This window comes from Zootoca vivipara, chromosome 10, assembly GCF_963506605.1.
Source record: "Zootoca vivipara chromosome 10, rZooViv1.1, whole genome shotgun sequence".
Classification (NCBI taxonomy): Eukaryota; Metazoa; Chordata; class Lepidosauria; order Squamata; family Lacertidae; genus Zootoca; species Zootoca vivipara.
The window spans coordinates 25,677,590-25,910,161 of NC_083285.1; the positions used below are offsets into that span (position 1 = coordinate 25,677,590).

The 232,572-nt window shown below is 42.5% G+C and overlaps 1 protein-coding gene across 1 annotated transcript; it reads right to left on the reverse strand.

Moving 5' to 3' along the window:
• Positions 1–80,507: 80,507 nt before the first annotated feature.
• TAFA2 (TAFA chemokine like family member 2) lies at positions 80,508–213,861 on the reverse strand. The gene is made up of 6 exons (XM_035128541.2): positions 213,164–213,861; positions 123,158–123,264; positions 103,638–103,790; positions 102,777–102,901; positions 93,646–93,880; positions 80,508–82,223 (listed from the first exon to the last, which is right to left on the reverse strand). Exons 2-5 carry the CDS (start codon positions 123,261–123,263, stop codon positions 93,869–93,871), a joined length of 396 nt encoding a protein of 131 aa, XP_034984432.1. The 5' UTR covers position 123,264; positions 213,164–213,861; the 3' UTR covers positions 80,508–82,223; positions 93,646–93,868.
• Positions 213,862–232,572: the final 18,711 nt, after the last annotated feature.

Consider the following 232,572-nt stretch of genomic DNA (forward strand, 5'->3'; position numbering starts at 1 on the left):
ACACTTGATAAACTGTCTAAAGCTGCTCTTGTTAAAATACAGCCATTAGCTCCCATTAATTATTGAAAGCTTATGTCAGGAGTGGAGGACAGTTGTTCCATTACACTACCCTTCTGATACATCATTAAGGTCTAGTGAGCAATTCCTTTAAAAATCTGAGAATATCCATATTGCAATTTAGTTCAGGAAATGAGGAGGATGTCAGGCAAAGTGTTCTTCTTTCTCCCTTGCAATGCAGACATTTCACAGCAAGAAAAAAATCCCACCCAGCTGGAGCCATTTGTGCATATTTCCATATATTCAGAATAGCTTTCACAATATTTTGATTATTCTTCGCCTTCCACATCTGATGTTTCTCATTTAACTTGTTAAATTGGGAATAAAACTAATTGTTCAGTGTGGAAGAGAGGGAAACCGATGGAGCAATCTGAAATAATTTCATTTCCGTTTTCAAAATATCTTCCCAAAGATCTCCTGTTTCTTAATTGGGCCACTGGAGAGGTTAATTAAGACTTTGTAGATTAATTAAAGAAATTTTATCCATTTTACAGCAATTTACTAATTCTTATTTAGTTCCATTTTATCACTTCAGCTAATGTTCTGTATCTATAACGGCTGTGGCCATTTTTTTAAAGAGCCCAAGAATTAAGAACAATGTGACAAATACAGAATATTAAAGTGGGGAAGCCAGGAACAGGAAAGTGCACTCTTTTAATCGTATTAGGATCTCTCTTGTAATTCCTTTCATGTTGTCCTTCTAAAATACCAGCCTGTCAGCGTCTCCAAATTCTTTTACACATCACTTGGGAAGACAGGTGAACTAATGTCAGTGTACTGGAAGAAGCAAAAATAATCAGTGCCGAAGCAATGATTCTTCAACATCAACTTTGTTGAACTGGTCATGTTGTGCCTGATCATTGTCTTCCAAAGCCACCACTCTATTCCGAACTTGAAAACGGAAAGAGGTTTAAAGTCTCAAGGCAAATCTTTAAAAAAATATGTAGTATAAACACGGACAATTGGGAAACACTGGCCTGTGAGTGCTCCAAATGGAGAACAGCCTGTGCCAAAGGTGTCATGGACTTTGAAGATGCTCGAACTCAGGATGAAAGGGGGAAACATGCTAAGAGGAAGGCATGCTTGGCAAACCCTCACCGTGATCAACTCCTGCCCGAAAACCAATGTCCCCACTGTGGAAGTACTTGTGGATCCAGAATTAGCCTCCACAGTCACTTATGGACTCAATGTTAAGACCATGTTTATGGAAGGCAATCTTACTTGGTACAAGTGATCACCAAAGAAGAAGAAGAGGCTCCGAGGGGTGGGTGGAAGAGGCAGCTGATCGAGGGAAAGTGAGTAGCACTTTTTGTGGTTTTGTGCCCCTCACAAGGCAGGAGCCAGAACTGGAGGAGAAGTAGGGGTCTGAGCAGTCGGAGGTGGTGGAGTAAGGACAGGATACACCAGGATTGCAGCAAGAATGCAGCTCCAAAAAAGTGCTTTGGGGGGTGCAAGATCTTGGCACAAAATCACGCAAGATTATAGCACCCAAAATTACCACCATGCTCTCACGTGAAAAAATAGGATGTCCCTTTTTTCTTTTTTTGTTTGGACACTTGTGGGGTACGCAGCCCTACTTGTCCTACCTAGAGATGTCGGGGACTGGACCTGCAAACATCTACATGCAAATTATTGTGCTCTGCCATTGATCTATGGTTCTGTACATATTCACCCAGTGTGTCCTGAAAGAGCAGCTATAAAAGGAGCCTCCTAAGTGGGCCCTGGAGAACGAGGCAAGAGCAGAACGCAAGAAAATTGGAGTATTATAGAACGAAATGCTAGAGAATCCCTAGGACACATGATCACCCTAAAAGAGATCCTGAATGGGAAGTGGAGGTGAGCAAGCCAATAGGGAGGACTAGTTAATTGTGGTGGGTTGTTTCATATATCTTCATGCATTCTAAATATAAAACTGTCCTGGGGATGCTAGACAAATCGATGAAAGGGTGGTATACAAATAAGAAATGCCTGATTAAGAGCCGGTGTAGAATGCGGAGGAGTCAGGGCCCAACTTTAATGGGGTTTTGGATTTCCAAACAAGCTCATATTTCAAAACCTCAGTTCTGAAATTCCAATTCTGGGATATAAAACAACCAAGTACTCTTGTCATGGAAGACAGTGTGAGTCATCTCCTAGCTCTTTCAGTATAATTAGATTTGGGAGAAAAATTAGAAGACTTTGCACAATCACACAAAGAATATTAAATATACGGGGGAGGCAGAGTAGAAGCTCAGACCTACAGATTTTGTGGTTCTTCTGCACAGACAATAATAATAATAGCCCCAATGAACTAGATCAGTGACCTTCAAATGATCCAAGACCCACCTCTGACTCCCATAACAAGGGATAATAGGGGGTAGTTAACTTTTGCATTTTAAAAAAAAAAGTTTAGGATTATAGGATGCCTTGAATTTCTTTGAAAATTAGGTTGGGGTAGAAATAAATAAGTACAATGCACAACATATTAAAGCACTGTGTATCTGGCAGCCTGAAAGTACAGGGGGTCATTTATTTATTTATTACCAGTTAGTATTGCTTTCCCTCTTACTGAAGAAACATCCCATTTATTATTGGATGAGAAAGACCACACATACTGTTAACAGTGTACAACCCAGAACACACCAAGAACAATGTGTTAAAAGGGTGTGCTGGTGTGAGCTACCCTCTAGTTTTATAAACTGCTTCTGACGCTGACCATTGTCACAGGCAAAATAGTAGGTTTAGCAGACCACTGGTCTGACATTGGGGGCTGTTTTATGTTCCTAATTTATTATCCGCTTCTTTTCTTTTGTGCCAGTTGGCACATTGCATAAAAGTTTCATTACGAAAATCATTCTCACGTTCAGCTGTACATTAGTTCAGCTCACATTTATACTTTTGAAGAAAATGAGTGATTCATCATCAAGACATGTCCCCGGTATGACTCATTTATCTCAGCAAGCAGCCCTAATCATGCAAAGGCATCAGCTCTCCTAATAGGAGCCTCAATAAAGAATGACTCGTATTTGTCCATGCATGGACAGTTTGAACTTGCAAATGTAAAGATTTTTCTTCTTTTCCTTTTCCTTCTGCATAGATTTAGAATATTAAAAAGTTGGTACATATCTTATCGCCGCTGTGCATTGTTTTATGGCCCTTCTCCAGAAACCCAAGGTGATGATGACAGACAGAAATGCAGAGAGAGTAAAACATTTGCTCCGGCAAACTCATAATTACATCTACAAGAGGGTCGAGAAAGATTTTATGCTTTCCACGTTCTGTATCTGCTCTGTAAGAATCATAGCTGCTATTCTGGGTTCCTTCTTATGTTGAAGAAGCATGAGGGCTGATTCACACATGCCAGCTTTTCTAGTGCAGCGTTTCTCAACCACTGTTCTGTGGCACACTAGTGTGCCGCGAGACGCTGGCTGGTGTGCCGCGACGTGCGGCGGCGTGCAGGGCGATTTGCATTGTCACGTGCCTGGCGGCCACCAATAAGCAGCGCTGACCCGCTGGAAAGCAATATTTCTCCTCCTCTTTCCTAAAGCTCAGTGCAAACGAGCCTGGCGGCCGCCAATACTCAACGCTAACCCACCGGAAAGCAATAGTTCTCCTCCTCTTTCCCAAAGCTCAGTGCAAACGAGCCTGGCGGCCGCCAATACACAACACTGACCCACCGGAAAGCAATATTTGGCAAGTGTTTCTTACAGTCATAATTATAATATAGGGCGCCACAGAGTTAAATTTTTAAACTTTTTAAATGGTGGTGTGCCTCGTGATTTTTTTCACGGAACAGGTGTGCCCTGGCCCAAAAAAGGTTGAGAAACACTGTTCTAGTGAATGTGTGAAAGAGATCAAAACAGCTGGGGGGGGTGTCATGTTATGTCAGTTTAAAAAAATGCTTTCCGGTGCAATATTTTTCCACACATTCAGCTGTGAGTCATCAGATAATGAAACAGAGTAATGATCATGCATTGGGGAATAAACCCTAAGAGTACTTTCCCTCTAGTCAGGGCAAACAGTGAGTTGCCACACACAGCACTAAAAACACATTATACGGACAAGTCTTACTCTGGAGTGTTCAATGTTCAATTCAACCTTACTCCTGGTTGAATGTACACAGGATTATAGTCTTAGCCTAGAGTTTGTTATTCGTGAAAGGACAAACAGTAAAAGCTGGCCCTGATGTATTTTCTAGCCTATGTTGATATTACACTCAAATTAAAGTTGCAGAAAATGCAAAACTGAATGAAGCATCACTTGTGAAAATGACCTAATTCATTATCTCTGTAAGTCCTTGTTATACCTTCTTCTCCCGTGTTCACTCTACATATGGAGAATGGCATGGGACTAAACTGCTGCCCACTCCATGTCATCAAATCCCCAGCACCCCATTTCCTGGCCTTTGTTTGTCAGGTCAGGGACATTTGTACATGTACAGCAAAGGAGGCGTGATTAGTCCTCACAGGTGAGGGCAGGAATAGACCCATTCTTCCTCCACACACAGAAAGATTACATGAAGAAAGACAACCAAGTCAGATGAGTGACATATAAATAAGTTGTTGTTGTTGTTGTTGTTGTTGTTGTTGTTGTTTGTTGTTGTAAGGGTCTATAGACAGAAGCCCAATTCAAACATGACATTTGTGGTGCAATAGGTGTCCATACACTGAACTTCTTGACTCCATGACCTAATTTATTTTCATCAAGAGCACTACGTGCAGAAAGCTGCCTGTACTGTATTTTGACAGGTACCATAGTAATCAGTCAATGAGCAGAATTCAACGTAAGTGAGGTTTATGTGCATGGAACAAGGACTTTTCTCCCCTGCCCTGTAAAACTGTTCTAGGGTTTCTCCCACGCTTCCAGAGCAGGGATGGAGGGTGGGGTGCACAGAATGTCCTGTCACTCAAGCAGACTTTGTTCTACCGTATGTGTGAAGCAACTTGGTTGATTCCCGCCCAACATGCTGGGAACAGGATGAAATATAGGGCTTAATTTTAGCCAGGTGCCCAGGACCATTTTCCAGTAGTGACTATCACCAGCATAGCTGAAGTCATGACAATAAAAAGAGAGAGAGAGATACAGAGTTAGTTTTTCTCATCACTGGTTTATCATACCATGTCCCTACACTTAGTATTTCAGAAGGCAGGGCTCCCTGGCCAGTCAGTGTGACCTATTTCAAGTCAAAAGCAGTTGGGGGGAGGGCATATTCCAGGGCATCTTGAGCACCTCTCACTGTAGAAATAAACTGATGGAAATGGCAACCTAACACGACATAATGTTCCAGGAGGATGATCACTGACCTTTTTTACATACATACATACATACATACATACATGAATCCCAAACCGGAATTAAGATTGCCGGAAGAAATATCAACAACCTCAGATATGCAGATGACACAACCTTGATGGCAGAAAGCGAGGAGGAATTAAAGAACCTTTTAATGAGGGTGAAAGAGCAGAGCGCAAAATATGGTCTGAAGCTCAACATCAAAAAAACCAAGATCATGGCCACTGGTCCCATCACCTCCTGGCAAATAGAAGGGGAAGAAATGGAGGCAGTGAGAGATTTTACTCTCTTGGGCTCCTTGATCACTGCAGATGGTGACAGCAGTCACGAAATTAAAAGACGCCTGCTTCTTGGGAGAAAAGCAATGACAAACCTAGACAGCATCTTAAAAAGCAGAGACATCACCTTGCCAACAAAGGTCCGTATAGTTAAAGCTATGGTTTTCCCAGTAGTGATGTATGGAAGTGAGAGCTGGACCATAAAGAAGGCTGATCACCGAAGAATTGATGCTTTTGAATTATGGTGCTGGAGGAGACTGTTGAGAGTCCCATGGACTGCAAGAAGATCAAACCTATCCATTCTGAAGGAAATCAGCCCTAAGTGCTCCCTGGAAGGACAGATCGTGAAGCTGAGGCTCCAATACTTTGGCCACCTCATGAGAAGAGAAGAATCCTTGGGAAAGACCCTGATGTTGGGAAAGATTGAGGGCACTAGGAGAAGGGGACGACAGAGGACGAGATGGTTGGACAGTGTTCTCGAAGCTACGAACATGAGTTTGACCAAACTGCGGGAGGCAGTGCTAGACAGGAGTGCCTGGCGTGCTATGGTCCATGGGGTCACGAAGAGTCGGACACGACTAAATGACTAAACAACAACAATACATACATACATACATACATACATACATACATACATACATACATACATAATTTGCCCCAGTTTATTAATTCATTTTCTTCAAACTAAGCAATGCACAATCCTCTACTATATAAAAATAATTTACTTTCCAAATAGTAGACAATATTCAATATTCCATGTCTCACGTCTGGCATAAGCACCCTGGTTTGCCTATATTTCAGACCTGCTTCTGAAAAATCTAAATGACAAGATGGAAAGTTTGCTGATTTGCAAATCTGTCAGTCACACTGAGAGATGACAGGGATTTTTTCCCCCCAAGCCATAGACAAGTGGCAAGGTTTTAATCTTGTTTCTAGCAGGGAGGGGACAGATTTCTCTTGAAGGCTAAGAAAGAGTAGATGCAATTATTCCTGACAGTTATATAGTGTGATAACAGGTACCTAGTTGGAACACTACACGGGAGGGGCAGGGAGAACAAGAATACCAAGTAATGTGTATACACTGCAACATTTAAGTAGTACATGGTATCATAAATGATGAAGCTGAATGGACACTATATAATATAATATTAATAATAATAATTTATTATTTATACCCCGCCCATCTGGCTGGGTTTCCCCAGCCACTCTGGGCGGCTTCCAACAGAAACATTAAAATACACTAATTTCTTAAACATTAAAAGCCTCCCTAAACAGGGCTGCCTTCAGATGTCTTCTAAAAATCTGGTAGCTGTTTTCCTTTTTGACATCTGATGAGAGGGCGTTCCACAGGGCAGGCACCACCACAGAGAAGGCCCTCTGCCTGGTGAAAACTTGACAATATAAGCAGGTATATTTACTCAGATTAACAGTGGAATCTTATGCCTGCCTGCTCAGAACAGGTGTGAGGAGCCTTTGTTGGACTCCAACTCCCATCAGCCCCATCAAGTATGGTCAATGGCAACATCTGGAAGACCAAAAGTTCCCTACATCTACCTTGGAAGTAAGTCCCATAGAGTTCAATGCAGCTTGCTCCCAGGGAAATGTGTGTATCGGATTACATCATCAATCATTGTAACTAATAACAGGCAGATGAGAAAACGTTGTTCCCTCAAAAAAATATTTGTGAAACCCAACACATAAACATAGTAAAAGGTTTAATATTGTATGTCCTGGACAGTTTGATACGTTTATTATTGCATGCGATACCATGTAATTAAGCAGGTGTTCCCTATAAGCAGTAATTGACTACATAATAATTCATCAATGGGGTTAAGAATATGGATGACTGCAAGATTTCCTGCACAGAAATTTCTCCCAGGGCTGCAGGCTACCTGGTTTTGTTTCTGAAGTGGCAGTTATGGGTTCAACTTATCCTAAAAATTATACAGTACTTTCAGTTTGCACTAAGTTGGTTTTTTTGCCATTACATCAGAATCAGAATAAGGTCCACTATTTGATTGCTGATTCAGGACTCTAAATTGTGTTTTATATAATCGACTTTTTTATTTTGTTCTGTGTATACTGCAATGTTCTTTTGTTGCTACGGCCATTGGCTGACACAAATAAAGTTTCATTCATTCATACATACAAAGGCCTAGTCACAGCTCTGAATGGTATTGGGCATGGCAAGGCAACCCATTTTGAAAATTCCCAGTCCTCGGACCAGTCTTCCAGCATAAAAGTCCAATGAGAAGAAAAGAGATTCGCACCAGTGCAGCATTTTAGAAAGTGGAGGCTTTTGTGGATTTGAAATATTTAGTGCTACATTTCTTCTCTGAAATGTTAACATAACAGCCCATAAACCTAACCAAAATGAGACAATCACCATAATTCTTTTAAAAGCAAACAAAGTAGCTTTATAAACCTGTCACTGCTGAAGTTTCAATTGCTTATGCCACATTAGGGAGCCACATTACTCAAGGTTGTACAAATGTCTACAGTGCTGTCAATTCTATAAGACAAACAGCTGTAGAAAGCGACTTGCCCGAGTTTCTATTACAATGCTGCTCCCCACCCTTCCTTGCCAGATGTAAATTTTTAACACTCTGTTGTCATTTGCAATATGCAAGTCATAAATTCTTGATGCTTGGTAACTTTTGGACATGTTGCACAAAGATGGTGAACATATTCAAAGCAAATATGACATGCTATATATAGTACAGCTGGTTCAATCCAGCCACAGTTGTTCCTAACTGTTTTGTATTCTAAGGACATTGATCACTGGAGATAATTCAATGAAGGACAATGACAGATAATAAATGAGTTTGGATCCTAACTTCACTGTTATGAACATAACAAAGTTCTGTCATGGAACAGGACTTTCCCACCTCATCCTTCTGCAGTCCCCTACACCCACACCCAATCAAAGGGAAGGGCCATAACTCAATGACAGACCACCTGCTTTGCATGCAGAAGGTCCCTGGTTCAATGCCTGGCGTCTCCAAGTTGAGGTGGAAAAGAATCCTGCCCCAAACCTTTGAGAATCACTTCCAGTCAGTATAGACAATATTGAGCTGGATGGATGGATGGTCTGACTCAGCGTAAGGGAGCTCCCTATGTTCCTGAAGATTGGGAAACCTTTGGGACTGTGTGGAATAGGCAAGGCTTCTGGATGTAGAGGGCAGCTGGCAGAAATCACCACCCCTTTGTGCTAAAAGAAGAGCAACATAAGACCAAATGGATTTATTCAAGCTTCTTTAACATTTTATCTACCCTACCTTATGCCAAAAAACTACAGGGAGCCTTCAGTTAGCACAGGGGGTGTGTTCAAGATCATCATAGGAGCCAACTCCTAGGGGCCATGGGGGCTTCAGCCCCCACAATAAAATATTTGAGGGTTCTGGGGCCCCACAAAGTTTGTGGGCATTCCCATTTGAATGGAGTGTGCACACTGCATCATGTGATCAATTATGCGGGGCGGGGCTTACCTGGGTCCCCACAGTATTTTATTCAAGTTGGCACCCTTGCAGGTCATCGTGTGTGTCAGTGAAGCGTGCATAAGCCCACCCCGTTACTCCCCTGACACGCCCTCTTCCAGGTCCGAAAATACCCTGCACGTTCTTTGAATGCACAAAAATTGGGTTGCCTGTATTTCATTTCACAAATTTCTTCAGAGCCCAATCCTGTGATGTGACCATAGCATAGCTGCCAAGTCTCCTGTATTCCCCGGGAAACCCCCGCTTTTCCAGCCGTTCCCAGCTGGAAAAACGGTTTGTTTTTGTTTTTCCCCGGTTTACTTACCAGCCGGGGGAGGCTCCTTCTGCGCATGTCTGGAGTCTCTGGACATGCGCAGAAGCGATTTCTGGCGCGGCGGCCATTTTGGAACTTGGTGGAGCATGCTCAGAAGTGACTTCCGATGCTGCTCTACCCAGTTCCAAAATGGCCGCAGCGCGACTTCCAGTGTGACGGCCATTTTGGAACTGGGCAGACCATGCTCAGAAGCAACTTCTGGTGCTGCTCTACCCAGTTCCAAAATGGTGGCAGCTCTACTTCCGGTCTGCCAGTCCCTTATTTTTCCAGCAGGAACTTGGCAGGTATGGACCATAGAAAGGCAGCAGGATGCAGGGACCCTTTACTAGGGCAACAGAACTGATGTACTATGTGAAAGTAGCAGGAAGCACCAGTAGTTCTGCCCTGTTGCCAATTTCTCATATAGTGTGCATAAGTCAAAGCCCCGGGCAAGCAAGGCTACTGATTCTCTTCTCTAAAGGCCAATATTGGGTGGACGAATGTTTCCTTGTCATCCTGGGAAAAAGTGACACTGCACAGGGTTCTGTCCTGGGCCTGTTGTTGTTCAACATCTTTATAAATGACTTGGATGAAAGAATTGAGGGATTGAGGGGACGGTCATCAAATTTGTAGAGGGCATCAAACTGGGAGGGAAAGCTAATGCCACAGAAGACAGAATCAGGATTCAAAATTATCTTAACAGATTGGAGAACTGACCCCAATATGAATTTCAAAAGAGAGAAATGTAAGGTTCTAGAATTAGGCAGCACAAACCAGCTGTACAAAAATAAGATGGGGGACCTTGCCAGTAGTACATGTGAAGAGGATCTAGAGGTCTTAGTGACCACAGGTTTAACATGAGTCAACTGTGTGATGTAGCAGAAGAAAAAAGCTAATGCTATTCTAGGCTGCATCAACAGAAGTCTTGTGTCCTGATCAAGGGAAGTCCATAGTACCTCTCTATTCTGCCTTGCTCAGACCACACCTGGAATACTGTGTCCGGTTCTTGACCACAGTTGAAGAAGGATATTGACAAACTGAAACATATGTAGAGCAGCGTGACCAAGATGATCAAGGGTCTGGAAACCAAGCCTTGTGAGTGAGTTGGGGATGTTTAGCTTTGATAAGAGGAGACTGAGAGGAGATATGATAGCCATTTTCAAATACCTAAAGGGCTGTCACGTGGAAGATGGAGCAAACTTGTTTTCTCCTGTTCCGGAAGGTAGGGCATGAACCAGTGGATTCAAGAAAGGAGATTCTGACTAAAGAACAACTTTCTGATGCTAAGCTGTTTCACATAGGAATGGACTCCCACAGAAGGTGGTGGATTCCCCTTCCCTGGAGGTTTTTAAGCAGAGGTTGGGTGGCCATTGCCATGAATGCTTTAGCTGAGATTCCTACATTGCAGGGGGTCAGACTAGATGACCCTGGGTATCCCTTCCAACTCTATTAATGGGACCCCTCATTTCATCAAACAGTACAGGGAAGGCTACTTGCATATGGAGCTATATTCATATTTCAGAGGTGCTAGGCTTCAATAGAACTGTAAGAGTTCAGAAATGCTAAACCCTTGGGGGGAACCCCTCAATTGTCAATTTCTGGTAGTAAACCATTAAAACATAACAGTGTAGGTAGTTTGCATATATTGATTACCCAGGAAAGGTTGACTTTGTTATCTGATCATTTTTATTCATTGCATGATCTCTTTTTTTATCTGACTGTTTTTATTCAATAATTTCTCCATGTTTTGCTGTATTTATTCTTATTGTTACAGGATTAAAAAAAAAAGTCTCGGCTGGATGTTTCTCTACCTGAGGAACCGATGTGTGAGATGGACCCTTGAACTGCTGCAGTTCTTGATTTCTGTTTCATTTCTGTGTACATCAGTAGCTCCGTACAGAGAAATATTTTTAATAAACATTCCATTTCCAGCAGCAACAACAAAAAGGCAAGAAAACATAGCAGGCCAAAAACAATAAAATTATATCACTGAATATGCTGAAAATGTGTTCAGGCTCCAAGATCTTGGTTTCCAAAAATTGTTATCGGGTAATTATTTGTCAGGTCACAAATGCATTAGGAAAGAGGGTTATATTTAATGCAAATATATGCAGTGTAAAAAGAAGACTCTGTGGTGGTTTATTCTTTGTGGTGTGTGTGTGAGCTCGCGCACAATTTTTCTGTTTATTTGAACATCATTTTCTTGCAAATATGAAGGTATGAGTGCTTTAAGTATAAAAGGCTTATTTTAAAATCTACACTTTTTAATTGGGAGAAACTTTTCCAAAGTTTTGGCATTGGGAAGACTATGTTGAAGAGAAGATGGGGAGGTTGATAAATTAAATCAATACCATGATTGATCAATTGTTTAAAATTAATTTCTTGGTCTGTAAGTCTGTACAATAAGTTGTTGAGAGCGCTAATTATATGAAAGAGATGGCTAATTAGAACAAAAGCTTGTGCTTGCCTTCCTAATGGACCAAGGGCAGCAGTCTAGTAATGATCTCTAAAAAATATTGTGTACAAGGCAACTGGGTTAATAGAAATATTAAGGACTCCAGCTTTCCACAAATATTTTCAGTGTTTTGATCACTAGAACTTCCTCACCAAAACTTTTAACTTATCTCCTTCCATGGAGGTTTTTAAGCAGAAGTTGGATGGTCATTTGTCATGGATGCTTTAGTTGAGAATCCTGCATTTCAGGGGGTTGGACTAGATGAGCCTTGGGGTACCTTCCAACTCTACAGTTCTATTATTCTATTATTCCATCTCATATGAAGCTGAGAGAGATCACTGGAAGAAGGCTTCTTCACGTGGTGCTGATCTAGTATTTCAGCCGGCAATTAAGAAGGGAGAAATCCTTTCAATAAAGTTCTTAAGCAATTCTCAAGTGGGTGCCTATCCATTCTTTCCTCTAGCCTCCCATTGACATTAGGAGGTGGCTAATGTGTGCTTCCTTTTAGATTTTCCTTTTTGTAGTTTCCCCGTCTTCCCAGACTTTCGGGAATGAAGGAAAATACCTCCCTATAAACAATGTAAAACAATCTAGAATCACAACTAGAGTTGCTGCTAAAGATATATATCAAAAGTGTCAAATTCCAGGGTAAAAAGGTGCATCTTCAGCATACAAGGGAAGCTGTACAGACACATCTCTTTGTGTGGAAGGTATCCCACAACTTAGGGAAATGCCCATTAAGTATTCTTGTTTAATTGGCATTGAAATGGAAAATAACTATGTTTCTGAATGTGTATTGCTGAAGGTTCAACATGGAATATTCCATTGGGCTATACTAAAGCAAAGTAGAGCTTTCTGAGCACCTAAATGGGTTGATAATTAACAGGATGTTCTCTGCTAGCTCTCACATGGTGTTTAATTTTAAATCACATGTGAGAATTACAGTGGTACCTTGGTTCTCAAACTTAATCCATTTCAGAAGTCCATTCCAAAACCAAAGCGTTCCAAAACTAAGGCGCACTTTCCCATAGAAATTAATGCAAAACGGATTAATCCGTTCCAGACTTTTAAAAACAACCCCTAAAACAGCAATTTAACATGGATTTTACTATCTAACAAGACCATTGATCCATAAAATGAAAGCAATAATCAATGCACTGTACTATAAAATAAATAAGACAGTATTGTAGATGATAAAAATGAAAATTAAATTATTTTCTTCCCTGCAGTCATTGTTTGGATGGGGGGCTTTTATCAATTTCCACAGGCACACAATCAATCAATCAGTAGCTGAACTGGGTTCCACATAGTCACAAAAACAAATTAACCAAAAAAGCCTCAAAAACAAAAACGCAAAATAAATAGCAAAAACTAAAGCGCCAAACTTAATCCATTTCGGAAGTCCGTTTGACTTCCGAAATGTTCAAAAACCAAGGCGCAGCTTCTGATTGGTGCAGGCGACCCGGAAACAATAGCCAACAACTGCATTGGACGTTTGGCTTCCAAAAATCGTTCAAAAACTGGAATACTAACTTCCGGGTTTTCAGAGTTTGAGAACCAAGGCGTTTGAGAACCAAGGTACCACTGTATTCAATTGCAAATCACCATCTTGGGGATTTGGTCTTTGAGTCAATGGAGTAGTGGGGGGGCTGGGGGGCACCCCCCCCCAGGCACATGTTTTGGAGGGGGCACGACCAGGCGCCCCCATGTCGGACTCCCTCTTTGGAGTTTGGTTCCGGTGCGAGGAGGAGCTGCCAAGGCAGCTTTCTTGAGTCCGGCCACAGCAGCTCCACTCCCGGGTCAAGCCTGACCTGGGAGTGGAGTGCAGAAGAGACAGACTGTGGCAGTGCTGCCATCCTCTGCTGGACTTCATGCGTGAAGGAGCTGCTGAGGCAATTTCCTTGTGCCTGGCCACACCTGGGAGCAGAGGAGAGTCAGAGGCAGCTTTGGAAAATATGGCTAGTCCCAAGAACTTTGATTCAGCAAGATCTAGGTGTCTCAGACCAGCTAAGATCCTGCCAGGGTGACACCCCTTGCAGCTGCTCTGGAAGAAAGGTCCGTGGATGTTGCTGCCAAGGGCAGATGTGCCAGCTAATTTGGGGATTAGATTAGATACACTCTGCAATTGTAACTCTTCCTTTGTTCAAAATATAGGACTTGGTTTTTAAATGGACATTAATGAAAAGCTGGAAAGGTTTTGCTTATTGAGAACCATCGAGCTGCTTAGGGAAGAACCATTGCAACCTAAAATTTAGCATGTGGTACTGTATTGTGGTTAAGCTGTTGACGCCACCTGACACAAACATATAGAGGTCAGATGCGAGTCGTCCCAAAATGTATCTAGGAGATGATGAAGCTCTGAAGTCAGCAAGCTAATGTCAAAGCATTGTGACCTTTCAAATTGCTAGTTATCTTGATCTTTCAGACACAGCTGTGGGTTATTTCCAAAACTGAGACAGACTTGAATTATTTTGGCAGTGATTGTTGTTTTAGCACGCTGAATTATCAATCCAAATGGATACATGTCACATTCAGTGCCTTTTAGACTTGGACAAGGGAGGGCGACCTGAGAGTTTAAAAAATGAAGCTGTTATCCAGTGATTAATTAATAGCTTTGCCCAATTTCACAAGAATATTCATTTTATTATAACACTCGTTGAAAATCTCATTCATATTTGATAGTTCGGTCTCCTAATTGCTATTTGGTAACTATTTGCCAACTGCTGACATAACCACTGAAGCATTATTTTGTCATCAATTAGCTTTTGGTTATTAAGTTTACTTTCTCATTTTTTAATTTCATAACCCCTCTTGATTCATTGAAGACGCTTTCATTTGGAAGAGTTTTATTTGCCATATCAATCCATTTCTTTGGCTTTGCAACCGCTCATCTTGCAAGGATTTGTCCTATAATTTATTCTCGTTGGATTGTCTGATCCTTTGGAATACTTGGCTCTGCTTTTAAAGTTATATATTTTATAAGTAACTTGGATAGCTCAGTTGGTTAGAGCGTGGTGCTGAGGTTGCCAAGGTTGCAGATTTGATCCCTGTATGGGACAGCTACATATTCCTACATTGCAGGGGGTTGGACTTGATTATCCCTTCCAATTCCACAATTCTATGATTCTATAACTGAGGTTGATGGATGGGGTGGGGTGGGGTTCAGGTCTTGTACAGCTAGTGCAAAGCCATCTTGGGATGCAAGGCTAGAGGTGAGGTGCTTCTGTCTACAGTGCAACGGTATTAAGTGAGAGGTAAAATGAAGACGGCACAGAAGCCAAAGAGGCACTGAAACTTTGAAGAAAGCTTCCTTAGGTTTTTTAGTTAATATCTAACAGAATTTGGACCTTGTGTTGCTTCTTGGCCATTCTTGAATTAATATCATCTTGAATATTATTACCGAAGAGAAGAACACACCCAAACATAGGCAAACATAGGTTCTAGATCAGGCATAGGCAAACTCCGGCCCTCCAGATGTTTGGGGCTACAATTCCCATCATCCCTGACCACTGGTCCTGTTAGCTAGGGATGATGGGAATTGTAGTCCCAAACATCTGGAGGGCCGAAGTTTGCCTATGCCTGATCTAAATTCTCTGAGCAGAAATGTGCAGCCTGGTTATATTCAGAGTGCACATGTCAGAAATACGGTAATCAGAAAACAGTTACAGATAAAAGAATAGAGACAGGGAACCTCTGGTCCTCCACCTGCTAGTGTGCTGCAACTCCCATCAGCCCTAACCAGCACAGTTAAGGATGATGGGAATTTAAGAACAGAGAGGTTTTAACAAAAAGCAGCAACTGCTGCAAGCCTATTCACACTTAAAAGAGAGTAAGCCCATTGAGCACACTGGGATTTATTTCTGAGTAAACAGACATGGGATTGTTGTTGTTTAGTCGTTTAGTCGTGTCCGACTCTTCGTGACCCCATGGACCAGAGCACGCCAGGCACTCCTGTCCTCCACCGCCTCCCGCAGTTTGGTCAAACTCATGTTCGTAGCTTCGAGAACACTGTCCAACCATCTCGTCCTCTGACGTCCCCTTCTCCTAGTGCCCTCAATCTTTTCCAACATCAGGGTCTTTTCCAAGGATTCTTCTCTTCTCATGAGGTGGCCAAAGTATTGGAGCCTCAGCTTCACGATCTGTCCTTCCAGGGAGCACTCAGGGCTGATTTCCTTAAGAATGGATAGGTTTGATCTTCTTGCAGTCCATGGGACTCTCAAGAGTCTCCTCCAGCACCATAATTCAAAAGCATCAATTCTTCGGCGATGAGCCTTCTTGATGGTCCAGCTCTCACTTCCATACATCACTACTGGGAAAACCATAGCTTTAACTATACGGACCTTTGTCGGCAAGGTGATGTCTCTGCTTTTTAAGATGCTGTCTAGGTTTGTCATTGCTTTTCTCCCAAGAAGCAGGCGTCTTTTAATTTTGTGACTGCTGTCACCATCTGCAGTGATCAAGGAGCCCAAGAAAGTAAAATCACTCACTGCCTCCATTTCTTCCCCTTCTATTTGCAAGGAGGTGATGGGACCAGTGGCCATGATCTTGGTTTTTTGATGTTGAGCTTCAGACCATATTTTGCGCTCTCCTCTTTCACCCTCATTAAAAGGTTCATTAATTCCTCCTCGCTTTCTGCCATCAAGGTTGTGTCATCTGCATATCTGAGGTTGTTGATATTTCTTCCGGCAATCTTAATTCCGTCTTGGGATTCATCTAGTCCAGCCTTTCGCATGATGAATTCTGCATATAAGTTAAATAAGCAGGGAGACAATATACAACCTTGTCGTACTCCTTTCCCAATTTTGAACCAATCAGTTGTTCCATATCCAGTTCTAACTGTAGCTTCTTGTCCCACATAGAGATTTCTCAGGAGACAGATGAGGTGATCAGGCACTCCCATTTCTTTAAGAACTTGCCAAAGTTTGCTGTGGTCGACACAGTCAAAGGCTTTTGCATAGTCAATGAAGCAGAAGTAGACGTTTTTCTGGAACTCTCTAGCTTTCTCCATAATCCAGCGCATGTTTGCTATTTGGTCTCTGGTTCCTCTGCCCCTTCGAAATCCAGCTTGCACTTCTGGGAGTTTTCGTTCCACATACTGCCTAAGCCTGCCTTGTAGAATTTTAAGCATAACCTTGCTAGCGTGTGAAATGAGCGCATTTGTGCGGTAGTTGGAGCATTCTTTGGCACTGCCCTTCTTTGGAATTGGGATGTAGACTGATCTTCTCCAATCCTCTGGCCATTGCTGAGTTTTCCAAACTTGCTGGCATATTGGGTGTAGCACCTTAACAGCATCATCTTTTAAAATTTTAAATAGTTCAGCTGGAATATCATCACTTCCACTGGCCTTGTTATTAGCAGTGCTTTCTAAGGCCCATTTGACTTCACTCTCCAAGATGTCTGGCTCAAGGTCAGCAACCACACTACCTGGGGTGTACGAGACCTCCATATCTTTCTGGTATAATTCCTCTGTGTATTCTTGCCACCTCTTCTTGATGTCTTCAACATGGGATTATCTTCACAATTAACCCTTCACAATATAGCATTTGACTTCCTGATCAAAGCAATGCCAGTTTAAGAATATATTATACTCAAAACGCAGTTAACTCCCTGCAATGTGTGTGTTTATTTTTAAATCTGTGCAGTGTTTAACAGTGAACCATATCATTGCTCTGTTTAGTATCCCTGCTTAAATGATGGATCAGTAAGAGAGGGTACTTAAATTTTGCCCTCACATATACTAATAGTTCAGTTCTTAACTTCATCTAAATATGCTATTTTCCTGTATAATAGAGAGGGATGCAATTTGAATTTGGTCTTTATCATACTATTGCATTCAAGACAAAAGGCAATTCGCTGTTCCCTTTGCTCATGTCTTATTGTGAAACGGAACTTATAAACCAGCATGGGCTATATAAACAGTCAATAGCATCTCTCCGTTTACTAAGTTATCGGCAAAGTTTAAAGCAAGCAGTTCCTCATTTATTGTAAGAGGCTTAACCACTCGTGGAGCTTAAACTTCCCTCCCGCTCAGTATCAAAAGCTACTGCACTAATCTCTAGCACCAGCGCCACAGAGAATTCACTAATCCTGACCCTCCAACTGAGCTAATGTGCTGCAGCACTTTTCCGTCTCTTGTTATTGAGAATTCTTTAACATGCTCCTTGATTAAAGTGTGTGTTCTGTTTTCTGCAATCTTAGAGGAAGGCTCTACCTGCTTCCTGGTGTGCCAAGGACCACAGAGAAGGTGGGGCAATGCTGGACATTTCAACCAATCAGTGCTAAGAATCACTTTACTGATACCTCTTGTGCCAAACACTCCACGAGTATAATCAAGAGTGACCTGGCCTCACTGTGGTCCCTGTGACTTTTATGAGACTTCTCATAGACACCGACTAGTCTATATTATGTGCTAATAGCAAATCCAGTTCTATGTACAGTATAGATACCACTTTAGAATATTGATGATTAGTGATGCTACAGCTTCTTCCCCTTCTTCCTTCCGGGCTGCTTTTCTGTTTCAATGTCCTCCTGTGGACTTTTTAGGAAGCCAGGCCAGTTGGGAATGCAGCAGAGCACCATATAATTAAAAAAAAATGTTAACAAGGAAGAACAGTCACCTTGACTGCCCTGCGGTGTTGTTAAGTAAGGTGCTTCATAACAAGCTAGTTTAAATTCAGAAATCCCCACACATACAGCTCCCTCAATATTTTAGGGTGGTTTTTAATCACCTCTTCCTCCCACAGATGGCCAAAGAAAACCTGTCTGAAACTGACACATCCTTAATATTTTTTGCTCTGGTTGTACTAGTAGGGATAGTTTAGTTGGTAAAGCCTGATACTTAATTTCCGGGTCATGGGTTCAAGCCCCACATTGGGCAAAAAGATTCCTGCATTGCAGTGGGGTTGGACTAGTTGACCCTCGTAGTCCCTTTCAATTCTACAATTCTATGATCTACTATGATCTCTTCCCCTAAATAAATAACTAAAATCTTATTTCTTGGCCATTTCGAGCTGTGACACATTTCTTCTTTTTAATTTGCCCAATTCTACAAGGGAATTCTTGAGAACAGCAACAGCTCATCACCAGTCAGGATTTCTAGAATTCAGCCCCTCTCCCCAGGATCACAGTTCTGGTAATGAACACTGATTATTGGGGGCTTCTGACAGAAGCCTTCACGTCAATTAAACAGTAACACAAGCAGAGAGATTCCTCCTTCACAGTAGCTGCTCCCAACATGTCTCCCTACCTCACGGGAAAGTAATGAAGATTAATGGATGTTTGTGAAAGTTGCTGTCTTTGTTTAAAGCATTATTATCCCCGTGTTGAAAAAGTTTTGGAGGAAAAAGAGGACACAAACAAATACAACCATGGGGAAAAGTAAAGCAAGTAAGCCAGTTGTAAAATTATCCCATGCTCCCTTCGAGAAATTTGTAAGGGAAGGGCAAAAGGATGGGAAAAAAGCACATTGAGTTCATTACATCTTAGGGAGCAATGGGAATAACAGAATAGAATTCTCACTGCTCTAGGTATGAGAAGAAGGGCTATAGTGTTTGGTATTCAGAAGGTCCCAGGCAATACCAAGTAGGGCTTGGGGGGGGGGGAATCCTGGCAGTTTGTGAAGGTAAAAGGTAAAGGACCTCCGAACAGTTAAGTCCAGTCAAAGACGACTATGGGATTGTGGTGCTCATCTTGCTTTCAGGCCGAGGGAGCTGGTGTTTGTCCACAGACAGCTTTCCGGGTCATGTGGCCAGCATGACTGCTTCTGGCGCATAGGAACATCGTGATGGAAACCAGAGCACACAGAAAAACACCATTTACCTTCCCGCCACAGCGGTACCTATTTATCTACTTGTACTGGTGGATGCTTTCGAACTGCTAGATTGGCAGGAGCTGGGACCGAGCAATGTGAGCTTACCCTGTCATGGGGATTCAAACTGCCAACCTTCCGATCAGCAAGCCCAAGAGGCTCAGTGGTTTAGACCACAGTGCCACTCGTGCTATACTAGACTAGATGGATCAACAGTCTGACTTGGTTTCCTACTTTCCTTTCTATAAGAGGCATTAATAAAACCCAAAAGGTTTTCCAAATTAGTGTTCTAATTTATCCCTGGTGGGTAGATCAAAGTAATCAAAAATGCCTTGTGAGTATCCAGCATTTGAAAAGTATATGTTCTATCTAGTCAAACAGTAACATCCTCCCAGCTCTTTTTACATCCACTTTCCCCTGCTATGACAACTTTCCTCTTCTCCCCTTACTTTCTATTCTCAGTTTGTTTGGTGGTGATGGTGAGAAAATAAATGCTAAGTTTTCATCTCACTTTCTAATTTCTTCAGTCCCTCCTCTGACCCTTCCACTCAGAGAAGGGAAAACCTCCTTCTATGCCCACCCAACCCCTGACCTTCTCTAACTGCTTGGCCACTTTTTATTAGTATGCAGGAAGCTGTTTGTGTCAGCATTAGTCCAACCAACTGGCTATGGCAGGGGTCAGCAAACTTTTTCAGCCGTGGGCCGGTCCACCATCCCTCGGACCATGTGGTGGGCTGGACTATATTGGGGGGGGGGGAATGAACGAATTCCTATGTCCCACAAATAACCCAGAGGTGCATTTTAAATAAAAGCACACATTCTACTAATGTAAAAACACACTGATTCCCGGATCGTCCGGGGGCTGGATTGAGATGGCGATTGGGCCACATCCGGCCCCCAGGCCTTAGGTTACCTACCCCTGGGCTATGGCATGGCTAGGGGGCAATGGACAGGCAAGTCAGGAGGCCCTGGGGTATGTGTAGTAGTGATGCTGAGCTGGAAATACTGTTTTAGGTCTTTCACGACATTTTGGGAATGAAAAAAGAACATGAAAGGAAAAGCAACTTGTTTGCGCATTGGGTGTAGGAAGGCTCAGTGTAATAATTAAGCAGCTTCTAATGTATTGTTCTAATAAATTAAATTCTTAAGCAGAGAGCTGGAACCTCCTGACCTGACTGCTAGTTAACGGGCCGGCAGGCAGAATATTACTCCTGCTCTCTGGACACTGATCTCAGTTCCACCTCCCCTGGGTACTTCTGCCTTATAAAGGCATAATTTGCTCCTCTGGGAGTGTGACATTGATGTTCATTTTCAGTCTCTCTCAATCACGATTGTTAAGTTTTGTTTTACAAAGGTTTCGTGGAATGCTACTGGCTGGTTAATTAACCCTCTAGGGACTGCCGATGTATATTGTCTTCCTAAGCACACCGTAAAATGCTAGCATCCCAATTAATAGTTTGTAAATGATGTTTTAAAGTTTAGGCAAGGTGACGGGGTCTCCATGCAACAACCTAGTATTATAGGGCCAGGAGCTGATCTCCCCATGGCTTTCATTATGCTAACCAGCTGTTTCTATATGCATATTTTCTCCAACAGAAATCAAAATATTGTTTCCAAGACTCACCAGGAAGAATGATAGTGACAATTTTGACATTGCATTGCATTTCACTGAGAAGAAATCAATGAATGACCCCACATTCAAAGCTCAGAGATTGGTTTTTACATCAGGACATTTCTCTCCACACCAAAACCTGAGCTTGTTTTGGATGAGGTTTGCCTGGAGGAAAATTCACAGTGAAATTAATAAAAGGGGAGTTTTGCACTAAAAGAAAAGCATTTCTGGACCTTATCAAAGTTGCGCACAGTTTTGCGCAAAGCTAGTTGGACCTGGTGCTTATTAATTCTATAAACTTCAGCCAATTCAGCTTCTCATTTGGTTGGACACAAAATAGTATTCCTTGAGGCTGTTACAGTAACAGGGATGCCCAACATAAACATTTTTAAAAAAGTGAAAGGGAGCCATTTTAAAACCTTCCAACTAAGCTGAACAGAAATTCATGTCTCTTTCAACTTTTTAAGCTAGCAACAACATATTGGGTTGAATCCAACTAAATTGTTGAATGGCCCAACATCCCTACCCCACCCCCCAAAAATTGCCTTAGGTTTCCCCCAACACTTCAGAGCAGGTTTGGGAAGGGGTGCCAGGGGCACATGCAAGCAATTACTTAGTTGGATACAACCCACATTTAATGTTCTCATTTGAAATTCTGGTGCAGTAACCAAATATAGCATGATGTTTGAAGACTGGCCTGTTGAAGAAACAGAGTAATCATACAGAAATTCAGTGGTTGCACTTCATGCTCAGCCTGACAACAGATTTAGGCTCTCTTACATTGTCTGATTAAATGAGCTATACACAGGCTTAGTATTGTTATCACTGTTCAGGAATGAAGAATGACCGCTTCCCCAACATAAAGGGGAGGCGCATTTTGCGCAGTCGCGTGCAGCCCCCTTGGGAACCCTAGGGCAGACCTATGAGTTTGGAGGCTGGCACTGCCTACCTGAGGCTGGAGGCTGGAGGCACCGCCCACTCCATCAGCCGACCAATCCGGCCGAAGGGGGAGTGCCAGGGGGATTGGCCAGGTAGGATCAGGTAGGCTTACCTGCACACAAAGAAGAGGAGCCATTCTTGGGAAGCAGCCGACGGATTCAGAGCTTTAGAGCTTTGAGCTGTTCAGAGCTTTGAGCCTTTGGGAGCTTCGCTGGATTCCACAGGTTGAGGTAGGCCCGAGGCCTTTGCTTAGGCCCATTTAAAATAATATTTTATTCCCTCCCCCCCCCACTTGTATGTATGGCCCATCGGCCCTGAGGGAGGAGGCTGGAGAGTTTTTAGGGCCCCCTCGCTGTCTCCTGGGCACCCACCCCGCATGCTATCTTGGGCCTATCGGCCCCGGGGGGTGGAAGGCGCCCCAGGAAGCTCCTGCCACTTCCCAGGCCTTATGGCCTTCTCTGAGGCCTTGTACGGCCTTCCTCCGCCTCCGCGCGGCCTCCCCCTCTCCCGTGATACCTGGGACCGTCAGGGGCACCCCGGTCGCGCTGGCGGCCCCCGGCGGTGTGGGGGGAGGGGCGCCGCCGTGCTGGAGGGCCTTGCCACCCCCCCACGAGTTCCCTGCAACTCCGGCTCCTGCTGGGTCGCGTGGGGGGGCGCAGCCATCGCGTCCGCCCTGCCACCCCCCCCCAGGAGTTGTTCACGGCGGTGGAGGGCCTCGGAAGCCTCCCGCCGCTTCCTGGCGACCCCGGCTGCTGCCGGGGCGCGTGGGGGGGTGCCGCCGCTTCGGGCGGCTTTACCGCCCCCCCTCCCGAGCCTTTTGTCGTTTCGCCGATGAGGCCCAGAGGCCTCCCGCCAGCCTCATGGCGGCCCCGGCCCTGCTGGGCCGCATGGGGGGGCGCCGCCATTGCGGGCGGCCTTGCCACCCCCCATTGAAGCTTTCCGCAGCGGCAGGGGCCTGGGTAGCCTCCCGCCGCCTCCTAGCGTCTCCTGGGTCACGTGGGGGGGCGCTGCCGCTCCAGGCGGCTTTACCGTCCTCCCCCCAGAGCCTTTTGTTTCGGCGGTGAGGCCCTGAAGCCTCCCGCCAGTCCATGGCGGCCCCGGCCTTGCCGGGCCGCATGGGGGGGCGCCGCCATTGCAGGCGGCCTTGCCACCCCCCCTGGAGCTGTTTCTCAGCAGTGGGGGCCTTGGGAGCCTCCTGCCGCCTCCAGGCGACTCCGGCTGCTGCTGGGTCGCGTGGGGGGGCTGCCACCGCACTGGGCGGTTTTTACCACCCCCCAATAGCCTTTCTGCTTCGGCTGCAAGGCCTCAGAGGTCTCCTGCCAGTTCATGGCGGCCCCTGCCTTAGCCGGGCCGCTTGGGGGGGAAGGGAGAGCCGGGATCGAGCATGGCGCTAACCGTGACAAGGTTGCAGGTCTGCTTCCCATACGGGGCAGCTGCATATTCATCCCTGCATTGCGGGGGGGGTTGGACTAGATGATCCTGGGCCCCTTCCAACTCTACCATTTTCACTAGGCACCTTGGCGGTGGCCATCTTGGGGGTGGCCGCATGGCGGTGGCCATCTTGGGGGTGGCCACATGGCGGCGGCCATCTTGGGGGTGGCCGCATGGCGGCGGCCATCTTGGGGGTGGCCGCATGGCGGCAGCCATCTTGGGGGCGCCCGCACGGCAGCAGCTGGTCGAATGGCGTCATCCCGGTGTTGGACACTAGTTCACGCATGCCCACATGCACACAGTGGCTTACACGTATGATTAACCCTTGCATTATTTGTCTTTTGCAGCTTTGGTAGCGTTGCTTGTTGCGACTCAGTTCTTGCTTTCTTACCCTGTCTAATCTAGTTTGCTTTGATCAATTTCACTACCCTACTCCACCTGCTAGCTGATTGTGATACCACTCGGTGCTTATAGCCTACATCATGCCCCCCAAGCGGCAAGTCTCCCCACCCGTCACCAGAAGGGGCACCGTGAGGCATGACCCCCGCAAGCCGGTAAAGGCTCAGGCTGCCGCCAAAAGCAAAGGGCGCAAGGCGGGGAAAGTACGTAACAAGCCTCCCAGTGCCCCTAAGGGCAAGAAAGCCGCTGGGGGCAAAAAGGCGGCCGCCAAAACAACCCACAGGGAGAGCCCCTCCCCCTCACGTTCCTCACGTGGGGGCAGTAATTCCAGATCAGAGCGTGAGGACAGCCAGGAGCGGACCATCGCCCGGCTCAGAAGGCGCCTCCGTAGATACGAGTCGCGGGGGAGTTCGGTGTCACCCTACCGTAGCAAGGGAAGCTACAGCAGTGGTTCACCTGACCGCCGAGCCCGTAAGGACCGATCGGTTTCGCCGGCCTCATCCTCCAGACGTAGAGGTAGGTCCCCCTGCCCTAGTTCTTTCGATAGGTGGGGGAGTGACAAGAGCCCCGAGTCGCGCAGTTCATGCCACCACGAATCGCACAGAACATGTCGCCACGGATCACACGGGACATGCCACCACGAGAGTCGCCGGCATGGATGCAGGAGAAGGGGACGCAAGTGCAAGAGGGATTCCTCTGGATCTTCCACATCCTCAGGTAGGTCCAGTTCTTGTGACAGTGGGCATGGGCGGCGCATCAAAGGTTATTGGGTCACAGGCCCACATTCCCCGGGGCTACCACAATGGGTTTGGCGCCGCCGCAATCGGAGGCACAGGCGTGAACATGGTGCCATTGCCCCATGCGGGGAGGAGGGCATTGACTCCGCTGGTAATATCAGAGAGTCCAACTTTGAGCGTACGGATGACCCCCCTGGCATACGCCTCAATTCGAAGCTCAGGGAGAAGATTCTCAATGGGGAGTTTGTAGACCTCTTCTCCTTGCTGTCCCCGGCCTCTAGTGCCAGCCAGAAGTTTAAATCATCCGATGTCACAGTGGCCGGAGTGGACTACTTCAGAGTAACGACGCTACGCAGCTCTGCATTTTATTCTTTTATTGGTGCTGCGTATTTACAGTGCTAAAGTCATTGCTATTTACACGGAGTGATGTGATCAGTCGGTTTCAGAACCTCCTAATGGCTTTTGGCGCGTCTTTCTCCAACACAAAAGCTTTGGCAGACCCATCCTCTTTCCCCTCCTCTTTCTGCGTAATTCCGGAGTTGGGGGGATGGGTCTCCCCCCCTTATTCGCCCCTTCCTGTCCCACCTGGGACCCTGGCTCCTCTACCTTGCCTGAGCCTCGGCCCCGACTTCCTGCTTCCCCACTGGCATCGGAACTCTCTCTGCTTTCCCCTGTGCTCGGGGATGGGCTTGAACTCAGGAGGGGAGGGACTTCGCGATATCCCCTGTCCCTCACATCCACCCCCCTCCCAAGCTCTCCCTCACCCCTCCCCAGGTCCCCCCCAGGTGTCGGTGACGACTGGAAGCCTAAGAACTCAGTACCTTCCGAGCCCGTTGGTGTGAACACCTCCCCCCAGTCCTGCAAGCCCCCCCCTTCCGCCTGGGAGGATGGGAATCCCAAAAAGTCCGTGGCGTCAGAGCTGGTGGGGGTAAAAATGTTCTGCCAATCTGCTCCTTCCTCTGACTGGGTGGATCTCGGTGACACCCATACCTCATCCTCTGGTTCCTCAAACTCCGCTTCCCAGCGCCATGGTGAACTGCTCTCCCGTGCTTCCTCCCCCTCCCCCTCCCTTTCCATGTGCCAGGGTTTGGGTCTATGGGGAAAGAGGGCGTGAAATTCTTCTACCAGGAATTCCTCCTGTATCTGAGTGGCTGGGACCCATTCATTCTGGGACGGTGGAGCATCCTCCCATGCCATGAGGTACTCCAGTCCCCCCACCCCCCACCTTGAATCCAGGATGGCTGTGGCCTCATTGAGTTGCTCCCTGCCTTCCCTCTCCCCCCCTCCCTCAGGGGTTTGTTCGCTGCCTCGGAGCCTGCTGCTTTCCCTGTACGGCGACAGCAGCGATCTATGAAACACAGGGTGCACCCTCATGTCCTCTGGCAGTGCCAGCCTGTATGCCACCGGGTTGACCTGTTGCGTGACCGTGAAGGGGCCCAACCTTCTGGGCGCCAGCTTTTTGCATCGCCCTCTGATGGGAAGGCCCTCCGAGGACAACCAAACTTTGTCCCCCACCCTAATGACCTCCCCCGGTCGCCTGTGGCGATCTGCCCCCTTCTTGTACGCTTCCTTGGCTCTCTCCAAGTGTTCTCTGAGCTGCTGGTGCACCGTCTCCAGTTCCTCTGCCCAATCCTCAGCCTGTGGGCCCTCCTCCTCCTCCTCCCCCTCCCTCTCTGGGAAAGATCTGAGGTCACGCCCGTAATTGGCTTTAAAGGGCGACACCCCTGTGGAGACGTGCACCGCATTGTTGTAGGCAAATTCTGCCAGTGGCAGGCGATCCACCCAGTCCGTTTGCCGCTGGCTGACGTAGCATCTCAGGTACTGCTGCAGAATGGCGTTGACCCTCTCCGCCTGTCCATTGGTCTGCGGGTGTCTAGCCGTCGACAAGCTGACCTCCACCTGCAGGAGGTTCATGAGCCGCCGCCAGAACCTGGAAACAAATTGGCGGCCACGATCCGAAATAACCCTTAAAGGTAATCCATGCAGTCTGAATACGTGATCCACAAACAGTTTGGCTGTCTCTTCTGCAGAGACCGCCCTGGCACACGGTATAAAGTGGCACATTTTGGACATGAGGTCCACCACCACCAACACTGCGGTCTTGCCCCTGGACGACGGCAGGTCTGTGATGAAGTCCATGGACACTACTTCCCACGGCCTGTGCGGTGTGGCTAAGGGCTCCAGCAAACCTGCTGGTGGCGCTCTGACCACCTTTGCCCGCTGGCAGGTGTCACAGCCCCTTACATAATCCCTCACATCCTCCCGCACCCCTGGCCACCAGAAGTGTCTCATGACTAGGTGAGCGGTTTTGTCCCTCCCAAAATGACCCGCCGTTGGGTTGTCGTGCATCTGCTTGAGGACCGTACGTCTAAGCTGGGTGGTGGGCAGGTACAGTGCACCCTTGTAGAAAAGCAGCCCCCTGCGTTCTGCAAAGTCTTTTGCCTGCTCCCCCCCCCTTCTCAGTTCTCTGAAGATGCGGTTGGCAAATTCATCCGCTGCCGTCAGTGCTGTGAGTTCCGCCTCGCTCACCACTGCTGCTCCGCAGGACCATGCTGACGGGGGGAAAATGTGCCTGGGTGCCGGTGGCGCCTCCTCCTCCATGTACTCTGGCTTGCGGGAGAGGGCATCCGCCCTGACATTCTGCTCTCCCGGGATGTAGTGTATGGAGAAGTTGAAGTTCGAGAAGAACTCTGCCCACCGTATCTGCCGCTGGTTGAGCACCCTGGCAGTTCTCCAGAACTCCAGGTTCTTGTGGTCTGTGCACACCTGGATGGGGTGCTTGGCGCCCACCAGGAAGTGTCTCCAGTGCTGGAACGCAGCGTGGATCGCAAGAAGTTCCCGATCAAACACCGTGTAGTTTCGCTCTGGCTGGGTCAACTTCCTGGAGAAGAAGGCACAGGGTCTCCACTCTCTGTTGGCGTCCAGTTGCAACAAAATGGCGCCCACAGCTTTATCAGAAGCATCTGTCTCCACGCGTAGGGGCGCGTCCTGAACCACGTGGAACAGGTTCTGGTCTGAGGCGAACACCCTCTTGAGGCTTTCAAACGCTGCTTGCGCCTCTGGTGTCCACCTGAACTTCTGGTTGCCTCTCAGGCAGTCAGTGATGGGAGCCGTAACGCGAGAGAAGTTCTTGATGAACTTCCTGTAGAAGTTGGCGAAGCCTAGTAGGCGTTGGGCATCTTTGCGCGTCCTGGGGCTGTGCCAGTCCAGGATGGCCTGCACCTTGTCCTTGTCCATCGCCAGCCCCTTATCTGACAGCTTGTAGCCCAGGAAGTCCACCTCCTTGGTGTGAAACTTGCACTTCTCCAGCTTCACATACAGGTGGTTCTCCTTCAGGCGCTGCAACACCTCCCTGACATCTTTCACATGCTGCACTGGGTCATCGGAATAGATAAGGATGTCATCCAGGAAGACCAAGCATTTCCTGAAGAGGAGGGACCCCAGGACGTGGTGCATGAAGGCCTGGAAGCATGCTGAGCCCCCTTGCAACCCGAAGGGCATCACCAGATATTCAAAAGAGCCCAGAGGCGTGAACATCGTGGTTTTCCATTCATCGCCTTCCCGGATCCTGATCAAGTTGTACGCCCCCCTCAGGTCTAGCTTGGTGAAAATCTTGCCCCTGCGTGCCGCTGTCAGGAGATCATCCACTCTGGGCATGGGGAAAGCCACTGGCTCTGTTACTGAATTCAGCCGTCTAAAATCCACCACAAGACGGCGCTGTTGCGTGTCTTTCTTGTCCACCCAGAAGACTGGGCTGCCCCCTGCTGCCTTGCTTTCTCTGATGAACCCCCGCTTGAGGTTCTTGTCGATGAAAGCGCGCAGATCCTCCAGTTCCTGGTCTGACATGGCGTACAGCTTGGCTGGGGGTATAGTTGCCCCTGGCACCAGGTTGATCTGGCAGTCAAAAGGCCTGTGTGGGGGTAGGTGGTCGGACTCCGCTTCGCTGAAGACCTCCTGCAGGTCCCAGTACGGCTTGGGTATCGCCTCACCCCCTTTGATGTGCATGGTGGCCACCGTGGCTATCGGAGGCCCCTCCCCTGGTTGGTGCTGCATGCAATGTTCCAGGCAAAAGTCCGATCCAAAAGTGATGCATCTCTGGTGCCAACTGATGGAGGGGTCGTGGCGCGCCAGCCAGCTCATGCCCAAGACGATGGGGGGGTCTGAGATGGTTGTGACGTTGAATGCCAGTGTCTCTGAGTGCCTTCCCACCGTCATTCTCATGGGGGGGGGGTTTGATGAGTGATGGCCCCTCCCAGCAGCTCTCTGCCGTCAATGGTTGCCACGTGCAGGGGAAAATCCAGCTGCAGAAGCTGGATCTGGTGCTCTTCTGCAAAGTTTCTCGAGAAGAAGTTGGCTGAGGCACCACTGTCAATTAGGGCGAGGACCGTCAGGGGATAGCCATTTGGGAGCGTGAGCGTCACTTCTAGAACCACTCCTGCTCTGGGAGGGGTGGGCTGGCTCTGCTCCTCTCTGTGCGGGTGGGTGGGCTGGGGCTGTTGTCTGCTGACTGTGCCTGGCTGCTGCCCCTTGTCTCCTGCAGCCAGGCTTTCCCGTTTCCCTGCTGTGGTGCTGCGTCAGTGGGGGAGGGCACAACCGTTCCCGCCTTTCCTTGCCACTCCCTGCGATGTGGGCAGTCTCTGACGAGATGCTGGGGGGAGTTGCAGAGAAAGCAATTCCCACCCCTTCCCTCCTTGCGTCTTGGCGCCGCTGGGGTTTGAAAAGCCCGCGCGCGCGCGCTATCAATCTGCATGGGTTCCTGGTCCTGACTGGCCCCAGGCGTGGCTTGAAAGGGTTGTTGGGGGAGTGGCTTCTCCTGCGACCGTGGGAACCAAGCCCGCTTTGCGCGCGTTGCTTGCTTGTCGCTCCACCGGGATTCCTGTCTCACCCCCACCGCCAGAGCCGCTTTGCTCAGCTGATCCATATTACTGGGCTTTGGACCTCTCGAGAGCTCATCCTTCACCTCCTCATGCAACCCCAAGTAGAACGCCGCTTGCATTGGGGGTGACTCGAGTTCCCACCCCAATCTGTGCACCAGCATGGTGAATTTCGCCCAATACGCGCGAACTGTCATATTTCCTTGGCGTAAATTATGAAGTTCCTCCTTAGTCTGGTCCATATGACTATCGGACGAATACATCGTTTTCAAACCTTCTAGAAATAGTTTGACATTCTTCATGCAAGGGTTCTTTGTTGCGATTAACGGTCTTAGCCACTCCCTGGCTGCCCCGGTAAGGTGCTCCACAATAAACGCTACCCTGTGCTCATCATCAGGGAACTCAGCGTGGTGCAGCTCAAGAGCATACACAATCTCAGTCTCAAAGCCCTGATATTCCCTCGGGTCTCCATTGAACTTGCTTACTAGCGTCCCGGCTCTCCTTCCTGGCAGCACTTGGACTTGGGGTGCCCCTCCCGCCTTGTTTTTCTCTGCATCCAGCTTGCTTTGGAGGTCTACCGCCACCGCCCTTAATTCCTGCTCTCTTTCCTGTAGCGCTCTCACCTGTTCCGCAAGTTGTAGCCGGTCGTCCTGGACCTTCTTAGTCTCTTCTTTAGCTGCCTTCAATTCCCCCTGCGCCTGCAGCGACAGCTGCTGCAGTTCTTGCTGGGCTTGCTCCGCGATCTGCCGCCATCTCTCCGCCTCTGACACGCTCATCCCGGCAACTCCAAAGTAGCCCAAAAAGGATTAGGAGGTTGCTGTCACAGTGGCCGGAGTGGACTACTTCAGAGTAACGACGCTACGCAGCTCTGCATTTTATTCTTTTATTGGTGCTGCGTATTTACAGTGCTAAAGTCATTGCTATTTACACGGAGTGATGTGATCAGTCGGTTTCAGAACCTCCTAATGGCTTTTGGCGCGTCTTTCTCCAACACAAAAGCTTTGGCAGACCCATCCTCTTTCCCCTCCTCTTTCTGCGTAATTCCGGAGTTGGGGGGATGGGTCTCCCCCCCTTATTCGCCCCTTCCTGTCCCACCTGGGACCCTGGCTCCTCTACCTTGCCTGAGCCTCGGCCCCGACTTCCTGCTTCCCCACTGGCATCGGAACTCTCTCTGCTTTCCCCTGTGCTCGGGGATGGGCTTGAACTCAGGAGGGGAGGGACTTCGCGATATCCCCTGTCCCTCACATCCGAGCAGCGGAAAAGGGATAAAAAGGTGTCCATTGAGCGTACCTTCCGCAACTGGCTCACAGGATTTGCCACATATGCGGGGATAGTTTCAGCTGCTTACCCAGATAGGGCCTGGCACCTCTACAATTACCTGCTCATCATACTAACTGCGGAAGCCAAAGCAGGTGAGAAGGCGGCGCTCGCCTATGATCATTCCTTCAGGGAGCGCGCAGCCCAGGACCCCACCTTCAGATGGGACGTCCAGGAAAGCAAGGCGTGGTCGGAGCTTGTCGCCCCATATTTTGAGAGACAGCCGGGGTTCGATAGGCAGCAGAAGCAGGCCCCTAAGACATCAAAAAGAACCTGCTGGGAATATAATAATGCTACAGAGGGAAGCGGCCTTTTCGTGGCCCACGGGGCTCGGGTTCCGGCGCGTCCCAGGCGGGAGATGGGGCCGGAGCACCCTCTGGTGCCTCTGGATCACAGCCAGCAAAGGGCTCTTCCCGAAAATAACCACCTCCTTTCCCTAGCCCCCTCCCCCATTTCTCTCCCAGCCATGTTGCCATTCCTGCGTGTTTATCCCAACAGAGAGGCAGCAGTATACATCGAGGAGGGCTTTAGAGATGGCTTCAGGATACCTGTGCAGGGCACACCCTCCTGCTCAGTTGCACCCAACCAGAAATCAGTACGCGAGATGCCACATATCGCAGAAAGAAAAATCAGCAAGGAACGCCTGCTGGGCCGTGTGGCGGGACCATTCACCGAGCCTCCGTTGCCTGACCTCATAGTATCACCTCTGGGCATCGTCCCCAAGAAGGTGCCGGGCGAGTTCCGCTTGATACATAACCTATCCTACCCAAAGGGAGGCTCGGTGAATGATGCCATTCCACGTGAGCAATGTTCGGTGCATTACGCGTCCCTCGACCATGCTATCAAGCTGGTGAGGGAATGCGGCCCAGGCGCCCTCATGGCAAAATGCGACATTGAGTCGGCTTTCCGACTGCTCCCAGTGCACCCACATGATTTCAGGTTCTTAGGTTTCAAATTCCAGGACAATTGGTACTTTGACAAAGCCATGCCCATGGGCTGCTCCATAGCATGTGCAGCTTTTGAAACATTTAGCACCTTCGTGGAATGGGCCATGAAACAGAGGTCAGGTTCCCATTACATCTCGCATTATTTGGATGATTACTTCCTCGTCCGCCCTGCAGGGTCGGACGCATGCGCCAGAGCGCTGGCCTGCTTCGAACAGCTGGCAGCCGAGTTCGGCATCCCTCTAGCAGCCGACAAGACGGAGGGCCCAACCACGGTCATATCATATCTAGGCATCGAATTAGACTCCATCAGCCAAACTTCCCGATTGCCGCAGGCCAAGCTGCAGATATTAAGGGAAATGATTAGTGGTATGCTTCTCAAAGAAAAGACAACAGTCAGGGAGGTACAGGTACTCCTAGGGCACCTCAATTTCGCATGCAGGGTCATCGCACCTGGTCGTGCCTTCTGTGCGCGACTAAATCGTCTTCTGGCAGGTGGCAGGGCCCGCCACCACCACATCAGGCTCACCAAAGTTATAAAGGAGAATCTAAACACATGGTTGGCCTTCCTCAAATCTTATAACGGGGTGTCCTTCTGGCAATCCTGGCTGCAGCCAAAGGAGGAGTTCCAGATACATTCGGACGCATCAGGTCGCTGTGGTTTTGGTGTCTACTTCAGAGGCCACTGGTGTGCACAACCATGGCCAGCATCGTGGCATGCAGCGGGGGTCACGCGTGACCTAACATTTCTTGAGTTCTTTCCAATTCTAGTAGCTCTGCGCATATGGGGGTCCCACCTCAAGGACACCAGGGTCTGCTTCTGGTCAGACAACCAGGCTGTGGTTCGGATCATCGCAAAGCAGTCCGCGAAATCAGACAGGGTGATTCGTATACTGCATCTCTTCGTGCTGGAATGCCTCAGAGGTAACATCTCATTTTCAGCCAGGTTTATTCCAGGCCTTAATAATGAAATTGCGGATGCCTTGTCTCGTTTTCAGATGGAGCGCTTCCGAGAACTAGCGCCCGAGGCCGATCAGCTCCCAGAGACATTTCCGGAGGAGCTGTGGAAGGTTGGAGAGCCGAAGTGATGTCAGGGATACTGAGTGCCCTTGCTCCATCAACGCTGCGGTCCTATACCAGAGCCTGGTCACAGTTTGAGCAGTTCAGAGCTAAGTGTGATCCGCGACTCAGTCACGCGCCCAGGGAGTCGGAGGTTTTAAAATACTTAGTGCACCTTAAAAGGGGAGGCATGGCCATCAAAACAATTCGGATCCACAAGGCTGCGATCTCCTATTTCTGTAACTGCTCGCAGCACCCAGATCCATCCGACACTTTCCGAGTTAAAAAGCTGATTGCAGGATGGCACCGCACACACCCTCCCAGTCCGGATAAGAGAAGGCCAATCACTTTAGAGACCCTCAGTCAGATCTGGGACGTGCTCCCTCGTATATGCTGGTCCAAGCACGAGGTTAGGCTTTTCAGGGCAGCCTTCTCCCTGGCATATTTTGGTGCCCTCAGGCTGGGGGAATGCATCTGCGACACAAAATCAACCCAACTCAGGGGGCTGACCATGAAGGACATCAGCTTAGATGACCACAGGGTGCTCGTTAGAATAAGGGCCTCTAAGACCGACCAGCTGGGAAAAGGTGCCACCCTTACCCTGACACGCTCCACAGAAGGTGGGCCCTGTCCGGTATCGGACATAAAGAGATTTATCAAAGTGCGCCCGCACGGGCCAGGCCCCCTGTTAATACACTCCACAGGCCGCCCCCTGACACGCACGCAGTTCACAGCAGTCCTGCGGAAGGCCATCCAGGCCTGCGGGGGCGACCCTGCCCACTACTCCGGTCATTCCTTCCGCATAGGGGCAGCCACTACAGCGGCGGCAAGTGGGCTTCCCCCAGAGCGCATAAAGGCATTGGGCCGCTGGCGCTCAGCAGCATTTAAGGGGTATATCCGGTAAAAGCAATGGGTTCTGACAGCTTCTGTGTGATGATTTATTTCAGGTACACACCCCAAGCGCATCTGGATCTTTGGGCAAAGCATTGTATACTGGGCAGCGGTCCATGCCTCCTCGGTTCTAGCCGATGAACACCTGGGCCTTCAACCGAAGATCAGCCTCACTTGGTTTGGTCACCGCGGAATGTGCTGGGATGCGCTCATGCCCTGGCTGCGTCACGAACTCTCACACCGCCAACCACCAGACGCGCTGGTCATCCACCTTGGCGAGAATGACCTGGTTGCGCGCAAGAGCATCGTCTTGATAAAAGCAGCAATTTCAGACCTGGAATGCCTGCAGGCAGCGTACCCTAGCGTTACCATATTCTGGTCAGAACTCCTCCCACGCCTACAATGGCGCAACAACACCACCCATGTCAGACTTAACTACACTGTTGAAAAAATCAATAGGGCACTGCGTGCAGCACTCACGCGCATTGGAGGTCAAGTGGTGAAGCATCCCAGCATCAAAATTTACAGGAAGGAACTGTTCAGGCATGACGGCGTTCACCTCACAGCCACAGGTTGCGACCTCTGGCTGAGCGACATCAGACGCAGCCTCCTGGAATGGCTGGCGGTTTCTGGGGCGGTTCAGGTGTAGGTAGTCTTGGCGGCGAGACCCCAATTTGTGGTCTCGGGTGGCGGATGCAGGCCTTGGGCGGAATCCTTTAGTCATTTACATAAAGGGGAGGGGCGTGGGGGCGGTGACCCCCCGCCCTATGGCGGCGGCGATAACAGGGTTCCCGTAATCGGGCATCAAGGGGGGGCATTTGGCGATGCCACTTGGCTGGTTATTGCCCCCCCCCTTCCAGCGGCGGCGATCGGGGGGGCGGGCTATCTGCTTGAACATATGTTCTCCAGAGTTAGCCCAACCCCCACTCATGCTGGACAACCCTGAAGATCACCCCACCCCCTGCTGGGGGCTGGGAGGGATATACGCCCAATGCCTGCGCCAAGGTCTTCCTACATCTGAATTTTAATAAAGTTGTGGCCAATTTTTAATCCCATAAATACGTGGTCCTGTGTCATTATTCCACTCGGGGCTGCCCTGGGGGGCTGGGGGGACTCCGCCTGACTGCACAATGACCGCTTCCCCAACATAAAGGGGAGGCGCATTTTGCGCAGTCGCGTGCAGCCCCCTTGGGAACCCTAGGGCAGACCTATGAGTTTGGAGGCTGGCACTGCCTACCTGAGGCTGGAGGCTGGAGGCACCGCCCACTCCATCAGCCGACCAATCCGGCCGAAGGGGGAGTGCCAGGGGGATTGGCCAGGTAGGATCAGGTAGGCTTACCTGCACACAAAGAAGAGGAGCCATTCTTGGGAAGCAGCCGACGGATTCAGAGCTTTCCCACCCTCCACTCCCTAACCTTTTGCTTGCTTTTCAGGTCCATAGAAAAGAAAATAAATAAAAAACATAAAAAACATAAAAATAAATAAAAATAAAGTAAAAAATAAAAATAAAAATTAAATAAATAAATAAATAAAAATATTTCCTTCCACAGGCTTCTTGCTTTTCAGGTTTTCTTCCACAGGCCTCTTGCGTTTCAGGTTTTTCTTCCACAGGCGTACACGCACGCAGGCGCTGCTACGACCGGTCGCTGTTAAAGGGCTGGAAAGGACTTTCCCTGCATTGGCAGGTTTCGCCATTCCCGTAGCAATTCGTCACAACTTTGGCGGATGCAGGCCTTGGGCGGAATCCTTTAGTCATTTACATAAAGGGGAGGGGCGTGGGGGCGGTGACCCCCCGCCCTATGGCGGCGGCGATAACAGGGTTCCCGTAATCGGGCATCAAGGGGGGGGCATTTGGCGATGCCACTTGGCTGGTTATTGCCCCCCCCCTTCCAGCGGCGGCGATCGGGGGGCGGGCTATCTGCTTGAACATATGTTCTCCAGAGTTAGCCCAACCCCCACTCATGCTGGACAACCCTGAAGATCACCCCACCCCCTGCTGGGGGCTGGGAGGGATATACGCCCAATGCCTGCGCCAAGGTCTTCCTACATCTGAATTTTAATAAAGTTGTGGCCAATTTTTAATCCCATAAATACGTGGTCCTGTGTCATTATTCCACTCGGGGCTGCCCTGGGGGGCTGGGGGGACTCCGCCTGACTGCGCAAAATGAAATGTATTCTTCTGGACTGGCATATATTCCAAACTTATTACAAAAAAAGTTAATACTTTCATTTTGCAAAAGGCTTCACAATTTATTTTGATATTAAAAATGCAAGGCCACAAGTCAAAATTCAGAAAGTACATTATTTTAATAGAGCCAAAATGAGAAACCTAAAAAATAAAGGCCACAGAAAAACTATCCGTTGACATCCATGACAGTTCATTTTAAAAGGTAAAGGTAAAGGACCCCTGACAGTTAAGTCCAGTTGTGAACGACTCTAGGGTTGCGGCGCTCACCTTGCTTTACTGGCCGAGGGAGCCGACGTTTGTCCGCAAACAGTTTTTCCAGGTCATGTGGCCAGCATGACTAAGCTGCTTCTGGAGAAACCAGAGCAATGCACGGAAACGCTGTTTACCTTCCCACTGGAGCAGTACCTATTTATCTACTTGCACTTTGACGTGCTTTTGAACTGCTAGGTTGGCAGGAACTGCGACTGAGCAATTTACTTTACGGCAAACCCCCATTTCATTTTAGAAGTCAGGTTGGCCCACAGCATTTGAGCCAGCATATCTGAGTAGCAGACTCCAATCTTAATGAAGCAGAAATGGCATTTGGGGTTTAAGGTTCATCTTATTCCTATCTGAAACCCACCTTCTTCTTTCATGATAGTATACCTGAAGCATAGCTGTCAAGTTCTCCCTTTTTTACTGGAAATTCCCTTATGCTGAATAGGCTTCCTCGCGAGAAAAGGGAAAACTTGACAGCTATGACCTGAAGGAGCATCTCCACCCCCATCGTTCAGCCCGGACACTGAGGTCCAGCTCCGAGGGCCTTCTGGCGGTTCCCTCCCTGCGAGAAGTGAACAGGGAACTAGGCAGAGGGCCTTCTCAGTAGCGGCACCCGCCCTGTAGAACGCCCTCCCACCAGATGTCAAAGAAATAAAGAACTATCTGACTTTAGAATGCAAAACATCAAAGTTGGAGGCTATTTCTTCTGGTGCAATTGATAGTGCAGCCTCACTATTGGGGGGGGGCAAAATTGGTAGTAGCAGTTATTTTAAACACATTTATCTCACCTTTCCTGGATACTCAATATGGCATTATAGCCGCAAAAGGGTTTTTCCTCTGACTTAGTAGGAGTTCTGAAAGAAATCCAAGGAAACAATTTGACGACTATTCCCCTGAATACTGAAGAAAAAACTCAATACTTTTCTGCAGCTTCAGTCACAGGATCTTACTAACTTAAAGGGACAACCCAGTGATGTGTGCAGAACAATGTATTCTGAGGGCATCACACATTTTAATAACCCACCAGAGCCAATATATCCGGAGACATTTATGACCTCCACCAGGATGCTATCCACCACACACTGTTAACTTAAAGCCAAATGCAGAATGAACGTCACACAGCATTTCCTCACAGAAAGGAAACAGCAGTAGTAACTAGGTTTCATTTTTTAGCTTCAAGAAATAAAAAAAGCATTTGCTCTCGCGGAGTCAAAGGTGGCACTGGGTAAACGGTTCCTCGCAATCACTTTTATTCCACAAATATAGCTATTTTTCTCTGATTTTTCTAGATCCCAACTATTATACTGCATTCTTTAAAAAAATGTGCAGGGGCAAGGCACTAGCATTATATAGCATGAGAAACAAAATATAAAAATGGCAGATAAACTCAGCACCCACTGAAGATTTTTGTTTTTGTTTTTATTAGCAGGGGGACAATATAAAAGCAGGAAGGAGTCAAATAGGCGTGGGATGTTAGGGGCTCTACAGCAATGGGTGATTAGATGTTTCCCCTCATGCAAACTCTGAATCTCCTACAATTAGACAGGAGAATAGGGCATGCACATTAATATGCAGTTATGGCTTAAGATGGCATGCATCTGTTTTGTCAACTGCATACTTGTTATAATAATATAATATAATATAATATAATATAATATAATATAATATAATATAATATAATATAATATAATATTTATACCCCACCCATCTGGCTGGGTTTCCCCAGCCACTCTGGGTGGCTTCCAACAGAAATATTAAAATACACTAATTTCTTAAAGATTAAAAGCTTCCCTAAACAGGACTGCTTTCAGATGTCCTCTAAAAGTCTGGTAGTTATTTTTCTTTTTGACATCTGGTGGGAGGGCGTTCCACAGGGCGGGTGCCACTACCGAGAAGGCCCTCTGCCTGGTTCCCTGTAACTTGGCTTCTCGCAGCGAGGGAACCACCAGAAGGCCCTCGGTGCTGGACCTCAGTGTCCAGGCAGAGCGATGGGGGTGGAGGCGCTCATTCAGGTATACTGGACTGAGGCCCTTTAGGGCTATAAAGGTCAACACCAACACTTTGAATTGTGCTCGGAAACATACTGGGAGCCAATGGATATATTTCAAGACCTGTGTTATGTGGTCCCGGCGGCTGCTCCCAGTCACCAGTCTAGCTGCCGCATTCTGGATTAGTTGTAGTTTCCGGGTCACCTTCAAAGGTAGCCCCACGTAGAGCGCATTGCAGTAGTCCAAGCGAGAGATAACTAGAGCATGCACCACTCTGGCGAGACAGTCCACGGGCAGGTGGGGTCTCAACCTGCGTACCAGATGGAGCTGATAAACAGCTGCCCTGGATACAGAATTAACCTGCGCCTCCATGGACAGCTGTGAATCCAAAATGACTCCCAGGCTGCGCACCTGGTCCTTCAGGGGCACAGTTACCCCATTCAGGACCAGGGAGTCCCCTACACCTGCCCGCCTCCTGTCCCCCACAAACAGTACTTCTGTCTTGTCAGGATTCAACCTCAATCTAATATAATATAATACTTACTCACACCCTGCCCATCTGGCCGGGCCTCCACAGACGCTCTGGGCAGCTTCCAACAGAATATTAAAAACACAATAAAACAACAAACATTAAAAACTTCTCTAAACAGGGCCGCCTTTAGATATAGCTAGTACCGGTAGACCCTATTCAGACCCTTCCCACATGCTGCACACTTTTAGGGATGAGAGAGGAATCTAGTTTGGTTTGCATTTTAGTACATTTTTTTAAAATAAAATTTTGTATTGTTTGCTGCCATAAACACCTTTGGGCGGAATAAAATTTTGGCATTGATACTAACAATTATAAGGCAAATTCCCATTTCCTGGAATAATATGTAAAACACACTATACTTCAAAATTTACACTTCTCTAAGCTTTGTGATGTAGTTCTCCAACCCAAGAATGTGTACAAAAATGCATATATTATGCACGTTTTAGTGAAAATGATGTACAAAAATGCTTTAATTCCAGTATAGTTTAATTACTTTTTATATGTTTATGGCATTTTTTGTTTTATGCATTTTGGTTTCAATTTTTGTAAGCCATCTTGAGTCCAGGTTCTGTGGGAAAGACAGGGTATAAATAAACAAACTACCGTATTATTATACTGTATTGTGAATTTTTCTTACGTAGTATAAGTAGGAGAAATGCACACTAAAACGCTGGTGAATTTTCATGAGAAATGGTGCGGAAATGTTGAGAACTGAACTTCAGGTTGAAAAACAAAAAAAAGACAAACTGAGGAAAATGGAAACTGACATTTTTGTTTCACCCAAGTCAGAATATAGAGCTAAAAAAAGTTAAGGCAATAAAATTCAGGACACACATGGGATTTCTCTCTTTCTCTCTATTTGCTGGTGAGATGGCCCTTCTTTTGCAGCATATATATATATATATATATATATATATATATATTCCCAAAAAAAGTAACTAAGGACGAGTGAAACTATTTGGCTCCATCCCCGAAATTTTTGGCAGAGAATGGAATCAAGCACAGCACTTGCCATGCCAGAAGCTTCTGGGTATTTGCAGAGCAGGCCAAAGTCTACCACCTACTGGAAGGGTGGAGACACAACGAAGAAAAATGAGACCTGTGCCCAAAGTTGTTTGAGAACACGGTGCTTTTCACTTTTATGCCTCTCTGTTGACGTGTTCAGCATTTCCTCCCTCTCAGATTACCAGTTCACAGCTGAAAAGTTTCATTTCTGCCCTTTCTCAAATAAGGGTGGGGTGCTTTATAGAGTACATCTTGATCTTCTGAGCTCTTAGAGTGCTAATGGAACCAAGAATATAAATAGCTACATTCAGATTGACCAAGGGATTCCTAACGGCCATTATCATTCTACACCATATGCAATAAAGAAAAGGGAGAGAGAGTATAAAATGGCATGCAAACATTATAGGGAATGAATACCTGAAATGCAAATGAGATATGACGTAGGGAGTACAAGAGAAGTGTCACACAAGTGAAACCTATACCAGCACATTTCCTTTCTATAACCACCTTGCTTTACGTTAGTTTTAAAGCCCTAAGTGACTTAGGCCCCAAATATCTATCATCATCACCACCACCATCATTTTATTTGTACACTGCCTATCTAACTGGGTTGCCCCAGCCACACTGGGTGGCTTCCAACATCCATAAAAACATAATAAAGCATTTTTAAAAAACTTCCCTATCCAGTGAAACCTTGGTTCTCGAACAGCTTAGTTGATGAACAAATCAGCTCCCGAACACCGAAAACCCGGAAATGTTCCGGTTTTCGAATGTTTTTCAGAAGCTGCTATGCACCAATCGGAAGCCACACCTTGGTTTTCAAAAGTTTCGGGAGTCGAACGGACTTCCAGAACGGATGAAGTTTGAGAACCAAGGTTCCACTGTACAGGGCTGCCTTCAGGTGTCTTGTAAAGGTTGCATAGTTACTTATCTCCTTGACATCTGATGGAAGGGCATTCCAAAGGGTGAGTGCCACTACCAAGAAGGCCCTCTTGCCCTACAGTCCATCCCAGGTGTGATGATCATAAAAGGGCACCCTATTGGTAATCACACCTTCCTCAGAGGTTCTGGGCAGCTGCTCGGAGAGAGTATTTAGCTTCAGCAAACTAAGCTGGTGTTTCCCTCAAATTCTTCACATAAATGTAAACTTAGATTCAATTTATACTATCTGAAGTAAAAGGGATACCTGCAATTATGTAATTATTCTTTTTTAAAAAAAATGACTTCAGAGACATAGCTATGAATTTTCTGTTGAAATCTATTTGCATACATGTATCATCCTGAAGTATAAAGGGTAATTAAATTTCTATTGTTGTCATATTAGCTATTTTAGCTGAAATGTTCATTTTGTAGCATACATTTAACGTTGTCATTTCTATACAGGTCTCTGTAATCAAGCCTGAAGACAACCTTATACTGACAGTGTGAATCAGAGTTTACTATTCTTTTGATTACATGATTTCAACCCTCATGCCATTCCCCTGGTAGAAACACAGCTCATTTCAAGAGAAGCTTGTGTTGTTAAAGCTCTTTCAGGATTAGATCACGAAGCTTCAGGTCACCTGAACTAGGCCTAAATCTTTCAAACTATGTGTTCCATACAGAAAATGTATTTACATTCCACAAGTTGCTGCAGTTTTACTGATGAGAAAGAACAAAGTTAATATTTTTCAGGATTGGACAATTCTGATTGAAGGTAAAAGGTTTGTTTAGTGGTGGTTTCCTGTAACATAGCATTTCACTAGACAGTCAGTTCCTAAATTCCTAGCAATTTTCTTTCATAGAAAGTGATTGCAGGCATATTCAGCTGGCTTGTTCCACTATCCTCCACTCTATATCTGTGATTTACAGTTCAAATTGCAGTCGATATTCATAGTTCTATTAGCTTTGCGGTTACTAGATTTTGAGTACAAAAATGGAGCAAGGTTCTTGTTTCAAATACCTTTCAAAGTTAAATTCCAGTAAATATATTTTAAAACTCACATTGCAAATTGGAGAATTTGTGCAGCTTGGTACAATTTATTAAGCCAAGGGCTACTTAAATGATGAATTGAATATTTTGCCATCACAAATCAAGCCTCAATCTTCTAACAGCTCTACCCCTGCCTAGATTTAAAAAGTTTGTGGGCATGCAACCAACATGCTTTGCACTATTCCACAAATATTTAATAAGAGTAATTTTGAAAGACTGCTGTGAGGATGGCTGTGGTTGTTTGTCATAGTTGCCATTCAATATTCACACTCTGAATGCTTTGCACTAATGATGGACAACCTCTACTTGGTTTCATTCATAAATGGGTCATGGAAACCAAACCATTTCCCCTGCACTTCACAGTTATTTATTAATTAAATTTGCATGCTGCTTTTCCAATAAATATGCCCAATGAGGAATGCAAAATTATCTACAGCACCCCAACACCACCTCTGAAGCCAGCTCCCCAAATACCCCCTGCGGGCCACCTTCCCTTCCTTCAGATTTACCTGGCAATGACCAAGGCATGAGAAGCCTCCTTTCCTCTCTCTTCTCTTTCTTGAGAGCTGGAATGAGGTCGTGGCAACCTCCCAGATGCCAGGAATCCTGAGAAATATTTATATATTATATCTCAGGACTGCCTGCACTGTGGCACTATGGTAGCCTCTGGGAAGGCAGCCAAAGAAAACATTTCCTTTTGTTTAAAAGAACCAAACGTTCTTTGTTCATTTCAGGGAATATATGAAAGGAATAAAACAGCTGCTTGAGGGTTCGGCCACTGAGAACTCATGTAAAATTTAGGCTTCTTCCCCTCCCCTCATAAGTATTGGTGAGCCACTGAAGAGAAAGTTCAGAAGTTCTTGACTTTTATGTACAGTGGTACCTCGGTTTACGAACTTAATTCGTTCTGGAGGTCTGTTCTTAACCCGAAACCATTCTTAACCTGAGGTACCACTTTAGCTAATGGGGCCTCCCACTGCCACTGGTGCACGATTTCCATTCTCATCCTGGGGCAAAGTTCTCAACCCGAGGTACTACTTCTGGGTTAGTGGAGTTTGTAACCTGAACTGTTTGTAACCCAAATCATTTGTAACCTGAGGTACCACTGTATAAACAAAAAGCAATTTCTTATTAGTAATAGTTCATCTATTGTTCTCCTCCTCACCATCAGCTTTCAAAGCAATTCACATAGTCTTGGTTCTTTCATTCTGCTTCATCTCAAATCCCTTCTTAGAACAACATTAGCAGAATCAACTAATTCACCTCCCAAGTACAAAGGTAGCCAATGTGGTATCTTCCAGATGTTGGACTCCAGTTCTCATCATTCCTGACCATTGGGCCAGGCTAGTTGGAGCTGATGGGAGTTTTAGTCCACAGCATCTGGACAGCTCCACATTGGCTATCATTGCCCTGGAAAGAAGAGGTTTTATCTATCAACTAAATAAGAGGAGGATATGGGCTGAAATGCCATGTACAGACCTTAAACTTGAAAATACTTCACATCGATTATGTATATGCTAGATCTTGGCAAATGCTTTAACACAGCATCTTCAGATGATCTGAAGGGGACTGGGTCAATGTGGGTCATAACGATTTCAGGCAGAGGAAAAAACTCTGCAGCAAAAAGGCATGAGAAAATCGGCACCTAGAAATTAAAATGGCTCCTTGTTTTATGCTAAAGAGCACCAGAATGAGTGGGAAAATGAATATTCCATGAGGCAGAGGAACAGGCTGAAGCAAAGGTGCCTTTTTAAGTATATCGGAGAAGGAAGAATAGAGAGCACCTAATCAGCACTTTTTCAGCTTAACTGTGAAGTGCCATACTCTGAGGGAATTCACTTTCCTCCCCTTTCCTTTCAAGGTTTGGAAGTTGATCTAACTGAAAGAGAATAGGGACAGAGCAGATGAGAGAGTTTTTAACATAGAGGTGGGCAAAGTTCAGTCACTGAGAGGTTCCTCTTTCTTAATAATCCATGGGCGGGGTGGAATCTGTTGTGTTCTGCTTCACTCTGATTAAAATGGAGGCAGTGTGTATTACTGAGTAGAAAATAACAATCTGCTCTAATCTAAACCTGTTTGAGTTTATCCAAGCTCTGCAGTCTTTAACTGGTTGAAACCCACTTATATTTGATAACTGTCACTCAGGAATCTTCAACCTCAACTTGTTTATGGTACAAACAAGATTATTTAAAAGACAACTTATAGGATTTTCCTTAGAACTCTGGAACAAGAATGGAAGGGGGGAATGCAAACTGCTGTTGGGCATATTATAATTCCTTTCTAAGTCATGCGCTCCACCCTGGTATAAAACATCATTCTCTGTTCCTCAAGTGCTTCAAACAGCATAGCTCTCCCATTCCTATCATGTATAATATACCACTTAATGCCAAAATAGTCTTCTGAGCAGTTTCCAAAGTATAAAAACCAGGTATATATTAATAATGAAAATGTGCAATAACACAATCACATTAAAGTATAAACATCTATCATCGATATACACAATAAAGCAATCCCATTAAAGCAAAACAGAAATTAAAATAGGAGAGCCAAGGTTGAGAGATCAAGGGAAGATTGCCCATGTAAACAGGTGGATCTTCAACAGCCAGGCAAATACCACTACAGAGGGGGCCTCGTATTTCAGCAGAGAGTATATTCCATACTCTCCATGTTAGCACAAGTCAATAAGAATCAGGCCAAGACTTCCTGGGTAATATCTGGAGAACAACTCCTGGTCTAACAAGACCCATGATGGTTCCAAGAAGCAGAAGGGCTAGTCACATGGGAGCAGGTTGGGTTTTCAATGGCTGGAGTCACTGGGTCATAGAGTGGTTGTGAACATCAGTTGAATGGCATCCCCAACTATGCCTCTTCTTCCTATACAATTTAAAGGTTGCCGTTCAGAGAAAATATAATGCACTGAACTTGTAGGATACTGTTATTTTTATGACACAACCTCTGAGTAACTGACAAAAAGCATTAAATGTAAACAGCAAATGGACCGAAGGTCTCAATTCTAGAACCTAGCTTGGGTGTACCACTGCTCCATCCTAATATTGTCACAAACCATAGCATTTATACTTCCTTAGCTAATTTCAGAAGTAGCGTGCTATTTAGAAACAGGGCATCAACTGATCTTCAGATTATAATTAGGGCCATAGGTTGCTTGGATTACTGCCAATTGCTGATTATTTTGAGCTAGCAACTTTTGTAATCCTGATCCAACTGCACTAACAAAAGAGTGTATGAAATAGGACAGAGCGCAACTTCTGTGCAAATAGCATATTATGCTGGGGGCGATGCCTATAGTATAGTAAAGGTATTCATCAGTAACAATACTTAGTCAGGATAATGAGAGTAACCCTGCGAGTTCTCATTTCTAATTACTGTATAGTAGGAATATTATCCTTGGTTTTTTGGATTTTAAGCAGTCAATATCCAGAAGAAAATCCAAGATCAAATGTCTATTGGTACTGTCAGAGGTTATTGTGACTACTCCTGAGTAACGACCTTCCACATGCTTGTCTTTCAGAAGTCTTTATTAGTGCACATTATTTACAGTGTAGCAAGCGGTTGGTTTCATGTCTCCTCATTCCGAATCAGAATCCGGCACTGCCCCCTTCCGCGATTTGGACCAACATAAAAGCCTCGGGACAGTGAATCTCCTCCCCTTTCTCCTCCTCCTCAATTCCGGAGTCGGGGGGAAGGGTCTGCGGTCTGCCTGATTCCTCTCCTCTCTTTCCCCCTCCTTCTCTTCCTGCCTGTGGAGCAGGGGCTCTTGGGTGTTGCCAGAGGTCTGGCACTCCCTTTCTGTCTCCTGACTTTCCTCATCCGTCCCTTCACTTTCATGACTGCTTGGAGATGGGCTGCTTCTGCTGAGGGGGGGGGGACTGTTCTCTATAAGCCCTTCCCCTTACAGGTACCATTGTCTTACTGCAATTCCATATTGCAAGCCAAATTAAAGGCAATGGAGAAAAACAAAGACTAATCATGGGATGGAATTAATCATTTTTCAGTGGCATGGGAATGCATTGCAGACATGCATTGGGACAGAAAATTAGATCAGATGAACTTCAATTGCTGGCCTCCTTGCCCTACAATTTGCTGGGTGCCTTTTGAAACGGGTACATTCCAAGATGAGAATAAATGTTTCACATTTCCCAAATACTGCCAAAATATTTTGGACCACAAGTTAATTGTCACACGATTCTCAAGCTCAAGTTATTAATTTAACAGAGATTAGGGGTAGTTCTGTATGTCTGCAATAGTTGTCGTGCCCACAAAATAAGGCACAAAGCACAGGCAGCTAGAGAAAAAATAATGTGAGAAAAAAATAATGACGTTCCAAATAAGGCAAAGGTAAAAAGTAAGATTAAAAGGTGTTCCAAATAACCAAAGTTTGAGATCCTGATTTTGCAAAGTAGTTTTCTGAACTCTATGCACCCATAGTTTTCTGAAACACTATCATGTTTGTGGTTTATACCAACAACTGCACATAACAAGTTTCCATGTCTCCACCTTCTCATGTGGGCATTTGCAGACTTCTTTCCCAGTGTGACAACAAAATGCTACAAACAAACATAATTAGCATCAAACAATAGGCCTATGATTAAATGGTGGCTAAATGGTGATGAGGCCTTCGTAGACCAAGTCTCCAAGAAATTTGCAGTTCTATTCCTCTGTTGATTTTCACTGAGTAGACCTGTTGCCCTGTGTACAGGTAAGCTATGAGCTAACCTTGGAAAAGCAAATTCACTACAAACTCCTCTCAGGAAACTCACAAACCTCTGCAGTCTTATTAAACCAAGGATTGGATTTTTGTGTCATGTGAATCAGGTCCATAGCTGCCAAGTTATCCCTTTTTTTAAGGGATTTTCCCTTATGCTGAATAGGCTTCCTCACGAGAAAAGGGAAAACTTGGCAGCTATGATCAGGTCTCTGTGCCCATAGTTGGCAGCAGTAGATTAGCAGGTGTGGTTTGGGATTAAAATGGTAAACACTATTTGAAAAATGATGTCCTATTGGCTCCTGGGACTATCGCAGAAACCAGACAGAAGAGGGTTTCTACTCTGCTCAGCAAGCCATTTTTCCCCCTGTCTGGAAATCCTAAAAGGCATTAGGTTTTCTTCCTCCTACAAGGTCTATGGTGGCAAAGCAGTTTAAAATCTCATTTCCGTAAAGGCGAGCTTTGTGCTTAAAGTAAATTATCTTTGTGTGAAAGTTAAATGCTTAAGGGAGATTAATTGCCTATTATATAGTGAAATGGAGAGTCAAGCAATCCCCGTATGAAAAACGGGCCCCTTTAAATGTGTCCCCAATTGATAGGGTATGGCGGGTGAGTCTTTCTCTCTCCTTGTGAGCAGTCATGTGAAAATAATGAAAGCTGCAAATGATGCTAACCAAAAAAAAAAAATCATTTTAAACGGGAAATAGCACTAGGCTTAATCTTAATACAGTTTCCATTTTTAGTGTCTATTCGCAGGGGAGACATGTTTTAGCGTTTAGCACACACAGCCTACACTAGTAGGGATTGACATATATAGGATACGAGCTGACTGACGGACTGAGCTGCCACAACATCATTTCACCGGAATGAAACCAGCATCTGGGACCCACATATCTGATGAGCTTTACTTGTGGCAACACTAAGGCTTTTCTGTTCATTAATGTTGCAATAGACAGCCTATTAAGCTATTGAAAAGGTATCAACCCACCATGAGCTTATTTATTCTGGTGTTTCAGGACAGACTGCTCAATGTTCACAATGTGATTAACAAGCTTTCAGCTATGCCCACCCAAAAGAGCTTCTGCCTTTTAGTTTTCCCCATAGCCATTTTCTTATTGACTCCTTCATATATATATATATATATATATAATTGTATGCTGTGTCTTCACTACCCACCAATTCCCTCAAGTCGTTCTCTTGGCAACAGCCTTCTGTCCTTAGTGGTGCCATCAAGACAGGACTTTGGGGCAGTAATCAAGGGCTCAACCCTGTTGAATGAGCAGGACACCTCCCAAATGCAATGGGGGCCTGACTTGCCACATTTCAAAGTAGGTGAAATGATATATACATTACCATATTCTAAGGGATACACACACATCACACACCAACACACACCACCCAGTAAGATAATTAAGTCAAGAGTCTAAAATGACCTAACTGCACCTTGGGGAGCCACTGCCAAAAATGCAGGCACTACTGACATAGATGGACTAATAGTCTGATTCAGTATAAGGCTGTTTCCTGTGTTCACACATTCCTATTCAAACAACTTCTTCTTTTCATTGTTTTTTTCTCCTCAGGAATCTCAGGAATCCTTCACGTTCCATCTTCTCAGATGACTTCATACTTTACTCATCCTTCGACTTCCCTTCATCACCCACTTTAACTTTTAGGGAGGGCAGGGGGTGAAATCCTAGGTTTTCCCCATGTTCCCTATGGTGTTTTTTCCGCACCCAAACAGACCATTTACATTCCACACAGAAGTACTCTTTGTAAGCATTCTGATGTTGAGGTTTCATTCCCTCAGCAACGTAGATTTATACCATGGCATTAGTGCAGCCTTAACATTCGCCACCATCATCACATTTTGGTTTAGGACATTAAAATACAGCTAGGCTAGAGAGCAATATCCCTGTTTTTCATTGATTTTGTCATGACTACGAGATATACGTGAAGTGGCGCAGCTCAGAAGCTCTTCATCATGTTTGATATTATTTCAGCAACTGAGTTTATTAAATGCATTATCATTTGGGTGTGAAATCAAAGCACTAATCAAAAGGACAAGAAAAGCACCTTGGAAGCAAGTGTCTCAAGGTATGGGGTTCTCTTACATCAAAGGTTCCTGGTTTCCCAAACCCAAAACGATGTTCATTAGTATCTTCCCTCCACATGGTCCAAGGTAGCAGTTAACATTTTCACTGTGCAAAAGGGAATTTTGATACATGAAATAATGAGAGAGGAAGGAAATAAGAAGGCCAAGACAACATCTGCTCTAACTGAACTGTTCCATCCCATCACTACTGGACCAACTAGCACCAACTGCCCTCTGGGGAATTGGGGAGGGGGGAGCAGGGAAAGAGCACCAAGCACCTAATCCTACTACAGCACAATTCTGATTACTTAATTACTTTATTTAATGCATGCTTTTTTAATGTATCCAGCATATTTCATAAACTTGGTTACCTGTGTTGAGGACTCCTACTGAGGATATAAAGCTACTAAATAAATAAATAACATTTCTGATTGCCCTTGAGCCTCATGTTCTGCCCAAATATAATTGCCAAGCAAGCAGAGACGAGGAGTCTCTGAGGAACACTTGCCTGAGAGCAGAATCTGCATACCAAGTCAAGTCCATTCCGAGGGTCAGTCAGGCAGCAATCAGTCTAGAGGTCAGGGAATCCAGATGATCACAGAGGAAAGGATCCAGATGGATAGCAGGCAGCAACAAGGTAGGACCAGGAAACACAGGCATTGTTTTCAGCCAGGGGTGCCAACTTGAACAATATTTGGGGGGGGGGTCATAATCAATCACAAGACACAGAGTGTACGTGCCGTTAACTTAGGGAGCAGGCCTCCTTAACTGATATTTTGGACACTCATTCAATATGCTATTAATAATATCAAACATGATGAAGAGCTTCTGAGCTGTGCCACTTCATGTATATCTCATAGTCATGACAAAATCATAGTCATGACTACTGGGGGGGGGCAGGGCAAAGAGACCTCAGCCGATAGGAGTTGGCTCCTATGTTTCCAGCATCTGACTGCTGCTGGAAGCTCTGTTTAAGATGGCTGAAGCCAGCCGGTTCTCATCAGCACTTTCTCCTCTGGGACCTTGAAGGCTGATCAGCTTCAGGTGGAGTCATTCCACCTTCTCCCCCTTCAGGCTGCTGTTCAGCAGGTGAAGCTGTCTCCTGGTCCATGACATCATGCAGACTCTGCAGAAGGGCTACACATTTATGAAGTAACCTCATTTAAACCTCTAAGGCTGTAAATCCCAAGCAAATTTACAGGGGAGTAAGCCCCATGGAACTCAGTGTCACTTACTTCCCAGTAAATATGCTTAGATCTCATTGTAAGTTGGGGGGGGACCAATAGTATAAAGACCATAATGAACTGAGGCACACATTTATCCCTGAATACTCCATCATGTGTTCCCTAACTGAGGTGGGCAGCTATTCGGAACAAGGCCTTTTAAAGAGCTGTACAAAACTGGCTTCCAAAGGAGGCTGATTCTGCTCTATTGGCATTTAAGTACCAAACAAATATATTTTTTATACCTGAAGGCTTTAAGGTAGGAGTGTTAAGTTTTTCTTTAAGATTGACATGGTCAATGGTGCTACTCAGAGATGTGTGTTTGTAGCCCTGATCTGAATGATAGCACACCTATGAGCTTTTGATAATTTGAATAATTGGAGGTGGAGTTTCCTTGCTGCACTGAATGTGGCAAGGTGATTGGGTAACTGATTATTTTTAAAATTGTATTTAAGTTACCCAAATGTTTCATGAGTTTGTGTAGTGTGAGGTATAGAGGAATGGTGCTAAGAGGGGTGTATTGTATGTATTGTATATATTCGAAAATAAAAAGCAAGCAAAGATATTGAGGACAGGTTTGTTGTTTCATCGACCCTGCTGCTGCTGCCACTCGGTTGGTGCGAATGCCCAACAAGGAGTAGGAAACCTCAGGCTTGAGGGCTGAATGAAAGCCCCCAGGCTGCTCTGTTAGGCCCCAGGGCTCCCTTCAGGCAACGTGTCTACTCACCAGCCCACATACTCCTCCACAGCCTACTCAGTGAAAAGCAACAGAACTGCACATTTCTTGAAGACCAGGTCTACTCAAGCCTCATCACAATTTAGCCACCAATCTGCCAGAAATCACAGACCTATTGTCTGGTGCTAGTTATGGGTTTTTTGTACATTTCTGAAATTCTTCTCCGTCTCTACTGAAAACTAGATTCAATAAACTATTTAGCAATATATTGAAGAGGCCAGGTTGGAATTCCTAATTGGCAATTTTCCCTCTCACTTTTTCTAGCATTCTTTTCAAAATCAGTTGACATAAGAAGACTCCTTTCCCCATTTGTGATTCCTAGCAACTGGAATTCAACAGCATACTGTCTCTTACAATGGAAGTAAACCATACCAATGGAGGCTTTTGACTGGGCCTTGGAGTGTCTAACTACAGGATTTGGTTTTGTGTTTTTCCTTTGAGGACTACTTGCTTGCAGAAGGATCCATCCCCCCCCCCCAAGAAATACCAAAATATTACAATTCATATTAGTAATTCACTTTAATGCTACGAAGGGCTGCAAATTAAAATGTTCTAAACCGTCGGAATCCCAGCAGTATAACAAGTTTAGTAGGAGGCAAATATTCAGCAGGAAAAGAAATGCTAAACCACTTCCTTCCATTGCTGCCACATTACATTTATCACTCAAAAAGCAACTAAGCAGTTCTACTTTACGAATCTTCTGGGAAAGCTTTGTTAGAAAAGCTTCCAACCATATAGAGCCAAACCACGGAAAAGGAGTTTGACTGAATAGTTGAAAGGTGGGGAATTTGAAATAGCTGACAAACACCTTTTCAACTCAACTAACAAGCCGAAATGAATGTTACTGTGTCAGGTGCACCTCTGGTCAGATGACTGAAAGAGAAAAATTAACTGAAGGGTCAGCGCTATGGTTTCCTCGGCACCTGATTGTTCTGAATGTGACCTGGTTTCTTTTGTTTGAGTATGAAATTGGCAGGAGTGTGATCCCAATTGTGCATTACTGGTCTAGTATGGTCTGCACTTTTCTGGTCAGAGGACAGATAATTGACATTTCCCTGTCGTAAGGACAATCCTTCCTCCGCTAGGTATTCCCAGATTCTGCAAAACGACAACAACCTGCTGCTATAACTTCTTATTTAAAGAAACAAAACAAAACAGAAACTCTTTCATTAAGACAAGTCAAATAGAAAACATACATTTTGAAAGTTGAAGCTCGGTCAATAATTTCACCAACATTATGAATAAAAGGGCATGCCTAAGAAATGAAAGGGCTCACTATAGAACGAAAATAATAGAAGTTTAAATTTACCCTCAGTATAGCCCTGTGATGATGTTAGTTAGTTAGGCAAGCAGGTGAGTTGTACCTTGCAAAAGTTAGTCAGGCAAGCAAGGTACAGAGTTGTACCTTGCAAAAGGAGGATGATAGAGATGGTATGTACTGAGTTTACACGTTTGGGTGAACGTACAAATGTTCCAATACAACAGACACAATTCCAATTTCCTCCTCACTTTTGTACATATTAGCAGATTAAAAGCTTTTTATCACCACCACCATACTATTATCATCACCAGTTTCATTTTTAATGTTTCTCTATTATTATTGATGTTATTATTAAAAACAATTTCTACACCACTTTTAAGGAAAATGTGTGCACAAATTAGCACGTATACTATGAAGTTAAATAGCATGCAAAAAGAAGGTAAAACACGATTTGAAACTTTAAACATTCAAAACTCTTAAACAGCCAGCACATAAAAGCAGCCCAGTACAATCACCAAACACATTTTGAAACTGTTTTTCATAGGATCATTTCAAGAGGTTTCTTGAATCCTTCTCTGGAAGTTTGTAGTAGTATCTGAGGTGCCGATATACCTGCCTTTACTCTGAAAAATCTAATGAGTCATCAAGCTGCTGGCAAGAGCTATTGATCTTTTTGAGTGACGCTGTATAATCCTTACAGTCCATATAAAAACCAGTCATCCATCAAAGAAAATGTATTAATACAAGTCAAGATGTCCATGAATTACAAAGAGATGTCCTCCATTGACTCCTTATAACATTTTACTAGCAGGTGACGCTCTACAAGGGCTCTGGGTGATACAATTCTTATTGTCCATGTCAAAGTGACATATGATTAAATTAGTCTGTCCAACCTTATTGTGAAAATACTTTGTTACTTTGTACTAAGTGCTTAATCTCATTGTTTCTGATACAATTACTCCGCAGATTCAGTCAGCATTTTAAATAGTGTCTTCTCGCCCTGTGTTTTTCTCGCTGTTTTCTTTGTAGATGGAGTCAGGCTTTGTGGCATAAAAAAACAAAAGCAACCCCCCTCAATGGATCTGGCACTGCCTTTGGCCGTCTAGCCTCAGTACTCCAGAAATGCTGAGGTGAGGAAGAATTCCAGATGAGGAGGGTTCATCCCTAGATGTGCTAAGCAGTGAAGGCTGTTCTATAACAACACAAACAAAACACTCCACTACCAACTTTAGTTTTCCCTCAGCCAGCCTCCACTTGCCTGCCTTCATCCTTAGAACCAGTCCAGAGGGAGGTGTGGCAGAATAGTGCCTGAAGATGATTCCAGTTCATCATGGGTTAACCTATCACTCCCATGATAGGCAGGTGTTCCCTGGGAGGCGGAGCTAGTCGGTGTTCTAAATGGAGGGGGAACAACCATTGAAAGGCAGTTGGGGAGTGGAGGGTTAGAGAGGGAGCAGGAGGTTAGGTTCGGGTGGATGGGAAGAAAGGTTATAACCGTTATTATCAAGATGCAGAAGGTGTATTAACAAGTCTGTATTATATGAAAAGAAGATATGCACTTTTAAGAACCAGAGAAATCCATGTTTTCAAGTTAAATAATAAAGTTAAATGTGCCTAAACGTTCGTGGACTTGGGCAGTGTCTCAGTTCCTTCAGAGGTGTGACTAAAAGGCGAGAACAAAGCTTTCCTGTGGAAGGGGAAACTGTTTGCTTTTTCTCCTGTCATACAAAGGGCTGGTTAGTGAAGCCAAGGGAGTCACATAGTTGCCTAAGGGAGAGGCAAATTGTGGCAGTAGGGATCCATGGGAGGGAGACCCCACTGGTGGCAATAGGTTTCGAACGCAGAGCCCTGGGGTACCCTGGAGACAAGTCCAATTTGGACACTGGAGGTTTACTCCCGTTTGTATAGAAGCACAGGGAGAGCCTCAATTGTTAAAGCAGTGAGGGGTGGGAAACGGGGAATCCCTCACAGAAGGCACTGCCTGTCAGCTTCCTCAGTCTCTGAGTTGCCCTTGTAGAGCACAGCAAGGAGGAGGAGAAAGATGGGGGTCAAAATGAGAATTAGCAGGCCTTGCCTTTCATTGGCTCTGCTGGCATCCCTGATTTCCACCCTACCAGTCCCAATGGGCACCATCTACCATTGGAATGAAGAATTCGATTATGAAATCCCATCCTTTTGTTCCTTTAAACAGCCGCAATTGCTCACATAGCAAAATATAAGGTGTGGGCAAAGGTGTAATCAACAGCATTTCCCTATCTTTCACAGCCCCATGATATGCTCATTCACAAATTACCTTTTCGTAAGAAAGCATGTACCCAGAGAAGGTCACAGCAACTGTTCGCTCGGCCAGAAGTACATTGTAAGATCTGGCATCAACTACAATATTAAATGGCAACAATATTTATTGGTGATAGAATCCAAGCTTCCTGGAACATGAATATATCTTGAAAGAAAGGCATGTAAAAAAAAAAGCAAGGAAAAAGAAGAAAAATGGGTTAAACTGAAAGAATTTTATCAGGTACAACAGAGATAGATTCTCTTTTAATATTTAAAATTATTGTAGTCTTCAGAAGTGGTTAGGACCTATCAGATCTATCTTCATTAATGATCAGGGAGATGAGGCTAACCAGCATGCTAATTAAATTACCAGGGGATAATAAATTAGGAAATGTAGCAAATGCCCTTTTTATAGCAAAGACGTTGCCTAACAGCCAGAATCCCAAGCTGTTAGGAATACCTGTTTCTTTTTTAATTAAAACAAACAAACAAATTTAGAATAATCAAGAATAATGCTGCCTAACTGGTAGGAATCTGTACTTTTGGTATAACATCTGGATGATATATATGCTTTAACCTCCCAACTTTTCTTTCTCTGTATCTATTCCGACTGGATGCCAATTATGTAAAATGTCACAAGAGACTAGAACGGAATTTGTGAACTTTAGCATGGTGGTAGAAGTCCTAGAAAGCTTGAACTCAAAATGGTTGCTGGAAGAACTGCTTTCCTCCATCTACCCATTTATGGAACACTTTGGCTCCTGCTGTCATTACTGTTGTTTGGTAGCATGCGCTGGTGTCCACTGATGTTCTGTGTGCAACAGAAATTATAGGTATTGATAATCACAGGTGAGAGACGCGATTGAAAATGGAGGTGACCAGTTAATAGCAATAATGAGAGGCTGGAGGGGACGCTTTTCTGATAAAAGACCAGAAGAGCTAAATGTCTAAAGCTGAACTAAGATGTACATGCTGAGCTTGCTAATGCCTAAAGGGCAAGGAATGAAGCAAATGGATAAAATTAAGAATAATTTATGCAAAAACATTGTTGGCAGAAAAGAGAACTACTGGACTGTAAAGCAATTTTTGGCTGGGAGCCTTTTAAAATCAACTTTGAACAAGCCCTAGAGAATAGAAAGCACTGGACAGGCTTGCCCTTGCTACCATAGTAGAATATCAAATCTCTTTGTGCCTCTGGGAGCTTTGACTAAAAAAGCAGACCTGAAGCTGAGAAAGGGGAGCAGACCTAGGGAAACAAACAGACTCAATAAGCAATACAATTTCTGCATTATCAGTTCATTATGAAAGTACAGACCAAACATCAAAACCTCTTCTCTGGTGGTGAGTTAGCATAAGGATGGTGAAGGGAGGTGGAAGAAGTCTCCTTCTCACTCTTTAACCCATTCTGCCAGCTACTGCTGTAAGGAATGAATAGGCTTGAGTCAACTCTAGCAAGACAGAAAGCTTCTGATGCTTCATTCAACAACACATGGATGCATGGAGGCTAACCACAAGCTGCAACATTGCAAAACATTGCTGCTGATCAAAGAGCAAGTCTATTAAAGCATTAGCTCCCAGTTTCCTGGCTTTGTGGAGCTTGAGTCAACATGAGATAGTCTTAACTCTAATCTTATACCATGAGATAGTCTTAACTCTAATCTTATACCAGCCTGTTTTTTGGCACTGGGATTTTTGAAAAGAAAATGTATTAAAAAATTAGGGCCCATTAAATAGGAAAGTATTTTGGAGTAACTATTAATTGTTGAATCCAGTGGGAAGTTATCAATCACCCATGCACTTCCAATCACATGTGCCATTGAAATTCTACTCAGTATTGAGCATAATGGTCACAAATCCAATACATTCAGGATTGGCACCGTCCATAAGAAATCCAGTTGCAGCAGACTTAAGTTAAACTTACAATACAGTAACTTACAATAAGTCTAAACCTTAACACTAAGCATAATATGTACAGCACACCACTGGTGGAGGAAGAGCAGGGGGCAGGGGGAGCGCACTGCCCCCGGCAGCGCGATCCCAGTGGGGTGTCATCGCGGCTGCCCCCACCCACCCATGCTGGGTGCCACAGCCCTGCAGGCGGCGTGCCACACCCCCAGGACACGTGCCACGCCCCTGGGATGCACGACAGCCACGCCACGTCTGCTCTCCTCCTCTCCCCGGTCCCGGAGCATGAAGCTCCGCCACTGCAGAACACCACACCATAAGGAAAAGAGATAGAAAGAGAAAGTGAAACCCAAGATCCTTCTGGCCTATTTTTTAGTCAGTATGACCTCGACAGAAGAGATAAGAGAACCAGCCTAAGCCGGCTGTACTCAGCTTCTCTGAAGGTATAACCCAAACATCAGGAATCTCCTGCTTGCTTCTTTCACGCAGAGAAGCTTCCAGAACCCTCATGAATTAAGTAGAATAGGAAAGATCTCTACACATCAGGTCAATACTTTCTGCACTAAGAAATGCAAACTTCAGCTAGCAGGCCTTTTTAATTGTTAACTTACATAGCACCATCAAGGTGCAGGAAACCGGAAAAGGCAGCTCCCTGCCTAAAAGTTCTTACAATCTAAATTTTGACAGTGGGACAAAACAATAAGGAGAGAGAACATGAGAGAGAAGAGAATAACAAAGCAATAATTAATTGAAGTACACACAACCATATTTATTTAGGCTTTGTTCCAGCTGGAGATTGACATTAATGAATTAAGCCATGGAGGTAAGGCCTACTGCCCTCTAGATACCGATGTGCTCCAGCTCCAAAACATTGGCCACGCCTGACTGCGTCTGGTGTGAGCTGGAGCCCAATAACATCCAGAGGACTCACCATTTCTGACCTAAGCCATGGGCTTCGTTCACACACAAAAAACCTGATCTTGAAGAGGGATCTGAATGAAGGGAGGAAAGAAAATATAAGTATTTCTGGTAAGAAATTCCAGGCATGATAACCAGTAAAGCGGAATGACCCAGAGTAACTAAAAGGGAGCACATGACCATAGCTGTCAAGTTTCCCCCTTTTTAAAGGGAAATTCCCTTATGCTGAATAGGCTTCCTCGCGAGAAAAGGGAAAACTTGACATGACTCTTGGGCAGGGTGGGAGAGTTTGGAGGGGCCATGCTGGGGACAAAGAAATAAGGGGAGAAAAAGAGTATGAAGCAAAACCATGCAATTCTAATGGAAAGCTGATCTACAGTTTGTGGAGATGTTTCAAATAGTCCAAGGAATGGGAGAGGTAGATGATTTCAGCGTAGGTTGGATACAGGCAAGAGGTAAAAGGACTGAGGTATGACAAGGGAAGACCAGAGAAAACGTTTTATTGAAAAACTGCTCAAACTCATCGTTGTTTGGAAACTGCAGAGACTAGAAGTTATATATTTATATTAACACAAACTCCCTTTTGATAAAAATGTAGCAAAACCCTTTAACAAAGCCATTAGTCTAATGTAAGCCTTGCTTATGTGCTTATACAACAAGCCAGTCTCTGGGAATGTTGTATACATTCAGCAGTCTGGAAAATGCTATTATCATTGTCTTAAGTAGTAATGTCTTTTTCTTTCAGAAGAGGATTTCTAATTTGTAATCCACTTCCCAAAATTAATTAGCCACACAGGTGCAGCCATAAACTAAATTGTATGTCAAATCTCTCTGTCACACACACACTTTTGACAGCTGTGAGAAAACCTAATTGCTTTGGCCATTGGTACAAGCCTGCAGAGTCATGGCTACTCTGAGTTCTGGGGGGCTCAGTCCAAATACCATTTTCACCTTCCCAGGGCTCAGCCTCCCCTTGTTTCTGACTTTCTTCAGGAGGATTAATTTTGGCATCATCTGTTTCTATGACAGGAGAGCAAGAAGCATTTCCTGTTATCCAGCCATACCCCAGTCCAGGGTCCCCAAACTAAGGCCCGGGGGCCGGATGCGGCCCAATCGCCTTCTAAATCCGACCCACGGACGGTCCGGGAATCAGCATGTTTTTATATGAGTAGAACATGTCCTTTTATTTAAAATGCATCTCTGGATTATTTGTGGGGTGTAGGAATTCATTCATATTTTTTCAAAATATAGTCCTGCCCTCCACAAGGTCTGAGGGACAGTGGACTGGCCCCCTGCTGAAAAAGTTTGCTGCCCCCGTCCCTTGGATCCATGAAGAAGCTGGCATTTATATAGTGGACAAGAGAGGATAAGTCTGGCTGCCATATTTCAAAAAGTAAAAACCAAGATACCCCAAAAGTTGTTGAGCTGCCTTTCGGAATGCCTGGATTGCATTAATTTGGATTTGACTTGTAGCCAGTTTGTGGAAATTTGTGGAAATTTGCCAAAGACTACATTTGTAAAGATAAGAATGCATAATATGGACCATTTTCTCTCACGGCTTTTTATTGCTTCACATTTGCGCTGTCCCTCAAGTAGGGCTTTCTTCCCCACTCCTCCCACATATATCCCGCAATGGTTGATATGGATTAAAGTAGCAAACTCCTTAGCACTTGATCTTGTAATTAAGTGGTGAAATAAAGTGTTGGCACACACAAAGGAATAACCTCAAACAAATGATAGACATTTATTGAATAGTTGTTACATTACACTCCCTCGGAGAACTACTTTAATGGGATATTAATATGTCAGGAACGGGGAGCTCTCAGACAGGTACAGAATGGCAGATTTGAGAGTTCAGGGCATGCTCTGTCATCCCTGCCTGGGAGTATGCAGTCGTTAGGGCTTTACTAAGCAGCTGTAACAAAAATCACTGAATGAGTAAGCAGTAAGCAGCCTGTACAAAATAATGAATGAATGACACATGCATACTAGTCCTTGATATCTTGGAGTCTTTTCTGTTATGTTCCACGTAGACAGAAATTCCGTTGAATCCCATTGGTCAGACAGACACCATTAGCATTTTCTTCTCTGTGTTGCAAAGGTAAATCTGCCATTATCTCTGTTTCTAGAACTTCAGCATGCTCAGCTTCAGAAAGTCTAACAGCATGATCTCATGCATGTTTACTCAGGCATAAGACTCATTGAGTTCAATGGACCTTACTTCCTAGTTAGTTGCATATATGATTGCAGCCTCAGGCTGCCATCATATGCACTCTTAGTTGGCAGTAAAACCTATTGAAACTAGTAGAACTTAAAGTTAAAGGTACCCTTGACCGTTAGGTCCAGTCTCAGATGGCTCTGGGGTTGCGGCGCTCATCTTGCTCTATAGGCCGAGGGAGCCGGCGTTTGTCCGCAGACAGCTTCCGGGTCATGTGACCAGCATGACTAAGCTGCTTCTGGCAAACCAGAGCAGGGCACGGAAACGCCGTTTACCTTCCCGCTGGAGCAGTACCTATTTATCTACTTGCACTTTGATGTCCTTTTGAACTGCTAGGTTGGCAGGAGCAGGGACTGAGCAATGGGAGCTCACCCCGTCACGGGGATTCGAACCGTCGACCTTCTGATCAGCAAGCCCTAGGCCAGGCATCCTCAAACCTCGGCCCTCCAGATGTTTTGGACTACAATCCCCATCATCCCTGACCACTGGTCCTGTTAGCTAGGGATCATGGGAGTTGTAGGCCAAAACATCTGGAGGGCCACTGTTTGGGGATGCCTGCCCTAGGCTCTGTGGTTTGGGAGTCATTTTGGACTCACAGCTGTCCATGGAGGTGCAGGTTAATCAGCTGTTTATCAGCTCCATCTGGTACGCAGGCCGAGACCCTACCTGCCCGCCAGAGTGGTGCATGCTCTAGTTATCTCTCGCTTGGACTACTCGCTTGGACACCTTTGAAGGTGACCCAGAAACTACAATTAATCCAGAATGCAGCAGCTAGACTGGTGACTGGGAGCAGCCGCCGAGACCACAAACCACCGGTCTTGAAAGACCTGCATTGGCTCCCAGTACGTTTCCGAGCACAATTCAAAGTGTTGGTGCTGACCTTTAAAGCCCTAAACGGCCTCGGTCCAGTATACCTGAGGTCCAGTGCTGAGGGCCTTCTGGCGGTTCCCTCATTGTGAGAAGCCAGGTTACAGGGAACCAGGCAGAGGGCCTTCTCGGTAGTGGCACCCGCCCTGTGGAACGCCCTCCCACCAGATGTCAAAGAGAAAAACAACTACCAGACTTTTAGAGGACATCTGAAGGCAGCCCTGTTTAGGGAAGCATTTAATCTTTAGGAAATTAGTGTATTTTAATATTTCTGTTGGAAGCCGCCCAGAGTGGCTGGGGAATAAATTATTATATTATTATTATCACCACAGCATCATGTAGAACTTACATGAACATTAATAGGATTGTACTGCAAATTCCATTCTAAAGAAATTTGAATCATGCCATATGTTTTTTGTTTAGTGGCTTGATTTTGAATTTTTGAAAGCTCTGGAATGTTTGACAAAACTTTGGAATGCTGAAAGTAAGCAAGGATTGGAGAGCGGGTGTTCCTTGAAGCCATAATATCATGGAGTCATGGAAAAGCTGAGGTAAGGGAATGCTACAGATGCCCCAGTTTTTGACCATTCAGAACCATATCAGGTCACACACTGGCGATGTTCTTGTATTGTCAACAGAATTGATAAAAAATAACTCATTGACTTTTTCAGAAAGAATGTGTGGTCTAATGGATAGTGTATGGTTGTTCAAATCTCACCTCAAACACAATGAAATAATCTTAGCTTGCATCATTCACAATGAAGACAACTGAGATGATGAGTTCTGAGGCAGAGTCAACAGAGATTTTTCATTCCAACGACAATTTCTAGTGTATTTAGGGATGTGTGAATTTGCTTTCTCATTCTCATCTTCAACTTTCACTTGTTTACATAACTCCGTTCCACACAACAATGACCATGGTATCAGATTATTGAATATTACTCCTTATGTCTCAGGACAACTATCTCTAGAACTGGTTGATTGTTGTATATGTGTGTCATCTCATCAGCCGTACTCCAATGTGTTCCATGAAGCTGTTTCAGATAGCTAACAATGCACGAAGACAACATTGTACATTCAGAGTATTAAGCCTAGAACTCAGTGAAATGTTTTGGATGTAACATTTCAAACTGCAAGTGTTGTTGTTGTTGTTGTTTAGTCGTTTAGTCGTGTCCGACTCTTCGTGACCCCATGGACCATAGCACGCCAGGCACTCCTGTCTTGCACTGCCTCCCGCAGTTTGGTCAAACTCATGTTCGTAGCTTTGAGAATACTGTCCAACCATCTCGTCCTCTGTCGTCCCCTTCTCCTGCAAGTGAGGGACCCTGCAAGTGAGGGACCCATAAAGACTCCTCCATAGAAAAACAAAGAAGAAGAGAATCCCTAATGGACAGTTGCACCTTAGCTGCAGCCTAGACCAGACCTAATCCATCACCTCAGTGAAAATTCAGTTGTTTTTCCTCTGATTAGACATACTGTATCAATTCATTAAACACTGAAGTCAGAACATAGGTTGTGACCTTTCTCATAGCAAACTAGCAGTGTGAAAATAAAAGCTAAGCCCTTCTTTTTAATTATCTCCACTATTTAAAGAAGGATGAAGCCAGAATGGCAATTCTTAATTGTTTAATCTTCCTATGTAAAATTGTCTAATGCCATGATATGGAAGACATTTGCAAGATTTAGTGCTACGGCACTAGGAATGTCTCACAATTTAATAACTATGTTTCTCACATATATCTCCCTTGATTTTAAAAAAGAGATCAACAGAAAGTTGCCCATACAACAGTATTATATCACTGAAAAATCCCTTTCCTGTCTCATAAAGCTCCAGTCCTTGCAATCACCCTATGATTTCAGGCAAAGGCTAGAGTCACATTTCTGCAATTTCCATTGATGGCCACTTTTTGACAACAGTTTTCAAGGCATATGTACTTGCCTGTGGGGATAGATTCCTCCCCCTGCCACCCCATTTGACATCAAAAAGAGCCCCAATTTATCAAGATAGCAAGTTTTATTTTCTCTTAGAAATAAAATATTTAGAAATGTGGGAAGCTGTCTTATACTTGGGTTATGTACATTTTGGTGGCTTAATTGTATTAAGATGGTGATTTAGACCGTGATTAATAAATCCAGGATAATGATGATGATGATGATGATGAGAGGCAATCCCACTTTGCTGTGTTTAAAGTTGCATTTTTACATTGCTATAGACACCCGAGAGGGGGTGAGGATCTCTTCACCCAATGCACATAACTTGATTTGTTTCCATACACCTGCAATATCACCTCCAAACTCCCATTAAGTGATTTTGTTGTCTGCACATAGGCTTTCATCTGTTCATGTGCAATGGCTGCCTCAAATGTTAGTACTTTAGCTTAACTGTGACTTACATTTTCCATATCAGAATACAGCTGGTTTGAAGTGTGTGTGTGTGTGTGTGTGTGTGTGTGTGTGTGTGTTGTGGCCAGGGCCAGATTTAGGTTTGATGAGGTCCTAATCTACTGAAGGTAATGGGGCCCTTTATATGTCCAGCTGTCCTTTGTCAACAACAAATTGTAGCTGTTTTTTGTGTCAAATATATGATATATGGTAATTTAAGGACCTAATAGGTATCTAAAGCCATTTGCACATAACAAAATATGTATTTGATCAAAGTAATTGTTGAACTGAAGTACAATTAAGAAGTATATTAATAGTGAAATACAACCAAGAACAAGTATATAAATAGTGAAATAATTATTAAGCTCTAATTTAAAATATTTTTTATTCATAACAAACTTAATAATGTAAACACATTGGCATTTGGCAATAACAAAAGTTCCTTTAGAAACACAATCTAATCTAGTCTCTAGAAACTTGCTATAACATGAAATAATAATAGGTGATATATGATGCAACCAGTCCATGCAGAATGTAGGCACCCTATATATAGGTAAAGGTAAAGGGACCCCTGACCATTAGGTCCATTCGCGGACAACTCTGGGGTTGCGGCGCTCATCTTGCTTTACTGGCCGAGGGAGCCGGCGTACAGCTTCCGGGTCATGTGGCCAGCATGACTAAGCTGCTTCTGGCGAACCACAGCAGTGCATGGAAATGCCGTTTACCTTCCTGCCAGAGTGGTACCTATTTATCTACTTGTACTTCATGCTTTCAAACTGCTAGGTTGGCAGGAGCAGGGACTGAGCAGCGGGAGCTCACCCTGTCACGGGGATTCGAACCGCCGACCTTCTCATCAACTAGCCCTAGGCTCTGTGGTTTAACCACAGCACCACACGCGTCCCTTACCCTATATATAGAAATGAGCAAACCAGTGATATTTTAGGGAGCAGGCTAGCAGGCTGGACCCATTATTTACATCATAGGAGCCTACACAACACAAAACACTGTTGCTGTGTGTAGGTTTTATTTTATTTGTTTTTTTAATCTTATATTTTGGAAATGTACATCCAGGGGTTTTTCTTCTTTACTTGTTTTTTTTTGGGGGGGGGCTAAGCTGTAGCTTGCTTAGCTTATTACAATACATAATTCCGGCACTAATTGTGGCTAACATCACATGTACTCAGCTTAAAAACCAAGAGTGGGAATGAACCAGAGCGACAGTAAACATTAATGTGTACACAAGCAGTAATATGTCCAGTAATGTGGACACAACAGTAACGTGTCCATCGAACTCAGTACAGTGGTACCTTGGTACTCTAATGGCTTGGCTCCCGAACAAATCAGCTCCCAAATGTCGCAAACATGGAAGTAAGTGTTCCAGTTTGTGGACATTTTTTGGAAGCTGTACTTCCAATGCGGCTTCCGCTTGAGTGCAGGAAACTCCTGCAACCAATTGGAAGCTGCGCCTTGGTTTTTGAACTGTTTCAGGAGTCAAAAGGACTCCCGGAACGGATTAAGTTCGAGAACCAAAGTACCACTGTATTATCTACTCTGACATAAGCTATCCACGATGTCAGGATACTGCTAGATCCTTTTAAACTGGAGATGCAAAGCATGTGCTCTACAGATCTACAGTAGCTCTCCTAATGGAAGGTTTCATCAATTTCAACCAATTTCAGTTAGCTGAGATGTGAAACACATGGGCCCAGTTTAGACATCATCTTCAATGGCTGGGATAATCTGGAATGTTCCTCTTACAGCTTCTGTGCACCTTGTTCACACACACCCCTCTTGCATGTTAGGTTCCTCCACCATTTCTGACTTGCTCTATCCATTTTGCCATGAGGTTTGCACCGAGCAGCTGCGATTAGCATTGACTTCAAGGTTGGTTTGCAAATTGTGGTTTGTAAGTTAAGGTTGGCATGGTTGCTTAATATGGAGAATGTGATTAGAGAAACCCAGAAACAGAGGAAGAAATCAGCATGCAAGACAGGAGGGCGGATTGCGGAAGCCGCACCACAATCTTAATCCTCAAAACCGAGGCTCGGAGGATCATCTGAGATAGACCATAGAATGGATGTTTAGGACTAAATGCCAAAGGAAGAGCCATGACTGGTGGGGGGAAAGGAAATGAGGATGACTTAAAGCATCCTGTCATAGAACAGACAGGGTACTTAAGCTAATTGAAATAGGACACGGGGAACACATCCTTTGCTAGACAGAGATAGAAGAGCTGGTTTGTGATCTGTGTGACAGTTGAGGACACAAGTAGATGTAGAAAGTATCATCTCTTCTAGAAAACAGGGCTTGGGTATGATCTGTACAATTAATGTATTCTGGGGTTGTTGTGCTCTTTTATACAGTGAGAGGAGATGATAGATTGTTCTGTGCTTTGTTAGATTATACTATCATTTTTCAGAGAAATGACTTGCATACCAAGAATGTACGATGGCACAGATACTGTCGCCTGCTTATTATCATCTCAGAGATAACTCGGGGAAATTTGTGTGCAAAATATGCAATATATGTTTGCAACTTGATTAAAAACAGGCAAGGGAAACAAGGCTGCAGTCCTGTGCTCACATACTTGGGACTAAGACCCATTAGACCGAGTGGGTCTTCACTTGTGAGCTGGCATGCGTAGAGCTAGGATCACAGAAAAGTGCCTTATGCTGAGCCAGACCAGCTCCGTCTACACAGTCTGCACGACTGACTGGCAGTGGCTGTGCAGGATCGAATCGGGATTTCTTCTCAGCCCTAGCTGGAGATGTCGAAATGGAATCTTCAAAATGGAAAGCTGTTGCTCTACCATCGAGCAATGTCCCTTCTGCCCCAACAGATTGTGCTTTTAGTTTCTTTTTCACACGTTTACATAGCAGGATCTTTTAAAGTGTCGTGCTGAAACTGAAAGAGGTGGAAAAGCAGACAAATGGAAAAGCAGACAACTGCAGCTCCTTAGAAGATGCTAAAAGATAAATTGTTTATCCTGATTCTATACATATTTACTTTGCATAATGCTTCACAGAGTCCAGTGGGGCATACTTCTATGTAAATACAATATCCTCATAGGACTACAATATCCATGGTTCTTACTAATGTTACTAACCACAAGTGTCTACTAATGGAAAGCCGGGGAGACTGAACTTCCCCAGATGGTTGTGACTGCAGAATTACAAATATATGACTCTCAAGAGACCACCAGCGTATGCTAAAAACTCTGGGAATAAGCATTTGACACTGCTCTTTTAATGCATCCAATTCACCCTCAAATGCTGTTATTTCAGTTGTACAAGATGCTACACAATAATTCACGAGAGAGAGAAAGTTTGTGTTCAAATTGGCTAATTTTAATTACTAATAGTAATGACCATGGTGAGTGAATTATAGCAATGTCATTGAAGGAAATAAATATGTTTTTGGAACCAGCTGCCTCACACCTTTATCCTATTTTTTTATAGGTTGAACATCCAAGATCAAAGGATGTGCTGTAATGGAGTGTGTGTGTGTGTGTGTGTGTGTGTGTGTGTGTGTGTGTGAGAGAGAGAGAGAGAGAGAGAGAGAGAGAGAGAGAGAGAGAGAGAGAGAGAGAGAGAGAGAGAATCAGTCATACAGACTGACTATATAAAGTTATCTGGAGTAGCGGAGCTGCAAATTGTGTGTCTTATAATTTTTCTGGCAGCTCATAAATGCTGTCTTAAAGAATCAAAATATACAGTCAAAACAATTTGAAATGGCTTAATTCCTCTTCTGCTGTAAAGTTTGCTAGCTTTTTTTCCTTTCTGGGGATAAAAATACATACACTAGCCAAGACTCAGACAGGCATGATGGTGTTTACTGATACATTTCCGCCATGGTAATGCTTCTACTTGTAATTGGTACCCATTAAATAATATATACTTATGCTCCTCACTAGGCTGCTATCCAAGCAGTCCTATATTATTTATGTTTAAAAATGAAAATCAGCAGCCACTAGAAGTACAGACTCATTTCAGCTGATTGTGTCATATCACATTTGATTCCAGCTGTATCACACACATTATTGTAATGCTGCTGCTACCGGTACTATTGGGGCTGCCAGGAGTTGCTGTTGTCTGGCAGCTGCCAAGGGCTATGCCATAGTAGGGTAACCTCTACTAATAGCTGCAGCCTCCTGACTCTAATTCCCCTCCTCTTTGCTGTTGCTGCTGCAGCCTGTTCACCTGCCCTCACCTATAAGCAAGTAGTGAGAGTAAAAAGTGACTGGGTTGTAATATAAGCTTCTAACTCAGGGTAGGGACGCGGGTGGCGCTGTTTGAACCCCCGCGACGGGGTGAGCTCCCGTTGCTCGGTCCCAGCTCCTGCCAACCTAGCAGTTCGAAAGCACGTCAAAGTGCAAGTAGATAAATAGGTACCGCTACAGCGGGAAGGTAAACGGCATTTCCGTACGCTGCTCTGGTTCGCCAGAAGCTGTCATGCTGGCCACATGACCTAGAAGCTGTACACCGGCTCCCTCAGCCAATAATGTGAGATGAGCGCCGCAACCCCAGAGCCGGTCACGACTGGGCCTAATGGTCAGGAGTCCCTTTACCTTTAACTCAGGGTTCACCAGCATGGTGCTTATGGGCATGAGTGTACCTGCCAGTACCTCCTATGACATCTGCAAAAGGTTTCCATATATATCTCCTCAAAAATCCACTACGCATGAGAAAATGTTTGATCTTCCTAATCATGTCCTGTTTCCACTGGCTTGGCCTCTCCTACACACCTCCATGGCAGCCATTTTTGTGCTATGCCACATCCCTATGGCAGCCATTTTGTGACTGGCAATCACAACACTTTCTCAAAGTCCCAGAGGTGTTCAGTGGCTCAAAAAAAAATTGTCAAACCCTGCTCTAATTTTTCCAACCCTTTAAATCTATAATGCTTCAGGACAGTGCTGTTTTTCTAGAAAAAGAGGTGCTCAAACTCACCATGAATGCCTCCCTCATTCTCTTAGAATGGCAATGGCGCCCACCTGAAAGGGGCCGGAACTGAGTTCCAGAGAGTTCCGGTTGAGGAAAAACCCTGCTTCAGGGTATGCCAAGTTTGGGCTGGGGATACTTGACGAATTACATTTTTGCAGATTCTGATACACACAGTGCCTGCTGACATGCAGGAGGGAACTTAGTTATCCACTTCCCAATAGTAATGAAGCAATTCTCAGCTTCTAAAATTATGTTGCTATTAATTGTTGTGATTATTATTATCATCCCATCCACCGCCCTAAGGTCCTAGGATGGGGTACAGCAATGCAAACACAATGTTAAAAATAACTTAAAGCAACTTACAGTACAATCACAGAAATAAGGTGGCTCCTAAAATATACAACTCGGGTGTAAAATGTCAGGGTAAAAAGATTGTATCTCTTTTTTTTGAACTACAGAGGGCAGTGGAACAACAAATACAGGGAGTCTGTAGCAAAGGAAGGGGTCTTTCAGGAAGCTGAGTATGCATTTCAAATGTGTGTACTCATACCAAGGAAAAGAAGTCAGAAATGTATATTTTTTTGAAGAAAGGGACAGAATGGGCATATGGAGGAGCACACACCAGCAGAGAGCAGACTAGTTCCCCCATCCATACCTTGGGCGTCTAAAAATCACCTGACAATAACAGCTCTAGATGTGTGTCAGAGTTTGCACCATGGGCTTACCAGATGTGCATGCCAGGTACCTCTGATTTTCCTCAACATTGGGAAGACTTCATAAAAGGGAGGTGTACAAAAAGAAACAGTAATAAAAGTGGACATTCCGAGCAACAGGAGAAGGAAGATCTGTCAAGTCAATTTCCTCAGGATTATTTCCTCTACTCTATGCATTCTTGTGAAAAGCTATAACAAGCTGGCTTAAACAAAACAACAAAAGTATATGTCGCATGAAAGCAATTAAAGAAATGCTTTAAAAAAATAAATTGCATGGAGGTTGCATACCAGACACTTATTGTGTACCTATGTAGTCTAGCAACAAACCTTTCTCTCAGCTCTATAACACAGCTATTACATCCAGATGCATATCAATATAGTGCTAAACCAAGTAATCTGGCAATCAAGAGATGGTGCTTGTTGTTTTCTCTCTGAGAAGCATTGGAAGAGTAGCCATCTGAAAAAAGGCCTCATTTGCATTAAAAAAAAAGCTACTGAAACTGCAGAGACCAGGAATGTCCTTTCCATTTAAATCATGACTCTGTTAATTAAGACGGATGAAAGGGTTGACCAAGCAATTATTAATGAAAAGTATATGAATCAAGGAAAGAGAAATGATGTACATATTTCTCTAAGGTGGTTCAGAAGAATATCCCTAAAAGCTGAATATCAGGGTGCCCAGTCACTGTTCCCCCCACTTTATGCTACTTAACTTTCCACAATTAAATAGGTGCAGCTCACTACCTCCATCATGCCAATATTCACTTACCTTTCACAGGGCAAAGAGTGGGAAAATTTATATTGGAACACCTAGTCCAGAAATGGTATCATTTTATACCCCGGTGCATAATGGGACATTCATTTGGCTTTTGCAGTTGAATGCATTCATGTTGTATATGAATCTTTTTGCCATCCTATTGTATTGACTGCAATTTGTTTTAACTGGTGAAGCAGGGATCCAAAATCTTAATAATGATGATGACGATGACTATGTTTTCAGAACAATTACCGACTCTGACTTTTGAAGTTTGAGAGCGGGGCTGCATTTAGGTTTGATGAGGCCCTAAGCTACTGAAGGTAATGGGGCCCTTTATATGTCCAGCTGTCCTTTGTCAACAACAAAATGTCACTTTTTTTAAACAATAGAATTTTATTGTTTTTTTTTACACTTTCCAACTTTATACAAAATATAATTAACGTCTATACAACAAGTGGCTTTGCCAAGCTCTGACTTCCCTCCACCCCCACCCCCCGCCCAAGCAGGTAAAATTTTCCTCATCCACTCCCGTATTTTCTAGATTTTTCACAACATCAAAGATGTAGGATTTATCTCACGTATTGTGCAGGTCAGTTTGGCCCTCTCCATATACTCTAGTAATTTCGTTTGCCACTCCATTATCGGAGGTATTTCATGCAATTTCCACTTTTGGGCTATCAAGATTCTTGCCGCCGCAGTGGCATACATGAACAGTCTATGATCTAAATTCCTTCAGTAGCACCTTAAAGACCAACTAAGTTTTTATTTTGGTATGAGCTTTCGTGTGCATGCACACATCTGAAGAAGTGTGCATGCACACGAAAGCTCATACCAAAATAAAAACTTAGTTGGTCTTTAAGGTGCTACTGAAGGAATTTTTTTATTTTACTTCGATCCAGACCAACACGGCTACCTACCTGTAACCAGTCTATGATCTGATTTTAAAATCTCTTTGCCCATCAGCCCCAACAAGAAGGCTTCTGGTTTTTTAGGGAAAGCATACCTGAATATCTTTTTTAGTTCATTATAGATTGATTCCCAGAATGTTTTTATCTTGTCACACGTCCACCACATGTGGTAGAATTCACCATCTGATGTTTTACATTTCCAGCATGCCTTGTTTTTCATTCTATACATTTTTGCTAACCTTACAGGTGTCAAATACCAACGATATATCATCTTCATTGCATTTTCTTTTAGAACTGTACATGCCGTGAATTTTAAATTGTCATTCCATAATTTTGTCCAATCATCAAATTTGATATTGTGCCCAAAATCAATTGCCCATTTAATCATTGCCACCTCATCCATAGTGTACCAATCTAATAACAAATTATACATTTTTGACAACACTTTACATCCACTTCCTAGCAATTCGATTTGAAATTTTGACTTCTTTTCTTCAAATCCCAAATTTCTTTTATCTTTATTAAACAAATCATTTACTTGATGGTATTGTAACCATCCCATAAATCACTCTTGAATTTGATCATATGGTTTTAATTTATAACCATCTTTTGTTTTTACAGTAATTTCTTCATAGGTGACCCCATTTCCTTCCATATTAAGTTTTTGTATTGACAGCATATTCACAGGTGAAATCCACCATGGCGTTTTCTTTTCTAGAAGGCCCTTATTTCGCTCCCACACTTAATAAATTGATCTTCTAAATATATGATTTAGGAAACCTTTATGTACTTTCACCTTTTCCTGCCACAAATATGAATGCCACCCAAATCTATTTTGATTTCCCACCAGATCAAGAATGTCCGTATTCTCCAATAAAATCCAATCTTTAAGCCAGGAAAGACATGCTGCCTCATAATATAATTTCAGATCGGGCATTGCAAATCCGCCTCTTTCTTTTTTATCCACTAAAATTTTAAATTTGATCCTCAGTTTCTTCCCTGACCATACAAAACTAAATAATATTCTTTGCCATTCTTTAAATTGTCCAACTCCTCTTACTACCAGGATATTCTGAAATAAAAATAACATTCTGGGAAGAATGTTCATTTTAACCACCGCAATCCTTCCCCAGAATGATAATTTTAGGCCTTTACAATTTTCTAAATGTTTTTTGACTTCTTTCCAGGTGGTTTCATAATTATCTTTAAATAAATTTATATTTTTTTATGTCAGCCAAATTCCTAAGTATTTTACTTTCTTGGTCACCACTATTCCGATTTCCTTTTCCAATTCCTCGCTCTCTTCTTTGGGCATGTTTTTCGTAAGTATTTTTGTCACTGTTTTTTGTGTTGAATATATGCTATATGGTAATTTAAGGACCTAATAGGTATCTAAAGCCATTTTATTTGTTTTTTATATTTTATTTTGGAAATGTACATCCAGGTTTTTTTCCTTTAAATTTTTTTGGGGCCCCAAGAGAATGGGGCCCTAAGCTATAGTTTGCTTAGCTTATACGTACCGTATATAAATCTGGCACGGTTTGAGAGCATTGCCACACTTATTTATGATCTCAGGACAACCTCTCTGAGGTTCTGCATTTGGACTTTCCTAGTTGTGAGCACACCATATTTTATTTTATTTTTAAGCCTTGCTTTGTATGATAGCCTTTTGGGAACCAGAAATATGGTTACACTTTCCTCCCCAGAAATATAACGCGGAACATAAGAGCTTAACCTTCTTCCCCCCTTTCTTCCCTGTCGGTTCTGATTCTAAATGTTCTCTTAACCTCTAGTCCTTCTTTGCAGCACAAACTCTTATTTTTCCCCCCAGTTTCAGCAAAAAAAGAAGCTCCAGAGATTCAGGCTTAACTCGCACTCCAGTATACATTTTCTCCTCCCTTAAAGGAAGTTGTGCACATGAACCCTTAAATGTGTAATCCTAAAATAATGATCCAGTCTTCCACTTTGCCCTACCACAGTATGTAATCACAAATACGTTTTATCTCCTTGTGGCCATCCAGTCAATAATTATTGTACCACATAAGGGATTGGTGATGTTTATGTATACCTACAATGTGTTCTAAAGGTACATATGTACAGCGACTATGTGTTTACCTCTTCATTTTATCATACAGTAGGGTTGCCATACGTCCAGATTTTCCCAGACATAGCCGGAATACTGCCGTCAGAAGCAGTGTCCAGGCAGAAATCGCTGAAATGTCTGGGAAAATCCAGATGTATGGCAACTGATGTCAGAAGTCTAGATTTTGGCGAATCTCCTTAAAAATAGCTCAAAAACTTCAGTTCTTTTGGAAAAACTAAAAAAAGAAAGAAAGAAAAGAAAAAGCTGAACAACTGTCTGGAATTTCACTTTTTGAAATACGGCAACCCTATCATAGAGCAACTCATACCTGGGAGCCAGATTTGGCCTAACCCCCTAAACACAAAATGGTAAATATATGTTTTCTGTCATGGATCTACAGCCAATTGCTGCTCCTTGACATGGCATTTCTCTTTTCTTGGTTCATATACTGTTGCATGCATTACTGTATAAACACATACGGTAGTTGTTGGCTCACATGCAACATTTTGCCTGTGTGGAAACGAAAAATAGAATGTAAAGCAACTGTTACGTCCCACTGTGAAATTATAAATATTTTGAGATGTGTTGTTGCTGTCACAGTAGCAGAACATTGGTATATCTAACCGGATATCTAACCATTCACTGAAATTTTATAATTTTGAATGGTTACTCAGCAATAATTTTTGCTCGTTATCAGACTTGGTGCACAGCTTTGAATATTCATGCTCCCTTTTCCTTTCCCTCCCCCCTTTATATAATTATTCATGAGTGAAATGCGTTCGGTTTACTTGCCTAGATTTACATATCTATTACCGCTGCATTTTTATTTGCCGAAATGAATGCCAGTGGGTTTATTTATTATATTCGAAAAGACACCAAAGTATAGCTAGCCAGAGATACGTGCTCAAAGAATTACAGTATATTTTGGCCTCTAACCGGAGTTTTCTCTTGTAGGTATTTGATCCGACGTGACAATCTTAGCTCCTTTGCATTTCAATTTGGTAGGAGCATGTTCATTTCTGAGTGGGTGTTTGCCTACCTGTTTCAGTAATGACTGATGGTCAAAAGAGAAGAGCCAAATGATGCTGAGGAATTTGGTAATGAAGCTTATAAAGCTTATTGAATAAAATATAGAAGCTCGTTTTAAATGTCATATAACGTTGTAATGTATTTCAGCTTAAACTGCATGAAAAGAAGCTTTATAAAGGTCCATAACTTTCTTATTTTGAAGGGCATATGAAATTTTCCTCCCACAAAGCCAGACAGAATGCAGTTTCCTTGTACTCTGGGCTAGATGCAAGCAAGAACAAAATTGTCAGTATTGATTATTAAAATCAATTAGAAATATTGTGATTTGCCTGCAGCTTTCGAGAAAGATTTTTAGATTCCAGCCTCAGAAGGCGGCTTCTGGCTAACCAGTTCATCATACTTATGGCTGCTTACCTTTAATTCCTTGATGCGAGTCTTTAGATCTATAATCTGCCCACTCATAGAGATCTCCCTGGCCTGAAATGTTGCCACTCAGATATCAAAGTGCACACATTCCATCATTCTAATAGTTAAATGATGGCAACACTCTGTAATTGAAACAGCAGGAAAGGTCACCTTGGCAGTCCTGTGGCTGGTTTTTAAAAAGTAGCTTAAGGCACCATGGCTTTTTATTGTGAATGAGTTGACAAGAGTTTATGTCTGTGCACAGACAAAGTACATTTAAATAATTTTAAAGTTGTGACACAAAGCCTCCACAGCCTGTCTGGAGTTTCTGCAGAGAATTAAAATGCCCTTAAAGAGATTTCAGACCAACCCAGACAGCCTGTGTGATATGGAGAGTAAAGATGGGGGGGGTGAAGACACGCTCAAATATTTTCGCTGGAGACACTTGGAAAGAAAATGCAAAGAGCTAAATCATGAAGAGAACCAATGCGGGACATGTACGTTTTTCCACAATATATATTTTCTTCTGCTTCTGTGAAAAGTTTGACTCAGTTCCCATTGTCCTCCAGTCTCTATCTGCTGCCTAGGAAAGTCCTTCAACCCCAGGCATCATCTTTTTAATTTGTTGTGGGGTCAAAAGCAGGGGGGAGTGCAGGTATTGCTAATAGTGCCTGTCCCAAATTCGGGCTAGTCCCAAATCTGACTCTTTTCTTTCTTTCTTTTTTTTAAATACATTTTATTCCAATTTTCCAAATTCAACAAATTAACAAAACCAATCTTTTATACAAAATCTTATATTCACATCTTTTACCTTGCTCCGCCGAGCTATGACTTCCCCCCCTCCCTTCATGCGGGTTTCTTGTTAATTCCCTTTTTTGCAGTTCCTTTTTTAACATATTGGTCAATTCGTAAGGTTTATTTTAATCCTGCGAGAGTTTTTAATGATCTACAGTTTTTCTCCATATAGTCCACATATTTACTCCAGTCCTTTTGAAACCTTGTCTCCCCCTGGTCACGAACCAAATCTGACTCTTTTCTATTGTCAAATCTGGTGGGTATTTAGTTTAGTTTTTTTTAAAAGTGGTAGGCGTGAAGAGTGATGCACAAAGGAAGCAGGATGCAAACAAGGTAGTTGCCTGGGGCTCTTTTACAGCACTGTAACTGAAAGCATATGGGTAGAACATGCAATAACTACATGGGACTCAGAGCACATCCTAGTTAGGCAATTAGACTACACGTCAGAGTGACAGCGTCTGCCTAGGGGCAGGGCGCTCTCATTGTGGGTCTGAACTTCTGAAGGAATACTTCTGAAGGAACTGCTAGATCCAATCATCTTTCTGGGATATGAAAGATTTGACAATCACTCAGTAAGTTATTGAATACCAGATTTATCTGCATGGCAGCTATCCCAATGACCTCAGCACCTTGCTCGAGGTCTGCAGGTCTGGGTCTCATTAGTGCCTGGAATGGAGACTGCCTGGAAACCACAGGCACACACCATTTTGGGTTCCACGTTGGAAGAAAGAGTTGAATGTGCTCAACGTCTTGCATGTAAAAGTAAACTACTGCACTGAAGATGCTACTATATACTTATGACAGTTTGGGGGGGGGCATAGCTGCCAAGTTTTCACTTTTCTCGCGAGGAAGCCTATTCAGCATAAGGGAAAATCCCTGTAAAAAAGGGATAACTTGGCAGCTATGTGGGGGGGGGCGAGAACAGAAGACAAACAATAAGACTCTAACGTATCAATTGGTAAATATATAATTATGACAATAGTGCAGGTACTAAAAAAAATATTGAAAATTAAACCATATCTAAATACCTGAATTAAATAAATAAATAATAAAAGAATCCCATTCTAAACCAGTGAAGAGCTTAAAGAAATAGCACCCTTATAATGTGCAATCATAGTTTGTAACATAGTTCACCTTGAACGCTCCATGAATAACAAGTGAAACACGTGAAGGAATATGCAGAACAGAGGTAATGCTTACCGGTACATTACACAAAAGACAAAACGATGCCTCGACTTCTGTGAAAATACTATTTTGGAAGTATGCCTTGTTTTATTCACACTTGGTATGAACGCAAAGGTATTTTGTAACGTAACAGCGAATATTCATTCTTCAACGTTTTCCATCATCTTGCATTTCCATATGCTCTCCCACTAGGAATCTAATGAGCTCTTCATGTGAAAGATATCAAGGGACTATGTCTGAGAAACAACAACAGTTAATTATGGTGCATAAAAATGTATGAATTCTCTTCCCCCCATAAAACAGCAGCAGAGCTTTGGAGGGAGGGGGGTGGGAATCCCCTGACTAGGTGGTCTATAGATGTTTTGAGCACAATATTAAATCTTCCAAGACAATGCAGTATAGTGTGGCATATCGTTTGTTAGTTACCGTAGTTAAACTGTGGAACTCACTCCCACAGGACGCAGTGACGACCACCAAACTAGATGGCTTTAAAAGAGGATTGGACAAATGCATTGGAGAAAGCTATGGAAGGTTACCAGCCATGGTGGTTGTGCTCTGCCCTCCACAGTTGGATGCAGCAACACTTCTGAATGCCAGGAGAGAGTGATCTTGTGTTCGAATGCTGCTTTGTGGGTTACCCACACAGGCCTCTGGTGGGCCACAGGGGGAAGATGATACTGGACTAGATGGGCGTGGCTGATCTGAGATCATAACACTAAAGATGGATTGATTGACTAGATGGGCCATTGGCCTGATCCAGCAGGCTCTTCTTATGTTTTATTCTTCTTCTTTCCTTATGTAGTAAACAGAGATGTCTCCGGAGCATCACTTCAGATGTCACTCGGATCCAGGATAACTAGGGCTGCGCACATCTTATTGGCTTAAATGCAGCTAGGTAGTTCTTTTTCTCAATTTGGTTGAAGCTGGCTTGGAGGCAAAAGCATCAAAACGCAGCATTTCATAAGAAATGACAGGATAGATGCATATTGCGGTTATGTTGTGTGTGTGGCCATTCCCAAACTAGCAGCAGCTGCACACTGGATGCAGAGTGAACAGGAGTGTGGACCAAGCCTGTATCCCCTCCTCTCAAGAAGTGAAATTGGAGCCCAAGAAAGAGGTTCCTCATTCTAGATAAATCAGGTGTGTGTGTGTGTGTGCGCGCGTGCTTGTGCGTTTGGGGGCAAAATTTGTCTTCTACTCCAATGTTGGCTGTGTGCCTGTCATAACAAATAGTTATTTGTATTCCTTCCTTCATCCAAAGGATAGCATGTCATCCAAAGAATATGCCCTTTTGAAATGTGTGGTTTTTGGGGGGGTTATTGGGTTGTTGTTGTTTTTATTTTATGTATTTTGTGGTTTTATATTTTGATTTTATTCTGTGAACCACCCTGAGATCTCTGGGTATAGGGCGATATATAAAAATCAATCAATAATAATGATTATAATACACAGTTCCTTCTCCTTCATATTTTCTCTGTAACATGTAAGGCAGAAACATAGTGACATGTCCCAAGGCCACTTAGTCTACTGCAGTGGTTCCCAACAGGTGGTCCGGGGACCCCCAGGGGTCCGCGAGCTATGCCAGAGGGGTCCGCAAGATGCTATTAGAATAAAAAATATATTAAATATATTTCGTATGATAACAGATTTTTTGTTTTGGCCGCTTCCTGCATGAGCAGAGTCTAGCGCAAAACTAGAATTAGATGAGGCAGTAGTTCTGCTGTATGCCGTTAGGTGGCGCTTTACAAACACTACTGTTTTGCAAAGAGGCAGCGTGTGCATTCTACTAACGCTCACCTCCCCAAGATGCTTTGCGCGCGTCGGCTTCATTTGCAGGTACCCTGTCTTCTCCATTCCCCTCCCTCCTCCCTGGCGCACGCTGCCTCTTTGCAAAACAGTAGTGTTTGTAAACAAACCTAATATTTCAGAAATAATGGACTCAAAGGACAGATTTAACTCATCTCATTAAGAACTGAAAATTAAAACTAACTGTATACTGATGGAGTACTCTGTTGTAACTGTAAAAAAACGTATAAATATAAAATATAAAAAGACTCTTAATTTGGCTCTCACTTTTTAATTTTAGGATTAGGAATTAATGGGGGTCCTTGTCACAATAGCGGCTCGATGAGGGGTCCTCGAGAAAATTTTGTTGGGAACCCATGGTCTACTGCTTCATAGCTGAGCAAAGACTTGAATCTGGTTTAAACTCTGCTATTGTAAGTATAACATTAACTCTCACCATCCCTTGCTTATTGTGGAAGCCAAACGTCTAAGAGAAACAGGGAGAAGAGACGAGTACTGGTATATTTTTATTGGCAGTTAGTAGGTTTCTTTCAAATTAGCAATGTCTTCATTAGAAGAGGCTAATGTGGCAGAAAGTCTAGTTTTTATATACAGCATAAGGTATTTATTTATGATGGTGGCACACACAGAGAGTCCACATTTGAAATTTTTACTAAGTCTTTACATTGACAGACTGTGCAGTGGGAGCAGGCAGGTTTGTAAGATCAAGTATTTAAATGTTTAAAATATATCATCTGGGAGCATTTTCCAGTGGCACAGAAGAGTAAACATGAAAGATCTCTAGGATGGGAATTAAACAGCAAAGGCTGACAAGCAGTGATTAGGTAATGCTCTTTGTGCCACTTAACAGCATAGAAATTATGAGAAACTATTTAATTCCATCAGATTGTTCAGCTGTGTCATCTTCTCAGTGCACAGCTCAGTCGATTTAACTATCAGCAAGAAAACAAACAGCAGCGACAAAAAGATTAGGATGACATTTGCGCTGAAAAATCAAAAGCATGTCCTATTTGCCACTATCTTGGCTTGCAGTGGATGTGCTGTGATTCTAGACATGAAAGATAGAAGAGTCAATCAACAGGGAGAGATAATGACAATAATATCAAATTATTTGGAAGTCAAGACGGGGCCAGCAGACCCTCTGATGTAAACAACTTGCCACAATGCAGATGTATTCCTTCCACCTATGGAATCCGGAACTAAGGTCTAATAATCAATGAGTAGGCACACTGGAAAAAAGGCTTTCTGCTGACCACATAGCTCCAGATGACTTTATGGACCCAAGCAAAATGTCGTTACCATGATACTCCTGGTGAAGCCTGCACTTTGGGTCACAACTGTGTTGGCATAACCAAAGAGCTGCCAGCACAGTAACTGCCTTTTTGACTTTTACGCTATGTCTTTGACTTGTAGACGCAGCAGGATCATTCAGGTGTAAATCATAAGGATGAGCAGAACAATAGATACTCATCTTAGGTCACAGCAGGAAACCGGAAGCAGAACTAATGTAAAGGTGGGCATCCTTTTCAAATAGCTGAAACCTTGGTACAGACACTGCCAGTTTAGTACAGACCAACTAGATCAGTGATGGCCAAACTTGTCCCTCCAGCTGTTTTGGGACTACAATTCCCATCATTCCTGACCACTGGTCCTGTTAGCTAGGGATGACGGGAGTTGTGCTCCCAAAACAGGTGGAGGGACAAGTTTGGCCATCACTGAACTAGATGAACTCAGTAGACAGCAGCTTCCTAAGCCCTTAAAATATTGCTAAATAATGGAACCTGGACCTACACTTACACACAAAACAAAGGTTTTATTTTCTTTCCTAAGGGCTAAGATAAATGTTCTCACCTGCATGACAGCAATTCCTTTTGGAGTTGCAGGCAAAGGAAAATACCAGGTGTCAGGTGTCAGAGGATCCAACCCCCCATGGTAGGTTGCCAGGAACAGATAAGACAAGGAAAGTTCTTACCAGTGTCTTTTATTAAATATTCACAGAGAGAGGCTTAGAAATGCAGCCTCTTGGAGTAGTGACGTTGCCCTGAGTGAATCTCTACCCCCTCCCTCTCTCCTCTTCATGCCTCATCACTACAGGTGCTGAGAAGTGCCCTTTGCCTCTGGGCTCTCTGCTCTCCTACTTTCAATGCCCACCGGATTCTGGAAGACAGGAGGTCTGGAATGCTTTCCAAAGACACTGTGTCCGTCAGCTGTCGCCCCTCTGGCACTTCTTCCTCCTCCTCTCCCATTATTTCCCAGCTTTTCCCCTCATCCTCCTCTGAGCTGTGACCTCCCTCAAACCCCTGCTGTAATTCTGAACTGTCTCCTTCTTCCCTGGAAGGGTCAGGCTGGGGAGGCAGTCTCCACCATTTCTCCTCTGCCCAGTCCCTGACACCAGGAGAGTACATGCTAATTCATCACCATTTTTTTTATTTAGAATATTACTTGTACACGTTGCCTTTTATTTCCGGTTCTAAAAATGCTAGATACATATTCTTAAAAATAAAGTTGGGAATCTGAGATTTATGGTTCATATCTTCCCCCTTGCTCCTCCCCCTACTGATGATGTCATTGCTTCACAGAGTGAACGAACCCGGAGCCAATCCTTGAAAGAATTCAACAGCTGCGGGGGCTCTATTTTTAGCTTGTTGAACAGGTATCAGGTAATTTTATTTGGACAGAACAAATCTCTCTTCACCCAATTCAACCCCAAAGACTATTCCCCCCCCCCCCCGCCTTTCTTGCCACTGAAACTGTGTTAACTGAAGGGGAGCCTCCGACGCCCCACTAATGTTAATAACATTATAGTTATCCTCCGCCACCAAAGTTACTATCTCTATTTGCTGAAATGATAACCAGGAAGAAAAACACGCTGACGTGTTCAGCAAGGCATAAAAGGAAAGACGGCAGAGAAGGGAACAGGAATTCCTAGACTGGAGTCTGTATCTTGAAATGTCCCTTATCTATTTTTAAAGAGGCTTTTAAATATATATAAAAGAGCTCCCAACTGCATATGCATTCTGAGATGTTCATTTTATAGCACAAATTTATTCACCAGTTATCAGTTATCACAACATTAACCTACTGCAGAAACTCAGTTCAGTATATTCGAAAATCCATTTATTTTTCACCTATTGATATGCATGTCTTACACTTGTATATAATACAATATTTTCAGTGTTGGTTTTAAGAAGAAACACAAAGGGGGAGGGAAATGTTGAGAAGCATGTTGTAGATTTTTTGGCTAAATTAAAGCCAAACTCATAACTGCTACAAAATTACACATTTATACTTTTTACTATCCCAAGCAAAGGAATTAATCATATTTTTTGAATTCTGTGTTTCTCTGTTACACATACCTTTAAAAAACAAATCCATACAATATTAATCCTGTTAAAATATCAAGACTGCTAACTGATGCTACAATCAATTTATCCTAATTAAAAATTTAATTAACAAGAATACCCATTCTGCAAAAAATTTGGATTACTCTGTAGCAGAATTATATACTATACATTTCAGATCGATTTTCAGCTATCATTCGTTTTCTTTCATCCAGTGCCGTAATACAACAGAGGTAATGAAATTGTTGTGGTACAATCTTGTATCATATGACAGGGAAAAGTACCTCAGGGTGTTCATTCATCATAGAACCCAATTTATTTCTAATTAGCCACACCAAATATTTGTTACAATGGGAAAGAGTTCCCTTTCCTCACAAATATTGGTAACCATTTGAAACAACTTGAGGTTCTGGGCATAATTCTTTCCGTTAGGATTGAGTTGGTGTAGTTTTCATATTACCTCCCAAAACAAATGGAGTAGAAATTTCTCTCTTTGCCTTCTCTAAGGCTAACTTTCAACATCAGTATGGAATGCAAAAGAAACCATTTGTTCTGTCTTCATATTCCCACATAGCATGGTAAATATAGTAAACCGAATATAAAATTATACATTCTGTAATAACTTAGAAAAAAAAGTATACAGCTGCTTAAGGCATTTAAACATTAAGATTTTTCATGAAACAGTAGATCACCAAGATTAAAAAATAGATACTGAAATAGGAGATAGAAAAAGAACTTCTGGTTTAACAAAATAACTACAGAATGAACCCAATGTATCTGGAGTGGCCAAGGAAATCATCAATGGATTCCAGATTTGAAGAAACCTATTTCGTCCTATCAAGAAACAGACATCTACTTAAGCATCCAGATAGTAATATTTTTTTCAAGCAACAAAAACCAAAAAGACGTATCTGAATGAATACCATTGAACCTCAGAATGGAAAAATTAACATGCACCCCTGTCTATTTTCATGAAGGGACTTGCTTGTGCCATTTATTCTTTACCATAATCTTTGTAGGACCTAATGATAATAAACCAAAGTGTATGCAAAAAATGCCCATCTTCTTGAAATTATATGGAACTGATTATTTTAATAGCATGTTATTGGAAGGGCTTGAACATTCTGTCTCGATCACCCTTTATTTATCCAAAAGGAATTGCAGTACGTTGGTTAGTCTTAGGGAAACATGTCTGACTAATGATACATTCGTTTATGGATGACGTATTCAGATAACTACTACTTGCCAACAATAATGATTAACAATGGATATATAGTATTTCCATTCCTATAAGAAAAGCAACTTGGACATGTTGAAGTATGTAGCCTTGGAGCTTCAGGATTAGAGTACAAATTAAAAGTGTCTAAAACTGTGCTGTGTCAGAGGACAATTTCTGGAACAGTGGTTTGATTACAGCAGTGCACAGTCCCACCAATAATTTGCATGGAGGACCAGGAAAGTTTCAGAGGAAATGGATCAGTACATTTCAAAGTATACTGCTTTCATCGAGGTGAAACATCACAAGTCTCAATGCAAGGATCCAAAGGATTGCTATTTCTTCGGCGTCCTTTAAGCATTACTTCTTCAGCCGTATATCCCTTCATGTTTTTGCTATTTTTACAAATGTACACAGTTCACTCCGTCGAAATCTTGTGTGTGTGACTTTCCAAACATTTTGATCTCAAGTGGCTGCTCATTTCAGCGAATGTTCTCTTTGAAATAATTAGTATGCCCCAGCAGTCTCAAGCCTGACCTCGAGGATTGTTAAGTTGGATATTAAAACTTCCTACTTGGCTGTATTTAATGTTATCAGCCTCGAGTTTGATCTGATTTGTCTTTTGCTATCGAGTTACCTGTAAAAACAAAAGAATATAAAGAGAAGAGAATATCAAATTGAGGTATGTTGAACATTAGGTTTATAATGGCACAAATCCATTTACTAAGCCCCTCTGTGGAGAAGGCATTTCTAAACATGCACATAGCAATAGAGCTGCAATTAGGTTTGTGTGTGACAAAATGAACTACTTGCCAGAATCCTATTGTAACCAAGCTTAAGCTGGAATGGAAATGAATGATAAAAACAGTTTACCTCAACTGTTAAAAGGGAAAAGTGGCATTGAGTTAGACCGAGACCTGACTGTTCCATACTAACAAGGGAAAGTCACAAGATCTCCATTTGAGTACACCCTCTTGTGGTGAGATCTGGTATTCCCCAGTCACATACAGTACAGTCGTACCTTGGAAGTCAAATGGAATCTGTTCCGGAAGTCTGTTTGACTTCCAAAATGTTTGGAAACCAAAGTGTGGCTTCTGATTGGCTGCAGGAAGCTCCTACAGCCAATCGGAAGCCACGGAAGCCCCATCGGACGTTTGGGTTCCAAAGAATGTTCACAAACCAGAACACTCACTTCCAGGTTTGCAGCGTTCAGGAGCCAAAACTTCTGAGTACCAAGGCGTTCAGGATCCAAGGAACGACTGTACTCCATCCTATGGGAGAATGGGTTACATAGTGAGGGGAAATGAACTGTTCACTTCTGACTGAAGTCAGGATGAGACACAATACACTATACAGTATGGTGCTTCAGTTCTCTGCCCAGAAGCGGCTATGCAGTTAGTTTCAAAAGAGGGTTTATGACAGTTAACAGCAGCATCTATATTTTATATTGGTCGGGAGAAATGAAAAGGATCAGTTGTGATAGTGGCTACTTATTCAAAACCATCGGCCCTTAGTTATAAGATTCAGATTTCCAAGGAAATGTTTGCTGGGAGAGTTCTGCCAGGGATAAAAATTAGGGCAGGTCCACTGTTTGGGGGGTCAGTCGGTCAGTCAGTTAAGGAACTGGGAAGAGGCAGAAGGTAAGCCTGGGAATCAGAGGAGGCGTAAGTCGAGAGAAGCCAGCCAAGAGAGGATTATGTCTGGGTAAAGTGGTAGCAGCAGGAAGTTGGCTGCAGGACGACTCCTTGGGGGGCCACTATGGCATCTTTGTGGAAGAGTCCCCGTCTTCAAATATCTGACTAGAAGGAAGACTTCAAAGAGCCGCTGAGGCAAATCTATCAGGAAGACAGAAGCAGTGCCTCTGAGTGAACTTTGGAGGGGAACAAAAGGGGGAAAATTGACTATTAGCTTTTCACAGGGCTGAAAACCAGGGCTCTCTCCTTTGAGTCAAAGTCTTATAGAGTAACTGTGACAGATTTAAGCAATTATTAAGCCAAATATTGTTAGATGACCAATGTATATGTGTACATGTACTACTCCATTTCATTCTGTCACATGTAGTAAATAATAAATGTAATAAACTTTAATAACACATTTGTTTGAAATAAGTCTCTATTCATCCCATGCCTGGATCTGGCTACTCTGTGTGATAAAAGATGGCTAAAAAACCAAGTTGGAATTAAATGGTAGTGGTGAAAAAGTAAAAGGGTTGGACTTTTTAAAAAAGTATTAAGCTGTAGGAAGGTAGATCCTACAGAAGTTTAAAAGCAATTGGTGAGATAGTAAATCCAAGTGGCTCTCCACAACATGGTAGTAGCTGGAACATTTCTCTCTAAAACTGAAGGACTCTGGCTGTAAAACAAATTACAGTAGAGGCTTTTTAAAATAATAATAATAAAAAGCTGAACACATAGAAAGCCTAAATATTAGTTTTCAGATAATGCTAAATAATGAAAAGTGCATAATACTCCTTAAAGAATATATTAGGACTGTCATCATGGACACCTAAATAACAGCCCCTCACCAGCATTTCTGCAAAGTTGCTCCCCTCCCCAAATAATGAACTCATGTTGCTACTTTTAAGGCCATTTCTGAGATTCTATCAAAACCAGAGAAGGATCTTGTTTTGGAAGAACTTGAGCATACTTTTAAAAAGAAAGTTCTCATGGGGATTTTCACCTCTTGACTGGAGTCATAACTTCAGAAAAAAGTTTAGTTTTCGGGAGGGCTTTAAAAAATAGCAGCAGCAGCAACCATAGGAAGAATGAATTAAACCAGTTCTGTTTTGGAAACAAACCTATTGTTGAGAATTCGAGCAATTTTCAAAATGTATTTCTAGATCTTTGGTGTCTTAAACTCAAGTCAAAAAGCAGAAATAATTTGGTGGGAGACAGAAGCAACAACACTGGAGGCGGGGGATGGGACATTTCTGTACACAAGATATATTCATCCTCCAATCCCTTGTACATAAAGGACATCTCAAAACTTCACTGGAGCACTTTCATCCGAGCCAACATAAAAATAAAAGGATCACATCGAAAGAATGCATAAGACAGAAAATTTCACAGTAATTGGATTTTTTTCCTCTGCCTGACTTGCATTTAAAACATGAAGAGGAAAGAAAACAAAATTGCTGTCATATCAAAGAGAACATCTTTAAGGACTCTTTCTGCTGTATCAGTGGATGCAATTAATAATCATGTTGCTTTTTTGTATTAAACTTCATTAAACAATGCACCCCTTTCTCTGGTGGGCTGACTCACTGGACTGGACCATGGTAACATTTCATCAAGGGATACATCTGATTTTGAAGGGCCTTGCTCCTTAATGATGAAACATTCCTTTGCCTTCAGCAAAACCATCTGCATAGGAGTCTTTTTTATCACCTCTGGAGAGTAGGAGCACAAAGAAAACGGAAATGTTTGCTCTAGGATTCTAGTACTAGCTTAAACATGTGTGTGTGTACATGTGTACACATACACAGCACAATTATGCTCTCTGATTATAACAGAATCATAGAATTGTAGAGACGGAAGGGACTCTAACAAATGACCATTCAACTTCTACTAAAAAACCTCCCATGCAGGAGTGTCCACAACCTGCCGTGGGAGTCTGTTCCACTGTTCTTACTATCAGAAAGTTCTTCCTGATGTTTAGCTGGAATCTCCTTTCTTGTAACTTGAAGCCGTTGGTTCGAGTCCTACCCTCCAGAGCAGGAGGAAACAAGCTTACATTTTATGCAAAGGAGGTAGGCAAAGAAAAGCAGTAGACACAACTAAGGGCCTTACACTGGGCCAGACTAACCTATTATTGTCTGCTGTGACTAGCAACACACCTTCAAGGTCGGAAGAAGGGATTTTTCTCAGAGCATCTACTCTTTTTACCTTGAGAAACCAGTTTGAAGCCAGAATCTCCTGCATGAAAGCCACGTTGTCTACCACCAAGATATATTAACTAGGATCCTGGCCAGATAATTGGTTTTCTACATGGCTTTTTGAGTTTTGCCGTTTTTGCCTTCTATTATCTGTATAATTGATAACAAGAATGCTTTTAGGAACATTTAAAAACCGGATTTGGATACCCTGCATGACTTGCAGCATCTGACACAGGGAGGCCAGGAGAAAAATGTGGACAGAGTCCTGCACTTTTAATAGTTGTGTAGAAGGCAGGATTTTAGCAGTTCCTTGAATTATTAAAGGTGTACGAGCCCTGTCCTCTTGCATCTCGTCACCATAATTTGACAGGACCTCACAAGTTGCCTGAGATTCCTAAAGCAATACCTCTTTATTGCCTTGACTAGTTATTTTTACTTCTGGCTGCTCTGACAAACTATAATAATAAAATAATTTTAACTTCTATACAGAAGAAGTACTTCACACTAGATATGAGCTAGGGTTTTCCCCCTCCCTAGATTCATCCTTGGGAGGCACGATTTGAAAACTACTATTGAGATGTGGGGTTTAGAATTATCAATGCATTCATTATTTTTTAACCCTGCCAGTGAAACTGGCTGAACTGACACAAATTAATCAACACCGTTGTTTTCTGTGTTGTTCTGATGCTTCATCATAGCTATGGCTGGGCAATTACCATTTGCGCTTCAGGTGGGTGTCTGAACTCTCTTCCAATTCCTGATACCCATCTTCCTTTCTTTCTATGCCGTCAAAAGAAATGTAACACGGCCCTTTGCAAGACTGGGTGAATATTTTCCCCTTCTTTACCTAACAGCTTGAGGTTAGCAAGGGTAGGCTTAACAAACTGAAATTTGAAATGTCAAATTTGGCATCATCCTTAGGCTTTTATCATCCTTCGGTGGCTCCGCAAAAGCCCATGAAACAGTCCAGTTCGAAGAGAGACTCCTCTGCTTTGCAGTTAAGGATGTGTCATACAACTCACAAAGCATGTTAGTACCCTAGCAGGCAGAATAATTCTCAATTCCATCTTCAGAATGTGCCCGCAAAATAATTCATGTGCAGCTGCACAACGTAGTCATGCGTGGTGCTTGATCATATATATCTATAGCACCATCCCTGTTTATTTAGAAGATGAATTCATGCTTCACTGGGTGCATTTTATTTCAGTTTGCTTATTGTTATTATCACCATTATCATTACTATTGTTGTTTCACTGGAGCCTCTAATGGGCTTTCGGTTGCCAGCACTCCTGCTTCTCCACCTGTCCTTTCTCCTTCTCCTTCTTAATTGTATGCATGTAGGTCACACGCCGTTACTCTGAGTAATACTTGGAATAGTCCAAATTTGCCACTCTCTGAGAATATAAATCCCAATACAAGGGAAGCACACACCAGCCATTAGTGTTAATGGCATCCATCCACTTACACATTACTGTTCAGATGTGGAAGTCAATTTCATAAAAATGCAGTTAAATTTTAGCTAATATCCATCCATGTTATTTACAGGAAGCTTCCCTTTTTGGAAAGAGTGTAAGGTTTGCAACGGAGCAGCTGGAAGGCAGAGTCCTGTGCCAGGTTTTTTTAATATATAAAAATAGAAAAAACAGAATTTGACAGCGGCACCAAGCCAATCTTAAACATCCTAGGAGAACAGTAACATTCCAAATGTGTTCCAATCAATTCCAATCAACTTTTCAATTAATTATTAATACATCTGAAAATTAACTTTTGCTGTTGCTCAGTACTACAGATGGAAAAGGATATAACACCCTAAATATTTATTTGAATTAATTTGTTCATTCTTGGCGAGTTATAGCTCCCTTTATGCTAATGTCTTTTTCCCCCCACATAGGTTGTTATGTTATAAATACAAAGAATTAGGCTCTCTTCATTTTCTCTGTGCTCAGTGTGCAATTACGGTATAATTACTCTGCTGTTTCAAGACTTTTTAATTTGAATTGGTGAATGGCTGCTGTGAGCCAAGCGTAATTGCATGTGAACTCGCCACTTTTATATTAAAACAACAATGGATAATTAAATCTAAAAGAATTTTACACCTCAGATGAAGTTCGATGAGGGCATGTTTGGCTTGCGTGGCGTCACTTACCACAGGAATAACTCAGAAGGTCCTCTGAAGGATAAAATCTGCCTATTAGCCACTGCATTACAAAAACTGTGGAGACTTCTGAAGTGGTCCAAACTGGCAGGCAGAGTGGAAATGACGGAAATAGACCTGTGCATCAGAATTGGGTTGTTTTTGAGCACGGGGAGGATGTGGGGAAGAGAGATTTTAAAGTATAGCATGTGTGCACAGAGCATGGGAGGAAGGTCCTAAACTCTTTGTTGTTGTTGTTTAGTCATTTAGTCGTGTCCGACTCTTTGTGACCCCATGGACCATAGCACGCCAAGCACTCCTGTCTTCCACTGCCTCGCGCAGTTTGGTCAAACTCATGTTCATAGCTTCGAGAACACTGTCCAACCATCTCGTCCTCTGTCGTCCCCTTCTCCTAGTGCCCTCAATCTTTCCCAAAATCAGGGTCTTTTCCAAGGATTCTTCTCTTCTCAAGAGGTGGCCAAAGTATTGGAGCCTCAGCTTCACGATCTAAACTCTTTACCATCTCCAATTCCCATCACAAAATTGCACTTCACCAATAATTTTCCTCCTGTGAGACTCTGCGACATGAAGCAATCACCCACAGAGGGACTAACTTTGGAGAGGTCAGTGTAGAGGGAAAGATTCAGCTTGGCTGTTTTTGCTCACCCATGCTGTACTTAGACACACACACACACACACACAGAGAGAGAGAGAGAGAGAGAGAGAGAGAGAGAGAGAGAGAGAGAGAGAGAGAGAGCCCTAATCTGCTTTCTATATATTTCTATATATTTGATAGGGACATGCTGTTATCATGGCTAGGTGCATTGAATAGCACATATCATTATTATTTTATTATTATTTATTGAATTTATATACAGCTCTATACCTGGAGGTCTCAGGGCGGTTCACAGAATAAAATCAAAATATAAAACCGCAAAATACACACTCAAAATAAAAACAAAAACTCAACTGCTGGGTTTTAGTTCTGTTTTCTAACATAAAGCTGTTGCACTGACTCAGGAAATGCCTTTCTGCTTACAGAAGGACAGCCCCGGATCAAACCCTTTGTATGTATTTTGGTAAAGGCCAAACTTGCAGCCACATGTATCTCAAGCATGTGTGTGCCTCTATGTCATATATAAAGGGGGACTGGTCATATACTTGTCACACAAATGGTGGGGGCAGTGGACCCCCCCCCATCTCACCAATACTGTTTTTAAGCAGCCTCCCCCAACTTTGCCACCACAATTGCCCTCTCATAGTGGAAATGGACATGGCAGGGAGAAAAATTCCTTAAAACCAGGGAGTTTAACAAGGAAAGGTAATGGAAGGACATTTCATTCTCCTCCTGCCCCACACCTTTTTGTGTAGTAAGCATACTCTTGTGGCCCCCCCTTTATACCATACCCCCATGTTTTAAGTTTTGTCAGTTTTTTCTTATTATTTCTTACTCTTTTTCTTCTTCTTTTTCATGTTCTCTTCTATTTTGAATAGTTTTACTTGCTTGATCATTGTAAGAGTTATATCTGGGTGTTTTTTTTTTTAAAAAAATAACTGTTTATTCATAGAGTTGTAGAGTTGGAAGGGACTACGAGGGTCATCTAGTCCAACCCCCTGCAATACAGGGATATTTTACCCAATGTGGGGTTCAAACCCACAACCCTGAGATTAAGAGTCTCATGCTCTTCCAACTGAGCTATTCCTGGGGTATTCTGGTGAAGGGCAGGAAATAAACCTAAGAAATAAATAAAATGCTGTATATTCCTGCGTATAATACTACTTTTTAACCCAGGAAAATCTTCTCAAAAGTTGGGGGGTCATCTTATAAGCCAGGTCGTATTTCTTATACGGTGAGCATATCCCAAACTCAATATTTTAACTGGAAACGTTGGGGGTCGTCTTATACGCCCAGTCGTCTTATACGCCTGAATAGGTAAATATTGTATGTGTATGTGTGTATAACCATAAATGCTTTTAAAACGATTATAAATGCCACATTAGAAGAGATATTCCCTCCTACATGGGAAGGAATGGGGAATGCCTCTCCTGAGTCTGTGACACATGTATGCATGGCATGGCCTAAAAACAAATATGGTAATATCATCAAGTCTCCTGTGTGACTATTGTATTAGATTACAGTAGACTTCTACAGCCAGGCAAGTGGAATGGAGGTAGTTTATGATTTCTGCACTTTGTGGAAAGCAGAGTTTGTCTGGAAACACATTTTTGAACAGATGGGAAGGCATTTGTTACAAGGATTTTGGAAACTGTGCTGTATGTTTTCGTCAAGTAATCAACAGTATGTGATTTGTGTAAGCAAAGGAGATTGTGGTAACATAGTTCACATTTGTGCATTTTGAGAAAAAACCAACTTATTGGTTTGGGCATCATTCATCATCTTGTTTTTTATTGTCATTGTATTATTTTCTATCAAGCTTTCCATGTCAAAAACTCATCCTGGTATAAATACTTCCATGGCTGTAGAAATAAGCTTGAAAACATGATGGAAACAAAGACTGATTGGCTGACTGGTGGCATAACATAAAGCTCTTAGTGTGGTTGGCAATAAATAACAAAACAATTAGAATATACAGAAGATATAAAACCAAATAAATCAAAAGCAACATAAATACATTCAAGAAACTCATACCACCCTTACAAGTTAGAGCACAGATTGAAAAATTGTGAGAATAACAGACTCCATCAGTTATTTAAAAAGCCTAGGTGAACATGAAGTTATTTACCCAGTGACAGACATTAGTAAAGTCAGTAAACAAGTCCCAAATTATTACATTTCTCCATGAATCTTATTTATAAGGTGGAAGAAGAAGAAGAAGAAGAAGAAGAAGAAGAAGAAGAAGAAGAAGAAGAAGAAGAAGAAGAAGAAGAAGAAGAAGAAGAAGAAGAAGAAGAAGAATGACTCGATTCATTTCCAACATATATTTGGAGTTAACAATCCCAGAATAGGAATATTATAAAATCAGCGCAAATGTACTGTGCCTTTTTCTTGTCATCTGTCACATTATTGTAAACAATTGACATTATATGAACTGCAAGTAAAACAAAGCAAATAAACTGCAGTCCTGGAACTCAGAATTTATTTCTGATTTCACCCTAATTGCTAAGTGTTTCATCCTCATGGGTAAAAACAATATTCTGTATTTCTGTAAAATCATGTTACGCAATTAGCTGAAGTAAATGTAGTTGTTGCTGCCTATCACTGAGTGCCCTGAACATTTTTACTTTCAGTAGCTTTCCAAGCGGCCTAGCAGCAATTTAATGTCTAAACCATTTATGTCTTGTGATGCTATCAGTTTATGCTTATTAGTTCTTAGACCAGGGTGGATTCAGATGAGCAGCTGACATCCAATTCACAAGGCTGAATGGGCAAATATACTGTCTTGCTGAAAAGAGACCTATAACAGAAGTTCCGGATAGCCAGGCTATCATGTGATAATTGCAATAATCTACTCAAAAACACCTATGATCACACAATTTGGAGTTGTCCATAACCTACTGTTTAAGTGCTTCTTGTTTTGTGTCTTCTCTACTTATTGCCACAAACAGTAACAGCCCTGGCCTGGTGTTTCCATCTTCACTGATTCCTTCTTCAATTTCTTCACGTGGGTCAACTCAAGCTTCTTTGTTATTAACTAGGAACAGAGCGGTTCAGTGCAACTGACCTAGCTGCCTGGCAGGTTAATCCCTTTAACTTAGAAGTCCGTTTAATGGATACATAAAACTTGATTTTGAAAAAAGGATTGTCTTTTTAATGTTGTGGTTAACTACTGAATTTTCCTCTCACCCATCCAAATGGAGTTTGCCTTTGTCACAGCAGTCAAGCATTGGGTTGATGTTTTCATCTACTGCAACGCTAAGATCCCTTTCTAGCCTGTCACAGATGCCATCTGCATGTATGTAGTGTTGGCCTATCTGCTTTCTAATTTGCATCACATTATACTTGCCGACACACAATTGCACTTAGTCAGCCTGGAGAGAACCTTTTGGAGCTCGTTGCTATCCCTATTTGCTTTAACAATCTTAAATTATTTGGTGTTATCAGCAAACATGGCACCTTGTTGCTCGCCTCAACTTTTGTTCATTTATGAACAAGTTAAAGGGTTGCAACCAAAGGGAAGATGTGAAAACATAAAAGGCAGAGGTGTTTTTTGGCTCAGTGTCTAGTACTGACTCGGACACACCAAGTTCCTTATGAGACATAAGTGCATTATAAACTAAAAACTGCAGGGACAGCTTCATAACAATGTACACTGCGATGTCAGTTGTTGGGTGCCCTGTTTGCTATTACATGCTTTTCTTATTTTGCTTTTATGTCTCCCTCTTCTTTCGGATTGACCAAAAGTTGGCTGTGCTCCTTGCAGTTTGTCCTAGATTTAGAACCACTTGAGATTAAAACCCAAAATGTCAAAAATATACAAGAAGTAAAAGTGGGAAGATATGTAAATCTATATATGAACATTCTATTGACCCGACTGTCACATATCCAATAAATTTGAAATTTGAAAATACCAGAACAAATAACAGATGAGCATGGATATAAATCTGATGAAAGACAAACAGAATTCTAAACTTGTAGGTAAAGTTGCAATTAAGGAAGACAATCTGATGAAAAACAAAAAGAATTCTGAACTTGTAGGTAAAGTTGCAATTAAGGAAGACAATCTGATGAAAGACAAACAGAATTCTAAACTTGTAGGTAAAGTTGCAATTAAGGAAGACATGGGCTGTTGTTATTTTTATCTGTAAGCCGCCTTGAGTCCTTGTCAGGGAAAATGGCCAGGTATTAAAAATTTAATAAATAACAACAACAGCTAGGGCAATCCTACTCAGACTGGCTGCCAATTTGATACCAAGCCAAATTTAAGGTGCCCATGCTTACATATTAAACTCTCTGCAACTCTGCAAGTCTGGATATCCAAAGGGACACCTGCTCCCAAATATAACTGTCTCTCTGCTAAGATAATTACAGGAGATTCTCTGGTGGGGCCACCATTAGCTGAGACATAGTATGTAGCAACCTGAGAGAAGTCCTTTACCGTAGAGCTCTATGGAACTCCTCTCTGAAACAAGCTGGCACAGATTATGATGAGCTTTCAATACCTGTTTGTGAAAGCCTTTGTTGACCGCTAAACACCGTTTTGGAATATGCTATATTGCTGGCTACAGTGGATAGAATTACGTTGGTCTAATGATTTAATATGTACAGTGGTACCTTGGTTCTCAAACGTAATCTGTTCCGGAAGCCCGTTTGGCTTCCGAAACGTTCGAAAACCAAGGAATGGCTTCCCATGGGTTGCAAGAGCTTCTTGCACTCAGCGGAAGCTGCACCGTACGTTCAGGTTCCAAAAAATGTTTGAAAATGGAAGTGTTTATTTCTGGGTTTTCAGCGTTCGAAACGTACAATGGAGGCATTCGGGAACCAAGGTACCACTGTTAAAGCCTAAACCTGAAAAATAATCAAGTTACAAAAGTTACATTTCTTATTTCAATCTATCACATATCACTGTAATTGCAGCATTTACCATAATACACTTTTTAAAAAACCATGTTTTTGCTTTGGCTTTTATCCTTATAGGCCAGGATAATCCAGGGAGATTAAGAACATCATGCTTTCAATATTATTGGGATTTAAATATTGGAATATGTTGTGCTATATTTTTATATGTTTTTTTCTACATTTAGGATGGTAATCCTGTGTTTAGGTGCCTGCAATACAGGTTTATTACAGAACACTGATGGAAACAAGGCTTCACTAGGGGATAACTTAAAGCTCTGCAAAAGCCACACTTGTTTGACCAGAGACATGAGGACACAAATACACAAAGGATGTGGCTACTGTAGTCAATAACGAGTCTACGATTCTATTTTTAAACCTATTGTCCATACAAACAGCCCCATAACAGTTTGCAAAAAAAAAAAGTTTAATTTTTCTAATGGTAATGTTGTGATTAAATGGTGCTCTGTGAGCTTGAGAAACAGTACAATACATTAAATACCGCTACAACTATGAAAACCTGTATTTGTACACACCTGCTGCTCTGTGAGTAACAAAGCAAAGCTGGAACATCTTTCAGGAGAGATTTGACTCTTTACTCCTCAACGAACCTTCTGGCCCTTCCTGAGAATCCGACCAATAGTAGGATTCATGACAATTATTGCCCCAAACGTGGAGCCATAATATTGTGTGTGTGTGTGTGGAATAAACAAAAAATGTCACCAGGCACAGCAGAAATCTCCTTGTTCTTGAAGGGTTTTACACGTTTGCCTAAGAAACAAACACATGTCAGGCACTAGAATGAGTTGTATGAGACAAAAACTGGGATTAGTGGCAGAGCATTTTGCTTTTAAGGAAAAGATAAAGTGTCTTTAAATGCTGTAGAAAAATATAGCTTCTTTCTTACAGAATAAAAGAGAAATGCTCCAAGTTAATGAAATATATTGTCAATATAATTATCCTATACCAGATCAACATTCTTTAAATTGAAGTAAATCAAGGAAGTAATTTATTAAATTGTAGTAATTCTGACCAATGAACAAATGTAAGTTTGTTTGAAGACAATGTTTATTTAATATAGGGGGGGAAGGCCACACGAATGTTACTTTTCTGCAAGGACAGAGGACTCAGGATTCAACCCAGCAAGCATTAGTCGTGGATAAGTCCCAGTGAAAGCAATGGAATGTATTTCTGAAAATTTAAATCCTGTCCTTCCACTGTGCACACAATTTCCAACGTGGCTTACAACTATATTAAAATGAAATGAAAAACCCCAATACAACAATAATAAGTACAGACAGAAGCAGTTGATCTAACAGTCCAAAAAAAAAATAAACTGGAAAGTTAAGTATCTGCCGAAATAAATGGATTTGAGCAGTAACCCTATACTTACCTGGGAGTATTACCCACTGAGCTCAGTGAGTGTTACCCAATTGTGGCTGCCCACCAGCTGCTAGCAGAACAGATTTTCACAGCTGTAATAGGACTTCTCTTTCCTCTCTTCTCCCCTTGCACCCCCAATATCTGTTCTGCAGATATGAGGAGTATACAGGGGCAGGAAGGAAAAGGAAACCCCACTCTGGATGAAAAGAAGTATACTTGCGCAATGTTGGATGCAACTGAATGAGAACTACTTAAGGGTCAACATGGGCACTGCCGTTACAATTAGCTGTTGGTGGGATGTAATAACTGCACGGATGACATTATCTGCAATCACTACATTGTTTGCAATTAAATTAATTAATAAATAAAAAAGCTTAATTAAATTTTAGTATCACACATACACACCCACTATTCACCTTCATACAGAAATCTATAAGGACTCAGATCAGGGTGGCCCCAAGATGCTTTGCTGCCTGGAGACAAACTGGCACCTCAGATGTTCAATGTGCCTAAGCTTCTGGTTGCAGGAGAGCATCTCCCTGCCCCTACCTGAGGACTGTAGGGTAGCATAAGAGGCATCTTCTGCCTCACTTTGCTTAAGGGTTGTCCCCATCCCTGATACACTCCCATATTTCATGCACATTTGGGCTGCTTTGTTTGGTTCCATTGAGGCATAGCTGCCAAGTACCGCGTTTTCCCCAGGAAACGCCCATATTTTCTTACCGTTTCCCGCAGGTGTCCCGAATGGCAAAATACCCCGTATTCCCCCGGATTACGGAGCTCCTGCCGGCGACCATGTTCTTCTGGTGCTGCGCCGGCACCGGAAGTCACTTCTACGCACTTCCGGACATACGTAGAAGCGACTTCCGATGCCACTGTTCCCATTTCCAAAATGTCCGTTCTACGCACTTCCGGACATGCGTAGAAGCGACTTCCGATGCCGCTGTGCCCATTTCCAAAATGTCCGCAGCACCAGAAGTCGCTTCTGCGCATGTCTGGAAGTGCATAGAAGCAACTTCCGGTGCTGTGGTGCTGCTGATCCCGGATTTTTCAATCCAGAACTTGGCACCTATGCATTGAGGAGCCCAATCTGCATAATTCTAGAGACACAATTTTAGGTGTCTTTTATGCTTTAGCATACCAAAAAGGAAAGTCTGCATTTACTTCTAGGTAGCTGAAACTAACCTGTAAATAATGGCTAGAAATATCAATGGAGTTAAGCAAAAATCTACCCCCTTATCTCTCGCACGCACAACAAAATGAAACTTCTGCCTCTGCGGTACACTTCTTGCTTTGTCTCTTAATGCAACACCTGCAATTCACTACCACGGGATAAATGCTTCAAAAACCAGAATGGCTGAAATCCAGTGTGCAAGTGTTACGACCACAGCTGCGATTTTCCAATTGTCCAAAATGGAAGGGAATCTGCTCACAATACCTGGCCTTCGTGAACTAATAAAGGGGCCCATCTGCGCATACAGCTTTCCAGATTGTGGTCGCTGTGTGCACAGATATCTTTCAGATGAACTCCAGATAGAGTAACAGTGCTTATAAGAAAAAGTTAGAAATCTCTGATGCCATTGTTTATTATGTAAATTGGGGTGTGACTAAAAAAATACTCAAAAGAACTAATGTCTCTCCACAATAAACCAGATTAGGCCCCAGATTCTCCATTTCTCCCCCCATTTTTGGAAAAAAAAATGTTTTGATACTATACCACACTGAAATATTTAAGTTATTTTGGTTGCCCTTAAACCTTCCTGCCACACTTGCTATCCTCTCTTCCCACATCAGTGTGGTACTCCACACCCTTTGAGAACCACTGAGATTTCTACACTCTTTAAAATGGGACCATTGCACTTTTAGGAAACAATGTGTGGGACATAATGGCAGACATCACTATAGGAAAACACTATCAGAGCAATCTCCTGAGATTCCCAATCCTTCCAGGCTAAAATGGTGAAATAGTTCAATTGCGAAGAAAATAAATAAAGATACGTGTAAGGAGATGTATGACTGACTATATTTCCATTTAATTATTTGCTAAAGAAATATTTGCCTTTGCCTTCTGGGAAAACATTATGATGTTTAGGTTCATTAGATGCTAATACCAGACTTCATAATGGAAGGTTGGATGAATTTGTGCTTAATGAAAATGCCCCTTCTGAAATGAACTGGGGTATAATTTTTACTGTGTGGGTTATTAGTTACCAAAAGTGTAACTGTGATGTAGGAAGACACTAATTTTCATAAAGGGTTCTATGTATTATACAGTGATCTGCCAAGGAACAGTGCTGAAGAGCCATCAATATGATATTTGAGGCTATTGCCAAGGTGCATTCAAAACTGGTACATATTCCAAAGCCTTGAATGAAGCATTCTTTGTTGCTGTTTCACTTACTTCTGTCAGCCTTTACCATTCTCTTATCACAGGCATCCCCAAACTTCGGCCCTCCAGATGTTTTGGACTACAATCCCCATCATCCCTCACCACTGGTCCTGTTAGCTAGGGATCATGGGAGTTGTAGGCCAAAACATCTGGAGGGCCGCAGTTTGGGGATGCCTGTCTTATCATCTTGCAAGTGCGTAGTTCTGGTAAAATAGCAGATGGAAACTAAATTGCTGAAGGGAAACCCGTACTTTTTAATCAGAATCGGCACATATCCTTAGCCTATCAGGAAGAAACATGTAATAGCCTTGCATTTTGAATTAGATTTGACTTGAAGTGTTATTTATTTATTTATTTATTTATTTATTTATTTATTTATAATGTTAAATAATCAGACATTAAAAACCTGCCCTGGTGTGCAGGAGTATAAACAAGTAGCTCTACAACTTTACAATCACAATCCCCACTTTGTTGCCCTCTGATCATTCCCAGGCCTGTGATTAATTCTTGTTTTATGTAAGCACTTTGGAGAAATAATTGGGCCTTATGTAGGTCTTGTAGAGCCATTCACATGCTTTAGTGCTAAATAAATAGCACTCAGTGGCCCTAACTCACAGATGTTAAGTAGGAAAGATCGTGACAGATCACAAGCATGCTGCTATATAGAGCAGATAAATTGTGAAAGGATAAGGGCCATGAAGTACTGCGGAGAGCCAAAACACCTGGAAGCTGTTTTGCTCGTTGGGTGGGTTGTGAGGATTCAAGTGCAAATCAGTTTTTCTCGAAGTGGGTTGGTATTAGAGTAGAAAGTTGTAGAAGAGTACGGGGCTCTAGCAGTTGCAGCTTGTCAAGCAGGCTACACCAGGTGAAATCCCCTCTTCTACACACCTATTAAAGGTGCAGGAAATGGAAGCACTGGATTAGAAAGAGCCAAGAAGGAGAAGGCAAACAAATCAAGGTGTTTTATGGAAGGACGGGTGCCTTTTTCGAACCATTCGAATAAATGTACGATGAACTTGCGAGCAGGATTTGAGCTATGAACAACAGAAGTAATTAGATGGTAATATTGTGATTATGATTTGATAAGATAGAAGAAAGGGTGTAGCAGAAGAGGAGAAACAACAACTCCATGAAAAAAGGGGTGGGAAGTTGAGAAAAATAAAGAGGAATTTGTATTTTGGTTGTATATGTTAAAAATGTTAAAACTTAATAAAATATAATTGGGGGGGAAACAAAAATGAATGAAGGGCCAATCGGACACTGAAAGGCGAAAACATTTGTAATGTGTCCTATTTATGAAATTCAAGGTACATGAAATAAAGGTACCTTTATTTATTTATTTTTATTAAAGATTATTATTTATTTTAAAAAATGAAGTAAAGGACAGCTATCAGTCAAGCTTTCCATGCATTCTTCCCTCTGAAATATGCTGACCTTAAAAAACCAAATACGTAAAAGCCCTGGTAAAAATCAATCATTCATACACATGTATATGTACAGTGATTAGTTATGTTTTAAATGAGTGCTTAAGGTAGTATTGGATAATGAAATGTTGCTTAATGTATTGGGGTTTTATGTAATTTGAAAATTAAATTCGTTTTTTAAAGCATGAGATTTGGATGAATCAAGTTTTAATATATTACTTTTTCCTAACCCATTCATGTTCTAGCAAGCTGCCTGTTCAAGTGGCATGGCAGACTTTCAGGAAGGCTGAGGCAGGCCAAGAAACTAGATCCCCTTGCGGATTAGGCAGGAATCCCACCTGCTCATCCATAGAACTACTCTGGCAGATTGAATAGTTATTCATTCCAAAAAAGCTCCTATAGCCTTATTATGGCTCCAGCTAGCAACTCTAAACTGGCTGTACTGCACTCCCACATTCAGCACAGTTTTTGTCCTGCCCCCAGACCCACCACTTGTGCAAAAGAATATTATCTACAAGTTACTGCTACAGATTCTGGCTGTGACTACCTCCACATCCCTGTTTGTTTTGCACATGCTTTGTCTCTGTTTGAATCTTTGGCTTTAATATAATTTTGTTTCCACCCCTAGTTGTGTCTGACTCTTGAGCATCTTTAGGAGCAAAAAATAAAATATAAAAAAAAGGAATGAAAAAAATCATTCTATCAGCTCAATCCTATCATGTCTGCTTGGAAGTAAGTCCCACAGAGGTCAATGCAATACACTAGCGGCCAAAATTGGGGAAACCTTTTGGGGAAAGTGTATTTCCAATGTTTGAGGGCTCATAACACCTGATTGGCTCTCTAGACCAGGCTTCCTCAAACTCAGCCCTCCAGATGTTTTTTTTGCCTACAACTCCCATGATCCCTAGCTAGCAGGACCAGTGGTCAGGGATGATGGGAATTGTAGTCTCAAAACATCTGGAGGGCCGAGTTTGAGGAAGCCCGCTCTAGACACTCATGCTCATTGGCTACATTCAAATGAAGGAAAGCTACTGCAGATCAACCTAAGCAAGTTCTGCTTCCTTTTTCTGGTTATTTGGCTATAGCAATTGATAGAATACAGATAATTGAACAATGTTTGTTGCATTACATTCTTCATTAAATTTCCTTTCCATTGATATATAATTTTATGGTATTACTCCAAAAAGAAGTGGTGCTATGAGCCATCAAATATTGGAAACACACCTTTTCCAAAAGGTTTCCACAATTTTGGCCACTAGTGTAAATAAATTTATTGAGGTCAACCCCCCAACAAATGCACATTAAACTGCAGTCTTAAACAACATTCTACAAATAAAACCTTTAGTAATCTTCAACTTACTTTTACTGGTGTGTTCTGCCTTGAAGTTAAGAACTACTATTCCAGATTAAGTGAGCTAAGAATGGCATCCTGAATATGAAAAATATTTCATTGCTCTTCTAATGTGTTCACCACAGTTGTGCTGCAGGATCTATCAGGAACACTGCAATACACACCCTGCATACTAGTGTTCCAGATAAATGATTCACTGTGACAAATCTTATCTTAATCAGAGCAAGAGAACCGTATTTCTGGCATTTTTACTGAGACAAACAGCTGCTATACTCTGTCCACCTCCCACCCTTCTTTGCAGCTGCCTAAAGTGCACATTCATCTGTTGTGATTCAGAGGAGGACAAGATCATCATCTGACATAGCTGTTTCACTGACACTAATATCAGCCTTGGTTTCAAGATAAATTCCACTCCTAAGTCCAGGGACTCATTTTCAACCCTTCTGTATTGTTCCTCCTTATCCATCCTTATTTTTTTCTGCTCGGTGGGCAGTCAACTAAGCAGAAGCAGTCCTAGCAGAACAAATCAGGATCATGAGGGCTATAGAAACAACTGTCAACACCTGACAACACCTGATAAATACATTAATCTTACCAATTATTATAATCTCTGTAATGGTCTTTTTAAAGATGTATCAGTTCAAAACCATTTTGACAAACAGCGTAGTTCCCTTTTGGACACAGGTGCACAGAGCTCTACTTTCATTGTCCAATCTCCTTCAGCTATTGGAGAAAGGCCAGGTATCACATCAAATCTCCTGACTCGTATCTGTTGGCTGCATATCAATAGCCAAAAGGTTTTAGGATATGTGAGACGGGGCAGAAGAATGGTAAGTAACATCCTTTAGCACATGAAAAGAGCTTGGCTATTTCCCTCCCTCGGCTACAGTGACTTTTGCAATAATTTGGTAGTATGGTAACTAAAGCTTCTTGTCTGGAAATGTATACAGTGGTACCTCTACTTACGAATTTAATGCATTCTGAACGCACATTCCTAAGTCGAAAAAAATTGTAAGTCGGATCCCATAGGAATGCATTGGGAGAAAAAAATCATAAGTCTATCTAAAAATTCGTAAGTAGAAAAAATCCTATCTAAACCGCATCCAAGATGGCGGGCGGAGCTCCATTCGTAAGTAGAAACATTCGTAAGTAGAGTTATTCGTAAGTAGAGGTACCACTGTAATGTATTATGAATTCCATGGTCTTCACAATATATAAGTAGGCATCTGACATGCTTTTCAAAGTGTGATATTGGTTTGTAAGTGTCGGTATGGTTTCAGTTCCATATAACAAAGGCAACCATTCAGAGTGCGTTGTTAAGTTTAACTGTACTTTGTTACCTGACCTGTGAGTTGTCACTTTCTTAATTGGTAGCACATCCCCATGTTCAAACAAGAAGCACTGGAATGATTAACGAGTAAATGCTCTTGTAAACTGCTGATTGCAGAAGGGCTCTAAAGCAGCTGCTTAGAAAGCACAGTAGCCAACTTTTTAGATAGGGGGCAGCCTTTAACTGCAATGTTCTACACAGGACTGAGATGTTCTTCATTTTTCTTAACTATCTATGTCTGTTTTCCTGCTTCTCTTGCTCGACCACTGTCTTCGCCCCTAGCTTTTCCTTATCTTTCTGACTTGTCCCTTCTTCTCCCTCTCGTTAAAAAATAGCTAAAAATAAGGACAAAAATAAAATGGGGGCTAGTAGCCATGGTGGAATGCATCCTATGTTAGCCAGCAACTTAATTTTGGGTGCTGCCCATCATATGAAAACCAGAGATGTAGTAAGATGTATTAGCTGTAGTACAATCTGAGCAATGCTTTCAAATGCCACAGCACAGGAATGTCTTTTGGGGCGGCTGGGGCACCTTTCATCTAGTCCTTTCTATTTCTTTTGATAAGTCATTCACAGAAGCAGATCTGCATTTAAATCAGTCTCAATGTCCATTGCCTTTGAATACTGCTATTTTGTTGCACAACACCAAAACATCTGTGAAACAAAAGAGACTCTAATCAAAAGGAAGCTGTAAGGCACTATTCTCGTACTACAGTATTGATTCTTTATGCAGATCCCTATTAAATTCTCTCAGATTTGAAGCATGAGATCAACAAGATCTTAAATATATTTATGAACTTTAGCTCTTTGGGGACTATGGAACCAAGGACAAACAGGTCTTTTGACTAGAGTTATTCTTATGTTATACATGAACATTATGGATTATCCTCTTTTTACAAGCCAAAACAGGTTATTCATATTTGATATATTGCTGACTCTTAGTGCAATTTCCAAACCACTTGTTCTGGGTTTGAATTAGGATTTCTGAAGATGGTGGGTGAAGTTATTTTAAAAATCTAGAGGATCTATATGTTTTTTATATGCTATTTATTGCAGAAGAAGTCTTGAATGGATTTGCAATTGATAAATTAATTGAATAGAGACAAAGGAATTTCTATCATAAGCTGTTCTAGCCATACATACATGAAATGCATGGTTTACTTTTGGGTTCCTTCTTCCACCCCCCACCCCACCCCACCCACAATTTAATTTGAACTGAAGTGGCGGGGGAGGGGAGCAGCTGGAATCTCTTGAAAAAAAAACTCTTTCTAAAAAAAGTTTGTGATGTGGATTAATCTGTGGAAACTGAGCTGATATTAAAACAGAAATGCCTTTTAGGATTTGCAGAGTTCTGGGTTTAATTTCAGAATTTCAGACAGGTAACTTAAGAACTCTAAAAAGCGAGAGCAGGGGTGTTGAAGTTGCCCATCAAAAGTTGACAACTGGATAGTTGACTGAGCAGGTACACAAGTCTCACCTGGTCTTCCCAAATATGGTAAAGGTAAAGGGACCCCTGACCGTTAGGTCCAGTCGAGGACGACTCTGTGGTTGCGGCGCTCATCTCGCTTTACTAGCCGAAGGAGCTGGCGTACATGCATATATATCAGGCGTAGCCAAAATGATAACTGCCATAAGCTACCGTATTAAAACTACAGCTCCCATCATTCCTGACCCCGAGACATACTGACTTGGATTGAGTTGAAGTCAGGTGACAGATGCAATTTTTTGTGCAGATCTCTGTCCTCTCTGCTGGTGATGCAACAGCTGCCAGACAGGTGTCAGGTACTTACCCTTGTTGTTTTCACTTTATTGCCGGAAGAACAACTCCATCCTTTTCGATCTGGAAGAACTTTGCATTCTTCCCCTTCAAGACATGGCTGCATATGGCACCACCATTTTTGTTCCACTATTGAAGCTAGAGGAGAAAAAGAAGAGAGGCATGCTGTTTTCTTAATATTGGTGCTATTTTTAACTTATTCCATGGAAATATTGTCAGGGCAATATTAGCAAAGTCATAAATGTCAACTATGATCTCCATTGTTTTAACAATAAATAAATATCTACATAACGAAATCAAAATGAAAATTGCATATGTGTGAATTTGAACCGCTATCAGAATGACATTAACCCATAACGGGGCAAAAAACTGACTCAGTATCATGAAATGTTTGGCTAATTTTCAACGTGTCTCTCTTTGGAACTGCTTAAAAGCCTCTCACGTCTCTTTAAATGTCTTTCAGAATTTGCATTTCTCCAGTTTCTTAAAAAAGAGAGAGAGCTAGCATCACTCTTTGCCTTGATTTTTCTTCTTTGTGGCGGAAATAATATAAAGGAAGTGTGAAAAACAGCAGCTCATGGAGCAAATACGCTGATGTAGCTTTAGCAGCAGATATTAAGATGAGCGAACTTGATACAACCGTATTGGTGCTTGGAGTTTTACATCAAGTTGTGCTTCCCTAGAGGTTTCATTTCACAGCCAGGCTTGGTAATTCACTTTCAAATCTCCAGCTATCGTTCACCTTGGGTATATATATATACCTCCAAAGAAATCTCAATATCCTCCTTATCACTATAAATATTGGCAGGATTAAATGAAAGGCAATCGTTTAAAGAACTCGAGAGGGAAGAACAAACCACAGAATGTGCCGCACCATCAACACAAGAAGGAGCTGCTCGAGTGGTACCTGCTACCTGCCCGGGGAAGCAGGAGCACTTGACTGTCTGTGATCTTTCTTCTATCTTGTTCTTATTACAACATCGGTGGAGAGCCACCACTTCACAAGTTCCAGTTTTAACATGATGAGCTGTGGAAACAAGAGGTTGACAGCAGTGGTGACATTTATTTATTTATTTATTTTGCACAATTTCTTTAAAAGCAGAAACGCATAAACTTAAGAGGCCGTCTGCACTGTAAGTGTCGTCAGAGAGGTATTCTGTGCTAAGAGGGGGGGGCTTATCTTGCTTCCTAGGCTGAGATACTTTATAATTCCTTATAGCTCAGAACACAGCAGCAAGTTTGGGAGAGGGCAGAAACATTGTATGTTTGGCCTCATGTGGCTGGCTGCAAGCAGAGAAGATACTATGATCAGAGAAGAATAGCGTTCAGAAAATAGTGTTACCTGCAAAAGAAAGTTGCAGTGTGGAATGCTCCTGCTTAGGGTTCTCGACAGCCAGCCATGCCCTTTTCCAAGCAACTCCATTCCACCCCCAGCCCCCCAAAAGTCACTCCACATTCTGTGCCCATTTGCCAGTCTTCATTAGATTGTGTGTGTGTGTGTGTGTGTGTGTGTGTGTGTGTGTGGTGGATAGGGTGTTCCCTTAAGGCAAAGCTTTCCAAACTGTGTGTTGCGACACGTTTGTGTGCCAGCTGCAGTGTGTAGGTGTGTCACATGAACACTCCTCGCGTTCCTCCTGGGGATGCAATGGGGTTAGTTTAACCTCTGGTTTGCTAGTAAAACTGAATTACTGTGCCGCGAAATGATGCATGTCCTAAAAGTGTGTCACCAACTTGAAAAGTTTGGAAAGCTCTGCCTTAGGGTTTCCCCCCACCATACAGATTTCTTGTACTTTGTAAACTTTGGGGTTCCCCCAGGCATGCTGATAGCATCTTATTATTGGTGGCCCAGTCTTAGCTGCAAATTTCAGCTCTAATGCAGATGAATTTACTGCAAACATATTTCCTGATAGTGTAAGAACTGGAGTCATTTCAAGAAGTACCACAGAAAGCATTTCATTCTGGAAAATGTCGGCATGTGTGTTTTTCAAAGGGAGGAGGGGATAAGTGTGTCAGCCTGTAAAGAAACATTTAATTTCTTAAAATATTATTTAAGATATAACCCATCTTTCCAAATGCATTTTGCTCAAGGTAACTAACAATACACACAAAAAGTATAACAAAAGCATTGTAAAATAACATATAACAGACTACAAAAAAGATGAGATTAAAAACAGCAGGCCGCAAAAACTAAAAGCTGTAAACCAAAACAGAGCAAAGGCAGTGAGAAGTCAACCAAGCAGCCCCAAAGCTTTCTGAAACAGGAAGTTTATCATCATCAGGCACAAGGAACAGTTTGAAAACCGAGGCGTGGCTTCCAATTGGCTGCAGGAGCTTCCTATGCTCATTCAGAAACCGCGGAAGCAGCGTCAGACGTTCGGCTTCCAAAGAATGTTCTTACTTCCGGGTTTGCGACGTTCAGGAAACGATTTGTTCGACAAGTAAGCCGTTTGACTACTGTAATAAGACAGGCCTAATCACACTACCCAAGAAGGCTCTCTGATGCAGTCCCACCAATCCTGTTACTTTTACATGTTGACCATCTTTCATGTGAAAATTTATCATCTGTGTGTCTGCCTTACTCAACTGACCACGTATTTTGGGAATTGAGGGGGAGGCAGTGCAAACTCTTCACATGCCAGCAAGCTTCTTGCTGGAGAGATGTAAAACCTCTGTTTGCTATCCATCGATTAAAAAAAAAGTTTTCTTCCAAGAATAGTTTTGAAATATTTTGTTGCAGATGATGCTTTGCTATGCCAAGTATCATTTTGTTCTGTGTTAGACTTATGGGATGAACATTCAATATGATGAACAATGCCGCGAGTGGGAAATATATTCAGACAGTATCAATATTGTCTCTAGTTCAAGGTGAATGTTAATGACACAGAATATCATGATAAACCAATTGAAAGGAATTGGTAGCTTACTGGAAAAAGCTTCTAGTTCAGGGATCCAGCATTTCTGTGAAACAAACAAGCAGACAGACAGACAGACAGACGCTAACTTTCTCTTTCAAACAATATAAAGAAGCAGTTTCTTGGGAAGTGTGATGGATGCAGAATATTCAGGATGAAATATCATTGTGGAAGGACCCGAAAACAACATTATTTCTTCAAACAGACTGGCAGAGTTTAGGACTTGGCCCCTGAGTGCTTAGAAAGACTTGAACTTGAATTTTAAGCCCAGTTAACAACATTTCTAAATTAGAATATACTAACATTTTGTTAGCACAACACAGACTTGACATATAATGTCTTGTCAGTTACATTTTGATTAACATGCTCATGATAAATTAACTTTATTGAGTAATCAAGACCTGAAAATAGAGACACAGTCCTTTTTGTGGAAGACATGAGTTGATGGTGGGATTTTATACATTAGACCAGTTAATAGGATCAGATGGAGAATTTTTGCCATTTGCAATTTTGCAGTTTAGGTACCACTTATCCACTACTGCTGAATGCTAGCATCTTCAACTAGAGCAGTTTTAGTCTATTTTTGGACTGTTAGCTTTGAGTGCCTCAGCATCTCCTGTGCTGCTGGAGGAAATAAATGGATATTTGCAGAAAACTAAACCCATAATAGCTGTTTATAAATGTTTGTTGTAATGCTGTAAATTGAATCAGGAACTTACAAGGTGAATGGAAACAGAGAGTTAGAGTGTTCCATTAATCTCCATCAATGGAAACTTCCTTTAGCATCCATATGCAGGGTTTCTTTAAATTTAAAAATGAGATTGACCCAACAAAAGTGGATGTTTAGAGTATACTATACTTCATGGCACCGCAACAAGAAGGTATTGTTTGATTCACATAGATGTTGGTAATGTAATGCTGAAAATGCCTGTTCCAGAACATATGAAGAGCCTGCTGGATCAGGCCAATGGCCCATCTAGTCCAGCATCCTGTTCTCTCACACACCCCAGCCAAAGTAGGCCATGTCTGATAGTTATTCTCTACTGTCAAAAGCACACACCTACTGTAACAGCAGCTTCTAAGGTGCCCCATACACACATACACACACACGCACACCCTAGCACGGATGTCCATGCACTCTTAAACTATATACCTGTGGTGGGGACAAACAGATTGACACCTTAAGTGGATCCTGAGAGCCCTTATGTGTCAAGATGCTATCAGAGGCTCCTGGCTGGTTGCCCAGGAAAGTATAAAGACAAGCGAAGGTATCTTACTGTCCTTTTTTTATTCAGTGTTTACAGAGACTATAGAACCCAGCCTCTGGGGTAATTGTGTTGTCCTGAGTGAATTCCTCCACCACCCCCTTCTCTCCCACTTCCTCATTCGTCATTCTCATCATCTCCTCTACGGGTGCTGCTACGTGCCCTCTGTCTTTGAGCTCTTTGCTCTCCTACTTTCAAGGCTCGCCAGGTTCTGGGAGGGGGGTCTGGAAAGCTTTCCAATGACACCGTGTCCACCAGCTGTCGCATTGCTTCTTCCTCCTCCCCCTCCTCTCCTATTATTTCCCCCTCATTTTTCTATGAGCTGTGACCTCCTGCAAACCACTGTTGTAAATCTATACTGTCTTCCTCTTCTTCCTCCCTGAAAGGGTCAGGTTGTGGAGGCAGTCTTCACCATTCCTCCTCTGCCCAGTCCCTGACATTATGGTGGCAAAAAGATTTATATTGCAAGGTGGTGAGGATAAAAATCCACCACCCATTACTCAGTGGTCAGATGATCTCAATGCCCTTTCTTCATTTGAACAGACTGGTTATAATTACCACCTTTGTCTAGACACCAATTTGGACTATTAATTTAAAACAGGATTGATGGAATATTCTTATTGATATTGTCAGCCTGCCATTGATTGTTGTTTAAATGATGATGATGATGGTGACAATGGCAAGTTTTTCTTCTCCCGCACCACTCTGCTCCATTACACTTGCCAATGAAAAACTGAAGGAAGGACAACCCCCATACACAACATGGGGTTTCAAATGAACTTTGGTGGTCATGAACTGAGCTGCGGATGGATGGAGTGCTTTGGAGCTTTCAATGGATTGGCATTTGCCTTAGAAAGGCAACCCTGTTGTATAAGCTGTTGTTAATAATTATCACAAAAACTGTGCTGCAGAAAACTTGGGCAAATTGCAACTCTTACCGTATTTCTTCTGGAAGGCAGAATTACAATAAGGTAGAATGAAACTTAACACTTGAGACTGGAAGGAATAGTCATGGACATATTTCAATTACTAACAAGCAGGTCTCCTTAATCTCAGCCTTGTTTTACACGTAGATCATGCAGCGCTTTCTATGGCTATGGCTGGTCAGTAATTTATCACTTTTAGAAAACTGTGTGATGACCACAAGTTGCTGGATTTTGGGGAGAGGCTGTGAATCAGAGAAAGATCAATAGACAGAACATGATCGGTAGAGCAAAGGTCCTATGTTCAGTTCCCCACATCTCCACTTAGAAGGATTATAGGCTGTGGGGCTGGAAACACCTCTATCTCAGCCGTGCAGAGCAACTGCCTGTCAAAGTACTGGAGTAGACAGACAGCAGTATAAGGGAGCTTCATGTATTCATAGGCACAAATAGAAACAAAAGCAGCCATCAAGTTGGATGCTCATTCATGTGTACTAACTCACAAATCTGGAAATTTATGTTGTCAACCAATAAATGTCAGCAAACAGGACAGTAAAGAATTAGCAGAAATGTAAATTTTGATCCCTTTCTACTCTCATAGTACAATTCCTTATTCAGACGCTTACTGAATAAGCATGTAAACCTTAGTGAGCTTTGACCCTACTTCCCCTTCTCTCTGAAGTTCTTATTTACATTCTGGGTTGTCTCACTGATTCTTAAGACTTTGTTTGCTTCCACACAATTCTATTTAATAGTTTTTACACAGCACAACTGGCTCCCTAGAGATGCCACATTCCACCTTCTAAGCAGAAATCAAGCACCACCTATATGCACCAACAGGCACCTGAAATGCAAGCTATTTAATATATTTAGTTTGTTGTAAAACACTTTGAAAACAAATTAGTGCTGAAACCAAAACATTAAAGTCTGCAGATTTCTCATTCTTTAGCCATTAGTGAGAATGAATGGGATGTCTTTAGGTTTTCATGCCAACGTAATCAAATTAAACAGAATGGTCAATTAAATTTATGAATGTATTTCAAAGGATGATGGTGCGGAAGTGCATTTCAATAGATTAGATTAGATCAGTGAATAATCTAAACAATAGGTTAAAGGTAAAGGGACCCCTGACCATTAGGTCCAGTCGTGACCGACTCTGGGGTTGTGGCGCTCATCTCACCTTATTGGCAGAGGGAGCCGGCATACAGCTTCCAGGTCATGTGGCCAGCATGAAAAGCCGCTTCTGGCAAACCAGAGCAGCACACGGAAACGCCGTTTACCTTCCCGCTTGGAGCAGTACCTATTTATCTACTTGCACTTTGACGTGCTTTTGAACTGCTAGGTTGGCAGGAGCTGGGACCGAGCAACGGGAGCTCACCTCGTTGCAGGGATTCGAACTGCCGACCTTCTGATCAGCAAGCCCTAGGCTCTGTGGTTTAATCCACAGTGCCACCTGCGTCCCAATAGGTTAGATCAGTGAATAACCAGATTTCCCAATAAAGTGCAAAATAGAAATGTAACTTTCATTAGATTTTTAATAAAGATAACAACTTCCTATATAAGAAATGCCTGCATTTCAATGCAATAAAATTCATGGAAGTTGAAAAGTTTGCTTAATTTGATACTACATTAAGTAGTATCCAAGGGGAAATTAGGGAAGAGTGGCAACACAACTCAACAAACAAACATATTCTGAAAAGATGCATCCTGAAGTGGACGTAACATGAGGTATGACTGTAGATATATTTCTCTCCACCCTGCACTCCAGATAATTCCCTATTATTAATTTAGCTCAAACCACAACCAAAGTTCTGCAACTCTCACTGTTTCCCCCCCCCCCAGAACAATCATTAGCTGACAATAATTAACTAATGCTTGTTATTAGTCATCCAAAGTATCTAAAATCCCACACAGAGAAGTAATGAAACCACTTAGAAGCCATTTTGGCATGGAAGGAGTATATAAAATAAGATGATGATGATGATAATGATAGTAATAATAATAATATAAATGGATTTCACAATTGTTAACAATGATATCCACAGAAGCTTAAGGTTACACTATGATGACAGTAATTTTGACATCAATTAATGATAAGGTAGGTGTTTGTCTCTATCTGCCTTAATATGGCTTCCCATCAGTTCACTATTACACACACTTTAAAATAAAAATGCCGACATCTTAGGCACTGCACAATAATAATAATAATAACTAGTGTGACTAAAATGTTTTTTCAACTCACAGCCCGAATCAGCATGTTATTATTTCATAACCAGATTGTGGCAGGTTGGTTTCCTCCCAAAACACAATGAATGTTTGCTTAGTTCATACTGATTGACACGGAAAGCAAATGTGTCTTTCCTCTACACTTCAGCAATCTCGATATGTCACTTCTGTCTCAATGTGTCACTCCAAAAAGCAAGACCATGCAGTTTTTTTATAGCCTTGCTGCGTAATCTTTAAATATTTGCGGTTGTTCTAGTCACCTACCATGGTTCTGGTGGACTACAAAATCCAGTGGACATAGATACACCAGATAAAAAAAAATCAAAATAAGCTTTCTTTGGTAAATGTAAATAAATAAATAAATCCAAATACAAGTATTTCTTTTACAATATATGCTGCTGCTTCTCTCTCTCTCTCTCTCTCTCTCTCTCTCTCTCTCTCTCTCTCTCTCTCTCTCTCTCTCTCTTCTGTAAGCGACTCTGGGAATTTCATTGATCATTGAAAATTGAGGCATACATTTTAGGAACAAATATATTCTGGGCTTATCCACACTTCATCTAAGCATGGGCCCAAGAGGTTTTTCTTTCATCCTGCCACTTTCCCTGGGAATGGGCTACAACCCATTCTCTTTAAAGCAAAGTACCAGCCAATTACCCTGGATTCTAGAACTAATGCATTGGCTTCTACATGTTATGGGCATGTTACAAGCAGGGGGTCAGCCAAAATTGGTGTTTGCCATTGACTTTGCACCTGGGAAGGAGCAGGGCCCTCCTCAGCTTTGGAGGCAATTGCAGGGACAAGATGCCATTCTCATCCTTTCACCCCTCTCACATCCAGATTTAAGATACAGAGTGAAGGGACACTCCCACCAAAAAAATGTGGGGTAATGGGAATATCAATGAGCAAATTCTGAAGTTCTGTCAAAATGACTGGGTGCACTTCATCATTTTGTTCTTCAAAGCTCACCACAAAATTGAAATTTCCTGTGGTTTGTTGTGCTCCTTCTTCTGAAGCTTTCTTACCATTTCTGGTGTGATTGTGTCTATTGTTGCATTGCCAGCTTCAAGACTTGGTTGTACTGGCAAAACTGCAGTTAATGTGTGCAGAGGTATGCTACCAATCTAAGAACAAAACTGAACATTTAAAAAGTGTGTTTGGAATATATTTTGGGCAGGTGGCAGGGGGAGAAATCAATGCTAGTTGAGGAATGGGAAAGAGGCCTTAGAGATTATGGACCTTGTACAGAAGCCACTTCAAATAGTCTAGCTTTTCCCAGGCTTTTGTGTCTACCCCATTATGCATGAAAAATAGATGTAAAATGTGAGCAGTCTACCATATGGATTTCTACGTCTGAGTGGAGAAAATCCACAACACAGCAAGCAGCTTCTAGGGGTCACTTCAAATGGTACAGTAAATCTTCATGTGATAACTCTGATTCATGCAGCAAGAATGCTTCCACGGAACAGCCACCTCAATAAGTGTATTTCACATATAAAGACAGCTTCCATTTCTCATAGATAGATGATGATAGATAGATAGATAGATAGATAGATAGATAGATAGATAGATAGATGATAGATAGATGATATAAATATATACAAGATTCAGCAGATTTTGAAAGATTTATCAATTGTGGTGAAATAGTTTTATTTTGTTAATTGCTTGGAAGAAAAGGCAATTTATAGATTAAAAGAAAAACTATTATCATAAATTGTTTCACATAGATGCTTTTCAAAGCTTCACCAACCTTTTTTTTTTGCATTCTGGTAGTATTGAGGGAAGGAAAGATAGTGGTCACCATCTTCTTTTCATCCCAATATCATTAAAATAATGCTGTTATGATGAATCAGAGGCATTCTGCAGGGATATGGCAATCCGCGAGGCTGCTGATTATAGCTCCATCACTGCTTCTGATATTAGAGCAACTAACTCTAAAAAGTGAAGCACGGAAAAGCCACAGCCGCCACTTGTGTTCACAAAAGCCCCACTCTCCCAACTATTACCCTCCTCAACCCTCACCTCAAAAGTCTGAAAATGCCACCCCACTTTTGCAGCTTGCAAACAGGGCTGCACAAATAGGAAGGCATTTTTGGCTAAGTGCTGCAACAATAAATAGGCAACAATAACACATAATGGGAACATGGGGGATTGCTTTTGTGCTATATGAATTTTCACAGCATTGCTCCAACGAGGGTTAGAAGTGTGGCAATGGAAAGATTTAGCAAATATGCATATTTCTAACTACAGGCAACCAACGCCTCTACAAATATCACCTGGTATATTCATGGAAAGCAGTTTTAGAAGCCCCAAAGTGGGTCTTGATATGTGTTAAACTCAAAGATGTTGAGGCTGGAAGAGCTGCCTCTGCAACACCAGGTGCCAACTTTGCTGCCACATACACCCAGACAACACTATTACTGGCCCCAACAATATCAAACATACCATCTCAGGACTATTTCATTGCTCATCTTCTAACATTGTGTATGCCATCAAATGCCAACAGTGCCCTTCAGCTCTCTATATTGGACAAACAGGCCAAACCCTACGCCAAAGGATAAATGGACATAAATCTGACATCAGGAATCACAAAACAGAGAAACCAGTAGAACACTTCAATCTCCCAGAACATTCTATACAAGATCTCAAAGTAGCTGTCTTATTACAAAAGAATTTCAGAAATAGACTGGAAAGAGAAGTTGCTGAATTGCAACTTATTACCAAACTTAAAACCATGGAGAGACCTGGTCTGAATAGAGACATTGGATTCTTATCTCATTATACATGATAATTTTTAACCATCTCAGTCCTTGCTTTTTCCTGTAATACCAATTGCAGTCGTTAACAGTCGTCAACAGGTTTACCACACCTATCAGCCAATCACCCATTCCCACCACCCTTCTGAGTAATACCCCTCCCCACTATATCTCACTATATCTAAGGGTCTGGTTACTTTTGTTTCAGTGTATCTGAAGAAGTGTGCATGCACTCGGAAGCTCATACCAATGACAAACTTAGTTGGTCTCTAAAGTGCTACTGGAAAGAATTTTTTTATTTTGTTTCTTCTGCAACACAATTAGCCCACTTACTCCAGGTGGCTAGAGAATGGCAAAGAGAGTTCGTATGACAACACACTGCCGAAAGAAAGTGCCTTTGCAACCTTTAGAAGAAGAAAAAACAACCAGCTAATGAATAGTTTGCCGTGGTGATGTTGCCAAACCTGCTGCACTGTGCCAGGAATAAATCTCATTCATCATCTTCGCTGCCAACCACCAGTTACTGCCATCTGCACACAAAGACTTTTGCCCCCTTGGCAAAAAATCAAGGATAACTGTATTGTAATTGCATTCTCAGGAAGAAAGCTCCCTAATGGGCAACAGAAAAGATTGAGATATCCGACGTGCACCAAAGATATGTAGAACTTGACTTTGTGGTCAGTTATCTCAGTTAAGTAGTAAGGAGGGAAATATGCTGGATTAATAGAAATAGCTGGCTCAGATTCATCTGGGCATCCAAACTTTAGAAAAAAAAATCAATCAACCAGACAGAGCACTTCATGTGGAATCTTTTGGACCAGCAGCATTTTCAGCCATCTGACTTTATCCATTTTGGCTTAGCAAAGATAATTTCATTCACGCACTCTTTCAGTATTGGTCAGTAAATGTTGCTGGCAGAATCCTGTCACTTCTCCTTTTAAGGGGTTACAGCTCCCTTTCATGGTGGAGGTTACAAATCATAATTTGCTGGGCAGTATAAATAATGTGAGCTCTGGGAATCCAAAAATAGCATCAACGTTTGCAGCAAATGTAGATGTCTCTTCCAAAACACATTTGTCAAAATACATAATTTTCAAATCTCCTTTTGTATGAATATCTTAATTTTTTTGCCTCACCTAGAAACCTTAAAATGGATTTGTTTCAATTATGAATTCTGACTAAGATTCTCAAAAGCAACATATAATTATAAAACAACCAACCTTACATACCTAAGAAAATCAGAACATTACATTTTTTAAAAAAAACAACCACAAATAAAACAAGGACAAGCAGCAGCAATAATCAGTAGTAAATAAATACTAAAACAAAAAAGTACTGTATTAGAAAAGAATAATTTGGTGAGTAATAAAGGTATCGCTGCAATGAAAATAATACAGGTACCTCACAAATCTGCCAAAGAAAGATGCTCCAAAGATGGGGCATCATTCTGCGAGAAGAAACATACACTCACACATTTAAAATCAACAGAATTCACGTGGAGCTGACTTCCCAAACCTAGTGCTTTTTAGGCCAAAACATTGAAAGGGCAGTGTCAGGGATTGAACAGAGGAGGAATAGTGGAGACTGCCTCCCTCTCCTGAACCTTCCAGAGAAGAGGAAGACGGTATAGATTTACAGCAGTGGTTTGGAGAAGGTCACGGCTCAGAGGTAGATGGGGGACAAAGTTGGGAAATGATGGTAAAGGAGGGAGAAGCAAAGCTGGAGCAGCTGGCTGACACGTTATCACTAGAAAGCATTCCAGACCCCCCTTCTCCCAGAACCCGGTGAGCATTGAAAGTAGGAGAGCAAAGGGCTCATAGCCACCGTAAGGTGGGTGCTGCTGCTGACAATTGAGGAGAGAAGGGGGGTGGAGATTACGCCATTACTCCAAGAGGCTGCATTTCTAAGCCTCTCTCTGTGAATATTGAATAAAAGACGTTGGTAAGAGCTTTCCTTGTCTATCTATTCCTGGCAGCCTACCATGATGGGGGGCAGGAATCAGATTCCCTGATGCCTGATAGGCAGTAGGTTGGTGAAGGCTGGTACAGGGTGTGGGGTAGGCGCCCATAATTCAGTGGTAGAACATCTCCGTTTTCCATGAAAAAGGTTCTAGGTTTAATTCCCGACATCTCCAGGTAGGGTTGGCAGAAACTGTGCAGAGCCAGGACCAGTCAGTTTGGACATTTGTGAGTTAGGCGGACCAATGGTCTGATTCTGTTTCAAATGAAATGCAAATGGCGAAAGTTGCAAATCTCACCCTGAGACATAAGAGTAATGCTTACCACATACGATGTTCATTATTTTCTCTCTCTTTTGATGGGCCACGAGTTTAAGTTCATATATAACATGCGTACAACTGCGTGATTTGTCTGGTCATCTCTTTCACTCCTGTAATCTTTAAAAGTATGGATGCCCTCTTCTGGCCCATACCATTTCAATTTAAAGTAGCTGCAACTGCATTTTTGGAAATGGTATAAATCAAGTGCGGTCAGGGCTCATCCATTCTTTACCGCTGAATTGGAACACATGCCAATCTGCAGAAAATCCAATTGACGTTTGTTCCCATTCAGTGGTAAACAGCACGTTTTCCTGGGGGAAACGGTAAGACAAAAGACTTCTCAGACTTCTCAGGGGAAAATAGAAGTGTTTATAAGCCCTCAATTAAACTAGAATAACCCTCCATATTTAAATACACCTCCCACAATGTATAAACAACCCCCTTTAAAAATACTGTGCTCATTTTTATATTTTACTTTTCAGCTGTTTCTGCATAATTTCAGACATTTCAGAAGACTTGCCTAACTCAACGGAGTTTTGAAAAAGCTTCGTAGGCTATCCTTCACCTCAGCTTGCTCACTGGGGGGAAAAGTCTTAATTTTTAAAGTTCAACTTCATTCAGCAGGCCTTGGGCATAGCTGTTTGATGAGCATAGTCAGGGGAATAGCTCTACTCAGACCTTCAGGGGGGGAAAGGGGGCTAACAAGACACACCACTAGTCTTGTGAAATCCTCTCTTTTAAAGTGATCTCCCTTGGTATCACCTTCCCTCCATATTATTGATCCCATATAAATGCTGAGTCTCTAAGCCATATGCCTGATGAATCAATAGCATACCTAAATAAAGTCGAAGAACTAAAGTGGCCTGAGCACGGAAACAGGTAATTGTTGAAAAGAAACATATATATATATCAGCTTGCAGAAGGCACCAAACAACCTCCTGCTATCATGGATTTTGTTTGTGGATAGGTTCTATCCTAACCCCAAGAGCTCTGTTTTAAAAGGTTCCTAAAACTCAACTGAAAATATGGAACTTCTTTCCAACATGAAATACAGTTGTATCCTGATGTGTAACAACTTGCCACCCTGTGACAGAACTAGTGCCTCTTACTATGATGGAAGCTGTGTTCCTTAAAGCAGTGTTTTTCAACCACTGTTCCATGGCACACTAGTGTGCCGCGAGATGTTGCCTGGTGTGCCGTGGGAAAAATTGAAAAATTACTTTATATATAGTCAATATAGGCACAGAGTTAATTTTTTTAACATTTTCTAATGGTGGTGTGCCTCATGATTTTTTTCATGAAACAAGTGTGCCTTTGCCCAAAAAAGGTTGAAAAACACTGCCTTAAAGCACTTATATCTTCCATACAATACAGGGTATAGACTTCTCCTCCTTAGCTGATGCCCTCAAAGTTTGACACTTTGCTGCTTTGGATAACAAAATTGCCCAGCTTGTAAATGCTCTGCTATATTATGAATGGCGCTTTCTCCAAAAGTTCTTCCCAGGCTCAGAATGTAAAATGAGATGATGTGAAATTCTGTCCATGTGCAGCCGGTGCTCAACAGTCCAGGCATGAACACTCAGTGCTTTGTATGCATATGTGCAAATGGTTTTAATGCAAGTGCTTTACTGAAACGCAAGGCTGCCGTGATGGCTGTGTTCACTGTTGCAAGAGGTATGGCTCTGAATACCAGTTGCTGGGAATTGCAGTGTTTATCTCGGGTCCTGCTTGCTAGCTTCCCATGGGCTGGTTGGTCACTGTGAGATCAGTATTCTGAACTAGATAGGTCTTTCCTCTGATCCAGCTCTTCATATTTTCCTACTTGCATGATAGGTAGAGGGAACAGAGAAGTGCATACAGGCAAGTAAGCAGGTTGGTGGAGCTATTATGCAGTACAGAAATGCTGGTTTGCTGGAGAAGGGGAAGGGATCTCCATCCTTTCTTTGTTATCTCCCAGCTAGCTAGCAAGTTATTTTGCATCTTAGGAAAGTTGGGGGGGGGCTTATAGTTTATATACAATTACTTATTTACTATGTTAAACCTCTTCCTCTTGCAGATGGCTATAAACTACATGATCAGTACATCCAGCCAAGGCAGCTTTTTGTTTGGTACCTTTTCGGTCAGCTCTCTTGATCATTATACTTTCCAATGATTTATTAGTTATTTACATGCTGCTTAATTGCCAAGGTAATAGAAAATACTCCAACAGCAGAGATAACATACACAGATGAATCTACCAAGGAACTAATAAGCATGGCTGTGAATAAGCACAGGTATGCACACCCCTTTTTGGGGCTGGTGCCCAATTTGAACTGTGAATTGATTGAACCATTTTTGATCAAACCAAGAGAGACAGTGTTGCTAAACCAAGAAAGGCAGTGTCAATAAACTCCAGCTCGGCAGCTTTCGCCTCTTGTTGTTAAAACATCCTTTGCTTAAGTATACAGCCCAGAAAACGGAAAACCCTGAAAGAATTAAATGCAATGTGGTCCAACAGTCTTTGTGCCATTCTGCCATTTTTATAATATTCAATTATTATCCAGTGCTGAAGCTGACCTCTTTCATGCCTCTCTTGGCCCAGAAAAAGCAAACAGAATACACAGCAAAAGGGCAAGAGTGTGGGAGGTAGAAAAGAAGAGAAAAAAACTTTGTACGGTTTCTTCTGCTTTAGATATTCAAAGGAAGCAGCAAGAAAGAAAACAGAAGACACCTGTACTTTCTTCTTCCATTTCTAGGTCTCATGCAAGGAAAGAGATGTACATACACACTGTGGGAGGTGCCTATTCCGTCAATGTGGGGGTAGGTAGAATATGCATTTATTCACACAGGGCAAGACCCAAAAGGTCATATGGGGTATAAGATTAGCTGTAATACTATAACACTAATGACACAAGCTTCAGCTTTGCTTCCTCTGCATCACAGCCTTGATGTACTTTAAAAGTAGGCCTGCTGTAACCTTCAACTGTGAAGCAGTGCTTTTTTTCTTTTTTAAAAAAAGTGTGTAGCCACTCATATAGCTGTGCTGAGACAATACTACAGCGCTCTGGGAATTGCTGCTGATAGTCAAGAGCAAATTTATGCTTATTTTTTTATCTCTCCCATTTGCCACCAGTCACGCTACCCTTAAGTGTGTATTTCCTTGAAAGTCATACATCGGACCAGAAAACATACTGGCCGACCTAAATGTCAATACTGTATACTTATTAGAATGAAGTTATAAGTCAGGAGGGAGCCAATGCTTGAATTCTGTGGTACAAATTTGTTGGCTTTAGTGACATTCATGATCTTTAGCAAGATTTATGTCCTGCAACTATTATGTTTGCCTTTAGAAACATCATTTGGCTCTGAGAATGCATAATCATCATTGTCGTGATCATCATAACAGTTGTTTGTTATTTGAGCTAATTATTATATTGCTACTCAGCAATCAAACAGGCCATTCACATCTCCTGAGTCTGTGGTCCTGGTTATTTCTCTGAAGTAAGCCCGACAGCCACTAACAGTGGTGTCTTGCCTGCAGTGCCTAAATGTAAATTGCATCATAAAAAACGTACATTGTAGCACACCTATAGGCATTGCTAACAGCATGTGGAAGACAAAAGAGAAACCTAACTTAGTGTGCTATGTAGCCACTTTGTGGTTTTGACTTCTCGGCTGAAAAGAAAAATGGACCTACCAGCAATTCAAATGCCTTTCCTGCCCACTTGCCTGCCTGTTTCCTTCCATAGCCACTTTCTCCTCCCTCTCCAACTAAGAAAAGTTAACAAAGCACCCCACCACCAAATGTGGCGCCCCACCTTTTCCATCCTACCCATCCCTCTGCTACATTTTATGGTTAGAGAGAGCAGACAATCTGTGTCGCGCAGCTGTAAATTAATCAACGCAGAGTCTCCTTCATAAACAGAATAAAACTTTTACTTGAGAAAATTAAGTTGTTCATAAACAGCATAGTTAAAGAGCATACACAGAGTGCTCATTGCAGCTATCTGACTCTTCACAGAGGCATGGTCTTAGTTACGGATTTATAGAGTCCTGGAGCCACTCTGTCTGCAACAAAACAACATACACACTGGCTGAGACACACAGACTGAGGCCCACAGAGAGGCTGGCTACTTTTATAGGGAGAATGAGTCATCACTCAAGATGAGTCATGAGTCACAGTGACTTAGCAGTTTGCTGTTAGCAGTTAGCAGGCTTGAATTATTATTAGGCCAGGGGTAGGCAACCTAAAGCCCATGGGCCACAAGTGGCCCACAAGGGGTTGTTTAACCGGACCACAAGCTGCCCCCGAACCGAGTAGCCCGCTTGGCGAGTCCCCATGCGCTGTGCTAAACTGGGACTTGCTTCCCAGGTGAGGTAAACCTTGCCAACCCCTGGTGTAGGCCTTACTGCTTCTGCTCTCAAAAACCTTTGTCTCATGACAATCTACTCCAGGCTTCCTCAAACTCAGCCCTCCAGATGTTTTTGGCCTACAACTCCCATGATCCCTAGCTAGCAGGACCAGTGGTCAGGGATGATGGGAATTGTAGTCTCAAAACATCTGGAGGGCCGAGTTTGAGGAAGCCTGATCTACTCACTCAGAGAGATGCACTATCTTCCTGCTTCAGGGGGAAGCACTCCCTCCTCCTGGATTTTTCTCACACCAAATGAGGAGATAGCAGTAGCACCAGTAAAGAAAATGCAGGAAGGTAGACTGAAAAGCAAGCAAGGTGGGCAATCTTGAAATGCGATGTGTTGATTGACGTGCATACATACAGGTCTGGTGTTCTTTTTTGCTGCATCTCCAGAAGGGATACCACTCTGAGACTTCAGCTTCAGCTGATGGATCTAAAAAGTCTTGGTAGGCCTGACAGATCCGTCCCACAAACTGCCTAATAGAATCATAGAATCATCAGAGTTGGAAGGAAGCCCCTGCAATGCAGGAATATGCAGCTGTCCCAAACAGAGATCTAACCTGTAACCTTGGTGTTATCAGCACCAAACTCTAACCGACTGAGCTATGAAGCAAGTCTTCAGTGAAACTGCCGACCTTGCCGGTTTTTTGAAAACTTCCCATTGCCAAGAAGTGAATTAGCAACAGAAAACGTCTCCTTCTGAGGCATTCTGAAAATGGGAACCATTAGCAGTAGAAGTTTCAGGAAAAAATAAAAAGTCGTAAGCCCAAGTATTAGGCATTGACAAGGCTGAAGGTTGCTTTTGCATTTCTAAGGAATGACTACTGAGGAAAATAAGGCATCTGGAAGAAGGAAACTTTTGGGTACTTAATTACATGGCTAGCCCCAGAACATCTGCCAGGTATGCGAAGAGCAAAGATAACAGAATCTGAGAGAATATAGAAGATGAAATCAGCAGGGCGCCATTGGAACACTGTGATGTAGACCAGATAGCAGATCACAAGTGCACATTTGAGATGACAGCTGTTTGAATAGCCTAGGTTTGGGCTTTGGATGAAATGACATTTTGGGTGAAATGAAACAGCAACCATGCAAGGGAACACAATGAAACTGTGCTGATTTTTCAGTATGAATATGATTAATTCAGCTCTGTGTCAGGTGCTGCTGAGTTCAGTACTGGACTGCACAGTTTACCCTAACCTTTTTCTTTTCTTTTTTTTGCTCAGTGTGCTGAGAGGCAGGGTCTGCAGCCAGAGACAGCAGCAGTACTATAAACCCCAATTCCAGCCCCTGTAGTGCATAAATGAGAAAAGGACACCTAGTAAGCATAAACGAGCATTTTCTTTAAATATCCTTGTTGATAAAAAACATTGTTAAGACAGCTGGATGCTGTGATGCTATATAGCAGCTATGTACATTAACTGCTATCAAGTCAACAATATGGCCAATCCCCCTGCCCAAAAAACCAGCTGTAACTCCAGTTTGTAAGTCCCTATACTGTATTACATGGTTAGAGCTGTAACAAAGAATATATATTTTATACTTTTAAGAAATTGTAAAGCTTAACACGGTTGTGAAGTTCTCAAGCATTATTAACGAAACAGTATAGTCCAACATGGTTTGTTCAGAAAAGCAGCATATGAAGCAATGCTATTATAATAGTATTTATCACAACATGAGGATGCCTTGTAAGTAAAATAACACTTTTTTTGTTTTGTTCTCCTTAACCACATAGCAAAAATTAACATAAGAAGTGGCCCACATGACTGACAACAGGGTGCCTGTTGCTGACCATTGCCATGGAAAGTTTTTGAAGCCTCTGGAAACCAGAGGTTATTTTACCCATAGTTTTGGCTGTGTTAAAAGTCTTAATGCAGAATTGTAGGGATAATTTCTCCATAGTCTTGTTTTTCTTGCAGCCTGTTTGGTTCTGTGGCACCTATGGATTGCTGACTTTCAGTCATGCTGCTATGTGCTGAGCCAGTCACATTATGGCATGCAGACATAATGCATACTGAGCTCTGCGTGGGTCGGCTTCTGACTTTCAATCACAACTGCAACTTTTCAAATAAATTGAAGATGTACCTATTCCTTTACGGGTCTTCCTACAATGGTGGCCAACCCTTTTGAAATGTGTGCAACAAGTCAAGTTCAGAGTATAAGAGTGCACCAGCCAAGGGCATGCATACAGTATGTATGCATGCAAGCAGGCAAATCCTTCTCTCACATTGGTTGATGTGGTTTCACCTCTAATCTGCTGAGCTGGGAAGCAGGCAGTGACACAATATGGGAGCCATATACCGTATTTTTCTGTGTATAAGACGCCCCCATGTATAAGACTCCCCCTCATTTTTTGGAATCCAAATTGAGAAAATGGGGGTAAATTGTATCCATGTATAAGACGACCCCAATTTTTAAGATTAATTTTTCAAGAAAATAACCTAGTTTTATGCACGGAAAAATATGGTATATCTTCTACAAAAGGTCTAACAGCAGCTCCAAGAGCTGCTAATTAGATAAGGAAAACTGATGTGGGGTGGGTGGAAGAAAACATAAAATGTTTCCCAACACTGCAACCTTTATCCACATTTATCCCCACACTTCAGCAGTTACTTTTAAAGGAGGGGGCGGGGGGAATGTGAGATCTGATTATGGGTTTTTCTTTCTTTCTTATTTTGGTCCTTACTGATGCTAAATCCTTACTAATTCCAAATCTTCCCTTCCCCTTTCATTCTCCATAACTTTAATTAAACCACTGTGATTTACACAGCCAAATTTTCAAAGCTTGAATACTGAGAATGTACACAGACGCCTCAAAAATGAGAAATAAACTTTAGGACTGTATTGTAGAGCAAAAACTATTACTAGCATCTCAAGGTGTTTTTGATTAGATATAACAAGAGAGCTGTTTCCTATTAATCCATAAATCAACGGATATTGTTCCCCGGAGAAGAGTTCCTAGTCATAAAAGTAAAAATAAAAAAGGGTATTACTTTCAAGCTGCTAAAAGCTGTCAGAACTGTAAGCATAATTCTATAGTGACAACTGAAAGAGTACACTGCAATAAGGGAGAAGCCCTATTTCTGTAGACACCAGAGAAGAACACTCTGAGGTCTCATTGAGAATAGAGACACGACTATTCAGCACGCACACAATGTCTCTTCAGAGTTCATTGGCATGGATAATTGGACTGCTACAGCAGCCCACGTGTTACTCAAAACTGTTTTTTACGAGGCTCATTTCATGAACTCATTTACAGTATTTCTATGTACTCTTTGATGAACCTTTTTTATGGGAGAAACAGCTTTATTATAAGCTTGCTCAATTTTTCAAGTTTACCATCTTCAGATGAGAAAAACAAAATTATGGTGATTAAAAAAAGAAAGTTATTTAAAAGGATTAACATAAAATTATTTCAGGACACAGCAGTAGGAAACTAAGGCAACACTACTTAAAGAAAACATTACTTAACCCTGATTTGTCAACACATTGACAAAAAAACAACCCACAGGGCCAATGAACAAAGAAAAATCACATGATTTAAATAATAATAATAATAATAATACCATTAAACTGTTATCACCTTGAAGCAAGGAGTTTGCAGATGGGTGCCACATCAGTACCAAACAGTGCAATTTCTTACCTTTGTGATGGTTTGCCCCAGATGCTATTCTGCCCCACAGTGTTACAACAAATATTATTATTAGCAGTTTTCCTTTTGTGGCTTTCTGTAAGTATCTTTTATTCATCCTAGGAGGAAAAAAATAAAATACACAAAATGAAAAATGTTCAGTAAGTATAATTCATGTTTCCCCCAATTTTATAGTAGTAGTTAAATACATTTTGTACAGCGTTGTCCCATTTACACCCACTGAGAAATAAACACCATTGAAATTCAGTCGGACTTCGTCCCAGTTAAATGAGCCTAAGATTTCAGTTTAAGACACCTGGCAGGCATTTCTATATCAATCACCCAGCATGGACGGCAGGAAGTTAGTCAGATCAAATACATGTCATTTGCTTAAGCTAGTCTTTTAGCACAATAGGTAAATACCACAATAATGGCTCTACATGTGTTAGGCTGCATACCCAGGTGGCGCTGTGGTTAAACCACTGAGCCTAGGGCTTGCTGATCAGAAGGTCGGCGGTTCGAATCCCTGTGACGGGGTGAGCTCCCGTTGCTTGGTCCCAGCTCCTGCCAACCTAGCAGTTCGAAAGCACGTCAAAATGCAAGTAGATAAATAGGAACTGCTACAGCGGGAAGGTAAACGGCGTTTCCATGTGCTGCTCTGGTTTGCCAGAAGCGGCTTTGTCATGCTGGCCACATGACCTGGAAGCTATACGCCGGCTCCCTCGGCCAATAATGCGAGATGAGCGCGCAACCCCAGAGTCGGTCACGACTGGACCTAATGGTCAGGGGTCCCTTTACCTTTATGTGTTAGGCTGCATACCATAGTAGTGATAATTTCTAAAGAGCAAGGGGAGAGTCTTTCACCTTGATGCTAATCAAGGTACAGCTCAAATAAGGCATTGAGAGCTTCACAACTATGCCAACACAATATCAATGGAAAGCCTCCCTAGGAGGGGGAAAGCTTATCACTGCCTCTTAATTCCTTATCACAGCATCTTCTCCTACACCCAAAGAAGGCAAAGAAGTGATGAAATAAAACATATTCATCACAGGCAACGAGAATCCTACGGTACCACCTTTTAAAAAAACACTCCACGCAACTTTATATACATAACATTATCTAAAATGTATCCTATTTATTATTTATTTATAAAAAGAAGTGCTTATATACTGCTACAGCATAAAAAATATTTCAAACCAGTTTACAGCGATAAAAACGTAAAAGAAATGCAAGCAAAGCATAAAAGTTTAAAAACAAGTATCATTAAACCATTGTGGAAGGACTGGCAGAAAAGAAAAGTTTTCAGCAGGCATTTAGAAGTCGGCACAAAAGGTGCCCACAAAATATATCACGGACCGTCAGTGATACAGTCTATGATATACCGGTACTTTGCGAGAAGAGAACCCCTCACGCTACTTGAAACAGCACACCTAGGTAGCTAGTTACACAGGGTCGATTCCGTTGCTATATAGAGCATAGAGAAACAGGCAGGGGATGTCTGCCCCTGCCAGTCCACATGACCATCGCCTCTCAGAGAAAAAGCATGGTGGGCTTTGAGCCACATGGATGTTCCTGTATTAATTATGCAAACAAACCCCACCTGTCTTCCCAGGATGCTTCCTAAAATCCATAGTTGTGTGCTACAGCAATAAGCAGAAAAACCCAAACGCTGCCATCCTACTTTTAGTCTATTCTGTAATCCTAAATACACATGCTACTTAATAAGCTCAGTGGCTCTGGATTCTGAATAGACATGCAGAGGGGCAGGGCTGCAAACTGAGAAAATGTTCTTACCATGTCGACCTGATGACTTTTCCAAGAACTGCCTAATTATTACTAATTATTACCAGTAATAGTATTTCTAACCATTATTACCGGTAATAGTATTTCTAACAAGCGTAAAGATGAGGTCTGGTACAAATGTTACAGAAAAACAATGAAGGTGTAAAAATGAATCACAGTATCCTTTCCTCCCTTGCTTTGTGCATTGGAAACTAACAGCTGAGAGGGTGGGGGTGGGGGGGAGAAGCCGCAATGATCAGTTGGGTGGGAATCTCTGTGAGAGAGATCCATAAGATCCACTCAACCGATTAGAGTAGCAGTCCTCTCACTGCTAGCCAAAATGAAGCCTAAGCAATCATGTGTTTAATTCACACAGTCAACTGAGAGTGCCGCTTTCAGGCAGCAAAGTTTACCACTTGATAGCTTCACCTGAGTACCGTATTTACTCGAATGAAATGCACACTCTTTTTTTGCCAAATTAGGGTAAGCATTAGATACGATGGCACATTTACATGCACCAGCAAATACTTTATCGGTTTCAAGGTTTTGAAAACTGAGGTGCACATTAGATTCGATGGCCCATTAGATTCGCGTAAATAAGGATTATGCAACGAAGGGACTCTGCCTGTTGTACCTGATGAACTTTGATTCCACCCTTCCTAGTCTAAGTTTTCATTCTACACAACCAGTCTTTCACACGAGTTGCTAATAACATCCAGCGCAAAAAGGATTGAAAGTATCAGTTGAAAGTCTGACTGCTATCAACATCTTACTCTGCTGTATATAGGCTGACAAATCTAGGGAATGTTAAATTATAGGTGCAAAGACAGAAAGCTTTCTGCCACTAAACAGCAGTGATAATATGCTACTGAATCACAGCTATAACGTCATCTCAAATTATCAGCAAAGGCAGTAGGCTCAAACGGGGGGGGGGTGTGTGTGTGTGGAAACAAAACCCCAGCAGCTCACATATTTTTGCTGCAAAACGAGGCACAATACCAGCCATTTCTCAATGTCCACCAAGAAGATGATGTTTTTATGGAGAACATAATGCAATCCAGTGCCCCGTCTAGTCCTGTTCTCACAGTGGCCAACCAGATGTCCCTTACGAGAAGCACAGGAACTGAGCACAACAGTATTGTCCTTCCTGCAGTTTGCAGCAACTGGTGTTCAGAAGCATTCTGCCTCCAATGGTGGAGCGCCCTCTCCTCCATGAATTTGTTCAATTAAGCCATCCAAGTTGGTGGCCATCACTGCTTCCTGTGGCAGTGAGTTCCATAGTTTCACTATGCACTGTGTGAAGAAGTACTTCCTTTTATCTGTCCTGATTCCTCCAGCATTCAGGTTTACTGAATGTCCACAAGTTCTAGACGTATGAGAGAGGGAGAGGGAGACAAAAATGGTCTTTATCTACTTTATTCATGTCATGCATAATTTTCGGCTCACCCAGACTTCCTTTTGTGCTGTGTTTCTACACACTGTGTCCAAGTGCTGCTTTTTTTTGGGAGGGGGGCAGCACATTTCCCGCAAAATCACTGCTCTTTACTGCTGAATTGGCAATCTGGTGAAAACCCAAATTGCCATTTGTTCCAATTCACTGTTAAAGAGGAGGTTTTCACAAGGGAAGCACCAGAGCAATAAAATAAAAATAAAATGCTTGGACACAGTGCTTTAAAGCACCGGGCTGTGCCTAGAAAGTGCAGGGCAAAAGGTAAATGTGGATGAGCCCTTTATAAACTTCCATAACTTTCACCTCTTGTTCACCTTTCCTCCAAACTAAAAAGTCCCCAAATCTGCAGCCTTTCCTCATTGCTGGATCTCCTTGATTATTTAGCCCTTTTCTGAATATTTTCTGGCTCTACAATATCCTAGAGTTAGCCTATATATCCTGGAAGGCCGCAAGTTCTCCATTTGTGGTCTAAATGTAGAAATCATAAGGACTCGCTGAGTACAGGAAACTGATTTAAACTATCCAGTCTCTGCAGAGAATGGGTTGCTCTAAAGGCTGCTCAGGAAAGCTCATGGTGTGCCTTTGGAAAGGTACAGCTGAAAAATGGTGGAAGAGATGAAGAGTAGGCTTCACTTTGCTTCTTTTTCAGCATTATATCCCACAGGTGAGCAGCAATAGGTCTTAAACCAAACCGTTTGCAGTGCAAAGTCACTTTTAGCCTGAACGCAAATTTTAAATGCTAAACTGGCTTTCGATTTCACACACACAACACAATTGTACCCACAGAAGATACTCAAGGGCTTTAAAAAATATTGTGTAAAATGCCCCTGGTTCTCGAGCATAAGCTGAACATATTTAAATAGATAATCTAAACGCACAGTGAGACCTTTGTGGGAAAGCTCAACCATAGAAGAATGGCAGAGAAGCACCACTTATTGTATAAATGCATCCTAGAATCATAGAATCATAGAGTTGGAAGAGACCACAAGGGCCATCCAGTCCAACCCCCTGCCAAGCAGGAAACACCATCAAAGCATTCTTGACATATGGTTGTCAAGCCTCTGCTTAAAGACCCCCAAAGAAGGAGACTCCACCACACTCCTTGGTAGCAAATTCCACTGCCGAACAGCTCTTACTGTCAGGAAGTTCTTCCTAATGTTTAGGTGGAATCTTCTTTCTTGAAGTTTGAATCCATTGCTCCATGTCCGCTTCTCTGGAGCAGCAGAAAACAATCTTTCTCCCTCCTCCATATGACATCCTTTCATATATTTGAACATGGCTATCATATCACCCCTTAACCTTCTCTTCTCCAGGCTAAACATACCCAGCTCCCTAAGCCGTTCCTCATAAGGCATCGTTTCCAGGCCTTTGACCATTTTGGTTGCCCTCTTCTGGACACGTTCCAGCTTGTCAATATCCTTCTTGAACTGTGGTGCCCAGAACTGGACACAGTACTCCAGGTGAGGTCTGACCAGAGCAGAATACAGTGGTACTATTACTTCCCTTGATCTAGATGCTATACTCCTATTGATGCAGCCCAGAATTGCATTGGCTTTTTTAGCTGCTGCATCACACTGCTGACTCATGTCAAGTTTGTGGTCTACCAAGACACCTAGATCCTAACTGTGTAAACTCATCACAGCTGTGAAAGGGTGGCCTTTGCTAAAACAGGCATACATAACAACACAAAAAGGACTTGTAAGATTAAAATATGTATATCACCTGTACATAAGCAAAATATGCAGAACTTGGGAAAATATTTTACATGTCAAAACACTTTAATTATTCTACAATATGTACTCAATGAAAATAGTACTGTATGCACATACTATTATGTATAATGGCTTGGATTTATTAAACCGTATTTTTGTACAAACCCATATGTTTTAAACTAAATGCCTTGGAAAATATTTCTTTCTTTTCTGACAAAGCAAGTTTTCTTGACACACCTTTTAGAAATACTGTGGTTCTAATGAATAGTGTCCTTTCTAAAGCAGTGCCATTATTCATCAACAATGCTCCCTGATTAACATCAGCTCCTTTGCAACACAATTGATTGCAATTTTCACCTTCGTTAATTTTCAGACAGGCTACTAACAAAGCAATAGAGAAAACAAAGTAAGGAAAAGAAACAAGAGATATCTTGTTCCCCATAAAAAAAACTGCAACAAGAAATAACTCATTGAATTAGTTACATTTAACTGTGGCTATAGTGGCCTGGTTTTCACACACCAAACCATGATTTGGAGCTACGTGCATGAGCTATTACACTCTTCTCTCCCCTCTGTGTCCGTACAACCGTGAGAACTTTTGTACAGAGTTTAGTTTAATGCTATCCTCACTTAAAACATACTCTGGTCAATTTCTAAAGAAGCCTACTAAAACCATGTGTTACAAAGCAGACAATTTAAATAAGCAGTGTTTGTTTCAAACCAAGATCTCTGATTCATACATAATGACTAGCTAGGTTTTGCGGGGAAAGGAACTAAATTCTGTAGATGTCTTCATGCTGGCCACGGTGGCTCCTTCCTGTTCATGCAAATAGCATCAAACCACGGTTTAGTGTTAAGTGTAAACATAACAAAATGTAGTGAAAGTAATAGGGCTTTGGGAAGTAACTGTGGAGTTTTGAGGCATATCCACTCCTGCTGTTGGAGAGGTGCCCTGCTCTTCAGTTCAACACAGCCTGGAGTTGTAGTCTAAAACATCTGGAGGGAAACAGGTTGGGAAAACTGCAACACGAACTAACTCACTGAATTTGCATGAGCTTCCCTCACGCTTGATCATAAATGCTTCATCAATATGGCACATAGAAGATATAGAATAGATAGATAACAAGGGGCTGGCCCTATAAAGTGTTTTCCTTTGTTTCTAGCAATAACAAAATGATGACAGGTTACTATGATTCTTATATCATTGCCTGGACAAATGAGATTGTGTTCTGGAAATGTGCAAATCTACTTGAGAAATAACCGAAGTACAACTCTCTTCATTCTATCCCAGGTGTGGGGAACAAATGGTCATCCAGATGTTGCTGAATTGCAACTCCCATCATCCCTGGTCATTGACCATGCTTGCCGAGACTAATGCAAGTTGTAGTTCGGCAACAACTGGAGCCCCCCACATGCCTTATTCAACACAGTTCTTTTTAACTTGTTATGCATATGCATGAATTCCAGTTAAACTGAAGCATATCAGAAGCAATTTTCTACAACAGTGAAGAAAGCTTATCTGGTGGAATTTCCCTCCTCCAAATCTGAAAGGTTCAGGAGTCCCCTGCCCCACTTGTGTCTGCATCTGGCAATCCGGTTGTTGATTTTAGAGGCATGGGGCTCTGCAAAATAAGAACCTGCGGTCTGAGGTTATGCCAGTTAAACTGCAGGAAGCTCCTGCAGCCAATCAGAAGCTGCGGAAGCCCCATTGGATGCTTGGCTTCCAAAAGAACGTTCGAAAACCAGAACACTCACTTCTGGTTTTCAATCGTTCGGGAACCGAAACGTTTGACTTTCAAGGCATTCGGGAGCCAAGGTACGACTGTACATGTATCCTTCCCCCCTACATATAAAACCATAATTATAATTGAAAACTCAGAGTGCTTGAAAACACTTCAACAACCATACAAAAGAAACATAAACTGCTACAACAAAACTGCACAATTTATAGGAATAGAGTAAAAACAGGATAATTGGCATATGGTTCAGGAACCCTAGGGCAAACATATTGCCCAAATTATGTTGTCTTGGAGCTCCTTGGATACACTGTAAATTGATAATAAGTTGTGCTTCTTTAAGACATCAGAATGTTTTTTTCTGGAGAGTTCCCCAATCTTTACAGTCTAATGTTTGAATTGAAAGAGCAACCGTTTGAAATAAGCTTTGTGTTTCTCTTTACACTCACGCTCTGTGCAACAAAAATATAATTTGCAAGTTACTTTAACTGAATTGTGTGAGTTTCATATAATTTAAGATTTCTGACACTAGGCACAAGGCTACTGGAGACTCTATAGCGCTAAGTTTCAAACAATGTGGACTGTGTCAAGTACCTGTTGTATGAGGATTAGGAAGAATTATTTTTCAGTTTTTCATTTAATACAATTAATTGGCAAAGTCTGGGCTCTACGCCAACTATTTTATTTTCTGTAAGAATTGTAATTTTAGCAGCGTGTGAGCTCAACTGAATGCTTTACAGCTGTCTTAAAAATACAGAGCAATATCCATTTTACATATATACAAGGCATCATAGCGTATTTCAATGAGAATTCTAATTAGTTAATATGCTTTGCAACAAAGCACCTTAAAGTTATAATTGCCAAGATATTTATGCAGATAAGCAATAGATGAGAATGAAACAACACACAGTTTCCAAATAGCAATACTAAGATTTCAATGTAACAAGCAGGGGGAAGCAGGAAAAACATAATATTATTAACTCCAGAGAGACAGCCATATCAGACTTAGGAGACTTGTGGCATAAACATTTGTAGGCTAGAGCCCAATCAAATTAACAGTACAGTATGTATTCACCGAGCTGTTCTCCAAACTGTATAACACTTTCACAGGATCACTGAATGTGTAGAAAATGAGAATTGAACACAGAACATTTCCAACTTTGTGTTGAACTGTGCAGTTTTTATCTGCAACTCACTGAGGAAGTCAGTAGGCTATGTCCTGTGAATATGTACTCAAGTGAATTAACTGGAATCATACATTCAGATCTGTTTGCTTGCTTATACGTATTATTTTCCTCTATTGCTATTGAATCTCTCTCTTATTTTTCTTACTCCCACCTTTCTCGCCATGCTAATTTATCACATAAAAAGGGACAAATCAGGTCCTCCCTTAAAGAGGGCACATGTTGCGGTGAGACCTGAAACCCAATCCCCTGTATTGTGGGTGGGTTCGAATGGTCAGCCACAACACCCGATTGGTAGGTCCCTTGTTGCTGGGTTCAATCTGGCCAATGGGACATAGTCCAAACAGATCGAGGGACCTATATATGCCCATGCATGTGACCCAGAGCTTCCTCTTTCGGCGCGTGCATTCAAAACACCTGCCCACCTCTCCCTAATTTTAGGGCTTTTGTGCTTGACCTTGTTATGCTGTCATGTGTTGTATGTCATTGGGACAGGGGCATGGCAGGAATTTTCCTCACTTGGCTGATTGGCTGTTGCCATTTGGGTTTCGCCTGCTGCTTAGCAAATCGTCACAACTTGTAAGGTTGTGGATAGGCTCTGGTTCATGTGATAGGGATAGGAGAATGGTCTCGCCATCCCTATGTGAAGGGTATTCCGTTAAAGGAATCCAGGGACTCTAATGGTTTTGTCAACCCCTGAGAGGGGGTTGTGCCCGTGCCTGAGTTCAGGGGGACATTTGGGTGGCGGACATAGTCCGTCCCCGACTTTCCGCCTTCCCAGGTGTTAACCCTTGGGTGACCTATGCTGCAGAGCAGGGAGCTAGTCGAACCAGAGCCTATGCAACCACTCACTTTCTGTAATCAATAAAGTTGTGCCCTAAATTCTGCCAAAAAACTGAAACCAAAATTTGAGTCAAGTGTGAATTTATTTAGGGGGGAGGTGTCTGGGTCTGAACACGCAACTATTCTCGCTAGTAGGAACCATACACCCACTGAGTCTGTATTCAAAAGAATTCGCTAATGAATTGTGAATTGCAGCTTCACACTGAAGTCTCCCTATAATGTCTTTTTATCGAAGCGCGACAACTTTGTAGCCAGTAGCGTCCTGGAGGACTGAAATGTTCTCCCACTGCTTCTGAATGCTGCCATTCTTAGGTCAGTTTTGTTCTATTCATTCTCTTGCAGAAACACAGGAGACTTTGTCCCTGTCTTATGTGAACACAGGAGGCCACTGTAGAATGTGATGGCGTATATCCCATTGCAGGATGTGTTGGTGAACAAGATAGTATAGCTGAAGTTATTTGGCAAAATCTTGCAATATTGGTTGCCAAGTGGGGGAAGAAGGATGTTATGTTTGCCAGATGATTGCATAGAAGAGATATAATACTTTTTAAAGTGGTCCATTTTCATGTCAAGTTACCAGTAGCTGTAAAAATCACACTGAAGCGGTAATAAATAAATCAATGGGCCACCAAAGAATCTCAGCTACATTGGTGCAAACATTTCTCCCATCTCACTGTACTGGACCTGTTTCATCTACATTATTTGCTTTCTAATTTTAGGAAATATATGCTTCAGAGACGTAATTCCATGCACCTTTCTTCAGAGATATGTGGGTGACTGTTAAGTAAGTAATCACACCGAGGGGAAAAGAACTTAAGTAGTAGTCGGGACCTCGCTCGTCCCAACTAAAGAAGAATGGCAACTTAAGCTGACAGAATATGCACAGCTTGCAGACTTAACATATAGAATAAGATAACAAGAAAGACACATGTTTAGAGATTGGAAAACGTTTATTGAATATATGGGGGAAAATGTTTACACTTGAAAACGTTGGCAGCATTAAGATAAATTCAACAGTGTAAATAAGTTTTGATGGATATAATAATGGGATACTGAATGGTTTAGTTTTTGTAAAATATGCAGGGGTTTATGATATGCAAAATGAACCATGGAAAGAGAAGAAGGGAAGTCATCGATATTTTAAGGATGTTCAAATGAGTATTCTAAATTGTGAAACAGAAAATTTAATAAAAATTATATATTTTAAAAAGGGAGAAAGAATACTAGTTCTTGGATTAAAATTTGTGCAGACCCGCCACTGATATTTTCACTTATCACAGCCTCGGTTTCAATGGCAATTCCATTTTTAGACTTACAGTAATGTTTTATATGAATGCACTGGAAGGGTAAGGTGGTTTTGCAAGCGATATAGCATTGTCTTGGAGTTTTTTGTTTGTAAGGAAAGGTGTTATTTAGAAAATCAAAGGATTGTGGAACTACTGTATACATTTCTTTAACAAACACACATGCTCAGTGGCCACAAAATGCTAACTGCCTGATGGGGCAAAACAGAAAATTGGAGGAAATGGAACATCCTGGAAAAGGACATGGTTGGCTGGATCACTGGAAGCCTGAACAGAAACACTTCATGTGCAAACATTTTGTCACTGATTCAACCTGTTTGCAATCAATCTGAAAAAACTAGATTAGATACCTGCATGTCCACAAATTAACTCAGTGATAGCCAGTTAGGTCATACTCAGGAGTAGACCCATGGAAATCAATTTAATTTATATCAATTCATTAAATTGGTATACTCTTAAGCATGACTTCACAGGATATCATGGTTATTCTCACTCCTCTTTGTACATGAGCTTAGCCACAGTTTGTTCTCAGCTCTGGGAGTCAGCATATTCCCAGTAATCCATAATTCAATTAACTGTGTCACATAAAGCATGCCTGTGTATGTACAGGGAACTTGGGTCTCTTTTGTGGGCCATTACATAGGTGGGGCATTTCATATTGATTTTGAAATAGGTCTTGGCGAGGGGGGGGGAATGATCCACTCTTAAATCCAGTGGTTGGACTAGGTAATTCCAGAGTTCAGCGCCAACTCTAAGGTCCATTGTAACTATACTACAAATGATTCAAATGCCATATTGTTTCAGGTAATATGTGCTATTTCACGCCCAATGCTACATTAACAGAAGGTAAAAAATAAATGTGATTTTTTTTCATGAAGCAATTGCTCAAAAAAAGCTACAGTTTCATGAGTTGTTAGCACTGGTATTGTATGTGGTGTAAAACTATGAATTCTATTGATCTTGGAACCTAGCAAATTCTGATATATGCCAGATTTTCATGCAACTATATTAATGCTTGCCATGGGCTATAATATTGATTGCTATTGTTGTTGTTTAGTCGTTTAGTCGTGTCCGACTCTTCGTGACCCCATGGACCAGAGCACGCCAGGCACTCCTGTCTTGCACTGCCTCCCGCAGTTTGGTCAAACTCATGTTCGTAGCTTCGAGAACACTGTCCAACCATCTTGTCCTCTGTCGTCCCCTTCTCCTAGTGCCCTCAATCTTTCCCAACATCAGGGTCTTTTCCAAGGCTTCTTCTCTTCTCATGAGGTGGCCAAAGTATTGGAGCCTCAGCTTCACGATCTGTCCTTCCAGGGAGCACTCAGGGCTGATTTCCTTAAGAATGGATAGGTTTGATCTTCTTGCAGTCCATGGGACTCTCAAGAGTCTCCTCCAGCACCATAATTCAAAAGCATCAATTCTTCGGCGATCAGCCTTCTTTATGGTCCAACTCTCACTTCCATACATCACTACTGGGAAAACCATAGCTTTAACTATACGGACCTTTGTCGGCAAGGTGATGTCTCTGCTTTTTAAGATGCTGTCTAGGTTTGTCATTGCTTTTCTCCCAAGAAGCAGGCGTCTTTTAATTTCGTGACTGCTGTCACCATCTGCAGTGATCAAGGAGCCCAAGAAAGTAAAATCTCTCACTGCCTCCATTTTTCCCCCTTCTATTTGCCAGGAGGTGATGGGACCAGTGGCCATGATCTTGGTTTTTTTGATGTTGAGCTTCAGACCATATTTTGCGCTCTCCTCTTTCACCCTCATTAAAAGGTTCTTTAATTCCTCCTCGCTTTCTGCCATCAAGGTTGTGTCATCTGCATATCTGAGGTTGTTGATATTTCTTCCAGCAATCTTAATTCCGGCTTGGGATTCATCTAGTCCAGCCTTTCGCATGATGAATTCTGCATATAAGTTAAATAAGCAGGGAGACAATATACAACCTTGTCGTACTCCTTTCCCAATTTTGAACCAATCAGTTGTTCCATATCCAGTTCTAACTGTAGCTTCTTGTCCCACATAGAGATTTCTCAGGAGACAGATGAGGTGATCAGGCACTCCCATTTCTTTAAGAACTTGCCATAGTTTGCTGTGGTCGACACAGTCAAAGGCTTTTGCATAGTCAATGAAGCAGAAGTAGACGTTTTTCTGGAACTCTCTAGCTTTCTCCATAATCCAGCGCATGTTTGCTATTTGGTCTCTGGTTCCTCTGCCCTTTCGAAATCCAGCTTGCACTTCTGGGAGTTCTCGGTCCACATACTGCCTAAGCCTGCCTTGTAGAATTTTAAGCATAACCTTGCTAGCGTGTGAAATGAGCGCAATTGTGCGGTAGTTGCAGCATTCTTTGGCACTGCCCTTCTTTGGAATTGGGATGTAGACTGATCTTCTCCAATCCTCTGGCCATTGCTGAGTTTTCCAAACTTGCTGGCATATTGGGTGTAGCACCTTAACAGCATCATCTTTTAAAATTTTAAACAGTTCAGCTGGAATATCATCACTTCCACTGGCCTTGTTATTAGCAATGCTTTCTAAGGCCCATTTGACTTCACTCTCCAAGATGTCTGGCTCAAGGTCAGCAACCACACTACCTGAGGTGTACGAGACCTCCATATCTTTCTGGTATAATTCCTCTGTGTATTCTTGCCACCTCTTCTTGATGTCTTCTGCTTCTGTTAGGTCCTTACCACTTTTGTCCTTGATTATGGTAATCTTTGTACGAAATGTTCCTTTCATATCTCCAATTTTCTTGAACAGATCTCTGGTTTTCCCCATTCTATTGTTTTCCTCTATTTCTTTACATTGCTCATTTAAGAAGACCCTCTTGTCTCTCCTTGCTGTTTTTTGGAAATCTGCATTCAGTTTCCTGTATCTTTCCCTATCTCCCTTGCATTTTGCTTGCCTCCTCTCCTCCGCTATTTGTAAGGCCTCGTTGGACAGCCATTTTGCTTTCTTGCATTTCCTTTTCCTTGGGATGGTTTTCATTGCTGCCTCCTGTATAATGTTACGAGCCTCCATCCATAGTTCTTCAGGCACTCTGTCCACCAAATCTAAATCCTTAAACCTGTTCCTCACTTCCACTGTGTATTCATAAGGGATTTGATTCAGATTGTATCTTACTGGCCCAGTGGTTTTTCCTACTTTCTTCAGTTTAAGCTGGAATTTTGCTATAAGAAGCTGATGATCTGAGTTACAGTCAGCTCCAGGTCTTGTTTTTGCTGACTGTATAGAGCTTCTCCATCTTTGGCTGCAGAGAATATAATCAATCTGATTTCGATGCTGTCCATTTGGTGATATCCATGTGTAGAGTCGTCTCTTGTGTTGTTGGAATAGAGTGTTTGTGATGACCAGCTTGTTCTCTTGACAGAACTCTATTAGCCTTTGCCCTGCTTCATTTTGAACTCCAAGGCCAAACTTGCCAGTTGTTCCTTTTATCTCTTGATTCCCTACTTTAGCATTCCAGTCCCCTGTAATGAGAAGAACATCCTTCTTTGGTGTCATTTCTAGAAGGTGTTGTAGGTCTTCATAGAATTGGTCAATTTCACTTTCTTCAGCACCGGTAGTTGGTGCATAAACTTGGATTACTGTGATGTTAAAAGGTCTGCCTTGGATTCGTATCGAGATCATTCTGTCATTTTTGAGATTGCATCCCATTACAGCTTTTGCCACTCTTTTGTTGACTATGAGGGCCACTCCATTTCTGCTACAGGATTCTTGCCCACAGTAGTAGATATGATAGTCATCCGAACTGAATTCGCCCATTCCCTTCCATTTTAGTTCACTGATGCCCAGGATGTCGATATTTATTCTTGTCATCTCATTTTTGACCACATCCAGCTTACCTCCACTCATGGTTCTTACATTCCAGGTTCCTATGCAATATTTTTCTTTACAGCATTGGACTTTCCTTTCGCTTCCAGGCATATCCGCAACTGAGCGTCCTTTCGGCTTTGGCCCAGCCGCTTCATCAGCTCTGAATCTACTTGTACTTGTCCTCCGCTCTTCCTCAGTAGCATGTTGGACGCCTTCCGACCTGAGGGGCTCATCTTCCAGCGTCATAACTTTTATATGCCTGTTGTCTTTGTCCATGGAGTTTTCTTGGCAGGGATACTGGAGTGGCTTGCCAGTTCCTTCTCCAGGTGGATCACGTTTAGTCAAAACTCTCCACTATGACCTGTCCATCTTGGGTGGCCCTGCATGGCATAGCTCATAGCTTCTCTGAGTTATTCAAGCCCCTTTGCCACGACAAGGCATTGATCCATGAAGGGGATTGATTGCTATATTAATAAACAAAAGCTGAACCAGACTTAGGAAGAATTGAAATAATGGTAGTCAGGAAGATTTTATACAGTTTCTTATTTGAATTATCAAACTTTGTTCTGAACAACCAATACCTTGGTAGCATAAGTCATTAACTCAACCTCCACAGTACTTTGCACCTGAGAATTCTTATACAAAGGTAGCAATTACAGAATATGAGAAAAGGATCTAATACCTTCTCTTACCCATTAAAAGCTGTGTTGCCATTCAAAGTGACTAGTGGTATGTTATCTACCCCCACCCCGCATTTAGAACTTGCTGCTCATATGGCTGGAAGTTTAAGCGTTCATCAAATAACTCCATCCCATGTTCAGCTGCAAAAATAAACTTTATTTATTTTTTTGCAACTGAATGCAGGATGTAGTTCTTTTGTGAGAAGGTTTTTCGTAGAATTGCATCTGTCCATTTCCCCCAGGTCAGGGACTGATTCAAGCATGGGTTTCCATGTACTTCCCACCCCTTGGGAGTATCTCAAATGCAGCTAGCCAGGCACTTTGGCACCAGATCTTAAGTGCCTTCCTGGATCACCAGCTCTTCTGTTCCTGTGGTCCAATGGGAAAATAATGGAACCCGGCTGCTGGTGAGGGGCCTTCCAGTTCTGGGGCATGAATGTCCAGGTTCTCAGGCTCCTTGGCTGTTTGGACATTTGCTGGCTTATAGGGACGCAGGTGGCGCTGTGGGTTAAACCACAGAGCCTAGGGCTTGCTGATCAGAAGGTCGGCGGTTCAAATCCTTGCGATGGGGTGAGCTCCCGTTACTCGGTCCCAGCTCCTGCCAACCTAGCAGTTTGAAAGCACGTCAAAGTACAAGTAGATAAATAGGTACCGCTCCAAACGGGAAGGTAAACGGCGTTTCCGTGCGCTGCTCTGGTTCGCCAGAAGCGGCTTTGTCATGCTGGCCACATGACCTGGAAGCTGTTCGCCGGCTCCCTCGGCCAATAATGTGAGATGAGCACCGCAACCCTAGAGTCGGTCACGACCTAATGGTCAGACGTCCCTTTACCTGCTTCTCTTGCTCCTCATCTGAGGAGACCTCCTCTTCAAGGTCTGAGCAGAGCTGAACCCTGATAGTATACTTTATGCATAAGGAACTTTGATAAAGCCACTTCATCCTTTATATTTTTATATACATCCCTTGAAGAACTTTGAAATAGGAATTTTCAATTATAAATTTATGAACAAGACAAACATTTGTTTCTAACACATATATTGCATAGGTCTCCTCATCAATGCAAGTTTCCATGCTGCACATCATGTGGTCAGGGCAGCAGAGAGAGGCTCCTTGTTAAATATACACTGAGTGAGTGACAAACCAAGGTTTGCTTCCGTGTGAAACATTTCACAGAGTGGTTATATAGTTATACAGTGGTACCTTGGGATAAGAACTTAATTCGTTCTGGAGGTACGTTCTTAACCTGAAACTGTTCTTAACCTGAGGTACCACTTTAGCTAATGGGGCCTCCCGCTGCCGCACAATTTCTGTTCTCATCCTGAAGCAAAGTTCTTAATCCGAGGTACTATTTCTGGGTTAGTGGAGTCTGTAACCTGAAGTGTCTGTAACCAGAGGGTACCCCTGTATAGCTGTCTAGTTCTTAGAGTAACAGGTCTCTTTTATCCAAAACATGTTAAGCTGCGAAAGATCACCTCTAACCACTGTCAAATAGCCATTACCTTTTCAAAGGAAGCCTGCTAAATTGTATGGAAATTTCTCCTATTTTTACAAATTTTGTTACACTTTGATGAATAAAAAATGGACCAGCAATGCTCAAAGCAAGCATGCAGATTTAAGAGATCAATCAAGGCTGAGCAAAATTTTATACACCAAGAGAGCTGTGTTTAATTTTTAATGCCATTGCAGGGGTGGGGAGGCACAGTTTGAAAGCTATCACCCACAAATAGTTGCTCAAGAAAGTGTGCCGAGAAAATCCAAGTATAGGGGTTTTTGATGTTGTTTTTTTAAGCAGTACTTCCAATATGCCATCCCTATAAATGTTCTTAGTGTTTAAAACAACTGCATGTTTATCTGATATAACCACCAACAGGAAGTTCAATTATATAATAGTAATAATTCAAAATATCAGTGTTATCTAAGAACTAAGAAACTTAGTCACCTGCCTGTTATAAAGTTAAGGGTCCAATCTATGCTAGTTGAGAGGCCATAGGATATGAAAGTTCACTACGTTGGCACAACACACAATACAACACTTCAGATATGCACAGTGCCCCAGCACAACTCTCCAGTTATGCCAGGGGAAGACTGTTGGTGCACCTGGAAGGCTAGCAGCAGTCAATCTTCTCTCACACAAACAACTACTGTGCATCCAGCATTTGGGAGAGGGGATGGAGACAACAAGATAGAGAGGGAAGCATGGACCTAAAGGGCTAATTGGCCCATACAGAAGCCAGACCATTAGTCCATGCACTTCCTAACTGCATGCAGGAGCGCCTTCCTGTTTGTAGGAGCCCCTTCTGATCTTTTGTAGTGTGCTGTTATGAATCTGTAACCTCCTGCATATATGATAGGATTGCTGTCCTGGGCTGTGTATATAAACTGAATAACCGAACTGCTGCACAAGGTTAGGATTCCACTGCAGCCCCTGTGATTCTGGCATATATGACTGGGTGTGAGGGCTAGGGGCTGGTCACTGTTTCCTACCTGGTTTTGTGTCTGAGTGGGTACTGCTTGCGATGTGGCTTCAAGTTCTGGGAGTTCATCCTCTTTTACACCTTGCATGCTTTTTTATTATTTTTTTGCATGGAATGGCTGGGATCTAGGAAGGAAGGAAAGTCTGCCTTTGAACCATCTCATCTCAGAAGCTGTCACGATTGAAGATTTCAAAGCCGATCTATATCTAATCCATCCACACAGGGAGGTGAGGATCAGGTGAGTCCACTCTGGAATTCCAACTCCCCAGATTACTCCTCCATTCCTAGTACTGAGCATTTGACTATCCGCCCTGCGTGTCAGAAGCAATTCTCAAGGCCTAAGAGCCATGACCATGGCTATGAGGAGTCAACTCACATGAACAGTTTTTCCCAACATGACAGTTATCATGCATTCATCTGAAACTAATCAGACGCATCTTCTGCATGATGCACTCCGCATCAACAGTTCATTGAGCATGTTGTTGTTGTTGTTGTTGTTGTTGTTGTTGTTGTTGTTGTTGTTGTTTTTAAAAAATCTTCAGTGCAACAGTTGTGGAGTTTCACTTGATTCCCAGTGCAAGACACCTGCCAGCCAATGCACAGGGGGGGGGGGGAGATACACGCACACATAAATCTTCAATCCAAACTAAGTATCTAAGCTTTACAAGTGCTATGGACCATTTTGTCCCTGGTTGACACAAAGAATGCAAGGATAGTGCCACAGGGTAGCAAGGTTGCCCATTTGCTACAAACCCAAGACAAGCAGAGGGCCCACTCCTCTAAAAGTGCTACCAGCATTTCCACTTTGATCAGATCAGGCACAATAATTTTCAGTTTGCATCTCTCACCTGCATGTCTCAGACCCTCGAAGGTGCCCTGCCTAAGCCACCACTGCCGCCACCCCACTCCCCCTCAGGATTTTGGAGCTAGCACAGGGTGGGGGAGTATTCCATATTTATATGAGGGACAGTTCTACTTCAACACAATACTAATACTAATAAGGTAAAGGTAAAGGACCCCTGGCAGTTAAGTCCAGTCGCAGAGGACTCTGGGGTTGCGGCGCTCATCTCACTTTACAAGCCGAGGGAGCTGACGTTTGTCCGCAGACAGTTTTTCCAGGTCATGTGGCCAGTATGACTAAGCCGCTTCTGGCGCAACGGAACACCGAAACCAGAGCAGCGCACGGAAACACAGTTTACCTTCCCACTGGAGCAGTACCTATTTATCTACTTGCACTTTCTGGCATGCTTTCAAACTCCTAGGTTGGCAGGATATTATTATTATTATTATTATTATTATTATTATTATTATTATTATTTGCACCCTGCCCATCTTACTGGGTTGCCCCAGTCATTCTGGGCAGCTTCCAGTATATATAAAAACATATTTTTTAAAAAAAAAAAAAACCTTCCCTATACAGGGCTGCCTTCAGATGTCACTTATCTCCTTGGCTCGGGGGTCACATAACTCCATACCCTCCAGCATTTCTCTGATGAAAATAGGGACGTCCTAAGGAAAAGCGGGATATTGCAGGATCAGATCAGGAACTGGGGTGGCTTCTGTAAATCTGAGACTGTCCCTGGGAAATAAGAGATACTTGGAGGGTCTAGAATGATACACACTTGTGAAAGGGCCTCACTCACACAATATTTTACCATTTCAAACATTCATGGTCTCCCCCCCCCCCAAATCCTGGGCAATCCAGTCCACCAAGGGTGCCGGGAGTTGCAATGACACCCCCACCCCACCCCGAGCTGCACCCCTCAGAGTGGGCTTACAGTTCCTCCCTCTCCCTAGGGAACTCTAAGAAGTATATCTCTCCCTATGAGGGGAGCAGAGGCCAACCAACAACCCCCAGCCACAGTTGAACAAGCCACAGTTCACAGGCTACATAGCAGCCTGCTGGCAATTATTTCTATCTTGCGTTTAATTAGGCAAAAAAATCTTTCGACTCACAAATGCATCCTAAGGCAGTAGTCTCCGTTTGTGCTACTATAATAATACAATTTCATTTTCTCAACAACAAGGAAGGCGGCTACTTGCTTCTGTCATTTTTTGACAGTGCAGTTTCATTCAGCAAGATCATCCTGTCCGCAAGACTCAATCTACTTTTCTGTAATAAATTTTATGCATTCTTTCCAAGCCATGTACACAATAATAGAGAGAGAGAGAGAGAGAAAATTGAGTACTGTGTATTATTTTATGGAATGATAATGATGCACCATTAACGCTATTACATTCTATAATAATTTCCCAAAATATAGCAGGGAAGACATACTTCCAGAGGAAGAGAAAGCTATTATTGTTATTATTATTTCCCTCAAAATGTGTTTTTTGCTCTTTTTTATAACATAAATCTTGTTAATTAAAAGTCAATTTATGCTATTCTGGAAACAAAAATGTTTGGGTTTTGCAGGAGATTGTCTGGATAAAATGCCTTTCAGCCCTGATATAATCAACAAGTTAGAGAGTTTGCATATCTCTCTTGTACAACGTAAAGCCTATCTAAGTGCATTGTTAAAACAAAAACAAAAGGAGCCTGAACGTGTTTTAGCTGCTGGGTTTGACTGACTGGAACTGAACATGGTGGAAATAGAATGAGCGTTCAGTTGCAGACACAGAAGAAAAGGCAATCTCATTTAAATGATTTGCTGATATGACTTAAAACAATTTATTTAATCTTTACCTTTTTATGTAAATATCCTTCAACTAAGGACTTAAAAAGTATAATTTAGAACAGATTTTATAAAGTATAATTAGATGCCCTGTCAGATGGGAAGACAAATTAAAAGTGCAATTCACATTGCTACTGCAGCCTTGCCACCAAGGGGCTACTAATCTTTTGCACAATACTCACAGCAGAATGTACTCTAGCCTCTGTAGGGCTCGTGATTATAGACTTGCAGGGAAACTGAGATTTAAATTATTCATCAGTGCAGATTTCCTTTTGCAGGGGAAAAAAATTAGTGTGCCACATAAATAGCAAAAACTGTTAATTCACAGCCTTTTACAAATTAACTGCCTGGTAATGGCATCAGTTATTGCCCGTTATTTTTACTAGCACTTACAGTACCAAGATGCTATCAAAGAGACAGCTGCATGCTTAAAAAAATATGCTCAAAACAGACTGCAACATCCATGCAACCAATTAATTTTTCAGGATGCATACACTCATGCAAATGTAAATCACTACGCTGAAGCCTGTCAAAGGTGCTGATTAATGCAAGTTTGTGGCATAGCCACTCTTGGAGACGGAACATGGCTAAAGTAAAGGTAAAGGGGCCCCTGACCATCAGGTCCAGTCGTGTCCGACTCTGGGGTTGCGGCGCTCATCTCGCTCTATAGGCCGAGGGAGCCGGCGTTTGTCCGCAGACAGCTTCCGGGTCATGTGGCCAGCATGACAAAGCTGCTTCTGGCAAACCAGAGCAGCGCACGGAAACGCCGTTTACCTTCCTGCCGGAGCGGTCCCTATTTATCTACTTGCACTTTGATGTGCTTTCGAACTACTAGGTGGGCAGGAGCTGGGACCGAGCAACAGGAGCTCACCCCGTTGCAGGGATTCGAACCGCCAACCTTCTGATCAGCAAGCCCTAGACTCTGTGATTTAACTCACAGCGCCACCTGGGTCCCACTCTTGGAGACGGAACATGGCTAACATTTTAAAATTCCCAAATATTAAAGGGATGCAGATCTACGCAGCCGTCAAAACACTCATATGTGAATTACAGGTTCGACGACAACCATCTCACCTGCCAAGTTGAGGCCAAAAAAGCATGCCCAGGATTACTTTACAGAATCATTTTTTTATTTTTTATTTACAAAGGAATCTCATGGCAGGTGAGAAACCGCTGGTTTGTCTCTGTCTCTGTAAAGGGACCCCTGACCATTAGCTCCAGTCATGACCAACTCTGGGGTTGCGGCGCTCATCTCATGTTATTGGCCGAGGGAGCTAGCGTACAGCTTCCAGGTCATGTGGCCAGCAGGACAAAGCCGCTTCTGGCAAACCAGAGCAGCACACGGAAACGCCGTTTACCTTCCCGCTGTAGTGGTACCTATTTATCTACTTGCACTTTGACGTGCTTTTGAACTGCTAGGTTGGCAAGAGCTGAGACCGGACAACGGGAGCTCACCCCGTTGCAGGGATTTGAACCGCCGACCTTCTGATCGGCAAGCCCTAGGCTCTGTGCTTTAACTCACAGTGCGACCCGCGTCGCTGTATACTAAGATACTATAGCCACTGTTCCACAGAATGAAATGCTGCTAGGCAGACGAAAGCTCTCACTCCCAGTTCTCTGCTGATCAGCAGAAGAGCAAGGAGGCTTGTCTGAAATATGTGTGCTCACAAAAAAGAATGCTGTATGGCCTGTTTGGCTGCAAGCACTTCAGCTACACCCATTGATGGCACGGGGCCCTGAAAAGGCAGATCATTGGTCTGAAAAATATTAGCCACTTCTGTGCAATCAGGTTTCTAAATCACAGTGTAGAGGAGGATTCCCTCTTCAGACCTTCTCCCAATACATGGACAGGCAGCGGGGAGAAGCAGGGAATTTGATGTGACTTTGTGGAGCAGTCAGGCATGGCTTTACTCGCCCACTCCAGGTGCACTAGTTAGTTCAGAAAACAGGAAAGTAAGGGAGGGCATGGCAGAGGTGCCTAAAAATTATGGGATGGAATACTGGGGCAGACAAGTCACAACAGTTCCCAGAGTGTCCACATGGAGGACCACATGGAGGAACAGGTCAGTTTTCCTGTTCCTCCACACATGCAAATGAGATGGGAAAGGTAGCAGATAAATTCACTGGCCAGTAGCCATTTCCCTCTCTTGGAGCACACACTTCAGAGAAACAACATCTTAGCATTAGAGTCTCTCTCGGCTTCCTGCCAAGAGAGAGACCAAATGGAGCCTTACTTTACTAAGTAGTCTCCACATGTATATAAATGTAACTTTTCTAAGCAAGCCTGCCTTTCTGAGATTATGCTGTTAACTCAGGATGTCATGTGAGTAAACTATCTTATTTTAAGACTATTGTGTCGTGTATTTCTTTTAGGAGGGAAAAAGGGGGTTTGCCAGGAAGTATAATATTGTTGTAGAGATTTTAACAAACCTAAACGCTCACGTTTTGCTGTGCACAAAAGGGGAATGTCACTCTGCTGATATTGGAAGCTTGATAACACAAGCTTGGATAGGATCTATCTAATAATATATCCTAATCCACATCCCTAACATTCCCACAAAATTATGGTGTCGAGAAAGTGAGTAGAGAGATGTTTTTTTCTCCCTTCAGAACCTGGAGTCATCTGCTCAACCTGAATCTTGGGAAGATTCAGGACAGATCAAAGAAAGCCTTAATTCTGATGGCACAATGTTGTATTGCATATATTATAAATTGCTTTTTCTTTACCAGTCTAGCTGAGTCCCAGGCTGGCAGATGAAATCTTATGCCAACTCTAATGACAGAACAGCATCCTCCACTGCACCTGAGGGCAGGAGCCTAGCTTAGGAGGTGCAAGACAGGCTGCATGGTGCTCACAGCTCCCTCCAGCATCTGCTGCTTTGGGCATCTGCTTCTCACTATATTATGGTAGGACCATTCTTAAAATTACCAAGCAAGAACAAGCAGAGAGAGAGGGGGGGGGAGAGTGCACTGTGGTTAGAACAAGTAGAGAAGACAGAGCGGCTTTCAGGATTGGTCTGTCACTTATCTTTATCTTCATTAATGTAATAAAGGAAGTAGAGCTGGTACTCACCAATGCATCCCCAGAATGACAGCACTTGGTTTACTCTGACGGCAACTGCTCTCCCCTTATTCTTAAGCAAATGATTCTGTCCAAGAACAGCTCAGTGTGTGACAGGTCCTTCCCCTGTTCCTTCATCTCCGGGCATATTACAAAACGCCTATCTGAGAATCTGTGTAATAAGTTCAAAGAGCTGCCACATCTTCCAAGTTTGGCAGTGGCATTCAATTTCTTTGCAACAGAAATGTTTCCTGTTCAGCCCAGCCAAATCCCCTTCCCTGGAAAACATTTCTGCACAGAACAAGACACCACACAGTGGCAGAATGAAGTTATGCTCAATAAGGGGAAGTATTTGTTTATTGGATTCTGCCCAATAAATGAACCTTGTCTACCTCTTTCTTAAGAGGCCACAAGACAAATGAACAATCACTTGATGTGGAAATCTCAGGAAATGAAAAATACACAATCCTGTTCCACCCCTATAATTTTGTGGGGTGTGAAACACAGATAGCAGTCAAGTGCAACATTCCTAGCGTGGACAGGAAAGGGGATGTTTGCACCAGCCAGTTGAAAAAATCCTGTTTCCTCCTAGGCTGGGATAAACTTCCTCTGCATGTGACTAGAGGTGGGCATGACCTTACCTGCCCAGGTGACAAAACCCCTGGGACACAGTGCTCTTTCTCTCTCTCTCTCTGACTCCATTCATTGAAGAAGTAACATCTCTTTAGCTAGAGATGCCCTGTTGGCTTCCAGCCAACAGAGCACAAAGGGACTATCTCCTTGCAGGATAGATTCCATGTGTAGGTATATATTTTGTAACCTAAGTCTGCCTTCAGGGATCCATCTGTGAACTGAATGTGTCAGTAAACTTTTATACTTTTTACACAATATTGTGTTGTGTCTATTCTTTTTAAGAGGGAATAAAGGGGATTACCAGGAACCCTATATTTAGAAATTTAAACAAGCTTGCAACAAGCTAACCACTGTGCGTTTAAAGGGGAATGTTTAAAACTCTGCTAAGTTATAGAACTTGCTAGCGCAAGTTAGGAGGGATATTAATAAACAATATATCCTCTCCTGCCTCCCTGAACATTCTCACAAATTCCTCTGTGTTTTGTTTTATCAATCACTCTGGAAAGTCTGGACCGAGGTAGCTATACTGTATTTTCAGTTAATAACTCCCACCTTGCTGCAAATCCATGCATAATTAAGTATTCAGCCACAACCCTGTGAGCAAACAATACCTACATTCAATCTGTGCTATGTGAGAAATGCATTGCCTAACATACACTGTGTTAGCCACAGGAAAATTGCTAAGTGAATGCTGAACACGAACCTACAATATGCTGCCAAATATTATTTTGTTAAGTATAAATTTGTTTGCTCATCAGTAAAGTAAGCCATATTGGGGGGCAGAATTATTTGCCTTGCACTAAAAACATTCATTAATGAAGCAATGAACAAATGCACACCAACAACTTAATAGCTTTGCATAACCAATTCTGGACAACAGTTTCCCACTGACTACCACCTTGTCTTTTCATCATTTATTTTTGCATACACTGAGCAGAGAAGTTGAGGGTGGAGCATTAACCACAGTGTGATTATGCATCCTAGTTGTGAATACATTGAAATGCACAGTTGATGAGGAGGGCGCAATCCCTGCAGATTATTTGAATTCATTATATGATCATTAACAACAATGACTATTATTAACAATTATTATTAAGGATGGGGTTTCAGAAAATGCTCCAATGCCAGTGGTCTTCAAATGGCGAACAATGACCCACAATTGGTTCACAACACTGATATCATCATAGTTTTATTTTTGATTACGGTGGTGTTTATGAGTTGGCAGACACCCCAGCTGCCTACTCATAATGAGTTTCCAACTCTGTCATAATGTGTGTGCAAACACCATATGATGTAGTGACATAGTGGGTTTTCATGGCCATGGTCCAAATCAAGGATGGCGGCTGCTAGGAACGAGGAAATTCATTACATAAGAAAGCAACACCACATTTTTGCTTCTGCACCTTTGTGCAGAATGTGATGGAAACAAATCACAAGAGTGTGGCTGGGTGGAAGATTAACAAACATCTAGATCAGCGCTTTCTCATTTAAAGAGAAGTAAGATGGAAAGAAGAGAACGGAGAGAGAAAACTCAATACAAAATAGTAAAATATCCCATGTCACATACTGGTGTTAAAAATTAATCCCACATTTGGAAACAGTTGGGAGATTACAGTCTTTACTCATCTGCAGTCAATGTAATCCATTACCATAAATCATTAATTCTTTGCTTACGTTTGCTGAATACTGGCTATTTTGAAGACGAAATTTCATTGTCAAGATCCAGCTCTTTAATGCAAGGGTAGGCAAACTACGGTAAGGCCCGGGGGCCAGATCCAGCCCAATCGCCTTCTAAATCCAGCTCGTGGACAGTCCGGGAATCAGCGTGTTTTTACATGAGTAGAATGTGTCCTTTTACTTAAAATGTACCTCTGGGTTATTTGTGGGGCATAGGAATTCATTCATTTATTTTTTTCAAAATATAGTCCAGCCCCCCACAAGGTTTCAGGGACAGTGGACCGGCCCCCTGCTGAAAAAGTTTGCTGACCCCTGCTTTAATGTATAATGTATTTCGTTTGAACTCTAGTAGATATATACAGTATTGTCTGTGAGAGTGCAGGATGGGTGGAGTGTCAGCTTTCTGCTGGGGACCGGAAGTGCTCACTGTTAATGCCTTCACCTGCTCCAGGTTGAACAGCAGGACAACCACATACCTCTAGTCACCTAATACTGGCCTGTCCAGCCAGTCAATCACGAACAACGCTGGTCAATCCAATGGATAATCACTGCCAGTTTATTTATAGTGGGAGCCTCTTGGAAGTTGGACACTCCTGATATATCTGATGCCACAGGCCAGTCCTGGTGGATACTGGGGCCTGCTCTCTTTAAATTCTGGAATTGCACATCAGAAATCAGGCACGTGCTTTCTCCCTCATAGGGGATTTAATGATAACAGATCCAGCATTTATTTGAACATGGTATCTCCTGCCTATGATACAGAGCCCACAGTCTGGTCTATGTGCTCTAAATTTTACTTTGTGTATCCCATGTATTTCTGTGTGCTATGGCACTTGTCACAGTGTCCCGTTGCACCAGAAGTGGTTTAGTCATGCCGACCAAATGACCTGGAAAGCTGTCTGTGGACAAACGCTGGTTCCCTCAGCCTGAACAGCGAGATGAGCACAACCCATAGTCGCCTTTGACTGGGCTTAACCATCTAAGGGTCCTTTACCTTTGACCTTACCAGACCAGGGGTCAAGCAAACAGGGAAGGAGAGTTCCTGACATCTATTATTGTTATTGTTATTGCTATTGATTTGTATTACCTTTTGATGCCTAGGTCTGTTCTGGTAAAACAACCGGATCCTGTCCCATCTTGAGTTTTATACCTTCTCTAAGTATATAACTTATGTGCTGAACCTGGTGGTCTCTTCGGGATAAGGTGAGTTGGGGTGAGCCTAGGAGGGGTCTGGGTTATTTATGTACTGTGTTTTTAACAAAAATAAAATTCGGGAAAGGACCTCCACTGAGAACCCCTGATATTGAGAAGATGTGTGAGCATTCAGTTCATGGATTCTGGATCTCTGTGACTTAATTTTGGAAATTGCTCTCACATGGGAAATAATTTATAATGGACATTCATTGAGTGGCTAACTGGACTTCCTAATCTTTTAGTGGAAATCTCCTGAAATTATATTAAAATATAGGTTGCAGTATTTGAGTTTCAGTCAACAAATACTGATATGAATGGAGATGACACTATTAAAGGATTGTGGGGGGCAGTGCCCTTTGCTGGATTAATACAGCCATCAACTGCAAGAACACTCTAGAAAACTGAGAACAAAACCAGACATGGCAAGTAATCTAAATCATTTCAATGCTAATAGGACTTTTATTTCCTTTTGTGCTTTGCTAACACTGCATACACATTTATCATTGTTTGTCAAGTACTGCTTTATGAAACGGAACAATAAATAGTTCAGGATTAATTAGTTCTATTTAGCTTTTTTTGTCCCTACTAGATTTAATTTCAGAATAATCTTCTCTGTATGTTAAATTAAACCCTTGTATTTAATCTTTTCTTTTTTTATGATTGAATAATTACATTAAAGAAGGGCTGTATTATAGGACACAGGCCTAGGCCCAAACCATCCATCTGTTAACATGGAAAATATGAAGATAATTAGGCATAAGACATTTCTGTTTTCATCTCTATAGTACAGCCAAACCTGTGCATCTTTACCTGAAGGTAAAAGTTCCAACAGTACTAAGTTTTCAATAAGAATAAAAGGTTTACAGCTATAGGATGGTTTCAAAATGGAACATTTAACAGGTTCCACAATGACGGCCATTAATTCCATAAATGAGCACATCTTTTAATCCGGGAAGACCTTCCCCATCTTCAGAGCCTGGGGAAAATTGGGGGTCCATGAAACAACTCACCAGATTGATAAATACCCACACCGTTAACAGAGTTTTACAAATTCTGCTAAAACTTCACAGAACCTTATCTCATAAGTCATAATGCAGAGCATTTGGAAATGTATGGTTAGATTTTATTTTATTTTTAACATTCAGAATGCACCATTTGAGAGCTTTCAAATGAGAAAAGTATTTTTAAAGGGAGAGCGAGAGATTTAAAAAGCACAGGCACAGGGGAGCACAGGCAACTATAGGGAGAAAATAGGAGCGTGTCAGGAGGGGGTTCATTATTTATTTCCCCCTAGTCCTGATGAAGCAATTGGGGTGTCCATTGAGCATGGACACTTGAGCATGGAAGCATGTAGAGTTTCAGTTCATGCAGGGTTCCAGGTCACATGGAAGTCCACATAAGAAGGCTTCCCCTATTCAGATGATCAAGCTCAAAACATGGAAATTGGGAACAGGGCTGAGAGGCTACCGGTATATGATGTTGAGGTAGGAGGCCTGCTGCACAGTCTCACTGCCCTTTCTATGCATGAAGGGGTTACAATCAGTGCTATTTTCCTAGAAAAAGAATGGTCAGAGCTCACCATGAACTTTTGCCTTGTTCTCTTATAATGGCAATAGCGCCCACCTGAGAAAGCATCAGGGCTGAGCTCCGGCTGAAAAAAAAGCCCTGGTTACAATGTTCAGTGCTTATGATCATAATGTACTCAAATTAGACATGCATCAATGAAGCACATCTTCAAAATAAAATTCCTGATGAAGCACCTAGCAACACTGTTCAGATCTTTGGCAAAAAACCCAAAAACGAATCTTGGGAGTAATGAATGTTTTTATTAAAATGACACCGTTTTGTTGCTGTTTTCAGATAATGAAGCGTGACTCACGTCAAGAAGAGGAAGAGGCTAATTTCTCTTCATTAACTGCTAGCTTTTATGAAAAGGACTTTAAAAGCAGCCTATAAAGAAATGCACTCTTATCCTCTATATAAAATATTTATATATAATTACAGTAGTTAAGAGTTGGATGAAAATGCAAATGGGCCATGTTGCATCCACTAATTTAGAATTTATCTGATCAGTGCCATTCATGTGAATGAAAAAAAGTAACAGCAACAACATAAACACGGGTAGAACTAATCTGAAGTTTAATGTACAGATGCATTTTGAGGTTGCTGCCTACATCAGTGAGGCATCATATGATGAGTCGAAGGAATAACTGCTTTTGGCCAGTGTATCACTAAAGAAATGCATTGGATCTATAATTCTACCTGTCATGTGGACTTAATATTACAATCTAGGTCAAAGAGTGATAATTAAATTTCGTGAAGTTCTCCAAAGACATTGTCTGGCTGTACAACTGTTGCACAGGGTTAAATTCTTCAAAATGCCCCCAGCTTGCCTTATTCCGCACAATGTGCGTACTGTTTTGGGGGGCTCAGTCACTCACAGTGCCTGAAGTGATAGCCCTCCATAGACTGGATTTAAGCTGTGGGGTTTCTATCTCTCTAGTCTTCAAGGAACCAACAAGTTCACTCTGTCTGCCTCAGAAGTATCTCACCTTCAATGCCAGTATTAATCATTATGACTGGGAGGCCACACAGAAGGTGCATAACCATCAGGAATTTTTAACAACAAGAGGAAGCCATGCAGCGATTGCCTCTGGCAATACAAAACTGATAACTGAACAATAGTACCGGTACCCAAGAGCTGCCTCGGGTGCATCCTGCTATGGCAAGCCAAGAAGCCCAAAACACTACAAAAGCACTTCACAGTTTCTTTTTTGTTTCCCCATTCAACATGAAAACTCCTTTGGTTATAGAGGGAAGATTCTGCAAAAAGGATCAAAACTCTGTGGCACTTGTCATGAGTAATTCCACTCAGTATACTGCAATAATTGGTGCTAAAGGTTACAAAGCCAAAGTTTTATGGAGCTGCCTTAGGTGCCAGGTTTTAGTTACCAGTGAAAGTCATAAAATAGGAGGTCGGTTTGTTTTGGTGGTGGTGTTTCTACAACATGAGGTCAAGTGCCATTTGACTTTTCTGTATCATGTATCAAAATGTCTTGGGCCTGCCCTAGTTTGGAATTCACTTCAGTCACGGCTCAAAAGCCCACGAATAATGCCAGACAAAATCACAGGAACACAAAAAGCAATGAAAATTGCATACAGAATTATTTATTAGTACACAAAACAATGCTGCATATAATAAACTTGAGCGGTAGCCACTGTTGTGTAACAATTACAACAATTTCTGCAAACACCTCACAGTTATATATATGCTCATTTTACATACAGTATTATTATGTCTACTTATAATTTTTTAATACCATTTTCATTTTTCACACACACAAATTTGTGTGTGTGTGTGTCTGTGTGTGTGTGTAAAGTCTACTGTACAAAAATGTGTACATGGGGGGGAAAATATACATAGGAATGCATATATTAATGAAAAATAGTTTTGAAAACATATTGAGGAAATTGCATGCTCACTAAAATGCTTACAAATTCACACGAGGATATATATATGCAAAAATGAAGCAAACTTAAGATTGGCTGAGAAACTGAGATAAACTAAAACTGACAGATTCATCTGAACATAGTCCCTGACAGTGTGAAAAGTCAGTTGCTGTTGCACAAGTACCTTTCGGTGGGAAAAGAATTAAAAAGGGACTATCTGGGCATGCCTTTCTGGAAGCACCCTCCTCGGTAACAAGAACATCTGGCAGTGGTTAGCTAATTAACATGTGTTGCAAGATTTTTGATTTTCAAAGACAACCATCTCAATGCAAGCCGCAGGTGATTGAACTGAATTTCCTGATTAACTGCAATTCCACAGTTTCATGCTGGAATCTCCCTTTGCAGTTCCTCTGTACAAATGTAGCCAGCTTAAGGTCAGTTATACAGTATTCCATTACGGGGAAACGTTCTCTCGCTGGTTTCCATATTTTGCCATTTCTGACGTCAGACCAGTTTGTTTATTTATTTGTTGCTTAGAGACTGACCAGTTTGCCCTATGTAGAAAGCAGAAGGGCGTGAGCTCATGATGTTGCAGACATTGTGGCTGCGGCTGCGGCTGCGGCTTCCACGTCTCACCTTCTGCTTCTTTTATAAGAACTGACTAGAAATGGCACCAGCCAGCAACTTCAAAAGGGTTTTATCTCTCATAACGTACAAATAGTTTATTTTACCCTTAATCTGCTATCTCATGTAGCTTTCAGTGCTGAACGTTTGCTGCAGTTCCTGCGGTAAGAAAACTGGAGTTTGCCTCAGAACAAAGATTACACAGAGGTTTCGCAGACGTCTTTCTCACTTAAGAGTGCAATACAGCATACTCCAAATGTTAGTTTTTATTACAGTGGTACCTCAAGTTACAAACGCTTCAGGTTACAAACTCCGCTAACCTGGAAGAGTTACCTCGAGTTGAGAACTTCGTCCCAGGATGAGAATGGAAATTGTATGCTGGCGGTGCAGTGGCAGTAAGAGGCCCCACTAGCGAAAGCACGCCTCAGGTTAAGAACAGTTTCAGGTTAAGAATAAACCTCCAGAACGAATTAAGTTCGTAACAAGAGGTACCACTGTATTTATTAAAGTATTTATATGCTATACAGTGGTGCCTCGCAAGATGAATTTAATTCGTTCTGTGAGTCAATTCATTTTGCGAAAAATTCGTCTAGCGAATCCCATAGGAATGCATTGAATTTTTTATTTATTTTTTGCCCATAGGAACACATTAATTGAATTTCAATGCATTCCTATGGGAAACCGCGATTCGCTAGACGAATTTTTCACAAAACAAACTCGTCTTGCGAGGCAACCTCCGCTCGAAAAACCCATTCGTCTAGCGAAAAATTCGTCTAGCAGGGCATTCGTCTAGCGAGGCACCACTGTACCTGAAGGAACGTCTCCACCCCATTGTTCAGCTCCGGCTCCGAGGGCCTTCTGGCAGTTCTCTCACTGCGAGAAGTGAGGCGACAGGGAACCAGAGGGCCTTCTCAGTAGTAGTGCCCACCCTGTGCAACACCCTCCCATCAGATATCAAGGAAATAAACAACTATGTATCTGACTTTGAGAAGACATCAGAAAGCAGCCCTGTTTAGGGAAGTTTTTAATGTTTGATCTTTTATTGTGTATTTAATATTCTGTTGGGAGCCGCACAGAGTGGCTGTGGAAACACAGCCAGATGGGCGGGGTATAGATGATGATGATGCCCTCTCACAGTGCTGCTCAGCAATATGAAAACATTTTTTAAAAAAACCATGTAAAAAAACCTGTCACTAAAATGACAAGCCATTCAAGAAAATTTTGCAGGAAAGTCAAAATGCCTACCGAATCTCTGCTGTAACGGTGTTCTGCAGCATGTGACCAGTGCCCAACTTCTAGTTGAAGCCAGTCAGACCTCTGTAGCATGAGGGACAATTACAAGCACTCTTCTGGGTTGTCCCAGTAATTGGACTGGCATATATGGGCTCTGACAGTCCTCTGATAGTCCTTGCCTATAGCACAAAGTTAAAGGCTTATCATGACACATTGTTTTCCTTCTCGATGACAAAACTATGATAAGTGACTTCACTGACGTGTTGCAGTAGGTAGAATGGCCCATTCTAGGCCTTATTTGGTGCTTAATGTTCCACAACCCCTAACCATTAAGAAACTGCATATAAGTACTTTATCAGAAAAAGGTATGTTTCCCAGCAATATATCATGCATAATACCTTACCTGCAATAATAATGTATGGTTTTGTGTCATGAATGAAATGGCATGTAGGGGCATAGTTTTCCAATATTTGCTTGTTTTGACAATTTAGGATGCAGAAAGATTCTACAGGTTTTCCCCTGAACTTCACCATTCCAATGTAATCTCAAGGAAAGCCAAGATGCCTGTTATTCATCATCAGATATTTCATCATACGGATAATTAATTTGGAAGATATCACTGACTGATCATATCCCCTCTAAAATAATCTTTAGACTCGAATAGTCTAGCAATACACTAAAAATTATCATTTCAAGTGAAATCCTTGCTTGCTCTGGGCTTGTTCCAAATCCTTTTGAAGTCAATGGAAACCATTCCTTTAGCTTAAATGTGTTCTGAATCAGAGACTTTTCCAGTCAGTTTTCCCTATAGCAATCTTCCTTAAGTCAGTAGGAATTCTGCCAAGGAAGGCCAGAGTAAAAGGCGAATATAGATTTAGGCACTGGCCTTGGGGAAAATATTTCAAAAGCAGCTTCTCACAAGGGGGAAAAAAGCCCTCACCCACACATAAAACCTTACTACATCTTTGAACAAAATAGTGTACTTTCTGCAGCACCTCTTCCTTTCAGTGCAGTGAAAATTTGCCCCATTAACAAAAGAACTGCATAGTCTTGATTCTGAAACTTCAATGCAAGAAATGAATGCTTTGCCCATGCAGCATTCGTCACCTAGCAGGTTCACAATGGAAAGGCTATGTTTTTTCAAAGTTGCTATCAGGCAAGTTAAACTTCTTACCCCCTTCTGCAAATTTTACCCATTAGTTTCTGGCATTAAATGCTATCAGCAGCTGTGAAAATAGTAGCATAGTAAATTAGTCAAGGTTGTGCTTTATGCGCAAATGTGAGATAAATCCATACCTTGTTGTGATTTATGATGTAGCAACCTTTCTAGATACTTAACAGAAATCAATACATCGCTATCTGCTTATCATGCAATATATTGATTTCCTAAGAGCACAGGAAGAGATAATTGTTCCAGGGTTGAACGAATATCCTTCTGTAACAATATTTTAATAACCATATGGCAAGGCAGAAATTATGATAATCAAAAGTGTATCTTTTAATTTCCTATAGAGCGTCATTACTAAAACTAAGAGTAAGGAGAAAAGTAATTTCCCAAGCAAAACAACTGCAATTTGACATTTACTCATTGACTCATCATCATTAGAATAAGAATGCAGTCTTCTGTAAACCATAGCACGTTACGCAAAGATAATGAGCTGCTCCTTTATTTTAGGACAAATAGCTATCTAAATACCCACACATATAAATGCCAGTTGCCAAGCTTCTGTCATTCTGTAATATAATATCTAGCTAGAACGTGTGGTAGGGGTAAAGACAAGACAGTTTATGCAGACAGGGGCAGAATTCATTCTCAAGAGTCCCCATGATATTCTATGGAACAAAAGAAAATGGACTGCAAAGTAGGGCTATAACTTGCCCCAAGAGACACAGGAGTCACAAGGGGTCAGGAAACAGATGTAGACCCCATCCCAACAGTTTAATGAACGTACCACTTTACTTTCTCACATGCAAGTGAATGGTAACACCTACTCTTCACTGGCTGTGGTTCAGCCCCGTCTGATCAGGCTGTGGTGCAATGTGGAACACAGCTGAGAGGTGACAAAACAAATTGGGGTTGCTGCAATATATAGGTCTTCCCTCCACATAGATCACCCATCAGATGGGCTTTTAATGACTATAAACACACTCTCCACTTCCACAAAGGGTGAGATGTTCCTATAGAAGTGCTCTAGGCTTTCATTTCCTTTAGATGAAAGAGTACTGGAGACTTATGGTTGCTTTGTAATATTGTATTTACTTGCAAACATCCATGCAGAGTGTAGCAGAAGAAAGCTACATCCAATATGAGCTAAACCTGTACATTGGATCCCTGGAAAGAGATTCCTGCACTCCGAAATTATTTGCCTTCAGCCACTTCCGAGTGTACTTTCAACTTGTCTCCTTTTTTTTCTGTGTTTCCCCTGCTTAGTTCCGAATACTACCCAAACTAGCTTCAGATGCTTTTTCTGGTTTCGCTTTTAGTTTTGAGCAGAGAGAGAGAGAGAGAGAGAGAGAGAGAGAGAGAGAGAGAGAGAGAGAGAGAGAGAGATTCCTAACCTTCAAATTAATATTTACATTTTGTACGGGCACTGACTGAACCCACTGGGGAAATACCAACTTAACAAAGCATTCATAGGGGTATAAATAGAAGACAACTGCAAGCCTCTATTTGATTCACAATGGGACACTGCACACATGAGAACATTCAGCACGGCCAAATGACTGCCGGGTCACGCAGCAATGGAGAAAGCCCTGCTGGCAACATTCTGCCTTGGCAAGGCCTCCCTACCACCACCAACAACAACAAGCAGGTGGATGGAACACCTGCCAAACGAGCCCTTGCCTGCCACTTCTCCAGTGCTCCAAGCTGGCACGGTATGGAAAGAGAAGCCATCCAAGTTGAAATCAGTTCTGGCCTGGCTGGCTCCACTTTGAAAGCAAATTCACTCAAGAAGTGCTATCCAGGCCAAAATCAGCATGAGAATGATTCCAGCTTGGCCGGTTCTCTAGGGCCAATGTTCTCATTTCATGCATCCATGCTCTTGGTTCCACTAGTTCTCTCTTCCAGCACAGACTTACGGCAAGTAAGAGAAATGTAATGGGGCAAGGACCCCCACCCAGCTGCCCCACTTGTCAAAACTGATTGACCTTTTACTAGCATGTTATTATTAAAGTTCAAAGTGCCCCCCAAACCTTTTGTCATTCATATTAAGTGGAAAGCATGGAAGAAGGCCACACTTTCTACAAACTGTATCTCTCTCCAACCCAGACCTCAAATTGCAGCCACTGCTTGTGGAATCTGAGATTGCACCCCTTGAAGGTAAAGGTAAAGGACCCCTGGAAGGTTAAGTCCAGTCAAAGGCGACTATGGGGTTGTGGCGCTCATCTTACTTTCAGGCCAAGGGAGATGGCGTTCGTCCACAGACAGCATCTAGCTAGTCATGTGGCCAGCAGGACTTAACCGCTTCTGGCCCAACAGAACACCACGGCAGAAGCCAGAGCGCACAGAAATGCTGTTTACCTTCCCGCTGCAGTGGTACCTATTCATCTACTTGCACTGGCATGCTATCAAACTACTAGGTTGGCAGGAGCTGGGACAGAGCAATGGGAGATCACTCCGTTGACCTTCTGATCGGCAAGCCCAAGAGGTTCAGTGGTTTAGACCACAGTGCCACCTGCCGAAATACCCCTTGAAACACACTAGTGAGTATGGTGAAATCAGCACAGTAAAATTCAAGGACTTCCCGCATCCACAACAAATATTACATCAACCCTATATGCTCAGGTATATAGGACTGTAAATGGGAGCAGAGGACCCAATACCTATACAGGTGCATCCATCCTTTCAGTGTGTGTGCAGGTTGGCACCCTCTGTTGAAATAAACAAGGATGCTCATACACACAGGAAACCAATAGGAATGCATACAAGACTCTGGATCAAGCCACTAATATATAATCAAGTGCACACTAAACGAAGATGATTTCATATTTAATTTACAAGGTCATAATATATTTTAAATATCACTTTCTCTACACATCTTCCATATCGTGCTGCGTTGATCTCAAACAAGGAAAGCTGATTGACTCTCAGTATTGTTTTTCGAAACAGCCTGCCCCAAGACTGGTGGAAACCCTTTATAATATGTTTTATAATACGTGTTTCTGTATATCCAAACAAGTTCACAAATCTCACCTGATTTTCAAAGAGCTCAAGATGAAGTTGGTTTAACTTGAGAGTGCCTTTTGAAGCATGAAATTAAGTATCTTGCTCATATACGTTGCCAGAAAGCTACTCATAAGGGAGACTGGGTAACTCAGTAGGGAAACATGATGACCTTTTCCTGTGGAGAACTTGGGTCTTGAATCAGAAATGAAGCTAAGCTTGGTGTTCTCATCTGACTAATCCAAAGGAAATTAGTGAGCTTCAAAAAATTCCCATCAATTTGTCACAACTGACAGCATGTTCAATGGCAGATCAGCGCTAGAACAGAGGAAGGTTTATTCTGTGCTGAGAGTGTCATGGTTACATGGGGAACAACCCCCACTAAACCAGCCCCTACTAATTGTCATTCCTCTCTACTTGTCATGTGCATGCCAGGCACTCTAATTAAAAGCAACAAACAGAGCCGTGCATGGCATGACAAGCTGAGAGCAGTGCACACTTTTTACAATATTATGTAGTCTTTCAGACTGCAAAACAAGTCATCCTGACCGTGTTAGCCCCCGTTTAGTGGATGTGCTGTGACTTTATTTAGCAAATTATGCTTTCTGTGATGTGCGTAGTATCAAAATTGTAATTTAAGTGCCTGCTTTTGAATGTGGTTTATTTTATTTTATTTGAAACCTTAAGCACTAAAACAGCAGCGCACCTAATTTCATACACACATGCAAAAGTAATTTGTGGAAATCTTTCAGGTATTTCGCTTTGTAATGGATCAGAAAATAAAATTAACAAATTAGGTTGATGTCTCAGGCTTAAGGGCTTTGGAAACTATTGCCACAGATTCCCAACTTTCAAATATGCAAAGACCTTGTTTAAGCTTTGCACCTATAAAAATCTGCAGCTAAACCAATCTCCTCCAATGACCAATACTCATCAAGTGCTGCCAATGGTTTCTGAGCCACCTCTCCTTCTGATGAGAACACTCTAAGTCACTACTTTCTATGAAGAGAACAGATTTTGTTGAGGGCTTTGAGGGGTTTTTCACTGTTATTATCAGAACCACTACCATCTTTTATGAAGGGAAACCTAAGAGAAGCAGGGGAAACAGCTGGTGTGTATGTGTGCTTTTTTGTCAATGGGGTTTCCCCACCACCAGCACACACACTGCTGATGATACTGTCTCCATTGCCAAGAAAATGGTGGAAAACTGACTGGTTATTCAGAAAGGCTTAATGTTTATTTCATCATTTTTACTTCCCATGAGACATCCCAAAGTGATGGCAGATCACCTGTACTCAACATGTAGCAGATAGCCTGTCCTCGTTGACCCATGTCCTGGAACCACCTGCTCTCGTGCATTATTTGTGGTGCTGTCTTTGAAGATGATTTGGAAATAGTTCAAAAACCGTTGAGAATGTGTTTAACTAGGCATGCTATCTCTGACTTGGCATTATGTTCATATCATGCCTTTGATTTGCCGCCTGCAATGGCTCTCTGTTCATTTCCAGGTTCAATCCAAAGTTCTGGCTTTGGCCTGAAACCCCAAAGAAGCACATGTGTGCTTGTGATACATTAAGCACTGAATGGAGCCTCTTCTTCAGCTGCTTCTATCTGGATGTAGCAGTGGCTACAGGGAGAGGGCTAGTTGTTGGTAATGCCTCAAATCTGAATGCTCTCACCAGGAAGGCTTGATTGGTTCCTACCTTGTTATCATTTCATTGCCAGCTGAAGACTTTTAATTTCCCATTTTTCTTGACCTTCTGCAAATTACTTTTATATGCTGCTTTGGTTTGTTGCTGCTGACATCTTTTATACTACTCTTTAATGTTGTGGTGTCTTAATGTTTCTGTTTTAAAGTGATAGTGACTTTTTTTAAGCCAACCTAGGAACTTGCTGAAGGATGCCATACAAATGCACTAAATCAGGGCCAGGCAAGCTGTGACCTTCCAGATATTGTTGGACTACAACAACTCCCATTGTCTCCAACTATGATGGCTGGGATTGATGGGATCTCGGGTCCAACAACATCCAGAAGGTCACAGATATCCTATCTTTCACAACAGAAAACATTTTATTACATAGTTTATGTAAATGGATAAAACTTTGAGGGGAGGTTGACTGAGAATAAGGCTAAACAGTAATACTAAAAATAAACAATGTTTAGAGATTTATATTAAGCAGTATACTGAAGTTTTAAAACAAATAAGCCAATTATTAATAATAATTCATTATGTATGTATTTTATCAAGCAAATATTCCCAAGTATTTGCTCTAAAATCCAACATCTATGGGGGATTTTTATTGCATAATGAAAATGATCTGCTTCTCCCCTCAGCTGGAGTTTAATTCTTAGGCTACTTAAAATAGCTATTAAAGACACAGAAGTGATTGAGACAAAAATGAGTGATAAAGAGTTGTGCTTTCAAGGAGCTGACCACTAGCCAGATATAAAGGCACTCAGAAGCCAAGAGCTCCTACTGTTCTCAATAATGAATAAAAGCATGAACGGCTAGTTACACAGAGCTGCTAAAAATTTTGTCCACTTCATTTGCTCTCCAAATGGAAGCTTGAAACCTGTTTTCTTTTCTTTTCTTCTTTTCTTCCTTCCTTCCTTCCTTCCTTTCAGCATTTAAAGCTAATAGTTACTTTTGTGTTTCTTGCCATCGGGATTCAAGAGTAGCCATTCCTGTAGCTATGCAAAGCATTTTACATTAACCAGAATATTTCCTTTTCAGTATGGCTTTCCTCTCTCATTTTCCAATATGGCTCTCACAGAGAGAGACGTTTGAGAAGGGTTAAGGCCTTCTCATATGAACAAGTTAATGAAAACTCGCCCTAGACCTAGAAAGCACCTGCTCCCTACAAAAAAGATGTTTTTTGTATGGTGGCTCTGTTCACTAATCTGCTGCTTCTGCCGCCATTGTGCTTTCTCCTTGCCATGTAAAAAAAGGGGGGGAAATGTGGTTTGCGGGTGTACAAGGGAAAATTGTGGTGTGCCATGTGACACAATACAGTTGGAATACTTTCCACTTGATGTTTAATTTCAGGTAACATTAGCTCCTTTGGAAGCTTTATTCTGAAAGCAAATTTATGGAACCCTATTTATGTCAAATAAATCACAAGATTGATTCCAGCTTCCTACAGCATATCTACATCACCTTACTTCTTTTTGTGCTATATGAGCATTAACCTAACAGAAGCTAGTCCAGAGGCTATCCAGGCAAAAGATCACCGTAAGCACCTGTGACCCAGGTGCACCCACCTAACAATGCAGTGCTCTTGATTCACATAGAAAAAGACTGTGCAAATCATCCCACCTCACGTGATCTTATGGCCTGCTTCAAGCACCACAAACCCAATCATCTGAACCATGCTTTGTAGTTTGGAAATGGTGGACTTGATGCCTATAGACTAGTTGACTATGTCAACTATAGTTAACAATGCCTCCAAAACTGTCAGGCTTCAGGGAATCTGATCCCTCCCCTAGTGGCAGCCAAGAAGCAGATAAACTAGAAGAGTTCTTACCATGTAATTTATTCAGTATTCACAGAGAGAGACGAAGAAATGCAGTCTCTATTAAATAATGGTGTTGCTCCGAGTAAAGTCCAACCCCCTCAGTCTCTCCTATGCTGGCCGATCTGAGCTTTCTGCCTCTGAGCTCTCTGTTCTACTACTCTCAATGCCCACCTGGTCCTGGGAAAAGGGGGGGATCAGGAACGCTTTCCGAAGACACTGAGTCTGTCAGCTGTCTCTCCCCCAGTGTTTCTTCTTCCTGCTGTTCCTCTCCCAATATTTCCCCGCTTTTCCCTTCTGCAACATCGGAACTATGCCCTTCTGCAAACCACTGTTCTAAATCTATTTCTAATAGATTTTGCCCTTCTGCAAACCAGTGTTCTAAATCTATTCCTGTTCTTGGGAAGGTTCAGGCGAAGGGGGCAGTGGCCCCCACCATTCCTCCTCAGCCCAGCCCCTGACAGAAAACATACCGGTATTTTGCAAAACAAGGATATGAAATTTTGGACTGGTGCTGGTTTGTCTGAACAAACCACAGTTAGTATAAAGCAGGGTGGATGGGTGTGGTTTTTTGTTTTTGTTTAGGTATAATATAGCTCTGTGGTTTGGTCAAAAGTGGAACAATACTCTCCCCTGCCCTTAAAAAGGAAAGGCATTTGAAAGGAGGAAGCATGTGAAAGCAGGACTCATGCAGCCTTGCTCTCATTACCATTACAACTCAACTGTGCCGCTGTACAGGGTTCATTCGTGTAAACATTACAGAAATACTAATTTAGACTGCGTGTGGCTTAACTTTACATATTTATTTTAAGCGTCTGACAGAAAGACTGTGCAGACGAGTAGGTACTGGCTGGGGAAGTGATTCACTAGGCAAAAATCATGGTTGCCATGGCATATAAAGTGGGAAGGGGATACTGGGTACCACAGGCAGACCCAAGCAAGAACACAGTTATTTAGATGATGGTTGGCCTGGTTGTGTCCAGTAGCCCACACTGAAATGACCCATCCGATTAGAAACTGTACAATTGCATGGTTCAGGCTGCAATAATGGTTTGGACATCATCATGAATGCACTGAAAATGGCAAAACCTCTCTCTCATCTACACATTTAATATAACAGAGCCAGAAAGTTAATATACTGGGTAAATTATCCGAAGGCTAACTTATGCTTTACTATATTGATTATATTATGTATCACTCTACTGAATTGTACACGAATCCTAATTTTGTATGAATATTCCATTTATAAAGATATCAGTAATCCTCACTATGCTTTACAATGCATCACAATCTCAGAATTAGCTGAAACGCTATTGCTACAGTTTTTGTTTTCTTAAAAAAAGCTACACATGCCTATTTGTTGTTCCTTGAGAATAAGACCAATAAGAAAGTCATCTTGTAAAATCTTTGATAAGCACTAGATGTTGGTAAGGATTCAGTAAAACACACACAGAGTGAGTTCCATGCCACAGAAGATGGCCAAACCTTTGCTGGGTGGTTTGGAAACAGACAGACAGAAAAATCAATTTTCCAGGGGTTGCACAGTGCTAAAGATAGATATTTTATTGAACCTGACCTTAGAGCACAAATTCTCCTGTGTCTACTGTCTTTATTCATACCAAAAAGTTAATTAAATATTCTACCACAGCATCTGATCTTTATTATATGCTGCATGTACTTGAGTAATAATTTTACTAATTCCCCATTGTCGTCACAAAACAGATAATCTTCTCTTGAAGCTCCAAATAGTTAAAAGAATAATTTCATGCTCAATAATTCCTTTGTGTGTCCTTTGTGTGTCTCCTTTTTAGTCTGTAACAATGTTTACATACATTGTTTATTGTGAAAGATCAAGCTTTTAATATAGTGTGTGTGTGTGTGTGTGTGTGTGTGTGTGTGTGTGTGTGTGTGTTAGATTTCCCTGAAGAAAGACCATTAGGGTCCAAAACACTTTGGATCAATAGACCTCTTTCTTGTCTACCCCACCATTGTTGTTGTTTTTTGCCTTTGATCTCCAAAGTCCTGCAACTCCTGACCTGCCTTTTGATACCTTGCCCTATGGGCTTTTTCATCAGATCAGAAAAGGAAAATCAGAGGAAAAGAAGGAAGCCCAGGCTTGTTACTGTTATGATAAACCAAAGTTTATTGTTGTGTTCAAACAGAGCCAATCAGTCCATTAGCACTTAAGTAGGCATAGGTTCTGCCTGATTCCTGTACTGAGAACTGCTCCGTAACATGATTTTTGTCTCCTTGTTCCGCTTACTCTCAGAAGTCCACATCTCAAAGCAATCCACCTTAAAGCAAACCCTATTTCCCCACGTTCAAAACAAATTATGGAAAATAAAATCTGCATCTCTTAAATATGAACTCTTAAATTAAAGCTTTTTAATGGAACCATGAACTCACAAATGTTAAGTATAATTATGCCAATTTTTATGAAAACACTATACATACCGGTACGTATAAAATGTTTTCAAAATTTAATATTCAGGTGTGTTACCTGTTATGCTGCATGAAATCAATCAACTGAAGCCAGTCATAGCCACCTAACTACCCTAATTCCAAAAAGCTGTACAGTATATTAAACGTACTGGTAAAAGTTCCAGAGTCTCACTAAGACCTACAAAAGTGACAGGTTGGGGGGGGGTTTGCTTCTACTTCCAGCTCTTTTTAGGAGTTCCTGTTTCTGTTGCACAAAGGCAACCCAAACTTAAGCCTCTGCCCTCAGAACACCTCTCCCAGACTCTGCTGCCTTGTGGAGAACTGAAAAAATGTAAGGAGCAACTCTCAGGCCTGAAGACTCCTGTCTGCCTCAGGGTCTGTTGTCTCCCGATCTCCAGCATCATGCTCCAACTTGGTCTGGCTGCTTAGCTGATGATACAGTAGCCTCCAACCCTGTTGATCACTACTGGATTCTGTGGTCATGACACTGACCTTGGATCCTGAATGTAACATGTTCCAATTGACCACACTTAAGATAAACCACAGTTCAGCGTTACTGAAAACAGAAGCAAAAGCTTCTGATGTCCTCTCCATACACTAGGAGTAGGTGAGGGGAAAACAAGGAGCCCAAGGCTCTTCCTAGCCTTCTTTCCATGGTGATAAATCATAGTTTCATCATGCTCATATAGAGCCACTAGTTTTGTACTGCTTTCATAATACAAAATGACAGCCCAAAGGAATGTGCATGTGTTCTGACATGGGGACAAAATATGCTCATGAGAGAGATATGTGAAACTTCACTTTAGATACTATTGAAGAAATGCAAAAGCAGGAATTGCCATGCCCAAGTCCTTAAGCTGAAGGCTTTTCAGAATACACTGAGCTAAGTACTGGTGCTCATCCCTCATGCATTCTGCATTCTATACCCCTCCCCACTGTATCAGCATTTCGAGAAGGCATCCATGCAAGGCCTCCTTTTATCATAATGGATTTTTATGGTGCAAGCTGCAATATACTTTGTTTTAACAGAGCTAGCTGTTCCAGCCAGTTTGCAGATCTTTGCCTAGCCCGAGACAAATTAAGACATGACCTTGCTTCTTAACTCTGAGGGAATTAATGCAGATTATTATTTTCTTAACAATTTTGTTCTATAAGAACATAGCAAGACAGGTCAAAAAGCTTTTTCTGTGCATTAGGTAAAAAGCTGAGCAATACTTTGTGTCTTGGCTTAGTTCACAAAATATCTCAGGGATGGAATTTCAGGGATGGTGCAGCATTTGAACCACGCAAAGAGAGATACTGGATACCATTGCAAGTCAGAACATAAATGTTCCTGAATGTGCGGCTAAAATGAGTAGAAACCAGTGTCTTTGAGAAGCACTATGGAGAAAGCACTATAGGTGCTTCTGAAACTTTCCATAAAATTGAATATGTTTTTTTTATAAATAGGGAAAGCATATGGAGTTGTAATTAAGGTATCAACTGAGCAACTTTTTCTAACATGGCTCTTTTACTTTTTACAGATGCATGCAAGCAAAATTTCAGTAGGTGAAGCATTACCCCTCTCTTCATCTGCATACTTAGAAAAGAGTCAGATGCAGGATTTCTGCCACACAGCTACCAAAGACACCATAGTTGTGGCAGGAGGAAAAGCTGTTACTTATAGGCCATATTCAGATGCACATTTAAGCCATGTTTTAGCTCTATGTTAATGTGTTAAGCCTCCTCTCAGGTTTGCAAAGTCTCCCTGTCTTCCTCAGCCTCTCCTCCTCCCATGTGGAAGTATCTGTTTTTGCTTTTCGTTAACTGCAGTTTCCTGTATTGTCCAAACCAGAAACCATGGTACAGCAAGTAACAGAACAGACACGGTTCAGCAAATGTTTCTGAACTTATCTCACCTGTGGAGGAGGGAGAAAGGAAGTGAGGAGTCATATGCAAGCCTTGCAGGAGTGTAGGTTCACCGACTTAGCGCTACACCATGGTCTAGCATTATGTCTAGATGGGGCCACGGTGTCAATGTAGTTTATAAAACTATGTCTTCTTAGATGATGTGAGCTTCATGTTGCAATAATGCTAGGTTAGTTTAATAATAAAGTCTGTGTTAAAATCAACTTCTAAACTGAAACACAGTTTGCTGCATACATCTCCAGTCTGAACTAAGCATACAGCAAGCCTGCAACTTTGTTGTTGTTGTTGTTGTTTAGTTGTTTAGTTGTGTCCGACTCTTCGTGACCCCATGGAACAGAGCACGCCAGGCACTTCTGTCTTCCACTGCCTCCCGCACTTTGGTCAAACTCATGTTAGTAGCTTCGAGAACACTGTCCAACTATCTCATCCTCTGACATCTCCTTCTCCTTGTGCCCTCCATCTTTCCCAACATCAGGGTCTTTTCCAGGGAGTCTTCTCTTCTCATGAGGTGGCCAAAGTATTGGAGCCTCAGCTTCAGGATCTGTGCTTCCAGTGACCACTCAGAGCTGACTTCCTTAAGAATGGATAGGTTTGATCTTCTTGCAGTCCATGAGACCCTCAAGAGTCTCCTCCAGCACCATAATTCAAAAGCATCAATTCTTCGGCGATCAGCCTTCTTTATGGTCCAGCTCTCACTTCCATACATCACTACTGGGAAAACCATAGCTTTAACTATACGGACCTTTGTTGGCAAGGTGATGTCTCTGCTTTTTAAGATGTTGTCTAGGCTTGTCATTGCTTTTCTCCCAAGAAGCAGGTGTCTTTTAATTTTGTGGCTGCTGTCAGTAAGTAAGTAAGTAAGTAAGCAAGCAAGCAAGCCTGCAACTTACCCGTGTTTAACTTGTGCGCATTCAGCTTCACATGCATTACAAAAAAATTAAAAGGGGGGCAGGAAGGGGGCAGGATTCCAGGGGAAATGGCTTTGGCAGTCCTACCTGCTATGGAACCCAACAGGTTGTGACTATACGTGATTTTGGCTTAGGTGAGATCCCCAGAATGTAACCCCCACATGAATTGCTGGCTTACTGTATTTTAAAGAATTGTCACTTTTCCTATTTGCCAAGTCTTAGGAGCTGAAAAAAATTAAGGTATTTGCCACCATGAAATTTAGGTGCAAGGCTACTTACAATTTTTAAAAAAAATGTTTGCAAGAGAAGTATATTTTGTGGTAACCAGCTGGCTACCAATATTTTGTCTCTAGCGGTATCTGTTTCTGCATTCTTCTTATCAGCTCTTTTCTATTAGATAGAGCTGTTCTGCCAACGAACTAGCTGTTTCCTGAATTCCATCTGTGCTTTCAAACTGTTACCCATCTGTGCAGTTCCAACTTTAAATAAACCTCTGACCAATCAGTGAGTGAGCAAGAGACAGAGAGCGCAACAGTGGGGACTCGCTATGCACATTTTGTTCTATAGCTCTTTTGCAGATATAGGAACGAGCTGAAAATGATTGGCATTTGCTCAAAATCGCAGTCTGACACCATTTTTAAGCAGGAAAACAATGTTTTTTAATATAGAAATAGCTGATTTTGGAAACTAATTATATTCCTGCTCTGCAGAAAGGACTCCACTAAATGGCTTTGGAACCCCCTGCCTTCTAGATTATCCTGGTTTAAAACAGGCAAGTTATCACTTCTTGCCACTATGTAAGATAAGAGATGGGAGGCTCAGCAGGTCTAAAGAGCTGTGCATGACACCATTCAAAAGCACTGATTTGCTTTCATAAAATTGCACCCCATTATCGGAGCTAAGCAACACGAGCCTCAGAGCCAAATCCATCTATATGTGACTGCTTAATCTTGGGCATGTGTGCAGTCCCACTGAAGTTAAATCAATGTAAAGGTTTGTTGTTCTGGTTGGCACACTGTCACTTCAGGGAAACTGTGTGCATAGATCTGAAGGCGAAATCTGATTAAACAACAACTTCCAGATCCTCATTAACAGCAAGCTATAAATAGCAAATCACACCAGGTAGCAACAAAATGTATTTTCAACACTATCAACACAAATTCAAATAATTACACCAGAATTTGGGGTCTATGCGTGTACAAATATAGGGCTCTTTCAGGCCGACTCAGACTGCACATTGGCCAGGAGCGTGGCTCAGTGGCAGAAGCCTTACAAATGTGCATCCATGTGCATGTACAGATTGATGCTGGTCATGTCTCTGCTGAGAGTATGGCTGGGGTGTGCACCAAACTCTAGGGGCCAAGTAGGTTCATGGAAGCCCCTTCACGTATTTGGTACCCAAGGGGACTGAACAGGACCGTTTTATGTTCCCTTTCAGAAATGCTCCAGGGCAAATAAATATATATAGTACACAGCTGTGTTGTCCCTTTGGGTCAGAGGTCAGCAACCTTTTTCAGCTGTGGATGTCCACCATCCCTCAGACCATTTGGTGGGCCGGACTATATTTTGGGAGAAAAAATGAACAAATTCCTATGCCCCACAAATAACCCAGAGATGTATTTTAAGTAAAAGGACACATTCTACTCATGTAAAAACACGCTGATTCCCAGACTGTCTGTGGGCCGGATTGAGAAGGGGATTGGGCCGCATCCGGCCCACGGGCCTTAGGTTGCCTACCCCTGCTTTGGGTGCTGTCTCTTTGGTAAAGCTAAAGGGACCCATGACCATTAAATCCAGTCATGACCAACTCTGAGATTGCGGCGCTCATCTCGCGTTATTGGCTGAGGGAGCCGGCGTACAGCTTCCAGGTCATGTGGCCAGCATGACAAAGCCGCTTCTGGTGAACCAGAGCAGCACACGGAAATGGCGTTTACCTTCCCGCTGTAGGGGTACCTATTTATCTACTTGAACTTTAACGTGCTTTCGAACTGCGAGGTTGGCAGGAGCTGGGACCGAGCAACGGGAGCTCACCCCGTCGCAGGGATTCGAACCGCCGACCTTCTGATCGGCAAGCCCTAGGCTCAGTGGTTTAACCCACAGCGCCACCCGCTGTCTCTTTGAGTGTGATGCTGTTTCCAAACTTCTTAGACATGTGTTGTTAAATGCTTCCTATCCTTGGTCCAACCTCCATCACTCATCTCGGCATCAGTGTAAGACTTATGGATACATGGAAAGGGTATTGTTAGTATTTTAGCATGAAAAAAAAGTTAGTCTTTTACCCTGAAATGACTAAATAACCCCCCACACAAAGCAACTTGAAGCAACAGATGATACAAGCATTTTCATGCTACCTCGCAATGTAGTGGCACAGACTTGAGATGAAAAGGTGACAGCCTGCAGAATGCACCCATCTCCATGGAAGATGTGGATATAAAAACCACATATTACTTCACAGTGATGTCAGGTCAGACATGAGTTTAAATCTATGGTTTTACAAGTACAAATCCACAGAGATAGATGGCCTATAAAATTCTTATCTGGTTCATGCTCCTTTAGGTGTGTTATGGAAGCCGTAACATGGCTCATGCGCATGTGAAAATCCACCCTGAGAAAATGGCTGCACTGTTAAAATACGAAAGACTGTTTCTGTTATTCTTTTAACTAACCACTCCAACAGCATATAATTCTGTAGATTAATATGTAATTAAGATGCAGAAATATTATTCAAATCATGTGCATCCCACATTGTGTGATGCAAGGTCAAAGCAACATTACATTAATATTAGTATTACTATAATTAGTGTATAATGCTATCTGCATGCGACTGAGTAAATTAATGGCAATCTCCTCGTAGCTTACAAGCATTTCACTTTATTTAATTTTTATTCATCACAGCTGGGTAGCAACAAATAATCTTTTTTTAATTTTAGTTGGCTAGCAACTTTTTACTTCTGCCTCCATGTAAATACATACCTGTCATTTTACACATCCAAGAAAAAGGATTCTGGTCCATGAAAGTTTATGCTAAAGCACATTTCTTAACCTCTAACATGCCCTGTTTCTTGTCATTTGTTTTAGATGTAGTGCAAAGAAAGAACATTAATTCAAGTCATCCACTTCAGCATTTTTAGCTTTCATCAAGATATATAGAACATCTCAGGTTCCTACACATCAACCCTTCTAACATACCAGAAATTGCAAATATCAAACAGAGCAATCTATCAGGAAGCTGTCCAGCGTAAACTCTATCTCAGCTATTGGCACACATTTCTCAAGGGACAGACCAGTTAATATCACGGATATATCTGATTCACGAGCAACATATTTAAGTCTCCCCTTCATTTTCTCTTTCCTTATTATGTAATAATATGAATTGATGCAATCTCTTATGTCTCTTCTGGCATACAAGAAGTAGAGAGGGACCAAAGCTCTTCTCCCACAGATAAAAGGACACTGTCATGGACTGACCAGATTCAGAAGACAGGTGGGAGACACTAGCTGGGGAACCCCCCCCCCCAGGATAACCCCCAGGGGAAGAAGGCTCAGAGCCAGGGGATTGGTGGTGGGATGACAATGAGTGGTCAGAGGGAGAAGGAGGAACAGACTGGGAGGAGGAGATGTCGGAAGCTGAAGAGGTAACAAGGTTAGGTGAGCAGGAAGAGGCTGAGGCTGAGAGCAGTCTAGGCTTAAGAGGCAAGAGAGGAGCAGGACCAGGAGACAGAGATGAGGCAGGCTGCTGAAGAACCCAGGGAATCACCCCCTCCTGCTGTGACCAGCTCCTCTCCCCAGCCCTAGTCTCCCAGAACAGGCAGAGAAATGAGGAGGGCAGAGCAAAGAGAGACAAGGCGACAGAGCCTTAGGCTGCTGGGGAAGGAACCAGGAGAGCCTTAGAGAGTGGTGGGAAGGCGGAAACCTTCAGTCCTCACATCTGCCTCATTGGGACAAGACCTACTGGGAAGACTTGCTGTGATCACTAGGCCTGCACTGTTTCCGTTTCCTTGAATAAAGAGTTAACTTCACGGACACCATTGTTTTTTATTGCTGACCTACACCGGTCTCCGGCTCCTGGTAATAATTTTACCACCTCCTCTGTGTTAGTCCGTTGGGACTGAACGACCAATGTGTTAACAAAATTTATGTTCTATTTGATTGTAACAAAACGTCAAAGCAGGGTTTTTTAAGGGGGGGGCGGGGACAAAAAATTACAATGATCAACAAAAGACAATTAAAAACAGCACTTAAAAACTTTCACAGCCAATTAAAATCAACAGTAAGCTGAAAATGGAATAAAACAACTATAACTTGTACGTGTCTGGATAGGCTTGCCTAAGCAAAAAAGTTTTAAGCAGGTATCAGGAAGAATATAGTGAAGGTGCCTGTGTGATGTCAATAGGAAAGGAGTTTCCAAGTATACTGTTGCCACACTGAAAGATGAATCTCTTACAACTGCAGAATGAGTATTGAGTGGCAGCTGAAACAGTGCTAGTTCTGCAGATCAAAGCAGCCAGGGGAGCACATATCTGAGTTACAGGAGAGACCATGAAAAATTGGAATAAAAATACAACAACAGCTGGTCAGGCTATTTAAGATAAATGTTTGTTAAAAAGGTATTTCTATACAAACCAAAATGGTTTATATTTCTTAAATAGCTAAGCACAAAAGAGAAAATAGCAGGAATTTCCCCAAAAACCACCATCTCCAAAGTGATAAGGCAACTCACTAGATTTCATAGTGAAATAATGAATTTTTAGAAGATCATCATTTTAAACCTTCAAGTTTAAAACTACCTTCTGAAATAGTGCTAACTAAACAAACCCAGGAAAATAATTAGGACAGCAAGCTTGGTGCGAGCTTAAATTTGCACTCATAAACCATGCATAGACCCAGGGCAGTTAATGTTGAAGTTAATTAAATTATACTGATGATACCAAGGGTGGTATTTGGCCCTGTGGTCTCAAAAAGTTAATTCACCCTAATATTTAGGATTATTCTTTTTCGACTATTTTCTTCATAACCTTTGAAGCTCTGAAGTTCAGAAGGTAGCTGCCCTCTCTAAGAAGATTAAAGCATCTTGCAGGAACCTGCTGCTCACCAAATTATGTTTTCACAAATGCTTGTTACATAAACTGTTGACTCCAAAAGGTCTTTTTTTCCAGTACCAGCCAAGAATTCCTACTCTGAACTTTCTATTCTCCACACCCACCATCACTACTTGCAGTGTAGTCCAGCCACGAAGGGTTGTGTTCTACACTGCAATGAGGCTCAGGTGTTGTTTTGTTGTATCGTGCGGCTGCATTAGCATCACCCTGAAATATTTATTTATTTTATGTGAATTTATAAGGAGTTTTCAACATATGATACAATAAAAACCCAACTAGTCGAAGAAGAAGAAGAAGATACAGAAAAATCAGAGTAAAGGAGAGAAAGAAAAAGATAAGATAAGATAATAGTTGCTTATATGAAGCCTTCCATTGTATCTTAATTTTCAATCCACGTATAGAGAAGTGAATTCTCCCAGTTCTCACCTGGGAGAGCTTCCCTCTTCTCCTGTGTCACACCCTGAGAAAAAACCACACTGCCTCTCACACAGGTCCCTTCTTCTTCTGATCACTCTGAAGTAGTTACAGAGCAAAATGTAGTGTTCCACCCACAGACTGCCAACTTATCCTCACTAATGGTTTTTATATACCATATAACAACACCTTGTGCTGCTGATTTTGTGGTATAGGGTAGTCGGAAACAAAGAGAAAAAGCTAGCAGGGAGAGTGAATTCGTTCTCAATACGTTTTGAGCTACAGTATTACCTTTCTTGAGTGAAATTTCTTCTGAAGCGTATTGGGGGGCATAGCTGCCAAGTTATCCCATTTTTTAAGGGATTTTCCCTTATGCTGAATAGGCTTCCTCGCGAGAAAAGGGAAAACTTGGCAGCTATGTTGGGGGGGGGGGTAATTGCTTGGGACTGACTGCTTCCCTTCCAGCTGACCGAAGCCATTTTTGCTCTTACTTTGTTGGTATAGGTATTTAAAGGACCTGCCTGCCAAATGAGACCTAATTTGATGGCCCTTCTGCAGGTGACCGCTGGAAAGGGGGGCCTTCCTAGTGCCAAGGTCAAAACTCACTCCCTATAAATGTGTGTTTGGTGCCTTGTCATTCTCTTTGACACATCAGGCATAGTCTGGCCCATTCTCTTGGGCCTCGGATGGCTTAATGCGTGAGACCCTTTTAATTGCCTTTTTGCTCCCTATTGATTGTTGCTTTATATGGGTTTTGGCTTGTCAGTTTTAAATGTTATATCTTGTGCTTTTATGGTCTTTTTATTGGGTGTGGGTGCAAAGAGTAAGAGAGTCCTTCTCAGCTTCATTGAAATCACCAATGAGAAGGCAGGATAGAAATATTATAAATTTTAAACCACACAAACAAAGGAATAGCAAAAGGGAAGCTGGGAAGCATAAGAAAATAAGAAAATTCAAAAAAGGAAACAAGGGAAAGGAGACAAAGAAATGAAAGAAATGCAGTAATTAGCTTCTGTCAAGTATTACATCATACTAACCTACAGAAAGACTTAAGGTGAAGATACATGTTAAGCCCAAATACTCGTATACGACATATGCTTGCAAACACATTTACTACATAATACATTACAGTTTTACAAGAACACAAATAAAGAGCTCCGTGTATGAATTGGTCTCTGAAAAGCATGGCCTGGTAAAAAGCAGCTTGGCAGAAAAATACTAGAGTCTATTCTTCATATTACCAGCAGCCAATAAGAATTCTAAATGTTTCAATAGGATCATAGCATACAATTTCCCATTAGAGACTTTACAGATTCTCTTAACCAAGACCACAAGCAAAGTCTCAGTAACACATTCAAATTGTAAATTGGACTGCATCATATCCAGAAATTTGTCATCTAAACACATTTCACAGTACACCAGCACTGTATTCTCTTGCAAATACTGGGCACATGGAGAAAACAGTCTTTTATCTATCTACAATTTAAGATCTAGTATTGAATATACTTTAGAGGTTATCTATTTTCATCTCTGTGGATTAATATTGGTAAAATATTTCTAGGAATACAGGACATGTATGGCAAGTGACATCACAGAAACACACACACACACACACACACACACACACTCCCCCAATTGCTTAAAAAAACAACTTAAGAAATTGTGTGGGGTGGGAATTATATCGGATAAAATTCAAAGTATATATAGGATGAAATACAATAATACTGAAAATACTGTACGTATTGAATTCTTACAATACTTTTAGGGACAATGATTCCATTGTAACAATTACACCAGCAGAATTATTACTTACACACTCTTGATGGATGCCTGCTGGTGAGTTCATTGAAAACCATTGTTCCCTTGAGAATAGTCTCTTAACAGTTGTCATTATTTTCAGACTAATGCCAGTTTTGTCACACTGACAGTGACAGCATGAGTCTTCAAGGAGTGTATGCGTAGACGAGGTTTACACAGATTCAACAGTACAGAGCACCAAATCTCCTTTTTAGGGGAGGGGGAGGAGGAGGAGGAGGAGGAGGAGGAGGAGGAGGAGGAGGAGGAGGAGGAGTTTGGATTTGATATCCTGCTTTATCACTACCCTAAGGAGTCTCAAAGCGGCTAACAACCTCCTTTTTCCTTCCTCCCCCCAAACAAACACTCTGTGAGGTGAGTGGGGCTGAGAGACTTCAGAGAAGTGTGACTAGCCCAAGGTCACCCAGCAGCTGCATGTGGAGGAGCGGGGAAGCGAACCCAGTTCACCAGATTATGAGCCCACCACTCTTAGCCACTACACCACACTGGCTCTCTTCCCCTATTCTTTACCTTTGTCTGCCTAAAAATTTTCCTAGAAGATTAGCACGGTCTATTCCCCATCCTTACAAATTTTGCAACAAGTTAATAACACAAGCCAAAGACTGCAGATGTCTCCTGCATATTTTCATAATAGTTCCTCCTGCTTTCAAGTATCAAATGTATTTATTTCAGCAGGGAAGAGCTCATTAAGGTGAGTACTTCATTTCTTGATAAGAACGTCAACACAAAACATCCGTCAGCCCACTGTCACTAAGATTCTGCCTCGTGCGGGTGAGAAAATAAAAATTATGCATTACCTAAATTATGTAGATTGCATTAAAATTGTTTACAGCAAGCAATTGCTAATTATAGCAAGTCATACTGCATCTGGCATTATTTTGGCAGATGCAGAAATGGGAAGAAGAATGCAGGAAGTTTCAGGAGACAAATCATAAGCAATGCATCAAATGCAACCGAAAGACTTATAAAACTGATTATCAGATTAGGGCTTTCACAGAGTCCCGGCTAGGAGACATGCAACTTATTAAAGTCCATATACCGGTAATGTATATATACACATGCACTGTATATTAATACATGAGTGCTTTTTTGTGTATAAACTTATAAACAAACATCCCAGTGTTTTAGATTCAGGTAGGTAGCCGTGTTGGTCTGACGCAGTAGATAGAATATGTAGCACCTTAGACACCAACAAAATGAGGTTGCAAGGGCATGTTCATGTTGTGCATTTTACTCTAAAGTTTTTACTTTGTTGTGTATTTTCTCTAGAGAAAGTTTCTACTCAAAATGGCTTAAACGTGTTGAGAAACACACTTCTTTTTAATACACCAAACACATCCACAACACGCACACACCAGATTGTAAAAAATGGTTCATCTATTTGTTGCCTCCTGTGCTGCAACCACATTATATAGCTGGCATCATTCTTTTTCTTCCAGTCACAAACACTAAAAGATATCTTACTGAAATTATCTGCTTGTCATTGGTAGCACAAGAGAAACTGACCTTTTGAAAATGAATAGCTTTTTTTGTCACCATGTCTGAAATAGCAGTATGACAGAAATAACCAGAAAATGATAAAGTGGAATTTAGCAGATAGTATGCAAGCAAATAAATGAAGCCTTCATTACATGCACATTCATTGGCTATACAATCCTAGGCATGTCTACTCAAAAGTAAGATAATAAAAATAATGTTACGTCAATGATGCTTGCTCCCAGTTAAGCGTATACAGGATTAAAGTCTCAATCTCTCATACAAAATCACATGCTCCCATATAAGGTTAATATAAGGATGGAGAAATCAAATGCTTCGCAAAAGCTTTCTTCTTCTTACTTATATACTGTAGAGCATTGCAACACAGCAGTTGTTTTCAAAAGCCTCTACTGGCTTGTAATGCTTATCAGCTGCAAAGATTGCAACTATAAATAAATATTTTGGAGACAGCAATTCTAATGGATTCCTCCTCCACTATATTATTTATTCTTGACAGTATTTTTGCATATTTTTGACAGCATCACATCTTTGATGCATTAACAATTCTCACTGCTGTCAACTGTTTAATATTTCAAGAATTATATTGTGACAATGTGCTTTATTTATAAGCAACATTTACCAGAAATGTTGGAATAATGTATGGAAATACTAATAGAACACTGAAACCAGTTAAGGATTCTCACTACTGTCAATGACTCTCTCTCTCTCTCTCTCTAATAATCTGGATCACAGCTACAACCTAAGAAATCTTGATGAAGCCTTAGTTATGAACCAGGGGTCCCCAGCATGGTACCTGTGGGCAACACTGCACCCATCGGAATGTGATATAGCACCTGTAAAAGGTCTCAGTAAATATCTCATCCAAAATCTACAATGCACAAGAGACAACTGTGTGTCTTGGCAGGTCAAGTGGCAAGATTTCCAGGTACATTCGGATGCATCTGACAGCTGTGATTTCGGGGTTTACTTCAAGGGTCAGTGACAGCCCTTAGCCCTCAGGTATTGGTTGCAGATGAGAGTGGTTTGGTGGCGAGGTGGCTGGGGAAGGCAGGCTTAGGTGGTGGGTAAGAAATTGGATCAGATATGCAGATGACACAACCTTGATGGCAGAACTGCGGGAGGCAGTGGAAGGCAGGAGTGCCTGGCGTGCTCTGGTCCATGGGGTCACGAAGAGTCGGACACAACTAAACGACTAAACAACAAAAGAAATTGGGTTTGGATCTTTAGCAATTGGGCACCCCTCAAAGGGGTCTGGGAAGGGGTATCACTGTCGAGGAGCCCACACAGAGGCTGTTGGCCATAGCACTTTTTCATGAGGTGGCCCTCGCTAGAGCATCACATCTGATGTATGTCAAGGGTAGGCCCAGGACCAGTATGAGGAGCAGACTGCAATGTCAGCTTCACTCAGCAGTATATCGCTGGTGAAACCAGCACCGCTCCCGAGTCCTTCTGCTAGCAAGTTCATCCAGCGAGCATTGCTAGCAGAGGGACTCAGGAGCGGTGCCGGTTTCACCAGCGATATATCGCTGAGGGGATCTGCTACCCCACTCTGCCCTCATACTGCACAGAGGGAGAAAACAGCTGCATCGGCGAGGCACCAATACAGCTTGTTCCTCCCTCCGCATCTTTAAGCTGCTCGGCTGAGGAGTGTGTGGTTGCCGCTTCCCTCAGCCAAGCAGTTAAAGGATCCCCCAGCCCGGCACTGGCTCCTGCGCAAGTGGGGGGGGGAGCACCAGTGATGGCTCAGCTGTGAATTGGGAGCTATACATACAAGCCACTAGGTGCTGGAGTGAAACCGCCTCAGCTTCCAGGGTGAGAGCTGTGCCAATTTCACCCAGCACCTTGCAGGCTGAGGCCAATGCAGCTTGTTTTTTTCAACATCACGTGTGAGGGACAGGGGATATCGCGAAGTCCCTCCCCTCCTGAGTTCAAGCCAATCCCCGAGCACAGGGGAAAACAGAGAGAGTTCCGATTCCAGTGGGGAAGCAGGAAGTCGTGTCCGAGGCTCAGGCAAGGTAGAGGAGCCAGGGTCTCAGGTGGGACAGGAAGGGGCGAATAAGGGGGGGAGACCCATCCCCCCAACTCCGGAATTACGCAGAAAGAGGAGGGGAAAGAGGATGGGTCTGCCAAAGCTTTTGTGTTGGAGAAAGACGCGCCAAAAGCCATTCGGAGGTTCTGAAACCGACTGACCACATCACTCCGTGTAAATAGCAATGACTTCAGCACTGTAAATACGCAGCACCAATAAAAGAATAAAATGCAGAGCTGCGTAGCGTCATTACTCTGAAGTAGCCCACTCCGGCCACTGTGACAGCAACCTCCGAATCCTTTTTTGGGCTACTTTGGAGTTGCCGGGATGAGCGTGTCAGAGGCGGAGAGATGGCGGCAGATCGCGGAGCAAGCCCAGCAAGAACTGCAGCAGCTGTCGCTGCAGGCGCAGGGGGAATTGAAGGCAGCTAAAGAAGAGACTAAGAAGGTCCAGGACGACCGGCTACAACTTGCGGAACAGGTGAGAGCGCTACAGGAAAGAGAGCAGGAATTAAGGGCGGTGGCGGTAGACCTCCAAAACAAGCTGGATGCAGAGAAAAACAAGGCGGGAGGGGCACCCCAAGTCCAAGTGCTGCCAGGAAGGAGAGCCGGGACCCTAGTAAGCAAGTTCAATGGAGACCCGAGGGAATATCAGGGCTTTGAGACTGAGATTGTGTATGCTCTGGAGCTGCACCACGATGAGTTCCCTGATGATGAGCACAGGGTAGCGTTTATTGTGGAGCACCTTACCGGGGCAGCCAGGGAGTGGCTAAGACCGTTAATCGCAACAAAGAATCCTTGCATGAAGAATGTCAAACTATTTCTAGAAGGTTTGAAAACGATGTATTCGTCCGATAGTCATATGGACCAGACTAAGGAGGAACTTCATAATTTACGCCAAGGAAATATGACAGTTCGCGCGTATTGGGCGAAATTCACCATGCTGGTGCACAGATTGGGGTGGGAACTAGAATCACCCCCAATGCAAGCGGCGTTCTACTTGGGGTTGCATGAGGAGGTGAAGGATGAGCTCTCGAGAGGTCCAAAGCCCAGTAATATGGATCAGCTGAGCAAAGCGGCTCTGGCGGTGGGGGTGAGACAGGAATCCCGGTGGAGCGACAAGCAAGCAACGCGCGCAAAGCGGGCTTGGTTCCCACGGTCGCAGGAGAAGCCACTCCCCCAACAACCCTTTCAAGCCACGCCTGGGGCCAGTCAGGACCAGGAACCCATGCAGATTGATAGCGCGCGCGCGGGCTTTTCAAACCCCAGCGGCGCCAAGACGCAAGGAGGGAAGGGGTGGGAATTGCTTTCTCTGCAACTCCCCCCAGCATCTCGTCAGAGACTGCCCACATCGCAGGGAGTGGCAAGGAAAGGCGGGAACGGTTGTGCCCTCCCCCACCGACGCAGCACCACAGCAGGGAAACGGGAAAGCCTGGCTGCAGGAGACAAGGGGCAGCAGCCAGGCACAGTCAGCAGACAACAGCCCCAGCCCGCCCACCCGCACAGAGAGGAGCAGAGCCAGCCCACCCCTCCCAGAGCAGGAGTGGTTCTAGAAGTGACGCTCACGCTCCCAAATGGCTATCCCCTGACGGTCCTCGCCCTAATTGACAGTGGGGCGTCAGCGAACTTCTTCTCGAGAAACTTTGCAGAAGAGCACCAGATCCAGCTTCTGCAGCTGGATTTTCCTCTGCACGTGGCAACCATTGACGGCAGAGAGCTGCTGGGAGGGGCCATCACTCATCAAACCCCCCCCCATGAGAATGACGGTGGGAAGGCACTCAGAGACACTGGCATTCAACGTCACCACCATCTCAGACCCCCCCATCGTCTTGGGCATGAGCTGGCTGGCGCGCCACGACCCCTCCATCAGCTGGCACCAGAGATGCATCACTTTTGGATCGGACTTTTGCCTGGAACATTGCATGCAGCACCAACCAGGGGAGGGGCCTCCGATAGCCACGGTGGCCACCATGCACGTAAAAGAGGGTGAGGCGATACCCAAGCCGTACTGGGACTTGCAGGAGGTCTTCAGCGAAGCGGAGTCCGACCACCTACCCCCACACAGGCCTTTTGACTGCCAGATCAACCTGGTGCCGGGGGCAACTATACCCCCAGCCAAGCTGTACGCCATGTCAGACCAGGAACTGGAGGATCTGCGCGCTTTCATCGACAAGAACCTCAAGCGGGGGTTCATCAGAGAAAGCAAGGCAGCAGGGGGCAGCCCGGTCTTCTGGGTGGACAAGAAAGACACGCAACAGCGCCGTCTGGTGGTGGATTTTAGGCGGCTGAATTCAGTGACAGAGCCAGTGGCTTTCCCCATGCCCAGAGTGGATGATCTCCTGACAGCGGCACGCAGGGGCAAGATTTTCACCAAGCTAGACCTGAGGGGGGCGTACAACTTGATCAGGATCCGGGAAGGCGATGAATGGAAAACCACGATGTTCACGCCTCTGGGCTCTTTTGAATATCTGGTGATGCCCTTCGGGTTGCAAGGGGGCTCAGCATGCTTCCAGGCCTTCATGCACCACGTCCTAGGGTCCCTCCTCTTCAGGAAATGCTTGGTTTTCCTGGATGACATCCTTATCTATTCCGATGACCCAGTGCAGCATGTGAAAGATGTAAGGGAGGTGTTGCAGCGCCTGAAGGAGAACCACCTGTATGTGAAGCTGGAGAAGTGCAAGTTTCACACCAAGGAGGTGGACTTCCTGGGCTACAAGCTGTCGGACAAGGGGCTGGCGATGGACAAGGACAAGGTGCAGGCCATCCTGGACTGGCACAGCCCCAGGACGCGCAAAGATGCCCAACGCCTACTAGGCTTCGCCAACTTCTACAGGAAGTTCATCAAGAACTTCTCTCGCGTTACGGCTCCCATCACTGACTGCCTGAGAGGCAAGCAGAAGTTCAGGTGGACACCAGAGGCGCAAGCAGCGTTTGAAGGCCTCAAGAGGGTGTTCGCCTCAGACCAGAACCTGTTCCACGTGGTTCAGGACGCGCCCCTACGCGTGGAGACAGATGCTTCTGATAAAGCGGTGGGCGCCATTTTGTTGCAACTGGACGCCAACAGAGAGTGGAGACCCTGTGCCTTCTTCTCCAGGAAGTTGACCCAACCAGAGCGAAACTACACGGTGTTTGATCGGGAACTTCTTGCGATCCACGCTGCGTTCCAGCACTGGAGACACTTCCTGGTGGGCGCCAAGCACCCCATCCAGGTGTGCACAGACCACAAGAACCTGGAGTTCTGGAGAACTGCCAGGGTGCTCAACCAGCGGCAGATACGGTGGGCAGAGTTCTTCTCGAACTTCAACTTCTCCATACACTACATCCCAGGAGAGCAGAATGTCAGGGCGGATGCCCTCTCCCGCAAGCCAGAGTACATGGAGGAGGAGGCGCCACCGGCACCCAGGCACATTTTTCCCCCGTCAGCATGGTCCTGCGGAGCAGCAGTGGTGAGCGAGGCAGAACTCACAGCACTGACGGCAGCGGATGAATTTGCCAACCGCATCTTCAGAGAACTGAGAGGGGGGGAGCAGGCAAAAGACTTTGCAGAACGCAGGGGGCTGCTTTTCTACAAGGGTGCACTGTACCTGCTCACCACCCAGCTTAGACGTACGGTCCTCAAGCAGATGCACGACAACCCAACGGCGGGTCATTTTGGGAGGGACAAAACCACTCACCTAGTCATGAGACACTTCTGGTGGCCAGGGGTGCGGGAAGATGTTCGAGACTATGTACGGGGCTGTGACACCTGCCAGCGGGCAAAGGTGGTCAGAGCAGCGCCACCGGGATTGCTGGAGCCCTTAGCCACGCCACACAGGCCGTGGGAAGTGGTGTCCATGGACTTCATCACAGATCTGCCTTCTTCCAGGGGCAAGACCGCAGTGTTGGTGGTGGTGGACCTCATGTCCAAAATGTGCCACTTTATACCGTGCGCCAGGGCGGTCTCTGCAGAAGAGACAGCCAAACTGTTTGTGGATCACGTATTCAGACTGCATGGATTACCTTTAAGGGTTATTTCGGATCGTGGCCGCCAATTTGTTTCCAGGTTCTGGCGGCGGCTCATGAACCTCCTGCAGGTGGAGGTCAGCTTGTCGACGGCTAGACACCCGCAGACCAATGGACAGGCGGAGAGGGTCAACGCCATTCTGCAGCAGTACCTGAGATGCTACGTCAGCCAGCGGCAAACGGACTGGGTGGATCGCCTGCCACTGGCAGAATTTGCCTACAACAATGCGGTGCACGTCTCCACAGGGGTGTCGCCCTTTAAGGCCAATTACGGGCGCGACCTCAGATCTTTCCCAGAGAGGGAGGGGGAGGAGGAGGAGGAGGGCCCACAGGCTGAGGATTGGGCAGAGGAACTGGAGACGGTGCACCAGCAGCTCAGAGAACACTTGGAGAGAGCCAAGGAAGCGTACAAGAAGGGGGCAGATCGCCACAGGCGTCCGGGGGAGGTCATTAGGGTGGGGGACAAAGTTTGGTTGTCCTCGGAGGGCCTTCCCATCAGAGGGAGGTGCAAAAAGCTGGCGCCCAGAAGGTTGGGCCCCTTCACGGTCACGCAACAGGTCAACCCGGTGGCATACAGGCTGGCACTGCCAGAGGACATGAGGGTGCACCCAGTGTTTCATAGATCGCTGCTGTCGCCGTACAGGGAAAGCAGCAGGCTCCGAGGCAGCGAACAACCCCCTGAGGGAGGGGGGGAGAGGGAAGGCAGGGAGCAACTCAATGAGGCCACGGCCATCCTGGATTCAAGGTGGGGGGTGGGGGGACTGGAGTACCTCATGGCATGGGAGGATGCTCCACCGTCCCAGAATGAATGGGTCCCAGCCACTCAGATACAGGAGGAATTCCTGGTAGAAGAATTTCACGCCCTCTTTCCCCATAGACCCAAGCCCTGGCACATGGAAAGGGAGGGGGAGGGGGAGGAAGCACGGGAGAGCAGTTCACCATGGCGCTGGGAAGCGGAGTTTGAGGAACCAGAGGATGAGGTATGGGTGTCACCGAGATCCACCTAGTCAGAGGAAGGAGCAGATTGGCAGAACATTTTTACCCCCACCAGCTTTGACGCCACGGACTTTTTGGGATTCCCGTCCTCCCAGGCGGAAGGGGGGGGGCTCGCAGGACTGGGGGGAGGTGTTCACACCAACGGGCTCGGAAAGCACTGAGTTCTTAGGCTTCCAGTCGTCACCGACACCTGGGGGGGACCTGGGGAGGGGTGAAGGAGAGCTTGGGAGGGGGGTGGATGTGAGGGACAGGGGATATCGCGAAGTCCCTCCCCTCCTGAGTTCAAGCCAATCCCCGAGCACAGGGGAAAACAGAGAGAGTTCCGATTCCAGTGGGGAAGCAGGAAGTCGTGTCCGAGGCTCAGGCAAGGTAGAGGAGCCAGGGTCTCAGGTGGGACAGGAAGGGGCGAATAAGGGGGGGGAGACCCATCCCCCCAACTCCGGAATTACGCAGAAAGAGGAGGGGAAAGAGGATGGGTCTGCCAAAGCTTTTGTGTTGGAGAAAGACGCGCCAAAAGCCATTCGGAGGTTCTGAAACCGACTGACCACATCACTCCGTGTAAATAGCAATGACTTCAGCACTGTAAATACGCAGCACCAATAAAAGAATAAAATGCAGAGCTGCGTAGCGTCGTTACTCTGAAGTAGCCCACTCCGGCCACTGTGACATCACGGTATATCACCAAACCGCAATGTTTGGCTGGTGATATACCACGATACTGGAAAGCTGATATCGCCCTAGTCAAGGCCTGTCTATTTTTTGCTCATCTGGACCTACCTGAATTATTACTGCAACATACATAAACTGAACACAGCAGGGGGGAAGAAATTTGAATTTCATACGCCTCCGTGATGCCACCTCAGCTGCTCTCGGTGTCAAATTCCCAAGGGAACCGTTTTATGTTTTTAATTCTTCCTTCCCATCCTATGTTTCAATCTGGGCAGGAACACATCCTTAGGGAGGCAAGGAGCAAAGAGCCATGGTGGCTCACCACTCATTCATTATAGTATTCTAGAACGAAGTACATGCTGATGTGGGAATTACCAGATCTTACCAGGTGAGGGAGCATTTACATAAAACATTCACCATTCCAAAATGATTTGTTCAAAATGATCTCATGACAACGGAATCGAAATGGGCCATTCAAAAAAAGAAAAAGTTTTTTAAAAAAATTTAACAAGAGTACTGCAAAATAATCTATCAAAATAGCACAATTTAATTCATTTTAAAAATGATAATTCCATGCACGTAGGAGCAGGATTTGGTTGAATATGACAATTGTGATACTGCTTTTATCAATTACAAAACACCCCAAACATTGAAATACTCAAAAACATATTGTGCTCAAAGCTTTTCTATGTTCTTCACCAATATTGATTTAACTTCATAAGCTTTCCTTTCTTGAGTGAGAAATCTGATAAAGGGTGATCAATTAACAGCAGCAATGATGCAGGGATTGACGTTTAGGAAATCCACAAATGAGTATAATTTTTCTTAGCTCTGTCTCTCTCTCTTTTTAGGGCACAATGACTTAAGACAAAATTGCCACTTAATGAAGTGACTCATCCATTAATGTTCACTGTGAAATACTGCAATTCCTGTTGCTATCTTGCCTATTTTCAGTTTTGTACTCAGCTGCACAAAATTATCACCAAGCAATGTGAAACTTAGAAACAAAAACCATTCATGTCCCAAATGATGGTAGCGAGACAAAAATGTGAATGAAACACACACAATTTTATTTTATTTTTAAATGAAATGCACACCATTCTGCTCATGAAACCAACTCAGCAGATTTCAGATTGAATATGCCCTTTTCCTGCATGAATGGATCTCTAACTACTGGCCAGTAGGATTTAAGCTGAGGTATGACATATAGTATCTGAGCAGATTCTTTGCCCAAAGCATTTAACTGCACCTGACACCTGCTGGCCAGCTTGTTTTAAAGCTCTTAACCTGAAGCGTACTTAACCTGAAGCGAACTTTCCCATTGAAAGTAATGGAAAGTGGATTAATCCGTTCCAGACAGGTCCGCGGAGTATATAAACTGAAAATACTCAAACCAAGGAGTGCTTAAACAGAGGTATGACTGTAAATGGCTAAATATCTATACCAAGTGTGGGGAACTGTTGGCTCCCCAGATGTTGCTGAACTACAGGCAGAGGGCCTTCTCGGTAGTGGCACCTGCCCTGTGGAACGCCCTCCCATCAGAGTCAAGGAAATAAACAACTATGTATCTGACTTTTAAAAGACATCTGAAGGCAGCCCTGTTTAGGGAAGTTTTTAATGTTTGATGTTTTACCATGTATTTAATATTCTGTTGGGAGCCGCCCAGAGTGGCTGGGGAAACCCAGCCAGATGGGTGGGGTATAAATTATTATTATTATTATTATTGTTAATTACATCTCACATCATCCTGCCCACTTGCCATGCTTGTTGGAGCTGATGTTGCAGCGTCCAGAGAGGCAAAAGTTTCCCTGATCTATAAGAGCTACAGACAACTTTGTCACTCAGCAGAACTTGAGCCAACTCTCTCCTATAAATCCCCAAGTAAATGAGTGTTTCGAGCTGACATCAAAATGTAAGAAGCTTTCAAAAGGAGGACATTCTATAGCAGACCTATTGCCACTAACACTTACATTAAGTAAGAAATGACGTGAGAGGACTAGCTAAGTACAGGCATATGGTCAACCAGTATGATAGGATAGGATGCTGGACTTGATGGGCCACTGGACAGATCCACCAGGGACTTCTTATGCTCTTGTCTATGGTTAAACTAAAATCACAGTGGCAGCACCACCAATCTATGCAATGTCCTTCTCTGCCAGCCTCAGAAGGCCACAAGCTTCTGAAGGTGGATGTGGCCAGGGGCAAAAGTGGATGGAGCAATTAATATAAATGTTAGCTTTGCACAGTAGGCTAGTTTCTAAAGACAGACCTCAATATTCTTCATCCTGGGAAGCGAGGGTCATTATTGAAGTTGGACATACCAGTACTCTGATGGGGGTGGGTGGGGAGAGGCTCCATTCAAGCAGCATGCAATGCAGGAACAATAGGGGGTATGGTTGGAGAGAGTCCCAAGATTGAGTCTGAGATGGCCCCATTCGGCTCCCAGGTCCGAGGTGCCCCATGGTTTAGTATGACCTCCAAGTTTGACATCTTAGGAGCTAGAAGCAATCTCAAAGATAAATCAGCACTCCTTGTAAATTCCTTTCTCTGAACAGCCTTGTGGGACTCCACCTGCTCACCATGTGTTAATATTGTGTGTAGACAAATAAGTTAGTCTTTTGAGTTAAAATAATGACTTTTTATTCAACTTGCTTCAAAGTAAAACATACATATGTTGCTCAGCACTGTTCTAGAAGAACTCGGCAGGACACAGAAGAGATAAACTAAACTTACAAAGCACAACCTTAGCCTGGTGGAAGCAGATACAGTACTTAAAAAGAGGTTGTGGCGAACTCTTCACTTGCATCTCAGTCTGTATGGCAAGAAATACTATCGGTGAATCAAACACTGGTGCTGTCATCAGTCTTCCCATGCTTCAGGTGAGATGCCCACTTCTAACATTTTTAGGGAGCCATATTTATGCTTCATCTTTGGTTTATTTTATTTATCAAGCATTTAAAAGGGGAAGGGGGAAAGAGCTTGCAAAACCGCTCAGGAAATTGTGGGAGGAACAGCATCCGTCCATCAGGGCACCACCAGCTTCCAGCCATATATTTATCTTCTCCGTGCAAGCTAGACCACGTATTGAAGACCTGCACAACTGTTGCTTCCCAAAGAGCTCACCTCAGAACCGAAGTAATAGCCTCATTACAAAGCCATGGAATTGCTCCTGCATTCTTAAAGCAGAATTTCTGCGTGCTTCCTCAGTTATGTAGACTTTGTCCAGTGCAATTTACATTTCTGGGAAATCTTTCATAGCAAAAGTATAAAGATGTTAATTTGCTGTTCCATATTTTAAACTCTGTGTGATAACCAATTCTCACTTAAGTCATTTGATTTCAATGGGTCTGCTGCGAGTGTGACTTAGCTGGATATTGCCCTGCATAGGTCCCTGTTAAACAAACATAACTAGTAACTACTCCATTTACTTCTATAGAGATGCATTGGGGTACATTAGCTCACAATCTGACAATCAAATTTTCCTAATTGTGCTGTTAAAAACTTTTTTCCCCGGAGGCAATTAACATACACATTAATCAGGAGATTCTTTTACTTCAGAAATCAACACTGAGCCAGATAATTTAATTTATAAAAGCCCACAGTCAACGGAAAACATCAGTGCAATGCCAATTTTCCTAATGGTTCTTCTCCTAAACTTATATAGTTCAAGATGTTTCCTTTTAATTTTCTCCTTGTGATTCTATTTCACACAATACTGACTTTAACTTCATCTTCATTTTCTCCACTGAACATATCTTTTTAAAAGTAATGTCTAATAGTCTCAAGTATTTGGGGTTTTTTTGTATTTTTGAAACACCACCCACCCACCCATTTCTTTAAATTATACTGAAGCATTCACATTTGCATGTGAGCTGCTGCTTAGTTAAAACGATTGTATGTACAAAAAAAAAAAATGAAATCAACGCATTCAAGTCACCCAGAATAAACTTCAGTAAGTTGACTTTAGAATTATAATCATAAGATATTGCTTCTATCTTTCAGAGAGCCCTGCTTTAAATTATTTTTAAATCCACACCCGATTTAAAATGACTTATCCAATTCAAAGGAGAAAGCTATAAAGATGTCTGAAGCCAGAGTATTGACCCATCAAAGGCATTTAACATGAAAGGTTGTGTTTAATTAAATAAATTGATAACTTGTCATCTGCAAGTCTCTGTGGACATGGCTCAGCACTTCTTCAGAGAAACAACATTCCAGAAAGACTATTTTTGGATCCAGTATTATCTGCTTTGCTTCAAAACCACCCTTTTCGTTTCCTCTCTGCAGGCTTTGTACTTTTGCAGCAAGAAGTCCCCTTTACATTTCTATGGGCCTTGAGAAAGCCTGGGACCCCTGGGTGTCATAGCCACAGGGGCTAAAGTGATGGTTCCAAATGAATTGTAAAATTGCTGTTTGACAGCCAAAGCATGCCACATTAAGCATTCTGCTGTGTGCACACTTAGTACACTGTCCAGGGAGTCTTTAGTTCTTTCCATTTTGACTGACAGAGACTCCTTGGCAATGATGTCCGGAGGAATGCCCAAGCGCAATCTCATGGAAAATAGCAAGTGTTGTCAGTCCAAGTTGTTTGTTTTTAAACGGGTTTTCCTTTTTTTTCTCACAAAGGGACAGCTCTCTTGTCAAAACCTGCCACTATTCCCACAGGAAAACTAATATCTTGTTTAAATTATTTGGTTCATTCAAATGTATGTATGCAATTTTGCTATTGCTCTTTGAGTGACCGGTGGTTGGTGAAAGGTACTGATTAATGCATTTTTCATTTGGTGGCAAACAACGATTCACAAATATTGGCTTGGCTTACTAGCCAGTGCTTGCTTATTCGTGCTTGTTTCCATTCCCAAAGCTAGGTAAAGGTAAAGGTAAAGGACCCCTGACAGTTAAGTCCAGTCGCAGATGACTCTGGGGTTGTGGCGCTCATCTCACTTTACTGGCCGAGAGAACTGGTGTTTGTCCACAGACAGTTTTTCCGGGTCATGTGGTCAGCATGACTAAGCCGCTTCTGGTGCAACAGAACACCCAAAACCAGAGCAGTGCATGGAAACGCGGTTTTCATCGCTTGTATAGACCTTCCTGCCGGAGCGGTACCTATTTATCTACTTGCACTTTTTGGCATGCTTTCGAACTGCTAGGTTGGCAGGAGCTGGGACCGAGCAACAGGAGCTCACCCCATCGCGGGGATTCAAACCGCCAACCTGATCGGCAAGCCCAAGAGGTTCCATCTGCTTCTGAGGCAAGTTAAGCTGCCAGCAACAATTTGCATACAGACACAACTAAGTGAGGATTTGAACCCAAATACCTCCAGTTCAAGTCCAACACTCTTTCCAAAACACACTGCCCCATGAGTCTATACAAGCGATGCACACACTTCTTCCTACATGGAAGGAATATATGCGTAGGAATACTGTCATATGTTGCAGTGACATCATAATCTTACATGTGTGTTGCTGAAATCAGAGAGTGAACATAGGAAAGATGGGACATAGCTAAAGAAGAGAAGGGAAAACATTCTAAAGGCACTAACATTAACTACAAAATCAGAAAATGCTGCAAAGTTAGCTCTTATTCATAACTCTTCACAAATTCAGGGGAATCCACTAAGCTTGGAGAGAACCGATGCCTTCCTAGGCTCAGAGAAGTGAACAGATGAGAGTCATTACTAAGGAGCATCTGAGGAATTCCTCCCCCAATTCCTTTCATTAGGCTTCCTTCACAGTTGGCTGGTGCTGAATGGTGGGAAAATAAGACAAACTTTCTGTGTTATAAGGCACCAGGAGTATAGAACGAGCTGTGGTGAGACTATTGACCAGGCATAGGCAAACTCGGCCCTCCAGATGTTTTGGGACTACAACTCCCATGATCCCTAGCTAACAGGACCAGTGGTCAAGGATGATGAGAATTGTAGTCCCAAAACATCTGGAGGGCCAAGTTTGCCTATGGCTGCTATTGACCAAGTCCTGTGCTGGTTATTGGACTATTGACCAAGGGAGCCTGTGCGGGTTGTGACCTGCAAAGTCCTACATCAGTCCGGTGGCCACTTCTGGAGACCACATGCTTGTGGAGGTGGGCAGGGCCATAGGCAAAAGCAGCAGGAAGATCGATTAATGTACATTTTCCCTTTGTACATTAGGCAAATTTCTGCACATTCTTGTATACTTCCAATTTATTAATGAAACATCAAATTCACTTCATTAGAACTTAAAATATAATTTTTCTATGGGAACAGATTTTTGTACACACTTACCTAGATACAAAAACAAAAATTGCACAAAGGAACCCGAAGAAAGAAGAAAAGTTGCTGCAGAGGGTTCGCCAACTGAAAGCTATTATCATAAACACCATCCCATCTTAAGATTCCAAATCTATTTCTATCCAGGCTTTAATCAAAAAAAGTAAAACTATACTGTACAGGTGTTAACTATTTTTTTTACAAAAACTATACATATGTTTTGAAATATTACAAGTGTAATATTTCAAATATTTTCAGAAACTCTTGTTGAGTCCTATTTTTATCTGCAGTAAATATTTTTTAAAATGCTAAAAATTCTGAAGGTGCCTCTAGTTTAACAGTGTCGGCAACAGCAGCTAGGTTTATACACAAGAGACACCTCATCATCTCAGTGTTGCTCATCACCTCAGTGTTGCTCAAGCCAATAAACAAATAGGTGAACTTTTATACCTGTCAAAATCTTTTAACACTCCATACTCATTCTTTCCTGCTTGTGCAAGCCAGCTAGTTACAAAACTACCTAGAAGTCAAAAGCCAAGAATCTTCAGGTTACAGCCAGCATGTCAAAAATTCTAAACTGGGGTGGAAGGAGAGTATTTAAACAAATACAGGTGGAGAAAGTCTGAAGATAGAAGAGCTTAACTGAAATATGAGCTTAATTGAAATAAATTCTTTTTGAGAAAAGAATTTGAGTTATTATTTGGAGAGAGAAAATATTGTAAAGCTTTAAGTGTGGTAGTATAACACTGCAAAAATGCAAAATAGGCAGTACTGTTGGAAGAATATGCTATCAAAGCTTTTGTTACACCTATTACAACAGCTACAGTCAGAAAAAGAATTATTGCCCATGGTTTCAGTGGACTGTGATCTAAAGGTACTGAAAAGGAGTAATCTAAAAATAAACACTAATAGAACACATTTCCAGCTTTGATCAAACAGATCCTTAAATTATTTGGGTACATTCTCTCACATTGGTAAGAAAAACAACGACAAAAATGGACTTACAAATGCATCCAAAATAACTGTCACTGCTTGTGAATAAGATGCTGGACACCCCAAAAATTGCCACTAAGAATGAAATAATTGCACTAAAATGCCCAAACTCACTAACGCCTGAAATTCCTATCTAAGTGTTTTGATGGTGACATAAAATTAGCTAGCCATGAATTATTAGGCAGAATAATTCTTAGTAGTTTCTTAGTAGTATTAATAGAGAAGACCTTTGTGTCTTCTTCCGAATGAAGTCTTCCCCTTCTCAACCTCCTCCTCCTCTTGTCTCTCCAGACTTTCCTCACCTGTGACATTAAAGCAGGACACTCAACTCTGCTTCAGGACCAAATGAAAGCCTAAAATCATTTCTTATCTGTGCCCCCCCTTCTCACCAATGCAGCCAGAAGATAAATTTTGAGTAAATGGAAGAGGAAACTTGGAAGAATGGGCTTACAAGCTGGGCCAAATTTAAAGAAATTTTGACCCAGATCACAATATGCTTGATATTTGTGAAAGGGGAGTGATTTCTGAACTCCTGTTTTTGACATTCTTCTATAGCAGGGGTAGCCAACTTCCAAAAGACTGCGATCTACTCACAGACTTAAAAATGGGCAGTGATCTACCCCCTTTTGGGGTTCAGGTCAAACTTGTTGAGCTTTTTTTTATAGGGAGAAGGAAGGTGTGCAGGGCGATGTTGTTGACCTTCTTTGGGGGGAGCCAGTAATCTACCACAGGCATCCAGTGATCTACCGGTAGATCACGATCTACCTGTTAGACATGCCTGTTCTACAGCACTAATTAGTTCAACAGCTCAACAAACTGGGTAACTATAAGGCTTATCTTCCTGCAACAAAAGCATTATCAACTTCACTTCTATCTAGCATGACAGGCAGAGAAAGGGTTATGTCTTCCTTTCCTATTGTTTACTGCAGTCATTTCTACTGGGTAGCTTTTCATCATCTAAATGGGCCATTGGTTAAATGTTAACACATTTCCAAATAGCATGTGGTTTAGACTTTACAGGAGCTGTATTTGCGTATAAATTACGTAAACAATTAGTCAGAATTCTACATTTGTTTCAGAATCAAGGCATGGTTATGAAACTTGAGTGACAATAAATTAATTTCTCTTTAAGGTACCAGAGGATTATTTGATTGTGGGATGTAAACAGATATCAGTTGCTTGCATGGCCCAGTGGGGTCGGCAATTTCGTTCTCGAAGACACCCAAAGTGTTCCCCGTAGCATATTACAACTGCTGTTGACACGCCTCTTAATATAAAAAGCAAGGGGGAGAGCTGTTATTCCAGCAATACAGTCCCAAATCCCTGTGGGCAGGCAGAATTAGCTGTGCGGTTCTTTGAATCCTGGCCTCTGAGATTTTGTTTTTGTTCAAACAGACTTGGCTACCTTTCAGCTATTGAGAGGAAATGTGGCGAGTGTATGACGTCTTGAGAGTAGGGAGATTAGGTAAATGGTTTCTTTATTTGAAAAGGCAGAAACAAAGAATATGTACAATTCTGAAAGATTGCTGTTTGTGTAACACTAATTGAACACAGGACTTTCTCTGAAAAACAATCACTCAGCATACATACAAATTGGTGGATTTAGCAGGAATCCCTTTAGGCCAGTGTTAATTATTTGAGACTGAAGCCTAGAGACTGGAGTGAGCCAGCAAGGCGGAAACATGACAAATGGTAAACGGCAACAACTTGTTCCACAAAACAATAAATACTGATTACGGTGATGATGCAGAGCTGAAAAGCTGCTTGACATGAAATGAAATTATTCAAAGTTAATGAAGAATAGAAAGCCTTCAAGGCTGGGAGCATCATAACAAGCAAACAAAACAACACATTGTGGAATCTGAGCTTCATTGGTTGGCCTTCCCCTTTCACTCATTGATTCTCAAAGACTACTAATTTAACCGAGCAGTGTTTTTGCTCAGCTGTGACACTATTGATTCAAACTTGGAACTGGTCAGACGTTTGATTTAAGAATTCATTGACTAAATACACACACAGAGAGAGAGAAAAGTTGCTTATACAGCAACCTTGCAAATACTTTTGCAAGGCCTGCTTGCCCTGCTTTTTGTCCATTTCCTGTGTCTCATAATGGGGAGGGGTGCCCAAGAAGAGACAGTGACCAGGCTTGAATTTCTCCTGGCACATGTAAAGGTAAAGGTAAAGGTAAAGGGACCCCTGACCATTAGGTCCAGTCGTGACCGACTCTGGGGTTGCGCGCTCATCTCGCATTATTGGCCGAGGGAGCCGGCGTATAGCTTCCAGGTCATGTGGCCAGCATGACAAAGTCGCTTCTGGCAAACCAGAGCAGCACATGGAAATGTCGTTTACCTTCCCGCTGTAGCGGTTCCTATTTATCTACTTGCATTTTGACGTGCTTTCGAACTGCTAGGTTGGCAGGAGCTGGGACCAAGCAACGGGAGCTCACCCCGTCACAGGGATTTGAACTGCATGTACAAAACGCCTACCTCTAGGTCTCCCCCTGCCACAGTACATATGCATGCACAATATGTTAGAGGCTCAAAATCAGTCAGGCTTGTAGCTTTCCAGCAGTCTGCAACCTTCCTAAAATACTGTGCTAGTTTTCTATTTGCAATGATATTTTTTGAAGACAGTTAAGCATTCCTAAGCTCTTTTCAAATCAAAATTGGAAATTATGCAACCCACACACACACCCCACTTGAATGATTATTCTATGCCAATCTGAAAAGTGATCCCTACTGGCCTCAAAAACATTTCTTCCTCAGCACCAAACACACTTTCTTCTCTTAACCCCGGCAAACAGCAGCAGGAGAGGAAGTGGCAGGATGGCAGAGAGAGGAGAGGAGAAAAGCTGGACCTTTTCTTTCTATTCCATCTCCCTGAACCAATATGTAACAACAGTACACTTCTTTAGATTTCTGGAGAGCGAACTGATCTGTTCAATGTTAACTGGTATGTTAGGGTGATGGACATGGGTAGGCAAACTAAGGCCCGGGGGCCGGGGCCGGCCCAATCGCCTTCTAAATCCGGCCTGCGGGTGGTCCGGGAATCAGCATGTTTTTACATGTGTCCTTTTATTTAAAATGCATCTCTGGGTTATTTGTGGGGCATAGGAATTTGTTCATTTTCCCCCCTTCAAAACATAGTTCAGCCCCCAAGGTTGAGGGACAGTGGACTGGCCCCCTGCTGAAAAAGTCTGCTGATCCCTGGTGATGGAGAACAAAAGTGGGAAGCTCCCTTCCTCTTCTTTCCTTACATGCCCACAACGTCTATTCCTCCTGCTGCCACTTGCAAAAGGTGAGGGGAAAGAAGGCAGCAAACCCCCCTGGAACCCATGACTTGAAATCATGTGACAAACGTGAATGTGGGCAGATCCATAGTTTGGTAAAAGATTTAAATTTAAGAATCTTACAACATTTTTTTAAAAAAAAAACTGGAAGAAATTGGTGGGTGAAGGAAATTTTGCTACAAAAGGTAATATTTGGCGAAGGATATTAATTCTGTTTAGGTTTCAGCATGGGGGTTTAATTTGAGAATCCCTGACAAAGCTGGAATATCAGTTGACTGAAAGTCTATATTCATCCTTCTCTCGCTTTGGTGGCTTAAGTGTACATAGTGGAAGTCGGTCTTTTGGAAGGCTTGCTTCTTTCTGTTGCCAAGAAGTAGAGTGCACATTGAGAGTGTCCCAGGAGGAGTTTTATGTGAGCATAAAAGCTTTTGTACAGTAATTGCTGTCCAGACTCTTGTGAAATGAGAGATTATGGGGCAAATAGGGACTTGGGTTGTTGTTTTTGTTTTTGTTGTTGTTGTTGTTTAAAACAAAAATTAGAAGCACGTGATTAACAAATCATTATACTAAGTAATCCGAAGAATAAAAAGAATTTGCCCTCTCTAGATTTGTGCCTACTCTGCTAACCACCTAGAAGCAGAGGCAAGACTGGAAGTTAATGGAAGGTTACTTCCTGTTCAGGCTAGCCACTAAAAATGTTTTCCCCTCACTTCCCAAAGTTCCTTTTGAGTGTGCCTCCAGGATGAATTAACCCTTGCCTATGTGCTCCACTCCTCCACCGACCAAGAATTGTGCAGAGAGTTGGAAGAGATTTGCCCTTCTTTTATTAAAATAGTTTGGTGCTTTTTTCCTAAACTAATTCAGAAGTGTATAAACCAGTAACAGTTGATAAGTGGCAGTGCTCACCTGATCTCCTATGCCCACATTGCTGGTGCTTCCACTGATGTGTGCGCACTATGCTGACCTCACCACTGCCTACCTCTCAGTAAGGAGCAATGGCAGTGCAGCTAACAAGTCAGGTCAGCACCAATTCATATATATATATATATATATATATATATATATATATATATATATATATGAGAAAACATTAACAATACGTAACTGGAAATCAAGCTGTATTCATTGAGAATTGTTCAATTATTTCAACCCTCTGCTTCCTATTCTTTAACCAGTTACCAGTCCACAAGAGAACGCATCAATTACTATGAGTCACAACACAGATACAGCCACAGAATAAGGTTTTCCCCCCTTCTATATAGCCAACCACATTCTGGCACTCACTTAGTTTGAACACAACATAGAACTTTACTAAGAGTGTCTTCTTTCTCACACACAGAACTGAAATTAAAAATATATATCTGCAGGAGAGCAAACAAAAGCAAAGAGCAGTGATCATTCATGATGACAATAGGAGTGTTTTATGTGTGCCCTAAGCTGTTCTTGCCCCAGAATTTGGGTGCCAGGCACTTACTGCAGATGCCACAAGTATCCAACACTGTAATCAGATTCCCAAGCACATCACTGATTTTATGTTAAACTTTCTTCCAGAGAAATATATGAAACTACAATGATTTTTCCCCCAAAAAAAATGAAGGCGAAGACTGCATAGTCCTTGAATCATGCTGCTGTTAACACTACTAAGTGCATGAGAGAAGGAGCTGATTGGTTTTTAAAGTTTTCAATTACTGAAATATGCCGGCGGCTCCTAGAAGCGGTTTATATGCTCAGTTTCAGGTTCCTGAAGGTGACTGTCACCTCTTTGCATGAGGTACCTAAAAAAAGAAGACAAAAGCAAACTGGACTGAAACTGGTGAACCCCTGAAAATGCTTCAGCTTAAATATATATATATATCAGCAGGTTTACAGTGTTTCTCTACTCAGGTAAGTCCCATTGATTTAAACAGGACCAAGGTAAGAAAATGTTTAGATTATTAGAACACCTATGGTTTCTGCAGCATAATGTTTATAAATGTAATGTTGATAATTAATACAAGGAAATTAGCAGCAAAGAAATGACATCCTTAATATGAAATAAGCACAAACACAGTAATATTCTTATCATGACACTGCATGGATATGATCAAAGTGAAATTCCTGCTCGTATCTCTTCGAGTCTCCTACAGAATTAGTTGAATAAAATATATTAAGACTTGACTTATACCTTGGACCCCAGAATATCCTTTTTTCCTTCTCTTCAGTTGTTTTTCTCACTTCTTTTCGTACAGCTTTTCTCACCCATCATTTTTCCTACCTTGTGGAGCTGCGTCCATAAGTTCACATAAGCAAATCCAAGAATAACAGAAATGTAAGTAATATCTTTATAATGAGCATCTAAAACATCACAAAGTAGCCAACAGTTTTCTACCACTGTGGTCAGCACTGCCTTCATTTCTCCATAACAGTGTCTTGAAATTCTATGTTCTGAGATGTCTTTCAACAGTTAATCAACTACTGGTTGTGAAATGTTAATAACCTCCTACAAACAAAATATAATTGCTTCTTCTTATCTACCCTGTTACAAGCAAGATAACTTAATATACAAAATATAATTTGCTATATAAAATACACTGAGCTGTGTATTTGCTCTTCTCTTTTAAAAGTTGTATTTTCTACAACTTTGCCCAGTTGGTGTTACCAACTGGTCACCCAAATGGGTTTCTCTCAGCATTTTCACTATGAATTTTCCTACACTGCAGCTTTCTCATGATGCCCCAGTGTTGGTTCAGCCTTCCACCTCAACATTTCTAAAAGCTAATTTAATATGGATACCGAGTTTAAATCCTCTGACTTATATGTTCTTCCCATTTTCCCATTGGAGGACTGCTTTTCCTCTATCGTCAAGTTCATTTTCACATTTAAGAGAAGCAGCCGGACAGAATTGTACAACAATCAGAAGATTTTTACAACAGTTACCACTGCATACAAAACACAAGGACAGGACATAAACGAGCAGGTCTGATACATGGTTCACCTTTTGTGCAAGGCAGAAAGTACACAGGTAAAGGGGAGAGGAGGGGCGAATTAAAAATACCAACCTGGTGAATTATCTGCAAATGTGATATCCAAATACAGGTCAAACATAGAGGTCTACCTCCACACAATTTTAAGCAGAGATACCTTACCTTCTGCTATTGGCCAAGCACAGAAAGATGTTGGGTTGTACAAGCATGAGTTGACTAACAAAGGGCAGAACACCAGAGGGAAATCTTGATTGTGCCTTTCACCAGAGATACATTCTAAAGAATAGTGAGTGTGAAGCGAGTGTGAAGCTAGAATCACAGAGCAAAGGAAATGGGCAGGACTTCACTCACAAAGAGTATTTAAATTTGTCAGCTGGCCAGTAGCAGCTAGTTCAGAGCCTCTAGTGTATAAAATGCAGACAGCTCCTTCCTTTGTTTTCTCCGGGTGTGCTGTGCTTTTGAAAATCCTTTTTAAAAGCAGGAATATATTCCAAACAGCTACTTTCGTTTTCCATCCACACCTATCTATGCTCAAGATTGAAAGAAGGGAACAGGGCTGACAATACCATGTCAACATTCTGAAACTTTGCAAGCAGGCAATGCTTATTCGTGGCCTTGTTAATACAAGGAGCAAACTGTACCCTATACAAAGGCACAGCTGGTTCTGCAGTAGCAGGGGACTGGTGGGAGCTGTCCGCTAGTGATGGTACTGAAATAAGGCTGATAGGCCATGTGCTGCAATTTCAGCAATGCAAAAAGAAAGAAAGGAAAATCATTATTATTACTATTATTATTATTAATTAAATCTGTATACTGTCCTTCATCAGAAGATCACAGGGTGGTTTACAACATAAAAATAGGTATTGAGAACACAAAATACATAACAAAAAAAACAAATAAGCCCCTTACCACAAGCACGTTTAAAAGCTAATCGATAAAGAAGAGCTTCAGAAGATGATAGCAGAGCCAGTTCAAATGGGGATAGGCATTCCTTGAGATATTGCAGTCCTGAGCCATTTAAGGTTTCATAGGTGAAAACCAACACTTTGAATTGGGCCTCGAAACTGACTGGCAACCAGTGCAGTCAGGCCAGGATTGGTGTTAGATGCTCAAACAATCTCGCCCCAGTGAGCAACTGGCCACTTAATTCTGCTGAAGTTTCCAAACTGTCTTCATAGGCAGCCCTAAGTATAGAATCTAACCTACAGGTTACCAGAGCATGGACAACAGTAGTTAGGCTCTCCTTGGGCCACAAGGTTGAAGCTGATAGAAGGTACTCTATGCCACTGAGGGCATTTAGAATCATAGAGTTGGAAGAGACCACAAGGGCCATCCAGTCCAACCCCCTGCCAAGCAGGAAACACCATCAAAGCATTCTTGACATATGCCTGTCAAGCCTCTGCTGAAAGACCTCCAAAGAAGGAGACTCCACCACACTTCTTGGCAGCAAATTCCACTGTCGAACAGCTCTTACTGTCAGGAAGTTCTTCCTAATGTTTAGGTGGAATCTTCTTTCTTGTAGTTTGAATCCATTGCTCCGTGTCCACTTCTCTGGAGCAGCAGAAAACAACCTTTCACCCTCCTCTATATGACATCCTTTTATATATTTTAACATGGCTTTCATATCACCCCTTAACCTTCTCTTCTCCAGGCTAAACATACCCAGCTCCCTAAGCCTCAAGCAACAGCAAAGGATCCAGAAGTACCCTTCCTATCCAGTTTCCTGCTTCATTTCATTCTCTTACTGTAGCTACTATGCTATACCACTCTTAATAATAATAATAATAATAATAATAATAATAATAAATTATTTATACCCTGCCCTCCCCAGCCAAGACCAGGCTCAGAGCGGCTAACACAAATTATAAAACAACTAGTTAAAATACAACTCAACAACAAGACTAAATACATTAAAATTAAAAATGCAGCCTCATACAAAAGGGAAAAAGAAAGGGGAAATGGGAGAGGGAATCAGGTTGGCTCCAGGCCAAATGCCAGGAGGAACAACTCTGTCTTACAGGCCCTGTGGAAAGAAATCAGGTCCCTCAGGGCCCTGGTCTCAGGAGACAGAGCGTTCCACCAGGTCGGGGCCAGTGCTGAGAAGGCCCTGGTTCTAGTTGAGGCTAATCTGATTTCCTTTGGGCCCGGGACCTCTAAGGTGTTACTATTTATGGACCTTAAGGTCCTCCGCGGGGCATGCCGGGTGTTATCAAAAAACCATTTCCCACACTTCACAGAACAATTTGACCCATGCATAAACCAATTCCAGTGCTAGCTGCGTTTCAGCACAGACAATGCAGGTTGGCTGCTGAGCACCTACCTGCAGTAAATTCACAACAGAGCTAGGCTCTGGGACTCCTATGCATGCAAGGCCATCATAAAGCTGCCATAAATGCTTCAATAATCATTATACTCCATAGGAGAGTTGTGGTACAAGACTACAACTTGTGTTTGAGGACTATGGAGCAGCAACAAGGGGGGATACGGTGGATCTTTAAATCCCAGTAACATTTTAATGACCTCAATTTTTAACAGAAGATCAATCCAATTTACAGTTTAATTTATAGAGCGTGCCTTTGCAGTAACAATACTGCACCTGCTCCATGATCCGAAAGGAAGTCCTCTGAGGTTCTTAATAATGATACAGGAGGATGAGGGGAAAGAACCGCTGCAGTCAGACAAACAGCTGTTCCCTTGGAGCACCCTATATATAACAGAAAAATTGACAGCAATGGCACCAGGTTTCAACAGAGAAGAAACCCCAACAGAAGCCTGATGAGAAGTAAAGATGCAGCAGAAGATTCAAGCTGCGAAGGGCATTCTACAAATACCTAATGAGATTAGAGGTATCACCTGCAATACATCTTCCAACGAAATTTTTCCTAGGTATTTGAAGAACCTATGTTGAAATGAAACAAAAAGGGGAATAAAACTTTAAGGACCCACAAATCTGGGTTCTCTCTTTAGAAACGATATTGTAGAAAAGGATGACCTATGATCTCAAGATACCACTGTACCATGAGCCTAAGACCTACCTGCCTCCTAGAACATGTCACCTGGGTTATCTGAGTTCTCTATTTGACAGCTTCTTTTTCACAAAATCATTATCCTTTCTAAAATATTCTATTTTATATTAAGCATATCACAAGCTTCAACCATACTAAAGGCCTTTTACACATGTAACAATTTTATTAGGACAGGGTGAGGGGCCTCGCTTCAAATGGATCTTCAAATGGATTCTACCTGTAATTAAAGCCAAGATCTAAGCAGACACAGCCAACTTGGTCCTCAAAAGGACACAAACTAGAAGAAGTCCCCTTGATGTAAATTGGACTGAAAATGGTGGAAGTGCTTTGAGAACAGAGCTGAAAATGAAATAGTGATGAATACCAGGCAATCAAAGCAGCAGGACACAAACTATAGTATTTAATTTATTTTTCAGAAGTATTCTTTGTAGAACATCTGAGTTCAGACAATGGACGTTCACACTCCTTTCTTTCAGAAGTCATGGAATCAATTCATTGATCTAAGATTTTGTAGCCCAATGTGTTTGCAAGGGGGCCATTTCTTCTCTTCCAATTTCTCCTCTCAAAACTAAAGTTTCTCTTGTATGTAAACTTACTTGCATGGAGCACATAATTATCTGAAAACAGGTGGTTTAAGTTGATGGAGAAGGATAAGAGAGCCATCCTTGAGAGGTTCTGCATTCTCCTCTTTTTATTTCGCTTAGGAGCTTATTATAACGCAAAAGCCTTAAGGCAGATTCTCTTGCAAGGAAAATGTGAGGTCCAGGTATAGAAAACAAAGCATGTGTTGTCATCCAGATAAGTATATACATGGCTGAAGACCCATACTGTGTTAACCAATTATTGCACAGATTTTCCTGTACTCTTGATGGCTATAAATAATTTGCTACAGGGGGGCATACTTCCTCTGTACTACCTACTACTACGGTAGCAAATTTTCCCCACACCCTTGCTGTTCTTTGATTATACTGCTATGCACCACCCCAACCTCTGCTGAGGTAGGGTCTAAGATATATGGTTTATTTTATATCAATATACTATACACCTAAAGAAGGTGGGTGCAGAACGTTATACCTCTAGAGTGTCTCTCATTACCCCTCTCATAGCTTCAGCAAACTTGGGACCAAAACAACAGCCAGCCATGGTTCCCGGTCTCTTGATGCAGCCTTCTTCAGCAAGAGATGCTTCTGGCCTTTGCTCTCCCTTTCTTGCTTCCAGGAACTCCTCCTCCAAGCAGCTGCTCCTCATCCCTCAGCTATCCCCAGACTCATTTTTTCCAGTGAGCACAGCCTGCCCCCCCCCTGCCACTTTGACAATCCCAGTCCGCCCAGGTCCAAGGACGACTCTTTGATGGGGGTCATCAAGATCTTTTGTGATGTTAAAGCCTCTTTCCCAGATGGAAAGTAAGCTTAGTCTGAATTTCCCCCGACCTGGAGTCTTCCCTCCAATACTGCAAATATTAGCTAGATCCTGACATTCATTAATTTATGGCAGGCATCCCCAAACTCAGCTCTCCAGATGTTTTGGGACTACAACTCCCATCATCCCTAGCTAACAGGACCCGTGGTCAGGGATTATGGGAATTGTAGTCCCAAAACATCTGGAGGGCCGGATTTGGGGGTGCCTGATTTATGGGGTTTAGGGAGGGTCTCCCTGCCCAACTTATATCAATACCCTCTCCCTTTTTTCACTTTTGGTTGCAACTGGACATATAAGGATTTGCATGTTAACCTCATGCACATCTTGGAACAGATATGACTAAGCACATGGCAGGGGAATAATAATGCAGTGTGTTATATAATTCTCACACTGTACAGCAGACTTTAATTCTGTCTTCCAGAAATAGTTTGGTTATATATTGTAGAATGGGAAAATCTATTCATTGAGATTACTTTCCTTTCTTTTTGTGTCATTTCTAACGGAGGAAGTTAATCAAGCCATTATTCACAAAGTGGCTGCTTGAATTCCTACAAACATAATGAATGTTTTTATATGTTTCATCATTAATCAGAAAATTAGAAAACGGCATTATTAAATACTCACTAAGCATTTTGCATCTAATTATTTACATACTGGTGTTCTACAGGCTTAAGAATGTGAATGATGTCACAACAAACATACAGTTTGTACCAAAACACAATCCATCTTTAGACTTCCTGAAATTAAAAAGGAATATATATTTTTCATCTTACTTCCTATGTTCTTTGTACTCTTTACCAACGAATTCCACACAAAGAGAAGTTACCAAAATAAATGAAATAGTCCTACAACACAGAGAAAAACCCTATGTTCACATTACACCAGGACTAGAGATATACCACTGCTGTGGCAGCAGAAAAGCCGTCATATCCAATGCATACTTAAGACTGGCAGTGGACACCAGAAACTACAATAATGGTGTAAGAATAGTGGACACAGTGTCGGGGTCCTTATAGCTCCCTAATTAGGGAATGTGTTGGTGGCAACACTCACATCCTGCCCCCACACAAGGGCAGCAAATAAATTCATGAGGACAGGGGCACGCCTCCAGCACATTCCCATCACACTAGCTATACATGGAATATGTTGGATAATTCCACAATGCCTCCATTCCTTCTGCCTCATTAGGATAGCCAGAAACAACCTTAGTCCCACCTAGGAAGGTGTTTGAATTAATTTGCGCTCCTCAAAATCACTGTTTCAGGAGTACCACACTAAGTTGAGTAAGATGAAACATCACACATGTTAAGAGCACACAAAGCCCTCCAGGAGCAAAAGTTCCTGGGTTGACGGGGAGCTCTTTTGCAAAGCAGCCATGGGGAGGGCAGGCGGGATACACAACAAACATTGTTTCTTTACAATATTTCACTCTTTCTCCCCATTATAGCAATTCCTCTGAGGGTAGGCTGAACTAAGACATACCGAGAATCGAGATGGCCACCCCATAGGCTTCATAGCTGAGTGGCAACTGGAATGTCCAATCCCCAAATCTCTATGCACAGCACCATATTCCAGGCTTCCATTTAATTCCTGCTCCACACTAGCTCCCTCTTAAAATGCTGGTGGGCTTAACTTACTTTGCACAATCATAAGAACTTTCAAGGCTAAAAGCATTTCATGTTACATTACATTATTATATATGTGCGTGAATGAAATCATTCCTGTGCTGCTGAAACACAATACAAGAAAACTGCTGCCTCAAGTAATATTTTAATAGCTAGTTTATCCATTCAAACTCAAATTATTTCAGACCATTAAAGTAAGTAAAAATAAAAAGTAGTCATTTCAAGCTTAGATGGAATGGTGGCAACTATAGTCTGGTACACACAGTTTTCAGAATGCCTAGCATTTGTAGAGCAGCACCAGCATGTATTATTGCTACGAAGCCTGCTACTACCCAAAACGCAAAAGAATAGTTCTTCATCTCTCTTTCTTCTCAGCCTGTCCAAAGTTTATACAGCTTTAACCATACAGAATTCATATGGAGACTTTTATGGAGAGTCAGGAATACGGCTACAGACTCCAAAATCCCTTTGCCTTGACAGATTTAGGCCATCTGAGTACATTTTCTGCTTCTTTCATCCCCTCAGGAGCTAAAATTGAAGGAGATTTGAAAACCATGATTTTACAAAGAGAAAAAGCCAAAAATGAGGAGAGCTAATGATTAATAGGTGCCAAGCTATCTATATATACATATACACATTGTAAAGGCAGCATATGGAAGTCGATCCCATTGTTTTGATATAATCTGGGTAACATGTTTAGAATTAGAGTTACAGAATATTAAACACAATGCACTGGAATCCTAACTGATGGATAATGAGCTTAAATACATTCAGATGCTGAAACTGCAAAGCAAGTATTTCCCTGCCTTCCAATCCACTCTCCTGTTTCATAACTCACTTCCAGTATATTATTGGAACAATTTCTCCCTGGACATTTTAAAGAAACCGACTAGAGTACATTGATTCAGCTGCAACAGTACAAGACAAACACACGCTGACATTTCAAGATAAACTTCTTTTTTTAAGACAAAACCTGGGTTTTTTATTTTAAAAAAAATGTTCTATTAACAAAGGAGAGGTAAAAGGTATACAGAAACCCTCCAGTTAAATATGTCCATGTTTTGTTGTTTTCAATGGGAAGGTTAGCACATGCTTCCATATTGAAATCACCAGGTCTTAAACATTTGAGTTGCAAATACAGGCATACAAGTTATTTCCATTACAGGAAGTAAAGGTGTTTCCTATTTCCCATCTCTAATATTCTCCTAAATCTGCTGCTGTCCAAGGACAGATGAAAAATAGGTAAGATGATTCCATTTCAGCAGCCCACTGTAGCTGGTGCAAGATTAACTGTCAGAAATACAACCTGCCAATGTTCTATGTGAGACGGGGCATTTCTTACTTGCCTTCTGCACTGAAGTAACTTAGAAATGCAAATGACTTACATTTATTTTTGCGCTGATATAACATAAAAAGTGGGCATAAGGGGAAAGGAAAACAATTATGTGATAGCGCTGACTGCAAAACACCTTTGATGTTCAGAAAGCTCACAGAGACATTGATGGTGATGAGACAAGTCCACACAGCAATGAATAAAGAGCAAGTGGTTGAGAAGAAGACATTACAGTGGTACCTCGGGTTACAGACGCTTCAGGTTACAGATGCTTCAGGTTAGAGACTCCACTAACCCAGAAATAGTACCTCGGGTTAAGAACTTCGCTTCAGGATGAGAACAGAAATCGCGCAGCGGCGGCGCAAGACCCCATTAGCTAAAGTGGTACCTCAAGTAAAAACAGTTTCAGGTTAAGAAACCTCCAGAACGAATTACGTTCTTAACCCGAGGTACCACTGTACAGCAGTATTTAATAAGGGAGGATGCATGTGTCACTAGAAGGAGAAAAGACATATCACTTATATAAAAGTGTTTAATCTAAAGTAGTTCAAACGATCAAATTGCAAAGCACTCTCGGCCAGAGCTCAGCCCTTTTCAGCAATTTTTCCAGCTTTTCAGCCAAATACCAGAAAGTCTCAATATTTTTTATTCATATTCTTTGTAAGAATGTAGCTGAAATGTGTGCTTATTTTATCCCATGAAAGCACAGAAAATTGCAAAATTTAGTAATTGACCACCTGGCTGCAAAGACAGGCAAATGTTTAATGAAAACTCCCATTTCTTGAGGGCGCTTCAGTAGATGATTTCAAGAGGTTGGAGGGTGGGGCTATTCTTCTGTCCCCTTCCCATGAGCAACAGGAGCAGAATAAGATAGTGTGGTATAAGGGTTATAGTGTCACACTAGGATTGTGGAGACTCGGGTTCAAATCCCGAGGAAGCTCACTGAGTGGTTTGGGGGTCAGTCACTATTTCTCAGTTAATCTACACTGCAGGGCTTTTGAAAAGATGCTGGAGGATAATAAGCATGTATGCCAATTCAGCTTCTTTGGAGGAAAGGTTATAAATAAATGATTAAGTTATTCAAAGTTAAATATAGGAGCAAAAGTGAATAACATGTATTGAGCCTGAGAAACTCAGTTTTTCTTGGTACAGAATCTGGATAACGTTCATACAGAATTTCAATGTATTTATTATTTAGCATACAGCTTACACAGAAACCCTGTGCATAATAGCTGCAAAGGACGACAACTCACGAAGATCTCAAAAACTTTTTGCTGTTATATTTACTTTCTTCTTATTTTACAAAAACAAACTTTGTATCTTGGAGATACTGCACTTTCCAAACAATGCCAACAGCCTAAATCATTTTATTCCAGAGAAAATGCACTCCTTTCCACAACTAGAATCCACTGCAACGTTTGAACGAACATTTAAAGTCTTACATTTGGGAGGGGGTCAGAGATGTGCACACAAAACCTGCCCTCTACTTTCCCTATGTACAGTGGCTCCACGTCAGACCTTTACATTCTAAGCATGGAAGTCTGAAAAAGGCTTCTATATGTGTTTGGCTAAATGCACTTAGAGGCATTCGCACAATAAGGAATGCAGCTTACATTAAAGGTCTGACGTTGACTCAGCACACACTGAGATACTGAGAGAAGGTCTTACATGTACAACCCCCAATCTCTTCCCAGTTTAAGCTCACACATGTTCAGTCTCATGCCTCAATAGGGTCTGTCAGTATTCACCTAGGTGGCTGTCACAGAGAACTACTGGACAATACTTGTAACATCATTTCCCATGCCATTTTTAATACAATTCCCATCCCTTTTGTAAATTTTTAGAAGTTTTTCCTCAATGTATTTTTTCCCTCTTGTATAGTGTTGCTCCACTGTACCACTTCACATACACATTTTTTTATTTAAAAAAATGAAGCATCCTTGTCTCTACACTCTTGCCTCTCAGCCATGTCTGAAAGTTTGCCTCCTAATCCAAGAATAAATAGGCTGAAGCACATTCTACACATGTTCACTCAGATATATTCTCTTCTTCATCTGATACAAACCAACCCCTCACATTGAAACCAGGCCCCTATGGGAAGCCCTAGTTCAAATTAAGCAGTAGGAAGCTAAATAACGCACTTCCAGTCATTACAAAAGGGTCCTACACAATGGTATACTCAGCATAGCGGCAACTGTCGCCTGGCACAGAGCACACTATCCTTCCAACATTTTCTAACACTTATTGATGGGAAAGGCTCTAAAGCAATGTTTGCCAAACTTGGGTCTCCAGCAGTTTTTGGACTACAGTTCCCATAATCACTGGTCCTGCTAATTAGGGATGGTGGGAGTTGTAGTCCAAAAACAGCTAGAGACCCAAGTTTGGGAAACGCTAATACCAAGTATTACACCCTTATCGGTATTGATGTGCGAATACATTGATGTATAAAACATTATAACTATAGCTGAGTTCACATATGGGCACTGACCACTGGATGTGTGAAATAGCCATCACACTCACTACAAAGGGAACATTTCTTAAACACAAAATTTACAATGCAGCCAATCCACACAATGATGTAAAAAGAGTCATGTTGGATCAGACTAACAGCCGTATATATAAAAAGTTTTAAAGGGGTTAACAATAAAAGGTTCTAACATTGAAAATAAACTATAGATGCTTAAGAGTTTATAAATTCTGATAACCTTGGAATACCAAATTGTCCCATTCTTCAAATATATACGTAACTAATTTTGCACTTGTTTTCCAACATTTATAAAAATATGCTGCTGCTTAAAGTCTTGCCGCACATGAACAGTGGCAGCTCTGATGTCTAAGAGTTTCTCATTATGTAAGGACCACAGAAACCAATTTATAGATTTCCCCCCTATAGGCTGCATTATATTTCTTCCACGTATATCACACTACAGTCGCAAGGAATTTGGGAACCGCAATCCTTTCTTGACAAAGTGTCTCCATTTTAGGCACGTATAATGAGTAACATTCTCACAGCTGCAGCGAAGTAGTATCTTATTATTTTATCTCACTGTCTGCAAAGTGTGTTTCCAAATACATTGTACAAAAAGAAGCAGCACAAAACCCAATTGAATTGTATTATTGTGGGAATGGAAAGCTTTGCACTACAGTCTTAGATGAGTACTTGAGGTTGACATGATTATTTTGTGCTTCCTTTTGATAGGCAACTGGTAATACAAGGTTTATCAAAAGCTGGACAGCGACTTCTGCAGAATTAGAGCACAAGTCTCTGTTTGGTCTGTCTGCTGCAGGAGGAGGGAACCGGAGGTTGATTGAATCAACCATGATGGATAGAAGCTATAATATTAGTGATGTCATCAGTAACCAGACTTTCAGCTGATAACACTTTTACTATAAAGATATTCTCTTTGAAAATACGTTTATGCACCAGAGATGCCTGGTTGCAAGCACAGCTTATATATTTTTGGAACATATATTGTTTTGAATTCGAGAACACGAATAAATTTTCCTGTACCATGCTATATGCTGGCATAACCCATTATCTCATTTGTTGACCATTATGCCTTAATATGAAGTTGTATGCTTAGGCATTGTGTTTGACTTGATCAAGGCTGTTTACTGCCTTGATCAAGGCTGTTTACTGCCTTGATCATTCTGGATATTTTACTTTACAGGGAACAAAATGATTTTTAATATTTGTGATGTCCTTGCACTATTTTAAAAACCAAATGCAGTGAAAAACACTGTGTGTATTTGCTCCAAGGAAGTCCTCTAAAGTACAATGCTTCTTACTCTTTAGTAAGTGGGCTTTTGGTTGAAGCACAATAAATATTAAGAGAGGGGGAGAGTTAATCCCAATTATCTGTCATAGTGTTTTAATTATGGAATTTTACTCATTGCACAATTTGTATTTAGCTCATAAGGAACTAATAAATTTATACTGTATTGTCAAAGCAATGCCAGTTTGAAAAAGGTTACTGTTCTAAGGTTACTGTTGTCCATACAATACAGCTTTGTATTCTAAAGTGGTACTTAAACCAGAGAAAACAACTCTAGCAGCTTTTCAGAATCTTGAATCATCCCTTCATACATTCATGCAGTCTTTAATTTATTTTCTCTCTTTTTTGCATTTGCTCTGGTTACTCTGTATGTTCATATTGAAAAAATGTTTCTGATAGTTAACAAATTGAACATCATTAATAAACACAATTCTCTATTTATTTATTTATTTATTTATTTATTTATTTAGATAGATAGATAGATAGATAGATAGATAGATAGATAATAAATAAACATGTACAGTAGCTCTCAACACAATCCTACCTACTCAGAAATAAGTCATGTTAAGGTCAATGGGGTTTACTCCCAGTTAAGAGGTTACAGGATTGCACCCTTAAACATTTCAATAAAATACTGCTCAAATTAAAATGGGCACATGTTTCATTCATTAAGGTTTCAATCCTATGCACACATACCAAGGAGTAATTTACTCAGAATTTTAAATAAAAATTTGAAAAAAGAATTTTAAATAAAAATGCATAGGATTGGAATGCAAGTCCTTTTTTAAAAAAATACTGTAATTTGCAAGAAAAATGAATGCATTTCTGGACATTATGGCATAACTTCCTCTCTTCTAAGTTAAAGAGCTACTTTAAGCTACAGGTCTTTACTATTTACTACCTGATATGAATAAATAAGTTATCTGCCCAGTACAATATGATCTCCAGTTGACTGCTATGCTTCTCTATATCTAGGCAAATCCATAGCATTAAATATTGCATGGCACTGAGATAGTCTCCTATCTGTATGCATGCAACTGAACGTTTAGCGGAGTCTTTTCTCAGTTTAGCATTCAAAGGTGCTATCCTAATCAGATGGAAGTTCATCCCTAGAAGAGCGATTTCCCCACCAACTCCAGTGATTCCATGAACTCTTTCTGCATGTAGCCTTGAAAAATCTGCTGCCAATTAGAATAGACCATCTGCTGTCTGTTAGGTTATTAACAATGCTTAGCTAGGTAGACCAGTGCTTTGATGCCATACAGAAAGCTTTCATGTGCTCTTATAATAAAATTATCAAATGTTTTGATTATTAAATAGTGCTATGCAGTTTCAGAGCAATGGGGCAGGCTATCTCCTTGAACATAAATCTTTATGATGTCCTATGAATCTTCTATCATAATATTGCCTTTCTTTACAAGTGGTTTTCTAATGCAGTTAGAAACACACGTGGTTTTCCATTCCACATAGCTGCTACATTCTGTCTGCCCCAGTGCAATGCTGAAAAACCCATGTTTTTCACAAAAGGCATGCAAAAATGATGCATCTAGTCTGATGAAAAACATTATATACACAGTATACCAGGAAATCCCTTTAAAAAAAAATTTTTATTACCTATTCATTTAACAGGGGCTGAATCAAAGTAATTTCTTGGTGGAATGTGCCCTGTGAGTGGAATCAAGATATTCTCAGGCACATATTAGCAGATAGACACCATACCGTTCCATAGCTGCCAAGTTTTCCCTTTTCTCGCGAGGAAGCCTATTCAGCATAAGGGAAAATCCCTTTAAAAAAGGGATAACTTGGCAGCTATGTACCGTTCATATTTTCCTGACCGCATGCTGCTCCCACAGCCATATATATAACACTGCTATTCTATCACTATCTTAAGATTATTAGGACGAGATGCAACCGTGTTTTGGTACAGAAAGAGTTAACTCACACAATGCCAAAAAATGTTAGCTTTAGAAATCAAGACTTGCATGGGTAAAAACTCCAAAAATTATTGTATTTGCAGTAAAGACTTACATTGTCTCTCTAATACTCCACCAATTACAAAATCACTTGATGGATATAATAAAAAGAAACTCTGCTGCAAATGGTGGCACCCTCATTATACAAAAATATGTCAAAGATGGTTTCTTAATGACTGTGGTATGTCATCCTGGAAGCAGGTTATTCATTTGCTTTGATGCTCTAAAAATATTTGGCAGCTCAGCTCCCTAAATATATTTACATGGGAATATGCTACACTGATACTGGTGAGCCTTAGTTCAAAGTAAGTATGTTGAAGAGTCTGCAAATATAATTATACACTAATATAACTTCTTGCTTTAGTTTATATTGATTAACAAAGTAAGTTGTAAATCTGATGACAACTTAAATGTCCGTGCCTAAGGCCAACTGATCAACCTGATAAACCAGGCACTTTAAATGAACCCTATGCTACAAATATAACTTAACATCTTGAAGTGCTTTGTCTGGCTTTTGTAAAATAATAATAATACAGTATTTCTACAGGAGACAGGAAAAAATGATAATTACTAATATTATCATGGTGCTTATGAATTGTTTCTCTAGTTAAAACAACGAACTTTAAAAGTTCTCTGGACAGGTGTAAACTGCTGGAAAGGATGTACAAAACAGAGCAAAACAATTAACAGGATAACTACATATATTTACAGTACTCAAAACAGTTGCTTCTTTTGCTCCCAACAGTCAGATCCACAGCTGTACGAGAAACGAAGCAGGTATTTCAAAATTTCTGCTTTTGCTAAGGTGTTTGGAAAAGGAGGGAGGGGCATAGAGAAAGTCTCAATATTAAATAGTAGGTGCTAACCCAGTCAAAATGGAAATCCACATTAATCTAATATACAATAAATGGAAGGAAGCAAAGCAGATGACCACCACACACACCCCCAAAAGGCATAAGACACAACTTGGAAAGCATTTACACAGGAATAAATGAAATCAAACCTCAGGGTTTATAAAGCCTCTTTTCCCCAGAAATTCATAAAACAATTCCTCTACTCTTTAACCTCTCCCTCCAGTCATTCAATAAAGTGACTAGTCTCCAAACAGAATAAAAATCTCAGGATATATGAGGCTCTGGAAGTTACCAGCCTTGCTCTTTATGAAAGGAGTTAGGCAGAGAAATCAATAGTCTCTCACAGATGGCCCCCCGCATCTCCTCCTGCAGATATTGGGGGGGGGGTGCAGGGTGAGGATTAAAATAATACGGAACAGACAGTGTGAGGATTTGAAAGAGAAGACTTGACACATCTCATTGATCCACACTGTGGTACGTATGGGTTAGTTAAACACAAATGTAGTGCCATTTCACACCAATATGCCTTCTTATTTGAAGAGAATGTCACTTATTTTTATTTCAGGGAAGCAATTCTTATTTCTGCACCTCACTGCTGGTGGGGAGGTCCCTTCTTCCAGACCCCACTCATCACACCATAGCTAGATCTAACTGGAGTTCTAGGAAAGCAGATATCCCAAAGCCCAGTACACTTCTTCAAATAAGGTATTTTTAAATCTCCTTAGAAACCAAGCAGGAATCGACTGGAATTGAGGTAGACAGTTTACCACCACTGGGTGTTTTTTTGGAATCTCTCTTAGACTGAAGGGGGGTAGGAGTATTTTCAAGAACAAACATATATTGTGCACAAAACCATCCCCTTGTACTCTTTGTGTTAACTAATCTAGAACAACCATCATCACAAGATTTCCAACTCAACAAGGTCTTAGTAAAGGTACAGTCCCCTTTTCATCCATCATCTTGCAATGGGTGTTCGCCAGACATCCACCCTGGATTCCGCAGAGCACAGTTCAAGAATGCTACAAATTAACCAGTGTTAGGTATGCACCCAAATATTGAGGTCACATTTCTCCACAACTTCTCTCTCTTCTACCCACCACACCACCTACCCAAAACTCTGTCCAGATGTAAAGATGCAAAGACAGCTTCTCAGGTTAAGAGATTTACTGAGTTAAGACGAGGAAGGGGACCCAAGTTCCACCTCTCCCAGCTCATGCCAAATGCCCACACACAGCCCCAGGGCAGGTACATACAGCCTTTTTAATTATTTTTCCAGATTAAGCAATCCAGAATAACCTCACCAACTGCAGTTCCCCACATCACCTATTAGCGTGAACCGACCGACATAAAAAACCACGAATATCCCCTCTTAACCACACTAGTGAAAGTAGAGGCGGGTGGTTCTGGTTACTGGGCGTTAAAAGGCGCGTAACTAATCCACTTTAAGAGATCTCACGTCTGCCCTCTAAGCAGAGAGCAGGAGCTGCTGAGCCCAGCCCATGCGCAAAAGGAAGCCCTGGCGGAGGAGCCTTTTCTCACCTACCTGCAGACCCGCTTCCTTAAGGAACCACCTAGCGATCCTCCTTCAGGTCCCGGAGGGAAACTCCAGCTTTATCGGACTTGCATCGCTTACAAATCCCAAATTCGCCTGCAGCATCCAGTGGCATGGGGGCGGGAGAGAGAGGAGACAGAGCTGGTTAAAGAGAGCTGGCTACTTTTATGTGTCTAAATATGATTCGGAGGCGAGTTCAAAACAAACCAGAAGGCCAATGGGGGGGGGAGATTTGGGGTTGTGCTATAAATCTGCTTTGCACGGTTTCCAAACCACAACCGTACAAAACGTTTGGGGAGGGGGTGCGCGAGAGAAAAACGCCGCTTTCAACCTTCTCTCTTTCTTTCGCTCCTCCGAAAAAGCAAGTTAGTCCCGCAGCCCCGCGCTGCTCTCCGCCCTTTGGCTGCGCAGCGACGCCCCGATCCACTCAAGAGAGGTTTTCTTTAAAAAAAGAAAGAAAAGCAAAAAAAGCAAGAGCAACAACTCCAGACTATTGCAGAGAGATCTCCCCGCGCTCTGTTATTCCATTTGTGGTTAGTTTGCTTTGCTTTCAGCACGCGGGGCCACTTTCGGCCAGTTTGCCTCCCTCCATTCTGCTCCCTTTCCCGGGGAATAAAGCGGGCGGAGGAAATTCTTCCTTCAGCACAGCCAGTCTGCTCGTAGTTCTCCAGGTCGCTGGCTTAGCTCGTTGCTGCTGCTGCTGCTGCTGCTGCTGCTGCTGCTGCTGCTGCTGCTGCTGCTGCTGCTGCTGCTGCTGCTGCTGCTGCTTCAGGCGGGCGATTCGACGGGACCTCGCTCTCCTCCTCCCCTGAAAGCGCGGGGAACCATCTGCGTGGCTGGGGCGGGCAAGCAGGCAGGCAGCGGGGAGAAAGCGCCCACGTCCCGATGAGGCGGCAGATGGCACGTCCTTCGGGTGGGGGGGGGACTATTTCTACACCCCACCCCTTTCAGGATCGCTCCTGCGGGGTGCAAGATCCCCAGGCGGGCGAGAGGTCGGGGGCCCCGGGCTAGTCCGCACGCCCCCGTTCCAGGACCTCTTCTCCCCGCCGAGGGTCCCTCACGCAGGCAGCCGCCCAGCCCGCCCCGTGCCCGTCGCAAGAGCAGCCTCCCGCATCTGCCCCAAGCCCGGGAGCGCTGCTACGATCCCGGACAGGCGCGTCCTCTTGAGGCGCCCGGGCGGGCTGTGATGGGAAGCGAGGAGAAAAGGCAAACGCCGAGTAACGAGGACCCGCTACGTCGAGGGAGAGGCCGGTCCTCCTTCTGGCGCGCTTCCTCCGCGCGGTGCGGGGCTGCGGTGCCGACGCCTCCCTCCCCAGGGGAGTTGCTTTTCTCGCCTCTCCCGCGAGGCGCGAGTGGACGGGTGGGGAGCTTTCCCGGGGAGCTGAAATCCCATCCAGGAAGGCGAGAGAAACCCGAAGGCTGACCGAGCGGAGAGCGGGAAAAGGGTGCGGTGCCAGGCTCAGGCTGGCTTCCCTTCTTCCTCTTCTCCCGTTCGCTTCACTCCACTCCTTTCTTCGGGCTGGAGAGAGAGCGCCTGCTGGCAGAGGCGGGAAAAAGGCAGCCGTCTCCAAATGCTGGCCTCTGTCTCCCTCCAGCGTTTGTCTTCTTTGGCGATCACTCGTAGCCGAGTAAGATTGTCTTTCATAAACACGGTTTTAACAGTAAGTGACTGTGGAGGCCAATTCTGGATCCACAGTGGGGACATTGGTTTCCAGGCGGGAGTTGATTATGGTGTGGATTTGCCAAGCGTGCCTTCCTCTTATCGCGTTTCTCCCTTTCGTCCTGCGTATGAGTGTCTTCAAAGTCCATGACACCTTTGCTAAAGGCTGTTCTCCAATTGCAGCGCTTGCCGCAGGCCAGTGTATCCCAATTGTCAGTGTTTATACTACTGTACATTTTTTTAGATTTGCCTTGAGAGAGTCTTTAAACCTCTTTTGTTGACCACCAGCATTACGCTTTCCATTTTTAAATTCAGAATCAGGCATAATCCGAACACCAGTCCAACGAAAATGATGTTGAAGAATCATCGCTTCGAAACTGGTGATCTTTACTTCTTCCAGTACATTAGCATTAGTTTGCCTGTCTTCCCAAGTGATGTGTAAAAATTTTCAGAGACATCGTTGATGGAATCTTTCGAGGAGCTGGAGACGGCGTTGATAAGCGGCCCATGCTTCGCAAGCGCACAGTGAGGTTGGTAGTACAATAGCTTTGTAAACAAGCATTTTGGTTTCCCTGCGGATGTCCTGGTCCTCAAACACTCTGCACTTCAATCGGGAGAAAGCTGCACTCGCAGAGCTCAGGTGATGCTGGATTTACGAGCATTTGTAAATGTACACTCACTGGGCGGATGATCGAGGCCAGTCACGGTTCAAACCCACCACCTCGCAAAGCCTTAAAGGCTGGTTTTGGAAACGGGCGGGGAACTTAAGCAAGCCCAAATACCGGGCTGCAATATTGATGGATAACACTAGGTAACATACAGCGACAGGAGCCCCAAAGGGCCGGCCCACCCATGCGGCAGGCTGAAGCAATGGCGTCAAGTGGTGGGATATTCCACCCAAGGAGCAGATTCTGATGCCAGTCTTCCTTCCCTCCTTGCTCCTGACGTAGATCTTCCCTGGTGGGGAAGCCTGTGCCATTTGGGGGCCTTCCTCAGGTGCCAGAATGCCCTGCGCCAGCTAGTCAAGCCATAGGTCCCCATCAGCCCCAAAGTTAATGGACATTAGCATTCAAATGGTGTTCATGTGCCACACCATGTGATAGATTTCCTCCCCCCAGCCCCAATATTTTATTCAAGTTGTCACCGCTGTGTCCAGTGTGCTTCTCACAGCAGCCAACCAGAAGCCTATAGGAAGCTCCATGCAACAGCACACACTCCCCACTTGCAATACTCCCTCTGACACATTGGGTGTAGAAGTAGCCATTGTGGCTAGTATCCTTCATGAATTTGCCTAACTGTCTTTTAAATCCATCCAAGTTGGCCAATCACTGCCTCTTGGAGTAAATTCCAGAAGTGAACTATGCACCACTGTGTGAAGAAGTACTTTAATCTGTCCTAAATCTTCCCACATCTAGTTTCCTTTATTGCGCCTGAGTTTTAGTTATTATAAAGGAGGAAAAAACTTATCTATCCACTTTTTTCCATGACATACATAGTATGTTTGAGTAGATGCATATAGTACTGTGCTGCAAGGGTTCAACTTAAGAATAAATCACAATGGCATCTCTACTAGAGCTAGACCTGCTTCCAGATCTATGTAGTGGTTAAGAGCAGTGGCCTCGTAATCTGGTGAACTGGGTTCGCTTCCCCGCTCCTCCACATGCAGCTGCTGGGTGACCTTGGGCTAGTCACACTTCTCTGAAATCTCTTAGCCTCACTCACCTCACAGAGTGTTTGTTGTGGGTGAGGAAGAGAAAGGAGGTTGTTAGCCACTTTGAGACTCCTTAAGGGGAGTGAAAGGTGGGATACCAAGTCCAAAACTCTTCTTTCCTCTTCCTGGGGGCAGAGCATTCCACAAACAGGGAGCCACTGCAGAAAAGGCCCATTCTTGTGCTGCCACCCTCCAGACCTCTCGTGGAGGGGGCACATGAAGAAAGACCTCAGGTGATCATAGGTTCCAGGTACTTCATTTATGTTTTTAATGATGTCATTACTGATGCTTTTATTATAATCCTCATTGTTATAGCTATATAAAAGTGCAGATTATAAATACTTTAATTAATAAGTAGCTCTTATTTTGAAAGGACATGTATTCAGAGAGGACTTAACATTGAGAAATGTGGCATCACAGAATGCCAGAAAAATACAAGTGTTTTGTCTGCTCAATAGTTTGGAGACTGGATTGCCAAATCCCTACCACATGGGGCTCCAAATCACTGCCATAACTCATCTGTATAGTGGAACTTCTACTTACCACCATAATCCATTCCGGAGGTCTGGTCATAACTAGAAACGTACATAAGTAGAGACACACTTTTCCATAGAAAGTAACGGAAAAGTTAATTGATCCGTTCTAGACGATGAAAAACACCCCCTAAAACAGGAATTTAACACGGATTTTACTGTCTAACGAGACCATAGATCCATAAAATGAAGGCAATAATCAATGTAAGGTAAAGGTAAAATAAATAAGACAGTATTGTAGATGGAAAAAATAACTTTTTCTTTTCCTTACGTACACTGAGGGTGGGTGGGCTTACCCGGCTACAAGCTGGGGGTGGGGCAAGGGTCAGTAAAGAGCTGATTCACTTCGGCCAGGGTCACTTTTTTTTCTTGCCAGGCCAGGTTCTTCTCTGGACTTCCTCGGGTTAGTTCCTTGGTGGGATTTTGGGCTGCAGTGCGCCCTGTTGTGCCTCTTGAAGGCGGCACCTCTTCCACAGCTTCGGGGGTGGGATGGGGGCACTCTCCCTGGCAGCAGAATCCTCAGCGCTGCTCCGCTGCCAGCGGGGTGAGCTCCGGGCTGCTGGCAAGGCCTCTGTTCATATCTAGAGGAAAGTTCATAAGTCAAAGCACCTACTGAAGGTCGTAACTGGAATTGTACGTAAGTAGAGCCATATGTAAGTTGAGGTTCCACTGTACTAGCCAGCCCCTTGGGCGAGAGTTGGTGCACAGAGTGAATTTCATGAGCAGCCCAGGATTTTAAAACTTCACAGCAATAGGGTTGTGGCAGCCCTGAGATTGGAAAGCAGCTTCAGAAGCTAAACTGGGAGCAGGCTTAATGAATTGCTGCTGGAGGATTTTAGCCAGAGTAGCAGAGCTGGCTTGTGGCGGGACTGTTGAATCTGCTTGTGGAAAAGACATATTTTAAGAACTGTCAGGAGGAAATTGCATAGTCTCATTTAAACACGTTTTCAGTGGTAAAGTGGTCTGGCACACAGCCCTTCTCTGGTGTCCAGAATCCTGCAAAGCAGTAAAAGTGTGGCAGTCAGAACAAAACAAAAAGCAGAAAAAGCAGGTATGTGTAAACACAAAGTGCCTTCTTTTCTAAGTGCTCAAACCACTTCACATACTTTATCTTACCTTAGTTACCTCCACAACAACCATGTATAGTGGGCCAGTATTATCCCCATGTTCAGAAGAAGGGATATTGATGAGAGATGGCAGCTCAAACCACTCAATAGTGGATTGTTTAATAGTTGAGTAGAGAACCAAACCCAGGGATATTTCCACATCATAGCTCATTCTCTCAACCACTACAAAGCAGCACTCACCAATTACGGAAAAACAGAATGAGCAGGAACAAATTATACAAGTAAGTTGAAAGCAATATGAACCAACAGCTCACAAAACAGAAGTGAATAGCATTTGTCTGCAAATCTGGACTTAGCACTGTTAAATGCAATATGACTGATATTCCAAAGTTCTTGCAAAATAAAATAAAAAAAGTTTATTCCCATTTTCTCTTTGGTCTTTCTCCTAGTCTTAGGTTTCTACTTTTCAAACAAAGAGAGAGGCTGGTGCTTTCTTAGTTCAACTTTTTGTAGAACATAACACAATTGGTGTGGCAACTTCTTATTATAACTATCCACATCTGAACTACTCTGTAAATTTCACCTCAATCAGAAAAGGAAATAACAGGTTGCTGGTGGTGTGTGTGTGTGTGGAGTAAATAAGAGTACTAGTCTGCTTCTGCCACTAGATTTGAATTAATATTTTTTTTCATCCCAGTGCATTCTATACTTTGAGTCTTGATGTATTTCTTCAAAGGGGAACAAAAATAGATAGTCATGGTAGACACAATTCTCACCTTAATCATTTTCATAAGAAAAATGGAAGTGCGATGCTAGAACAAATAGAATGAAGATGATATGATATATTCTCTCAAAACACTAAAACATAGAGCTACCATTTCAGAAAAAGCATATTAGAATTCACCTGCAAGGCCTTTCCAGCACTAAAATAAAAAGCCATTCTTTCCTAAAGTAAAATATAAATTCGCTTGTTCACCGTAATTTTAAGTACAGATTGCATTTTATATTGACTATGTTTGACACACCCTTTTCTAAGCAGTTGGTTCAAATGCCATGAACACCGCTTGGAGGAGAACACTGAAAATGCTTCTTTGTGGAGACAGCTCAGCTTGCCAGATGGATCTGCCTGGTCAACTGGAGTCCCTCCACATCCTTCCCAGAAGTAGGATCCAATTGTTTGGCCACAAGTGAGGAGTGTGAAGGTGTGCCATATGCAAATAGGGTACCGACTTCAGTTTCTGCTGAGTAAGTCTAATATTAAATTATGCTAATGAGCGCTAGTGTGTCTTGGTAATGCTGCTTCCTTCGTCAGTGCCACAAGAGATGACCAAATTAGGGTGCGTCTAGGGTGACTTAAATGAGTTAGAGAAAAAAGCACCTGTGTGTCCCAGAGTTCCCAAGTTTCTTTTACATACTTGGGGGGAGTTTCTAACTGATCAATAAGGACTGTCTGATTCCTTACGATTCCTGGTGGTTCTCTCCACGCCTCTGAAATTTGGTTGGCCTTCACTAGGGACAGCCTTTTATGTGACAGGCCTTGCCCTGTGAAACTCACTAGACTAGGTTCCATAGGAGCCAACCCTCCCTCTCTTCAGATGTCTTTTGAAAACTATCATGTTTAGACAGACCTTCGTAATATGAATTTTCTTTTTTAACCAATCAGTATTTATCAGTGTTTTTAATGATGTTTTTCTATGGATACTTTTATTTGTTTTATTTTCATATGTTGCATACCGCCTTGAAATATTAACCACAAATTACCAGCTGTAGCTTTCTTACGCTGTGCTTATCAGCTTTTGGCTTTAAATACTATTCCCAGGCAAAGTGGAAGGGTTCAGAAGCAAAGAAGAAGAAGAAGAAGCTAGGAGCAAACTTTAATTGACAGCAGGTCTGAGCTCCTCAGTAACACCCATCCCCTATCATTATTATCAGACAGTATTGGCATAAGGTAGGATTGCAATATGTCAGGTGACAGCAAAAACTGGAAGTTCTTTAGTGGCGGCAATTAGAATAAGATCTGGTATTTAATTATTGATTTAAACCTCCAAAAAGTATTTTCTATAGTTAAGGGGGGTTTTGCCGAAAAAGCATCAGAAACAGCTTTTTAAAAAAGCTTAAAATTACTATTTTGGGGGTAAGGGTAAAGGGACCCCTGACCATTAGGTCCAGTCATGACCGACTCTGGGGTTGCGGCACTCATCTCATTCTTTTGGGCGAGGGAGCTGGCATACAGCTTCCAGGACATGTGGTCAGCATGACAAAGCCGCTTCTGGTGAACCAGAGCAGCGAACGGAAACACTGTTTACCTTCCTGCTTGGAGTGGTACCTATTTATCTACTTGCACTTTGATGTGCTTTCGAACTGCTAGGTTGGCAGGAGCAGGGACCGAGCAACAGGAGATGACCCCGTCGCAGGGATTCAAACCACCAACCTTCTGATCGGCAAACCCCAGGCTCTGTGGTTTAACCCACAGCATCACCTGCGTCCCTATTTTGGGGTACCGTGTTTCTCATATTATAAGACACGTCTTATATTTATTTTTTCCTCAAAAAAACACACTATGGCTTATTTTCAAGGGATGTCTTATTTTTTTCCTCCTCCTCCTGCCGCGGCCAGCATTGCTGCTGCTCCTATCACTATGTCTTATTTTCGGGGTATGGCTTATATTCCTTGAATGCTTAAAAATCCTGCTATGGCTTATTTTATGGGGATGCCTTAAAATATGAGAAACAGGGTAGGTTTCACACCAAAAAAAAAACCTTAACCATTTTGGTGGGTTTCTTTGCGGGTGCCAGGAATTTTACTTTTTGAAATATGGTAACCATAGCGTACGGTAGTTGTTGTTTCTTTAGTGCCAACAGGCTAGAATTGCAGTTGGGGATTTGTCTCTCCTAGAAGTTACATTGGCAATAACTCTGGAAACAGGTCCAGCTCTAGTAGAGATGTGATTGTGACTTATTCTCAAGCTGAATTCTTGCAGCACAGTGCTATATGCATCTACTCAAAAGTAAGTCCCCAAGTAAGTTGGGTTAGGATACCGGCCTTAATTACATGAGCTGCTGCGTCTCAGTCTTTAGTATCTCGCAGAATCAGCCCCAAAGTCATTCTTCAATAAGCAAATGTGAATGAGATCCTGCGATGCCATGAATGTACTTAAATGTGGTTCATAAATCTCAAATTTTAAATTCAGCATCTTAAGTTGTTATAAAAACATTTGTACACTGTCAATTTAAATTTAACTTTTAGCTCCTCAATTCTTCCTCACAAGGGAATTCTTAAAAGAAGCCATCGTTGCCGTGTATTTAATTATAAATTACTTTGGCAGCACTTCCATTCTATAATTAAGCAAACAAAGGGAGAAAAAAGTGATCCTACGCTTGCGAGGACTTAGACAAAGCAATTAAAATGGTTAGCAGAAAGGAAATGAGTGTTTCTTAAGACTCTTTCAGCAGGAAGAAATTGTGCAAGAAGACATGATAACTCATCAGCAAGAAGGATTAGTTTTCACTGCGGAGATTCATGGTACCATTTATTATCTCTCCAGATACCATTTTTGTAATCTGTAAAGTGTCATTTTAGACATAGGCTTCACAAATCCTGGTGGGTTCTCTTTTTTTATTCAAAAGTTGTCTGATCATAAGGAGCCAGGTAACGCCATCCCATTAGAATGGAGTTCCCAAACAAAGAATTGCTCAAAAGTTTCGAGTCCGATCCAGCTAAGAAGATCCATGCACAAAAGCAGATACAGATTTCTGGATCAGAAAACAAAGTCATAAATCAGATACATAGATGAATCCACATCTATCTGCACTGCACAGCTTTTTAATGGAAGCCCCGTCAAATGTGCAATTGAATGTGGATCTCCATCAACGTCCTGGCACAACTAATTATGCCCAAACATGAAATGATACAGATTAGTTTCCTATAGAAAGAGATACTTAGTGTTCCCCTGTGAAACAGTTTGTGCGTTTATTTATTAATACCAATCCAGTTTCTGCATTATCTATTTATTTACTTGTTCAGATCTTTTATGATTTCATATCCTAAAGGTTTGGGGAGGATCACAGCATTTAATATCTTTAATGACCATGGATATAGTAAATAAGACAGAGGGAAGAGGGAAGAAAAAAAGTAGAGCATGTTTTTGCTCTTAACCCTCTATGTTTCAGCCCAGAATATAAATCGGAATAATACATATTTATGAGCTCATATGTATTCATAAGGAAGCATTACCTGCTGCCTTAAAATGCTGTTATAAACATTATTACTGGTGTTCATGTTTGATGATGCTCTGAGAGTACCTGAGGAGCACAATAATGATAATTACAAATGGAAGTACATCCTGATGCTATCGCTTTCCACTGAACCCATAAACAGTAATTGCAATCCTCACCCCAGGATGAAGGGGTGGGATTTGAAATTAGTTTCAGCAAGGGTGTTGTCTAGTACCCTCATCCTAAAGCATAAATTGATTAAAAATATTAACAGGTAGATGATCATCTTTAAATACTGCAAGCTGGGTGTGTCAAGAGAATTAGCAAAGGGCCAACTTTCGACCTTTCAGGAAAAACAATAGGCATTTACATTCCGAAATAGTTGTGAATGGTTTTTCTTACTTTATTGGCAAAAGGGGAGTCAAGTTTACTCAAACCAGGTGACTGGTTGCTTAAATACCAAACTATGTATCCACTGCCCCAACACCACAAAAGAAAGTATCTTCCAAAATGGCGCAAGACGTTCAAGTAGAAAAACACTGCAACTAAACAATATTCTGTGTGAGAGTCTTCAGGTTATTTAATTAACCATGTAACAAAATATATAGATGATATAAAGCAATAAAGCATCACTAGTGCTGGGGTGACTGGACACTGGCTTTTTTTCCCTTTCTAAACCACACATAGTGACATGGCAACAAGCCATGTGGCAGAGACTCATTCACACAGTGAGTTGTTACCCAAACAGCAAATAACTTGTGTTGTTAGATAGGTACGTATGGCATGCAAAATATATCAATAAATTTCTACACACACACACCCCACTCCTCAAGCCTAAAGGAGCCCACTGCTTAAGGTGTGTGTGTATTTTATACAGCAGGTTTTTGTGTGATAGCCAGACTCATGTAACCAACATGCTTAAGTCTAATTAATGCATGAAGGAGTTAATGCCATAGAGTAAGCTGTCCTGCCAGGCTTAGCTAGGTCACTGCTCCTCACCTTAGGAATGAATGAGCAATCAAGCCTACAGTTCACCTTCCAGGCTAAGCTGCTTGTTCCAGCTTAGCTGCATAGTTTTCACAAGGCGTTATTGTGTTCCTGGGAAACCCAGTCAGATGGGCGGGGTATAAATATATCATCATCAATTTATTTATTTATTATTACTGTACCAACAATTTAGGAACTTTCACCACTGTAAAAAAAAACACCAAGTTTTACTGCCTGTGCAACTTTCAGAAGCCCATGAATCTGACCTTAGAAGAGTTTGTAAGTAAACCCTTTTTAACTGACCAAAGGTTTTTTTTATTCCTATGCTAGAGGAAGAGGGAAGTTTTGCAGCTCACAACAGCATATTTTAAAAGTCTAACAGTCTCTATGTCCGTGTTTTACTCTGCTGCATATTTGCTGCCAGGATTTTCTCACCAAAGCGTACTTCCCCAAAATTTGGATCTTAGAATTCTCCTTTTATACTTACATTTGTTCCTTGAACCAACAGTTTTTAAGCCACCAAACATAGATATTTTTCATGGAAAACAAGCATAGTAGAACTGGAGATGGTCTAATATTTTTTTAAGGTTCCACAGAAAGAAAAGGTGCTGCCTGTTAAGGTGTTTCAAGGTTACACAGGGAGAAAGTTGTAATGGAAGGGGCAAAAAGAGTGGAGACGAAAATAAATTTGAAAGCTATCCTATGAATGTCAAGTTCTAATCCCTTCTGTATGTGGTCCTTGGCATTTTCTACACACCAGACCAAAAAGTAAACAACCCATGAATGAATATTGACAGCATATAAAAATATGTTAATGATGTGGAGATGATATTCCAGAAAAAGATGGACTGATAAATAGAAAAATCAAAAACACTGCAACACATTGGTGCTGGTGATAATTACCGCATTTTAGATACACGCCAATTGCTTTTACACATAGACAAGAAAAAAAAGAAATCAATTAATTTTTCTGTTTTATAGTATTTATAACACCAAAGCAGAAAGCTAACCTTGCAACCGAGCTTGCCAACTGCAGCTCACAAAATGCCCTAATAAACAACATAGGTTTATTGACCCGTAATCTGCAAACTGCTGGGAGGAGCAGAGAGAAGAAGCACCATGCTGCATCTGCGGCAGAACAACTGGATGCCTTCATCTGCCCCAACTGCAGCAAAGCATGTCGCTCCCTATCAGTCTCAGAAGTCACAGCAGGACCTGTAAATCTCCAATGGTTTGACTTCACCCCTAATGGCGCACTCCTCCGTTGTCTCCCGAGACAGATGGATGCCAACAAAGTCTGCAACCACCCACTCCAAATGGAATTCAGTATGAATGCACATCTAGGTATAGGCCAGATCAGGGATTCAGTGTCTCTACTTGGCTGCTGCCACCTCCTCATACATTCATTCACAGGTCACTCATGTTCCCAGGACTGTTTATGACATGCAGGACTTGTTGCCTGCTCAAAAAGCTGTGATAGTTTTTAATGGTGAACACAGATGGGCAGTGTAACCTCTGCTGGTTCACTAAAGCATTTCTGTGAACTGAAGGAGGTTTGGAACCAGTGTAACTGTTTTTTCCAATGCCCACCATTCCCTGAAATGCTCCTTGTGTGTGGTTGTGGTCAGTTCAGTTCAGCTGAGGTAGGCATTTCCTGCCAGCATAGTCTCTGGTGAGCCAGGATGGAGAATTTATGTGAGTGTAAGGTGGTGTTGTGGGTTAAACCACAGAGCCTAAGGCTTGCTGATCAGTAGGTCAGCAGTTCGAATCCCCACGATGGGGCGAGCTCCCGTTGCTTGGTCCCAGCTCCTGCCAACCTTGCAGTTCAAAATCACGTCAAAGTACAAGTAGATAAATAGGTACCGCTCCGGCGGGAAGGTAAACGGCGTTTCCGTGCACTGCTCTGGTTTGCCAGAAGTGGCTTAGCTGTACGCCAGCTCCCTCAGCCAGTAAAGCGAGATGAGCGCCGCAACCCCAGAGTCGTCTGCGACTGGACTTAACTGTCAGGGGTCCTTTACCTAAACCTGGCTCAGCTAGGACAGCCCAAGGTCTCCTGGATCCTAACCTCACCATCCCAGCAGATCTGGGATTGTTTGGATTGTTGTGTGCTTAATCTAAAGGGGGGGGGGTGTTGGTTTGCTTTTTATAAAAACACGATTATGAGACTACATGGGATTGTTATGTTGTATCAATGTAAGAATATTCATAGAGGATGCAGACAATACAATCCCCTTAAATTGGAAAAATTGGGTTTATGCCAAGTTAGTTGCATTGATCAAATGCCCTAATAAACTAAGTTGGATACATTAGAGGGTTGCATTTCAAAAAGCTGTTTAACAAACCAAATTTGTTACAGATGCAGGTACAATGCAGACTTGCAGATTAATGATGAATAGAGCCATTACTTCACTATCAAGATACCTGCAAGGATAGCCTTACTGATGGAGTCGGCAGTTTAAATGTTTGCATTAACTATTTGGAGAAGACTTAACATTTGCAAATGTATTAGGAATACTACAGTATATTGGTTTAACCTTAAAATCTGGAATTATACACCACTACGCTGCTGTTTCAAACAAATGTTATATCTGGGTACAGGATGGTAATTTGTTCTGGAGGAGTATTTTTTTTAAAAAAAAAATCCAGTTGGTCAGCTGGCAACTGACAGAAGATATGAAAAATCTGGGGCATAAAAAAAGAAAAACCTAGAAACTGTCAAGATTTGAACTCTAGAGTCCAGGTAGTTAAGTTCTCAGAATAGGAAATATTTTCTGTTTATGTTTTTAACCAAGTCTTCAGATTAACTTTCCATCCACTTCTGGGCTTATTCCAGCTACCGGTACATAAAGGCAACCCAATGCCATCTGGCTACAACAGATGTGCCGGGGAAAAATGAAAAGTAATGGGCCAAGAGCACAGAACCCATCAGTACATTGAAAATGTAAACAATGAGAAGTCATTAACAACAAAAAAAGGTAAACATGAAAATTACACATTAAACAGAGCGGGGAGGGAAACCCTACCAAAACAAATATGCAAGCCAAATGAATACTATACTATTAAAGCAGGCCTTAATTCTTTAGACAGAAAGGCAGAAGCAGCAGATGAAATAGAAAATAGTAATTCTTAGCATTGATATTTCCCTTTAGTATGTTTGAAACACTTCCCATACATTTTTTAAAGTAATCTTCACAACATCTTTGTTATAAGATTGCAGCTAGGGTTGTAATTTACACGGAAATTATTTTCAAAGAGCTCCACGCGGAAATGCTTAAACTATTTTAACGAGTGTGGCTCACTTCTGTTTTAAGGAATTTTAAATCTGAGAAGTGGCTAGAGTAAGAGCCAGTGTCCTGAAGACAGGACATGGACACATAGCTGGGAAGATCTGAGTCCAAATCCTTTCCAAGTAAAAAAAAAACTTCCCTAAGTGGCCTTATGCAAAAATGCACCTCTCCCTCCGTCAAGTTCCTACTTAAGAGTGCATCTTGGGGGAAGGAAAGGATACAAATCCTTGGTAGAATTTTCTTGGTGGAGGCAATTAATAATAAAACCAGTTTGTTTGTAGTGGGTATCCTCCATATTATATCTAGACATGGACATATTTGGGAGATCATCCTGATGATATGTTGATGTCCAAGTGGAATCTAAACATGTGTTAGTACATCATTTATGAAGTTCCCTATAACAAGTAGAAAGCTAAAAAAAAATGCAAACATTTGCCTCTGTGCACCTGGAAATGAACTCAGAAAGTTAAGAATATTAAGGGCTTTTGTTTCTTGGGTCCAAATGCCAAAGAGGTTCTTCTCCCCCCCTCCTCAAAAAAAAAACCCCATTTAAAGTGATCCTATGTTAAAACATAACTATGCAGGCATAACGTCTCACAAACTATGTTACACATTTTCAAACTTCATAGCCTACACAATAGAGATTGTTCATCTAATATTGTTATAGGCATTACAGCCCCCAAACACCTCTTTTTTCCTTTAACCTCTGTTCTGGCAACCTAAGGGAAATTTGGCTTTAACCAAACCCTCTACCCCAAGCATTGCTGCAGAAACCACAGCAAAATGGCTTTGGGGGGCCAGGAGGGGGCGGGGAGAGAAGCAGCAGAAGCGAAGACAGACTCATGACTCTTCTGCTACTGCTTGTTTATTTTTCATCAGACAGTATTCTTGAACCATCACAAGACTCAATCCATCTGAAGTTAATCATCAATAACGGCACAGTGTGAATCATGTTTCCTTAGAGATATGAGCTTTGCAAGGGTATGTTCATAATTATCTCCTTAGAGTTAAGTGAAGTCTTTTTGCCCTCAGGTGTATTTATTTCACAGTTCGCTTGCACCCCTAGCTTCTCCCATTAGCACAGTTTCATGAGTGTCAGATTCGTTTCTGATTTTGTAAACCTGGGGTGGGAGGGCGTTGATGGTGGGGGTGTCTTTACCCCAAGCAAAAGCATTGACAGCTTGACTAAGGATGCATATGTAGTATAGTACTCGAAGCAAAATTCCAAGTATGTTGGTACTTGGCCAATAAATTATTCCTTCTTTAATCATGGTTCAACATTGGAAACACATTGGTTTTACTGGCGGTGGGGTTGGCTGCACAGCACCTTGTGATATTTTATATGAAAGTGCAGGATTTAAATATTTAAATGAAATGAAATAAATATTAGCAACGACTAGCAAGATGAATATGTATAGTGGCAAGGAAGCTAGATAGAGAGAATTGGATCAAGGTGGGCCAAACAAGTTTTAAAAATGGCCTAATGGGGGAATATTAGGTGTTTATCTTAATCTAACTTCAGTTGCTTCATTATCAGTGATTACTGGTCCATCTTCAGCTTTAATTAAACATATTGCACAGTAAATCAAACACGTCTCCATATAACAAAATAACTGCTGACCATCTGCCTGGGCAAAACCTCGGTAAATTTGTTATGTATCCCATACAGAATGCACACTAAGTGAGAAGCTGGCTAAGGAACATTGCCCTATACCTCTCCTGCAGTTCAATCCCTATCATGTTACAGTAATAAAATAAAATTTTTAAAACCCTGCCCAACTTTTATTTGCCTCACCTATAGCTGCAGTTTACAATAAGTGGGCCGTTGCTGCCCCCAAGTGGTTATCCACTGGCATGGCTGCATTTGCCTTTTGTTAGGTCATGTAAGAATACCGGTATTGTTGCAAGACTTTCATCATATCAACAGTAAATAGGTATTATATAACTAAGCAGATGGGAAGATTCTCTTCTTCTTCTTTTTTCTGTACCGGGAGTCCTACATATTTTATTCTGCTAAAGACATATTTTACGATAGAGGATAAGAGAAGACTTAGAAGGGCCTTCTGGCGGTTCCCTCGCTGCGAGAAGTGAGGTTACAGGGAACCAGGCGGAGGGCCTTCTCAGTAGTGGTGTCTTCCCTGTGGAGCGCCCTCCCAGCAGATGTCAAGGCAATAAGCAACTATTTACTTTTAAAAGACATTTGAAGGCGGCCCTGTTTAGGGAAGCTTTTAATGTTTGATGCTGTATTGTGTTTTTAATATTCGGTTGGAAGCTGCCCAGAGTGACTGGGGAAACCCAGCCAGACGGGCAGGGAAGAAGAAGAAGAAGAAGAAGAAGAAGAAGAAGAAGAAGAAGAAGAAGAAGAAGAAGAAGAAGAAGAAGAAGAAGAAGAAGTTGTTGTTGTTAGGGGCCCATTTGGAAACAATTGATCAAAACAAAAGATAGAACAGCAATTTAGGCTCCATGGAACAGAGCCTAGAGTTGTGGCCATTATGCCTTGCATACAAAATAAAACAGTTCAACATTGCAGGTCCCACCTTAACCATCCTAGTCATCTCAAAATTACTCTGGGTTTAGTTATAAAGATGCTTTCCTTATTGGCATAGTTAGTAATCCAGGTTTCACAAATGCTATCAGAAAACAAAAAATGATGAGAAACATTTCTGGCTCCACTGTTAATCCATCATCAACAAATAAAAGATAAATCAACACGAGTGCATCATTAGAACTGGGAGAAAAAGGAAAGACCCAAAGGTGATTGAGGCTGCTTTTGAAGGGTCAGCTTTTCCCAGCATAAAATGTTTGGTTTTGCATGTCAGTATATTACCTAAATATTATTTCTTATAAAAGAGATAAACCTGTCTTTGGACTGCTACCACTTCAAGACTGAAATTGGGGCATCACTGGGTTGAAATGGCCTTCTGTGCAAGGAAGTAGCAAATTCATCCATAGAGTTAGAAATGTTAGCAAAGAGAGAGAGAGAAAGAGAAAGGAATCTGTCAGAATCCTTTGACCTGGCCTTTGACATTCATCCATGAGAGCCGACACTGCAGTCCAGAAAGAGATTTTGTTCCTCATGTGCTATTTATGAGAATCAGGCTTCAGAAGACAGTGTTCTCTGAAGTTACATATACAGTACACAGCCTCCATATTCCATATACTAGTGTATCTACCTAACAGGCAAAAATGCTATTTGAAAATCAGAATATGTCAAAATCCACTTGATTTTCAAACTGAGCATTTCTATAGCACATTTGCAACTCAGTTTTAAGCATATTTGAGTCATTGAGGCTGTAATCCTAACCCCACCTATTTTAGGAATAATATCTCCACTGAATTCAGTAGTTTACTTCACTGAAATGGAAAAAAACCACCAGCTTTCTGTTTTCATCCAGAGTGGAACCTCTTTTATGGTAAACTTCTCTTTACAACATTCCAAATACAATGCATTCAAATGCAGCATTTTACGTACATTCAACTTATCACTTTAACGTACAGATTTAACTCTGATCAAAAACAGATCTCCTGAACGCACAAATTTCCCAGAAGAGCACTAAAGACCCCTCCCCTCCACAAGAAAACAGCAATCCAAACCAGCAGGGCTGATTTCAGTGAATATCTGAATTCATCCTTCCCCTTCCGTTTCAGAGGCAATGTGAATGAACATATTCTACAAAATTTAATTACAACCTTTGTTTGAGAAGATAAGATCACACGCAGTTAAAAGAGGGGGACGGCTCTGACGTTATCAGCTTTTGCAGTCCATTCTTCTATAAGGCAAAAATGAAAATCAATATTTTCTACTCTAATGGTGCAGTCTATGAATATAGCATTTATAATAGCTTTTGTCTGGCATCTATTAAGGAAGACTATCTTAATACTCACACTAATTAGACCCAATTGTTATCTGATATAGCCCGTGCAGTTAGTTAGTTAGTTAGTTAGTTAGTTAGTTAGTTAGTTAGTCACTCATTCTTTATAGACTACAGAAAAAGAGTAGAAGAATAAAGGAAGTTTTTTCTTCTAAGGAAGACCATGTAGTCACTCCATTCCTTTCTTGTGTTTGCTTTCCATAAAGCTTCCAATGACCTGCAACCAAATTTCCTTTCTTTTCCCAAGCTAAGTGATATTTTCCTTTTACAGAAAAAGCACCAGTGGTTTCTGATATAAACAAAGCTGTCCACCTGACAATTACGCGATGTGGCATCGCATAATTGATAAGTCAGAAGCCCTGCCCACTTGGCAAATTTTGGTCAATGGAACCCAAAAAAATTCCTCACCCTGGTTTAAATCACACTTTATTGCCATGTCCAAACTGAGAGAGTGCAGTTTAATCTCAACTTTCTTATGAGGGTGGGAAACCAGGGTCTGATTCCTGCCTTAAAGCAAATCCCAAGCGGCCTGTGCTTTGAATGAGGAACTCATCAGGGCCACCTGCACTAAACTCCTTCCCATAGTGCAACTGAGATGGAGCTCAGTGCAGATGCCTGCAGATTCCTCCTGCCAAACACAGAATAGGTGAGAAGCAGGTGCTGACCCTTCAGCATTTGCCAGATGAGAACATCAGTACAGCAGCCAGAGCCGTCTTTCCCATTGGTCTTAGTGGTTCGTTGTGCCAGGGTGCCAGCCTCTCAGGGACGCCCTAGCGAGTGGGGGAGCTGTGCGGCTTTGCCAGCAGTCTCCCCTTTCCCTGCACGCCTGCCAGCTGCACCCCGCCAACTATATGGCTGGTGGATGTGAAGCTTCCTTCCCAAGCCTCTGCAGGAGGAGAACGATCCCCACAGAGGCTTAGGGTGGAAGCTGCACATTTTCCAGCTTGATCACCGCCACCACGCTGGGGATTGGGGTGGTGGGCATAGCTGCTAAGTTTTCCCTTTTCTCGCGCGGAAGCCTATTCAGCATAAGGGAAAATCTCTTTTTTTTAAAAAGGGATAACTTGGCAGCTATGGTGGTGGGGGAGGCAGAGGACATTTCCCACTGCCCCCTCCCTTGTTTTGGAGTTTCCAGGGGGGTGGCGCTGGAGGGATATTTGCACCATACTGCCGGGTATGCTTAAGACGGCCCTGACAGCAGCTCATGTAATCCTAATTTCTGCAAAGTAAGTACAGTTCTGCCGATGCCTTGGTAAACTGGGGTGCTTATCCTAGTGAGGAACTGGCCGGGAGGAATTTGCTGCCTCCCCGGTGTTATGTACTGAGCTGAATCCTAGAACAAAAGTGAATCCACAACTTGATTGACCTGCAGGTGCAGCCCTGAAGTAGCCAATCACGCAATGCCCATTGTGTAAATAATGTATGTTGTTGTTTAGTCGTTTAGTCGTGTCCAACTCTTCGTGACCCCATGGACCATAGCATGCCAGGCACTCCTGTCTTCCACTGCCTCCCACAGTTTGATCAAACTCATGTTCGTAGCTTCGAGAACACTGTCCAACCATCTCATCCTCTGTCGTCCCCTTCTCCTAGTGCCCTCAATCTTTCCCAACATCAGGGTCTTTTCCAAGGATTCTTCTCTTCTCATGAGGTGGCCAAAGTATTGGAGCCTCAGCTTCACGATCTGTCCTTCCAGTGAGCACTCAGGGCTGATTTCCGTAAGAATGGATAGCTTTGATCTTCTTGCAGTCCATGGGACTCTCAAGAGTCTCCTCCAGCACCATAATTCAAAAGCATCAATTCTTCGGCGATCAGCCTTCTTTATGGTCCAGCTCTCACTTCCATACATCACTACTGTACATCACTACCCCTTCATGGATCAATGCCTTGTCGTGGCGAAGGGGCTTGAATAACTCAGAGAAGTTATGAGCTATGCCATGCAGGGCCACCCAAGATGGACAGGTCATAGTGGAGAGTTTTGACTAAACGTGATCCACCTGGAGAAGGAACTGGCAAGCCACTCCAGTATCCTTGCCAAGAAAACTCCATGGACAAAGACAACAGGCATATAA

Coding starts and splice junctions, on each gene's coding strand:
- TAFA2 (XM_035128541.2), bottom strand. CDS start 123,263: ATGAATAAAAGATACTTACAGAAAGCCACAAAAGGAAAACTGCTAATA. Junction 103,791..123,157: donor TGGGGCAAACCATCACAAAG/GTAAGAAATTGC, acceptor TTGTTTCCACAG/CTCATCATGTTAAAACTGGA. Junction 102,902..103,637: donor AGCTCCTTCTTGTGTTGATG/GTGCGGCACATT, acceptor TTTCTCCTCTAG/CTTCAATAGTGGAACAAAAA.